The sequence below is a fragment of the Pantherophis guttatus genome, chromosome 1, assembly GCF_059756535.1.
Source record: "Pantherophis guttatus breed Tessera chromosome 1, ASM5975653v1, whole genome shotgun sequence".
Taxonomy (NCBI): domain Eukaryota; kingdom Metazoa; phylum Chordata; class Lepidosauria; order Squamata; family Colubridae; genus Pantherophis; species Pantherophis guttatus.
This window is the reverse complement of record NC_142063.1, coordinates 285,040,007-285,284,431: the sequence shown is the minus strand read 5'-3', so window position 1 is coordinate 285,284,431 and position 244,425 is coordinate 285,040,007. Positions and strand designations below refer to the sequence as shown.

Below are 244,425 nucleotides of genomic sequence, written 5' to 3'. Positions count from 1 at the left end.
TTTAGATTCCCATACATTATGTCTTAGCTGCCAAAAATAAAAGTTAAACTTATTCAACGTATTATTTTATGGCCATTTATGTTGCATGAATATTTGTGGAGGTTTCTAAATGTGCCCCCATATGTGACAAATTAGTCTTATTTGTTATCATACTTTCTATCAGGGCAGTTTGACATGAATATGAATTTGGCAGAGTTAGTAGTTTAGTGCCTTTCAGGAACTCAGACAAGAAAGGCAGAATAATATTTGATTTCATGTACTGGATTCTTCCCTTTAATCTCAATAAGAATGATAAGTTAGAGATAAATTTGGGAGGGACTCTGACCTCTACACAAGGCTGTTGGAAACACATGTGACTGAAACCTTATATTTTGTCTTTTCATTATCTACTGGCATATTTAGAAGTAAAGGAAATATTACAATGATGCTATGCATTTGAAATGAAGAGGAAGAAGTATTATGTATGTTCACTACTTTAATTTACTTATAAAGCAATAAAGGTGGAATAAAAAATTTAAATGTTTAGTGTGAGCAATATTACTCCTAGAAGAAATATTTCTGGAACTTATATTCATGGAAATGAATATAAAACAGAATCACTAACAGGATGTATTTGGGAAGCTCAAATGTTTGGCTAAGAGGGCTTCACAAAATACTGGTTGCTTCACATCAACCAATACTAACACATGCTGCCCATGATTTAGAAAGTATTAAATATAGGACAGGCATACTTCAAAGTGGTTTGGAAGATGTTATTTGGAATGCCTGTAAATGTAATACTTGTCTGCTACTAATCAAAACAATGGGAGGAGTCTTCTGAAAATGAGGTGCTGAATAGCACATTGATCTTTTTCTCCTGCCACCAAAGCTGTTTCTTTGGCGGCACACTCCCCAGATTCAAATGGGAGCAACTAGGAATGACCCAAGAAAGATGACCTTTGGATAACCGTGGCCATACCTGAGAAGAAGAATCTTGACAGCCATTCAAGTCAGCTTTAAAAGTACTACACAGCTGAATCCAAGGTTAGCAGCATATTTTGCTCACTTTGCTTGATATATCCAAGTGGAAGGTAGCCATTCATAAAGTTAACAAGATCAGTTTGCCCACCGTACAGTCTTTTAAGCAAAGGTTACATTTTACATTTGTACCCTTAAAGACTCAAAGTACTATTGTATTGCATTGTATTAATATTTTATATTATTCCAGTAGTTTTAACTGGAAATGGAACTATGGATGGTGCAGGATTATGGTGAGTAATAAATCCTTCTTATTGTGTGTTACCACATATCCTTATTGTGTGTTACCACATATGCTTCTTTCAGCCAATCTGAGATGCTTAGTGTTTCATACAAACCCACTTGTTGACAGTGGTTAGACATGACATTCAAACAAAAATTTTGCTACCACAGTTTGAGGGAGTAGGGGCAAGCAGTAGTTGCATTAGTTGAATGTTGATACATATAACAGGACACACACATACACACAGAGGCAAATTTATTACCAAATAACAAAATAAATCTATTCATAGGTTTGCCTCTAAAATATGTTGTTATTATGCTGAATTTTTCCTCTTGTAACAAATACTTTCAAAAACGTTTTGCCCCGAAAACCTTGTATGCCCCTGCATATCATTCCAGTTTTTAAATCTGCCTTTCCATGAATAGCACTGATTGTCCTATTCATATTAGTGGCTATAACCATCTACCTCATACCTTTAAAATTCTATGGTACTTAGCCAAGCCTGGATATAATTTCTGGATCAAAGAAATCCCTGTAAGAGTCAAACATCTAAGAAAACATTACTAAGATATGCAACCACCAGATAATTAGAGCAGGTAAAAAGTAAGCTCTTCTTAGGTTACTATCTCTTTCAACTCTTTACCTTCTTTAAAATTCTTGTCCATTCCACCATTTAAGTAGCCAAGATCTATTTGAAACAGGAAAAAAATCTCAATTTGCATTCCCACTCTAGTTTGAGCACTTTGTTCTTGCTATGAAGTTGAGATAAAAGTAAAAACCTGCAAAAGTAGACTTGACTGAAAATAAGCATTTTACCAATAATTCCTGGAACTTCTTAAGTTTAAGCAGAGATCTGAATGTTGCATTGTCACTACATATAACCTAAGCCACCACTATCATCAAATTATCTTCTAGTTTATTTAAGCAACAAATACCACCAAACATGATGCAAGTTAGGGGGTTGGAGATGTATACATTTTATTCAGATTACACGAGCAATCCTGTCAATTAGCTTATAATGCAGAACACACAAGAGCTTTAAGGTCTGAAAAAAATTTTTTAACAGCTAATGGATTTATATCCTTGTTAAGCTACAGCAGAACACAGAGTTTGTGTCTCTTGGGAAATACATTATAGATGAAGTAATAGGCTTCCCTGTTGTGTTTTATATTGTGTTGAGAAATAATTTTTGCTAATATTCTTTTTTAATGCCTGCTCTCTACAGGATTTTGTTTTGCTTTTGGCCCAGAGGCTGCTGTTAATAAAAGAAGGATCACCCATCTGTTTTGATTTTAAAGAGTGCCAGTGAAGTATCTGCTTTTAAGTCACCCGGTTCGGAAACTGAAGTGCTTTAACTTGCATCTTTACTTCCCTTTTATTTCTGAGCCATCAGGCTGAAATTGTAATATGTTACCAGACACAGACTATGCTGCATTTTCCCAGAGGCAGAACATTAGTACTTTTTACCTCCTTCTGAGCTGAGAAAGTATTTGCTTTTTTTTTTTCTGGCCAAAAGGAACCCAAGAAATTCATTATAAATATTTCAATCAATAAGGATTGGTGCATATTGCTTTTGCTAAAATTTGGCTCATGTATTGACATAGTGAGATTACTTTTCCCTAACTGGGAACTTTTAGGGTGCGACTTGCACTTTAAATCCCAGAATCCCCAAGAAAGCAGGACCTTATAAATTATTTGGCATACTAGCTCATATATATTGGGAAGTTGAATAAATGACCCTATTTGTCATTTTATTTGAAATCTGGTGCAGCATGAAAAGACATGCCTTCTAGACCAAAGTTTCTCAACTCAGCAATTTTAAGATGGGTGGGTTTCAGCTGCCAGCCAACATCACCCCAAATGCCCCTGGGAGTTGAAGTCCACACATCTTAAAATTGCCAAAGTTGAGAAACATTGTTCTAAAGGAAAACTCTACAGTTCAGCAAGCCTCAAACCTTGGTTAAAATGCAGCAAACAACAGAAGACAAAATGGAAGCTCATGCTTGTTAACTTTTTAACATAGCATGTCATGCAAATATAAACCCCATGTGATACTGCAGTGGAATTAGGGGGGCAGAATGTGTCCATCCAATTAAGTAGTTAAGATAGTAATTCCTTTCGAACAGTTTTCCATTGAACAATTGTGTTCGCCTACCCGGAAATCATGTGGTAGAACACACCTGTATAAATGTAGTTATAAAACCACAGTATACCTACTTTAATATCGCATAGGAAGTGCACTGATGACAACAAACTTTATTTTAAGAAGGTGGTGGGTGTTAGGTACTTAGCAGCATAATACAAGTGATTCATTTACTTTTCAAAACAGTCCAGGAAAAATTCTACAGCCATTTCTGCTTGACCTGGGTGTTCTGCAACTTGTATTTGCAAACAGCAGAATAACGGTTTTCACAATGTGGAAACAATTAATGGCTCCTTTTACTCTTCTGCCAAAAGCAGTTATACCAGTTTAACATCTGGTATTTTGTTGGAAAAGGATGGTTTATCTTTGAAGTAAGAAACCCTTTTTGCACAGCTAAAGGTGGGTGAACCCTGCTTGCTTCATTTTTCAGATTTTTAACCAATCGGTGAAAGGTTATATTAAAACCACATAATTCTAAATATCTAAGATCCTGCCTGCAAGAAAATCTGGAAATGGAGCAAGAGTTACACAAAGATCTAGGACTTTGCTAGAAGCAGATTGCCGGGATAAGAGCTGAGCCTTCAGAAGTAAAATGCACTCGTCCAACTTGGCAGCTTTCAAATGTTTGGGGACTGCAACATCCAATCAATATGACTATAGTACCATAACTAGAAAATATGGGTATGGATTCAAAATATGGATTTTGTAACGTATTTGGAGAATGTCACTTTAGGCAAGGAAATCAAACATCTGAAGCAATTCCTTGGCACAATTATTTTGTGTGCATGACTTCAGACCACTTAAAGAGCTACTAATGGGAAATTCACTATTCCATTTAGCTTAATGTGGCAATTCTTATATCAGTTGCATGTGTGAGAGGCTCATGAGGTAATCATGTTTTCTGTCCTCCAATGGCATTCAAATATTCTCAGTGTGATCCTTGGTTCCTCAATATTTTTTGCTTTTTGTTGAAATTAGGAAAAATCAGGTATGTAGGTAGCTAAAAGTTAATGTGAGCAGTCTCATAATGGCAGAATTTTGGGAATCTGCACAAATGGCAAGATACTATAGGAAAAACAATCTTATTGGCCTTTGATCTCTGGTTGACAAGAACAGCAGCAAAGTTTTAAAAGTAATAGAGTAGAAAGTGTCAAAATTCCATTTCCTTCAAAGTAACAATGCTAGTTTAGTACAAGAAGAATGAGGTCTTTCCTCTGGCAGCGACAAAGAAGCTTAATAAAATTATTAGAAATTGAATGGGTGAATATGTGTGGATAGATTCATAATCCTATCTATTAAGCAATTCATTGACCTGAATCTTGTGAGATTCAGAAACAGTGGCTCCAGCTCTCTAAAAGGAGAGTTCCTCAGAGATCCATACCACTCCCACCTTAATCTTTCACAAATCATTAAAAATCTGGTGATTCTGATTATGTTAGGCTAGTTTTAGGCATTAGTTTGGGGTGTTTTTTATCTTTTTGTGTTCTGGGGGTCAGTCTTCTGCTTGATTGTATTCTTTTCCTTTTGTTGTTTCTTTTTCATTGTCTTTTAATAAATTTAATTTTTCTGTAAACTACCCAGAGTTATTTTAAAGATGAGTGATCTCAAAATCATAACATTTAATGTAATTTAACAAAGAGAAGCCACCTTCCATCAAGGATAATGACACTTCCACCATGGGACTTTGATACTGCTCCCAGGTTTATATTATTTATTTAATCAATTTACATGGCCATTCAAGTAATAAATTGCACTTTTGACTGTGGCTAATCCACAATTAAATATTCCAACTGTTGCAGACAGGGGCATCCAACACCCTGGCCCAATGCCCGGAAGGAAAGATAGGTCTTTGAGGTTTTATGGGTTGACCAATAGAGTCAAGAATATCCAAATATCAGGGGGTATGCTGCTTCAAAAAGAATGTTCCATGGCAGACAAAGACAGACCCTTGAGTCTTGCTACATGACACTATTTTATAGAAGGGACCTAGAGCATGCCCATCCTCTCAGATCTCATAGGATGGACACAGAAAGTAAGCCTGCTCTGTTTAAAAGGACTTTATAGGTGGCAACCAGGATGTGAATTGCACCCGGAAGCTTATTAGAAACCAGTGATGCAATGATACTGTATGCCCTAATTCTTCATGCTGTTGCAGTTTGGATTAATCGCAGCTTCTGAATAATCTTCAAATATGATTCTCTTAATAATCTTCTCTGGAAGCTCTGTGTAGAGCATATTGCAAAAGAATGAGAAGAGACTGTGTGTAGCTCACAGTTTAATTGGGAAGTTTTTTGTCCTCTCTGAGCTTAGTTGTTTACCAATGATGTTACCTAGTTGGGTAATAAAATATCTGCAAACAAACAACCTAACTCAGAAAGCACCAAGAGACTAACAATCTTGAACTGTTCCCAGTAACTAAGCCAGAACCTCCACAGCTGGTGTCCAACTCAGATTGGATCCAAGCAACTTTATCCAACAAAAATCTCAAATAATCTGGAGGCACCAGATCATTTTAAGCAGGACCACCAGCAGCTATCTGCAGATATGACAAGGGTGGAAAAATAATTGCATTTTTCTGCCCTTCATCTTGCTGCCCAGAGTAATTCTTAGTAAAGACTTTTACCCATGCTTAAGTTTGTTCTTTTTTTCTCTTCTGGCAGCATTCCAGGAGTCTCTTCTGCTGCTTCATCTCCCATAGTTCCTTTGACAACTAGGCGCCTTCCAGCATCCACAAACAGAGTGACTCTGTGCAGGCATGATCCAGATCCATCCAAGGCTCTTGTTCGCCCCTCTTTCCAGTTTAATTTTAGATGCTATATATTTCTCTACTACTTACTTAATAGGGATTAGTTTTTAGCTCAGCCGAGGTTTAATAAAATTGGTTTTTAAAAGCCAGTTTTGAAACGTGAGAAATTTTCTCCTTGGTGAGAAAGCATCTTTTGCCCAGCCCTTTGGGGGTTTCTTTTCCTCTCTCTCTCTCTCTCTCTCTCTCTGTGTCTCTTACAACTCGTACTTGGTATCCTCACATTGGTCAACTGAGCAGGTGGCACTTTTGCTTCTTACCTTCATGATAACCAGTCTTGTTTTTCTGAAATTGCTGAGAGGATAAAGCCAAGGATGAGGAGTAGGGAATGGGGTGCTAACTGGATGCCAAATGTTGTGCCTCCTTTAGTTGGAGGGCTTGGTTGTCATCTCTCCAGACTTTTCCACATATTAAGATAACTGCAACAAGGGCAATCAAGGTATCATTTCAAAATTATTAAGGAGCTAAATAGTAGTAGGGTAGAAATACCTTAATCAAAACCTCTGCCAGAGAGAATTTGACGATTCCACTTTCACAAAATACTTCTAAAAGATTTGAATAGGAAAATTTGCTTCCTATAGCACATTGGGTCTATTTCAGACAAGATGAGATTTCTGGTCATACTTTTACAATGGTATCATTATAACTAAATACATTACGCTGATAGCTTGAGCCAGTGGCTAGTGGCTACCGTACTGGTAGGCTAGCTGGCTCTGTCCTCTTTTAAATCCTTCTTTTTAAATATTCCTTTGTCCTTATAAGAATGTCAGGCAGGACCCCGCTTTTAGGGGAAGATGGCATCCAGGAGGTTCCAGCCTGTAATTCAAACCTTTTTCTTTCAAACCTTTCAAGGATTTCATTGATAATAAGGTGGAAAAGACATTTCTTTTATTTTTGATTGTTCCAAACAGTGATTTACTGATGTAGTGTTCTTGGGGAGGGGTGTGTGTGGAGAAAGTGAAGTGGTTTGCTCTTTTTAAGTCTGAGGAATTAATCTCTTTTTCTTTTCTTTCTTATTAACTGCTTCATCTTCCTAGCTTCTTATTTCTTCAGGTCATTGACCTTTTAAAACACATCTGGATAGCCAGAAGGAGCCATTTCTAATTCCCTGTGTACTGAGAACAGATGTGCAGAGTACTAGAGAGACAATTTATATGGACTGAATGTTTCATTGGGATAATGAAAATGTGGTAAGTTAAAGGGTTTAGAAAGAACAATTGAGACAACAGCTTTCTGGAAATTCAGAGCAGGGCATTTGAAAAGAATTTGGCTAGGAGGGAAAAAAAAACCTTAGTAAATACTGCCCTCTTGCTCCCAAAGTTGAACTGGATCTTACTCATGTTCAGGTCTTACAATGAATCTGTTATTTTTAAATGTGCCATTTCCTTAAACAAATCTCATTTGCTTCCACTAATTCTTAAAGATGTAGAAAATCAGCTAATTGTACCTGACAGGTGTGCGTTTGTTTTAATCCAGAAGGAAATGAGACCAAATGGTGTTCCTAAGTGAATATAGTTATTTATCAGTTACTAAATTGCCATACAAACATAATTTGACAGATAAATATATGCAATTAATTCTGGGCAGAATTATATTATAATTATAATATATAGTAATTATAATTCTATAATTATTAGAACTATATTATAACTCTATCCTGACCCTCCCTTTCATATGTGGGAGAGATCTATTTTGTATACTCCAAACCATAAAACATTGTTTAGTAAAGGATAAGTTATTCCACACACAACACACAAGCATACATTGTGTAGGGATGCCTAGGTAGAGTCCATAGTACTTGTTTCATTTTGCATGAAGTGTAGAATGGCCTTAAAGTTCTTCCAAAGGAGAAGCTACAACATGAAATTAGGTTCAAATGCCTACTGTTCAGTTGATGCCATCATGAAACATTTACTACTGTTCTATGCCCAGTTTCTTCTTGCTGCAATCATAAGATTTTTGGCAAACAGCGTATTCAAGATTTGCTGCAAGCAAAGTTCATTACATAGGGGTAATCTGCTCAGCCATTGGAAAGTGTGCTTGACTCACCCCGCCTAACATCTCCTGATGTCCTGCCATGACAGAGATGGCATAATTGCATTTTAAAAAAGTCCAAATGACAAACATCAAGGAGATATGCCATCATGATAAACAGAGAAGAGGCATGCAATATACTTTCTTTTCTTTTCTTTTTTTTTTACTTTCTCATAGTGGAATTGATATTTATTTTGGCACAAAGCTGATGGGTGGGCAAATATTTATTGTCTGAAATAACTGTGATCTGTTGATCAGGAACAGCAAACTCAGCAAGCTGAATCTGCCAGCTTGCTCTCTTCTGTAGCATTCTGATAACTTTAAATAGTAAGAACGACCCATCTGAGCTCCATGTTGTCTAGACCACCTATGAGTTTATTTAGAGTGTAATTCTTAATTTAAGGAAAATAATATCATCTAGTCAACTGGATGATGGTAACTGGAATTTGTTAATTCCAAAGGCTTTCTGGGAATAATATGAATATGATTAGGTATTTATTCAAAAGTTCTGAATAGCTACATTTGTTAAAATATAGGGCATGTTATTGAAATGTTACTCATTTATACTCTGACTGTAATCCAATGTATTGTAAAATATTAACAAAATTAAGGGAACAGTTTAAATAATCTATTGGAAGACATTTAAATTATAAATCCAATTATAATTGAGTATTGACATAGGCAGGGTAATTGTTCAGTTTCTAATTTTATAACTTGTGCAAACAAATTAAACTGTATTTGATATTGTACTCCTTCGCTTTGGCTCTGAAATGCAAAAGCTGAAGCAAAGCAAAAGTCAAATTTAATAATATATTTAACATCCCAGAGTACCCAATGATTGAAAATGAAGCTGGTAGATTACAAAGATCTGTTCCAGCATCCCACAACCAAATGCTCTACAATGAACACTCACTGGAAATGATAAAAGTTGTAATAAATTGTATACTTACCCAAAGGATGCAGTTGTTTGAATCTGATCTGCTCTTTGAATTTTACAGATTCAGTGCTGTAAAGTATTTAAATACTGTAGAGCATGAGATACCTGAAAGAGAAACATTTTCCAGTTTACCCTAGTATGTGATGTTCTTAGTTTGCAGATTGGTCCCATTTATTAGAGAAACTAGTTCACTTACAGCAGGGATGTCAAACTCACATCGTCACCGCAGCATCATGTGACGTATCGGGACTTTTTTCCCCTTCGCTAAACCAAGCATGGGCATGGGCGTGGCCAGCATGTGACGCATCCAGCCTGCCGGCCAGGAGTTTAACAGCCCTGACTTACAGGATGAGCTATGGTGGCGTAGTGGTTAGAATGCAGCACTGAAGGCTACTTCTGCTGATCACTGGCTGCCAGCAGTTTGGCAGTTCAATTCTCACCGGCTCAAGGCTGACAGCCTTCCATCTTTCCGAGGTGGGTAAAATGAGGACCCAGATTGTTGGGGGCAATATGCTGACTCTGTAAACCACTTAGAGAAAGGGCTGTAAAGCACTGTGAAACTGTATATAAGTCTAAGTGCTATTGCTATTGCTATTAGTACTACTCTGTGAAAATGCAATTGCACAAGTATCTAGGTTGCCAAGCTCCAGCTATGTGAACTTGCAAATACTGAAATTTTGAAAGATTTAAATTTGAAAAAGAAAAAGGTTGTGGGTTCTTTATATGATGGAAGATCATCAAAATTATTAGTGTGATGGAGTCTGGGTCATTAAATAGAAGAACATTTACACAGAGTCACTGACTGACAGCTCAATTACAACATCAAGTCTGCATATTAAATAGTTGAAGGCATCTCAGGATACTGAGAAATAATGGTTTCTCTTTTTGCTCTAGGAAAGCAAAATATATCTTGTTATTAAGAAGATTATCTAATGAGTATGGTACAAAAGTATATACGGCTATTATAAATCGGATTAAGAATTATGTTTTAAAAAGAACAAAAAGATTGTAATGGGCATATTTTTTGCAAAAAAAAAGTTACTTTTTCAAAGTAAGTCACCAGATTTGTTCTGTCCTTATTACAAATAAAGAAAAACACATCCAGGAGATTCACACAACTTTGTTTTCCCTCCTACCAGTGTCTCCCAATGTACTGGGGACAATATGCATAATATACATGACTTTCTATCATGTTGTCCATTTCTTTAATACTGTACACATTAGGACGGGCCACTGTGGACGTAAATCAACGATGAAAAGGAACAAAGCAAGGAAGATCATTTTGAATCATTCGGGGACAGCTACTGGGTGGCCTTTATACAGAGACATAGAAGTAATCCCAGTGAAAGTAAGAGGGAAACCAGTGACATTTTAGGCTAAAAAAAATAGAATTTCACAAGCTTTTATGAAATTGACTGCCCTGAGATAAAAAAAAGAAAAGGCAAAGAAAAGAAATGGGTGGCTCATTATCAGTTTTGGGCCCACATTGGCTTCATGAATGCTTCTGATTGTTGTCTTGCCTGGGCTAAAAGTAGAAAGTAAACAATTCAAGAAGAGATAGGTACAGTGCAGTCCTAGAATGGGAGTGGTGGCTTCGCTGTTTATTTTTGCTTGGCAACTGCTCCAAGTCTACATAGGATCTTTGCCTGTAGGCTGTTTTCTTGGAACAAGCGGTTACACGTCTCCACATGAACTGACCATGTCCTGTTTATAATGACCTCTTAAAATGAAACGTAGAAGTTGTTGATATTAGAGATAGGAAGAAGATCTGCCCTAGACTAACAAACACTATTCACTGTGTACAAAAATCACTGATGAGTGGACCAGATAACCTCATCTGCTTCCAAATAGGAGCTTCTGAGGGTCAAGTGAAAAGATATTCACAAGTTGATCTCCACTATTCTAAATGGCAAATAGAGGAAACACAGGGACCAGAATTAAAAAAAAGCCCAGCTCGCTTTGTATGTGTGTAATAATGTCTCTTCCCTCACCAAAGATCTGTGCTTCAAGTTTCATTCTACCACAGCCATAAAGAAAATCGCTCTCTTGCCAAGGCAACCCCTAACTACGAGGGACCATCTTGGTGAAATAATATCCTCCCAGGATCACACAGTCCCTGCCAATTAAACTCATAGTTAATCATAGTATGATTAAAGTCAGCTGAATCAGACAAAGGCTTTGCTTTACCAGGCATGTGAAAAGGACAGTGGAAGGGAGATTTCTCATGGATCTCTTTTTCTAGGCAGGCTTCTTCTAATTTCTTTCACCAGAGCAGGATCCGTATTAAAGATCCTTCACCCACCCGTTCCTTTGTATTTAATTATTTCTAGACAACTCTGCAGAGAAGCAATTTGTTTTTGTAACATCGTTCTGTTGCAAACAGAAAGAAGGAGGGGGCGCGGGAGGAAAAGGTATTTGCAAAGCCAGATGGGCTAATTCTCAGAAAAGAATTCCTAAGGGGATTAGCTGCAGGGTTGGGGAGGAGTGAGATTTCACCCCAGTTTCTTCCATTGGTCACACATAAAGGCAAGGGCCAATGTCATAGATACTGCTACATATTTGTCTTCTATAAGACCACCCTCATCATTATGGAAAGTGAGGCCATGTTTTATGGGCATAATGGGAGGGACCCAACGTGATAATTGCTTAATTAACTGGTTGTGTCAGACTTCGATGCTATCTCATAATAAATGAATTTCCAAACTGCCAATCTTTAAGGAAATCTTCTCTTTAATTGAGCACAGCAACCGGATCATGACTCGATGCGGACAAGACTGACCTTTTGTCCCCCAATCCCTCCCTTTCCGATCCCCAATTATCTGCTTCTCATTGGCTATCTTCCAAGTCCCTCCACTGACTTCTTGTCTCATCATTTCACAGGAATGTCTCCCCCCTCCTCATTTCCACGACGACCGGGCTTCAAAGGGATTTAGCAGGCAAAAGTTCAGGGTTTATCTCTCTCCTCTCTATGCCAGCGGTGAGACGCTGACAGGTTGTTGTCATATTTGGAATACCCTCTTCCATGGGCCACATTAAATTTCCTAGCTTTTGAGTACTATGTTTCTTTATTTAACAGATGCTATTTATTAGTAAATAGTGCTTTACAGTCGTCCATGAGCAGTTTACAATGTCAGCTTATTGCCCCCAGCAATCTGAATCCTTCTTTTACCCACCGCGGAAGGAATGAAGGCTGAGTCACCCTTGAGATGGTCAAGATAGATCTCCTGAAAGTGAGCAGAATTAGCCTGCAATACCGCATTCTAACCACTGTGCCACCAGGGCTCTTTTGACCTCAAGTCGGTCCTCGTTTCTTCCATTTTTATTTTCTGAGCTATTTTATTCAGATGTCCTAAATTTCCCTTTGTAGCAACTTTCCTCTGCCTGCCTGAAGTCAGGACCGGCAGCAAGCACTTATTCTGCTTGCAAATGTAGAGAATTATTTCCCATCTCTTTTGTTCCAAACCTTCTGATTATTTCTGTATTTTCATCTACCAATTATCGAACAAACAAACAAACAGCAGCAAAACCACAGTCCTGCTGCCAGGAAGTCAAAAGGCCCTTTTTTTCCTCCTTCCTTGATACTTTTGAATGCATCTGATTGGTCCTGGAGCCTGATCGAGCATGACTCTTTTTATAACTCATGGCTTTCATGTTGACTTATCTAAGAATAAGTATCATTAGAGAAACTGAGACTGTCTTCTAAATAGACCTGTGTAAGATTGTATTATCTACTTTCTAGACCAAGGGTGTCAAACTCGCACTGTCATGCCATCATGTGATGTATCACGACTTTTTCCTCCTTCGCTAAATCGGGTGGGCATGGCCAGCGCATGATGCATCTGGCCCATGGGCCGCAAGTTTGACACCCCTGTTCTAGAATTTAAGAGGAAAAAAATTAAAATTTATATAGTAGTAGTAGTAATTGGTAGTAAGTAGTAATTGGGTAGGCTTCATTCTGTCTTCACTATGAGTTGTATTGTGTTGGAGGGGGTGCACTGAGGGAGCTCAACCAATCTCATTGTATGTATGTTGTGCACTGACAATAAAAATCTGAATTTGAATTTGAATTTCTAAACAGATTTTCTTTGAAGGGGGAATGGGATGAAGGCAGGGAGAAAAAAATAGATTTTTTCAATCATTCTACACTGTCCTTGTAGACAGTACAGACATTAAGCATAGCTGCTTAGTTGTAAAGGTGCGGTTCTTAGCTAAAAGTTTTTTTAAAAGGCTTTCCAAAGGACACGCTGACTGGGATTTTGGGAGTTGCAATCCCAATACATCTGGACAATGGGGAAGGCCAGTAGAGTCCAAACTGAATCAGATGGCTTCCAGATCCAATTTAGTAGGAAGCACATGTTAGTAGTCCTACATTCTGACAATATAGTTTGGCAATAACTATGTCTGGACTACATGAAATCATCCTGTGAAGATACTCTTTTGCACACCAGAAAGGAGCATCTGTGAACTGGAAAAACTCTTTTGTTTTAGAATATAATATTCCTTCTTGCCTCTTGGGACCATGTAGCCTGCCAGTTTGCTTTTCTAGTTGGATAGCCAGACACATTTATGCAATTCTCCAGACCTTGTGACAATTCATGAACTTGTCCTTTCCATTTGTACTAACACCATATAACCCATGAGTAGCAGAAGTATAGATGTAATAGGGTAATGACACTTCTGTTTTATTTAGTAGAGTTTCATAGCCCTGTATCCTCCAGCTCAGCTGAGAAATACTTTTTGTAAGCAGAACTCTTTACTTATGAATACTAAAGTTCTATTGATGTAAAAATTCTCATTGATGTATCCATATAGAAATGGGACATTTGGCACCAGGCAAATTTACACAGGGGGAATAGTTCTCGACTTACAATCATAATTTAATTTTTAAAAGCATTTTTTCGGCCAAAGAGGTTGTAGAAAAAAATACTTAAAAATTTTTTTTAAAAAAAGCCTCTGATGATTGTGCGGCTCAGCTGGGCATGGGGGGGGCGCAGGGATTTTTGCTACCAGTTCTCCGAACCATCCGCAATTATCGCTACCGGATCAGACAATCCGGTCCGAACCGGAAGCATTTCACCCCTGATTACTATCATGTAAGAATCTTTGGGGTGGCTTTAAATAATGTAATGAGCGAAAACTCCTGGGAAAAGTGAAAAATTATTAGGGACGAAATAAATTGAGGAAGGGACTATAAGAAAGGACTGGGTGTAAGAAGAAGAAATTGGTGGATTTGGAAAATCTGAATGCAAAGCAAAGGGTTTGCTGGAGTTGTAGCTTTAATATACAACAGTGATGGCTAACCTTTTTGGCATCGCGTGCCAGGAGAGTGGGGTGCGGGGGGGTCGCACGCACACATGCCCACGCGCATGCCCACGCAACCCCACCCACCCCCGCTTCTGGCACATGATGGCCTGGTAGGCCCGTTTTTCTTTCTTACCTGGTCCCAGATCCTCTCTATACATCTGGGAAGGGCGAAAACAGCCTTTCCCACTCCCTTGGAGGCCCTACGGAGGCTGAAAGGACCTATTTCCCAACTCTCGGTGGGACAGGAAGTGACATTTTTTGCTGTCCCCAGCCTCCAGAACCTCTCTAGGAGTCTCTAGGAGTCTCTCTAGGAGTCTCTGGAGGCTGGGGACAGGAAAAAATGTCACTTCCTGTCCCACCGGGAGTCGGGGAATGGGCCCTTTCAGCCTCCGTAGGGCCTCCAAGGGAGTGGGAAAGGCTGTTTTCCCCAGATGCATAGAGAGGATCTGGAGCCAGGTAAGAAAGAGAAACGGGCCTTCCCCACCCCCACCCCCCCGGCCCTCCAGAGGCAGGAAACAGCCTGTTTCCCTACTTCTGGTGGGCCCAGAAGGCCCAAAAATCAGCTGGGTGCCACGTGCATATGCCCCAGAGCTGAGCAGGCGTGCCCACTAATATGGCTCTGTGCCACCTGTGGCACGTGTGCCATAGGTTCGCCATCACGGATATACAAGATACACAGGGGTGGGATTCAGCCGGTTCATACTGGTTCGAGTGAACCGGTAGATGTGACCTGCAGGTGGACTCGCTCACTTGCCCCGGCACTATGCCATCCTATTTAGCTGCGTTTTTTTAAAGCTGCGTGGAAGCAAAGTGCATGTTCAGAAGGCTGCATGCGCGCGCTCAGATTTTCGGTGCTGCAGCGAACCGGCTGTTAAATTATGCGAAGCCGACCTCTGAAGATACATTAATAAAGAGATTGGGCACAAAACTTTCAGGAACCAGTGATGATGGAAACATGGGAAAAGATTTGGGTCAGAAATGTTAAATTTACGCAAGCACAAAATTTGAGAGAGAACTTTTATAAAATGTTTTATAGATGGCACTTAGATCCTAAAAAATTATCATGTATGTACCCGAATTTGCAAGCTAAATGTTGGAGATGTGAATATGATGATGCAACCTATTATCATATATGGTGGACCTGCAAGAAAATCAAGGCATTTTGGATAAAAATTTGGTGGGTGATGCAGAACATTCGGAAAAAAAGGTTGAAATTTACTCCTCAATTGTTTTTACTGGGTATAACGATGGACTGTACAGTATTAGAGACTAAATTGATTTTGAACTTAATATCAGCAGCAAGGCTGTTGGTAGCGCAATACTGGAAGAAGGACTTTTTGCCTACTATTGAAGAGTGGATACTGAAAGTAATGAACTTAACAGAAATGGCGAAAATCTCAGCGTATTTGAAGGACTATACACAAGAAAGATACGTGTCGGAATGGAGAAGATGGATTGATTATATTCAAAATAAGTATCAGACAAGAAAATATCAAATAGCTTATGAATGAACGTTAAGTATTAGAAGTATTATGTTATCTATAGTGGAGTTAAGGTTTCGGGGGGGATTTAGTAGTCTGAGGATAGATAGGTTAATTTAGTTTATGATTGTTAATTGAAATACCCTGTATTTTGCTCTGGGAAGTCGGGGGAGGGGGAGGGGAGGGGAGGGAAAGGGTGGGGGGAATATTGGGGGAGGGGGAAATCTTTTTTTTTTTTTGTAAAACTTCAATAAAAAAAAATAAAGAGATTGGTGAAGTTTGAAACATCTGTACAGGTCATCCTCACCTTATGACCACAAATGAGGCCAAAATTTCTGTTGCTAAGCAAGACAGTTTTTAAGAGAGTTTTGTTCCATTTCATGATCTTTCTTGCCCCAGTTTTTTAAGTGAATCACTGCAGTTGTTAACTTAGTAACACGGTTGTTAAGTGAATCTGGCTTCCCCCTTGACTTTGCTTGTCAGAAGGTTGCAAAAGGGGATCCACATGATCCCGGGACACTGCAACCGCCATAAATATGAATCAGTCGCCAAGTGTTTGAATTTTGATCACGTGACCATGGGGCTGCTGCGTCATAAGTATGAAAACGGTCATAAGTCACTTTTCTCAGTGCCATTGTAACTTTGAAAGGTCGCTAAGTGAACTGTTATAAGTCGAAGATTACCTGCAATAGCCATGATAGGCGTCATTTGGAGGATCTTGTCCTAGAGCAGGCTGGCACACAGGTGGGCCACAGGCGGCATGCAACTCAACAGCCTTTTTTCAACAGCAAATTCACTGCTGCCAAAAGTCACCATCACTGCCTCCTAGCTGTTCTCAGCCACCTGTGCCCCAAAAGAAAGTCTTCCAAGAAGCTTCAACACTTCTAGTCTCACCAACACTGCCAGTCTAGATTGCCACTAGCCAGGGGTGAAATCCAAAATTTTTCCCTACCGGTTCTGTGGGCGTGGCTTGGTGGGCGTGGTGTGGCTTGGTGGGCGTGGCAGAGGAAGGATATTGCAAAATCTCCATTCCCTCCCCACTCCTAGGGGAAGGATATTGCAAAATCCCCATTCCCTTCCCACTTCTGGTGATATTTGCTGGTTCTCCGAACTGCTCAAAATTTCCGCTACTGGTTCTCCAGAACCTGTCAGAACCTGCTGGATTTCACCCCTGCCACTAGCCACCAAACACCTGATGAGCATGTCATCTATTCCTTTATGGCTTCCAATTATCTTCAAAAGTACTAGTGTAGCTCTTTCACCTTTACAAGTTGTACAGACCTATCCTAGGCAATGGTTTAAACACTTTAGGTGAACGATGCTAGGAAAATATCTGTTTTCCTTACAAAGCAGACTGCTATCTGCTTTTAGCAATAGCACATAGACTCGTATACCATTTCACAGTGCTTTACAGCCCTCTCTAAGCAGTTTACAGAGTCAATATATTGCCCCCAACAATCTGGATCCTCAATTTTACCAACCTTGGAAGGATGGAAGACTGAGTCAACCTTGAGGCGGTGAGAATCAAACTACTAGCAGTTGGCAGAATTAGTCTGCAGTTCTGCATTCTAACCACTGCGCCACCATGGCTCTTTTCCAATCAATTGCAAAAAATAAAGATTTCCATCTCTTTAACTGGGTACATTCAATTGCAACTGGTTTTCTTTCTAGTTCTATGCCAGGAAGAGCTAGGGACAACCATTGAAGTATGTGGAAAAGCTGCTCAGAACTACCCAAAGATGTTTTCTACCCATTTGTAGGAAACTTCCTTAGCTGATGAAATTATCAATGAAACTACCTTTGTTGCTAGTATCACTGTTAGTTTTATCTCCAGAGTCGCTGCTCTCAATTTTATTATTTTATTTCAAGGAAGAGGAAAAAGAAATCTTTAGAAGATCTCCAAATTAATTTCATTCAGCTATATATTCTCCTCTGTTGTGCTCTGGATGTCAGAAGAGGCAAGTCAGAACTTCAAGCAGAAATTATAATATTATCTGACATTTCCTGTATGGTTTAGTTTTGATTTGCCCTGCAGGGGACAGGTGTCACTGAAATAATGTTTGCATCACAATCTGAGCCCTGGGTGCATTCAGATAAATTGTCCATATACATATATTGTAAACAGCTTGTTATTCCAGCAAAAGTCTTCTCTTAGTGGGGGGTTTTCGGGCATCCAGCTGAGCTTCTGATGGTAGAAGGAGCTAATAGCTGTCCAAGGCCCGAAGGCCTTTCATGGATTTTAGGATTAATTATACATTGACTGTTTCCTTTTCTTTGCTTTGATCTATGCAACAGTGCTTTCAGGATGTTTTTATACTGCTACCCTGCAGGCAAAGCTGCAACAACCAGGTGCAAGGTGGAACAGCATCTACTGAGTAAGGGTAGTGTAATTTTTTTTTTAAAGTGGCTGACAATGCTAAGGTCAATAAAATACTTACAAACAACCAACATCTGATTCTTAAGATGTGGTCTACAGCCTTTCCAAAATCTAAAGCCCTCTATGCGGGGGTGGGGGGCAGAGATCTACCATCTGATGCACTGACATCCAGCATTTCTAGAGGCTTCAGATTGGAGAAGACTGTAATCACAAAACAGAGATCCGCGACAGCAGGATAGCAGTATGGCATTCCAACCCAGTTCGATCCCCCACCTCCCAAATTATTTCGCATTCTACAGTTACTGAGCATACCCACTTCTCACTGGCTAATTAAAAACGGTTCTGGCTTTTTCTTTTAATGCTGCAAATTCTCGTCCTTTCTTTAGCATACGGAACTCTTCTCTTTAATCATCCTTGTTACTGCTGTTACCTAGCTGTTGACTGTCAATACTTTCTGTTGGAAGATGTTCTGAACATTTAGCAGGGATGGTTGAAATGCAAGACCATAATGACAGCATGACAGTCCTATCATGCTGTAGACCTCAACAGTTTTTCGGGAACGTGCTGAGTGCTAGAAAGTGTTAATATCCCACCATGAAGCTCCAGAACATCAGGGGCCAAATGGGGGCTACAGAATCGTAGAAGAATTCTAATCCAAAACACAAAGGAACGAAGGATTAAACAAGCACAGATGTTTTCTAGGGATGTCCACCCCATTTCTGGGAAAAAGCCCACTGCAGCTGTTGTCCTCCTGATGCTCTATTTGCTTAGGCAGACCAGCCTACATTAACCTCTCAGCTCATTTGAGTTTTGTCCTTTTCTGTTTAAAAAATAAAGAAGGAGGACTCTGATGAACACTTGCCTACACCAGTAACTTATCCAGATTAAAACATTCTATGTTGCTCTTTTAGATTATTTCAAAACAAATTGGAATGTACCTTCTGAATGTGAGCAGCCTTGCAGCAAACAGGAGGAAGCTGACCTGTTCAGAATGATAAAGGTATGGGAAAGGGGAAGCAAAATGGTGAGAGGTTTGAGGCAACTCCTTTTTGAAGAAAGGTTGCGGTATCTATCACACTGTAATTTAGAAAACCAAGCATGAGAGAGGTGTACAGTATATGGGTAGCAACAGACCGAGAAGAATACTAGAAACTGTTCTCCGAGGAAAATATCTATCAGAGAGTTAGAAAGACTCAGTAAGCACTATTTTTCATCCTTACTGCCTAAAGATTTTACCATGCCTCTGCTGCTTTAGATATTCAAGCCTATTACAAGATGCCAACTGCAAACCAGCACTAGTGAGTTGTAAGTATCAATGTATAGCCTTTGCTACCATAGAAATCAACTTCCCTCTCATCGGTACACACATTTCCACTCAAAACTTCAACCTCTCTGTCAGTGTAGAGAAGCACAAAGATAACACTGTAGGAGATATGTAGACATTAGCAAAACATGAACTGAGACCCTCAATAAAGTAAAATGTAAAGGTAAAAGTTTCCCCTGTCCAGTCACGCCCGACTCTAGGGAGTGGTGCTCCTCTCCATTCCTTAGCCAAGGGAGCCAGTGTTGGAAGACACTTCTGTGGTCATGTGGCCAGCATGACTTTACACACTGAGGCGCACGGAACACTGTTACCTTCCCACCGAAGTGGCACCTATTTTCTAATCGCATTTGCATACTTTTGAACTGCTAAGTGGGCAGGAGCTGAGGCAAGTAACAAGTGCTCACTCCATCGTGTGGCACTCGGGTCTTGAACCCAGGCTGTCAGTTTTCCAGCTGACAAGCTCAGCATCTTTAACCGCTGAACCACCGCGCCCCAATCAATAAAGTACAGTTGTGGCATTTCTTGTGGTATCTGTTTCCTGACCTAATCTATCATGAAGTTGTGATTGTTTGTAAATGTTTGTGCTGGAAATGTGATTTCAGTGGCATTAACTCTTCAGCACCTCACAATCTACTGACCATAAGTGGCAGAAAAAAAATTAAGGATTGTTCTATGTTTTGTCTTTGTCTTTCAGTCTGCCTGCTTTTCATGATATTATTAAACTCAAATTACTAATCTGTCATTGTTCCCAAAACACACATTTTTCTTACCTCTCTTCATGATAGGATATAGCTAGCTAGGTAGATGCTAGTTTTGCCTATCCCTTTCATATATTTTATATGCATATATAACCTTATTTCAGTTAAAATTATAAACTATTGCACTAATTCTTGCTCAAACTAGATTTCTATTCTCAGGAAAACTCACACACTTGAACAGTTTTCACATTGGAGAAATAGTCTTACCCTGACCTTCCTGCTCACATTTACCCAGGCCAGCCTGGGGGAAAGTCCTCAGATACTACTTATTGCCTATATATATATATATATATATATTTGATTTATATGCCGCCCTTCTCCGGAGACTCAAGGCGGCTTACAATGCGTTAAGCAATAGCTTTCATACTTTTGTATATTTATACAAAGTCAGCTTATTGCCCCCACAAACTGGGTCCTCATTTTACCTACCTTAGAAAGGATGGAAGGCTGAGTCAACCTTGAGCCTGGTGAGATTCGAACTTACAGTAATTGCAGACAGCTGGTGTTAATCACAGGCCCAGTATTTGACTGACTGTTTTTAAAATTGTCTAAACGGGTCACCAACATTCCTTGGTTGTGAGCTCTGTGCCTTGCTTTTTTTTGCTTTTTTTCCTGCCTCTGAAAGCCTCTGAAAAGAGCTTCAGAAAAAAAGCCTCTGAAGCTCTGTTTGGGGGCTTTTTTTTCTGAAGCTCTGTCTGGGGGCTTCTTTTCTGAAGCTTCATTTCTGATGCTTTTTTCAGCCTCTGAAACCTCAGTTTGAGAAGCTGGGCTGGGCTATATTCAGAGTATAAAATGCACCCAGATTTTCACCCTCTTTTTTGGGGGGGAAAAGGTGCGTCTTATACTTCGAAAAATACAGTATATTGGAACTGAAAAAAGTTAAAAGGGAGCTAACAAATTGATCAAAGGTCTCAAATGCCTTGCCTAAAAGAAGAGGGTAGGATATTTTGAGGTGCTTTGATCAGATTTATATACCAAGATTAAAATGTGTTTCTGACATGGTTTCACCATGATCTTATTTATTTATCAAATTTGTACAGCCACCCATCTCCAAAAAAAAAAAAAGAAAAAAACCTCTCAACTTTGGGTGGTGTACAAAAGCCAAGAATGAGAAAGCTGATAGACACCTGTAGCTGACCTATTTGCTAGATTTATATATTGCCTTTACTTCAGAAAAAAGAAAATGAATGGCATTCATCAAAACTCCTTCCTTCATTTTTTTCTCCAAAACAAAATATTGACTAGGGTAAAGTTGAATGATGGTCATCTTCCCAAAGCTATTCAATGAATTTCCATAGTTGAGGGTGAATTTGAACTTGACTTTCTTTAAATCTAATCCAGCTTCCTGTTTTGGCGGTGGCTTTGAGAAATATGGCCCAAGTTCTTTGAGAAATAAATGGGTAATCATGGGATAAGGGATGCAGTGGCTTACTTTTAATCACAGGATCCAAGATATGTGTCTTCATGAGCAATCATGGAAACAAGTTTTAGACGGTAGGTGGCGCTAAAAGACTATGTTAACTTCATAATCTATATCCTTCAACCCACATATCAGAGGTCAGTTGAAGCAGGAAGTATCCAGAATTATTTCAACCCAGCACAAGCTAAGTTGAATTTATTTGTGGCTCTTCTTTGTTGCAGACATGTGGCAGCAGTTTCTGCAGACTGTCCGGTGAGTGTAAAAACGGCAACCAAATTGGGGAGGGGGCAGCATTTGAGTGACAGGCAGTTGACTTTTGCCTGGATTTCTACTAAGGAAGCCATTCGAGTAGTGAAGAAGCACTGATTGTACTGCTGCTGGAGGGAAGTGGAGATCCTCAATATAAAGGCAGCCACTCCTAATTGTTGTGGACAAATGGTGCAATAAAAGTGATAAGATCTTATTTATGGATAAATGAAGTTGCAGTGCTTGCAGCTTCAGGCTCCAGATGTATCTTAATTCTTGCCTCTTATGTAAACATGCATAGAAAACATAATGGAAAACCCTGGACATAATGAAATGTGCATATAGTATATGCATGGAATGAAGGAAAGTATATTCTGTATTGAGGATATCATGAAAGGATATAATGGAAGAACCATACCATAGTTTTCCCTTTGCAAATATTGAGGAAGTGAATTTGCAGTCTGTTTCAAATTAACATTCCTAAAATTCCTTGGTGCTGAAGTACTCTCTAACCGCTAAATTCTTAGGCGATATTTTTTTATGTAACCCACAGCAATGCTCTACATGAGGTTGCTCTTCAGCACCTTCAGAAGTTTCAACTGGTGCACAATGCAGCTGCCCAGGTAGCAAAAGGTGTTAGATGTTTTGACCCCACTGCTACGTGAGCTGCATTGGTTATCAGTGTGCTTCCAAGTGCAATTCAAGGTGCTGGTTGTCACTTTCAAAACACTTTGTGGCTTTGGGATTCAGTTACCTGAAGGATTTATTTTTTTTCTTGATTGTTTTGACTCATCCAATCCGGTTGGGCAGGTTGGGCATGCTCTTGGTTCCAATAGCCAAGGAATGTTAGCTGGTTAGGAGTGATGGCTTTTCTGCTGTAACCCCCACCCTGCTGAACAAACATCCTCCAGATATTAGGATATGCCCAAACTTCTTAGTGTTTTGTAAAGTCTTGAAGAACGGAGCCTGAGTGGCGCAGCAGACTAATGCTACTGTTAAAGGTAGTATTTAGCTTCCAGCTGCCTGCAATTACTGCGAGTTCAATTCTCACCAGGCTCAAGGTTGACTCAGCCTTCCATCCTTTCTAAGGTAGGTAAAATGAGGACCCAGTTTGTGGGGGCAATAAGCTGACTTTATATAAAATATACAATAGTATGAAGACTATTGCTTAACGCATTGTAAGCCGCCCTGAGTCTTCGGAGAAGGGCGGCATATAAATCAATTTTTTTAAAAAAAATGTGCCCAGGCCTTGTTTTTCAAAAGACAGATAGAGACTTGCTGAGGCTAAGATTAATCACAATTATGCAATAATGCTAAACTGCTCAGTTGGCTAAGCATTTTTATCTCCCTAAACTCTTATCAATTTAGTGCAAGCATGAAAGCATGTAAAAATGGAACGATGACACCAACCCCTCCCCTATCCCTGTGGCTCCTGAAAATAGTACAAAGGAATCCGCAAATCAGCTTTTATTGCATATATATCAAAAAGAAAAGAAGCAGGGAAGGCAGGTATCATACGTAGAAGTTCTGCTTATGACTTAGCTCCATTTGTGATTGACTTTTTTTTTATAAATGTATGCAATTGAATGGAATGCAGGGGGAGGATATAGAAAAGAGCATAGCAATGACAGTGTTCTGTGGTTAGACCGACTCCTGTACACAGTGATAATGTGCAAAAGAGGGGGGTAATCCATCCAATTCCTTTGTATATTCACATTAACTGCATAATCAGAATAGTTCCATTTATTAATGAAATTATACAGAAGCAGCAGAGACAGCGTAGAAATCTGCAATGGGGCTCACAAAATATCAGGCTCTTGTAGGACTCAGCTTCCTAATTAAACAATATGGATAGGTTCTGGAGGAGACTAACATTTAAAAAAATAATGTTGACATTAAGTGAGGAAAGAGGGACCCAGTTTTTTTCTCATGTGGTTAAGTTACTACGCTAGAAACCAGGAGGCTGTGAATTCTAGTACCACCCTAGGCAGGAAAGACAGCTGGGTGACTTTGGGCCAGTCACACTTTCTCAGCCTATAATGTCAGGCTTTCTCAGCCTATAATGTCAGAACAACAAGCCAGTCGTTCAATTTCTGTCGCAACTAATGGATCAATATCTGGTTGATCCAAAGAAGAAGAGTCTGAACCTGCAGGAAACCAGAAAAGAAACCAAGTGGGGAAAGAATAGAATAGAATAGAATAACAGAGTTGGAAGGGACCTTAGAGGTCTTCTAGTCCAACCCCCTGCTTAGGCAGGAAACCCTACACCACTTCAGACAAATGGTTATCCAACATCTTCTTAAAAATTACCAGTGTTGGAACATTCACAACTTCTGGAAGCAAATTGATCCATTAATTGTTCTAGCTGTCGGGAAATTTTTCCTTAGTTCTAAGTTGCTTCTCTTCTTGATTGCTTCTTGTTCTACCCTCAGGTGCTTTGGAGAATAGTTTGACTCCCTCTTCTTTGTGGCAACCCCTGAGATATTGGAACACTGCTACCATGTCTCCCCTAGTCCTTCTTTTCAGAAAGAATAATCTTCTTAATTCAAAATTCATGATAATTTAGGAATGGGAGAATAAATGACTATTTCCCCCACCACTTTTGGTCAGTTTGAAACAGCACTATAGGAGTGAATGACAATCGCACTGCTGACTTCAAAATGATTTGGAAAGATTAAGAAATGTTGCCCTAGAGGAGTGCCCTTACATGAAATATTTCCAGCTACATTACAGAAAATAGAAGGTTCCTTCCCTATGCCAGGAAAGCACCAAATAATATTAAGTAAATCATTAAATGATCTTACATTAGTTACTGTCTTTCCTATATTCAGTTAAAGGTTGGGAAATAATAGCAGCACCTTAGAATTAAGTTTAAAGATGAGAAGAGGAAACATTTTAAATTCCCAAACACATATAGATGATATGCTATTATTATTTCTCTGCTTGGATAGAAACTAAAATAATTTCTCTGGTTTTTTGTTTTTTTCTTCATATGCCACTGATCCCAGGTCAAAGGGCAGTTTCAGGCTTTTTCTATTGCGAAAAAAAGTAAATGTATAATCCAAAATCATGTACCAAGTTAATAGTTGTCTGAAGAGACCTTGCAGAAGACACTGGAGTAAGGTTTTCAAAAATGAAATATGCACTATTTATTTGGCGTTAACAGGTCAATCATTTAGTTAAGGTTCTTTTTCAGATAGGTGATCTCACCACCACCCCACCACCACCCCCACAATATGTAGCTGTTACTCATTTTCTATAAAGGATTGTACTCTTGTTTTTGGAAAATTACATGCTTTTTTCCACTGAAAGTCTTCCCCTTTTATTGCTAAAAATTTGAAAAAAAAAAACATAGTAACTATGTTGATCATGAGGGGTGAAAAATCCAAAGCTTTAAAGCCGATACCTTTAATAAACTAACTACAATATTGCAAATTGCTACAAGTTTTCAAGTTTCTTTACTCAGCCAGCTTCCACACTCAATAATTTGAAGTTCCACCCATATGCAAATTAATATCTGTTGAAGTTTGTTAGTCCACATATCAACAAGTTGTCACATTTGGGAAATACTGATCTAGGTATGGGGTGTCAAACTCGATTTCATTGAAGGCTGCATCAGGGTTGTGTTTGACCTTGGGGGGCCGGAGTGGGTGTGGCCAGGGTGGGCGTGGCCAGCTTGACATCACTCGTGTCAGGGGTGCCTGTGGTGGCCCAAGTTCTCTGCCAGCAAAAACAAGCTCCCAATCTCCATTTTCGGCTGGGATGGCCTCCTGCAACCCTCTGCCAGAAAAAATGCAGCCCTCCCGAGCTCCATTTTCGCTGGCAGAGGGTTGCAGGAGGCCATCCCAGCCAAAAACGGAGATTGGGAATCAATTTTCGCTGGCAGAGGCACTGCAGGCTGGTCCGTCACTGTTTCCAGGGTGGCCTCGTGGGCCAGATCCAAGCACCGCGCAGACCGGATACAGCCCACAGGCCTTGAGTTTGACACCCCTGATTTAGGTAATGCCTGTAGTTCAAGCTGGGACTCAGTATAGTCAAGCTGTGGTGTAAGGTTTCCTGCCTAAGCAGGGGGTTGGACTAGGAGACCTCCAAGGTCCCTTCCAACTCTGTTATTCTATTCTATAAGCTCTTCGGTCAGTGAATCTGTAGACTCTGATTCTGAACAAGTTGTTTATGTTGAAAGTTGTTATACTTTGGGTTTATTAGGGGAGTAGATAAATAGATAAGGGACAAACTTGCCTGTCCTTATATCAATCAAGAAAAAAAGTAGGACTTACACACTTTACCTATTGTATGTTTTTGCTCCCCAATTTTTATCTCAGGTACCACTACTTACCTTACTGATAAAAACTGGGTTCACCATTTCTGTTGTGTAGCAAGCATCAGCATGAAACGGTGGCAGAAATGTATGAAGATGCAGTTATGTCTTTAAGGTGTGGTTAAAAACAAAGTGGCCAAAAAACTGAAGTCCCATCCTTTTGTTAACATGTGTTCAGTGAAAGATATATAAAAAATATAGAGCTCATGACAGTGGATATCATCTTGCCTCTTTTGATCCGCTCTCCAACATCCCTGTCCAGATAAAATCCATATTATCTCAATTATCTGTTATCTTGAAACTTATATTTTAAATCCTGGGAAACTTTCCCCCCCATATATTTGTCATTTTATCTGCAGGTTCTGGCTGCAAATGTCATTTTTCTTCTTTAATCAGAGATCCTTTCAGCTTCTACCTCACATTATTTTGATTATTTTATAGGTCTTATGACACGTCTCAGCAAAATGTGATCACAGCTTCTTGTGTTATAGGAGGTGGAAGCCTCCTGATTTACTGGCTCCTGACAAGGCGCAGGATGAAGACTCTAGAAATAGGAGAGGGATGGTGGGGCTTAGGTGAAAAACCATCAAGAAGTCAAGAAGATGAAACCATTAGACCATTCCAAGTTTTCACCTCTGAGAAAGAAATCCAGGTATGAACAAACATGAGCAAAATCAAGAGACTTTGAGAATTAACTATACCGCCAGAGTGATGAGTCACATGAAAGATTAGAGAAGTCAAAATGGAGGTTGCAACGGCACAACCATCTCACCCAAACCCCTTTATTTGCTGAGGGGGGGAAGGCAGGGCTTCAATCCCATAGTGGCAGAGTGCAACTTAACTATGAACATCTCCTCATGTCTGCCCTTGTGTATTCTTGTGCATCTTTTACCTCATACTATATAATAACTATGTTACATTTGGCACGTTGAATATACATCAGGCATTTATTGTAGATTGTATGCATACTTATGGGTCCCATTGCTTACTACGTAGAACAGTGGTGTCAAACTCATGGCCCGCAGGCCAGATGCGTCACACACTGGCCGCACCCATGCCCGGTTTAGCAAAGGGGAGAAAAGTTGCGATACATCACGTGACGACAATGTGATGACGTGAGTTTGACACCCCTGATGTAGAATATCATATAGCCAGAAATGGGCTGCTGCCGGTTCGGACTGGTTCGGGCAAACCGATTGTTATGATTCTGCACAGTTCAGCGAACCAGCAAATCCCACAATTGGCTGGCCCCTCCCACCCTGCCCCACCCTTCACTATCTCACCTCACCCGCGTTGGCCAGTGGCTAGAGTCATGTCTAGCTACTCTCTGGCTCGCTTGCCCATACCACACAGCCCAGCTGATCTCCGCGCCTCGCCCACTTGCCTGCCTTCATCACAGCCTACCATGCCGGCCACGTGATCCAGCTAATCTCCACGCCTCACCCTCTTTCCTGCCTTCGCCGTGGCCTACCATGCCGGCCATGTGGCCCAGCTGATCTCTGCGCCTTGCCAGCTCTGCTCACTGCTGCTGACCACCAAGGTAAGGCGCTCGGCCGAAGGGCCACCTTGGGGTTGACACGGCGAGGCCCGGCTGCCTTTCGGGCCTGGCTCTCACCATCCTTCCGCCTGCATGCCGCCCGCTTGCCCTTTGCCTCAGGTCAGGGTCCGGGGGTGCGCCTTCCCTAGGGCCTCCACCCGCATGCCATCCACTCATCCTTCGCCTCAGGTTAAAAAGCTAAAAATATTGTCAGAACAATTGCTCTAAGTTCAGCAGAAGCGAAAAGGTTTTTTTCTAAAATGAACATCATATGTTCAGAGAAGTCACCTGTTTCCAACATAACAAACCTAATGACCATTAGTGTAACTAACTCTAAAAGAATGGGGACCCTATTCCTACAGTCAAAAAATAGTTGCAAGCACATCACACAGCTGATGATGCTCTGGGGTTAAGACTGAAGAAAAGTGAAAGTGAGGACACCAATCAAACAGCAATTTGGAAATTCCTTAAAGCTAAATAACACTTTTATTGTTCTTATATATGTATTTGTGTACCTCTTTTATTATTTTGTGTACCTCTTTTACTGTTCTTATTTAAGTATTAAATGCACGAAATAAAAAACTACCTTTTGGTATATCTTTTTTTTAGGAAAAGAAGTGACGTCAAGTTGGCCACGCCCACCCAGTCACATGACCACCCAGCCAAGTCCACCCAGGCAGTCATTAGGGCAGAGAACTAGTTGTTAAAAAGTTTGAAGCCCACCACAGCATGCAGCCATCAGTTCTGTCCAGTGTTACATGAGTTCAAATAAAATGACAAACAGTTGTCTTTTTAGGCTGCCTTCTCCAGCAACAACATGCTTTTAAAATACCTGCTATAATATCATCCTCATAAGAAATTCTCTCTTTGTCTCTTCTCTTTAGGATTTATACCTTCGGCTTGACCAGACCCGCTATACACCACCACTAGAGGGAGCTGCCTTTAATTATGGTTTCAACTCAAATTATTTGCAGAAAGTGGTCTCCTATTGGAGAAATCAGTTTGACTGGCAGAAACAAGTTAAAATCCTTAACCAGTACCCACATTATAAAACTACTATTGAAGGTAAATTCTTCCCCATTGAACTTTACTTATATCTCTCCTGTAATGGAGCAAAGATCTCGTGTCCCGCCTGTTTCTGAATTTCACATTAAACTTCCTCTGCTATTCAGTAGGCAGTTTTTTGTTGTTGTTGTTTGTTCCATTCCATTGTGTCCAATTCTTAGAGACTGCTTGAAAAAGGTCCCTGCATTTTTCTTGGCAAGGTTTTTCAGAAGTGGTTTGCCATTTCCTCCTTCCTAGGGTTGAGAGGAAGTGATTGGCCCAAGACAGGGATGGGTTCTACTTACTTTTACTACCGGTTTGCAACGGGGCCGTGCGCGCGCACTTTTCTGCACAAGCACAGAAGCTTATGCGCATGCGCAGAAGCATTTTGATGACGTCAGGGTCGGTGGGCGGAGCCTCCCGCCGGTTTTACTACCGGTTCTATAGAACCAGTGCGAACCGGGGGCAACCCACCACTGGCCCAAGGATACCCATCTGGCTTTGTGCCTAAACAGGACTAGAACTCATGGTCTCCCAGTTTTTCACCACTACACCAAACTGGCTCTCATATGGCACTCACTGTTAATTGTATTGAATTTCCAACAGGGATAGAAGTTCATTTCATTCATGTGAAACCATCTCATATCTCAAAAGACCAAATTGTCAGACCTTTGTTGATGGTGCATGGCTGGCCTGGCTCCTTTTATGAATTTTACAAGATCATTCCTTTGCTTACTGGCTCATCCAGTCGTCTTTCAAACAGTGAAGATGTAGTCTTTGAGATTATTTGTCCATCCATCCCAGGCTATGGCTTTTCTGAGCCTCCCCACCAGCAGGGTAAGTTATTTTCCTAGCAAACGGTTTTAATTTATTATAATTAAATCATACTGTGATTTTTTTTTCTTTACGGAGGAACACGGAGTAATATGTTGGACACTCTGTGGCTGTACAAACTGCATGTCAATACAGTCTTCTGGCATTTTAAGAGTTAGTGAATTTGTTGTGACCTTGGTTTGGATGGACTATTTCTTCAAGTATAGGAAGAGAAGAGATTATCAACACGAGGTAAGAGAGAAATGAAATGCAAAAGGCCCAGACTATTTATGAGCCGTGGTGGCATAGTGGTTAGAATGCCGTACTGCAGGCTACTTCCACTGACTGCCAGCTGCCTGCAGTTTGGCAGTTCGATCCTGGCTGGCTCAAGGTTGACTCAACCTTCCATCCTCAGTAAAATAAAATCATATCAGTAAAATGAGGACTCAGATTGTTGGGGGCAATATGCTGACTGTGTAAACTGCTTACAGAGGGCTATAAAGCACTGTGAAGTGGTATATAAGTCTGAGTGCTATTACTATTGGCAAATTAGTAATTGTGACTGGGGTTGCTTAATCCATGTTGCACAACTGGCAGCAGAGTTAATTCTTGTGTCTACTTGTGCCATCTAGCGGTCACCTGGCCTATATATACAGGTAGCCTCGACTTACAGTTCTTTTAGTGACCGTTTGAAGTTACAATGGCACTGAAAAAATGACTTATCATTTTTCACACTTATGACCATTGCAGTATTCTGTGGTCATGTGATTTACATTCAGATGTTTGACAACCGACTCACATTTATGATAGTTGCATATCCTGGGGTCATATGATCCTTTTTTGTGAGCTTCTGACATGCAAAACCAATGGGAAAGCCAGATTCACTTAAGAACGGTGTTACTGATTTAACAGCTGCAGTGATTCATTTAACAAATGTGGCAAGAAAGATCGTATAATGGGGTAAAACTCACTTAACAAATTTCTCACTTAGCAACATAAATTTTGGTCATAAGTTGAGGACTACCTGTAACAGTTTGGGGCCACATACAGGCATTCTTGCATTATGAAGTGATGAGCGCTACGAGTGGTTAAAAGGCACATAAGTGTTCATGCCACAGATTAAACTAGTGTCGTGTCATAATAAAATCATTTTTAGTAGTTTCTGTGTTCCAGAATCCTATAAATTTGAAATGCTTCTTATACTCTTATTGAATATTGACTTTTCTGATGTCAGATCTGTATTTTATTCTGTTTGGTGTATTCTGATTATAAGTTAAGTTCAAGACAAACACATTTTAATATCACATTTATCCCAACTAACAGGTTTTGACTCAATAGCTGCTGCTCGGATTTTTCACAAGCTGATGCAGAGACTGGGTTTCCAGGAATATTACTTGCAAGGTGGAGACTGGGGCTCCCGAATCACCAAGAACATGGCACAGATGCTGCCAAAGTAAGTGGTTGGAATCTCTGTGTCACTCACTCAGGTGTTTTTACTTACATAACTGTTCTGCCCCAGCTACAGACCCCAAAGAACGCAGCACACACAAAGTTTGTACAGACCTTAGTTTACTAAATTAAATCAGTCTTTTTCAAACAAAGGCTGTTAATTAACTTTCTTAACAGCCTACAAGAATCCAAAGAATAAATAATCGTAATCTTACTATGGTTGGCAGAAAGCCCAGAAGCAATTTGCAGAGAACTAAGATCAAGACGCGAAGGAGAGTGAACGAAGTTGTTCTCTGCAAATTGCCTCAGTCGTCATCCTTCCTTAAATAGGCTAAGGGAGTGGCCAATTAGCCCCAAACCTTACTCTCGAGGAAACCTCCTCCTGAGGAACCACTCCTGGCTTTTGGCAGCTCTGTGCGCCTGTGCATCGAGAAGAAGCCCCTCCTCTTCTTCCTCCTCACTTATGGCAGCTTCTGGAGGTTCTGAAGGCCCTGGCTGAATCCCCGCCTCTGGCACCACATTTTCTCCAGCCTCCTCATTGTCTGACTCGAGTGCCAGCTACACAGGCTGCTGGCACAGCACCACACCAGCCTCCTCGCTGTCGGAATCAGCTACTAATTGCACAGGCCGCTGACAGGCCACAACAACAACATGACAGGAACTGGAATGTTGCAATATCCATGGTATCCAGATTAGATGATGTATGCACTATCAATTTTTCATCATCTAGTTTAGTTGGGCCACTGAAAAGCAGGAGCTTTAATTTACAAGAATGATTCTACTGTGCAAATTAAAGTTGCAGCCATTATCATATAGCTGTACTAATTGTTTTTCCATGTTGTGACTAATCTATTCCTGGAGAGACAACATCTATTGTAAAAAAATATTTAATATTCTGATATTAAATTATCAGAGCAAATAACTTTTGTGGATTGTGGATTCTAGCCCCGCAAAAAATATTTTTTCCTCATGAAGAATTTCTAGATTGTTTAACTATATTCATAGAAAGCAATTGAAAAATGTCAGATATTACAACAAAATAATTTTAGTTAGTTGCCTTTTGCATCCTTTGTCAATATCAGTTTTCTCACATCTCTTAACATTCTTCCCTATTTTGCTTGTTTTAAACATGCTATATTATGCACACTTACTAATGAGTCTCAATTACCACCCAGTAAGTATATTTGGGATCACCTTTGTTTCCTTGATTTCAGATCTGTAAAAGGACTTCATGTCAATATGATCTTTATATCAAAACTTGGTTATGGAGCCATGATAGATATACTACTGGGAGCCTACGTACCATGGCTGGTGGGTCTAACCAGAGAAGATGCACGGCGCATGTTCCCTTTTTTTAAGCACATATTTTATATATTGCGTGAATCCGGGTATATGCATATCCAAGCCACCAAACCAGATACAGCAGGTTTGTAAACTCAATGCTTTATGAAAGATCAAAAACTCAGACATAAGATAAAACAAATTTGAATTTAATGTACAAAACATTTTTAAGGAAGGCATGTAGCATCTATTGAAGTAATGAATCAATATAATAAATTTCAGAGTCATATTGTTCTACTCACAAATCTTGGATTAAAAAATAAATTCAAAAAGTACAAAAAATCAAGACACATTCGTTTTTATATTTCTGATAGAATTTTAAGGGGGCACCTAGTGGTTAAGATGCTAGGCATGTCAACCAGAAGGCTGGCAGTTCGAGACCCAAATACCGTGTAACAGGGTGAACTCCCGTTCCTGCCAACCCAGCAGTTTGAAAGCATGCAAATGCATGTATATAAATAAGTACCACTTTGGTGGTAAGGCAACAGCTTTTCATGGTCTTCCGGGTGCGATTCAAGGGGTTGGTTACCACCTTTAAAGCGCTCCATGGCATAGGACCTGAGTACCTTCAAGACCGACTTCTGCCACCAACAGCCTCCCACCGGCCAGTTCACTCCCACAGAGAGGGTCTCCTCAGGGTGCCATCAGCCAAGTTATGTCGGCTGGCGACACCCAGGGGGAGGGCCTTCTCTGTGGGAACTCCTGCCCTGTGGAATGAACTGCCCCCGGAAATGCATAAGATCTCCGACCTCCGTGTATTTCGCTGTGCCCTCAAGACCCTGCTGTTCCGCCAGGCCGGGCTATCAATGTAATGATTTTTAAATTGGGTTTTAAATTTTGGGGTTTTAAATCTGAGCCGAAATTATGTAATAATTTTAATTATTTTTTAACTGATGTTTGTCTTTGTGTTTTTAATAGGCTGTACCCCGCCCTGAGTCCTTCGGGAGAAGGGCGGTATAGAAATAAATAAATTTATTTATTTATTTATGTATTTATGATCCTCAAGATATAGTCATGCCAGCCACATGATCAAGGAAGTATCTTTGGAGAATGCTGGCTTCTATGGCTAGGAAATGGTGTTGAAAACCCCCCCCCCACTTAGAGTCGGATATGACTGGACAGGGAAAACCTTTATCTTTTTCATAACACATTTTAAACAACTGAAACCAAAATTAAGCACAAAGGATATGTTAAATAATTGGCTAGATTAAACAAAATGAATTCCAAATTGCAGATTCACAATGCTTTAAGCATTTTCAATTTTCTCTCCTACCCAAGAAGACATATATTATCTTCCATGTCCCGTACGCATTATCTAAACCAAGGGACTGCAGTCAACTTTTTGATTGTTGGAATATGACAACAAATATAATTTAAATCACAACTTAACATTTTACTCTTCTGTTACATTAAAAATTGCACATTGATAATGACTACAGTATTGGAAGGATACCAAGATCTGCAACAAATCTATACTTTGATTGTATACACCTAAGCAATTTTTTCTCAATTCTTCAGAACCCTAAGATACCCTTGTTCAAGTTTAATTCACTAAGTTGACCTCTATAAATCTGAAATGGTATTATTTCAGCTGTAGGTAATACATTACAAATTGCATTTGTGTATGTTTGTTACCTCCAGACAATGAAAGTCAAAAAACATTTTCAAACCTATAACTGAACTACAGAAGATGCTGTTCAAATATTATGTACTTCCATGGGAAAAAAGTGTGCAGATGCTTTGAGTTAGCATGCTGTATTTAGCAGCAACCCAACACTCAATATTTCTCATGCTGGGGAAGATAGTTTTTTCAGTCAAGTTAGTTTCATACCTACAAAAAGAGTTAAGCCACCATAATGTCAAAAATGAGAATTGGCTAAAATCCAAATCCCCAATTCTTGCTCACAAATCTTCTTAATAGAGCTTCTAATTCGAATGTAAGCAAGTAATATGAAAGTAAATTTGCTACTTCTCTCACCTAGGGTGTGGCCTGAATGACTCCCCTGTAGGTCTTGCTGCATATATCCTAGAGAAGTTTTCCACATGGACAGATAAATCATTCGTCAACATGGAAGATGGGAATTTGGAAAGGTATGATTATGTATAATAACTATATATTAAAAGAAAAAGAGAAATTGCAAATATGTAACTGCTGGCTTAGAATGATTTGGAGAATATTGCTGAAATATGAACAGTTGCAAGTTATAGAAGATGACTTGCAAGTGTTTAATCCTGTGAATTCTCTAAGCATCAGCCAATAGTTGCTGGGCATTTATTTACTCTCTGCTTTACACGTGAACTAAGAATACGCATTTTAAGATCTGCTAATAAAGTGTGATGCCCCTTTTCAGGAAATACTCTCTGGATGAACTTCTGACAAATGTCATGATTTATTGGGTGACTTCCTCCATTGTGTCTTCAATGCGTTTTTATAAAGAGAATCTCTGCCAGGATCCAGATACTGCTCCTGATGCCAAGTAAGGAGGAAGAAATTATTCTGGTTTTGAAACTAAGTTAGATGTAAATATGAAGCTTGTTGGTTTTATAACTGAAGGCCATAATCAAAATTACTTTGCTCATATGAAACCTGTTGTGAATGCCTAGAGTTTAATTCTGTAGGATGTCCCAGAGAATGTTAAGTCTCAATTTCTAAAAAGACATTCAAAGGCTACTATTAAGCAGATTGTTAATTTAAAATGGGATAAAAGATTAATAATTCAACTATATATGTGAAAATATAGATTCTCCAAACCATCTTGGACCTATGCTGACACCAATGTAACTAAGAAAAAACAGCATCGAGTAATTAATGAACTAGATATGTTAGATATGTTCTCTTCTATCGCAGGGTTGACATTTCTGTTCCAACTGGCGTTGCTGCCTTCCCAAATGAACTTCTTCACTGCCCACGCTCCTGGGCAAAGAAGCAATTTAAGAACATTGTCACCTATACCTACATGCCCCGGGGAGGGCATTTTGCAGCCTTTGAAGAACCAGAGCTCTTGGCTCAAGACATCAGACAATTTGTGAAGAAGGTGGAACATCTGAATTAAACTACGTAGCAACATATTTTCAGAAAATGCTTTATCAACCAAATATTGCAAGTTTCTGAGCAGCTTGAATCACTTATAGCAAATATTGTTACTGTCCAAGTATTAAAGAGATTTTTTTTTCTTGTGTGAAGCCGACTGTTATAGTCATACAAGATGACTATATGACATTAAAGCAAGGTTTCTACAAAGTAGTTGTTCTTGTTCAGATTTACTTCATTATACATACTGAAATAGGACAGTTTTTTTTACAGTTCACTGAAGCAGCACTTTCACAATCAGATATTAAACATTATTTTATACATTTATCCAAATTGATTAGTACCTGGCAAAATGTTGAATTTTACTTTTTAGATATGGTTATTTTCTCTCTAAGTAAAGAAGTATTGTTTCTCTCTAAGCAAGGAAGTATTCAAACATACAATAGTTATATCTTCAGATTGGTCCACTTACAGTATAGTACACAATGCCATAAAGGAAGACAACCCTTTATAGTGTAGATATAATAAAACACCTTAAGCAGTGTGCTTGTTATTTAAAGGCCACAGCCACAGAGTGTGCTTGGCCATTGCTACATCTGCCCCAGATTTAACTCGTGTGAATATATTTAAGACTGCCTCCAAAAGTCCCTTATATCTTTCTGTGCCTCAGAATAACTGATTAAGAAACATATCCATTTTCAGAGTTACTATATTGCCCCATCTATCTTCTTTCATTGGGCTTCTTTCAAAATGAGATTAGCTATTATCCTATGGTTGCTCAATATTAATCTGTCTTCATACAATCTGAGCACGTGCAATAGCTAATGGGGAAAAAGATTTCTTTTTCACCCATTGCATTACTTCTGACAGTGTTGGTAAACCAAACTGAACAGGAAATAAAAACCAAACTTTACAATCTTAAAATGAATTTATAGGAACAACTGAACACAACTTCTAATTCCATAATGGGTAATTTTAAAATGTAAGCTCTAATAAAAATCAGAGGCAGGTTAGTATTCCAAAAGTGAATATTGAAATTGAAAACTCGAGTTCATTCACACATTCTTATATAAGCATGTATATAATTGTAATCACACCTATCACCTACCATACTCTGAATTGTTGCTTAAGATAGGAATGCACCTAAAAGTGTCATAATACATCCGCTATAGAAAATATCAGCTTTAAATAGCTATTATTCTTCCAAATGGGAGGGCAACTATGCTGCCCTGAACTATACAATCAATCTTTAGACAATTTTCACTATTGAAAAAAAGCAGCAATTTATATAACTTTCACCATATTTCTGGAAAAAATACTAGAATACATCAAATTTGCATAGGTGCACATATCCCACTGGAAATTCAGTATTGAATCAGGCATATACTGGCACAGATATTTTCAAGTATCCTTTTATAGTAAAATCTGCAGCACGGAATACAGGTTAATGGGTTGCATAAGGCTTTGGCAATACATTGAATCCATTCTCCAGAGATACTTTCTGTCATCATAGACACATGTACTTTTTCAGCTCTGTATTGCAGAGTTTAACATTACTTCTGAAAGGAAAACAACTTTTAAACAGGGGAATTGTTCTTTGTGATGGAACAAACAGAAGATTAACCTAGCTAGTTAAGACCTTTTCCTTAAAATATTTATCAAGAAAAATAATTAAAGCCTTTGATTATTACTGGAGCTTGGAACCATATATAATCATCCCAGGCAGAGTTTATTTCTTGGCAAGTGGAAAGGGCTGTACTATTTTCATGACTGCACGATAAGTTAACAGTCAATTTCCTTCCTCGAGTTGGCACTTTGTAGTTTAGTTTGGGTCTGAACCAGTCAATACCACAGTCGCGATGCCCTTGAGCCATAACAATGACACTCATGGTGGGAACAGCCTGAAGCTCACTGAACACATCTGCCATGAAAAGAGAACGGAATAGCTTGCGAACACAGGCTGAGGTTGACAAACTCTCTTCAGTGCCACTCATGGATATATCTTGTAAGTTGATTTCATAAAGCTCTTTGGGGCTGACAGATGTACCTCCAAGCAAAATAAGAACTCGTGGGACCAGTGTCAAACTGAACATAATTTCCAAGTGCTGGAAAACACCTTCAAGATCATTCAGCACTTGCTGGCACTTTTTGTTGTCCTGATCTTTCAGATAGACCTTCCTGACCATGTCTTTTTCCTATGAAATTAGGGGATTTAAGAGATGCATAATTTAGCATAAAAGGAATAAGGAAACACTTTATTTCAAAACAAAGTATTTACATATTATTTAGAAACCCATCCCGGCTTATTATAAGAAATGGTAGATACCAATAACGGTGTCTACTGTTAGGATAAATGGGTACATGCATATTTATTCAGTTGTCATCCTGCTCCTATTTAACATCAACACAAGATCACTGGCTGAGGTCCTCCAGCTATACAAGATTGATATCATCAGTAGGATATTGATACCCAATTATACCTCTCAACTCAAGCCAGCCAAATGATGCTGTCAAGATGCTTCCTCAAAGTCTCAAGGCCAGATGGGAAGGAATAGGTTCAGGCTATTCAGGTTCTGGCAAAACAGTGGTTATAGGTCTGGGACCTCTGAGTTGGGGAGTAACCATATTTGGCTTTTAATGTAGTAGCATTCTGAACAGACCAAGATGGTATACAATTTGGGCATCCTCCTAGACTCCTGGCTCCTCCTCAAACACCAGGTGGCTATCATAGCTAGGAAGGCCCTTCTACAGTTCTATCACTTGCAGCAATTGGATCCCTCCCTAGATAGCAGGGAAAATAGCAGTAGAAAGCCTTCTCATTACCATTTATACTTTAACCACCTTACATTTGGATTCTCATAATGCACCTACACGGAGCTACCCTTGAAAATCATTAAGTTACAATTGATCTGTGTCAGTAATTATTGACATGCCACAGCTTTATGTAACAGCTCTACTAAATATAACATCTGCACTAGCTTCCAATGAACTTCCAGGAACATACTTCAGGCTGAGTTTTTTGTAGGAATGGCTGTCTCCAATACAGGTAGTCCTCAATTTACAAAAGTTCATTTAATGACTATTTGGCACTGAAAAAGACACTTATGACCATTTTTCACACTTACAACCATTACAGCATCCCCATGGTCGTGATTAAAATTCAGATGTTTGGCAGCTGACTCATATTTATAATGGATGCAGTGATCATGTGATCACCTTTTTTTGACCTTCTGACAAGGAAAGTCAATGGGGAAGCCAGATTCACTTAACAACTGTGCTACTAACTTCACTATTGCAGTGATTCGCTTAACAACTGTGGCAAGGAAGGCGGTAAAATGGGCAAAACTCAGGTAACAAACGCCTCACTTAGCTACAGAAATTTTGGGCTCAATTGTGGTCATAAATTGAGTAGTACCTGTATTCTTTATTCATTCCATAAATATTACAATTATGCTTCAAGGCCCCCTCTTAAAAAGGACCATTTACTGGAACAATGTAAGCATAATCTCTCAATTGCAGCACCTACCTTATGGAACACGGCACTCCCTAATATTTTTGCATGGGTTCAGTTTTGAGAGTCTTTTGTAAGACATTAAGCTTTTTCATAAGAACAGCCAGTGTTGGCTAGATTCTGCATGCAAACATTCCCCTTCTTGCTTTCAGATTTTTAAAATGCGAAATTTCAACCTTCCTACTACCAGTTTATGTTGGCATCGGAGATTTTTTTTCCCATGAGAAGAAAAGCGGCAGAGAATACAGATGGTCCTCAATTTATGAGCATAATTGAGCCCAGAATTTATGTTGCTAAGAAATTTGTTAAGTAAGTTTTGCCCCATTTTATGACTTTTCTTCCAGTATGTGTTAAGCGAATTACTCATCATCATCATCAGCTTTTAATGACCCCATAATCCCTTGCAGGGTGGAGTCTGGACAACTTAATGGAGCTGAATGTTTACTGGCCGGATGCCCTTCCTGTCACCAACACAGAGCTATATTCAGCAGATATATTCTCATTGTGCCCAGAGAGAAATATCTGCCTCTACCTAGGATTGAAGTCACAGCCACCTGATTGTGAGGCAAGAGCTCCACATCTAGGCCACGGCACCACTGTTAAGCAAATCACTGCGGTTGTTAAATTAGCAATACGGTTGTTAAGTGAATGTGGTTTCCCCATTGACTCTGCTTTTCAAAGATCACAAAAGGGGGAATCACATGACCCTGGGAACATGATCCTATGACGCAACTGTCGTAAATGTGAGTCAGATGTCAAGCATCTGAATCAGTGGTGAAATCCAATTTTTTTTACTACCGGTTCGGTGGGCGTGGCTAGGCGGACGTGGTGTGGCTTGCTGGGCATGGCTTGGTGGGCATGCAGGGGAAGGATACTGCAAAATCCCCATTCCCTCCCCACTCCTGGGGGAAGGATATTGCAAAATCTCCATTCCCACCCTATTCTGGGGCCAGCCAGAGGTGGCATTTGCCGGTTCTTCGAACTACTCAAAATTTCCGCTACCGATTCTCCAGAACCTGTTGGATTTCACCCCTGATCTGAATGTAAATCACGTGACCCTGGGGATGCTGCGACGGTCATAACGGTCACAAGCCGCTTTGGTAAGTTCGAACGGACATTAAAGAAACTGTTATAAGTCGAGGACTACCTGTAGACTCCTCCGTTACACAAACCATCATTCGGGCCCAATGTCGGTTTCCTTCTGGTCTCAAGCAAAAGCGAGGGAGCAGCCCATTCACGCAAATGATGGAGCAGCAGCCACCGTTTCCCGCCGGGCTGTGTCTCACCTGGCTAGCCGGCTTCGGCAACTGCATCCGGCAGAAGCAGGCGAGCTGCTCGTAAGGCAAAGGCAGCTGCTGCCTCTGGTACAGGACGTGCTTTAAAAGCTCGCAGATGAAACGGAAACATCCCTCGCGGGTGACGGAGCCCGGGAAGACGACAGACAACGAGAAGGCGCCTCCAGGAGCCGGAGCCGCCGGTTGGGTCGTCAGCGCCACAGTCACAGATACGGTGGCGGCCTCGCCGAGCTCTAAGCTTGTCTCGGCGGCCTCCAGCAGGTCGGCTGCAAGAAAGAAAGAGAGGAGGAAGAAGAAGAGGTAAACGTAGTGTGCGGCTGCTCATCTTGCTTTGCCCGAGAACGGAGAGAAAAAGCCCCGAGGAGAGGAAAGAAGAAGACTTGTCCAAGAAGACGGTTCGAAAGGAGGGAGGGAAACCGCACCCGGGTGGCGCTGCAGCCTCACCTTCCCGTTGCTTTGCTATCGGGGCGGCCATTTTCGGTGCCTTCACCTTTACTCCGGTTTGAATGGCCGCCTTCCCAGAGCATCATGGGAATACCGCCCGTACGTCATTGGAGCGCGGGACGAGTCTCCCGGCGCCATCTTTGTCTCGGGTAAATTGAGCGTCGTTTTGCCTGTATGGGCTTAGAATCCAGGGGTTTCCAATCTTGGCAACTTGAAGACTTGCGGACTTCAGCTGCCAGAACTCCTCAGCCAGCTTTGAATGGCCGCCTTCACGGAGCATCGTGGGAATCTCGCCCGTACGTCATTGGAGCGTGGGCAGATTCTCCCGGCGCCATCTTTGTCTCGGGTAAGTTGAGCGCCGTTGCCTGTATGGGCTAGATGGAGGGTCTCCAATCTTGGCAATTTTAAGACTTCTGGGCTTCGACTTCAGCAAAGTTGGCTGAGGAATTCTGGGAGTTGTAGTCCACAAGTCTTAAAATTGCCAAGATTGGAGATCCCCCCCTGGGCTAGATTGTATGTTTCCTTGGCTTTTTCTGAAATGGTCAAGCTGGCCAGTCTCATTTGTCCGCCTTCTCTTGATGTCTGACTTTATAGTATGATTAAAATATAGATGCTACGCGGGGAATCCAACACGGGTCTAAGGGCAGCTATTTGCATGATCCTTAGAAGGAACTGTCTTGATTATCCCCGCCCCCAAACAAACTTTTAAACTTTGGCGGTGGCTCAAAAGCGAAACTTAGTCGAGGAAACGTTGCTAAATTTAGATCTTCAAATATTTGCCGAAAGTAAGATGACCTGTCTTCCCCCGTTTCCAGGAAAATATAAAAAAAGAATTTGCCTCCGTTGTATGTCTCCATTTAACTTACGTTTCCCCGTTTTAAAAGATAAAATGGGATCGTTTTGCCCAAATGAAAGTTAATAATCGTAGATATAAGCAGGATCTCCTGGATTAACTCTTTAACAGCTTCTTGAGACTATTGTGTGTGATAAATATTTTGAGAGGTATACCGTTATTCGTTCCTTTAAAATATTTATGGGATAGGGCAGAATCTTGGAACATTCTTCCCATCACTTCATTATGATGACAAACTTACTTCAACAAGTTCTGAGAAAAAAAAGATACATTTTATAAAGCATTGTGCATTTTTAAAAGGATGGTGTGATTGCGACTGAAAACCCAGGTAGTAGTTGAACTTGAGTTGCACTGGCAATCGATGAGTAATGCTTTCAGTATTTCTACATAATTTTCATAATACATTAATCATGCAGTGTTTTGTATATAGTCAGCTGAATCTGATGCAAGGTATTTCCTACAATGGACAATTCATTCCAACTGATGCAACATGTTGCCAATACCTACCTCTAACAGCGATCTCGTATTGAGGGTGTTACATGAGGCATTATTTGACCACATGAAACAATCTGTAATTCAGCTGCTTTTGTTAATAAGTTACAAACTTAATTAAAGTTTGTAGGCTAAAACGTATGTGCTTTGTTTTGTTTAAACTGGGAAATTAAATCTGAACTTGATGGATATTATTAGTTTGTGACTGAAATATTACTGTACACAAATGTAAAAATATGCTGTTGTACTGTTTATAATTATTACTGCTAGCTATCAAGGCAATTAAAACATTTATCATATGGCACAGTCACATATTTCAATAAAAAGGAACATAGGGATAAAATACAAAACAAAGTATATACAATGAAAAACATTATTCCTCTGGAAAACTGTATTGGAAAAATTAAGGGCTTTTTCCTGCTATTTAAATTCTGTGAAATTATATATTTGTTCAAAGTCACTGTGCTTTTGTGATGGTTGGAGATATGTTAATAAGAATCAGTTGAACAAAATGATAGATAAAACTAGTCATTTGAAATAGGTGTGATAACTGACCCTCTCTAATAATTCAACATATATACAGTAGTTGATGTAAGTTGCGAATTTACAGGTGAGTATGTATATGCCTGCAATTTAAAATGTAATAACATTTTCTTCTATCTTTCTCCTGAGAATTAGTAGTTTTTTTAAAAAAATTGAATTCAGGATTAGAATTAAGATGCAGGAAACAAATCTTGCATTTTTAGGATACAACACGAAACAAGAGTTTTAATTTAAATTGAGGCCCAATTCTGTCTGGAAAATGGCTTTATTAGTATAATAAATCGCACATTTCTTAGGACTCCAAAGTTGAAGGATGTCTTAGGATGCTGCTCCTTCTATAAAGCATACAACAATAAAGCTGAAGCAAGCAGAAGTATTTTAGTGGGATGTTTTTATTCGAGGCGCTACCAAAAAAAAAAAAATCCTAAATTTAATCGCCCCCGAGATTGCTCGGTGTTGCAGTCCTGCGTTCTGTTCAGAGAACTGAAATAATTGGAAGCATTAAAAAAAAAAAAAATAGGAGCCTGGTGACACGAAAGCTTATGCCTTTTAATGCAATTTGCAATGCCACCAGGCCGCTCCGTTGGTTGGATAGCACAAACAAGCTCTGCTCTCGTTGTGCAAAACGATGAGAGAAGGCTCTGGCACCGGCCCTATTCGCCTCAGCGTTTGTCCGAAAAGCGCTGCCTTCCACGGGAAAGAGGACGCTGGAAGTTGTAGTCCAATTGTGTTGCCGCTGGGGCCCTGTTTCCCGTGGTACCCTGCGCTTCTTTCTGACGCCAAGCGCCAGAGTGGAGGGTAGCCGTCAAAAGCCCAGTCCTGGGCTGAGAGGCATCCGCAGAGGCGGAGGTCCTGCCGGCTGGCCCCAGGATGGACTCGCGGGTGTCCGAGCTGTTTGGGGGTTGCTGCCGGCCCGTGGGGGGCGGCAATGGGGGTGCCCTGCGAGGCCGCGGCGGAGGCGGAGGCGGTGGTTCTTCCAAGGGGAGGAAGAAGAACGGGAGATACCGAGGTGGCAAGGCCAACAACCCGCCCTACCTTCCTCCGGAGGTGAGCCGAGACACCCTGCCGAGCCCGAGGTTGGGTGGGCAGGAGCTTTTTCGAGCGCCAAGCGGAGGGCGCCCGTCTTCCAAGGTTCTGCCTGGGACGAACGAAGATGCTGATAGTTGGAAGTCAATGGGACTGGAGCTGCCAGCGTTAAAGGGCAAAATAAAGAGCTGATTTGTGTTTTGGAGGAAGAAACGACGTATCCCGAGAGGGCAGCCTTTTGGGGGGGGTGAGGGGGGGAGTGCAGTTGTGGTTAACGCACCGCCGAGTTTTGTGTTTTGTCTTTTCACACACACCCCTCTTCGATTCCATTCGGGGGTCCTTTGACTGATGTGGATTAGAACTCTTCCCTCTTTGACAGCTCCGCCGCTGTCTACCTCGCTCTAGTAAATATCGCAGGCACTTTGAGCTTGGCTTCGCTTTGAGGGAGTTTTGGGACCCTGATTTTGAATAGGGAAGGCAAAAAGTGGGTTTCAGTTTTTGTTTCCCCCGAAAGGAGCTTCTTTCTCCTTTTGCTGATGCTGATTCACTAAAATTGCATTTTTAAACTACATTGGTGCTTGTTTCTGGATAGGTAGCCAGCCAACCAAATATGGAAGGAATTAAGAAGCTTCGAAATCGAGGTTCTAAGATAATTTCAGTTAAGGTTACTGGCATATATATTTGTAAATCTTTGGCTCTGAACTTTACTAGTTAGTGGGACTAGCAAGGGCTAGTTCCTTATGCTAATTTTCTAGCCCACTCTCACCCTCAAAACCAGCCCTCTGTTAATGGTAAAGACAGGTATAGCTGATATCAAACTACATGGTTCAATAGACTCACTAGAAAACAATGCATAGACATCTCTATACATCTACAGACTATAATAAATTATAATCAGTATGGAGAAGATTTTATGAATTTCTTTATATAAGATTTGGGCGTGTGTGCATATGAATGTCTAGAAAAGTTAAAAGTTGTGTGTTTTCCTGCAGTCTAAGATTGTATGATATACAGACAAATTTAAGATCTCAGAATATGTTTCCGAGTGAGATTAAAAGTGCTGGTATTACTTCTTTCATTGAGATAATTTGCAATTATTTACCTATGGTTTTCTTTGACTCGTTTGGGGGCAAATTGGGGCTATCAAATCAAACAGATGACTCTTTCCCAGGTTTTAAAGATCTTTAAACCCACATATTTTGAACAGGGTCTTAAAAGAGGATGCTTTTGATTTTTAAATTTAAGTAGCCTTTTAAAAAATATTTTACTGCAAAAATTTGGCTTACTTCGGTCATATAAAAACTAGGCATTAGTATATGAAAGTAGAAAATGGAATTTAATGAAAGGTTGAATAAAGTTCATATAATCACAAATCCAATATAATCCTAGGCCCATCCTTCTAAGCCTGCTTTTTGATATTTATATACAGTTTATGTGGATATGAATGTGTAGTGTGGATTCTTTTATAGCAGTGGTTTCATTTTCTATTCCTATTTCTCTTGGTGATTTGCCAGCAATTATAGCAGAATTATACTTTCTATGTGATCTAAGACATGAAAATAACTACTTTTATTCAATTTTTTTGTTCATATTTTATAACACTGAGTTCTTCCAAGTACCAAGATAAGAATTATTCTTTACACTATCCCTGAGTTTTCAGTGTTATAGTACTATTTTTCTGTCCTCAGTTAACAGCATGAAGTATTGCTGGGCATGCCCAAACCTGTTTCTCCTTCCTCACTTCCACAGTAACCCAGTGGATAATTAGTGCTTCTTCAGCATTGCTAATTTGTATTGTAGGCATAATTTCTTAACTTCCATGAATTTGGATATGTGTGTTTATATACATTGCAGAATAATGTCATATTAATAAACCTGTGCTGTGTAAATAAATTATTATGTATCTAGTCTAATCTACAAAGTGGGGGTGTCTAATTGCAGGATATTCTTTGCTAAGTATGGTATTTCCCTTCACCAGCCCTTTTACGCCATAGTTAGGCTTTGAGTTTGAAAACAGTAGGCTACTACAAGTAACTTAAGATATAGGAAGGAAAGTTTGCTAAAGAGAGAATGATGCTGGCTCTAAAATGGTTAATTATTTTAAGAAGAAATTAAACTTGAGTAGATACATTTTATGTTATTGTTAATCTGATTTATAATGCTTCCCTTTGAATTCCTGGGTATTAAAAGCTCCCTCTCCTGATTCAAGACCAGCAGGATATGAATCAATGTCACATACCTGTTTTTAGAGAAAGATTATAGACTTTCTTACTATGAGTTTTATGAATAATCTTATGTGCTTACTATTACAACCAGATAGAAATGTCTTCTGGAAAAATATCAGCATAATTTGTGAAGGAAGTTTTGAAGAACCATTGTTCCTTAGATCTGCCATGACATAGGTCACACTATTACTTTCTCACTTAACATTATGCTCAGGTCATGAGGAACATTAGTTATTTGCTAGAGTTGTTTGACAATGTATAGCAGAACACCTTTGAGACAGGGGCCAAATAAAGTAGGTTAGTGCAAAAATGTGATTAGTGATGAACAAAGTGTAGAATTGTTCATCTCTCGCCAGTTCTCCAATTTTCCTGTTTATGATGTTCTTCAGTAATGTTTAATAAAACATTTATCAATTACTAATCCAGACTTTTTAGGGCACTTGTTAATGTGAGCTTAAAGCCTGAAACAGATTAGAATTTTTATTTATTTAGTTGCCTATTTGAAATGCATGAATTCTGGGCAGTTTACAACAATTAAAAACAATACAAAAAGCAAAATACAGTATTAAAACATATTAAAAAAATCACAAAGCAATATAAAAAACCAAAGAACATAATCCACAGACAAGATGTAAAAATCAATATTCAACAAAACCAATGTTCAAGCATGTCAGTTACGGTATTTAGCAATAGCACTTAGACTTATATACCCGCTTCACAGTGCTTTACAGCCCTCTCTAAGCAGTTTACAGTTTACAGAGTCAGCATATTGCCCCCAACAATCTGAGTCCTCATTTTACCAACCTCGGAAGGATGGAAGGCTGAGTCAACCTTGAGCCTGGTGAGATTCAAACTGCCAAATTGCTGGCACCCTGCAGTCAGCAGAAGTAGCCTACATTACTGCATTCTAACCACTGCACCACCGCGGTTTTACTTTATTTCTAAAGAAAATGTCTAGTGAATGATACCAGAACAGGAAAGCAAAAGGTATTTAATGAAAACAGAGTGAGAGTCAGGAGTCTATTTAAAACTTGTCTATCATTTATGAGATAATGATTTCTGCATGATTTGACTTATTACAGTTGATAGAAACATTTTATTAAAATACTTATTGAATTCTTGGGGCATTTATGTAAGTGCATAAATTGCTTTAGATGCAGGTAAATCAAATGGTACTTTGAACTGTACTGAATGATACATAATTTTCATGCCTGGGAGTGGCTAAGGGAATTATACTGAGAAATATCAAAGAATAGTTTTCTTTTCTTCTTTTTTTTATTGAAAAGTTTTACAAAAAACAAAAAAAAATTTCCCCCCACCCTTTCCCTCCCCACATCCCACCCTCCCTCCCAGACTTCCCAGAGCAAAATACAAGGTATTTCATCTAGCAGTCATAAACTAGATTAAACTACTTATCCTCAGACTACTACCATTCAAAGAATGGTTTTTGGTAATGTATGATTTAATCTGTTTTGGAAAAAGTATTTTCTAATAATCAAAGAATGCAACAATCTGTAATACGGCAGAGAGTTTGTGACGTCTTTGAACAGTATTTTGTGTTGGTCATGTAGTAATGAATTCATTAGTAAACCAGTCACAATGAATAAGTACAAAATATGAATATCTTCTTATAAATTTTCTTATATTTTTCTTTTCTTTCTTAGTTTGTATTTTGTATTTTTGTTTTTTTTAAGATTAAATGTCTTGTTAATTATGTTTGAACTGAATAAATAAATTCAGTGTAACTTCTTTTATATAAAGATGAAAGAACCATAATGTTAAGTGACTTGATTTAACTACTATAATTTAAACTAGCCTGTCATTGCTGTTTGGCAACTATATTTAGTTGTCATCTCTTTTGTCAAGTGTTGTATATGAAATGTTGAACACCATATTATCCATTAATTTAAGATCTCTTCTTCTTGTATATAGGCAGAAGATGGGAACATAGAATACAAGGTGAGTCTCTTGTGCAAGCCATTTAAGAGTTCTAAGCCAAATGATTCTGTAAATTCCATGTCTAGGAAGAGAGAGAGAGATAAATAACAGAAAAGAATGATTTTTGCCAAAACATTATTTATAGATGTGTTGACTATTTTACATTTGAATACTGAACCTGGGTATTATTAAATTTAGATTTAAAAAAACCTTTTTATTCAATTATTTCAGAGTGCCTTTGAATAATTGTTAGTCTTCTTGCCCACTGATCTTTCTTTGCTTAATTTCATGGAGCTTAACAAATGTTAAGAGTATTGTGCAGAACATACTGAAAAAAATGTTCAGCTCCATCAGACCTCCTTAGATGCTGATTATAATTACTTCTTTCTTTGGACAGCTGAAGTTAGTTAATCCATCTCAGTACCGCTTTGAACATCTAGTAACGCAAATGAAGTGGCGACTACAAGAAGGCCGTGGTGAGGCTGTGTACCAGATTGGTGTAGAGGACAACGGGCTGCTTGTTGGACTGTCTGAAGAAGAAATGCACGCCTCTCTTAAAACACTACGGCGGATGGCCGAGAAGTATGTGCATCTGTCCTGCTTCTTGGCCAGAGTTAGCCAATGGTGTCCTCTGTTATTTTGCTGTCTTAGGTAGACTTAATATTGGAAATTCAGCTAATAACCAACAGAGGAGATGGTTTCAGCAAGAGATTTTTCTCAGAGTACCACCACATGGGTACAGTACCTACTAATTGTTTCAGTTGTAAAAAGTTTGTGTGTGGCTATGCATATTTTATTATGTGCCATTACACTGAAGTGGGATTGGGCAACCTTTGGATGGGCAAATATGTCATATTTGGGAGGAGGGGAAGGGAACTGTAAATGAACGGGGTCACTATAGATATATAGATAGGGCAGAGTTTGGCAGGAAGGTTTGGCAATTTTTTGACAAAGATTGTCTATTGTAGGCAATTGTCTCTGTAGTTTTCATGAGTTTCTCCTGTCCAGATGGCAGGAACTTATGTTATCAACAATCATGACCATGGGTGTTGAGTGTCAGAATGGGAGGGCTAGGGCTGGAGTGTGCCCATTCATTCATTTGGGAGTGGGTGCTTGCTCATGTTGGAAAGAGATCCATTCCTGACATGTTTCTACTGAACACAGAAATATAATTAGCATTTACCTTAATTAGATTTAGTATTAATGACAGTTATGTAGCTTTACTATAGCTGTCATTCCCCCCCCCGCCCCCCACTTCAGCCTCATTTAGGTAAAGTTTTATCTCTCCCTGTCCTGGTATGGGGAACATGTAATTAGTGGAACATTTGTCATTTCTGGTGATCTAGATAAACCCAAATTATTACAGATCTTAAAATGAGGAAACTGTTTGACATCTGTGCAAATATATTTCAGGGGAATGGCGCCTTCCAAAACTGGCAAAGATGTACATTTATGTGGATAAAAATCAGATCATTTGGAAAATATATTTTCCTCAGTATTGCTTACTTGTGAGAGGCTTTTCTGAGCAGCATTATAAGATAACCAGATATTTGTCCTACTGGGGATTGCAGATGATTCACTAACCCCCAACAGTGTTCTGTTTTGCCCTTTGCAGAGTGGGAGCTGACATCACTGTTCTTCGAGAAAGAGAAGTGGATTATGACAGTGACATTCCTAGGAAGATAACAGAAGTTCTTGTCCGAAAGGTCCCAGATAACCAACAGGTAAAAATCAACCTGATTTAAACTTCATGAGAGAAAAACTTAAGATATTTCATTCTAGATTGCTACATTTGCTGGGACTTTGAAGAGCTATAATTGATAGAAATGATTTGATAGAAAACGTTAAACTTTGAAACTCAGTTTCTTGTGCATATTTTATAATGCAAAGTACTAAATTCCAAATACTTGGGAATTAATTATTGTAAATACCTCAGAATTATATAAACTTTGTGAAATTTGGTATCCTAGTGCATTAATCTGTAAAGTAGTCAAGCCTCACTTGCACTTATCAGTTGATCTTTTGAACAATTTAACACAACTCCTCAATTTTCTTTTAAGTTTCTAGATCTGCGGGTGGCTGTGCTTGGAAATGTGGATTCAGGCAAATCAACCTTATTAGGCGTCTTGACGCAAGGAGAACTGGATAATGGGCGAGGCCGAGCTCGACTCAATCTTTTCCGGCACTTGCATGAAATCCAGTCAGGAAGAACATCTAGCATTAGCTTTGAAATTCTTGGTTTCAACAGTAAGGGAGAGGTACGAGTATTTGTACACCAAGTTTATCATTTTATAGCTCTGGCTATGAATTTTTACTTGGCCTTTTATAAGAGCTCAGTTACCTGAGTTTTCTGCCTTTTAGGTGGTGAACTATAGTGATTCACGGACAGCTGAAGAAATCTGTGAGAGCTCTTCCAAAATGATTACCTTCATTGATTTAGCTGGCCATCACAAATATTTAAAAACCACCATTTTTGGGCTTACAAGCTATTGTCCAGATTTTGCAATGCTGGTGGTGAGTGCCAATACTGGAATTGGTAAGTGGATAGTCGGATTTCTCCTTGGGGTTTCAGAAGGGTGACATAACGCCTATAGTTAACCAGTGGGTAGCAGTAGTTCAGGGGTGTCAAACTCACGTCATCAGGTGACGTATCGGGGCTTTTTCCCCCTTCGCTAAAACGGGCATGGGTATGGCCAGCAAATGATGCATCCGACCTGTGGGCCAGGAGTTTGATAGTCCTGCAGTAGTTTAAAACAAGACTCATCCACAGCAACATAGAAATACTTCCACTAGTTTCAAACAAATGGCATTGAGTTGTGTGTTTTAGCTGCACTGAAGTCCTACTTTTTTCATCTGATTTTCTCTATCATCTATTTCTTACAGCTGGTACAACACGGGAGCATCTCGGCTTGGCGATGGCCCTTAAAGTGCCTTTCTTCATTGTCATTAGCAAAGTGGACTTGTGCTCAAAAGCCACTGTGGAGCGAACAGTGAAACAGCTGGAGCGGATTCTGAAGCAACCTGGCTGCAACAAACTTCCATTGCTCGTAACATCTGATGATGATGCAGTTACAGCAGCGCAGCAATTTGCACAGTCCCCCAAGTATGAATCACGGGCCGTTTGAATGGGAGGGAAGACGATTAGCGAGTAGGGAATGCAATTTAAAATTAACACACTTTCAAAATGAAGCATTTAGCAAGAAAGGTGTGAGTGAGTCAGATTTGTGGAGCTGGTAGTGGTTTATATCAAAGAACAATAAGCAAAGTTCAAGTGATTATATTCTTTGGTTTTATGTCTTCACTCTCTGCTTTGGGCTGTTTTGATTTTATAGTATTTACTCTTGGTGATGATTTTTATATTGCAGGATAGCTTACACATAATAAATGGATAGTCTGCTGAAGTGACTTATGGAACTGGAGGACAACAGGTGATGAAACGAGTGTTCTGCCATTGTGATGCAAGCTCCACCCCCTTTATATTACACACAAGTATGAAAGAAAAGGAGCTTCTGTCACACTGTCTCAAGACTTGCTTCATTGTTTTGAGAAAACATTAGATGCTTCGGATGCCTTTGATCATCTGCAGCTACACTGCATACTTAGGAATGGAACAGTTATGGGCATACAGGTCGTCCTTGACTTAATGATCACAACTGAGCCTGGAATTTTAAGTCATTATGGTCATAAGTTGAGTCACCACCTGACTGGATTCAATTTTATGACCATTTCTATGATGGTTGTTAGGTGAGTTACATGGTCATAAGTCTGAATCCAGCTTATCCAATGAGTAGGTTTGCTGGAAAATGGTAAAAGATTGTAAAATGTAAGATCCTGCAGTCAGTCAAAAATTCAGGCCAGTTGCCAAACACCTGAAACGCAAACACTGGTGGTGCAGCTGTTGTAACTTTGAGGACAGATAGCAATCAACCTTTTTGAAGTCCACCTTAACTGGTCATTAAGTGACCAGTTGTAAGTAAAGGACTACCCTGTACCAAGTTTTGATTCTGTAAAAATTATAGGATACAGAAATTGTTCCCTAATTATTTACACATTCCACTTACACATGTGGAAGCCAATCTCATTCCTATTGTATTCAGTACTAATAGAGATGCACAACATCATGGATCACCAGCTTCTTTCACTCATTTGTTTGCAGTATCACTCCCATCTTCACCTTGTCCAGTGTTTCTGGAGAGAACCTGGATCTCCTGAGAGTATTTCTCAATATCCTTCCTCCTCTGACAAACAGCAAAGAACAGGAAGAGCTGATGCAACAGCTCACTGAATTCCAGGTACACAATAGTCTCTTCTCAGTTGAGAGTCTCCAGCTGTAGTATGCAAAGGCAGGTTATTTATTCTCTGCTCCATGGATTTAGAATTGGGAGGATGATAAAACCAAGCAAGTGTAATTACTTTCTGATTCAAAGACAAATTAATGCTATTTATTATTTAGCAATAGCAATAGTGCTTAGGCTTATATACTGCTTCATAGTTCTCTACAACACTTTTTAAGTCAGCGTATTGCCCCCAATAGTCTCATTTTACCTACATCAGAAGGATGGAAAGCCGAGTTAACCGTGAGCTGGTAAGGATCGAACTCCTGGCAGTGAGCAGAGTCAGCCTGCAATATTGCATTCTAACCACTGTTCCACTGTAGCTCTTCCTCCTCCTTTATTTGTCTTTACCATTCTTTATTTAATCTCATTGTTAACGTCCTACCAATCATTGAATTGACTCCCAGGTTATTTCTTTTGAGTTGCACCTAGGAAATGTTTCCAGAATATAATTGGTTCATTGAGAACTGGGATGCTTGAGGCTTCTAAGTGGTATAAGGAAGGCAACATTAAAAGATAGGCTTAGAATTCCTAAACAAGAACTTGTATTGTTATGTCTGACAATAAAAAGGTCAAATTGTTAACTCTGGCTTTGAAATACTAAGTCCAGCACAACATATTTGAAACTTCCATTCTTTTTCTGCTACAGGTGGATGAAATTTACACTGTGCCAGAGGTAGGCACAGTTGTTGGAGGAACATTGTCAAGGTTGGTATATATGGATTCTGTAAGGAAAAGCCAGTCATAGGGAATGGTTTCAAAGACTTCTTGGATCCAAAAGAAGAACCAGGAAATAGCATTTTATTCTCCTTTTCTTGTTATAAGTAAATGTAGTTAAAAGTTTGTATCTTACTGAATGAGTCAAGGAAGATAAAACTGCACTCCAATAAAAAAATAAAAGTATTCCTTAAAGGAGTCCTATGTTCTTTGTGCATATAGCATAAACATTTATTCTCTGGAATATCAGATCCAAATTTTCTCTTTGGTATTTTTCATATTTCAAGAGTAAAGAACCTGCATCAAGATAATTATCTCAATTAGACACAAAAGAAGGCTTGTCTTGCCTCCTGACAGCTAAATGCGGTCTTTTCCATTTTTATGCCCTTGCTAGTGGGATATGCAAAGAGGGAGAGAATTTGGTTGTTGGTCCAACAGATGATGGCAAGTTCCTTCAGCTGAAAGTATGCAGTATCCAACGAAATCGTTCAGCGTGTCGCGTTCTTCGAGCTGGGCAGGCTGCCACCCTAGCTCTTGGGCTCTTTGATCGCTCACTGCTGCGCAAAGTAAGCTCTCCCTTAATCGCTCTCTGGAGCCTTTGGTTGTACAAACCTTCTCCTCTATACCTTTTCTGAAAATAAAGTATCCTGCCTTACGGATATTGGGAAATGTAGGTCCCTATCAGAACGCTGCTATTCTGGGGCGGGGGGGGGAGGCACCGCAGGTGGAATGGTTTGCATGCTTTCACTTTTCCGTAACTGCTTGGGAATTGAGGTGGGAGAAGTGGCCATCTGCACTGACTCCCTCTCTGCCAGTTCTAGTCGGGTTTTCAATGTCGCGGTGCCCCGAGGGCCCTCTTCTCACCATCCAGCCTTGGAAATTCTCACAACATCTTTGCGGCAGGTTATTGGTTACAGATGGACACGGGGCATTGGGGGTGGGGGTTGAGGGGAAAATTGAGCCTAACACTTTGCGCCTGAATTCAGACTCCGCCTGACTTCTCTGCAGTCATTATCTCAGTAAAAGTTCCTTTTGAAATGTAAACTGTTTCAAGAGTTTTACTTTCTTGGGAAGGTAGCTGAGGCCCTTACAATAGCTGGCTGGGTTCCTCTGGACCGTCTGCTTTTGAAGATGTTCCAAAATGCGATGGATAATAAATTCTTCGCAGTTTATGGTGTAAAGTTTAAGTTCAAGGGATGGGAAATCTGGGAACTATAGCATTAAGGTGATTGTCTTGAGTTTCAAAAGAACAAAGAAATAATTAGATTGAACTCTTAAACAGGATTAGTCAGCTGTTAGATGTTTCCCACTCATCCCTGCTTACCATCCACATTCTTATCTCCCCTTCTTTCTTTGGCTTTTGGGGCAATAAATGAGGATTTCTTTCTGGAAAGATTGTACTCTGTAGTGCTTTGGTTTGGAAGAGTTGAGTACCATTGTCAAGAAAATTCAGTTATCCAATCTTGCTATCATTTAGGGCATGGTGATGGTCAGCCCAGAGATGAACCCAACTATTTGTTCAGTATTTGAAGCTGAAATTGTTCTACTGTTCCATGCCACAACTTTCCGGAAAGGATTCCAAGTAACAGCACATGTTGGAAATGTACGGCAAACAGCAGTTGTGGAAAAAATCCATGGGAAAGTAAGTTTCCCTTTTCTTGCTAAATAGAAATTTGCTTGATTGTCTTCTCACTTGTGTCACAACCACTTTAAGCCTTACCTTTGAGATTCCCCTTGCTGAACTAGAAACCAGGAAATCCTGAGTTCTAACCCTTTGTAGGGTATGGAAACTGACTTTGAATCAGTCACTGTTTCTCAATCCAACCCACCCATGGAGTGGCTGTTTTGTGGAAAATACAAGTTGGGAGCACAACATATTCAATCTTGAGTATTACAAAATAAAGGGGGATTCTTCTTGTCGTTTTCACAGATAAACCCACTGCAAATTTCAGAAACTCAAGGGTATGCTAAGTTGCTTTCCATGGTTTTCTGGAATCCCTAAAATAAACAATTGAACTTTTAAAATTCTAAGATACTTTCCCTTTTATTCAGGACAAATTGCGAACAGGAGAAAAGGCAGTGGTTCGTTTCAGATTCATTAAACATCCTGAATATTTGAAGATAGGAGCCAAATTATTGTTTCGTGAAGGAGTTACCAAAGGTATTGGACATGTCACATCCATCCAGGCTATCACCACTGGAGAAAATGGCCTGCAACACAATCTGTGTCCTGATCCGGTCAGCTTCTGACTCACACCAGCATTTCTCAGTGCTCCGAATAAGGGAAAGATTTCATGCCATTGTGCAGAGCCATTGTTGGCCAATCAATTTACATAGGCACATCTTGTCTGCACTGCAGAAGCCAGAGTTACCTGTTGGACTGAGTGCCCTTCCTGGAGCAAGTTAAGCTTGTTGTTTGTGCATCACCTGCTTACTTCCATATTCCTGCTTTTCCTGGAATAGACAAGCAAACAGCTGCATCTTTGACTAAGTTGGACATCCTGCTTTTGTTGACCATTGTGGGGGAAGTTATTTCCAGAGAAGGGCATATCCATAGTGAGTTGGACTGTAATTTTGGGGTGCTGCTGCCTGGGAGCAACAATGGTGGACTCGTTTGTGTTCAGAAGGGTATTAGTGGTGTCCTAGTGCCTGGTTTTGCAGGCTTTCTATGGCAGATGAATTATTATTATTAGGAACTAGAGCTTAACGTTCTGTACTGCCTACAGTACGGCTCAAGATGTTTCTAATCATTTTAAATTATTGTTGGTTTCACATTAAGCCAGTAATGAAGAGTCTTTCTTCTCCCTCCACCTTTGTGGGTAAATCCCTACCAGCTTAAAAAAAGAGAGGGGGGAATACAGGAGAAAGAAATCCCTCTAATGCAGGGGTAGGTAACAATTTCATGACTGGAGCCATGAAGTGTTTTTTTTTTTTTAACGGGCACTCCTATAATTGCAGAATCCATAGTTGGTGATGCAATGACATTGCCAGGGTAGATGGGTTGAAATGTTCTGCCTAAACTGGAGAGGAGGGTGGAAGCTTTTATGTAAATGGATACATATAATTTCTCTGAGGCCTTATGCAGCTATACTCATCACAAAATCTTTTAAAAAAAACATGCCACTGAAAATCAGTGGTTCTACCAAATTTCACCAGCATGAGCTAGGGATGCAATGGAAAGCTACGTGTGGGACACAGGCCGCCCATCCTCTGCTCTAAAATAGCCCTCATCTGATAGCACCACAGTTCTCCAGCTCAGTTCTTGATACTGTCAGATTTCCCTGCCACTTGGTTAGCCATTTGTTCCTCAGCAAGTGCCCTACCTAAGCAACTTCTTAGAGCAGATTGCCCCAGTATACCATCAGACCAGTGGTGAAATCCACTTACCTTCTCTACCAGTTCGGGAACAGGAGTGTGCGGGAGTCCGTGTGCGCACTTCTGTGCATGCACAGAATCTTCTGCACATGCATAGATGGTAAAAAACGGGACATAATGATATCCCGATGGGTGGGCGGAGCCTCCCACCGCCGGCCCTACCAGTTCAGCGAACTGGATAGAACCGGGGTGGTAGTGTTTCACCGCTGCATCAGACCCTATGTTGCTTGTTTCTTGAAGTGAGTGGTGGCTGGCAATTTTGATTGCTGTATCTTTCGATATTTTTAACTTTTCTGAGATATGGATATCCAGGTCCAACCTATTTCTTGGGGCAAGTCTTTATTTCCAATGGTCGTACCAGTAAAGGCTGTTCTAGCTGTTACAATATAGGGAGTGCTCCTGCAATTCTAATTCTCTCATTCAGCTTTGCCATCTGCTATCATTTGTATTACTAGTATCTTTTGCAGAAAATCACCTTTATACCTAAGATTAAATCTATGACTTATTGAAAGTACAGCGGAATTTCTGAATTGGCCATCAGATAGAATGGTCTCAGATACTGAAAGATACCTTCACTTTTTATTAAGATTTGTAAAGTTTGTGATGTTATTTTTATTGTATGTTTTAACCACTGTTGCATCAAGGGCTCGAATAAACGAGCTAACATGGCCAGTAAAACATATGACTTTTTATCCTTCCACTCGATTCCCCATTCTGCTGTTTCATCTCTGTTGTACAGAGATTAGATTATTCAGAGCAACTGTTCCTGGGATATAACATGTTACTATTAAGTCTGCGCATATAGAAAGATTTTTATTTAATATAGCCTTTTAAGAAAAGTCCTTACTCACCTCCCTGGATAAAAGAAAATAGTTCAATATCATGGCTATTTGTTGGCAGTTTTTCTTTTGAAGTTCCCCTTAATTACATACAAGCATTTTGAAAAACTGGCTTTCTAGATACCTTCTGAGAGATTTTATCCTGTGGTAGGAATATATGCTTTCTCTGCAGTTTACAGTGATGGTTAAGTTGACCCATTGCAAATGTAAACATTCAAGGTGCTTTTTCTACCCTCAAGTCCAGGCGTTTCCTGGTCTCCTCCTTCCCTTGCCTTTTATTACGTGTGTGTGTTCTCAATGCCAAGCCTTTCATATTCACTGTTTGTGATTTCTTAAAAGGAGAGGGAAGTTTTCATCTTTCTGTATAATGCACAAAATAAAGATGCTTTATTGAGAAAACAAAGCTGTGGTTTGCTCTAAATGGACTGTGTAATTTGCTCTGTCCCTTAATAGTTTTGGCTCTGAAAAAGTGTTCTTATCCTGCCCTGACTTTGTTAGTTTCAGATGTTTGTACAGTCATGTTTACAAGCTAGTATACGCTTATCTGACATTACCAAATACAGTATGTGCTAAGCATTTCATAATGAGAGTTTGGGATATAGATTCAGTGCCTTGAATAAATATACTATACTTAATGATACCTGAGGTTACTTACAAAAGCAAAAATCCTTTGACTAATAAAGTTCAAGACCAGTTTATAAATACTGAAATAGTATATCATTAATCATATATCTTGTTTCTTTAGTCTAATAACTGACACTCTTAATTGTGAGAGGAATTTTTATTTAACCCATTTGTTGGTGCTGCAATGGTTGTTATGTAACATCAGCTACACTATATTAGTTCCTGTTGTTCTGAAGTGCAATAGAATGAAGCAGTATTACAAAGAAGTCAATCATTCCTATTAAACTTCAGGCTTACACATGCACACACACATAGACTATTCTGGGTGGCTCACAATAACTAAAGAAAAATACAATAACCAGTAAAAAAAAAAAAATTAAATCAGACAAATGTTTTCACTCTCCCTGGCCAAAGTCCTCAGCACAGAACCAGGTCTTCTAGTCCTTTTAAACAACAGCATGGATCTCAAGGTGGAAGAGATCTCATTCCAGAAAACAGGCACTGCTAAAGAGGTGTGCTGGGATACCAATGGAGAATATTAATCAAAAGGAATTGGGAGTGTGCCATTGCTGTAGTTTCAAATCGGCTGGATAGATGCTATGGGAGTTGGGCGGTCCTCCAGTAACCAGGCTTTATGCTATGTAAACTTTATAAATATGTATTTATTTATTTTTATTTTTATTAGATTTATATGCTGCCCTATCTCCATAGGACTCAGGGCGGCTCACAACAATTAAGATATACAATCCCAATCCAAGTAAGAAACATGTTAAAATACATATTAAACATATTAAAATACATTAAAAATCATAGAAATAATAGAAATCTGAATTGTATCTGGAAGCAATAAGTTTTATTTTGCTAAACTAATCAACAAAAAAGAAAATGCATACTCAAGCATTAAAAGAACAATATATTCTAAAATTCGTAAGCATAGTAATGAGTAATAAAGACAGAAATACACAAGTTCAGAAAATAATGTCAAACAGAATTCAAATAATGTTGATAATATTGATGATGACAGTATTCCTTGCCCCCTTTAAAAAAAATATTAATTCAAATATAGCAATATTGCATTTTTGCAAGGCCGGTATGGACTTCTCCCTACTTTAAATTCATTTAACCAAGTTCCAGGCCCAAAATTTTCACAATTTTTGCTAGATTCCAAATACTGGAATATGCGAAAGAAACATATGTGTGTATTTAACATAAAGTGATTGATCCAAAATTGTCATCAGAACAGTAATAGGATAAGAGCAAACCATATGGGAATGCTCCAACCCCTAAATTATATCTCCATCAGCAGGAACACTAACCAATCCTTGCTAAATTTTATTTGGGGCATCTCATAAAACAAAGCAAATTTTAAATGCACTACATTCATTTTAAGATTATAGGAAGTTAATTTCACATTTAATACAACTCTCCATTGGTTTATAGGACAGGACATTTAAGCATGCATTCCAAAGATCATGTAAATAATATCACTTTCACCAATTTCCTTCAACTTCTTACAAAGAAGGATTACTGGTTTAGGAGCCACAGATGATTCTTCCAGCTCTTCTGACAACTGCAGTGTTAACAGATCCAGATTCAAATAACAAATACTTAAGTTGCATATATTGTAATGCCAAGACGTATTCTAAGGTAGATCAAAATAAATGCTGCAAAGGCTACAAACAGGTTCTTCCAAATGAGTGGATCCAAAATAATGAGACTATTTATCCCAGGGGTGTCAAACTCACATCGTCATATCATCACGTGACGTATCGGGACTCTTTTCCCCCCTTCGCTAAACTGGGTGTGGACGTAGCCAATGTGTGACACATCCGGCCCGTGGGCCGGGAGTTTGACAGTCCTGATTTATCCAATAGTACATTATTTTTAATTAAGATTATTCCATCGTGCAATTTTGTCATAGATAAAAAGAACAAATTATAGAAGAGAATATTTCTAGCTGAGGGTTGAACTGTGGAGTCTTTGATGTTCTCTGAACTTGGTTGTTTTCTTGCAGATGTTTCATTAACAAACTAGGTAACATTATCAGTACTACCCTGTTTCCCCAAAAATAAGACATCCCCTCATAATAAGCCCAATCAGGCTTTTTAGCGCATGGGCTAAAATAACCCTCCTCCTGAAAATAAGCCCTCCCTGAAAATATTTAAATGCAGAGCTGGAAATCAGGTAAAACTGCAAGAGGAGCCCCATCTTGCTCCACACGCCCCAAAATAATAAGACCTCCCCAAAAATAAGGCCAAGCACTTATTTCGGGGTTTAAAAAAATATAAGACAGGGTCTTATTTTGGGGGAAACACAGTAGTAGGGAGTGCGTTTGCTCTGATTTTATACACTAGTAGTTTACCCTGTCAGTGTTGGTGGGAGTGGTCTTGGTGGGAGTGGTCTTGGTGCCTCCTTCATTGGGCTGTTGTTTACTGTTTGGCTTTGGAAAAATAAAAGCCATTGGAGTTGGGCGGTTAATAAAATAAAGGCCATTGGAGTTGGGTGGCTAATAAATTCAAATAAATAAGTATTTTTTCTTGGGATGGTGCATTATGTTGCGCACAAAAAAAATCCTATTTACATTATGGTTTAGCATTTTGGAACCATAAGGCCTATGTCTTAGCATACGATAGTTTCATTTACTAAAAAGAATGCTTGACCTAAACAACATAGAATTCTACTCCCAGAAGAGACAATATTGTTACTGAGAAATGCCTACAGTCAAACAAATAAAAATAGAAAAGTATATTAAGAGGCTTTTTATACAAGTTTAGAAAAAGAAGCATTCAAACATATGGAAAGGTTCTTAAGAAATAAAATAAAAAAACCAAGAAAGTGAGAACTGAACTGTTGTTTTCCAAAGGTTATGGATTCCTCAATGCTATCAATCCAGCAGAGCCAGTTAGAAAAGGGTGATAGAAGTTGTAATCCACCATCTGTGGGAAGACTAGATTTTTCTCCTGTCTTAAAATCAAATCCAAAATTCTGTGCTTTCTAATATCAAGATTGCTTACGATTTTCACTCATTTATTTATTATTTATTTATTTATTTATTTTATTTCTATACCACCCTTCTCCCGAGACTCAGGGCGGTGTACAGCCTAATTAAAAGCACAAAGACAGACAAAGTTTAAAAATAATTAAAATTATTAAATAATAGGCCCAATTTATAAAACCCCAAATTTAAAATCCCATTTAAAACCAATTAAAAATCTTTACATTGATAGCCCAGCCTGGCAGAACAACAAGGTTTTGAGGGCACAGCGAAATACACGGAGATCAGAGATTTTACGAATTTATGAATTTCTGGTTCATTCATGGTAATCTTGACTGTAATCTGGCTCTTAGAACCTCTACATGAATGCAAGACTTCTGAAATAAGCAAATCTTTTACATGATAGAAAGATGGTAGAAAATTTTTACTTACAGAGCTCCATTTTAAAACTAGTCATGGGACAACTACAGAACTATTAGCAGAACACAATTTCATTGTCACATTGTCCATTGTCATCTTGTCAATAAAGTAACAGAAGGCCCTGCAGATAGCATACCTTTGATTACAGATTTTTATTCCCATTCATTAGCTCCCAGAAAGATTACGGTTTAAGGAATAATTTATTAGGATTAGTTTAATAGGGAAAGTACATTTTCTAAGTCACCAGTTACTCAAGTGAGCAACTATGGTGGCAATGGTTTAAAAAAGAAATCTAAAGTCCTAGTCCCATCTTGCTTTGGTCGTTTGGCACTGGTGGTTCTCTGTTCCCTTGATTTATTTTTCTCCTTCATTGGACTGGCAAGAGATTCAACTGATCTGAAAGAGTTAGATCCCGAGAAAGAATTCTGAAGTTCTACAGCAAAGTGGTAATCTAAGTGTTCAGTATACTCCCACACTGCCACTTTTTGGTTACATTTCTCACACAACAAGCTATCATCCATTGAAGAGGGATCAGCCAAACTCATAGCTCCCTCCTGCAAAAGCCCAGGAGCAGTCTGCATGTTTTCTTTTTTAAATGAATCAGGAAGAATTTTCATTTCTGAAAATGATACATAGCCTTCACCAGTCAAAGTGGCATCTTGCAACGGTTGTTCCATCACCTGCTGTTTCTGCATCATGTTTGGGTTGCTTGTTTCCGTTAAGCCTTCTGAAACTTGGCTGCTGTTGTGCGAACTCTTGGTCTGAATAGCCGGTGGTACTATCATATCACTTACACCAGGAACAAAACAGCCAGCGACAGCCTGGGCTTGTTTTCTTTTTGCTGCCCTTTGAAAGAGTATTTCAATAGCATTAACTGCCTTCTTGCTGGTCTCCTTTTTGGGACTTTCAAGGAACTTTGCATTCATGGTTTCTTTAATGGCAGTGGTGGGTTGAGTACGTTGGCTCTGATTAGTCAGGAAGGAAGTAATGTCCACAGACGATACTGTAGATGCCTCAGAAAATTTGCTTACGCAGAGCTGAAGAAGTGTAACAGGAGGAGACCTAATGATAGAAGCAAATTATCAAGCATTTCAAAAGAAAACCACTCTCAAAACTAAACTAGACTATAATTTTTCCAGTAATTTGACTTCTGTAAGCATGGAAGAATCTGTCCCAAAATTATTCTTTCTGTTTACTCTTTCTCCTAGTTAGTACTTCCTTTCAGGTTTTTTCTTTCTTTAGTTCAAAAATAACTACCCAAGCAAGATACACCACTGACTTCTAATTGATAACTAGCACTCCAAATTTTGTTCTGTCCCATTTTTTAATGCAAATTTTCCTTCTCACACTATATGACTAGCTTCTTTGCCAACATCATGCACAGAATCTTCTAATGAGCCAGTATATACCTGGTAACCCTTATTTTTCAAACAAAAAAAAGTTCCTACTGATCTCATTCTATTATTATATTTCATCTCCTAACTCTTACTGCACATGACAAAATTTAAGCAGCAAGGATAGGAACCATTTTTCCCCCTCCACAGTAGCTTATTCTTAAATTCAAGAAGTAAAGTTCTTACCATGTCGCTTGCTGGCCTGCTGCTGTGTTACAGTTCTGGATTAGTGCAAAGGCGTCTCTGCTAATTTTTTGAGCATCATACTGGGACAAGGCACAGCAGCGCGTTAGATTGGTATGTTTACCACCCTGCATATGGATCCCAACGCTCAATTGTTTAGCTACCCGGTTGTTCTGTGAGAAAATAAATATATTAAATAAATGATGGAAATAGATTCATAAAAGACCGTAACAAGAAAACAACAGAAAAGGGTTAGAATTTTATCCCAGTAGAAAAGCAGGCCTAAGATTTCTATAGTTTGTGGCTGTAGCCCCTTCCCAACTCAGCCTTAGTTCTATTTTTCTTTCTTCCATCTGGGCCAAGAGGCAGTAGAATGCATCCATTCATGAATGGATTAATTGAATTAAGAAATAGACAATGAATTAAGAAACAGGAAACTCTGAGCTAGTGCAAAGGAACAAAGACTGTAGAAAAAATGGCCTCAGCAGGCTTTTAAAATGATTGTCTTTCATTTTTTCAATCTTTTGTTTCCTCCTTGCCCATCCTACTGAATTTTTTTCATTATTTTCATTCTTCAGAGCAGACATCCATTTATTTATCACCAGAAATTATACTCAAGATCATGGTAGTCAATTCTGCAGCAAAATACTTGTGAGAAAGCCCTGAATTAAACTGTTCAAATCCCATCAAATAGCAAAAGCTGTTCTCCCATATATGTTTCAGTTCTATACAAATATATATTGGTTAGATAACATTATGCCTACCTGGTCTCTATCCTTATTCAATCTCTCTTCCAGCTCCAAGGCCAACTGCAAGAGCCAATACTGCACCTTCAGACAACATTACAATACAGTTATAATCTTAGGACTATGGTTAATATGCTGCTAACTTAAAATCAAATCAAAATAAAATCTTTGTTTTCTGAACTGTCAGATTCCCATCTCTTCAAAATCAGAATCAGAATCTATGTATACATAGATATAACAGCAATACAAAATCAATATCACATAATCTATGCAGCTGGAAAAGTACCGAAATACAGAGCAGAATAACTTTCTGCTTATGGTCCAAGAAATCTATAATCCAAATTATTTCAATATATTATAAGAGCTATAGGGTATTCCCACTGATTGAACTGTCAAAGGAGGTTTTCCAACAGTCTCTTTACTGATTGCTGAAGAACTAAGTGCAATGATTCTAATGGTGCAAGTCTTAAGCCCCTTCCTCCAACAGCAAATTATATTTATCCATGCAGTACGGTAGTAGAAGAGTTATTTGCTATTCTAAATTGACATTTTGTGTCTCTGCCTCTTTATTGCTAATCTGAATATGCAGCCACCCTAAAATGGGAGGATAATAGGTTATACTCCAGTTAATGAGAAGGCAGTTGGTTGGCTGTGAATATTTCTATATAGTTTGCACTAGAATTAAGGAGTATAACAAAGGGGCAGTTATTTTGGATTTCTGAATTAATAAGCCTATATAAATTTTGCCAAAATGTATTCCAAATGTATTGCCAAAATGTATTCCAATTGGCTCAACGCTTGCCAGTTCAAACCACATGCTATTCTCTCTGCACTTTTTTACCTGCTTCTGAGTAGCCAATGCTGTTTTTCCAGGGAAATTCTTACTGCAACCAATGGACTTTGGCAATTGTCTAGCTTTCACAGGCTCAAAGTCAATTCCTCTGCACAGTTCATATAACCAGGATCTGTAAATCATACATAGAACCCCAAGTAAATAATACTTCTAAGTTTGCAACTAATCGTGATTTATGTTGCTATTCGTTTAATTATCCAAAATATTTGGAAGTTGCATCAATTTAAAATAAAGGATTCCAAAATGGATAATTTAATGAACATTAAGTACCATTTATATATTTCCATTAAAGCCACATTTTGCTCAGTAGATCCCAGTCACCCAACTAGGTGCAAAATAATGGCTCAAAAAGGCAGATACAGAGTTAAGGAACACAGAGTCTCTGACATAGGATTTAGTTTTCAGTATCCAAATAGATTATATGTATCTACATTTTTATATCCATAAATCTTCTGAATTACTGCTCCTACTGTTGAAACACTGGAAATCATAAATTCTTCTTTTAAATTCTTAATATCATTTCGTGGGGTACTACAAACCAAAAGTAACATTGGCCACCCAGAGGCCATCCATCTCTGCCCATCTGTTTTACATTACAACAACATATTCCCATTTGCATTTGTTGTATTTTAAGACATCGATGAATTCTGCGCTGAGCTCAGTAAAGTAAAAACAGAAGACCAAATTAGATATCATTTAAAAAACATAAAAAGATGACTGCAAGAGATCAATATTTGTGGCTGAAGGGAAGCTGGGGATATAATTCAATACATTGCTATATTAGCTGGAAAGCTATTAGAGGAAGATTTCATTTGGCACGCATTCACTGATTATCCCATTTGTCAATCCAAACAGCATTCCAAGGGGGTTAGAATAGCCTCGCATTGTATCAACTAGTCTTATGATTTATTTGTTATCACATTTGGCTGATTTTTTTTAACTGAAAACCCTTCATTTCAAAATAGAACATATTTCATGCAATTCTGCATTTGTTTCTCATTGTTTCCTAAAATGTCTATTTTTCCCTTGGAATAAGTGAATAAGCAAAAGAAAACATCAGATCATACAGATTCAGATTCTCAGCAGAACTAGCCAACTTTCTACACACTCCATTCCAAGTTAAGTACTGAACAGCCTATACCAGTGACGGCTAACCTTTTCGGCACTGAGTGCCAAAACTGGAATGCACGTGTGCGTGCGCGCCAGAGCACCGGAACCCAGAAAGGAGCAACTGGCCAGCACGCATGTGCATAGAGGCCAGCTGCTCTTCCAGGTTCCGTTGCGCACATGTGCACCAGACAGCTGGCCAGCATGCCACCTCTGGCTCATGCCATCACGGGCCTAAGCAGAAAAAGAAAACACATAGAATCCAAAATTTCAAAGAAGTGACTTGCCCAGTCTTCTCTCCAAAATGTGTCTGAAGTTGTGATTCATTGAACTGGATCAGCTCTCCCATATATTGCACTCCGAGGCATTCAGTAATAGAAGCACCTAGTTTCCCTCCAAGGTTGCGACTACAGGAGAAAAAGAAATCAATTGAATGGAGAAAAAAAAGATAGTAGATCTGGGTATCAATCAGCAAAAGACGGAAAGACTGCAGGATTTGCTCTATTTGACAAATAGCTAAAGCATGTTGACAGAAACAGTAATGAATAAGTAGTTTCTGCCTATACTAGTAGGAATCAAGCACAAATATGCCCAAGTAGTAACATGCAGGAGAAAAGGATAACTTTGAAATTCATGGCTATATCCTCAATTTTACGTACATGTTGCCGATTGGCATCTTGCTAAAGAGCTGAGGAACAGCCCCCTGTGATACCAGAGTCTGTCGATTTGGTTTGTTGAGGCCACAGGCCAGTTTTGCTAATACCTGAAATGAACCAAACAGCTAGTTTAGCAACAGTGGCTTTTCAATTTCCTACATTCAAATTTTAGAACAAAAGAAATCAAAATATAGGACATAGTGCAAACACTATTACTCAAAAGTATATAAAAATAAGCACTATATTGTGGAATTTCAAAGACACAATGACACATGTAACCCACTTAACCAAAAGGAAATTATATCTGGTCCAAAAATATAAATTTTCATGTTTTCCCTCATTTTTATTCTCATCTGTTATTTGCATTTAGTTCATCCTGTGGCCAAAACACCCAACAGAATTGTATTCATTCTTAATACCAGGATGTATAAAATTACAAAAACTTTTAAAGCAAACTTGGATACAGTGATATGTTCACAGCAGTGTAGAATCCTGGAGAATACTACATTTGCTTCAACTTGGGCTACTTGCTTTTTTGGTCCAGAATAGAATTGTTCCATTTTGTGGGTGCTTATTCCAGTTTGTCCCAAAAGCCTTTGAAGGGTTAAGTGGAGTAAAACTAATCCTGAGTGGGTAGCAGACTTAGAATGTTCACCTCATAGGGAAAGCCACTTCAGACTTGACTAACTTTCTAAGAGTTTAGGACATTCCTGCAATTATATAAGGGAATGAGGTGGCTCCAGTTAGATAGGCAGATGGAAGTGTCTTTTGGGAAAAATAACAGGTCAGGTTATGAAGAAAAAAGACGAGATAACTTGTGCCAGTTGCCTCCACCTTTTGTTATGAAGGTGGACTGTGATAATCATATTAGCTTGCCTTTTGGCCTGCAGGTGTTGTTGCTAAATGCCAAGTTAATAAATAAGATCTCCCTCCCCCTTGATCTGACCATGGATGAGGAGGTTGACCTGGAGTATAACTGAGCCCTAGGTCTCTCTCTCGCTCATATTAGGCTTGCAGAAACTATTTCTCTTCCCAGAGATGGGGGAACAGCACCCAATCCACTCTGCTATGTGGCATATATCTCAGTGGGGAGCAGTTAGGCAAATCAGATGATGACTCATCTTGAACTGGACACACTCAGAACTGTAGAAATGATAGATTTTAGGAGAAGCATTCTTATTCCACAACCTCTTACAATTATAAACAACACAGTATCAGCAGTAGAGACCTTCAGGTTTCTAGGTTCTATAATATCTCAAGACTTAAAATGGACCTCTAACATCAAAAATGTCATGAAAAGAATGTTCTTCCTACACTAACTGAGAAAGCTCAGACTGCTCAAGGAGCTGTTGATACAGTTTACAAAGGAATTATTGAGTCTGTCATTTGCACCTCTCTAACTGTATGGTTTGGCACTGCAACCAAACAAGACAGACACAGACTTCAATGGATAGTTAAAACTGCAGAAAAAACAATTGCTACCAGTCTGCCTTCCACTAAGGACCTGTATATTGCATGAGCCAGAAAGAGGGCTGTGAAAATATCTATAGATTCCTCACATCCTGGACATAAACCGTTTCAACTTCTTTCCTCAGTTCTATTCAACGCTATAGGGCATTGCACACAAAAGGAACTAGACACAAGGACATCCCCATGCCATCACTCTGCTAAACAACTAGTTCCCACAACACTGTCAAACTATCTAGTAGGGCTGTATTACTATTATCCTTCTCATCTTTCCTATTTCCTTATCTTCTTATGACTATAACTTTGTTACTTATATCTTATAATTTATGTTGATTGCTTATTTAGTATCCTATGACTATCACTAAGTGTTGTACCTTATAATTTATGATGAATATATTTTATGATTATGATCATGATTTATCACTTGTTGCTTGTAGGTACAATGTGAGTTATGCACTGGAAACAATCACACTTGGCCAATACAGAATTGAGTTGAGTTATGTTGTGTTGTGTTGTGTTCTATTCTATTCTATTCTATTCTATTCTATTCTATTCTATTCTATTCTATTCTATTCTATTCTATTCTATTCATAAGCATATTTTAGGGCATAACAACTAAAAAATAATTCTTTACCCCATACAGAGGCATAGAATCAAAATCACGTGATGTATTAGTACCATTTCATAAAGCCTTGGTAAGGCCACACCTGGAATACTGCATCCAGTTTTGGTCACCACATTACAAAAAAGATGTTGTGATTTTGAAAAAAATGCAAAGAAGAGCAACTAAGATAATTAAAGGCCTGGAGACTAAAACATATCAAGAATGGTCGCAGGATTTGGGTTTGGCTAGTCTAGAGAAAATAAGGACTGGGGGTGGGGGGGTGGGGAGGGGCAGACATGATAGCAATATCCCAGTATATGAGAGGTTTCCACAAAGAGGAGGGGGTCAACTTATTTCCAAAGCACCAGAGGGCAGGACAAGAAACAATGGCTGGAAACTAATAAGGAGAGAAGCAACCTGGAATTGAGGAGCAACTTCCTAACAGTGAGATCAATTAACCAATGGAACAGCTTGCCATCAGAAGTTGTGGGTTTCACATCACTGGAGGTTTTTAAGAAGAAACTGGACAGTCATTTGTCTGAAATGATATAGGGTCTCCTGCTTGAGCAGGGGGTTGGACTAGAAGATCTCTAAGGTCCCTTCCAGCTCTATTCCAATTGATTGAAACAGCATCCCCTCAGTATTATCCAACAGAATTCCCCAAGTGCTTCAAGGTCTTTCCTTTCCTCTTTCTCTCTTTTATATTTCCTGCATTCATTGGCTACAGATTTTGACATAGACTAATCAAGAGTTCTACGTGTTGAGTGTTAGTGAGTTCAACATTAGAAAACAAGCAAGCAATACCTTATTGTGAGAAATTCCAACAGAACATTGAAATCCAGTGACAGACTCCACAGCAGCCCTCATTTCTTCCATGATCGCTGCCCCTACTGTCAGCTGCAATTCTGGATTGCTGGGATCTCCAAAAGGCAATGACTTGAGCCACTGGCACACACCACGTTGCCTTATCTCCTCTAAAAAAGAACACAAACAGATTCAAAGTAAGCATCTTGCTAGACTGTTAACCATTTATAACCATATTCATTAATGAACCACATACCAATATACCAATAAACTGTTTTTAGCATCTTAATGTCACTCATATAATGCCATGGTACAGTAATAATATATAACCTTACACCATGCATTTGTATGACTGGAGTATGTGAGACCTATTCAAATGGCATAAAGGTTTGCTCAGGAAGATTTCAGTTTACACAACATGTATAAAAAATATCATTATAAAAGTTTGAAGAATATATATCAGAGCATGATTCCTAAAAAAAATAGATGTGAGAAAAGTCCCTAAATTGGACTAAACAAGCCTTGCTGGAATGTATACATGTGTAAAAGAGACCACAGTCCTAGAGAGTCAGCACACAGAATGAGCATTTTGTGTTGGTATTCTATCTTGATTTTTCTGGAATTCAAACAGTGAGCTAAACCTTTAAGTGAGAAAAGCATGCATGAATGAATCTTTTAGTTCCATAAGTAAACAAGAAATGTTGGAAACCAGTGGTTGGTTCCCTATATTCTAGTTTAGGTAAAAAGAATAAGTAGTACCGAAAGTTTTTCCAGCTTCAATGTGACAATCTCAACTCATCCCTAATAGCAAAATTCACAGATGATCAAGTGAATGCAGTTGAGTGAGAGAATCCAATCTGCTTGCAAATGCTATTCAATTCCCCAGAAAACATAACTGGCCTGAAATGGAGTCTTTCTCTCTCTCTCCCCTCCCCCCGCCCCCCACTACCTTTGTTGTCCGTAGTTTCTTCTTCTTCAAGGCTATTTGGGAATCCTTGAATATACGTAGTTCCCAATTGCTCTATTGAAATAGGTTGACCCTTCATCTTCTTCAGCCTTTCCTGTATAGCTTGTGTTAAGTCCAGATAAGCTTCATCGATGCTGGCACGTTCAATCACAGCAAAACGTGACATCACTTCCATCACCTCTATGCTGGCTTCTCTATATCTACATGGAGACACCAAATATATGTTGTTATTTCTGTTTATCCTGTCCTTTCCATCTCAGGACTCTAATAAAAATCTGGCCATCAAAGTGATGGATCTGTAGCATTTGACAACTTACATGAAAACCCTTCAACGCCATTTTTGTTTGTTTTTGTATAGCTTCAAAAACTCTGAAATTATACATTAAAATTCAGCAAGAAACTATTCATGGTGATCCTAGTTCTATGATCTTCAGTAAGACGTAGTAAAATGAATAGAAAATGAGATATGCAAAGCTTTGGGCTTTAAATACTTTAAAAAATGAGGTAAAACCCTGTCCGGTTTGCCACACATACACATACATGCAGAAATTCATCTAATTCATTCCTAGTTGTACTATTACATCACTGTCCTGAATACTGTTACCGTATGATTATATTTTTTAAAGAAGAATAGACTGAACGTACTGCATCCAGTTTTTAAGAGGCAGGTTAACATATTTCTTTAAACTGTTTGGAAAACAAACATAAGTTCCAAAAGCAGAAAATTCACCAAAAAGCAGCTGTGATTAAGAACCATACGGAAACATCTTTGTTTGCTTGTTTCAGATGGTTTCACAATCACCCAATGAGATGGGGGACAAGAGAAATTGTAAAAAGCTACCAGTCTCAGGTTTACCTGGTGAGATCTGCTTTGCCACGGGCCTCTGGCACTCTAGCCAACTCGAGATCTGGGCACAGCTTCTTGGCATCATTAGCCCACATGTTTCTTTTAACTCCAAAAGCACGTGCTTCATAGCTCACAGCAATTATCCTGAATACCATGAGGGGAAATATATTAGACATTACATGAAGGACAAAATGATCATTTCCCCCAGTTTAGCATTAGACAGGAGAACTTTCACAGGTTTCACAGTATCACCTACACACTGAATACTTCTCAGGATTTTCTTCTTCAACCATAGAATATTTAATCATTTTTGAGGGAACATTCATTCCTAAAGATTTTTAGAAGACATTCAGAGGCTATAAACCTGTGATAATTGACAGCTAGGGTTCCCCCCTCCCCCAGGTTAAAAATATATATTTTGGGCGAGGCTGAGCAAAAATTATCCTATTCAAGAATTCTAGAGTTCTATATATAAAACACAACAGTAAAGGACCAGACAAATTTTAGAGAAGCAATCTGAGAGAGACCTGATATTTAAAATGAGGACACAGTAGAAGCTGGCCCAGAAATAACATGGATACATGAAACATTTTCTCCCATTACTGTTTACGAATACATTATTTAATCTAGATATGTATGCAAAGCAAAATACTGAAGACATTCGGCATTTTTTCCCTTATGGTAAATAATATGCTTGTTAACAGAAGGAAGACATTTTTTTGTCTGTGTCCTTGAATTGGCTTTTTGACTGACTGGACTAATCCCTGCAGTTTTCTTGGCAATATTTCACAAATTATGTTCTTTTTCCCTAGGGCTGAGAGAGAGGGAGAGGCGCAAGGTCACCCAATTGGCTTGTATCCTCATCACACCAAACTGGCTCAAAGAAAAGTAGAATTAAGTTAAAACGTATCTCCGCGAAGTTGCCGTTTGTTTGTGGTTCTTTTAACCAACAATGCCGGAAGGAGACACGGCTCCTTTGTTTTCTGAAGCGAGTCATTCCTTCGCCTCGATTATCTAACACAGTGTTTCTCAACCTTGGAAGCTTGAAGATGGGTGGACTTCAACTCCCAGAATCCCCCAGCCAGCAACGCTGGCTGGGGGATTCTGGGAGTTGAAGTCCACCCATCTTCAAGCTTCCAAGGTTGAGAAACACTGATCCAACACTTCATTTTGTTCCCAGCCTATAAAGAGGAGCTTCCTACCCGCCACCTTTCCACGTCTTATACTGCACCACGACACACGGCTTTCCATGCAGACGGGGATCCAGCCGTCGCTCCACCTGTATATAGAAACAGTCCATATCCGCCAAAGCCACCACTCGCTCCTGCCCCCGAACCATGACGGCCCCCGAAAAAGGATTAAACCGAAGCCAAAAGTAGAAGGAGAAGCAGAGGAATCCAGGATAAACTCCCCGCCTGAGTTACGTTCCCGCCGTCGGAAAGGATTAAAGAAAAAGAAAAAAAAAAACTCCTCCTCCCTTCTACGGTTTCTAATTTCCGCCCAAAACTCAAGGCACCTTGGGAAACGTAGTTTTAAAAGGAAACATACCATAAAAGTAATTTCCTTCGAATATAAGCTCAACTCCTCGTGTTTTTTTATGGATAGACCCATATTTTTCCGAGTATGAAAACGATTTGCCTTTGCCTTCTCTGGAGAGGGAACGATTTGCCTTTGCCTTCTCTCTTTTTCTTTTTTTCAATTTCCCACACTATGGGATTCTCTATGGAGATTCTCAATCTTCCAGGTCATGGTTGTCCCAAAAGTGCTTTTATAAAAGGCAACTGGATTTTGTTTTTTTCCCTAAAGAAGCTTCCTGGATGAGAAGGGAAACGTCTTCAAGGGAAAAAAAACAAAGTCCAGTTGCCTTTCGAAAAAGCACTTTTGGGATTCCCACATAGCCTATATATGAGAAAAGCAGTGCTGGTCTATGTTGGCAAAAAATTGGAAAAGTCTGCTAAACATCTTTTCTGATCAACCTGTTTAATTAAAAAGCATAAGCTTTCGTGATCTGCAGCTCTCTTCATCAGCATAAGCAATAGCAATAGCACTTAGAGGTCTGTAAGGGGTGTGCATAAAAGCACCAGCTTGCCTACCACCCCTGTCCTAATGTTTCCTCTATTTGTATCTATTTTATGTATCCAATCCATGCTTATACTTATTACCTAATACGTTCTTGACAAAATAAATAAATAAATAAATAAATAAATAAATAAATAAATAAATAAATAAATAATATATACTGCTTTGCAATAGCAATAGTACTTAGACTTCTATACCGCTTTACAGTGCTTTACAGCCCTCTCTAAGCAGTTCCCAGAGTCAGCATGTTGCCCCCAACAATCTGGGTCCTCATTTTACAGAACTCGGAAGGATAGAAGGCTGTAGGATTTAAACTGGGGTAAGGCGGAGTGGGGAAAACAGATTGGTGAAAAGGTTGCTGATGAAGGGATCACAAAAGCTTCTGCCAGTCAGAAGTCAAGATACCTGGCTATAAAGATAACAGTCCAGTGAATCCCTGCTCATTTCTCTGTGGTCTGCCTAAGCAGATCGCTTTCCCCTGAATATGCCAATCACAGTTGTCAGAAAAACGTCAGGAAATCTGTTGTCTAGCCTAGGGTCACTTTATTTTATTTAGCATATAGCTGGTCACACACAATATTAAAATACTTCATTTTTTAGGGTCACTAAACCCTGAAGCAATACCCTAACCAAAAGCTAATACCATTTCATAAAATGGTTTAGTCAGAAAGGGTACAACTCCTCCGGATTTCTTTCCACTAGCTTAAGAAACTTGGCTATTATGACTCCTGGTGGAGTAATAATGCATTTTCCAGGACTCCAGGACAATGCATTATTACTCCATCCATCCAGCCCCCATTCGCCCATGAAACTAAAAACTGAGACACAACCCTGTCAAGCTTAGGTTCATTTTAAAAAAAAACTGAATGTCGTTTCACCAATATGAATATATTTCTGAATATTCCCTGTTGCAGGTTGGCCTTTGTGGAATGACTTTCTCTGAAGAAAGAGAAAGTCGAACGTTGGGGGATGGGGGGGGAAATGAGAAAGGAAACCCTGAAGAACCGAAGTCCCTCAAAGGAAAACGATGCATTCTACTACATTTCTAACTCTATACGCGTACCATAGAGTTTCGTAGAAACCCAACGTGTCCCACCGCCGTTCAGAAGAGATCAGCCGACCTCCTGCGCCTGCGCAATGTGATTTTTCTCTCCGTTGGAACCGGCACGCCGTTGCTTCTTGGCTTTCCCCCCCCCCGGTGCTTGGTTGCCGTGGGCAACGGCACCTCTCCCCCCTCCCGTTCCCCCACCCCCCCTGGAAGTTCTCGCTTCCAGGCACAATGTCGTGGGACCCCGTGAACACGCTGTGTGAGCAGCTGGTGAAGGCGGTAACGGCGATGATGGACCCGGCCTCCACGCAGCGCTACCGTCTGGAGGCCCTCAAGGTATCGTGGCGGCGGCGGCGGTTACTGGCGGGAACGCCCCTTCGAAGCATGCACGCAAACGAGCGGCCTGAAGTAAACTGGGAGGGAAACGCATGGCCGCCGCGGGCCTTTTCCCGCTGCCGTTACTGTTCTACTCGCCTGGCCATCCTTTGGAGCGGTTCGTTCGGGGTGGAGAACGTGAGAACTCGCTCGCCTCTTCGGCTTTATTGATGCCTTTGGGGCCTCGACGCCCCTTGGGGCAACACATCCCTACCCCGTCAGGCCCCTTTTTTCACGGGGCCGCTTATTCTGAGATTGAAGTACAGGTGTAGTCCTCAATTTACGACCAGAACGGAGCCCAAGATTTAGGTCGCTAAGTGAAACATTCGTTAAGGGAGACTTGCTCCATTTTGTGGTGTTTTTTTTTTCCTCCTTACCCCTGTTGTTAAGTGAATCACTGCCGTGGTTAAATGAGTCATTCCGGATGTTAAGCGAATCCGGCTTGCGCATTGACTTTGCTGGTCAGAAGGTCGCAAAAGGGGGTCACGTGACTCCTGGAAATGGCAACCGTCATAAATACACAAGTCCATGGCCGAGCATCTGAATTTTGATCATGTGTACCATGGGGATGCTGCAAGGGTTGTAAGTGTGAAAAACGGTCAGAAGTCCCTTTTTTCAGGGATGTTGTAACTTTGAGCGGTCACTAAACGAACTGTTGTAAGTTGATGACTACCTGTGTTATTTTAAATCATTCCTACCACAGGTAGTCCTCGACTTAACGATCACAATTGAGCCCAAAATGTCTGCTGTTAAGTGAGACATTTGTTAAGTGAGTTTTGATCTTTCTTGCTACAGTTGTTAAATGAATCACCAAAGTTGATAAATTAGTAACCCAGTTGTTAAGTCAGTCTGGCTTCCCAATTGACTTTGCTTGTCAGAAGGTTGCAAAAGGGGATCACATGATCTTGGGACATAGCAATGGTCATAAATGTGAACCAGTTGCCAAGTATCTGAATTTTGATCATATCATTGAGATGCTGCAGAAGTCGTAAGTGTGAAAAAAGGGTCATAAATCACTTTTTTCAGTGCCACTGTAACTTTGAATGGTCACTAAATGAACTGTTCTAAATCAAGGACTATCTGTGTATTGTTTTGAAAACATGGGAAACAGCCTACTTATATAATATTGGCCAGATAGCTGCCTGCATGCAGTGGTATTCCAGGAATAAAAACACTCTGTTCTGTACTGTTTTTCTCAGACTTCCGGATATAGTGCTCTAAGTTGATCTAGCTGTGAAAACATCAAGACAACATGTAGCAAATGTAGCAAGGAAGGACTAACAAAAATGTCAGCCATGAGGGGGAAAATCGACATTCCACATGGAAGCAATATTTTTAATCGTCTCACTGAACATTGATGAAATAGGTGCTCGTGTCTGTGTTTGCAAGAAGTTTTCATCAGGCAGGTAGATTTAAAACACAGAAAGGCAAGGGGAAGAGAATAATATGGGTGATATCAAAGCATGTGTTTGGCTACATTTTTAGATGTAATGAAGACAGTAGAACCTTCAAAATATCTGATATACAAACTTGAGCTTGATAGAAGAAATCAACCATAACTATATATAGAAAGAAGTTTGGGAGAAATTAATTTTAGTTAAAATATTGTAAACATTGTAAATTGACATTAAAAAAATAGAAAACCAGAAAAAGTTAGCAATTAGTGAATATAATAGTATAGTTAGTGGCGAATAATACCTATGTAACCTAGAAATCATCAGGGAAATAGTCCAATAATTAAGAGGGGAAAAGTAATCCATTTGGATTCACAAATTGAAAGGCAAACCATTAGTATAATAAATATTAGTATCCTGAAAGTTGTGTTCATAAGTGTGATGTATATCACTTTTAGTTAGTATGCTGTATAGTGCCATACCTTAAATTACATAAGTAGGCATACATAAGAAATATGTTTCCCATATTTTCAAAACAATATAGTGGGAATGATTTAAAATAATACTTTATCTCAGAATTTGTTTGGCCTTTTCATAATTATCTTAGTGGACAAATTATTCACTTAAGCGCTTAAAATAAATTCTTATTCCTTTTCAGTTTTGTGAAGAATTTAAAGAAAAAAGTCCAGTTTGTGTTCCTTGTGGATTGAAATTAGCAGAAAAATCCCAGACTGCTATTGTCAGGCATTTTGGTCTTCAGATCTTGGAGCATGTGGTGAAGTAAGAATTTTTAGTTCCACCATGTGGTGTAATATTGCAATTTCCCAGAGGTTTTTAGATTGATTTAATTAAGTTAGACTTGCATCACTCTTATTATAATATAGCAATAGATACAATTATATTATAATATCATTATAATAGTAATAGTACATGTGTAGTTTATAACAAAGATGACCTGGTGACAGTTCATAGAAGGAATTGATATTCAGTATTTTGGTGTTAATGAAATAGCTTGCACGCACTTGCCATAGGACACAATCCCCACCTCTCTCTTTAGTACTCACCCACCCTCCAGACTGCTTTTTGCCCCCCTCCGCTCCCCCCAGGATTTGTGACTTCCAGCTGGCTTTCCCATTGACTTTGCTTGTGGGAAGGCAGCAGGAAGTCACAGTTATGTGAGATCCTTGCTGAACAACAGCAATAGAGACTGCTAGAATTGCCATTACTAAGCAATGGGGTCACATGATATACTGTAGCAGTTTATGACTGCATTGCTTACCAAGACCCAATTATTGTTAAATGAGAACTGCCTTTAATTCTTTTAAATCTATCTATACTGCTTTTGCTTTGGTACGGGAAAGTTGAGCTGGATAGGACAACTTGAGAACAGAATATCTCTCTTATATCATGTTTTAAAAGTATATTTATTATTAACCAGAATAACATAGATTTGATGTCTGTGTTTTGGGGGTTAGATTTCGATGGAATACTATGGGTCGATTTGAGAAAGTCTTTTTGAAGAACAGTGTCATGGCACTAATATCCAATGTAAGTCTCGCTTCTTCTTGAACTTAAGCTGCTAAATTTTATTTTAATGGTACAGTATTTTAAAAAAGTGTTAGTGTTTAAATCATTCTTTAGTTATAGACTTTATAATTTATTTTCTGAACAAAAGTGCTATTGTATTTATATCTATTGTGATGAAAAGCTGCACTAGTCAGCTATAAAAGGGACTGCAAATTGTAGTGCAATACTCAAAAGCAAGGAATAAAGTATCAAAAGTCTTTATGATATTCTTCAAATATGTAGTAAAGCAGACAATACAGTATGTGATTGGACTTTTACATTTGTCTGGATCTAAATTGTCGCATTTAATACATAAATGATCAAAATATTGTTTTTATAGGTGTCCTACTTTATCAAGTATCCCAACTCTTAATAGTGTAGAATTCTGTTCTTACTTGATTTAATTTAAAGGGTTCTTTAAAAATTTATACTATATTTCTAAAGATAGGTCTGTGAGTATTGAATAATATAGTAGTCCTATCTTCCATTTTATAAGCTTTCAGTTTTTGATTAACAGGGTACCCAGAATATTTTAGAAGAAGAAAGTCACATTAAGGATGTTCTCTCTCGCATTGTGGTAGAGATGATCAAACGTGAATGGCCGCAGCACTGGCCTGATATGCTGAAGGAACTGGACACGCTGTCTGAAGAAGGGGTAGGGCATCTTACAGTGATATTACTATACCCTTTTTGGACTTGTTTTTATAGGACAGATTGGCCACACTTACAGGGCATGAATATAATTTTATGATTTTCAGTGAGGTCATGTCAAACAAATTTGTAAAAGCGAAAATATAATGAAAAATATAGATCTCATGTGAGAACATCGACCTTGTAAAATTTATATCCCATTTCTAATATTAATTTTTGTTATCCTTTGATAATGATGGTCAGTAGTATAGGTTGGGAGTGTTGGGAATGGCATGGAGGCTACAATCCTGCTCTAGGAGATAATTTTATTTGAGTTTATTGCATCTGATTATGTGCACAATCCTTTAGCATAATCCATAGTGACGACCTGAAAATTAAATGTTATTCCCATGATAATGGAATTGTTTCCTTAGTTTGTTTTGCTTTTCATTCTAGGAAACCCAGACAGAGTTAGTGATGTTCATACTTCTGCGCCTGGCAGAAGATGTGGTTACTTTCCAGACATTGCCAGCTCAAAGACGACGGGATATCCAGCAAACTCTTTCCCAAAATATGGAGAAAATTTTTAGTTTCCTGCTAAATACACTACAGCAAAATGTTAATAAATACAGATGTGCGGTAAGAGCCTACCATTAGTTAGTAAGAGCTACATAGTCTCAAATTTCAGAAATGGCAAAAATATGACAATATCATTGATAATGGTTGAATTGTGATGTGAAGTAGAGAAAAAAAAATTGATCCTTATGTCAGAAAGCATCACCTAGCTTTTGAAGAGTGAAATTGATTTATAAAGACTCAAGAATTATTTGAAAATTCACAGAGACCATGTTTTCATGTGTAGCTTACTGCTTTTATTTTACCTTTTAAAATAAGTCCTGTAATAAATAAGTAAATGTTGAAAATTGGACCATACATACAAAAAGGGATGAACTAGCCTTAATTCTTGGCATGTTTAGAATGAGAGAAGTTGAATATTTTTCTTTATCATTCATGGATTGCTCACAGCAATTTATCATTTTGTAGAAGAACAATGTGTGTAATTTGATTATTTATGCACTCCTACCACATGTTGGCTTTATGGAACTGTTTCGTAGCACTATATTTATCTTGCCAATCATGGATTTGTTTTCCTCAAGTATTACTGCATTATTAATGTAAAACAAGCAAAGTAACACTTAGCATTCATTTATAGAACTGCAGATTCTGACAGAATTGCTGTTTAAACCTCAGGACTGAAGATAATTAATCTTGTTGACATTTGTCCATCTCATTTAAATATGCATTTGATTGCTAAAATTGGAAATGCAGCTTTGTAAATATCCTGTGATTGTCTTCTATAAAAAGAGAATTAGGAGGTACTGTAATATTGAGAAACCTAACTATGTTTCAGTAAATCATTCACTTTTTTTCTTTTTCAGAAAATTGATGCAGCTCAAGAATCAAAAGTAAGTGAAACCAGGATTAAGAAATACAGACATTTCTCATGGTCATAATGCTTAGGATATGGTCATTCTTTTCCAAACATCTGTTACCATTAATGCTAATGTTCTTTTTTCATTGTTTTGTTGATTAAATCTTCTCTTGATAAATTCCTATTACATATGATGGAATATAAGGGACAGTGTTCATCAGAGTTCATAACTTTGCTTGGGTACTGCTCCCACTGTATTTCCCCATATAGATCAGAATAAGCTATTTTTGGTAGCCATGGGCCACAATTAACATTTTGGAGAGATACTGAAGGTTGCAAAGAGAGTAATGCACCATACATGGGGAATGTGATAGAATATGGGAAGATCATTTTAATGGTGATTTGCCTGCTTTTTTTTTAATGGTAATTTGCCTCTTTTAGGATTTAGAGTAATGTTTCCCGTATTCCCCACTTCAGAAAGGCAGAAAACCATAATTACATTTCTCATCAATCAGAGGTGGGTTTCAGAAGCTACAGAAAGAAAGGTCAGGGTCTGTGGGTTGACCAGCCTGATTTCCAGCATCTAAAGGAAATAATATTTTCAGATTGGCTGAGTACTACTTTCACAGGAGCAAAAACATTAAATGTTGACATGTGGGAAATGCATTTAATATTTTCACTGTGATTTAGCAAAAGGATTAAAACTGTTAAATTAGATGACATGTTAATAGATGGGTGGTTCTGTAGACTCTCAGTTGCTTTTTTTTTTTCCCCTCTAGGCACAAGCAAATTGTCGAGTAGGAATTGCAGCACTCAATACTCTGGCTGGTTATATTGACTGGGTGGCTATGAATCATATCACAGCAGATAACTGCAAGCTACTGGAGATGCTCTGCTTGCTTTTGAATGAGCCAGAGCTTCAAATAGGAGCAGCAGAATGCCTCTTGATTGTGGTCAGCAGAAAGGTCAGTTTTTCTTTTCTTCTTCACAAGCATATTTTGGGCATACACTACACTACAAGATGTGTATGCAAGTGGACGGCTGTAAAAGTCCTTTCTTATCTATTATGAATGTCCTCCTATTTGGTATTTTGGACTAGTCCTCAGGTAGCTAGGGTAGAAACTAGTCATTGAAGAGAATTTCTCCAAAATGGTTACCAATGTCCTGTTTCCAATCTTTGAGTGCTGGATGAGTCTTACTACTTCAATTTAATTTGCTGTTATTTATTGATGGAACTGTTACTAACATTTTAAATGAAGAAAAGAGGGAATATTGAATTACATGTTCTGCTTTGAACAATCACTGTGAGAAGAAAACATTCAATGTAATAATGCTAGGTAATACCCTTCCAGTGGATAATATTGTTTCTGAATAATGTGATGAAAATTTTATGTATTTTAGGGAAAACTGGAGGACCGCAAGCCCTTAATGGTTTTGTTCGGGGATGTTGCCATGCACTATATTCTCTCTGCTGCCCAGTAAGTACTATTCTCTGCTGTTATAAATGCATGGGTGATTATGTGCTGTCAAGTAATTGTTGAATCATGGTGAAACTTGGGGGTTTAAGTCTTTCAACAATAGTGGACGGAAGATATTAAATTACACACCAGTAAAATCCATTTTATCAATGGGCCCCAATTAATTTGGGGGGGAGAGTAGGCATGGAAACTAAGCAGGGTTCGGTCTGATTATTATTGAAAGGGAATATCAGGAGAATAGAATAGATTAGAAAGTCAAAAACAGAACAATCTAATGGCAAATCACTGTTGTCAAGAAAATTGTATGAATGTATCAATGAAATCATGAGGTGTCAGCTTGAAATTTTACATATTTCTTTACAAACAGTGTTATCTCATGTGTAAATGGTTCTTAATTATGTGGTAGAACTTACATAACTCCTGCTTTTTTCTTTACTTTTCAGGACTGCAGATGGTGAAGGTTTGGTAGAAAAGCAATATGTTTTCTTGAAGAGACTTTGCCAAGTATTATGTTCTTTGGGCAGCCAGTTGTGTGCATTAGTGGTGAGTAATAATAACAAAAATTATTTCCTTCTTACCAATCAGCCTGGTTTTCAAAAGATAATTGCTTTTTTGCCCAGTTTGGGAACGGTTGACTAACGCTCTTTCACCCCTTTCCTGCGGTTCCTTGTCGCACCGCTAGTAGTTATGTTTTTCAGCAGTTCCGGCTGATCTCACCACTGGCTGGCCCTGCCCATTGCCCCTCCCCTCCCAGTCACTACTTGCCTGACCTGAGAAGAGAAGAGACGCGCCACACTCTTCTTGTTGCTAGGGACAGATGGGACAGGGTTATATTGTGGCTCCACATCGTAATGGGTCCTGGGAGGAGGGGGCCCATCTCCCCCATTGTGAAGCACGCTAAATTTTGCTGTGCTCCGCAAGGCGCTGCAAGAGCACCTCATGGCCTGCCCGACACCTCATGTCCTCTGCCTCATGGCCTGCCAGTTGCTCTCGCAGCACCTTGCGCAGCACAGTGAAATTTAGTGTGTCTCCCTGGGTGTCCGAGGCACGCCCAGCACCAAGAAAGCTTGGAAGAAGCCGCCCACCATTTCCTGCTTCAGTCTGTTGGGCAACCTGACCCCTGGATGAGACGCCAGAGAATCAGAATCAGAGAAAGAGAGAGGGAGGGAGGGAGGGAGAGAGATACATGGGGGGGGGAAGAGATACAGAGAGAGGGGGGGAGAGAGTGACAGATCGACACAAAGAAAGATAGAGAAGGAGAGAGCGGGAGGGGGGGAGAGATACAGAGAGAGGAGGGAGAGAGAAATAGAGAGGGGGAGAGAGACAGATAGAGGGGGGCATCATTTGGCATCATTTTAGATGTCAAAAGTGTTTTGTGGCTCCCAGTGTTTTTTAACAACTGGTTCTCTGCCTAATGATCAGCTGGGTAGGTGTGGCTAGGGGGGTCATGTGACTGGGTGGGAATGAGTGGTGTCGAGTTGGCCACGCCCACCCAGGTTTTGCGGCTTTTGGTAGTTTCTTTTCTATGGGAAATGGGTCCAAATGTTTAAGGTTGCAGACTCCTGGTGTGGACAATTGGCAGCCACTTGGTAATTGCCAAAAATTTATTGCATATTCTCAGCCTCCTAAGTATGTGACAATCCCAGCATCTCTGGGAATTCCAATTTTAATGCATCTGGAGGCATCAGGTCTTGCATCTTCCCCTGTACTAAAGATTTGTTCTCTCTGCTTTAAATATAAAGGAAGTGAACAAAAAAGGGAAATGCTACTCTTAATCCTATGGGTGAACACTCCAGATACGAGTCTCCTGTCCACAGAAAGTTTCATGCCGGCAGGAAGCTCTTCTGCTGGTAACATCCTTGTCATCTAAATCATGTTAGGGTCTAAATTCACATTGCTTCTCTTCTCTTAACAGGGCCCTGATTCTGATGTAGAAATACCTGTCAACTTGGGAAAATACCTTGAGTCATTTCTAGCTTTCACAACCCATCCCAGTCAGGTAAGTAGATAGGGCTGAAGTGAAATATTTTCCAATACTTAAGTGTAAAGATTAGTCATATGTGGTATGTATTTGTCATGATCTTACGGATTACAAATATTTTAAAATGGATTCTCAAATACAGCTGCATTAATCTGTTTATTCAATTTATAATATATTGGGCTTTTGCCCTTTCTGTTCTGAAGCTCTATAAAATGTTGCAGTATGTGATTGTCTGGTGCCTTGCACTACTAGTATCTACTTTGTAATTGAAAGTGATTGTGTATTTTCAATAATATTGGTATTTGTTTTGGCAGATGTAAAAGAAATAGTGTAGATTACATAGCTGTTCTAGTTTTATTATAGTAATCTCTATCTAATAGATTCTTTAATTTTTTGTTTTTCTAGTTTTTACGTTCTTCTACCCAGATCACATGGGGTGCTCTTTTTCGGCACGAAGTCCTGTCACGTGATCCTGTGTTGTTGGCTATTATCCCAAATTATCTGCGAGCATGCATGACTAATCTAGTGAAGGTATGTTAAGAGTGTAATAAAATGTAAATATGAATGTTTGAAAAAGAATAAGTTTTCAAACTGAGTCACCTATTTTCTCAACCTCTTTCCTACCAAGCTACCTCTAATATGACTGGATGACAGCAGAATCCTTTCCAGTCAGTAAAATATGTTCCATCTCCATTAATCTGTTTTAAGATCATTCTCCAGAGTCTTTATTTGACAATATACGTGCATAATGTTTTTACCTCTCATCTCATCCTTCTCTTTTTATAGTTGGGGTTTCCTTCAAAGACAGAATGTCCTAGTTGTGAATATTCTCGTTTTGATTTTGACAGTGACGAAGACTTCAATTGCTTCTTCAATTGTAAGTTGTTGTTCCAGCAAAACGCAACTAAAAGATTTTCAATATATATTGATTTGAACAGCATTAACAGAATCTCATTCTTTCAGAGCAGAAAGCTATTGCAAAGTTCTGTTATGCTTTCTATTTAAATTTTCCTTAGAAAGTAGATATTTTCAAGTATATCTGAAAAAATGTTTGAAGAAAGAATGGGTGTTCTCCAATCTATCCAATTTTATATTACCTACGGGCTTTTGAATTCACCAGCAGCATGGAATTCTCCAGAAACTGGGAGCAATCTATAAAGCCATTCAAACAGTTTCCTTTTGCAGGATGAACACTTCAACCTTCAGATTTTTCATCCAAGTTGCTTACATGAGTAATTCTCAGTTATGGTAACTGCAAGTCAGACTTTTATTGTTGTTTTCCTTGCCAGCTTTCCGTGCACAACAGGGAGACGTAATAAGGATGGCATGTCGGCTAGATCCTCACACTGGCTTCCAGATGGCTGGGGAATGGCTGAAATACCAATTGTCCCTTCCTCTTGATACCGAAACTGGGAATTGTAAGTTTCTTTAACAGGAGGGGAAAATGCTCGGTATTCAACAGTGGTGCACAACATGGTTTTGTTTGCTTTGCTCTAGCACAGTGATGGCTAACCTTTTATGTCACTGCATGCCGACCTGCGTGCTGGAAATGGCACGCAAAATCATCCCACTTGGACCACGCAGCCTTGCTTGCCTTCGCATATGCGGGAGCGCCGAAAACAGGAAGAGCAGCATTCCATCACACATGCGCGCACCAGCACCCAAACGTCGGTTTCCGGCACGGAGGTGCACCTGATGAACAGTTAGCCATTACACATGCCCACGATGGAAACCCAGAAGTTTAGGTGCCAGCATGCACAATGGAACACTGCTCTTCCGGGTTTTGGCGCTCCCACACGCACGAAGGTCAGCTGACCGGCGCACGTGTATGCACAGGAACGCGAAAGAGGAGCCAGCGAAGGCGCGCATCCTATGCGGGATGGTTCTTTGTGCCACTTCCAGCACGTGTTCCATAGGTTTACCAACACGGCTCTAGCAGTTTCTCTTAATTTTTCCAAGTTAGACTTTCCATTTAAGATGGGGATACTTGAAACATGATGATCATTCAGAGTTCGATTAAAATCCATACATTTCTCCAATTAATCATAACGTCATAATTACTGCTTTTTTATAGTAAAAGTAGCTTTCCAGCAAAACATATTTTTATTGTAGCTGCATTCATTGTGTCATTTTTTTAATGGCAATAAATTCTTATTAAAAACAGAGTGTGATACTGTGAATGTTCTGAAGTTTTCTTAACTTTGTCTTCCTTGATAGCTAAAAGAAATAAAAGAGCCTACTCCATTTTTTCTCCTTCCTTTGTGCATTGGGATGCTATGACCTTTTTCTTAGAAAGCATCGTTAGCCCGATGTTCCGAACCCTGGATAAAGAAGTAGGTGCCCAAATTTTTGTCTTGTTTCGGTTATGTGACTATGTTGCCACTTGAGAAACATTCTGGGGAATACAAGCCTTTAGATTATATTTTGATTATATTATTTATAACATTTTTCCTTGGGGAAATTTTAATTTAAAAATATTTCAAGCTTGTTGTGTTAATGACATTGTGGAGTCTTTGGTCTTTCTGAGCTTGGTTGTTTGCTTGCAGACATCATCAGGGATAGTGAATTGGCTTTGTTCCCTATTTATATGCAGAAGTTTGCCTTGCCAGTGTTGCTGAGGATGTGGGCTTTTTTCCCCCTTTGTAATTCCTTAATTAGGCCATTGTTTTCTGCTTAATTGTTTTTCTGGTGTTAATCCTTGCTTATCTGGGTGTTGGTTGCTGGAGAAGATGTGTTCTTTTCGTTTCCTTCTTAGCCTTTTTCTTGAATGGTGCATAAATGTGGTTTATCTCTGTGGGTCTATTGATGACTTAGTCATGTGATGATGACCTGTATGTATCTTTTTATAGCTCAGACATATAGATATAAACCAACAACAGAATTAATCCCAGGTAAACAGAGATTAATACCAGAAAAACAATGCACTACACCAGACCTTCACATATCCTTGCGCACCTTCCTCAGCCCCCACCCAAAGCCTTGCACCACACAGGATCCTTGCATCCTCTCCCCTGTTCCACCGCAGCCTCTCAAATCTTTTCTACTCTCTTATCATGCCACACCGGACTTCACATACCCATCTCTATCCTCCCCTTATCTGCCTGCCAGCCTGCTTGCAAACTGCCTGGGACTTGCAACTTCCTGCTGGCTTCCCCGCTGATTTGGATTGTTGGAAGCCAACGGAAAATTTGCAAGGAAGTCCTTGCTTAAGGACTCTCAAGCCTTGCTTAACCACAGCAACAGGGATTACTGTTGAGCATAACAATAGTGCAATTCAAGGACCATGTGTGGCATACCAGTATCTTTTTTGTGCCTCCCAGAGCCTCATTACATTTTGTGTGTTTTGAAGAATTCTTCAATGGGTACCTTAAAGTTTAAGGCTTAAACCTTAACAGCTGCATAAGGAACCCCCTCTACTTTCTATTAAAATTGTCCAGTTAGAATTAGTCAGACCTGTGAGTTCTTTCTGACAAATAAATACTGATATTGTATGAAGCAAAAAGATACATGATCCCTGTCCATTTTCCTCCTATTCCAGAAAATCCCAGTTTCTCAAGGCATAGAACTGTTGCAATGTGTCCTTGGCTTTGAAACAAAAGACCCCTTGATTCTGTCCTGCATCCTTTCTAATGTCTCAGCGCTCTTTCCATTTGTTACGTACAGACCAGAATACCTGCCAGAAGTTATTGTCAAGGTAAATGTTTTTTACTACAGTCAGTAAACATTGGGTTTCTGGAATCTATTTCAGTGCTGTGCAGAGACACGAAGAGAAAGACACCCAGCTCTGTGCCTGCTTGAACCTTGGCAACAGAAATTGAAGCATGTATGGAGTCTCTCCCCCTCTCTCCATGGAAAGTCCCGCAGAAGCAGGGAGAGAAGGACTCCATGCCTGCTTCAATCTCGGTAGCTGAAATCCAAGCATTCACAGAATCTAAAATCCCCCCCACAGGCATAGAGAGGGATTGTTTACTGTGAGATCATTTAATAGCCATAACAGTGAGTGCTGAGATCATTGTCATTGAGTGAAGTAGTCACTTGGGCATCTTACTTCGCAATTGCTTCACTCAACAACCAAGGCCATGGTTCCAGTTGTGGTTGTTAAACAAGGACAACCTGTATATCATTGAGGTTAGAGTTGAAAATTTAACTTGCAGGTTGTAAAGAGGAAATAGGAAGAGTTAGCTTAGCTTAGCTAACACTCTTCCAGGTGTTAACTGAAAGATGCAAGTCAGTCACAGGACACAAAACTAAAACAAACCCAGCAAACACAAAGCCTCCCAACATCTGTGCCCTCATCCAAATGCCCAAGGAAACAGGTTTTTAAAGGAAGCAGGGCTCAAATTGCATGGAGAATGGGGAGGAATGTAACATTAACTTATAATATGGGACTCAATTTCATTTCTGTGTGCAGAACTTTAAATATACAATTTCTTGGGTAATAAAGAAGTAGCTATTTTAATTCTAGACTTAGACCATATTTCATATGACACATTCATGTTTTTCAGCATTCTAGAATAGGGAAAGGGTTTTTTGAATATATACTGGAGAACTGAAGAGGAAAGAATCCCTGTAGCCAATGTTGTAATTGGCTAATGATTTTATCTGAGGCCCAAGTCCAGGTGCTGGTTTTTAAATGGGACAGTGTTCATATCATTTGATTTACAGTACATGACTGATTTTCCCAATGTGTTCCTGTTTCTCATCACAGGCACAGAAAGGGACTTAGTATGCTTAATGATGTATGAAATTGTTTAATGACTGCAGCAAGAGGTGCTGGAATCGTAATCTTTTGACTGCAGCAGAATTAATATCTGCAGATATTAATTCTGCTACACTCAAGGGGGTACGGAGGCCACGGTGGCTCACATGGCAAGACGCTGAGCCAGCGCTTTGCTGAGCTCGGTGGCTCGATACCTGTGAGCTAATAAACCATGCAGGGACAAGAAAGGAGTCTCCCCCAATTGCCTACTAGCATTCAGGTGTCCCGCAGGTAAGATAATACCGCCCAAAACAATTCCTTTCACACAGGCAGCCAGCCACCTCTGTGATCCCTGGCTAACAGATGCCATACGCTAAATAAATAAAATACCTACAGAGACTGCCTCCCCCTCTCTCCTGGTTTTATTAGTGAATGAGGTCAAAATTGCCTACTTAGGCAGAGAGCTTTTTCAGTGTAGCCTTGGAACTGTGAAGCAGTGCTAGAAAAGATTCACTGAAGTATATTGTTCATTATTTCTATGAATTTACTTTGGGGGGGGGAGAAAAACATGCATATGATTTTGTAATACACCATTTTACCTAAAATAAAAACAGGAATAATTTAATTGGAAAATAATTTTGGGGGGGGGGAGTATTTTACAAGTAACACATAAAGAGAAAATACGTTCCCACAAAATGATTAGTAATTTTTTGCTCTTGTTCTCTTAGCTATTTGCCTCTGTCACCTTTGAAGTTGTAGAAGAAAGCAAGGTAAGTTCACTTCATAAATGTGAGGATGATGTTTCCTGATGAAGCTGCAGAGCAAGGTCATTTTGATTATGTAAGATCTCTTAGACCAGGGCTGTCAAACTCCCGGCCCGCGGGCCAGATGCGCCACGCACTGGTCACTCCCACACCCAGTGTAGTGAAGGAGAAAAAAGTCCTGATACGTCACATGACGCCACCATCACAATGTGAGTTTGACACCCCTGTCTTAGATACCGTTGAGACTGTGAAATGAGAAGGGTACTTCAATGGCCAAGCTCTACATGGACTATTGTAGCCAGGGAAAATAGGATTGAGACACTTCAAACTATAAAGGTTTTATTTGCAAACTGCCCAGAGGCATGTACGTATAATGGGTGGTATAGAAATTTGGTAACTAAATAAATAAAGGCATGGTGTAAAAACAAAAATTTGAGTAGCCATTTTTGCAGTAATATTAAACTTTAGAAAGAAATTTCATTCATAGAATTTCCACTGCAAAGCAAGTTTTGTACAACAGATATTTTTATATTCAATATACAATTAAGTATCTTGGGAATATCAATCTTCTCATAAAAGTAAACATAACAAGGAGCTGTGTAGGTAGTTTTGAAATCTCAGACACTAGCATGGTCTCTGGGGGGGAAATTGTCAGGTAATAGCTTTAAGAGCCTTGCAATAGTCTGTCCCTTCTTGTTAAGAGCAAAAACAGAATTCACTGTAAAAAAATTCCCCAATAGCTCCCCCTGTCATGATCAGTGGTAAGTGGAGGGCATCATGTTAAAAGTTCTACCATTAGAGGTTTGGATAGAAACCAAACTGTTTTAGTTCTCCAAACAGGACAGTTGTACTAGAGTTCTACAGAGCTTTTAGAAAATTACTTTGTTTTAAAGCTGTTTTCAATTATTCTTCTTAATATCTTGAAATAATGTATTAAATACTTAAAGAAGCTTTGTTTGCTAAAGCAGGTAAACTACAATGCAATTTTTAAATTTTATTTGTCTATCCAGACACCAAGAACCCGTGCAGTAAAGAATGTGAGAAGACATGCTTGCTCCTCCATCATCAAGATGTGTCGGGATTACCCTCAACTTGTTCTGGTATTCAATTGCATTTTGTTCAGTTTGAAACAGTTTTTCTAACTTAAGCTATTTTGGGGGTAGGTGTGCACATTTTTAGTCGATGGTTTAGAGCTCACTAAGATGAGCTCTTTATTTGTAGTCTGTAGCAAAGCAAGTTTAAATAATAGATCTTTGTATGTTTTAATAGAAAAAGATAATCGTGACTGGTTTTTGACTTTCATTGGTGTCAGAAATGAGAAACAGGTCAGCTTATATTTCCAAGAATAGTTTGGTTGTTTTCATAGCAAGTACATAGTTATGAATTATCTTAGATTGCAGTGTGTATACAGTGTCTATGAAAATGTAAATGGAGCTTTATAACAGCAGACTGCAGTTCTAGAGCCAAATAAGAGAAATTCAAAGAAATTCCGATTTAGAGAAAGGCAATGTGAATGGTAATGGGTGGATGGCTAGAGTCGCTAGACACTAGAAATTAGTTGCTGGGAATCCATAATAAATTTTCTAGACATGTTTTATCCTATGAACAATGTGGCAATATTCTTTAAATATACAAGAGGTTATCAGACCAAAAAAGGTCAAACCCAGTTTGTCATTCCAGACACAAAATGTTCTTAGAAGAAGACAGGTCCTAAAAACTAAATTTAAAAAATTAGGGCGAAAAGCTTCTTATAAGAACAGATCCTGTTCTTATTGGAACCAGTTATACCCAGATTCTCCATTTCACTGAATTTGTTCGACCAGAGGTTGGCCTGCCATCTGTTAGGCATACCTCAATTTGGATCCCTGCATTGAGCAGGAGATTGTTCTCAAAGGCCTAATTTGTTCTCATCTAACCCTATGATTGTACGCAGTGGTGGGATTCAGGTAATTTAACAACCGGTTCTCTGCCCTAATGATTTCTTCCAACAACCAGTTTGCCAAACTGCTCAGAAAGTTAACAACCGGTTCTCCCGAAGTGGTGCAAACTGTTGAATCCCACCACTGATTGTACGTTCTTTGATTGTAAGGCCTTTCAACGAAATATAAGATAATAGTGATAAGGGACTTTAATTCTTCTTTGTGTGTGCGTGTGCACATAGTTTTTATTAAGAATATTTATAATAGTAATATTTAATACAAACTAAAAGAAAATAGAGAGGTGTAAAAAGTGCAAGAAAAAAGAAAGAAAAAGAGAAAACTAAGAATATAATAAAGAAAAAAAATATGTAAAGAATTGATTTTCAATCTTTATCACAACCAGCATAAACAAATTTTTCACCCTCTCTAAAACACGTCAGAACTGAACTGGAACCTTACCTTGAAATATTACTTCTTGTAGTACAAAATGTATCCTTGCAGTTAATCTTGTGTGGTATTTTCACTTAACCAGTTGCTTGAATCTGTTGATTATAGCCCAACTTTGACATGCTGTATAACCATGTGAAGCAGCTGCTATCAAATGAGCAGCTCCTGACTCAGATGGAGAAGTGTGCTCTCATGGAAGCCTTGGTCCTAATTAGCAACCAATTTAAGGATTATCAGCGGCAAAAAGCTTTCTTGGAAGAGCTTATGGCTCCTGTTGCTACACTTTGGTTATCTGATGAGATGAAAAGGTATGAAAAGTTTAATCAAGTCCCCGATAGACTCCAATATAAAAAAAACCCTACAGATCTGTGCTGAGCTTTTCAGTAAGCATGTATTCAGCAGTGGTGGTATTCAGCCGATTCGGACCGATTCACGCAAACTGGTAGCGGAGAACGCAGGTGGGCCCACCCACCTGTCCCGGTGCTATGCCATCATATTTAGCCACATTTTTGAGGCCGGGTGCATGCGCGGAAGGCTGAGCATATGCGCAGAAGGTGCGCGTGTGAAGCGAGCATGCGCGCAGCAAACCAGTGGTAAAAATATGTGGAACCAGGGGTGAAATTCAGCAGGTTCTGACAGGTTCTGGAGAATCGGTAGCGGGAATTTTGAGTAGTTCGGAGAACCGGCAAATACCACCTCTGGCTGGCCCAAGAGTGGGGTGGGAATGGAGATTTTGCAATATCCTTCCCCCAGGAGTGGGGAGAGAATGGGGATTTTGCAGTATCCTTCCTCTGCCACACCCACCAAGCCACACCATGCCCACCAAGCCACGCCCACAGAACCAGTAGTAAAAAAATTTGAATTCCACAACTGTGTGGAACCCACCTCTGGTATGCAGCTATTTTAATTCATTGTGGTTGTGCATAAGAAATGCTTTTGTGCAGGCATTTATTAAAGCTTTTCTTGTTTTGAGTTCAGTGTGCAAGAATATGGTATTTGGTAAATGTTGTTCTTTTACCTTTAGAAATTTTTCTAATTAAATATTTAGGTTGCCTCCAGAATAAAATGGAGTAAAAGAGAGGACAGAGATACATGTCTTCAGTAGAAGTTATTAATATAAAAGACAGTAGCTGCTGCTCCTCCCATTGAGTTTACAACTTCCAGCTCCTTTTCCATGCCAGTGTCATTTTTGGAAAACTCACCACACAGTACAGTTGACATAATTAGCACATGCAGAAATGAAGCCAATCAATTCAGCTATTCTGATTACCATTTATTTCCAGTTTTCAGGAAAGTTTAGAACAGCAGAGTTCTGTGGCAGTCATTTTATACCTCTGATGGAATATTGTTGCAAGAAATGAGAATTACTGGCAACTTCACACCATATACAATATATGAGTTCCATGGGTGTGAACTGCATCAAAGATCTTTGAAAGTTAAAAGTGAGAAGAGAAAATGTGCTTAATATCGATGGATGATGTTGATAAAAATAGTAGATGGGCTTTTTCCACTGGCATCTAATATGGTATAAATTTATTTTTATTTATATCCTGCCTTTATTATTTTTATGAATAACTCAAGGCAGTGAATATATCCAACATATCTTTGTCCATCTTTTTTTTTTTTTGCTTTAATTTATATGCCGCCCTTCTCCGGAGACTCAGGGCGGCTTACAATGCGTTAAGCAATAGCCTTCATACTTTTGTATATTTATACAAAGTCAGTTTATTGCCCCCACAATCTGGGTCCTCATTTCATCTACCTTTGAAAGGATGGAAGGCTGAGTCAACCTTGAGCCTGTTGAGATTTGAACTTGCAGTAATTGCAAGCAGCAGATGTTAATAACAGTGTGCTTTAGTCCACTGTACTACAGGCTCTTGTTACAACTCTGTGAGGTGAGTTGGGCTGACAGAGAGTGACTGGCCAAAAGTCACCTATCTGGTTTCATGGTTAAAGTGGGACTTAGGTTAAGAGAATAAATGGTTAACCTATTGTGATTAAAAATGGATCTTTCATCTTTTACTGTGAGAAAATAAAATTAAGAGGCATGCAAATGCAAAAAAAAAAAAAATGCAGACTTCTTATGCAAAGAGCAGTAGGGATCACCTTTCTCAACTTTAAAATCATCTTCACAGAAAATTGCAAGAAAGACATGTAGAATAGTCCATTAAGTGAGATACTGTAGCAAACTCATTTATAACCCAGATTGAGATCAGATTGTACACATGGTAATATCTAATAACATCTTACGCATACATATTCAGAAATCCATCCTATTGAATTTAATGAGGTGCTTGTTTGGATTTCAACTTACAAATCTTTTTATCTTGGTTTGCTCTAATCTGTCACTGTAGATTTAATATCACAAGTATTCATGGATCTAACTTAATAATAGTGTTTCATTTCAACTAACTTCCATAACTCATTAGATTGAATTGGTTTCTTGGAATAAAATATGTTTGTGGCTCTGTTTTCTGCTATCACACACAGAGTTCTGATGAATCCTGAAGATTTTATCCGGTATGTTGGTGCTGATAATAGAATTGTAGATCCCATCATGGAAGATCCCTGTGGTTTGAATCGTTCCAGAGTGAGTATTAAGTTGTCAGAAAATATGGAATTCAGAAAAAAGAGATTTGCCCATATTGCTGAAAATTTATCCTTAGTGAGTAGTGGATAGTCTTAGGAAATAACAGTGGTATATGATGTGTGATCTGAACACAGATATGCTGAGATCTACACATGCTTTTGGGCAAGAAGAAATCACAGTAGGGGTTGTTGTTGCTTTGTCTTTCTGTTTGCATAATTTTAAGTGGGCCCAAGTAAGCTTAAAGTTATTTGCCTTATCTAGGTGCTAGTTGGAAGGGGATTATCCTAAAATACTAAAATGTTTCCTTTTGCATAGTAGTAGTTGACTTCTTTCAAGATGGGTCATAATAGATCTCAGCTCATTAATCTGAAACTCTTAGATTTGCTATTTCCTTTTTGTCACACTATATGGCATAGACTATAAAGATTGCATCAGTCAGTTTATTGTTCCACAAGATCTTTTCATAGTTAAGATATGAGCTTCCCCGAATGGCACTCAGTTTTTCTTAAAAGTAATTATCTTTTTGTATCAATTAAATATGGTCAGGCCTTCTCAATTAATTTGGGTTTTAAATGACCGATTTATATACAGCTATGTTTTGAGAAGAGTCTAGAACACCCTGGAATGTAATGATAAATAGGAGAAGAGAGATGACTAGAGAAAGCTCTAGAATAAGACAGGGAAAAGTGAGTTTATGGATAATTTATACACAATAATAGTTTTATATAGGTTTTTAAAAAACCATTCACAGTTCCATTCATCTCAAAGATACATGAAGTAATATATATGTGCATTCATCACATGTAATTATGTATATATAGTTAAGAATGTCTTTATTGCAATTGAGGGACATAGTTATATCTAAAACAATTTTCTTGAGACATTTTAACTCTTCAGTGTTCTTAGACTGACTTTTCAAGTAATTTCTGTGTCTTTTACTTTGTATAGATAAGCTTTTGTGTATACACAATTCTGGGAGTTATAAAACGAGCTCGTTGGCCCGCTTCCTTGGAAGAGGCAAAAGCTGGAGGATTTGTGGTGGGATATACACCTAATGGCAATCCAATCTACCGTAACCCCTGCTCAGTGCAGATCCTAAAACTTTTTGACAACTTGCTTGCTCTGATAAGGTGGGTCAATATGACACGATCCTCATTTCATAGAATGTGCTTCCTATTTCCCCTTAAAGTGAATGGTGGCATCTGTTGAAATATTTTATAGTAAAGCATGTAAAGAATAGAGGAGAAAAGGGAACCCTTGGCTTTATCCTGCCAATTGGACTGTATGTTTTGTGGGAGTCTTCCAATTTCCCATTACATAAAATTAAGACCAGCTTTTCTTAATAGTCTTCATATATTTTGAACCCTGTCAGTCAAGTCACATCTTCAGTCTTACTCTTTGCTTCTCATGTATCTATTGTTAAAGGATTTTTGTATTAAGCCTGTAAGTTCATCTTGAGGGAGTAGGGAACTAGTCAGTGACACCATTGGTGAATGTCTTGTGGCTCTCTTTATTTGAGCAGCCTCTCGATTAGGAATATTTTTTGTTTGTTTACCTTGAGAGAGGGAGGAATAATCAAATGAAATGGCAGTACTGAACTGATAATACAATCCCATATTAAATAGCTTTATCTTCCAGAACTTTGGAGTAGAGAGTATCATTCCAACCTAATTCAGAGGAACAATATTTACTTGTATGCAGTTTGCTAGAGTGATCAGACCCAAAGAGAACAGTGTTCCTGCACTTCTCGTAGCTTATGTACTTCCTTTTCGCCAGTATTGGAATGAAAGGGGAGCTGCTGCATCAGGCACAGCCTTTTTAAAGTGAAGGATAAATAGTCTCTGAGAACTGATCTTGAAATGATGGGTCCTGCATATGTACCTATCACAGCTTGAGAATCAAAACTCAGCCTGCTGTATGCTCTTTCTCAGAAACAAGCCTTACTGAATTCAGCATGATGGCATCTGAAAAGATATAACTGAAGGATCTAGTTCTCTTTCAGGGCCTATAATTACCAATTATTTTAATTTTTCCTTATAAATAGTAAAATAAAATTCTTTATACATTCTTTATATATTCTTTGTCATGTGTACATAAGAATAGACTTAAGTATAAACTGCATATTTGAAGCAGATTTTTTTCTAATCAAATACCAAATAATCACATTTACTATTCATTATTGGTTCTCCAAATGATCTAATCCTATTTTCAGTACTTGTTCCCATTCATTCATTATAGCAGAACAATGTTGGGGGTTAGATACTATTTGGGTTAGCATCCATTCAAAATCATGCACAATTTTCCTTAAAACTACATCCTGGTTCTCCTACAAATCTACAACATAACATGCATTTTCACTGATCAATGAATTCCTTTTTTCATACATACCAGACAATCTAGATGACACTAGTTCAAATTATTTGATATACACCTTAGTTGTTTTATTCATAATTAAATTTAAACCTTGCCTTGGTTCACAAAAATGGGACGTACCATTTTTTTCCTTAACATGTATTCATTGACATCCTCTACCATAAATATCTTGTACAATCCAAGTTGTAATCATCTACATCTTGCCAACAGATGCGAGCCGGAACATTGGGCGTTGCTGTACATAGTAGCTCTAATATAATAAATTTTAGTAAGATAGAGCAAGTGTACATTAGATTACCATTCTTAGTTGGACCCAGGGCACAGACAGCATTTTCTGTTAACTGTAAGGATGAAGCAGTGGTCAAGTTCGGCACGCTCTTTCACAAGCACAGTCAAAGCTAGTTTTTGTTCCATACTTCTCTGTGCAAGCTAGAATAACTAATCCAGGGTTTATCTGACTAATCAACATACTGCTGCCTACATCCCACTAACTAGGATGCATAATCATTCACAGTAACTATAGGGTATAAAATACAAGCAAAATTCAGTATTTATGACTGTCACAGTTTGCAGGAAACAAACAATATGGGTGCCGGTATGTTTGTAAAAGAAATGGTGTCTTAGACATGTTAAATTGGGGAACTTGAAAGATGATAGGATAGACCCTTTCATGTTACAAATTTTGTATCATTTTGTGTCCTGATAATATATTCCTTTATAAAGAAAGGCCCCTATAAGTACAGAACTAATGCAAAAGGGAATGGTTTGAGCGCTAGAGCCTTCCTCTTCTTTCAGAATTTGTTTTTATCCCTATTTAGAAGCATTGCAGTCTCATTATGTCAGCTAATATTTTTTTTGTTGACGTATTGAAATTACAGAGGCATATATCCTCTTTCATTTAAATGCCCCATATCTGTGTCTTGGTGGCTTTTGTGGAGGTAAATTGTGTTTGTCCACAACTTGTTCCCAGCGTAAATCACTCCATCTTGAATGATAGAGTTAAGTAAATGGCTCTTCTTTTGGTTTCTCACATGGAAATTTGTGTTCTGTGTGACAAATGAAGCTGTGAATATAGCTGACCATTTGAAAAAAGGCGAATTATGAGTATAAAACTTCCACAGCTGTGTCATTGGGTAGAGAACAGCGTAATTGTATACATATCACAAAACTGCACTCAATGAAGGCTTTTTTATTTAGGGAATCTACTGCGGTGCAGTAAAAGTTGCTTTTAGTTGAACTGTTGTGTTGGCTGATTATTCACATCTTGTTGGGTGTTTCTCAGGTCTTTTCCTTTTCTGTTGTCTGAAGAAAATGTATCATTAGTAATTCATTATTTCTAATACACCTTGTAGTTTTGTTATTGCTGTCTTATTGCATGCTTTATTTTGCTAGAATGAGAGCTAATGCAGCATTTGGATGTGAAGCAAATAATGCTTCCATTCCAGAACGGAACTTTCACTACACATGTTAACAGCTTATAAAGGGGCCACACCTTTTCTTGGGCTTGTATGTAGTACCCAGGCTCAAGAAAATACTCAGCTGAATTAAGTAATTAATTAACACATGACTGATTGATTTCTGTTTCTGATGCATGCATATCTGTGAACCTACATAGCTATGGGTGAGCCAAGGAAAGGCTGCCTCTCCTTTACAAGCTACCAAGAGGTACAGGTACTCTTCACTTAATGACAACAGTTGGGAACAGAATTCCATCACTAAGCAAGGTGGTTGTAAATTGAAAAGATGTGTGACTACAATGACTTACAATCACAGTTCCTGTTGCAGCCATTGAAGGAATCAAGCACGGTCATTAAGTGTGATGTCCCATGATCACGGCTTGTGACTTCCTGCCAGTTCCCCCATTGATTTTGTTTGATGGAAGCTAGCAAAGAAGGTTGCAAATAGTGGTCACATGAAACTGTGACGACTGCAGTTTTGAAGACGTGTCATAAGACCCGTCATTCAGTGCTTTCATAACTTTGAGCGATTGCTGAACAAGTGGTCATTAAGTATGGACTACCTGTATAACAAAGATACTCATGGCAGATCCAAAGCATATCTGCTTCAGATTTGAGGGCCCTATCTTTTAGTTAGAATTTTCTTGGCCAAATTAATGGTTACTTGGCCTGTTACACAGAGCTCATAGAATCTTGTATGGCAACCATCTCCCCCTAGGACTGACTTTTATAGTCTGCCAGAAAATCAAATGCATGCAGATGCAGAATTGTTCTGTGGTCACTATGCAAATTATTCTTTAAGTAACCTGCAGAGGCAATCTAACTCTTTTACCCTGATTTTCCTTCCTGCAGCCACCATTCTGATATTATGAAGATGCAGGAACAAAAGGGAAGAGGGCAACGGAGGAGACTGGATGAGGAACAGGAGAGGGTGTTTTAAAGGGTCAGCAAGGTTGTGCAGCTAGGTCAGGCTACTATGAAAAGGAGAAGGAAATGCCTTCCAAGCAAAATTACACATTTTAAAATGGCATTGTATGTGTGATCTTGATAAACATCCAAAGTAGTATCATAATCACTTCCTACACAATTTGGGGACATGTAAACACATCAAGGAAATTGATGGCATTGGTGGCATTGCCAAAATGTTCACTGCCATGCTACAAATTTAATTGATATTCCATTGAGTGCTTTCTAGTATGGGAAAAGAATTTGCAGGTCACTGAAAGGCATCTTTCAGTGTCTCTTCTCGAGTTTTGCTTTCCCCTGGAGCTAATGCATCAACTTTCACTGTTATTTCAAATATCAAATCTTTTTTGTATCAATTTTTGTATCACACACACACACACACTCATGCCATTTTGATTCCAGTATATGTTTGGAAATATTGACTGCATTAAGTTGTGGTCAATCACATTGACCGAACATTAAAAATATGTTTTCAGCTCTTTAGCATTCTTCAACTCCAGAAGTAACAGAGATCCATGTGAGCATAATTGTCCTTGACACATTTAACTTGGCCTATGACAAACTCCTGTTTCTTACTGATTTATTTACCAGGTTTACATCCCTCCTTGTCCTCTAGGAACTTAAGATGACTTACATATTTATTTGCAACAGTACATGCTGTTCAATCCAGTGAAGCTCAAAGCAGTTTACAACCCAAAAGCAATACCATATAAAATTAAAATAAATGGTACCACAAATCTAACATAGCAACAGCAGTTCAAGGAACAGCTACCACATCCATATCCATAGCAGAAAAATGTCCCATATCACCAATCTGGAAGGCGCTAATGGCTTTCCAAAAAAATCTTAACGATGAGAGCATTTTCTTCATACCTCTCCCTCCTTCAATTTTCCCTAGAGCAATAGTGAGGATAGCTTTTGCAGTAAGCTTTGAGCAGGATGTATTGTTTTATGCCAGTGCAGGCACTGTTACTACCATGCTGCCCAATCTAATGTTGGTTAGTTCCACGAGTTTGGAAATCCTATTCTATCTTTATCCCAAAGGTGCTTTTTTTCAAGAGGCAACTGGACTTTCTGGTTTTTCTTTGAAGACGTTTCGCTTCTCATCCAAGAAGCTTCTCCAGAGCTGAAGAAGCTTTTTGGATGAGAAAAAACAGAAAGTCCAATTGCCTCTTGAAAAAAAGCACCTTTAGGACAACCATGACCTGATGACTGAGAATCTCCATAGACATATTCTATCTTTTTTTAAAAAAAAGTTTTGGCTTAAAAGCCATTTTATCTATTGCAATATGATTTTAAGCCCCTATTCTGGTGCTTAAAGGCTTAACCAAAAGAAATAGTCACTCTCTCTTCATAATGTGATGCTTCTCCTTTCTTGCAGCCTCTGTTAGCACCCTTTGAAATGAATGGGCAGTTCACACCTCAGAACTATTGTTCCAGGCCCTCTGCAAGCTCAGGCAGACATCGCTGCAATTGGTTTCACTTTGGTCCCGTTTCTTCACAAGTATAGAGACTTCTTTTAGAGACTTCTAAAAATGACAGCTGAGACTCTGGAGAGCAAATGAGAGGCCTGCCCCTGCCACCCAACGACCTAGTCCTTTCTTTCCTTGCACTCTCTTACTTTGGGGGATTGCTGCTCTAGGGGGAACAGTCTGATCGCCTCTAGCAGCAGGCACAGAGGCAGTTTTGGCGAAGGCTGTTGGGCCCCTTGGCTGCAGAATTTGTGCTGTGCAGTTACCGAAGCCCTGAGTGGAGGTCTGAGGTCTCAAAAGGAGAGAGGTAGGTGAGACAGAGACCCTTCCTCCCCACTCAGATGGTCCATCCAGCTGCTGAGGGTCCCTCTTTAGCCTGGATGGCAAGAAAGAAGTCACCCTAGGCTGAATGGAGGTTCTTCCCTGGCAGCATGGTGTGGTTAACGCAGAGTTGTCCTGCCTTTCGGGGGGGCATCTTTCTGCCACAACATTGCTTGTAGCATGTGAGAGTATTCATAAGCTGCTGCATTCTGTCAGAGCTACCTGCCATTCTAGGCACCGTGACCCATCCTTAGGAAGGCAGTGTGTCCTGCATGGGTCCTTGCAGCCAGCGCTTCAGAGGGCCAAGGCCAGGCAAATTGGAGCAAAATGTTGTCTGGAGTAACATGAATCCTCCACACAAACTGGAGATTTCTCCATATGCCCAAGGCAGGGATGTTTTTTATTGCTAAGGAAGGGGGATCCCATGCACAAGTGCTTGGTCTCACCTTCCTCCTCACCAGATACAGGAGCTGTTTACAAGCTGAAGCCGGACTTCCACTGTCAGGGTAATTGTTAGATTCAACTTGTGATTGTAAAATATCACATTTTCTTTCAGGACCCACAACAATTTGTATATGCCAGAGATGGTGGCTAAATTGGGAGATACCTTTGCAAAGGCCTTTGATATGCTGGAAGTGGAGAAGAATGCCATCCTTGGTAAGTAGCTGCTTCTTACAGGGAAGCCCAGAGTGGAAATGTCACTTGGTACAGGTATTCCTCAACTTACGGTCATAATTGAGCCCTAAATTGCTGTTGCTAAGAGAGACAGTTAAGTGAGTTTTGGCCCATTTATGCCCTTTCTTGAGATAGTTGTTAAGTGAATCACTGCAGTTGTTAAATTAGTAGTACAGTTAAGTGTTACATTTAAGTGAATCTAACTTCCCCATTGACTCTGCTTGTCAGAAAGTCGTAAAAGGTCACATGAACCCTGGACACTGCAATTGTCACAAATATGAGTCAGGTGCCAAGCAGGCAAATTTTGACCACGTGTCCATGGGGATGCTGAAGAGTCATAAGGGTGAAAAACAGTCATAAATTAGATGTTTCAGTGCTGTTGTAACTTTAAACAGTCACTAAAGGAATGGTTGTAAGTCGAGGAATATCTGTATTAGGCTGAGCCAAATTGGAGTAAATTATGGTCCAGTCAAACTAAAACCCAGAGCCTCTGATTTTCTTAGGTTTTGAATGAAACAAATTTCAGATGGTCTGGCAAGGCAAATATGACATAAATATGCCCCTTTCTTCCCCAGCACTGCTTTCCTTGCTTTCAAGTGCAACACAATCAAACTAATCCACATACACCTTCTCCGAGTCATCGAAGCACAGTTATCACATGCAGTAATGCCTCTGTTAATGGGCCTTTTGAGGAAAGGGGACATCCATAGAAACTGAAAGTACATCATTTGTGATGTCATCTTATAACCAGTGCAAAATACATCATTTGGGATGATATAGATCTCTTGCATGATGATATTAGTATACAAATGACAAATTTATGCAAAAGAACTAAATATAATTTAGCAAAAATACTTCATTCAGTCTACATTGCAGTCAGCAAATCCCTTATTTCAGCAGAGAATGTTCATATAGAAATGTCCATTGTATCTCATGTCCACTAAATAAGGTTGAATCATGGTTTTGCTGTACTTTTACGTGACCTTTACAGACTTTCAGATTTTTTAGAATTCAAGTTTAAATCCTGACTTTTCCTTCCAAATTCAGCCTGAACTTGACTTCTCTAAACTGCTAGGAATTCAAATGCTTGCTTGCCGTTTTGTATTATATGTGGATTTATACAGGAAGAGATTTAGCAAATTTATACTGGTTATCAAAACTGGAGAAACTGGTCTAGCAAAATGGTGAGTCTTTGATCCATCTTTGCAAGGACAATAATGTCTACTCATTTTCTGTAGGGTCTCTTCTTGCAGACTAGAACAGCTAATACCCTGTTTCCCCGAAAATAAGACATCCGCTGATAATAAGCCCACTCGGGCTTTTGAGCGCTTGCGCTAAAATAAGCCTCCCCCAAAAAATAAGCCCTCTCCGAAAATATTTAAACACAGAGCTGGAAATCAGGTAAGACAGCAAGAGGAGCCCCATCTTGCTCCATGTGCCCCAAAATAATAAGACCTCCCCGAAAATAAGGCCAAGCGTTTATTTCAGGGTTCAAAAAAATATAAGACAGGGTCTTATTTTCGGGGAAACACGGTAGTCATGTCTGCCAACTTTGGAGGGATGTTATTTCCTTTCAAACCAAAGCCAAGCTCCCCTCATATATTTACAGCTCTGTCTGGTTTTCTCAGGAGTGTTTCTATTTATCCTTGCCTACTGGCAGAATAATTTTACAGAGAAAAATGTTGATGTCCACTTGCACCAAAATCACATAAACTGCCTGCAGCAAAGAAATGAACACCAGCATGTGACTGGTTTACAACTTGCTTATCCCTAGTCAAAGTATTTTTTAAATTGTGTTTATTTGATCCCAGCTCCCCAGCTGTTTTAATAAATAAGGTGGAAATTGCTAAATAATTTGACTTGATCACTCTTCAAAAAACTCAACACACAAAAGTGTTCTTTCAAAATACTTATGGTATACCCATCACATTCTATTAAACAAGGTAATTGTGTATGGGATAAGGATCTGAAGCTACTTCTGTTTTACAAATAATTTTTATTATATAAAGTTTATAATGCAGATAAGCCTGGAAAGATTTATTTACATTATGTTATGTACTGTATTATGTCTGGAAGATACTTCTACTCTAAATGTATTTGGATTTCAGTGCATCATGAGTTACATTAGTTTTCAAGCAGGTAGAAGTCTGCACAAGCATGATTATAATTAAGTTATTTTATAAAAAATCAAGAAAAAATATTGTTTTGTTCATAACTGCTCTCTGAAAGTATCACATTTTTACTGCCGTTTCTCTCAACTTTTAAATTAAAAGCATTCATGCTCCAAATTGACCTATTCCAGACATCCACAAGTAAATTTCTGTTTTTGGTAGCCAGAACTGCTCAGGTCACTGCTGAGGAGATGAATCTCTCCACTGATAGTATTTCCTCTTTTGTTAGGTCTCCCCCAGCCTTTGCTGGAACTTTATGATTCTCCTGTTTACAAAACAGTCTTGGAAAGGATGCAGGGGTTCTTCTGTACACTATATGACAATTGGTAAGAAATTAATGGATTTTCCATAATGCTATGTTACTTCACATGTGGGCTTTCTACTACTTTTCCACTATGGGACAAGGAAGATCTTTATTTGACCCAGCTGGATTTATATGTTCTTGTAACTGATTGTTATAACGTCTATAAAAAGAAAGGAATGTAGGTGGGCTAGATGGAAATTGGCCTGATACAAAATGCCAACTTTATTTTGCGCAGATAAAGTACAAGGAAGCTTTTCAAAGCAGAGTACCTTTTGGCTCTTCTAGACTGTGCTTTTTGAATTGCAGTTTCCACATTCTGGGTAGTGCTGGCTCATCCATGCAGCAAGATTTCTATGTTGTTGAGGGTCTAGCAGCTGAGCTCCTCAACTCAGCCTTCATCAATCTGGACAATATTCCTGACTACAGACTCCGCCCTATGCTTCGTATCCTTTGTCTGCTTTTTATTTATAGTTCTCTTTCCAAATTTGTTTTGATTTCCATACAATGTCCCAGCTTGAGTCTTGTTCTTAATTAGGACACTTTTCTTCTGCAACTGATCAGATCCATTATAGATTGTACCGGTAGATCTAATTCGTAAAAAAAAAAACCTAAAAGCAACCTAGATAATACAGGTAGTCCTCAATTTATGACTGCAATTGAGCCCAAAATTTCTTTTGCTAAATGAGATGGTTCTTAAGTGAATTTTGCCCCATTTTATGACCTTTCTTGCCACGGTTGTTAAGTGAATCACTGCAGTTGTTAAGTTAGTTGTAAAGTGAATCTGTCTTCCCCATTGACTTTGCTTGTTAAAAGGTCGTAAAATGTGATCACATGACAACTGTCACAAATAGGAGTCAATTGTCAGGCGTCTGAATTTTGATCACGTGACCATGGGGATGCGCAACCGTTGTAAGTGTGAAAAATAGTCATGTCACTTTTTTTAGTGCTGTTGTTAACTTTGAACAGTCACTAAATGAACTGTTACAAGTCAAGGACTACTTGTATCAGACTAGAACATAAACCTCCCAAGGTTTTTAAACAGTTTGAATAGCTCAGAATGAAGGCAGACATTTCTATGATTCTAACACGATGCAGATGTTCAGTGGGTATATGATCCTACTGAACATCTGCATCCGTTTATCCAATGTTTTTCACTGTCCAAAAGGAAAGAGAGATCCCATTTAGATCAGACTTGTAGAACTTGTAGTCTACTAAGGCAAGTATGGTTTTATTAGCTGTTTCATCCTACACTTACGTACTGAATTTTGTTACATGATGCCTCTAGTGGACTATGGCCATATCAGTGCATTGTAAAATCCTGATTTAGATTTCTAAATGAGATTTCTCTCATTCTTTCCTTGAGAATAGAATGTCTTTTGGGGTAGGGGTGTTGGAAAAAATCAGATTTATGAAAAATTCAGAGATGAGTGCATCTGCCTCTTCTGAGGTATCTGGGAGCAAAATTATCAGTTCAAGAACAGAAATCGCCATGACTGGATGAATCTAATGGTTTTCCATGGGGGAAATATAGATGTGTATTTCTGCTGCTCCACTTCTTTAACTAGTTTCATGTAAGGTGTTTTTGTGAAACCTTTGGTTGTCTCCTGCCCACCTGAACACTACGAATCTTTGATCTGCCCTATACTTGGACCACTGTTCACCTACCTACATATGGTAAGAACAAAATACTGTGTCTGAGAATACTGAGAGTGAGTTTTTTGTGGTGAAATTTTGAAAATGCTGGATTAAAAAAACAAGATCACATCTGTTTTCAGTTTCCTTGTACTTGTCATGGAGCTAATATCCTTGAAAGCATCCTTCGCTTAAGCAAAGGATTTTGCTAGGTGTGATGTGGCAAAATTCCTAGAGATATTTTTGCATATGATTAGGAATGACCCAAACCCAGTCACAGAATGCATATGTCAGGGTTCCAAGTAACACCCCCAACAAAATCAAACTCCAAGGCTTGAAGTTCCTCAAAGCTAACTTTTATTAGAGATGTCATATTGGCACATCTGGGAAACCCCAAATCTGAAAGCTTCCGGGTTTTCCTCACCCAAAAGAAAGTTCAAGTCCTTGGCCCTCACCCACATGTCCATCACACGAACCAATCAAGTACCCTCCGGGACAGAAGATACCTCCTCATTCTTCTCAGCACAGCTACAGGGCACAATAGCCTTGACTTTCTAAAAGAATTCTATTTTGACTACGTATCTTCTTCACTCTGCACAATCCCCCCTCCCACTTTCCCACAGTAGAATTTGTGGCAGGCCTGAAGGCACAAAAGTAGAAAGATGGCGTCCAGGTCAAACAGCATACTCCCCACGTCTTTCTCTCATTAATAGATACTAGTTACTATTGCTTAAAGCTTTAGCTTATAGAAGCAGATTTTGGTAAGGATTTAAAATGATCCCAAACTTAATATGGGATGCATTCCTTATTGATTTATAATATTTTAGCTATTGTTACCTCCTTATAGTATACTTGAGTTTTTTTGACAACTCAGAAATTTATTGAAAACAGCGTTGTACTGTTGTTTCATGACAAGTACTAAGAATAGACTCTGTACTGGAGATATCAGTAATAGCATGTGGTTTTCTCTCTCTGGCATTAAACTTCTGGATAAATTTTACGTGTAATGTGATATCATCTTTATGCCCTTTAAAGCAGAGTAAATTGAGAAGTGTCGGCCACTAAAGTACCCGGTGAAATTCATAGGTATATAAAAGTAACCTCCAAAATACTTAAAACTCTGAAAAATGCAGCTGAGCAAGATGTTTTGCAAAGATTTCAGTACTTTTTATAACTCTTGTAAAGAATAGAGCATAACCAAAGGAGAATAAATTAGGTAAATTTGGTGACTTGCATAGCATGAACAGGTCACTAAATTCAATTTTATCTGTCACTGAGTTTGAAGTGGTTTGATGTAGAACATACAAAACTCCGGTATACAGTATATCATTGAAATCCTTTATGTCATGTTGCTTTTTTTTTTTTTTTTTTTGCCAGAGGCTGACTCAGAAATGGCAAGTTATCAATCAGCGGAGTTTGATTTGGTAAGTCTAAGGCTTAAACAACAGAAGAGGACTGCTCTTTGAAAATTACGTTTTATTCTTTTTGTATTCTTTTTTGCATTTTGTGCTTGAAGTAGCCTTTTCTGAAAGGGTCAACTATGGTCATAAAGCAGTAAGGTTTCCTAAGACAAGAATAATGTCAGAGTAAAGTAGATAAACGAATTAAAAATCTATTTACTTTTGGCACTGGACAGATGTTCTTGCATGAAGTACGCAAAACTAAGGTGGCATAATGCAGAAGCTTTTCCCTGATTATCTGTCTAATCTCTGATTGTGGAACCCCAGAAGATTATCAACACACTGACTTACCTGAACGGCTCATTTGGAAGATGTTTGGTTACCTCATTCCCAAACTATTTAGAGCTTTTAAAGGTTTGAACCAGCCCTCTGAATTGATTTAAAAACAGACCAGCATTTTTTTAAAATGGAAAGGATTCTTCCACTTGGTGGCTACTCCTAGACAACAACCTACCTATCAGTTATACTTGAACAAGTTGAATTTTAAAAAAAATATAAAAATATCTTATGCCACAGATGCTGTTGATATTATATCCTAAAGCTATGATCCTGATCCTATTGCCGTCTCATTTAGTACAGGTTGGGCATCACTATATGGATCAGATGACCCATCTTTCATTAATATGAGAGCCGAGGTGGCGCAGTGGTTAGAGTGCAGTACTGCAGCTACTTCAGCTGACTGCTAGTTCAGCAGATCAGCGGATCAAATCTCACCAGCTCAAGGTTGACTCAGCCTTCCATCCTTCCGAGGTGGGTAAAATGAGGACCCAGATTGTTGGGGGCAATATGCTATTTAGTATACTCTCTTTGGTGTAAGCTGCCCAGAGTCCTCGGAGAGTGGGCGGCATAGAAATATGAATAATAAATAAATAATAAATAAATAAATAAATATTTTAGTATTGGTAATATGATAATAGTCAGCATCTGTTGTGCCCCTCAGGTTTCTGTTGCCGTCCTAAAATCTGTTTCCTTTATTATTCAACAGTGATGAAGATACAGTAGATGACAATCCAGAATCTCAAGAGATGTTGGAAGAGCAACTGATTAGACTGCTCACCCGAGAAGTTATGGATCTAATTGGTGGGTGAAATGATAATATATGGACACACATTTCCCTAAGCAGGAGGAATGCTATTAGTACTTTTTACAGGAATTTAGATATTACAATACTTGACAGCTACCGGATTACCTAAGTATTCTCTATTTTTCTTTTATTTTCAAAAATGCTCTTGTTCGTCTTATGATTGTCAAGATGTTCCTTTATCAGCGGTAGGTTAATAAGATAGGCCTAATTATTTTCAAACATTGTTCTTGGATGTTGATCTCCAGTATGAAAAGATAGTGACAAATAAGCAGCAAGAAAAGAGCATCAGCCATTTTCTACAGCATATTCTCATTTACTAAATACTAGATCAAAATTGTTTGAGAGCATGTCTTGTAGTGTGTGATAGTTTAATAAGGAATTTCTCAGAATACACATTCATGTAGAGTCTGGCCTTATTTCTTCTTCCTTGGCTTTTATCATTTGACTATTATGTCCAAATCATTTGAACAGTTGGAATTCCTTGCTCTTACCATGGTGATATCAGAAGCGGCTTAGAGGAAATAATGCTCCAAATCACATTTTGCTTTGTTCACTTAATATAAAAAAGATTTGCATTCCTTTTTTTTTAATGAACTGAGATTTTTCAGTGTAAGATGCATTTCAAAGTTTTGCAAAGTAAAAATTAAATGATATTGAAAGGAATTCTTGAAAGGAAGGCATCGTGTCTCATTGACTGATATTTATCTTTTTTTGATGTATTTGTAGCTGTTTGCTGTGTGTCAAAAAAAGGTGCTGAGCAGAATAATACAGTTACTGCAGATGGAGACGGTAGGTAAAAGTCTTGTTCATTCTGCTACCCTTGAGATTTGAATTGAATTGGTCCTACATGTATAAATATTTTGTGGCTAACTTAATTTTTTTTAAAAGGTTATTCTTCTTGTTCTATAAATACCTTTGGACTTAGGAACCACTTCAGTAGTTTGTTAGCAAGGAATCAAAGCAACACTTCAGGAATCAGTGACACAATATCCCAGCCCAAAAATGGATGTAAGAATCTTAATGATCCATGGCTCCAAGAGCAGTATTTCTTCACTGCAGTTTTTTTTCTCACATTGATTATCCCCAGAGATTCATATTTTGGCTTGCTGTTCTATAGGTCATCTGCCTCCTCTTGACACTTTCTGGTACTATGACTTCAAGATAAACGGAACTGTGAAGAAATACATTTCTGTGTGTGTCCTGCCAGCATTTTTGATACATCTGCAGATATCTGATCAAGATATGGTTAATAATGAATCTTATTCACATTATTTTCTCTGATAGATGAGGAGATGATGTCCACAGAGGTGACTCCATCAACCAGCTCTGAGCTCACTGAATTGGGCAAATGCTTAATGAAACAAGAGGTAAGGAAACTCTGGTTCAATATTGTCGAATTGAAGGATTCACTTTAACTCGTGGAAATATAGTCTGATAATACTTCTTCCTGCTACTCATTATTTGGGGGAATTCGTTCTTTTATTTTAGCCCCCTATATATTTTTTTTAGAATAAATTCAGGAGATGAGCAATTCTGAACATCTTTGTTCAAAATAGATGATGAGATAGATAGATAGATAGATAGATAGATAGATAGATAGATAGATAGATAGATAATAGATAAAAATGCAGTCATATACTGTCATTTTGTATGAAATTACAGCAGTCCCAGTTGCCAACATAACCCCAGGATCATGGAAGCCATTAAGTGAGGACTTCACATGACTTCCTTGTAAGAACAGTCCCCAGGAGTCCCCAGCAAGCAGACTAGTGGATGAGAGCTACAGGCCAAGGGGTTGCTGTGGGAGCTAGGGATCATGGGGCTTGCTAGCAGCACTCCTTGGCAGTGGCCTTCAGCAGTCGTGGCTCATGCCACTGTTCCCAGCACCTGCCAGCCTCAAGCCCCATGCTCCCTAGTGCCCACCCACAGAATTAGCCACCCTACCCGTAGCTCTCAACTGGCCTGCTTGCCTGGGAATCCTGCCTCTTCCTTGACAAAGAAGATAACAAAAATAAACTGGTGGTGATGGGGTGGCAATCGTGAATGCAGACAGGCCCACATTTTTATCACATGACTGCAGGCAATGCAATGGTTTGAACATCGGTCATGGATCCTTTTTTGTCAGTGCCATCATAACTTTGAGGACTATCTGTAGACTCTCTTCCTGATTCAGCAGGAAAGGACTCTTTCTTCTGTTTTTGAAGAAAAGAAAAAGCATTCTTTCTCCTGTAACCTCATTACATTACCAGTTATATTCCAGCAGCCCTAGGGTGGGATCCCTGTCGGGGGGAAAAAATGTCCGTAAATTTAGAAATTACATACAGAAGATTCAGTAAAAATCTGCTTTTTAAACACTCTTAAAAGCCATTGCTTTTGTGAAAAAAATTAATTTATCATGAATAATGTCTTTTTATAAGAATATAGAAATATTGTGGCCAATGCTAGTTCTGTGGGGAAATAGGGTGATTCATCTTTTTCTGCTTGATTCATCTGACAAAGAAATATATTTTTGTGCTTCAAGAAACATCTAGAGTTCTTATGTTACCATTTTAAAATGTAAGACTCAGCCGCCCTGAGTCTTCGGAGAGGGGCGGCATATAAATTGAATTAATTAAATTAAATTAATTAAATTAAATTCTGCCCCATAATGAAGAGTGCCTTGACCCATAAGACAGAAAAATCCTGTAAGGCTGTAACTGGTCTAACTTTCTTTTTATTTTTCCCCAAGAATGTCTGTACTGCTTTGCTAATTACAGCCTTCACATCCCTTTCCTGGAAGGATACTTTGTCCTGTCAAAGAACTACCACCCAACTCTGCTGGCCATTGCTCAAACAGGTACCTCGATACTGAGTTTAGAAGGATACAAAGTGGTGAATGTGATAAAAGGGTATTGCATTAAATAAGATAGGGGTAAATATCATAATTTTGGAAAACAGCCCCTTTTCCCCATCTTGTTTCACTGCAATCTCTCTGCCATAGGTGCTCACAAAGAATATGATGATCCCTGAAGCAGTGACCTGGTTTTTCACAAGCGTACTGAAAGGATTACAGGTTCACGGACAACATGATGGCTGTATGGCAGCACTTGTCCACTTGGCTTTCCAGATCTATGAAGCTTTGGTAAGGAATGGAGGAGAAAATCTATTTCCATATCTGCTGCTATTTTTGCAGTTTAGTGCCACTCCAAATCCAAGGCTCATTTTGGTGGGATGCAAAGTTCTGAACATATCAGTGGTTAATTCCCTCTTTGGAAATAGCCATTTCTCTTCTGGCAAAGGTCCCTCCTGATTCTTCTTTGTTATTTAAAGCGTCCACGCTATGCTGAGTTGAAAACAGTGATGGAACAAGTCCCAGAAATCCAGAAAGATTCCCTGGAGCAGTTTGATTCCAAACTACTCAACGTAACGCTTCAGAAGGTGGCAGACAAAAGGCGGAAGGACCATTTCAAACGCCTAATTGCCGGCTGCATAGGGGTAAGACACGATGTCAAGCAACAGAGATATCTAATTTCTCAGAAGGATAAGCATGTTTTTCTTCCCCTCTGTGGGACTTTAATCAATGTCAGAGCTTACCTGTTCAGCCCATTAGTTGTGACTCATGTTACACAAATCCTAAACTGTGATGGTAGAAACACTGGGTACTTGTGGAGCTCTAACCATATAGCCTTTATTATTCTATGATTCAAGATATTCTCCAGAACTTATCTTTCTCAGGCCATCCATGGCTCATTACCTACTCCCTGCTTAACTGCTACAGAATATATAGCACTTGATACTTTGTTTCTGGCTTTGACTGACTTGAAGTTGATTCCAGTTAAACTCAGCCCATGTTGAACAACCCAGGATACAGGAACAAGTCTCCACAGAGGGTCATAACACCATGGAGTGAGGGGGGAGGAAATTCTACAATTTTAGCGTAGGCAATTCTTGTTGGAATATTTCTATGCATTGTTTGCCTATTCATTTTTGTTTCCTTACAGAAGCCCCTAGGAGAACAATTCAGGAAAGAAGTCCACATCAGAAACCTTCCATCTCTTTTCAAGAAGGTGAAAGCACCCCTAGGAACAGACGTTTTTGAGAACAATGAAGAGGAAATCCTCATTGCCCTCTTTGAGCCATAAGCTGAAGACAATTCCACTTTTTCCTCCTTTATACTCTGTGTTGTTTCACAGTAGCCATATTTCCTTTGTTTACTCCTTTCCTGAGCCCTGATACAATTCTCACTGGCCTTTTTTTGGGCGGGGGGGGGGGATTTTCTAGCTCCACTTACAGCTGTTGGATGATGGTTGCTCAGGCATTCCAGTCCAACTGTCATTTGGCCAGTTCTTTATGAACAACCCTTCATACATGCATACAGTACTTGACCGGGGAAGGGAGAAGGTTCTGCAGCCTCTCATTCTCTCTGCTACTTCTCCTTCAGGACACCTGTATTGTTGCTGCCTCAACATGACACTAATAGGAGACTCCTGCTTCCCTGTTGGAAAAAGACACCTTGGATGAATAAATGCAGATGTGCATATTGGGCGATGATGAATCACTAAGTTACGCTAACTCAAAAGTTGTATTACTTTGATTACTTTTGAGAAGTAGCACTTGGCCATATGTTCCACCAAACCAAGCACCATTGAGAAACTGGGAGTGAAAACATTTTTTTTAATTCAACCAAGCCTCAGGAAGCCTCAGATTAAACATCCTCTTCTTTGCCCTAGAAACATTGTTGAAATAGGTATTCTAGCTGCAATCAGTCCTCAGCTGTCAAAAGTAAGAATTTTCTAAACACAAGGAATTCAGAACTATTTTATACTAACTATAACTTCTGTTGAAACGCTCCCCCTGAATGTAAAATGCAGTACAGTTCTGGATAATTTTGTTCAGTGTCTGATGGTACAGAATGCCTCCAGGCCAGGTCTTAAGTGTTTGTTTATCCGAGAGAGCGATAGAATGTGGGCATAAATTTGCCAGATTTTAATTTTCAGTCTGAAGAATTAGTATCAAATAGAAGGACTTTCCTTAGTGGCTGCTGTAATAGCTTGACTACAGATATAACAGAATGGTGTTTTTCAATTAAGCGGCTTAGTAGTGTATACACATCTGGTTACATGAAAGAAAACAGGTCTTAATATTGATATTTGGATACTCACTAGTAGCCAGACTTCACTCTGACTTGTTTATAATCCTGATCTCAGTGTAACATTAATTTAAACCAAATTCCCCTGTTAAATAGCTTTGGAATCTAGCCTAACTGTATTTATTGTGTCTTAATTACATTTTAATTTACTGTGCCCGTAATAGCATTTAAAACAACTGAGGGTGTGTTTTTTTTGTAGAGATGATGTATCTGAAGATGTCTCTAAATCAATGTCAGTAAAAATCTCTTCATTTTATACAAACATTGCTCTTCCTTTGCATTAACTCTTCACACCTTTTTTGAACATCACCACCATGGCTGCTCTCTGGGTCAAACACTGCAATTATGAGAATTACATACTTAATACAAAACATGCTGCCCTGACTGAAGCACTCCTGCTCAACACATTAAATCAGCTGCATCCTTTGGAAGGCCCGGTCAACTACTTCAAAAGATGTACCTGATTGTGCATGCACAAGTATTTTCAGAGAAACCTTTAGTAAACTTTACACATACAGTAAATAAGCATAGGGTGCAAAGCCTGCAGATGCTTTAATGCATCAAGCTTTTGTGTGAATGTTTTGTCTTGCTTTATTAATGTATTTATCAAATACATTATTTTACGTTTGGGGTAAAAATTAGACATTCTTACCAAAGTTGGGCAACTCCAGTTTTTTGAGGCTAATATGATTGTTCCATAAATTAAAAATAACATTTTTGATGACAAAGTAGCGCAAGGAGCTACAACAATTTTTGTCCTGTGCCTTCTACTCTTCATAATGTTATATGTTACCAAAGGTTATATACTTGGCTCATATACTTCAAAGACATATATACAACAATATTCCTGTTAAGAGATGGTTTCTTGCAGCTTTTTTTTTTTAATTTGATTTATATGCCGCCCTTCTCCGTAGACTCAGGGTGGCTTACAATGCGTTAAGCAATAGCCTTCATACTTTTGTATATTTATACAAAGTCAGCTTATTGCCCCCACAAACTGGGTCCTCATTTAACCTACCTTAGAAAGGATGGAAGGCTGAGTCAACCTTCAAAATTAAGTCAAGCTTAATTTTTCTACTGGGCCTGGTGGCTCAGCAGACTGATAGCATTGTGATTAACACCAGCTGTCTGCAATTACTGTAAGTTCGAATCTCACCAGGCTCAAGGTTGACTCAGCCTTCCATCCTTTCTAAGGTAGGTAAATTGAGGACCCAGTTTGTGGGGGCAATAAGCTGACTTTGTATAAATATACAAAAGTATGAAGGCTATTGCTTAATGCATTGTAAGCCGCCCTGAGTCTCCGGAGAAGGGCGGCATATAAATCAATTTTTTTAAAAAAAAAATCTACTTCAACTATTTTATCAATAGGCATTTTCTCTCCTGTTTCAATTAGAAATTCTCTAACAATAATGGATTAAACTGGAACGAGATTCGGGTTTTGCCAGATAATAGTTAAAACGTACTTCCTTAACATTGAAAACAATTGGAATCCCATACTTAAGGTGGGAGGAATATTCAAGGAAGTTTTTCCCTACTTTGAAGAGGCATTTTTTCCCAGTAACTAAAAAGTAATCTTTTAAAGTGAATGTAGTGAGAAAATGTTAGGAATAAATATTTTAGACCAGCATATAATACCAATATTATACAAAAGTGTATTAAATAATGACAGTTAACAGGATTTAAATTTTTGAAAGAATCAAGTATTTTCATGGATATTGAAGCAGAAAACTACAGCTCAGGCACAGATCAACTGACTTGGGGATTTTTTTTGCTGACTATAGGAACTATGGACATCAAGTAGATAGGTGCTAAATTGTGAAACTCTCATAGCATATAGTACCAGATCAGCAAACAGGTACTATATAATAAGTGATCCACTACACAGGTAAGTTTTCTATCCCACTGTTGTAATGGAAACTAAGACTAACACCGGAAATCGTATAGTTCATTCTACGAATCTCTGTGTACACGTGATTGCAAAGCCTTATCAAAGAATGGCATCCAACATTGCCAGACTACAAATAGTACACAGGGCACTTTGTTATCCTGAATTTCAGTCGTGTCCATGTTGTGTAAATAGCAATAGCAATGGTTCAGCAACCATTGTTTTTTGACATCTCAGAAAGGTCATTGTCTTACAGACTGATGCAATCTTGTTCCTCTTCAAATCGAAGGATTTTGATAGTGATATGTCCCCACAAGAGTCTTTTGTGTTCCCAAATTTATTTCTTCTGGATGGATTTTAGCTCCTCTACGAAGCGTTGGCATTTTCCCATTAGTACTTTGATTGCTTCACTCACCAGCACATCTGGAGGCAAGATGCCTGTGGATTCTACAGAGACTGAAAGGGGAAAAAGGGGACTCAGTTTGAACTATCATAAAGCATAAACACAAGATACCATATTAAACAGTTAAGTAGCAGATAACTTACTGTTGAACAGTAGGATTCATTACTAGGCACCAAAATACAGCTGTGTTTAAAAGTCTGAACCCTTTGAATTTGCAATATTTCTCCATAAATATGACCTAAAATATGATCTGTTCTCCATACATGTCCTAAAACTAGATAAGGAGAACCATATTAAATGGGTCAAAAACCCAAATTGTCTATTTCAGAGCCATATTTTCACTTCTTTCTTGAAACTCAATGAGGAACAATTCTTTTTTGTAAAGACAAGGTGTACTACAGGGGCAACACCATTCCAGAGAAGAGCCTTTTTCTGTACATTAGTGTTTCTCAATCTGGACAAGTGTAAAATTTGTGTTTTTCCAACTCCCAGAAATTTCCAGCCACAGAAGTTACTTTGGTGATAGGACCCCAAGAAAGGCTTATTTCCCATATCTTATAGGACAACTTCACTTTGGAGCAAGCAGCCTTGGAGAGAAGTATATAAATCAGATTTTTAATAAACTATGACAACTCTGGTTTGTTCAGTACATCACAATTCACTGATACATGAATACAAGTTATGACCTTCAACAGAGCCAAGAGAATAATCTACTTTTTGTGCTTTTCAAATGTATCATGTTCCCAAAACAAACATTAAGACTTCACTTGCATAAATGTTTTCAGATTTCTACGCACTGAATGAAGGTCTGGCTCAAAATGATCTAAAGACAAAATTATATAATTCCGTTAAAATGACTGAGATTATTTGGTTCTATACCATTTTGATGCAAAAACTAAGACTATAAAATAAAATACAGAACTGTGGAATAAAAAGCAAGGAAATTACACAAGGTGCTTTGTCATTTGACATTTCCGAGCTAGTGGTTAGCTACTACGCAACAGTATTAGACAAACCATAAGTGCAAGCATCCTCCAGCGCAGTCCTATCAAAAGGCTGGCTTTCAGTGGTACAATTTTTTTAAAAAATCTAAAAATAAGGCTGAGCCACACCCACAACTCTTATTTCCATTATTTCAGCCTCCAAAACAGTCCTAAATCATACCCATCAAATTTGATAAGTGAAGAGTTAAAAAAAAATACTGGAAATAAGACCCCTTTGATTTTCAGAGGCCTAGGACTCCAATCCTTCACCCCTCAAAAAAAAAAAAAAAAAAAAACTGGTGAAACATTCACCCCATTCTGATGTCAAAAACCACCTGCTAGTTATTGCCTCCAGGAAAAGGAATATCGCTCCTAATCCAAGGAAAATTGTGTATCTATTTTACAATCCATAAAGATCAATAACAAAAGAACACGTAGATTACTCACAGATGTAATGATCTCGTACCCGACCCAAACGTACAAGGTTTTTTAAGTCGTCATGACGAAAAATTTCTCTATTGAATGTGTCCAATCGAGCATTAGCTACTCTTGCTACTTTCTTTCCTAGGGAAAAAAAAAGAACCAATACCTACATTTCAAAAAATATTAATATATCTTCAATGAACCTTTTCTACATATGTTGGATTATGTTTGTTCATCTCTGCTTCAACCCAACTACAAAACAGATTCCAAATAACATCTTGCCCATCTACATTCCTGGTTAAACCTGGACAAACCCCCCCACCCCTCAACCTGGCAGTCTGATTCTATGTAGACTTTTCCAAATACCCCTCAGTGAATTTAATTGAGTTTTTCTCTTAAGGCAGGGGTCCTCAAACTTTTTAAACTGGGCCAATTCATGGTCCCTCAGACTGTTGGGTGGGCGGACCGGCTGGGTGGGTGTGGCTAGGTGCTCATTTGACTGGGTGAGCATGGCCAATTTAGCAGTCCAAACAATACACACAAATTAAACTTTAATTTGTTATGCTCCTGGGGGTGGAAAGCAGGTTAATGAAGCTGCCTTGAGGTGTGTATGAGGGACTTCTGTTTGTGTGGGTATGCATGTGTGTCTCCCTCTCTCTCTCCCCCTTTCTGGAGGCCAGGGAGGCCAATGACGTTTTTGGCCCCCTGAGGCCTCTGCGTATCCCATTTTTGGCCACTCTGGCCTCCAGTACCTCTCTATTGCCAAAAAACGGGCCCGTATTTGGCCTCCCGAGGCCTCTGCACGTCCCATTTTTGGCCTCCGGTAGCATTCTGCTGCCCAAAAACGGTCCTGTTTTTGGCCTCCACGCATCCTGTTTTTGGCCTCCCAGGCCTCCAGAAGGCAGGTGGGGGCTTGTGGGTAGGCGGGGCAATGTGGGTGGGGCAGCCTGGTGGTCCCATACAGGCTGGATTAATGGATTCGGAGGGCCATATCTGGCCTGCAGGCCGTAGTTCGAGTATCCCTGTCTTAAGATTTGTAATCAGTCTTCACTTTTGAGAACCCAACATCAAGCATTCACTCGATTTTTTGATAGTCGAAAATAGCCTTAGTCTCTGCATAGCAAATAGAAAAAAAAAGTAGAGGAAGGCATTCAACCAAAGATCCATTTTTGTTGTGGCTATGTTGCCATTTTTTGTAATACCCATTGAGCCAATTGGAAGATCAAAAATTAGACCATAAAAGAAGGCAAACATGCACTTCATCAAACAGAAGATATAAAGTTCTGTCATTGTGTGTGGGGGTGGGGAAATTGGTCAATTAAACATGAAACATTTGAAATTACCTCTGATTTCCTCTATCTCAATAACTCCAGCAGAAAAACACTTTTTCAGCCGCTCAGCTGCTTCCCCTTCAACAGGTTGCAATAAAGTGATTTCTGGCAACAAACGGTAACTGGCTGTGGCAACTGGAGAAAATTTGGCATGATCTTTGCCTAAAGAAAAAGAGTGACTTTTAAAAAGCAAATGAATGCAATCAGGCATCAGTGGGATGAAATGGAGGCAGAGAGAGAAAGCTGGCAGCAAACAGGATTTGTTTTGCACATATGTCCAACCCTCTAAATAAAAATCAGTTGCATTCTTCTAAATAGGCCATTAATCTTTCATAACATTTGTCAGTAATGCTGATATACCAAAAAAGCTGAGCATAGACAGAGAATGCAGATGGCAGGGATTCTCAAACTATGGTCTGGAGATTGCCAGCATTCCACATATTCCATAAGAGTCTTCCCACTAATTCATTGCCAATTAGCTTATCAGTACCCTATTCACCTCAGCCCTTGCCTCCGACCTACTACTACTACCAACTTTTACAACTTGCTGCTTCACAAAAATGAATTGTCAACTAAAACAGATTCATTGAAGCACACAAGCGGTAATACAATAATAGAAATAGCAAGAGGGATGCTATATTTCACATTATTGACTTTATCTAACCCAAAACTCAAACACACGCTTTACAATACAAAGACAAGAATTACAAAGTACCATGGACCAGTTATGCTATCCGATAAACAAAAAAAACACCGACTTATTAAATAAGAGTAATTCAAGTTGTGAATCAACTACGCCTTACCCTCTCTAAAAGGGACCCCATCACTGAGATCTAGATCTATTGATAAAATATCAGTCACATGTACAAAATGAGTATTCCCCTCTCCCATCCCCCCAAAAAATGAAATTGCCAAATTTATATCAGAACTTTAGCTGTCTCACCAATGCCCTTTACACAGTGCATAAGTACATCAATCTCTTGGCCAGGACGCAACTGAGCAATGAGGATATCATCGTGGACAGGTCGGAAATTTGCATTCATGTTGTCAGCCTGAGATCCTAGTGGTACCCACTCCATGTGTTTGCTGTAAACTATAAGAAGACTATTTTTAAAAAGAGTCGAGCTTACAACTACACAGACAAACTATGGCATTATTCAATTATTTGCAAGGCCTTATGTCCTGCTCCAATCCAGCAGGGCATCTTCTTAATCAAAAGGGAATAGCTAGCAATTATATTCAAAGTGAAGATAGGGGAAGGCACACACACACACACACAAACACACACACAATCAATTTTCCAAGCCCTGAGTTTTTTATTCCAATTTAAAGAAGGAAAAAGATTTGGTAGACTGAGAAGTCTTGAATATGAGATTATGTCAAAAGAATATTTGCATTAGAAACAGAACAGTAGTCACTGATGACTTGAAAGCAAAAATTTTACCTTTATGGTTGATATAAAGTTCATTAGGATCAGATGATTCTCTAGCCGCCTGAAGATTCTTGCTGCATTTTATTTTCAACCGAAACTGCAGTGTGTTAATTTCATCACATTCATCTTCTAAAAAAAGCAAGGAAGAACAAAGTAAAGCAACATGCACAAGCATTGTTTTAAATTCTACTCAGTAATAGCCAGCTTCAGCCCCTGACAAGCACCTTCAACATTATCTTACCTTCACTCTTATACTCAAAGAGACGAGGATCCGCACAAATAGGAATCAGTCCCAAACGGTGAGCTAGGATTTCATCCTGTACAATGGAGGTGTTATTGTATACAAAGACTTTCTCCACAGCCATGGTTGGCACCTAGGCAACAATTAAACAAAGCACTGGTTCTCAGTATCTTATGAATTTCTGAATTCTAGTGGTCTAACATACTGATCTAAACATCAAGCTTTAAGATGGAAATTTTTTAAAAAGGTTTTGTAGACTCCCCAATGTTCTTGTATTACTTAATTCACTACCCTGTAGTTACAGCTTTATTTCTGAAAAGTTTTTTCAAGCTCTAATAAGAGGAACAGGCAATAAATTTTTAACAATAAATGAGATCCCAGAGGTACCCACTCCACATGTTTATATCTACTATGCACATGTAATATAATACTGCCACTTTGGCCTAATGGTTAAGGTACCAGATGAGTTCTAGTCCTGCATTAGGCATAAAGCCAGCTGGATGACTTTGGGCCAGTCACTCTCTCTCAGCCCAACTCACGCCACATGGTTGTTATTGTGGGGAAAATAGGAGGAAGGAGGTGTATTAAGTATGCTCGTCACCTTGAGTTATTTAAATAAATAATAAAGGTGAGAGATAGATGAGAGAGAGATGATAGATAGCAGTGAGCTTGCCATTTTGGACAATAGCTTTCTAAATTTCAATTATCTTACATATAATAATACTTGCTCTGTTTCTATAACAAAGAAGTATTTTAAACTTCTACAATGTTTATTGTCTAATAAAACTGTCTCATTTAAAAAACTGTTCTGAAGACTTCGTATTACAATTTGTCTTTCACAACAGTGTCTTTGACAAACTTTTTCAATGCAAATGTTGTGGTATTTTTAAGGATATGCCTATGCATTAAAATACCAATATGACTATGCTAGGATTATTTTATTTCTGTGGAAAAGAAATTAATACCTCAGCAAGCAAGATCCGTCGGAAAGCATTAGCAATGGCTGCATCAATCCCGACCATGTCAAATTCCAAAGTACTTTCATCCATATGGATCATATCTATTCTGAAATTCTGTGGAAACAAAGTTTGAAAACAGGCATCTATAGGCATCCTCTTTTTGTTAAAAACCTTGGTTGAGGAAGAAGTCTTAACATACAATTAAATGTTTATGTCATTATCAATGCTGAATATTCCATTATTTTACAATATTCTATAAGTACTCATTTATTCAATTCACATTCTTCCTAGTTTTTCCAGTCAGATGAGCACAGAAAATGGCTTGTGCACATCTTTCATAAACAGCAAGAAATTGAACTAAGTTTCCACCATACAAGCAATATCTACATTTGAAAATATACTACAGCTTAAGCCAAACTACACACAAGCTAATAAAATTCAAAAATAGTATTTTGCACTGATTTGTTGTTATCAAGTAAAGTTAGAAACACCACTGTTCCAAGGAAATAGGCAACTTTTGACTTTAAACTGCTTAACAGAAAGAATCACTTCTTTCTCACCTTTTCAAATCTTTGCTTATCCCAAGCATCATTGTATCCTGAATAATTCCCAGGAAAATCTGTTGTGTGGACCTGGAGAGGAAAGAAACGCTTGGTTATTCTTTGATAGAAAATGCAGATTATGCCAGGTTCAATCTCTGAATAGAGCTGAAATCCTGAACAGCTGCCAACCTGTGTTCTCTATATGGGTATGCGTTCAATAAACTACAGGTAGTCCTTGACATATGACCACAATTGAGCCCAAAATTTGTTGTTAAAAGTTGTTAATTTTGTTCTATTTTATGACATTTCTTGCCACAGTTTGTTAAGTGTAATCACTGTAAGTTAGTAACATGGTTGTTAAATGAATCTGGCTTCTCCATTGAGTTGGCTTGTCAGACGGTCACAATAGGTGATCGTATGACCTGGGGAACTGCAACCGTCATAAATACGAGTCAGTTGCCAAGCATCCAAATTTTGATCATGTGACCATGGGGATGCTGCAATGTGAACAGTTCTAAATATGAAAAATGATCACAGGTCACTTTTTACAACGCTCTTGTAACTTCAAATGGTCACTAAACAAACTGTTGTATTCGAGGATTACCTGCAACGACTTCATTCAGTAGTTTCCAAATTCAAAACCGAGATGATTAGTAAAAAAAAAAAAATCGCTTTACAGAATTATCTGGACAACTGGTGGAGTTCATACATACATCTGTGGATATTCAAGCAGCAACCTGCTTTTCGGTGGGGAAACTGCCAAATCGCAGTTAAATATCCCAGGCAAAATTCGCAAATCCCTTCCTCTGTATCAGGACAGTGTTCGAAGTAGCGCTTCATTCATTCATTCAGCTGCATTAGATTTATATTGTTTCATATAAGTCAGGCTTCTGTCCAGGAAACAGCCACTCAAATCATTGCCAAGACCCGCTTCGTGGCCAGACAAGACTATCCCTCCACCCGTCCCGCTGCTTTCTTTCGCTTACATTGCGAACACCGAATTCGCCCAGAACCACGCGGGTCCGCATCTCTTCCACGGTCCCCGGCGCTGCCATCCTTCACGCAAACGCGTTGTAAAGTACAGCCAAGCCCGGTGCGCAAGCGCAAAGTTTTACCATCGAGCAGGAAAGCACGTCCCTTCTGTCACGTGACATTGGAATTCCGGTTGAGCGGCTCTTCCCACCGAACGGAAGTGGGTGGCGGTGTGCCGCCATGTTGTGTGTGGCGCTTTCTAAAAGAAAAATGAGCGTGTTTTTTTTTTTAATGTGCGGCGGCGTGCTTTTGAGTCACGTATCAAGAGGACGTTGTGAGCGCATATTAAGGAGACGTCTTGGTGATTTTTCCCGCTTTCCTGTTTGTCCCGTCGTTATGGCGTGAAGCTCCTGTTTCGCCTGGAGCGCCCGGAACAACCAAGATGGCACCGTAGTTAGACCGGCTCCTGAGAAATCTCGCGAGAACACCTGAGTCTCCACGTCCTCTCCCCCCCCCCCCCGTGCGGCTCCTTAACCCCCCGAGCGCGGATTGCTTTGGCTTTGCTCCATCCGGGCTTTTTCCGCCTGGCTTCGGTCGGATCTCCGGCCCCCCCGGCTCTTCCGTTAGCGAGAGCGCGGCCGGGGGCGTCGGTGCCTCCGAAGCCGCTGCTGGGGAAATGTCCGGCCCTGGGGCAGCCGCGGGCGCCGGGGGAGCGAGGAGCGGGGCTGCGACGGCGACTGCCGAGTGGGGAGCCTTCGAAGACAACATGCAGGTCAGGGGAATGGGGGTCGGGTGAGGGCTTTCCCGTTTCTTGGGCTCCACCCCCTCAATTCGAATTGGGTTCCCTTCCCCGCAGCCGCCGTCAGCCCGTTCCTGGGCTCGCTTTGGGAACACCTACACAGGTAGTCCTCGACGTACGACCACAGTTGAGCCCAGAATTTACGATGCTAAGTGAAACATTTCTTACCTGCCTTTTCCCCGGTTTTACGACCTTTATTGCCCCAGTTGCTGAGTGAATCGCCGCAGTTGCTAAGTTATGCGACACGGTTGTTAAGTGAATCTGGCTTCCCCATCATTGGTTTTGCTTGTGGGGTGATCCGCAAAATGGGATCACGTGATCCCCCTCCCCAGGACGCTGCAACCGTCGTAAATGCGAGTCAGTTGCCAAGCGCCCGAATTTTGATCATGGGGGAATGCTGAGAAGATGGTAACTGTGAAAAATTGGTCTTAAGTTATTTTTTTTTCACCGCTGTAACTTTGAACTGTCACTAAATGAACTGTTGTAAGTCGAGGACTACCTGTATTGTATGGTACACCGCCCAGAGCCCTTTTCCAAGGGAGATGGGCGGTTAAGAAATATAAAATAAAAATAAATTAAAAACACCAACAAGGCTGGAAATGTGCCTGTGTTCTCTGCGGGACGGAGGAGAAGCAGTTGACACTCTTGGCGTGTCCCTTAGAACTCAGGCAGTCCATAAAGAGAGTCCTTGCGTGTTGTGCGAACGAGCAAAAAAACATGAATGGTGTCACAGCAAAATAAATACAAGGGAAAGGTCCCAAAGCCAGATTGTGCGACAAAGAAGTTGGATTCCAGACACAGATAACTGATCTGCTGCTTAGCTTTTTTTTTTTTTCCAAGCGCCTTGCGTAAGCTTAGTTCCTCCTTTGTAGGTAGACTTGGATAGCTATGCAGCTGAAAAGATATTCACAACATTAAGTTTAAACCTGTGCTTGGATTGGTTATTGAACTAATAAAAGACAGCTATCTGCATTCCATTGTTGTTCTTTTTAGGCCATTTGTTTGCTAAGCTTACTGAACATTTGGCATTTTCACAGGGAAGAGTCCACCCTGCTTGTTGTCGGCCTTTCTGCCAATCCAGCCAAGCTCTGAAAACAATTCTGTCGTCCATTTCTGTTGCCTTTGCTATACTCACAGTTGCACAAGATTCAAAAATTTATCCATACTGTTGAATGCATTAGAGCAGTGTTTCTTAAAGTGTGACTCCAAGACCCTCTGAGGGATCTGCAAAATCAAAATTATTTGCCAGATCTTGAAGATATTTGCAAATAATTTAAAAAAAGATCACTCTTGTTTTAATTTTTTGTTTGTTAAATATTTTTGTTTGTTCAAAAAGTTTTTTTCATGAAATATTCTTATTTGTACATGATTCAATACCCAACTGTTGTATAAATGGATCAGCTTTAATTTTTAATAGGTAAATATTGATAAATATAACCCATACTGACAAACGTTCTTTTGGGGTCCTCCATAATTTTGAAAAATGAGAAGAGGGCAACACACGGGGTTTGGACAAAAAAAAAGTTTACAAGGCTAAAAAAGTATGAAGTGGTAAAACAGTAAATGGCATTGATGTAAACTAAATTTTAGTTGTTGTTTTTTTCTTACGTTGTCCCTTAAATCTTTAATTATTTCTTTCTTTAATTATTTCTGGATTTTGCATAAATTGCTTATTTATAGTATTCAGTTGCTCCCTGTCATACGCCCTGTTATAGAAAGCATTTAATATTCAGTGGGTAACTATCACTAGATGTTTATTTAGCAGATTGTCCATCAGACTATATAAAGCAACAGCTTTAATTATAGTTCCCCAAAGCAATAAATATTAATGTTTATTTTGTGTTCCATTTTAATTTAGTAGTAAAGTATCCTGCCCAGCATTCTTTGCTAACAGTGTAGTAACCTGCCTCAATGTTGTGATACAGACATGGAGAGTAGAAGAGAAGAGCAGTATCTTTAAGACAGGGCAGTTCATGATACAATACAATACAAATAGTCTTTGCTTTATAAACATTCATTCAACAATCACTCAAAGTTATGACAGCACTGAAAGCATGGTAGTTAGAACTGGTCCTTAAAGTTGCAATCATTGTAGCACCCCTGCAGTCATGTGATCAAAATTTGGGCACTTTTTTAAAAGATTTTTTTTATCCAGACATCATGTTATTTTTTATAAATAATTCATGGTAGTGAACATACCTGATACTCTTTCCTCCTCCTGTTTTCCCTACAACAACAAACAACTTAATGGGTGAGTTGGGCTGAGAGAGAGTGACTGGCCCAAAGTCTCCCAGCCAGCTTTAAAGCCTAAGGCAAAACATAACTGGAAACTCTTGGTTTCTAATATTGTGCTTTAACCACTAGATCCGTGATGGCGAACCTATGGAACGTGTGCCAGAGGTGGCACAGAGAACCCTCTCTGCTAGCATTGTCGCTGTCGCCCCAGGTCAGATCTCTGTGGCTTTTCTTTCGTGAGCTTCTGTTTCATCGTTTGCAGGGAAACAGAAGTTCACGAAAGAAAAAGATCTTATCTCTAGCTGCGCTGCTGGTGTTGGGAAGCCCCGCTTCCCACCTGCCAGCTGATCTTCAGGTCTCTGCTGCGCATGTCCGCACATGTCCATGCATGACCTTGCATACATATGTGCATGTCCACGCATTCACGTGCATGCACTCACCTTTCAGTTTGGGGACATGTGCATGCAGTTTGGGCACTCAGTGCCTAAAAAGTTCGCTATCACTGCACTAGATCAAACTGTATACGCATAGTATACTGCCATTGTACTGTACTATCAAAAGAAAAGCAGTACATGTGTTTAAAAGGGAAGATATGAATACGTTTCTGAGTAGAACAGTAGTATAGAATAGAATAACAGAGTTGGAAGGGACCTTGGAGGTCTTCTAGTCCAACCCCCTGCTTAGGCAGGAAACCCTATACCATTTCAGACAAATGGTTATCTAATCTCTTCTTTAAAACTTCCAGTGTTGGAGCATTTACAACAACTGGAAGCAAGTTGGTCCACTGATTACTTGTTCTAACTGTCAGGAAATTTCTCCTTAGTTTTAAGTTGCTTGACTCCTTGATTAGTTTCCATCCATTGCTTCTTGTTCTTACCTCAGATGCTTTGGAGATTAGTTTGACTCCCTCTTCTTTGTGGCAACCCCTGAGATATCGGAACACTGCTATCATGTCACCCCTAGCCCTTCTTTTCATAAGACTAGACAAATCAAGTTCCAGCAACCGTTATATGTTTTATTCCTGAGACCCCTAATCATCTTTGTTGCTCTTCTCTGCACTCTTTCTAGAGTGTCAACATCTTTTTTACATCATGGTGACCAAAATTGGATGCAGTATTCCAAGTAGTAGCATTTGTCATTTTACTGTTTATTTATTTTATTTATTTATTTATTAAATTTATATACCACCCTAATCCCGAAGGACTCAGGGCGGTGAACAGCCAAAAGATAAAATACACATAATACAAACGTTAAAAAACCATTTAAAATATATAAATACTTTGGTCCAAAACAAATTTAAAACACCCCAATTTATAAGACAAACTTAAAAATAGCAATTAAAAGGGAAGCTAGGCCAGACCAGCCTGCTGGAATAAAAATGTTTTGAGGGCACGGCGGAAAGTACGCAAATCCGGGATCCTGCGTATCTCCGGGGGGAGCTCGTTCCAGATGGCAGGTGCCCCCACAGAGAAGGCTCTCCCCCTGGGGGCCACCAGTCAGCACTGTTTGACCAACGGCACCCTGAGGAGTCCCTCTCTATGGGAGCGTACTGGTCGGTGAGAGGCTACTGGTGGCAGAAGGTGGTTTCGTAGGTACCCCGGTCCTAAGCCATGGAGCGCTCTAAAGGTGGTAACCAAAAACGCTTCAAAACCTTGAAGCGCACCCGGAAGACCACCGGGAGCCAGTGCAGCTTGCGCAGGAGGGGAGTGACATGGGAGCGCCACGTCGCTCCCATAACCACCCGCGCGGCCGCATTCTGGACCACCTGGAGCCTCCGGGTGCTCCTCATGTAGAGAGCACTGTTGATTTTGCAAATGGAGCAATTTAGCCCCAAACCAATTTAGCAGGTTTTCTTTCAGCTTAAGGTAAATACTATGTCTGAAGATATATGTTCAACATAAAGTTTTGGGCTAAGGAAACTGCAGCAAAAAGTTAACATGTTCTGTATCTCCTTAATGGCCTTTGGTAATTGTCTGGATTTTTGCAGTCCAGATATGATCATTCTATCAACTACCTCTTTTGTTTTTGTTTTTTTCTTTTCAGTAATAGCTCTATTTTTCTATCATGTAATTTTACATTTTGTTCTCTGGACATATTTCCAGAGTGCTTTGTGTGATTTCGGTTTAATCAAACAGAAAAACAGGAAAAAAACTAAACATATAAAGGCAAGCATTGCAGGACAGCAGAGCCTCATTTGCTGAAGGGAGCTCACCAGGCCTAGCTGAGGAAGAGGCAGTCGGGATATTTTTAACAAGTACAAAAAAATGAAGGTTCTAAGGCCTAAGGAAACAGAAATACAGTTTGTTTAATCTTTTAAAAAGTATCAAAAGTGGAGATCAGGCAAAAGATCCCAAATGTGTGGAATATCTGAAAAAAAGTTTTTCTCTAGGTCCTGGCGAGTCTACCCAGATAACAGTTTATCTGTGTTCCCTTTCAGGTAGATACAACTCAGAATTTCTTCAATATCTACTGCCCAGGCAATTTTAGAGACTTAAAAATAAGCATATTACTTTGACTTTAGCTCAGAAACAGACCAGACCTGACGTAATAAAATGCTACAACAATGATATAGGAATGATATGATTGCTAGGATCCCATCCCCAGTGGGCCATGGCCTCACAGCCGTGTTTCACACCACTTGTAGTTTCTAAGCCAGACCCCTTGTAGGATACTTTGTGGTCTGATTCAGGGGTTTCCTGAGCTGGGTAACAATGTTGTCTCTTATCTTGAACTTTTCTTCAGGCTGTTATATTTTTATATTGAAATAGTTTCCAAGTTTATTTAGTGATGTTGAAAACAGCACTTTTACGAATTCTTACTCTTACACCTATACATAAGAGCTTTTCTTTATAACTTCTGATAATAATCTCTAATTATTTCCTGATATTAAGTTTACTCTGTATATATGGAAGAATGTAGCAAATAGTGATGAATAGGGGTTTTCCTGCTCTTTGAGTAGTCTTCATTAGCTGCATAAATTAATATGAAATTCCAAACTGGGAATTATGCTTATTCTAATGTTTGTAACAGCCTGTGCCTTTTCCTGGTGGACATGCTCTAATTGGATCCTCCTCCTTTGAGGTTTTTTTTGGGGGGGGGTGTCGGATGATAATCCATAGTTCTTGTTAAGAGAGGATGATTGCGTACCTGTCTTGAGCTGCTTCTTTATTTTTGCATTACACAGGGTGGAGGCTCTGCTGTAATTGATATGGAAAACATGGATGACACCTCTGGCTCTAGTTTTGAAGACATGGGAGAAATGCACCAACGCATGAAGGAAGAAGAGGAAGTAGATGCAGAAGCAGCTGCTGCAGATGAAGAAGATGGAGAGTTCCTAGGAATGAAAGGTTTCAAAGGGCAGTTGAGTCGGCAGGTAGCTGATGAGGTAAATGGAGCTCTTATTGGTTTACTAGTGTTCCTCCAATTTGATGATGTTTGAGCTCGGTAGACTCCTGCTTCCAATATGCTTCTGATTCTAGACTTCAAGGGGACAATGTTCTGATCCTTCTTTCATAATACAGTATTGATCTTAAATTTATGCCTGTCTTTTTTAGATCAACAATATGTGGTTTACATAAAAGATATATGGACATCTTTACCACCCAAAGTCTCGGGAATTTAATAAGAATCATGCCATATTTGCAATATTGTACAAATAATATCATTGTGATTTATAAGTTAGGGTATCATTTGACTCTTAACCATTCAACTCAGGCAATTGTTTGATTAAACAATTATGTTTAATCAAAACATGGTTTAGCATAGTGTATTAACAAAATTGCATAGTCAATGCTTACTACTTATTTATGAAAATTTGATTTTACTTCCTTATCATCTCAGAAGTAAAGTAAATCTTGTTCATGGAATTAAAGGGGGAAAATGTCTAGACCTATAGTATCTTTCTGTACATTATAATCCTATATTAAGTAATTCTGTTTTGATGTGGTACACTATAAATGCCCTTGATCTGCAATTGTTGTCTTTTTGACTTATCTAATTCTTTAGAACAAGAAAGGAGAAAGTGTTTAATTAATATTTTCTCTTTTTTAAGATGTGGCAGGCTGGGAAGAGACAAGCCTCAAAAGCCTTCAATCTCTATGCTAATATTGATATCCTCAGGCCCTACTTTGACGTTGAGCCAAACCAAGTTCGGAACAGGTAAGCAAGCCTGTAAGAATATCAGCTGCCTTATCTATCAGTGCCATTCATAGAGGTGCTACTTATTAAAGGTTCAATTAATAGTTTAATTTGTTAATTACAGAGCTGTCATGGTGATTGAAATCAGTTATCCACCATGATATTGTTTTCTGCTAATGAAAAAAAGGCCTTTCAATTCCAAGGATATTGTTCAGGCTTAGAAATGGTTTTGCTTTTGTTTTCTATTGGAAGTCTTTTTCAAGCCTTTTTTTCACAAGTGATATTCAAGATATTCTTAGCTCTGTTTTCCTTTTTCAAAGAGAGTTTTTAAAAAGCAGAAAATGAAAGAATGACATGCAAAACTATAGAATATTAATGTTATCATATGTATTTGATTTAGCACTTTTATCCGGTAAATGTTGAATCAAAGTTCTATTAATGTCCCTTCTTTACAAATAATTAAAAGTCAGAAACTTCATTTCTGAGTCCCATAGCTTCTGTGACCATTGTCTAGATCACAGGAAAAAAACAAGAAATGCAACTTTATGCAATAGTTATAGCTTTCTCTTCTTTTCCTTGCTTCACTCTAAAGCTTAGTGTTGATATGACCATGGCCATGTAAAGATTATATATGGAGAGAATTCTGCTTCTGTTGTTTCGGTTCTGGCATTTTTTTTCATAACCTACTTTATTAAGAAAACCAACAGATGTTTAAATGAGATGGCTGTCTAAGTAATCAGGTGCTTTCTTTCTAGCTATTCATCTGTACAATCTGTTTTAATTTAGATTGCTGGAATCCATGATACCTGTCAAGATGATCAATTTCCCCCAGGTGAGCTTATTGCTAATGTGAGATGCCCAAAATCATTTAGATGAGATGGGTGATCATAAAAATAAAAGTCATCATTATATTACTTCATTTTTTTTTCCAGCTATAAAACTAGTGTGATAGAGTGGTATCTATCTTATGTTTCACCAGGGGTAATCCTCTGTTTTCTAGTTGATAAACTGCTCAAATAGAAGAGAGTAAACAATGAATGCTAAAGAGTGATGACCATATTCAAAATGTAGTGGAGCAATGCTTACATTGCTTCATTCAATACTATATTGTCACATCTCTTAGTTTATATTTAGTGAATAGCCCTTCAGCACAGTGGGCAGCCAAACTTGTCAGACCATTCAAACGTAATTGTCCCAACAGACAAAAGCTTATGGCATCATAATTAATCATAGAAATTGAATTTCAAGTTCAATAAACTCAAACTTTGAAATTGATTTCATCTAGAACTATATAACATGGGTTTTCATATTATATCAAGTCAGTTGAACGCTATGAGAATCATTTCCCAAACAATTGCATAGAATAACTTGCCATTTATGAAAATATTATAATAGTTCTTCCCTAATAGTTCTATTACTTTTGCAAATATTTAAGAAAACATGAATGAGATTTTGAATATATTTTAACCAGCTAATATAATAACTTTCTTTGAACATTGATAAATGGCTACCATATATTATTTTCCAGAAGATAGCTGGTGAGCTTTATGGTCCTCTCATGCTAGTCTTTACGCTGGTGGCTATTTTGTTGCATGGAATGAAGACATCTGATACTATCATTGTAAGTAGAGGGGAATTGTTTTCCTGTGTGATAAGTGATCAGTTCTATGTATCTTTTGAACTTTCTTGATGTTGCAGTCATATATACATTATTGATGGAGAAAGATTTGTTTGGAATACAATTAATGCCTACTGCAGACTTCACTACATGGAATATTTATGGGAAGTATTAGTTGATAGCCCCATTTGTGTTTTTCCTAGAATGCCTTTCTGATATTCACTTGCTGTTTCTGCAGAGGGAAGGTACATTGATGGGCACAGCAATTGGCACCTGCTTTGGTTACTGGATAGGTGTTTCCTCCTTCATATATTTCTTGGCATACCTATGCAACGCTCAAATCACCATGGTCCAAATGTTGTCACTTCTGGTAAGTAAAAGTCAGTTTTCTACCAAGGACTGGTCTATTGGAGTCTAGAGCAAGTTTTCTCAATCTGGAGTCATCTCAAAACAACATAGTTAAGATAGTCCACCATATCTAGCAAATGTTGAATTAAAGATGATGGTATCTTTAATGGTACCGGTGTATACTTCCATTTTAAGTAAACTGATGTTTTTATATCCACATCAAGTGTAGATGAACAACTTTCTGTTACTCCTGGAGCCAATAACTCAGTCTTTATATTCCCAGAGCCTACAGCACAAATTGAATGTTTGTGGTATCCATCTTGGATTGGTTTCTTATTGCTTTTATAACTACTCTTTTGTGTCCTGCCCAAGTCTTTTTATTAGGACAGTCTATAAATATGTAAAATAAATTAATATTACATGGCATTGAAAGAAAGTTTGTGAGTCCCTAGAACGATTCATAATCCTGCAATACTGTAATTTACAATGTGATTTGAACTTAACCAAACCAAAGCAAAGTATTGTGACATGGAATTTATAATATTCACTGTGTTTGTTGGATTCAGGCATTACAAAACAGCAGATTTTTTTTCCAGAAATTCTGCTATAGTGTTATCTCTGTATTTACATTTGTTTCAAACTTCAACTCACGAAAAAAACACTGAATTGGCAGATACAATCTAATCCATCTTTCTCACAATGATTATGAGATTCATCTAAGTTCTGAAACTTTAAGAGAGCCTCAAACCATAATACTGTCATTTTTTTGTGGAATGCTTTGTTTTGTTTTTCTATTAATACACTTTTCTCGTTAATGTCAATAGATTCATTTTTGTCTCATCTGTCAATAGGACATTTTTCTAATTGCTTGCTGAATCATCCAGGTGGTCTTTGACAAGCTTGAATCAGACAGCAGTATGTTTTCTGAGATCAGTGGTTTTATCCTTGGTATCTGCTCATTCTTGTTCAGCATTCTTCTGGTGGACTCATGAACACTGCTACAAGACAATGCAAGAATAGCCTGCACATCTTTTGCCGTTACCTTAGAATTCTTTGTGAATTCCTAAACTATTGGAGTGATACTTTTTTGTTGGATGACCATTTCTGCAAATAGTTAAATGGTGGTACTGTAATTCCATTTGTACATTACCTCCTGACCTTGGATTGATTGAGATACATTCTAGCAGTGGCTCATTAGCCCTTCTCATGAGCAACAACAGTCTTTGTTATGAAGTCCATTGGGCTCTGTTTCAATACTGGTATTTAATTTTATTATGGCTGTGCTGCGAAGAGTTAATTCCAGTGGTGGCAACCCATATGTGTATGCTTTTTACAGGGGAGATCTTTCCTACATACATTTGATTGTCATATCATTGATTGGAACATCTGACTCAACCTATCCCCTTTAGAGAGTTTATTCGTATATTTTTTCCAAACAAGGCAGTCAATATCGGCACAGTGTGTTCAATAAAGATATTATGTAGTAAATTGTTTGGGATATTGTTTGTTTAAGCAAATGTATTCGTTAATTCTTTGAATCACAGTGTTGCAGAATTATAATTGGTTCTCATGGATTCACAAACTTTAATTACTGTAAATTGGACAATGGAGGCAAATGATGCTAAAGTTCAGTAATTTTGATCAATTTCTAAACAATTTATTTTCATTAGTCTGCATGGATATTACTGAGTTGGCTGTAATAGCCAAACATTATTTTAGTAATCTGCAGATCACTGATAATCAGTTACTCCTCCTGTATCAGGAGTAGGAACAGAATGTATATAGTGATGTTATTTTTGTCTGAGAGTTTCCCCTGCCTTCATGCTCTTATTAGCTATGCTTTCTTCCTTCGTTTTAGGGCTATGGACTTTTTGGGCACTGTATCACCCTATTTGTCACCTACAATATCCATCTTCACTCCCTTTTTTATATTTTCTGGCTGGGAATTGGTGGTCTCTCCACACTACGAATGGTGAGTAATAGAAGTCATTGGGAGGCTCTGCGTAAGGTATAGAAGTGTTCTGGGGCAGCCAATGTTTTCTAAGCCCCTGCCTCGTGCGAGGTTGGGCAGTGCTATCCTAGAGTGGGATGCCCTAGATTTGCCAGAACCTCTCCTGCTGCCCTGGGTACTGAGACGAATGACCACTGGCCCAAGGGCCGCCCTGCCAGTTATCATTTCTACCTGTTGTTTTGATACTTCCTCATCAGTACAGGGATCAACAAATCAGGTTTAGATTGAAATGATTTGCATGTGAGCTGTAGATGATAACTAACTGCACAACAACAAAAATAGCTATGATAGAGTTTTAAGTGGAATAGTTGTTGCATGGGGAAAGTTCTACTCTTTTGGCAGAAGAGACCTTAATCCAGTGGTGTGGATAGGGCTGGAGATCTCTCCTGCTACGGTGGATGATTAGGATATCTTAATGTTTTGTGTTCTTGGTGGCCTACATTTTTTACTATTGGACCATTGATCAGTTTCCAGCCCTCAGTCTATGAAGGCCAGATTTTACATGCTGGGACTGATAAATCCTCTAGCTCACTGAGAGTCCAAGACCTATCGGCTAACCTTACCTGGTTTGGCCCAAAGGCTGTTGTGGCTCCTGCCCATGTTACTACAGCTACTTGGAGTTACAGGTGAGAGCTAGGATATAGGTGGCAACCAAAGGTGAATAAGCAACCATAAAAAGAATCATGTGTAAACTTTAGAATACTGTATTTAGTTCTGGTCACCATATCTCTAAAGGGATATTTGTAAGGCTAGGAAAGTGTATAAAATGATAAATTATTTGGAACCTAAAATAGCTTCCTTTTGAAGAAAAATGGGGGAGATGGGTGGTTCAGAAATAGGAAATATACATAAATGAATCATAAAAATTGATATCTTTGTCGTCCCCATGCTATTCAGATTTTATATTGGAGATTGTAAACCATGAGATCTGATTTCTATTTTTCCTAGGTTGCTGTGTTGGTATCACGCACAGTGGGACATACCCAGCGACTCATCTTGTGTGGAGCACTTGCTACCCTGCACATGCTCTTCCTTCTTTACCTGCACTTTGCTTATCATAAGGTTGTGGAAGGTAAGAAAATAAATTGAAGTGTTTGGGTTTGGAAGAACTGCTCACTGTCTGTAGAAGTTGTGGCCTAAATGTACTCTTCTAACATAGTCCTCTGATAGTGCAGCCCGTATTTCCAGAGTATGTATACATTCATTCAAGTGAAGCAGATTTTGACTTAAGAAGAAGCACTACAGGTCCTAGAGTCCTAGACTCTTACAATTCATTTACTGACCATTCAAACTTACAATGGCACTGAAAAAAGTGACTTATGACAGTTTTTCACATATAATGACCGTTGCAGCATCTCCATGTTCAATTGATCAAAATTCAGATGCCTGCAACTGACTCATATTTATGACAGTTGCAGTGTCCCTGGTCATGTAATCACCTTTTGCAACCTTCTGACAAGCAAAGTCAATGGGGAAGCCAGATTCATTTAACAACGTTACTAACTTAACAACTGCAATGATTCACTTAACAAATGTGGCAAGAAAGGTTGTAAAATGGGGCAAAACTCAATTGTCTCACATAGCAACATAAATTTTGGGCTTAATTGTGGTCGTAAATTGAGGGCTACCTGTATCAGCACAAAACTTGATTGGAAAGGAACCAGCTTTGCCTTGCATTGTACCTAAGCTGTCAGTTTCTTGCACTGCTGCTATTTCCAAAAGGAATAAATCCCATCTTCATAATGTTCATATTTATGACATCTCAGCAAGCTGTGATCATGGTTTCCCTTGTTCCCTCCTGGCCTCCCACAAGCAAAGTCAATGTGGTAGCCAGCAGGAAATCAGAAGTTGCTACCACTTGGTTAACGATGGCAAGCTGGACTGCTGGAATTGTCATTGCTAGGTGACAACTGTGTAGTTTAGCTGATAGCAATTGTGCTCCCAATTGCAATTGTAAGCCAACTGCCCATGTGCACATAGAGGTTAGACTGAAACAAAAAAAAAAGGTAAGGTAATATGAAATTAATTATGATGGGTGTTGGTACAATACAGCCTAGTATTTATTATTGAGTGTTGATTTTCTCACTTGTAGGCATCCTGGACACATTGGAAAGACCCGTCATTCCTCCCTTTCAGAGAGTTGCCAGAGACATTCCAGCCATTTCTTCTGCTGTAATGAATATAACAAACAAAGCAGTTGCTGCATAGACCTAGCCTTACAGACTGGTGTGCTCACCCTGTTTTTCATTGGCTGCTGTTACCACAATAAATGGACAAAGTAACAGCAGAAGTAATTGGCTTATCCGCAGATTTGCTTTTGGAAGAAGAAACCAAGGACATTTCAGAAGAGCTGCCTCTGTCCAACTTTGGCCAAAGTGGATTGGATAGAGCCTTCCTATTGGGCCCTGTATATTTAACTGGGATTGCATAAGATTGCATACTCTTTTCCTCCGTATATTCTTTGTGCTTGCTTTTGTCTTTTTAGACTATGTGTATCTTCTTTGTCAAGGGAAGAATTAAATTAAATGGATATTGGTTCTCAGCAGTTTCTTCCATTGGACTTTCATCATAAATTGAGATCAGGTACATCACTAAGTACCCACAGCCATTTTCTGACGCCAACAATTAATTGCATCTTGCCTACAGAGTCTTGTATGTCAAGACTGGTATTCTTTGGTTAGCCTAATAATTTCTTAATGTATGATGCTCTAACATTTAATGAAGGGCTCATTTACAACAGTGAAACATTCTTAGTTGAGTAATTGATTAAAGTCATGCATCTGTATTTATAACAGGTTTTAGCTCACCCGTTAAGTCTCCATTATGTTATATCTTTTCAAAGTACGTTTAAGCTTTAGCTGATTGTCAGCAATTATTTTTGCTTTTAGAAGTCTCCCTAATATACAATGTGTATATTGTCAAATATACACTATATTGTCAAATACCTGTTGGGTATTTCTCTGAAGGCAACACGCATTCCTTGTCTACTATTTAATCAAACGCACTGGAAAAATGACACTGATTTTTGACTTCTGCTTTTTAAAATAATACATGCAACATATAGTTCCTATCACTTCATTCTGCTATTTGTTTTCATTTTTGTTTTTCCAAACTTTTGGAAGAATTACTGCAGCCCATAAGATGCAGCGACTGTATCCTACAAAAACCTGTAGCTAATAAGAGAGGACATTATTTGGAACTTGAAATAATTCTACAGCATATAGTAATTATTTCTTGAAATTAACATTTGTCATTTGTTAAAATCATTTTGTCATATCTTCAGAACAGGTAGAATTGGGGAAGACTAGATAAATGCTTAATCTAATCATCATGAAGAGAACATTTCATAGTAACCATATCTGGATTGGATGGATATTGACTTTTGACTTCTGCTTTTTAGAAATGGTACATGCAACATTGAGTTCCTATCTCTTCATTATGCTATTCGTTTTCATTTTTGTTTTATCAAACTTTTGGAAGAATTACTGCAGCTTATAAGGCCATATCTGGATTGAATGGATATGGTACCAACCATGGGTGGAAGGGGTGATACTGTCTTTAAGCTTAAATGGATTCCCTCCCTTTGCAAGGATCTATATTGGTGTTGGCATTTTGTAACTTATTTCCAAATAGTGGCAAGGTAGCATCTGTGCTACAAAATCAAGCTACTTCAAGTGATTAAAGGGAAAGTAGAGCTCCAGAATAATATCTCAAATGCAAGATGAAATATCATCTCCGGTTTGGCCTGTATTTTCCTGACAGCTAATAGTTTGCGTGATTGCACTGTGGAGAGTTGCAAGCCTATAGCAGTGATCACAAATGCCATAAAGTGTACAGATCTGTAATGCTGGATGAGTGACTACTTGCCATCAGCCTTGCATTTCTACCGTTATCCCAAGTAGTCTTCGATTTGTAACCCTTCATTTAGCAACTGTTCAAAGTTACACTGGCATTGAAAAAAGTCTGGTCCTTATATTGCTGACCACTGCAGAGTCTCCATGGTCACATGAGAATGGAGTTTGGGCACTTGGCAACTCGTAAGTGTTTACAATGGTTGAAGTGTCCCAAGGTTTGGAATCTTCTAATCCGGCTTCTGACAAGCAAAGTCAATGGGAGAAGCTGGATTCATTTAATTTATTTACCCTATTTTTCAGACTATAAGACTCATCTAAATTTAGAAGAGGAAAACAAACAAAAAAAAGTTTGGCCTCCGCACACCCCATTTTTAGCCCGTTTTCAGAGCTTTTTTCGGCCCATTTTTGAGGCATTTTTTGGGCTGTTTTTGAGGCTCAAAAACAGGCCGAAAAAAGCTCCGGAAAACAGGGCATGCAGAGACAAAAAAACAGCGGGGCTTCAGCAATATTTGGTCTATAAGACACACAGACATTTTCACCCCCTTTTGGGAGACAAAAAAGTGTGTCTTATAGTCAGAAAAATACAGTATATTTATTTGTAGCCTTCCTTTTATTATTTGTACAAATAACTCAAGGTGGCAAACATATTCAATACACCATCCTCCTGTTCTCCCCACAACAACAATTAATGATTAATGCCTAACCTCAGTGGTTTGTTTAATGACTGTGGCAAAATGGGTATAAAATTAGTCATGCCTCCCTTAATGACCATCTTGCTTAGCAATGGAATTTCCTGACCCAGTTGTGGTCTTGCTGAGGATTATGTACCTATAGTTTGTCTTGAAAAATATACTTTGTTACACCAAAAGCAAGTAATGTATAGTTACATTTCTTTTCCAAAGAGACAAGAATTTGTTGATATTTAAGACTAGCCAACTTTATTACATCATAAACTTGCTGATCAGATCTAATTCATAAGATTAAATATCTGTGAATTAGTTAGGACACCCACTTGTAGAAATATAGTAGATTACAAGCAAATTTACAAATTCTGTTAAGATGTTTTCAATTATCAACCACCATTTAATATCCTAAAAAAGGAACATGCTGTCAACTGCTTTATTTCTCTAGGAAACATGCTGACCACTATGGAACTTCTGAGATTGCAATTTGAGCAGTGGTCTGTAGCCACAGGGTGGAAGAAAGGAGAGGACATGGAAACAATTTATGTTTCTAATTACAGAGTCATCTTTAGTTTCTATTTCATCAGCAACAAGTTCCTTGCTTTTGTTCTCTCCCTACTAAAGAGTAAATTGATACACTTTTTAAACAGCCAAAGAAGTTTACTAGCCCTTAGATCAGAGCTGTCAAACTCAAGGCCCACAGGCCAATTCGGCCCGCAGGGTGCTTAAATCTGGCCTGCTGGGCTGGAAATAGCAAAGGACCAGCCCACGGTGCCCCTAGCAGCCAAAATGGGGCACAGTTCCCAAACACTTCCCATTCCCACTTCCCTCGTGCTTTCTCTCAAAGGGCCATAAAGTTTACAGTCTCCAAAACTTGAGAGAGTTGGGTTCCTTCCTCCATTCAACCACACACAAAGTTTATTCACAAGCAATCCCACAGGCCTTCCAGGTGTCTGGCTAATTGAGCCAGGATGTTTAGAGGCAGCTTCACCCCACCCAGGCCCTTGGCCTACAAATGTGTGGGTGTGTAGGAGAGAAGAGATAAAATGGCAAGCTGAAAAGGGAGTGGCAGCAACTGGGAATTTACAACTATTACAGGTAGGCAAGATGCCTAACAGTATCAGTCAACTACCAGGACCACAAGTTATGGAGAGCAGCTTATCTTGATATGATAACTTCCTGCAGCTCAGCTGGAGTGCTCAAAAGCCACCCTGCCTAAGAGTGGATCTCAGCAGCAACCAGAAAAAAAAGGCAATCATACTGAAGCAGCCCTCAATCCAGGGGTGAAATGCTACCTGTTTGCTTCGGTTCTCGCGAACCGGTAGTAAAAAATGCTTTAAAAAAGTAAAAGAGTTGGCCACGCCCACCCAGTCACATAACCACACAAGCCACGCCCACCAGACCAAGCCCACAGAACCGGTAGCAACAAATTTTACATTTCACCACTGCCTTAATCCCAACAAATGCAATAATTTCTGGTGGGAGACTGTGAAGTTGTATGCCACTTTACAGATTTTGAGCTTTTGTTTGTTTTAAGGACTGAGCATTAAAAACATATTAATATGGCTACATCAACCTCCAAGGCTAGGAGGGTGGAGTTAATCTAGAGTAAGAGTAGCAGTTGGAGAAGAGGTGTGCTACAAGAAAGCATTGTGTATAAGGTATACATGCTATGGTATGTCCAATCCTTGAAAAACAAAAAAATCCTCACAATAGCCCATCATCAATTTGCTGCCAATTTGTTGGATAAACTCAGACTGGTGCTACCTCCAATCCAGAATAATCTAAGCATCATGTCTTGGATTTGTGTGTGTAATGAGTATGTTTGTAATCAGTGTATTTTCTCTGTGCTTAATATTTTGTCTAGATATACATCTTTCTCCAAAATAGCAGACATTTGATTGTTAGTCACCATCCTTGTAAACCTTTGAACCTAGAAGTCTGTTATTACTTTAACATCTTCTTTGCCTATTTGCATGGAATAGGCATCAACTGTTGATTCAATCTTCATTTTTAAAAACTGAGCAACCAGCTCTTGTGGTTTTTTTTTTTTCACTTTTAGCATTAAATTCTTGAAGTCGTCTTATTTATAGTCATTCAAAGTGCTTTTGCACTTTAATCCTGTGTGGAAATGCTATGGTTGATTATCCTGCTCTTCCTAATCTAATCTAATATTTATCTAAGACAAATGTTTTTTCTTCCTTAACTGAGGGCTGAGTATGTTTTTTATTTTCAGTTTGCCATTTTTTTTCTTTGACTCCTCATGATTCTCTACCCTGCAATAATCCACTGAGCAAGAGGAAAGCAACAGCAGGAATTAATTCTCCTTTCCTCTGCATTCCTGGAATTTAATTAATCACATAAAGCTTCAGCCAAGCAACCTCTGCACAGTTTGATTGCTAAAGTAAGCAAAGCTCCTTTATGAAAACTGTGCCTCCCAGTTTTATTTTAATTCCAGCTGTTACTTTCTAAGATGAGGATGAACGAAAAAGTCATGGCCAGATCAGTTCAGACACTAAACTTTACAGGGAACAGACTATTTTACTGAATAGATGGCCACTGCCAGTGAATTTTTATTGTACTGCACTCATTTGTGAAATAGGCAGCTATATTAATGGGAGAACTAAAATAAATGTAACTTCCTATAAATGAAGGCTAATATATGTGTCCCAGGATAATGTTGCAGGATCCAATCTGGGTCAGTCACCGGGACCAAAGGTTTAGTCCAGGGGTGAAATCCAAAATTTTTCCTGACCGGTTCTGTGGGCGTGGCTTGGTGGGCATGGCAGGGGAAGGATATTGCAAAATCTCCATTCTCACCCCACTTCCGGGGAAGGATACTGCAAAATTTCCATTCCCACCCCACTCTGAGGCCAGCCAGAGGTTGTATTTGCTGGTTCTCTGAACTACTCAAAATTTCCACTACCGGTTCTCTAGAACCTCTTAGAACCTGCTGGATTTCACCCCTGGTTTAGTCTTCAGAACTTTTGGACTTGTGCTGGAGGCCATCCTTAGGGAACTTGTCTCTACGAGAATGCGTAACTTCCTAGCTTTTTCCAAATATTCTGTCAGAGGAAAGGAACTTTAACTCATGTTCCAATATATCCTTTAGGCACCAATCTGTTTTTCACCAAAACTATTGCAAATGGGACTGGGTAATAGATTGTATACACAGTCTTTCCAAGATGAGTGGAATCACTGAGACGGGAATCCTGCTACTGTGGGAAACTAATAATTGATTTTCCACCATCTTGCCTATTAGCCCACATATAATTGCAGGGGTGGGCTACTGGGGGTTCACGGGTTCAGGAGAACCTCTAGCTAAGATTCTGTGCAGTTCGGAGAACCCCCAAATTCCACTTCTGGCTGGCCCCACCCATTCCTCCCCTCCCCTCCCAGGAGTTCCCATGTGGCCTGTTTTGGATGCAGATAAGTGCAGGGCATGCGCGGAAGCTCAGGAAGGCTGGAAAGGGGCCTGCTTCCAGCCTCCAGAGGGCCTCCGGACCCTGGGGAGGCCATTTTCGCCCTCCCGGAGGTTTGACAAAAGCCTCCAGAGCCAGGGGAGGGCAAAAACACCCCCCACCATGGTGCAGGAAGCCGAATAGGCCATGCCCACCATGGCCACACCCACCCAGCAACCGAGCAGAAAACCTCTTGCTAAAATTTTTCAAGCCCACCCCTGTATAATTGTATTCCATAATTCCTCTAAGGTGGGAAAAGAGGGAAAGGAGTTCTCAGATAAGCCAATCCTACCTCTGATGTTAGGTGCCAGAACTGTTCTCTGCCTGGCTTTCTAGGTCATAAGCAAATAAGTTGCAGCTATGTAAATTCAAAAGCTGGGCTCATGAGAGCAGAAGAAAGAATAGAGTATTACTATATGGTGACAGTGGTGACAGCAGCTCAAAGCAATTCCACAAGAGGACTTAACTTGAAAACAGTTCCAGCTTGCCCGTGATCCTGGGGCATCAGCAGTGTTGGGGAGCTAATCCCAGTCATTTCTGATTCATCAGCAGCATTTCTGAAATCCTTTCCTTTAAAATGCGGCAGCTCTGCAGAGCTGCTGGGCAACCCATGTCCCCATTTGCAAAAGCTGCTGCCTCCCTGTGGGCCACCTGTCCTTGCAGATTTTTCAAGGGGAAAAGTGGCAGAACAGCTTTTCACCTTGGATAGGGAGGGTGTCCATTTCTCTTTTACAGAGAATAGGCGTCAAGAGGATTTTTGGGGCAGAGTAATAACTCTTTGCTTCTCACTGCAGCAAGGTGAGTAGAAGATTGTGATAATGAATCACTATTAGCAGTTGGGGAAATGGAAAAAGTAGAGTGTGAAAATGTACTGAGCCAAATTCTGAAACCTGTTATCCCTGATGGATCAACACACTCACTATAGATGGCATAGGTCAGCTGAGTTCCATTTGATTATTCCCCCTAAAGGTCCCTGTATGAAGGCTATATGTCTTGGCTCAGATAACCAAGAAAGTGGCCAAGCGTTTTGCTGATATCACACTGGTTAGATATCATGCTAAGTCATTAAATGGTTTTTCCTATGTACAGTTTAAACATTAAGCTTCACACGCTGTCATGACTCTAGGCAATTGTGGCCTGCTAAATGATCTGTGATAGCACAGTCAATGGCAACAATGAGTTCCGAGGGAAGGGCCATTATTTAAGCCCATCAGCATCCAACCATCTCTTTCCCCATTGAAACACCCCTACATAGCATGTAAATAGAGCGCCAGGCTCTTGTGCCTTAAAGCTGTAGCAGGTAGCAAAATCTGGGACTAAGGATTGGGCTAAAAAAACATATGCATATGTATACCAGACATGATTGCATTAGTATAAGCAAATTAGCAAGAACAAAACCAATTATTATCAAAACCAGTTGTTGCCTAATTTTATTAACAACCCTGCTTAAAGACTACTGATTAATAGCTTCTTAAGATTCTTTTCCCAAGACTAAACATTTCCAGTTCCCTTAATCTCTTTTTATAGGACATAGTTTCTAGATTCTCGATCATCCCTGTTGCTTCTCTCCAAACATATCTAAATTGGTCTCAATCCATATTTGTGATACTCAAAATTGGGCCCTATACTGAAAATGAAGAATGATTAATGCAGAAAAAAGACCTATTTCTGATAATGCAAGGTAAAATATATTTGCATTATTTATATTGCAGCCATTATTTATTGAATTTATATGCCTTCCATCTCCATGATAATGCAACTCTGGGCATCATGTTATATGGCTGACTCACATTCAGTTTGTAGTAACACAACAATATACAATTCAATTTTCTTTTCTTTTTTTGAATTTTTTTAAAAAATTATTTTAATATAAAACATTCCATCATTCATTAAACAGTGTGTCGTCTGGGTACATTTTTTTTTGTGCCATAACAATTAAAGCTTACCACCATATTCATTATTTATATCTATACAATTCAAGTTTCTTGATGAGTACCATTGATAGCTGGGGAATTCTGGGAGTTGAAGTCCTTCCACCTTAAAATTATAGACTTTGAAAAACACTGTCCTAATTCTTTTATGGTTTTCCCTCAACTAAGAAGCAGACCTTACGATTCACATTCTGGAGGATGGACTCTGATTTTGTAAATGGAAAAGGAAGCTTTTCCATTTAGCTCTTCCTTCTGAGGTGAAAGGGCTGAATTGTTGGAAGAAAAATTCAGGTCCAGTTCCAAGCCAGGAATAAAATGAAGAGTAATTGGAAAGAAAGATTGTTTATTGGTGAACAGAACCAAGACACACACAGTGTGCAGTTTTGGGAGAGCTGACAAAAATGGAATTGAGAGTGGGTGGGTTTTATACCTTCTGGATTCCTATGGGGTCATGTAGGGGTCATGCTGGCTCTATAGACAAAAGGGGAAATGCAAATCTTAGGTGTTTGTCTGAGTTAATCTTGTCAACCTTTGGCTTGTTGCTTATCTGAAGTTTCTGTCTGACCCAGTCTTTCTGAATGGATTACCAATTCTGCATTTCTAAAAGCTGGCCTCTTCAGTTTCTGCTTGGGGCAGGGAGACTGGGCTGGTTTCTGCCCCCCTTAACATGTTTTCCCCATTTCTCCTTTAGGGGAAATATTCTATCCTGCCTTTTTTATATCCCCCAAAATATTTCATTCTCTAGGAGGGTGGGTGGGTGCTGAGTTTCTACAGAATCTGGTTGAGGGAAGAAAAAAAACACACACCAATATCTCTGAGCATCTGTCAAGTAACCTGCGGGACTCCCAGGGTATGGTCTTCACCCTTTGGGCGTCTGGTGTTCTCCCCAGGAATTTCCACCCAGAAGCATCCACAAGAAAGAAGTTTATCCAAAATGAAGACATCCCCTTGGATCTAGTCCAGCTATTGCTTTTTAAGATAATTGCAATTCTCCCATCGAGCCCCACCTGGGCTCGATACTTTTTTTTTTTAGTATTTTTTTTTATTTTTTAAGACAAACAAACATTTAATACATCAATCCTCCCTTCCCTGTGCCATCTCGGTGTTATCTTCTAGGCTTCTTCTCCATCTTCCATAAGTTTCTTCTATTTTCTTTTCTTTTCTTTTCTTTTAAATATACTTTATTAGTTTTTTTAAATTGTAGAAAACATCAAATCTCCATTAACATCCGAGGTGTCGTGTATTTACATATTTGCAAAATATATATATCAGATTAATTCAAAGCCACCATTACTAAAGATAAGCATATCCTAACATCACGATCTTATTCTATTATTCCACCATTTATACCACCTTTCCCCATACTACATAGAATTTTGAGTTCACATCATTATTAAGATCACTTGTTAATTTTGCCATTTCTGTACATTCTAGGATTTTGTTTATTAGTATTTCCTCTGGAGGAATTGATTTATCCTTCCAGTACTTTGCAAAAACTAGTCTGGCCGCTGTTGTAATATGAATTATGAGATGGTGTTATCTTCTAGGCTTCTTCTCCATCTTCCATAAGTTTCTGCTATTTTCATCTTCATCATTCTATCTTCATCTTCAGAAATCTTCATTCTAACATTTCATTGCTAAATCAATATTGTAATCATCATGTATACATAATTACGGTATCAGTCATTTATATCTCTTTTCCAACCAACTATAAAAATAATTCCATGTTTTAAAATATTCTGATTCCTCCTTATCTTTAATCATCAGGGTTAATCTATTCATTTCTGCACAATCTAAATTTTTCCCCCCACTTGGATACTTTTATTTTTCTCTCCAGACCGGAGGGGAAGAAGAGGTACAAGTGAGGGTTGCTGCAGGGATCAGCCCGCGGAGGGATTTAGTGGGAAAAGTGGTGGCTGCAGGCGCCGCCGAGTGGTTGTCTTGGCAAGAGGCGGCGGCGGCGGCAGTATCGGAGGGTAGCCATAGAAACCGGCCCAGCGCCATATCAAACTGGATCCTTCCTTCCCCCGGGACACAAGGAGGGAGGAGGCGGGACTGGCCGGATCCGCTCCGCGCGTCGGTCAAGCTGCGTCAAGGGCTGCAGCGGTAGCCGCGGGTGCGGTAAAAGGAAGAGGAGGAGGAGGAGGAAGCGCCCGCAATCTCCGGGCCGGAGGAGTCGGGCCTTGGTTGCTGCCAGAGGAGAGCAGGTGGGGCAGCCGGGAGGGAGCAGCAAGGCTGCGATCAGCTCCCCCAGGCTGGCCACTCGAGCCCTGCGGATTGGAAGAAGCGCGCCCGGGGAAAAGCGGGGCTTCTTTGAAACGGGAGAAAACCCGGAAGATACTCGGCGGATCCTTCACCGCCCGACGCCTGGTTCCCGCTTCTGCAGAATCCAGAAAATCCGCCTTGCCCAGGTTTTAAAACCCTGGAAAGACTTTGGCTCTGATTTGGATTTTGCAATTTCTTCTTCCTGGGATTTTTCTGTTTGCGCCGCCGATCAGCCCGCTCACTTTCCCACCCATCCTTAGAAATGGAGCGCGCTCCCTTTTCCCCCCGTCTAGACTGCAGGCGCTGTTAACCCTCCGAGCTTTTAACTCAAGATTTGCGCGGGATTTACTTCAGTGCAACCAAGGCGCGTGGGTTGATGTGTCTCCGCGGGTGGGTCCGAGTTCGTGCAATACGTCCGGCAGGATTTTTTCCGAATTGCAATTGTTTTGATCAATGCATTCCATTGATTTAAAATTGCACCCAATCCTCCGATTTTACACCGGATTAAAAGACTGCCGGTTCACTCCTTTTTGTAACGCGCTGCTTTTCTCCTTTTCAACTGGATCGCAGAGCGCTCCTGGTGCGCTAATCTGGGTTTCCCATATTTTTTTTTTGAGTAGAGCAATCCAGATTAACGTAGTTAAAACTGCGGGAGGTGTTTGCTGGTTTTCAGAGCGATGTTGCCAGGATCTATTCAGATCTCTGGGGAGACTTTATCCAGTGCAGAGATTCGGGATATTTGTGAGAGCTTGCGGGAGAACTCCATCAAACTGCTTTCCCTCCGTGGTTGCCAAATTTCCGATAGAGATTTCGGTCGCATCTGCAAGGGGGTGGCAGAGTCTCATTCCTTGGCTCAACTTAATCTTAATTTAGGGATTGTTTCCAATATCAATCGGGTCAAGCAATTGGCTGAAGCTCTGAAGACAAACCGCTCTGTCCAATCTTTATTGTGAGTAGCTCCCCGTCCCCCCTTTTAGTACCAACCGAGAATGTTGCCTCTTACTCCAGTGGTGCAAATCCTGCAGGGCAAATGCTGTGTTGGTTTCTTTAAAAGTTATGTTTCATTGACATAAATGGAATGTACTCAGGCGTGAGGGAGGGCTACTATAATTCCTTAGCGTATCCTTTCAATATTGTTAAATGGTTATTGTTCCAAAGAAACATATCTTCCTGCCCTGGGAAGGTGTCATTTTAATGCATTTTAAAGAACCAGAAGTCATCCAATCCTAAATATCGATAATTACAGCAATTGAATTCTCCAGAGTAATAGGTAGTCTTTAGTAAATGCCACAAATTAGAATGTTTGCTATTTGGGCTGGAACTGATAAGAAGTCAAAATCCAATAGATTTTAGTAGAAATGCAATTTCCCCACCTTTGGTTAAGAAAGCATGAAAACATAGACCCATATTTTGCCATTCTGTTGCATTATGTTGGTGGAACAGTTAAATGAGCTTCCAAATCTTGTATTAATTTTCTGAGGAGGTCTGGGACAGTCCTCTTAAATTTATTATAATTTTTTAAAAAGCTGCTTCAGTCCCTATAATTGCAGGTTGTATGATTTTCATTTACCTAATCCAAATACAGTGATACCTTGGTACTTGTCATTAATTCGTTCCGGGAGATGCAATGGATACCAAAAACTATGAGTACCAAATACGTTTTTTTCCAGAAGGAATAATATAAATAAATTTAATGCATTCCCAAACCAAGGACAACGTACATTTTAAGGCAATACGTAAAAAGATAGGGTTGTATACCATTACTTTACATGAGAAATAAACCTAAAAGCTAATAGAGTAAATAAAATAAAAACTTCACTTTATCTGTACTAATGAGAAAAAAAGTGCAAAAATATACCACAGAATTATCACAAAAACTAAGACAAGACTGCAAGAGGACGTGTAGAGGGCAAGAGCTGCCCGTGTGACTATCGGCTGGAAAAGGTAACGAGTAACCAACACCGACAAGGTCTAACTTATGTGTTGAGTACCAAACAAAGGATAAGTACCAGGACAAAATTTTCTCAATAAAAAGCGTGGAGTAACAAATTCGATGCTACTGGGTACCAAGGTACCACTGTAGTCAGAATAGCTTCAACCAGTAATGGATATGGCTAATGCCAATTATGAATTTGAAGTTTGAAGAAGTGTACATTATTTCTTAAAACTTACCCTATTGGTTCTCAAATAATGACAGTTTTCTTTCATATTTTTTTAATGTATTTTTATCAGGAAAATAATACACAACCCTTTCTGATACTTATTGTGCTTTTAGAAAGGTGGGGAATGGCTGCCTTTGATACAGAACAGGTTGACCTGAACTTGAATGTTTGTTACAAAAAAAAAAAAAAAAACCAGCAGAATGTCTTACTCCTAAATTAACAAGTAACTTTCATGAACAAGAATCTACCTAAGAAAAGTCTCAGAGGGGTCCAGCCTTGGCAACTTTAAGACTTGTGGACTTCAACTCCCAGAATTCCCATGCTAGCTGCTAGCTGGGGAATTCTGAAAGTTGAAGTCCACAAGTATTAAAATTGACAAGGTTGGACAAGGTTGGCTTTCGAGATCACTTCCAAGAAAAGAAATAGGCTCCCAAACAAGACAATTGAGACAAAAATATGTATAAATGGGCTTTTAGAGAAGACGTTTATTGAGCATTTGCTCTGCCTGTTTCAGACGGATCAAGTGTTCCTATCCTCCATTTTAATCTTCCTGTGTTTTTCTACCAGTGCCTGGTTTCATTCTAATTTCTGAAAAACAAGTACATATGCAGCAAGTATGCCAACTGGTATTTCTCAACGTCAGCAACTTTAAGATGTGTGGATGCTGGCTGACAATTGTGGGAGTTGATATTTACACATCTCAAAGTTGCTGACGTTGAGAAACACTGACCTAGGATTTGTTTATCATTTGCAAGTCAAAGAAAAGAGAGTCTATAAGTCATTTTTCTTTATGCAGCCTTCATGGAAGTCCTTTGACAGATGCTGGTCTGGCCATTCTCAACCCAGCTTTATCCATCCATCCCTCCCTTGTGGCCTTGGATTTAGGGGACTGCATGCTGGGGGATGAAGGTATCAACTTGATTTGTGGCCTTCTTCCTCCTGATGGGGCCAAGTCAGGTAAGGAAGAGAGGACAAGTCATCTTTTGCAACTGTCTCTTTGATCTTTTGCTCTATCAAAGCAAAAGGGATGGTGGGAGTGACAAGAGTTCCTTATCCAAAAGAAATTATGGCTTTGGTTTCTTAGTGCAATGGGCTCAAACCAGAAATCCTCTGGTAGATTATGAGGCTTAAAGGAGTTAAGAATAAATGAGTTTCAAGTAAAATGTTTTTAAACATTTAATAAAATTATATTCAGAAATGATTTTCAACTCCTTACAGACAATATTAAGAACAGAAGTGTACTTTTTCATGTGAAACTAGAATGGGCCTAGATATAGATATAAATATAGATATAGATATAGATAGATGATAGATAGATAGATGATAGTTAGATAGTTAGATAGATAGATAGATAGATAGATAGATATAGATACACACACACACACACACACACACACACACACACACACACACGGTCAACTCGGTACCCTAGAGATGTGAAGCATTCTTCTATAACATAAAAGATTTTTTGTAAATATCATTTGTTTTTAGCAAAACAACTAAATATAGCAAATTTCAAACAAATCTGTAATTAGAAAAAGTACCAGAGAATGCTTGACTGAGTAAAATACTCCTTTGCCTTTCTGAATTTATAATCTGTCCCCCCCCTCCCACCTGCCATTCTTCACTAATTTCTAACCCAGATTCCAGTAGGAATTCAAGAGTAGAAATGCTGAATGTATGTTCTGCTGAATATGGATCCTTGGTCTAATACAAAAACAAATGAATAGATCTGTGCTTATATACACATACAATCATGCACGCACACACACACACACACACACATGGTTATATAACATACACATCAGTGGTAGGTTGCCCCTGATTTGCACCGGTTCTATAGAACCGGTAGTAAAACCGGCGGGAGGCTCCGCCCACCAACCCCGACGTCATCAGAACGCTTCTGTGCATGCCCCATTGCGAACCGGTAGTAAAGGTAAGTATAACCCACCCCTGATATACATACATACACACATTGTGGAGGCTCTCCTCTGATTTGGGGCAATCATAATAGAATGATAACATCCAAGCATAAAGTTTTGGTCACGGCATCCAAGATTCAGTAATTGGGAATAATACCACTTTGGGGAGTTTAATAAAGCCTGTAGAGTTGTCTCAAAGAGAGATGGACGGCAAACAAATCTAATAAATAATACCACAAGGACAAAGTTTTGTTTGTTTTGTTTTCTGTAAAAACTCAACTGAGCTAAATCCAGGCCAAATTCATAATACTGGACGTTTTTATTTCCAAGATTGTTTCTAAAGGATTTAAAGCATTCCAACTAGATTAGGAAATTCAAATCAACAGAGGAAAGATTAGTTTAAATTAAGCATTGTGTAAATGAATTTGAGGTCAAGCTTCAATTGTGACCAATCTAGGCTGCTGATACAATAGTGTGTACAATACAAACATAGTTAAGAATTTGGATAGAACATTTCTACCTAGCCAAAACATTATAGGGGAAGATCTGGGTACCACACAACAGCTGAGCAACTACTTTTGCAACCTTTATAGGCGGTTAGTTCTATTTACCTCAGGAAGAAAGATTGTTTTGGGCGCTTTCAACCAGTTCTATCAGGCAGTTTCTGCCTGATAGGAAACTACTGCTATATGGAAAGCAACCTACTGAGATATGTAAAACCTGATTTGCTCTGCATATGTATTTTCAATTTACCTGCTCTCTGTATTTGGCTAGGGTTTTTTTTAACAACCTGCCTCTGTTTTTCCATTAGGAAAACTGATAATTAAGAATTCCTCAATACACAATAGATTGCAAGAGGCTATAAAGCTCTCTTGTACTAGCTGATGTCAAGAAAAGTACCACTATATTATTATTCAAATATAAACAAGCGGAAAGATGTCTGTTATATTGTTATTTTTTTTTCTTTTCCAAGTTGGAATTAAATTAGACTGTGACCATGATGATTACTTTTGACCTTCAGTTAAGGATAAATTTTTTGAATAAGAAGCAATCATTTGAGTTTGCTGTTAGTAATTGTACTTCTTTAAGCATTCATCCTTAAGAATCAAATCAAATGCTGATTTTAAATGCACAAAAGTTACATAAATGAACTTCCCGAAATTATGGTACCGTATTTCCCTGAAAATAAGACCCTGTCTTATATTTTTTTGAACCCTGAAATAAGCGCTTGGCCTTATTGCGATGCACTCAAAAGCCCAATTGGGCTTATTATCAGGGGATGCCTTATTTTTTGGGAAACAGAGTATATTTTAAAAATTAAGTAATAAGTAATGCAATCTTGTTTTTCTGATTATCTAAAACCATAATAATCATACCCTGGAACATATAACTATGATATATATATTTATTTAATTGAATACTGTAACATCTTGCCTAATTATATAGTCTCTAATTATATAGTACAGTATGTTTGCATACATTATCAGTTCAGCTGATCAGACATATGCATTAATATGGAAAAGTGTAAAATTCTAATCAGCTGCAGGTGTGGAAATATATGCCTAAGTCAAAGGGTAATGAATGTATACATCATTTTAAGCACATATTCACAATATAGCTTAATAAACAATCTTCCATTTTGAAAGTATATTTTTGTTTATAGCATCCTGGGGTTGTAGACAAGACATACAAACTGTAATACAGATCAGTCTGTTATATTTATCTTTTTTAAATTTATAACCCTCAGTTCTCGACTTACGACTACAATTGACCACAAAGTTTCCGCTGCTAACAAGGCAGTTGTTACATAAGTTTTGCAATAGTTGTTAATCATAGCAGTTGTTCAGCGAAGTTGGCTTTCTGCATTGTCCTTGCTTGTTGGAAGCCAGCTGGGAAGGTTACAAAAGGTGATCACATGAATTTTGATCAGTCATAAGCGTGAAAAATGTCACGTCACTTTTTTTTAGTGCCGTTGTAACTTTGAACGGTCACTAAACAGAAGGGTTGTTAGTCAAGGGCTACCTGTAGCTATTTTTTGGATTGGAGAATCAGAGAGCAGAACTTCAAATATTCCTGAAGCAGTTTTCCCCAATCTTGGGCTCCAGAAGTTGTGGGACTGCAAGTTGCAACACTGGGCCATAGTGGTTAGGATTTCTGTTCTCATTTCAGCACATCTGAACAGCATTAGTTGGGGAAAGGTAGAACATGGTCAGATATTTAGCTTATTGTTACATTATTGTGACAATTGGGGGTGGTAAAGGTAACACTGTTGGAGCTTGCCTCTCAGTCACTCAAGCAACTCGAGCTTCTTTTGTTCCTGAAAATGTTTTGCTCCACTTCTTGTTTCTCCATATCTAACATAGGTTACCAAATAATTGTAGTGCTAGTTTGAACAATAGTGTGTTGAAAATATATTTTGAGGTTAATTGATCAGGGTTGGATAAGTTTCACCTACATTAATAATTCAGTGATATCAATGGAATGGAAGAGGCTTTGTAAAAGTTGCCTTGAGGTTACCTGGCTTTTCTTTTATACCTAGGATTGAAGGAACTGACTCTCAGTGCAAATTCTGGCATCACCCCCAAAGGATGGGGACGTCTGGCTATTGCAGTGGCTCATAGTTCCCAGGTGCGAGTGTTGAACTTGGACTACAATCCCCTGGGTGAGAGGATTATTTGGATTTGGATACTTGGCAGTGTTTGTGTGTTCTTCCAGCTACCAGAGATCTTGTTGGGCTTATACAGGTTACAACATTTAAGGGTTGCATCTTAAAACAAATCCAGATAATACCCAATGGAACTACTTAGAAGGCCATTATGCCTTCTCGGTTAGGAAACAAAGTCAAATTGCCTTATGCCATGGCTGCCGAGTTTTTGGGTTTGCCTGGGCTCATTGACTGAAGAGGAATCGTCTTGGGCAGCATATAAAATATGTAGTTACTGTATATAAATAACAAACTTCCTTTAATTTTTAAAAATAAATCTTGTAGGGCTTCATTACTCACTGTCCAGGACCTGATGCGGCCTGTGGGTTTGCCATGCTTGCCTTATACCAATAGTAATTTAAAAGCAGTTTATTCTGTCCTCTAATCAAGAGGACCTAAGGACTTATGAGAAGACTACTTGGAAAAAAAAGCGAATTTGGCAGCTGGTGAAGCTGCTTTCTACAAAATCAGCCCAATTGTGCCAGCTTATCTGGTGTTTTCTGTCTCAACCTTCTATAGCCCATTGTCTTCTGGATGTGTTGAGACTGTACCCACTGATCTTCAAAGGCTGGTAGGGACTTGGTAATTTTCAGTGAGGTCTTCCCCCAATCTAGTTTTTTTTTTCTTTCCTTGTCTGTAAACCAGGGCCCATTTTGTCAGGAATAATCTTCCACCCACATGCTTAAAATAAAAGCAATAAAAGAAAGCTTAAGAAACCACTCCATAATTGAAAGCTAAAATCACAAAACCAAACCTGCCATCATCACATACTCTATTCTGGAAAAGTAGGACGGAGGACTACCCCATTCTACACAAAGGAAGGGCAACAGAGAACTATTGGGCAGGGTGGATAAAAATCAATGTTTTTTTTTAAAAAAATCAAAAAAATCTGATTTTTTTTTATTTAAATCGGATTTCTTTGACTTTTATCTCATTTATTTTAATAAAAAACTTTTGGGGTAAAAAATCTATCGTAAGATAGTTTTCTATTTAAGATACATAAATAATTTAGTTTATTCAGCATGAAATGGAGCTTAGTTATGTAGCATGAGGCTGTATATTCTGCAACACTGGGACTATCGGTGAGTCAACAGTGGGTCAAAGGAGTAGCAGAGATGACAGTTGCTCTTTAAAAATCATGATTTAAATCGAGTTGATTTAAATCAAGCCTTTTTACTAGTGATTTAAATCATGATTTAAATTGTGATTTAAATTAACTCGATTTAAATCAAATCCACCCTGCTATTGGGCCATCTGGAACCAAGATTATGAGCTTCTCCTGCAGACTCCGTGGCAGTACCTCATTTGTGGGGTCATTGGCTGGATTCTATCCCACATCCTGTAGATCTTTACCCCGGGCTTGGTGGGCATAAGTTATCCCTTTCCCAGCTGCCGCTTCAAAAAATAGCAAGGCAATGAGGAGTTTCAACAGTAGTTGCCATGGAAACTTTTTCTTCCCAGCTGCATTGCTGAGCTGATTTGGCAGCTGGTGAGCCAGGCTGCTCTGTACTACTCATCCCACTAAAGGAGATAGATGGGAACATCTTGGCCATACTTGTGTATTCCCTACCTCACCTTGCCCACTCAGAATGGATAACCCCCCTTTCCCCCCACACACACCTCAGTTCCCAAGGAGCGGTGCGTATCTTTTCATCTGCTAACCAATCATAAACTGCTAGAGCTAGAGGGCTACCCCAGAGACAAGGAGAGACAAAGAGTACTCAGAGATTTGCTCAGTGTCTGAGGATTTTTTTAATTGTATGGCTATAGTTTGCCAAGGATGAAAAGCAGGAGGAAAAGGAGAATTTCCTCACCGTTGCCTAGCATCTTGCACTGTCAACACACAGTAAAGTATTAACACAGCATCTTCTTTATAAAGCTGCAACTATGGAATTCAACATTAGGAGCCATAATCTGAGGGAAAGTGGAGAAACTTTCAGTATTCAGATGACTGCGGATGTCCCTCACGTTCTGCTACTCTTGAAGTGGCTGCATCTGGTAGAGTTGCACTATGCTTTTCTCACATCTCCTGGCTTTCTGTTCCATAGGTGACCAGATAGCAGCAATGCTGGCTGTTTCAGTGGCATCCAGCCGCACCTTAGAAGTTTTAGACTTGGAAGGGACAGGACTTACCAATCAGTCAGCTATGGTAAGGAAATATCTCTTTTTGTTGCCCTTATTTCTCTTGCCAGTCATGAAAGTCAGTGTGACCAACTGCAAAGCTTGCACATAATTCCCCTCCCAGTGTATTTTTCCTTTTCTCAAGGGACGCAAGAATTTACAATTACTTAAAACTTTATGATGTGGAAGGTATCCTACCTTTTTGGTTTGATGTGAAGGGAATGTAGATTTTGAATCAACAAAGATGGACATAGTCACAAGTGTTAGATAGGGTGAATTAGTGATAAAAGTACTGATTCTCTTTAGTGATGCAGAACTTGCTCTGTGTAATTAAGGCAATAGGAAGAAATACAACTGTTTTAGGTTAATTGGCCATTCAAGCCTTGTTAATCCCATGTCATAATAAATACATTTTAGATCTTGCAGGACTCGGTCTGAGTCGGTCACCAGAACCAAAGGTTTATTCCTCCAAGCTTTCAGGATCATGCTGAAACCCGTCCTCAGGGAACTTCTCTCTCTTCAGAATGTGTGCACGTGGCTGTTCTAGGAGTTGTATTTATATGATGCCTGATTGAGTGTGGCTTTTAGTTGTTAATTAGGATGTTGATGGCCAGCTATTAAGTAGTTAGTTGTTGTTTCCTTGTGCTGCCCACACACTTGGCTCCTAAATACATGGTAAGCTGGTGGTGGTACATCAGCAGTCTTATTGACTGGTCAGGGGCCCGTTTCCCAGGCCTCAATCATTTCTCTGGCTATTTTTGTCCCTGCTCAGCCAACAATCTTAATAGCTGCAAAATTGAATGCATGTCCTTGTTCATTGCAATGAGTTTGGGTCCTCTCATCTAACCGTTTGCTCTTGTTCTTGCAGTCTGGTGGTTAGCTTCCTCCCAATCTGTCACAGGGGCAATTTATGCAGGGAATCTGGTAAATTACTTTAGAATTTTCTCCCACCTCCCAATAGCAATAGCACTTAAGACTTATATACCGCTTCATAGCCCTCTCTAAGCGGTTTTACAGTCAGCATATTGATCCCAACAATCTGGGTCCTCATTTTACAGACCTTGGAAGGATGGAAGGCTGAGTCAACCTTGAACCTGGTGAGATTCGATCTGCTAAACCGCTGGCAGCTGGTGATCAGCAGAAATAGCCTGCAGTATTGCACTTTAACCACTGCGCCACCATGATGTTTGTAGTGCATTTTAGATCTTTTTCTTCCCTGGTGACTAGAGCGAGCTGTTTTTCATGATGCCTCATGTTCTGATTCAATTCAGATCCTATTGGACATGGTGGAAAACTATCCAACAGCTCTGAGGACATTGATCCTGGCAGAAAACAACATTAGTCCTGAACTACAGCAGCAAATCTCAGACCTTCTTTCAGAGGGCGAGGAGGAAGATGAGACTGTGAACCATGAAGTGATGGCCAGAGAGAAGAATTCCTGGATCTGTCAAAGCAGTAAGATTGGTTCCTTCTTGAGAATGGGAGGTGACACTGAGTGGGAGATTTACACGCATGTAGAATTAGGATACTACATTTTTTATCTTTTGATTTATTTGGAAAGAGAAGAATTTTCTTTACTAGAACACTGATCATTTAGTCTCTAGTATGTTTTTATCATACTGTAAAACTAATTTGTATTTCAGTCAGTTTATCTGACTTTATAAAGGGGAAAAGTATATTAAGCCATGTAGAACATCTTAAACAGACCAGATACGTAAATAGCCCATTAGTTGAGATTCCTAGTGATGAGATGTTTTTTCAAATATAGAGGAATTCTATATTTCAGATCTCCACATAATTTGATGGAGAATGGTTATGTTCTCATTCTTGTAATTTTGAAGTTTTGATACTTGTCTCTCCAAATTGTATTGTTCTTTCGTCCCAGTATTTATTTGTATTAGCATAATTGGCATAGTTTATCTAGAACTGAAATTCCTCTTTCAGGATGAAATCTTAATAGAAGCCGATGGATACTAAATTTGAATATAAACTAATAGTTAATGCTTTCATGGAGATGGCAAGCCACTTCCAAAATCTTTTCAAGAAAACTGCAGGGAAGACTTCTGGGGAAGAAACAACAAGCTGAAGATGGCACCACAAAAGGTGAAGCTGACCATGACAGAATGAAGACCCAGCAACTGCCTCTCCACAATTTCTCTTCAGACAATGAGAGGATCACAAGTGCTCCAGATAGTTGTTCCTCATGGGGAGACCATGAGACAGTGATCTCAGTAGCTTTAAAACTCTGGGAGATTAGGGAATAGCCATCTTGTTCAAACTCCATTTGGTTCCTCAAAAAGACACTTGGTTTGCATACTCCCTTTCCTAATCACTTTTGGAAAATACATGTTAACTGCTTTTCAGCTATAAGGAACTTTCAAATCAACAAATTTTACAATACCCAGTGAGTCTCTTTCAATCCTTGTGAAATAAGTTTGAAATAGCAATAGCACTTAGACTTATATACTGCTTCACAGTGCTTTACAGCCCTCTCTAAGCTGTTTACAGAGTCAGCCTATTGGCCCCAACAATCTGGCTCCTCATTTTACCGACCTCGGAAGGATGGAAGGCTGAGTCAACCTTGAGCCTGGTGAGATTCGAACTGCCAAATTGCAGTCAGCCAGCAGGCAGCAGAAGTAGCCTGCAGTACTGCACTCTAACCACTGCACCACCATGGCTTATTTATTAAATACTTAATGATATTTTTTTTCTAGAATAAACAGCAAAAAGGATGATTAAAGCTTTGATTTTATAACAGACTAAGGGTTCAGATAAATTTCAAAAAAATATTTTGAAATTAATTGTAAAGAATCCTTGTGGGAAAATGCTTTTGTTTTGAGTTCCTTTACAAAATATAGTAAAACAAGAAAACTGCAGGGACTTGTCTAGGCAGTCACCAGATGACATTAAAGTGCAGATACACCCTAAATAAATGCTTTCCTATTGAAAGCTATTTTCTTGAATCATTCATATAAATGGTATGTGGAAGTAGAAATTAATAGAGTCACCTACCCTGCTTACAAACACACACCAGTCTGGTTTCCAATTTATTTATTTCTATATGCAGCAGTTCCATAATTAAAATTAGAGGTTAGATACGGTTGCACCTTCAATATGTATATACAATTAATGCAGCAATATGTTATTATCTTGGGGAGACAATGTAGTACCAATGAATATCTTTTGTTTCTAATTTTAGAAAAGAAAGGAGCTAGTTTGCTGCGTCTTTACGTAAACAATACCTCTAATTTCCACATAGGTCCAAAACCATGTACTTGGAAAATAAAAATGGAAACAGCCTAGTTCTTCATTTGGCGCTGTAAACGCTTATCAATTAAATAAATTAAGAGAGGAAAATACAATTCTGTGAAAAAGTATGTGCCAATTTTTAAAACATGCTGAATGTTTGTTTATCTTAGTATATCGCTGATACTAAAAGTCATTGGAGCGTCATACAGGCCATGGTGATAAAAAAACAGAATCGGAGCAAACATATAAATACCAAGACCTGCTGCTTCTTTCTTTTAAAAATGATTTTTTTAAGGATTTTAAAAAATACATTCCAAAGATCAGCCCTAACCACCATTCAGTGCCATTGTAACTTCAAAGGGCTCTTGAATGAATGGTTGTAAACTACTACTTGTAATAAAAGATAGCACAAATTGAAATCAGGAAAAAAAAAAGACTAGAAAAAAATAAAAATTCAAAGAAAAAAGAAAGAGGGGAGAAAAAACCAATAAAGAAATGATTTCTGAACTTTACAAGTACAAACAAAATTTTCCCATCCTCTAAAATATTACAGATGGATCACTTTCCTCCTATAAGCTATCACTTATCCATTGGCAAATCCATAAAACCTTGTTTTTGTCCAGATGTCGGCAAAAAGCTTGTAAAGGCTTCCCAGTATTTCATAAATATGTCATATTTTAATCCTGACATCAACTTTGCATTCCTTCCTTTTGCTTCTAATAATCCTTAATTCATTCTGCTGCTCTTGTAGGATATGATCTCACTTCAATTTTTGTTTTCCGATCTCAAAAGATTTACATTCGTAAATCTGATAAAAAGTCATTATCCAGAGTTATTTTGTCTTACCATTTGTAATTCCATTTTGTCTATCATCTCCGATTTATAGTCCAGAATTTATTTCCAAGTCTTTCTGCATTAATACTTGTGTATCCTTTTCATCTTGTCAGTCTTCCAAAATATTCCCTTTCAGTTATCATTTCTTTTTCAAAATCTTTTGGAAGTAATACATTCTTATACTGTAGGAAAACACTGTTGCTGACGTATTAGCTAACCCCATTCTTCAAAAATGTCCTGAAATGTCTTAAATGTCATAACCTTGTTTGTCATTGGTAGGTTTCATAAGACTTTTTCCTTTCTTCTGCCTGAAGTCTTTAGTCCCCTCTAGTGTTAAAATTTTTAAATTGCAAAATTTCAAATTTCTATTGCTTATTTTCTAATAGACTTAATTCATATTCCCATGATAATACTGGGTTTTTAAAATTATTTCCAAAAGCTTTTAACAAAAGTCCTAATATTCCAAAACTGTCTGATCCCTTAATTTGTTTGTAACTTTTTAAGATTAACTTATTAAGCTTTTTGCTGTTTTACCTCAATTTCTTTTAATTATGTAGGCTGTTACTTTATCTTTTGTATTGGAACAAATGTTAACTCACCGGGTGGTTTTACGAACTTGTTGCTTCCAAGATTTTTTGCAACTTTATAGTAATTACACTTCAAAAGGTGTTTAGAAAGGGAGGTTTAATGAACCTGGTGTTCTTAAAAGGCTCTGCTGAAATTGAGGATGGCTTCCTCAATTTTTCCTCAACCATCTCCTGGCGGTGAAACCTGCAGGAAGCTGCTGTTATCACTAGATAGAGATGGCTGGATTTTTGCTGTTGTGATTTTGAGATGAAGTCAAAAGAGAAATTCTCACAGGCTGAAAATTAACCATTTTGCTTTTGGATTTTGGCAGCATTATCTACGGGGCCGAAAGGAAGATAAAAAGTTGCCAGTGTCAATGCTAAAGAAACTTTTTTCCATTTCAGATTCTAGTTCCCAGATGGTCTTGGTAACATCAGGCCTTGGAGAAAGTCTGTTAGCGGAAACAGAGATGTGAACAGAATATCTGATGCGAAAAATATTTCCATGTACTTTATTTGGAAAGATCGTATATTGGTGGAAATGTGTATTTTCACACATCTTGTGTAATGTCTACTGTGCTTCTGAATTCATGTGTGCACAAAGCAAAGACAGGAAAGCTAATATGCCTGTATGCAAATACTGGGCTGTGTGACTGGAGATCCATATACTAGTCACCTTTTCTTTCCTGCTCTGGAACCAGATCCTAATCAATCAGTCCTTATCATCTGCTTTTGATGATTCAGTTGCTGTATTTTTATACTTTGCCATACTTAACTGATCTTTGGGAGAAGCTGCATTTTTTCAGATGTATATATTTATGTATAAGAGATATTCTTTTTATTGCTTGTATTTATGCTTGGGTAAAATTTTATAAAATTCACAAAAACATGGCAGAGTTCTGATCTACGTATGGATGAAAAAGTTAGAAAGGAGGAGATGTACACTGAAAATAGTAACAGCTCACCTGAGTATGTCATTAGTAAAACACTTTGGCTGCTTGACTCCACGTATCTTATTGTCTTACGAAAAGCAGAATGCTAAGAGTTATGTTGCAAGAACCTTTTCAGCCAAGGCCTACACTGAACTCAATTTCATGTCTTTACTTTCTCAAATCCATTTTGATATACTCTTTGTTTCACAAAATGACAATAGGCCATTAAAAATAGAAGCTACAGCAATCACATAATTGATTGTGGAAATAATACTGATAAATTCATTTAATAAATAAAATGTGGATGCCACCCAACTCTCACATGATTCTGGATGGCTCTTCCAAGTTGGGGCTGAGAGAATGCATACAGTAGTCACCAAAGACAACTTCTTGTCAGTGAACAGGTTGCACTGCTCAGATAGCTAAGGCCAAGTAAGAGGCCCATAGTAGCACATTATCCATTCTCACCTCCCTATCCCACTTCAAGAGGGGAACACAGTCAACTACCAAAGCTGCAGGCCATCAACACATTCCATTTGCAACTCCAGAGAGTTCATCCCTATCCCACAAGTATCACAGGGGACAAGCTGACAACGATGGATACCTAGCCCTCTCTGTCCTCCAGATGGAATACCAGTGTTGAACCATATCTTCCTCCCTGAAAGCCATGGGCCAGAGATCTCTAGGACCAAGCAAGAATTCACCAAGTAGGCCCAGATTTCCTAGATTAAACCTTCCTACTGAGCCATGGAAGTGGAGAAAGAGAGAAAATACCGCTATGGATGATTGAGAGCCAGATTAATTTATAGAAGCAAATGAGGAGAGAGAAAAGTAGCATCGTTCTCCTCTTTTGTCCCCCTTTCTTCTTCCTCCCCAGACTTCCACTGAAATAGACAAGAACTAGGCGGATTGCAAAGGGAAGATATATGATACAGGTAAGCAAGCCATTCTGTCCTCCCACATGCAAATTTGGTTGAAGAGGAAGAGGCAGTTCTCCTTAGATGGAGCAGAAGATTAACATTCATGTGTCAAATCCATCAGGCTTTTCCAAAAGGCAGTCTTTCCACAACTTGGGGGGGAGGGGGTAGTCCGTAAGTCCCTAGACTAAAAGAATTGGAATTGTTTGCTTCTATGGATCCTCTGTTAGATCTGTTGGAATTGGGTATAAGGTAGGGTACCTCCCTTGGCCTACAAATTCTATAATTTTCCAAAGGCATTCCAGGACCTGTTCCCATGACGCCTCTGATTTTGGAAGCTAAAAGTATATAAAGATGAGAAAGATGCTTTTAGAATATCCAGAGGACCGAATGAAGATTATATAACACAGAGCCTATTAGCTACTGCCTTAGTCTTATTACTAAGAACCTTCCTTGCCTATTCCATTTTCCCTAGACTTTTGATCCCATGGCCAAGGGTGAGGCATAATCATAATAGCCAGCCTGGCTTTATGGCATGTATTAACCTAAACTATACAGGTTTTGGTTGAAGACATGACTTCTAATGTAGACACCAAGTGACAACTATGGGTAGAATATAGGAAAGTAAAGTAATAAAATCAGTCCTCATATTGGGACTTTTCAAACATAGTAATCTATTTAGAAAGCCTCTAGAGATATGGATCTTACTGAGATTGAAAAAAGAAACTCCTAACCACCAGCCAGCCAACCAGCATATGCCTAACCTTATCCCTAATCAACAAGAAGACAAAGGAACCAGGACATCAGACTGTTTCCCCATTTCTTGTGCCCCTACCACACCCAAAGCAGCAACTGGCAACAAGGGACACATTATTTGGAGGAGGCACAGAAACCTCAAATGTGTCATATAGCCTTTTTTTAAAAAAAATTGATTTATATGCAGCCCTTCTCCGGACACTCAGGGCGACTTACAATGCGTTAAGCAATAGCCTTCATACTTTTGTATATTTATACAAAGTCAGCTTATTGCCCACACAAACTGGGTCCTCAATTTACCTACCTTAGAAAGGATGGAAGGCTGAGTCAACCTTGAGCCTGGTGAGATTCGAACTTACAGTAATTGCTGACAGCTGGTGTTAATCACAATGCTATCACTCTGCTGAGCCACCAGGCCCGTGACCAGGCCTGGAGTCTTGGCTCCAGCCAGGGAAATATTTTCTCCCACTGGCAAAAGGGGAGAAGTAAGCACCAACCACTGTTTCCAAATAAATGGAGTCTAGAATTTGCCTTCCTGTGGACCCCAAATAACTTCATATATGCATGGATTGCTTGGAACACATTTGTAGAATTGCATACAGTCCTCTGTCCTCTTTTATAAAACACTGTGAGAATAACTATTACAATGATTGGGTGAAGCATTTTTGGCAGAACAGAAGGTAGTTTCTAGCAAGGACTAGAAACTGTCCAGATGCAAAATTCCATTCTCCGGGACAGCTCTGGTATATCCCACTATAAAATGCTCTGATTTTGCTAAAGACCATTTGACTTACATGAAGTTCTTTTTCTACAACAGAAACAGGGCATCTAGCTCACTTAGGTGTTGATAGATATATATCAATTTCAGCAACTAATTCTACACAGTTTAATCCTAATACACTATATTTTTCAAAGTGTATTTTTGTTAGGTAATCCTGGGAGTTGTAATACTGAAGCTGGTGGAGAAGTTGTATCTTCCCCCAGAAAACATTGTGAGAATCTTCTGGTTTTGCCTTGGGTGTGAGTGGGAAGAAGATATCAGACTACAAAATCCTCTGTCCCACTGCGTGGTAAGTCCAATGTACCAACTTTTTCTTGTTTAAAAATAAAATCCAAAACAGCTATATTAAAGCACACATAAATATTGATAAAATAAAACTTTAAAAACCTTCATCCCCCCCCACCCCCCCGGAATGTATCAACAACTAATTCAGAACCAAAGTGATAACATTACAATAAACCATCACACTGTTTTAGTACGAGTGAATAATTAAAAGCATATTACAGAGATCAGGTGTTATTACAGCTCGATATCTCTACTAATTTTTATATATTGGCCTTACTTCTATGTATACATTCACTTTGGTCCAACAATAAAAATATTATTGTACAGTATTACCATCATTCTAGAAACGCAAATATATATCTCCTCTGCAAATAAAATACAAAGACCTTGAAAACCAATAGGAGGCAGCAGTGTCTTCATTTTCTAATTAGGATTTTTCCAGTAAACCCTTGCATGGTTTATAATGGACTTCCAACCAGAGATGGTTTGGATTTCAAACACAACCTTCAAAGTGGTTGAAGGTGAGGTTGATGTAGATATTAGCAAAACATCTAGAAAGACTCATGTTGGAAAGGCTGGTATACAAATATATCAATAATTTGAAGGGACTCTAAAACCTAAACGCTGAAAATTAAAAAAAGAATATATGGTTCTACTTTACTAAGGATGCCCCATGCTACACTAAGGTCTTCAGCATCCTGCTGAAGACCAAAGGTCAATTGTTACCTAACTGATAATTCCAGGGGGAAAAAATCAATTTGAATATAATCATAAAGGAAAATTAACCTTGGTGTAATTTACAGGTAGAGTTGTATCTCAGTGGTATAGCAATCTTTTGCATTAAGGTGGTTCCAGGTTAGATCCCTCGCATTTCTGGTTAAAAAATCAATTATCAAGTTTTGAAAAATACCTGTGATTGCACCTTTAGAATTTTAGCAAAGATTTCTATGGTCTGTTTCTGATTCAAACCACAAAATAAATAACCGACTGCACAGACATATTTTTAAAATAGTTTTATTTCTGCCTTTAAAATATACATTATCAGTTTGAAAATCTCAAAACAAAACAAAACAAAAAAAACCCCCCAAAACCCCAAAACAAAACACACACCACCACCACCAAAACATTTTAGTTGTAGATTAACAGTCTTGAGTTGGGACTCTAAAGTGTGGGAGCAGCTAAATGAGTCAATTCAAGTTCTCCAACAAAATACTGCCAGAGGTGAAGAGCTAAGAAGCCAGATTGCACAAGGACAGTAAATTCACTTGATAAATTATACTATTCATTTATAATAATAATAAAAAAACATTTCCTTTCTTCTCGCTTTCTTCTCCCAGCCTTTAGCCCATTAAGTTATTCCCTACAGGATTACCTGAGTGCTTGGGTGGCATGTCAACAGCACTTCAAAGGTCACTTACAGAAGGGGTTAAATGGGTACCCATAACCTCTGCAGGGCTTTAAATAATCCATTTCTGGCCCTTAAACCACATCCAACTTTTTTTTTCAAAAAAATGTAAAAAGTCCAAAATTTTAGATCCCACCAACATGGAGGGCTGTGAGGGCCAAAAAAGGGATGATAGCGACCCTGAGCTGAATTTTATGGGTCCCTGCTATCTACCCAAAGAGAGAAGGAAAAAAATATTTAGATTATTTGGTTATCAGCTATACTTGTGCCAGCTTCGGAATGGTTTATGTAGCCAAACACAGAAAGGAGAACTGGATCTGGATTTAACATATTGTAACCGAAATGGTCTCGAATCGATTCCATTGACCCAATTAGCTCACGAGAATGATTTCATTTCAACTAGATAAGATTCAACCAATACTGGTTTAAATAAAAGGTCACCAAGCTGCCCTATCTCCATCAGTAACCGGATTAAAAGAATACAGGACTGAAACAGAAAAAAATAGTGACCTTTGTCCTCTTCCATGTAGTGCAGAGAAAATTCAAGGAATTCACAAACTAAATCAAGAGAATGAACAAGGAAGTAAGTAAATTATCAGCTAAAGAAATCAGACCATTAAGTATTATGTAAGCTAAAGGAATAATATCTTTAGCACCAGTTTATTATCAAAAAATACTGTGTTACATCTCACTAATACAATGCAGTAGCTAGCAGCTTAACTAAAGGAATGGTCCATTAATAAGAATTTAAACACGACCATATCCAAAAGGTCAGATATGACCAGATTGCTGTATTTGAAAAAAAAAAGGCCATAATATTCTCTAACAGAAAATTTCCAAAATCTCATTCAAACAAATAACTGGCAAAAATAATTAAGCGAAGTAGCCAAGAAGTTTCTCTGGTTGCATGAATAGCAGGGCAGGTTAATGAATTCAAATATGGAAGTTTGATTCTTTAATGAAAAATTCTTAACACTATGAAATTAGTCCCTCCCCTCAAATGCGCAAATAACACACAAAAACAGCCAGAAAGGAAGAACAAAATACTGAATACAAGTAGGAAACCAAAAAGGGGGAAAGGGAATAAAAGACCTTGGGTAAGGCCTTGGAAAGGCACTAGTATCAATTTGGACCCCATATTGGGATGCCCATCCTCATCAGCCGTCTCCAAGGGGGCAAACAAGAAGTATCTAATTTTGTGCCAAGAAGAGTCATCAAGAGGCAAGCTGGCTGTATGGTTTAGTCTTGGATTAATGGGAATTTTTTCCTCAGCTAGTGAAATAATTTTATGGACCAGACGTAAAGTGACTCAAGATCAAAAAGCTGAAATATCTCTTCTACAGTATGTACCACTCCATCCCACAACACTTTTCTGCTCACCCAAAAATGGAGACAGAAGTACATATTAACAGTTGAAGACTTGAAGCAGCACTCCTCAATTTGGCATCCCCCTCCCAGAAGTGTTGAAACCACACAGCCCTATACAGTCACACTTGCTGGGAATTTTAGCCCCTACACGTCTAAAGAATAAGAGTGAGGAAGACTAATCCAAAGGAAAACATAGATAGTATACTATCACCAAATCATGATCCAGAGTATCCAAGTGATAGCTAAACAGACAGCTACACAGACTCAGCTCATTATGGCAAACAATCTAGCTCAAGTTGGGAGATTATGGCAGGGAGTCTGAGATCTAGTTTGGCAGAAAACCCCAACTTCCAGAATATGGAGCCCCACTCCCCATATGCAACATGCAAAGAAACGGTAGAGGTGATTCCTGTGCCTCATCTGCCTTGTTGACCTATGCATATAGCCACAGGAAGGCTTGGAGAAACAAACATGAACTCACCAAAATGTTACAGAATTCACCAAAAGCTTACAGAAATGAGGATATTCATTCACAGAAGGCTTTTCACTTCATTCATCTTCTTCACCTGATGGCTTGGTGGGAGACTGAGGCAAGAAAATAGGGACTAAATATTCCTATCTCGTGCCACAAGCCAAAAAGGTAGAAATATAGGCTTCAGGTGTCTCAGGACTTAATTTGAATTAATTGGAACTGATCAGTAAGTGTGAAGGCAGACTTTTTGAAGAAAAGAAATGAAGTCAGGTGGAACCCCTCACCAAGCGTTTTGAGAAAGGACGCATGGAGGGGAGATAGAAAGCGTGCCTTTGTTTCAACTGCTCCATTGTTCTTTACCTTAAGAGGGAAGGTCTGTAAGGTAATTAACACTAGATTCAATTTCATACAGTTAAGAGTGCTTGTGTAGATCTAAAATTGTGCTGGTTTTCCAATCATATATACTATTATAATTGGACTCAGTGTTAACTATTTTCTAGATCTTGGCCTTCAAGACAAGGAGAACAGGTTGAAGAAGGCAGGCACAGAGAGCACAATTCTCTCTCTTATCCACACCTGAGGAGTGCTTGAGCAGTCAACATCAGCACAAAAGAGTTGCCAGCATACATCCAAGTGCATCCTGGTGCTAGAGAAGAGCTGTCTCCCCTTTCCTGTGTATTAAAAAGACAGTAAATACTTAAACATTGCCTAGAATTCCTGGCCAAAAATAATGTGATAGCAATCCCTTGAGTCTCAGGGCTTGAAGAGCAACCCTGGGAAGAGAATGCAACACTCAACCTGGGTAGCCAAGACAATTCTTCTTCTCCATTCTCAAGTAAGTAAGTTGCCTTGCTCCTGAGCCTGGGTTAAGCTGTCCTTCCGATGTAAATGATGAACCCCCATTCTCTTGGGGCTGCGATGTGGGCGCCCAGGAGGTGGCTTGCTCTTACCATCCTTGCTCTGCTCAGAAACCCCCTCCTGGCTATTCACCCTGCTTTCCAGGAGCAACAATTCCTGTTCTTCACCTGGGCTCCCAGATGAGTAGTCTATGTAATCTTTGGACTTCTCTGGTGAAGAAGTGACAGGCTCTGCCATCCCCTCAGTACCAGACCCTTGCAGCAATTTGCAGCTTTCGTCCTGGGAGAAATCTGTGCTGTAGTCAGAAGAGAAGTGGTTCCGGCGACTTCGAAACTCTGTGCTGTCGATGTCCACGCTTGAGTCTCTGCTTACAGTCCAGCTGTAGCTCTGCACGGATTCTTCACCATCTGAGTAGGCGGAAGCTACCCGACCTAACTCTTGCATGGAGCGGCTGAAACGTTTCTGGAGCTCCTGTGCTGTGTCACGACTAAATGCAGTACGGTTTACTAGCACGTGCTCTGTGGTAGGAGGAGCCTTATCCACAAACATCCGCTGCCAGTTAGCTAGTAAATCCTCCTCGGAGCTGGCGGAACTGGCAAATGTGCTGGGAACCTGTGGGGGGCTGCTGAAGGGGCTGCTTTGAGAAGATCCAGGAACCCGGCTCAACTTGGGGGAAGGTTGGTAGGAGCAGCTGGAGGCAGAGCGTTGACCTGAGGCTGGGCTGCTAGGAAGGGGGCGCTGCCTGTCACAGTTCTCATCCTCCCCCTGGACTAAGCTCAAAGAGATAGCTTGGCGGGTAGCATAAGTACAATTGGGCAGTGGGCTGTTCTTTGGAATCCGCACCTTGTCCTCAGAAAACTCGATGACTTTCCGCCCTGGATACATGGGGTGGGGAGGGGGAGGGGTGGGATATGGGCTTAGTTTCTCAAAAGCAGGCACCTCCTTTGGCAGGCTCTCCAAGCAGTTCTGTGGCTTGCAGCTCCCATTTTGCTGTCTAGATCCCTCCTTCCCCTTGCTTTCTGCTTGCCCCGAACTTACACAAGTTTCAGGAAGCGTGCCACTCATATCTACATGCACAAAAACATCTTCAGCCATAGAGCAACTTCCACTGCTGGATTTGGCTGAGTTCAGCACCAGTGATTCTGGCTTCTCCAACACTCTAGCAATGACTGAGGTGGGCACAACATCAGAGGGAGCCAAGGTGTGCAGTTCCTCCTGGCCAGGGCCTACAGAATCCTGAGTGTTTTGCAAGTGCTTGTTGACCATATCTTGCAGCTCAGATGGAAGCTAATAAGAAAAAGACAGAGTAGTCTGGAATTAAAATCGCATATAGGAAACACGGTAAATGGGATGGACAAATACACCACGGTGTCTGTAAAACCCATCTAAACTGCTTGTTCTAACTAAATGTAACTGAAGAGCTTTTCAAATATGTAATACCTACATTCAAAATACTTCTCTTTCTATCCCAGAATCAAGGGAAATATTGTGCTTCCAATATACATTTAGAACAAATAGAAATATTTGTAATATCTTACATTCCTTGCTTGTGTTAGGCCAACACAGTACCATTGATGGGTGGAAAAAAAAGTTGATTGCCACACTGAACTGAATAACCAATTCCCTCCTTGCTCTTGTTATAAGCTACGTCTGCCAGAAAACATCTAGTAATTACAAGGCACTGTCTTGGCCAAACTGCCCTAGAATTAGTTCAATTGATTTTGGAAACAGAACCACTTTGCACTCCCTGGGAATCTTCTCATGGACAGTCTGTCAAGCAAATTATAAGCAAGGAGTACATCATTTTCATCAGCTTTCATCTATGCAGTTACACAAACAGATTCCGTGCAGAACATCTTGCAGAACATCCTAGAGCTGAGCTTTTAGCAGAACATGGTCCTTCCTTGCCTCTCTAAGATGCCTTCCTGCAGGACTCTGCTCTTGTTCATTTCCCAATAAATACTGCAGCAATTCCTGTAAACTATGAAAAGAGGAATGACAGGGAACATGAAAGCCAGCACCCATGGCAAAGATTAAATAGGATGTATGCAGAGGTGACATAGTCTTTGTCCCTGACCAAATGCCCTGTGATGGGCCAGATGTGTTAGGATTGCAAAAACAAGCATTGCGCTAACATAAATATCCAGCAGTAGAAATGTGTAAACACTGATACCTGAGAACATGTACCAGGCCTGCAAATATAAATGAACCCCCCCCCCTTTAAAAGTAATATATGGTAGAGGATAGGAGGAACGTTGTCCATGGGGTCGCGATGGGTTGGACACAACTTCGCAACTAACAACAACGAAAATTTCGGACTATAAGACGCTCCAGATATTTAAACTTCCTAGTCTAACTAGCTTCCTTGTTTTCTGTCCTGGCTACTAAATCGCCTCCTCACTTTAGTTAGTTAAAAATCCCTGTAGTAATCAGATTTTTGTACTGGATTACTAATTCTGTTATAATATCTCATTGTACTGAGGACTCATATAGAAATGGTTAACTGAAACAAAAAGAGGAAAGTTAGGATTAATCAGGAGGCCTGCAATTCATGAAACTCTTTTCAGGAACCTACTGAATTCAAAGCCAATGAGGCAATGAAAATGAGAAACATGTACAAGATGACTGGCATTGTTTATTGTCCCCTTTAGGAAACAGAAATCCCAGAAAAATAAGGACATGCAGTTCATCCCAGGCCATTAAAGTGATTCACCAGTCCTCAAACCCCTCCAGGTTTTTACTCACATCAGCAAATTTGTGGTTCCGAAAATGAGATTTGTTGCACTTCAGGAGCTGCACTGCTAAGTTACAGTCTAGCCGGTATCGCTCCTGTCAAGACAACACATCATAATTGAAAAGATATAGCTTGGAAATGGTCCACAACAATGTGATGTCCCAGGCAAAAGTACAAAAGTATTTCATAATGATGAAAACAAAACAACTGAGAACTTGCAACAGTTTATGGCAGGGGTGTCAAACTTGCATTGTCATGTGACGTGTCGGGACTTTTTCCCCCTTTGCTAAACCGGGCGGGGGCAGGGCCAGCACGTGACGCAACCGGCCCGCAGCCCACGAGTTTGACACCCCTGGTCTATGGCAACCCAGAATCTTCAGCTGAAGGCTAAGGACAGAACTAGTCTTGATCATATCAATTTCTCTCACAAGTCCCAATGAACATTTTAGAAAAATAAAAATGCATTAAAATGTACAGCTACTATATTTTACTACTTGTTCTAGCTACTAGCCTCTTCTCCATTGTGGCTGATTAAAACTTGTGCGATTTGACAAGTTCATTCACAAACTAGAATAGTTATTTTTAAAACAGGCTTTACGAAAGACAACTACTATAAGCGGAGAACTTCATAGCTTTACAAACAGAAGTCAGTAAATAAGGCCCAAGAAAAGGCCTAGACCATATCTACTGTAAAGATAGGACCATATATAAGTCATATGTAGGTCAGGCTGATACATCAGTGTACAGAGCCAATAGGAAAAATAATTAAAAAATAAAAAAAACAACTCACTAGATCAAAAAAAGCATCAGAATCCTTGGTAAATGTCTGATAGAATAAACTGAGTTGTATGGCTGTCAGTTAATGCATTGCATTTCCATACCTAGGTCCTCAAGATATGCTAGCATATGAACCACATCAAGTGGGAAGGCCCATATTCCTAATTTTGTACATTTTAAAAACACCCAATTGGGAAAAGCTGTTCTAAATGAAACACAGATTAAGTATCCCAATTTTCACAATCCATCTTCCTGAAAAAGTATATATGTCAATATGTTGCTTGGATAGGAATTGGGCTCTCTTATACAATGCCAGTTTTTTTTAGAATAGTTGATCTTCAGCAGGCTGTCATCTGCTGCTCTTCACAGAACTTTAAACACTAATATACTTATGTAAGGTTAAGCCTATTAATTATTTCCCTATTTCTTACACAAGATCAATATTCTGAAAAAATCTTACATTAAGCTCTTCCAGTTTATTGATAGTTGTTTTGGCATCCAGAAGCTTATTAGTGAGCTCCACAATTTCCCAATCAAGAGTTTTCCGATCCATTTCAGCTTTTTTAATCTAGAGAATAGCAATATACACGTGATGAGTCACATTAGTCAACAATTGGCAGTCTTCATCCTTGCCCTCTTCTCTTCTACATCCTACCCAAACTCCTTTTCTTCATTTAGCAAAAAAGAGGCTTTTTTAACCCATATAATTCTTTTTGTGTATCTTAGGGAGGAATGACTTAGGAACGCAAACTCTGTTTGAGTGTTTGACTTCTTCATACCTGTTTGCAAAAACACCATACAAACATGAAGAATGCCCTTTAAATCAGGAATTGGCAAACCTGAGCTTCTGCTGTACTCCAATTCATATCATTTTAAGCTAGCATTATCTATTGTCAGGCATTATAAGAACTGAAATCCAAGAACATCATGGAAAGCGAGCAAGGTCAGACTTTAGTAATTTTGGTTTGAATAGGCACATTTGAGAAGGAGAGAAATTATGCTTGGGGAAACTGTGAAAAACTGTTTGTGTGTATTCATCTAAAGAAAAATAATAGGAGCACATAAAATATCTAAAGCAACTGTACTTATTATATATTCTACTCATGTTTTCCACAACTCTACACATACCCAGGTTTTCTGTAACAATCATCTACTGTAATTGTGGGGCAGAGGAATAGTAATGGCTTCATCTGAATCTCACCATTACGCATGGCCTTTAATTACATAATACTCCATGTTAATTAAAAAAAATATCAATTTTCAAGTTTTAGTCTAGACATGGTGGGAGAATGGTAGGAGAAAATCTTGGAAACAAGCAGATATTGCACTCTTTAAAAACATATCAGATCAATATCTAGAGTTTATCATTAGAAAGAAAAGGTTCCTGCACCATGAGGTTTAAAATTTTATTCTCCTACACTTACCTAGCATTGCAGGCTAGTATATATATATATATATATATTATTTATAATAAAAGTGATGTGACCCACCAAAAATGAAATCCATCTTGGAATGAATTCAAACAAAAATACATGCTTTGAGCAAGGTGCACAGGACAAGTGTAATAAATAACAATGATTGAGGGATTTTAAATTAATTAATTAATTAATTAATTAATTTCTATTCCATCTTTATTATTTTTATAAATAACTCAAGGTGGCAAATATACCTAATACCTAATATTTCTTCTTCCTCCTATCTTCCCACAACAACTACCATATGAGGTAGATCAGGTTGAGAGAGGTTGACTAGCCCAAACTCATGTATGCTGGCTTTCATGCCTAAAGCGGGAGTAGAACTCACAGTCCCCTGATTTCTAACCTGGTGCCTGAATCACTAGACAAAACTGGATAGTGTTTATTTAAGCAGGTAATTCAGAACCTGTCTGAGGGGCAAAAAGTAATGTTTAAATGCATGCCATTTTGAGAAGAAATAGACTTAAACTGATTTGCGCATCCTAGCTCTCAACTATTTCTTGAGTCTCCAAGACCGTCCTTTTATCCCAACTTCTTCTAAATAAGATATTTTGCTGAAGTAGCAAAACATAAGGATCTTAATTACGTATCACAGGAATGGCAAATTCTACTCTGAAATTTCAATAGGCATTTGCCCTACAAAAGTACCTTACCTTTTCCACAGAAAAACAGCCCAGTATCACACAGTTCTAGTGTGCCTCATTCAGTCTAATAGGGTTTGCTTTCAAATAAGTGTACAACAGCCTTTAAATACCGGTACTACTACTACTAGATAGATGATGCAAGTGATTGGGGCCCGAGTTTGAGGAATGAATGTTGAGATCTGACTATTACTTTAAGCCTACTTTACTGCTCACGCTATATGTGTTTCCTGCCTCAGTGGCAATCCCACCCAGCAAAGCATTCATAGGAAAGGAGTATGGTCAGGATGGGATTCAGGGATCAGGAAAATACACAACTTGTGCTTTCCACTTTGTCCACTTGTGCTTTCCATGAAAATTGATTCTCAGAGTATTTATTTTGCATTTAAAGTAATACCTTATTGTTCTAAAGCCCACTCAGAAAAATTTTGTTTCTTTTTCCTGCAGTTATACAACTTGTGACATAAAGTGAGCAGGATCAGAAGCTTTCTGTTATTTCACACATTCACCCCATTTATTTTATTTTCAAATTTATTTGCCACCCATCTCTCATTTCATATGACAGATAACATAACTTTCACACTAACACAAAGATTACTGACACCTTTGTGTCAGCAGCTGCTTCAGCGAAACATTTCACTTGATTTGAAAAACGCGAACTTGTTCCCACTCCATTCTGTCTTGTGAAGCATGGGTGTTGATATTGGATTAAAATGATAATGATTTAATACTGTATTTGTACTAGAATGAGAAATCCTTAGTTTTGGTTATGGTGATTGAAGCTTCTGAGAACTGTACTACCCATCTCCTAGTTCTGCAATGATAAGAAAAAGTACTGCATTTCATGTCAGTTTGTGGATTAATTTTTTTGGTAGACAAATGGCATCCCCCCCCCAAAAAAACCAACAACCCTATGACATCCCATAAAATAGGATGGAGCAAGTCATGCTAGGAAAGGATCAGCTATTTCATTCAAACCCAAGTTGCAGGCTGATTCAGATTCTGGATCCCATCAAAGACAGTGCAAGTGGGGCTGAGTAATGCATGGACAACAATGAAACTGGAAAGGCTGAAACATGTGAAGAGGAAAAGAAAAACACACAAACGAAAAGACGCAACTGCAAAAATCCAGTTTTGACTGAGAGAGGCCTGAGAGGTGAGCACACCCAGCATGTGCCAGCAGCAGCGTAGGAAGGAAAGAAACAGAGACAGAGACAGAGACAGAGACAGAGAAAAAGAGAGAGAGGAGAGAAAAAAAGCCATGAGTGTTATGAATGCACATAATATACAAATGTTGGCTCTACTCTGACACCCCACAATTCATGACAAAACCATCCCACCCAGATTCTGCAATAGGCAGCACATGACAACTCCAAGAGTCTTTTAAAAAGCTGGGAGACAAAACTACAAATAGCTGAGTTGCAGGAGACACCCAAAACACTGTTGCACAAAACACAAGACTTGGAAGCAATGCTCATTTTCATCAACTCTACACTGAAATTCTATTCCAAATCTTGATTCATTGCATGTTGATATTACTGTACAGTACTGGTACCCTTTAAGATCTTTAAAACAGTTAGACCTGCCCATTCTACTCGTTATAGGGCCATACAATCACTTACCAGGGCATGCAGCTTCTCCTCCAAATCCTGATTTGTTCTTTGTGAAGCTGTGTAACTATTTTGCAATCTAAGATATAGAAGAGTAGCCATGTTACTAAATAGGCACAAAAGGTTCCCCAGGGTGAACACCAGATATGACATATTATACAATGGACTGTGGTATTGTATTTACAACATGCCTTAAACTCTGCCATGTTTGGGTATTTCATCTCCTTCTGCATTAATCTGCATGAAGCTTGAGAAAGGAGGTACAAAATTGGGGGAAGGGTGTGAGAATGTGGGGGGGGGGGAGAGAATAAGTTTGATAAGGGGAAATGATCAAAATTCACTCCAGTGAAAGAACAGAAATGTTGAAGACTATGATAAAGCTTTCAGAGAAATCTCCCAATCCTATATGGTAGAATACAGTTATCAGTAAAGGTCAGTGGTGAAATTCAATTTTTTTTTACTACCAGTTCTGTGGGCGTGGCTAGGTGGGCGTTGCAGGAGAAGGATACTGCAAAATCTCCATTCCCTCCCCACTCCAGAGGAAGGATATTGCAAAATCTCCATTCCCACCCCACTCCAGGGGAATGATACTGCAAAATCCCCATTCCCTCCTCACTCCAGGGGAAGGATACTGCAGAATCTCCATTCCCACCCCACTCCAGGCAAAGGATACTACAAAATCCTCATTCCCTTCCGACTCCTGGGGGAAGGATATTGCAAAATCTCCATTTCCACCTCAGTCTGGGACTAGCCAGAGGTGGTATTTGCTGGTTCTCAGAACTACTCAAAATTTCTGCTACTGGTTCTCCAGAACCAGTCAGAACCTGCTGGATTTCACCCCTGGTAAAGGTTAATCTCTGCCTCTTTCTTCATCACCTCATCTTCCTCCCATCTATGAAGTTGTTATATTAATGACTGCACATTTGTCTCCATTGCCCCAGTTTCTAAGCTGGTGGTTCATGACTTATCTGTGTTTTCTAAGAACTGGACTCTCAACTTGGTTTAAACTACTGTATCCAGGCCTAGTTATATTTAATAAACTATAAATATTGATAGGCAATGAGAAAGGACCCTTTCCCTCTATAACAGTAAAGCATCACTCATGTCAACAACTTTCCTAGGTATAACAAAGCCCTAGATTAGTATATCTCAATATTGGCAGCTTGAAGATATGTGGACTTCAACTCCTAGAATTCTGGTAATTCTGGGAGTTGAAGTTCACACACCTCCAGGTTGCCAAGGTTGAGGTACAGTGATCTAGATAATGGAAATAAAATGTGATATATCTCAGCAGTATTACTGATTTCAAGATTCAGTGTCAATTGAGACAATGCAGCCAATGTAGCCATCATCTTGGGGACTCATGGGGAAACATTTGGATTGGGCACATGTCTTTCACAATATTCAGTAAAGCTCATTTCCTTCTCTGTTTCCGGCTCTCTATGACTGTCTTCAGTTATTAACCAAAGTATTAAAAAGCCTGACCAAAGAATCTCTATGTAGTAATTACAATATAGCTCTGTAAATCTATAGATCTTACATAACACTAAGCTATCCAATAGCAAGCCAAAATGATAAAGGGGAAAAAAATCCAGCTTTGTAAGTGGTGTCTGCATGCCTCAGGACACACATTTCATATAGAACAATTTCCCTGTACATAATGATCTACAAGAGAATATAGTCTTTGGCTTTCCAGATGTTATCAAACAACTACGATGAAGAATAGCAGCCAGGAGCTATTAGGAGTTGTAACTGAACAACCACCCGGAAAGCCCAAGGTTTCCCTGACTTCATTTGCAGTATTTCTATAAATGGCAGAGTAGGGTAAAATATATTGCAGAACAAGCTAAACCCTACCAATTAACAAACTGGACTGCTTTTCTCTCCTCTCCTCCTCCCCACCTGATGTTCTAAAAGTCACATACCTACGGAATTTGTCTTTAAATTTTTCTAGCTCTTCTCGATTTTGGCCCAATTCCATCTCCAGGTAGTCTTGCCCAGACTCCAACTCCCTCTCCATTGCTTCCATTTTGTTGGTGACATAGGCCAGACGTCGACGCAGCTCTTCATTGTCACGCTGCAACAACCTAAGGTACAAAAAGCAGCAACTTATTTCCAATTACACTACAGGAAACTTTGCTGCCGATATAGCAATGTGCCTCTGAACAAAGTTCAATTTCATTCCTGGAATCTGGAAAGATAAAACAAGATAAATGCAAAAAACATAGCTTCAATTGTCACCTAATTTAGTTGCAAAGTGAACAAATGAGCTTTATAATCTGAAAATTTGTTTAAAACAATTGGCTAATTATAACTCATACACATAGACACCCAAATCACCGTCACTTCTGCATAATATCCACAAGTTCTGTGGACAGAAAATGGATAGCTTCAAGTTCAAATTTTCCTGTACAGGATTCTCAAAAACCATCATTTGGTAAGCCAGGAAAGGAATCACAGAATCAACTGTCTGCAAAATGCATGAAAAACAATTAAATTACCCTCAAGAAGCAGCTTCCTCTTAAAAATCTAACCAGGGATAGAAAACCCACCACCTCCATAGGAAAAATATTCCACTGCTGTTCAGATCTTACTACCAAAAAGTTTATCCTTTTATTTAAGCAAATTTCAAGAGGCTGAAACTTGTAACCATTATTTTTGGTTTCCATTTCTGTGACAATGGAAAATAGTACCTGATTATCTTATCTATGTTGTCATTGTTAGTTGCAAAGTTGTGTCCGATCCATCACGACCCCATGGATAACATTCCTCCAGACCTTCCTGTCCTCTACCTTACCTATCTTATCTTAACTATACCACCTTTTTAATATCTCGCTTCAGTCTTTTTTCTTTCTGGTTGAACATCCAAGGTTCCTTCAGTCTGTGCTCTAGTTTCTCTATCATTTTTGTCACCTCCCTCTGAATCTGTTCTAAATTATCAATCAATCAATCAATCAATCAATCAGAATAAAGCTGGAAGGGACCTTGGAGGTCTTCTAGTCCAACCCCCTTCTCAAGGAGTTCCTATACCGTTTTACATAGGTAGCTGTCCAGTCTTTTTTTAAAACATCCAATGATGAAGCCCCTGCAACGTTCTGGAAATGTGGTCCCAAAATTATATATGTGGACTCACCAGTGTGTAATAGAGGGGAATAGGGGCGTCACACATCTTTGATATAATGCTCTTCGTACAATTATCTCACACTAACTTATGTTAGCTTGTTGACAATGAATACACACAAGTCATTCTCCATTTATGGCACTTTCAAGCCAAGAATACTCATCTTTTAGGCGTGCCATGTATTTTTCCTCCCTAAATATAACAACTTACATTTTTCCCTTTTGAAGAACAACTTGCTTCTTTTCAGTCCAGCCTTCTAATTTGTTCAAATTAGACTGCAATCTTGTTCTGTCACCTAAGATTTTAGCCAGATCTTCCAATTTTGTGTCCTCTACAAATTTAGTAAGCAGCCCATCAATCTCATTATCCAGATTTCTATAAAAATGCCAAATAATACTGGCTGTAAGACAGATTCCAGTAGTTACTGCTTTGTAACATGATGTAGAACCGTTCATGCTGATTGCCTGAGCACAGCTGGCCATCTGCTGTAGACCAATCTTACTGTGGTGCTATCCAAATTATACTTTAATACTTGTCAAGGAGAATGCCATGTGGAATCTTGTCAAAAGCTTTGCTGGAATCGAGGCAGGCTATATCCACAGCATGGATAGCTAAAATAATTGACTTGCAAATGAGATGAGGTCTGTCTCACATGACCTATTTTTATAAAAAGCTTGGCTTAGGAAGCACAGTGTTGTATTTAAAATGGTTACAAATATCCTGCTTTAGTATCTGCCCAAAAATTTCCCAGGTACTGATATTAGATTTATTTAATCTAAGAAAGTCAGAAGGCAAGTAGTCAGTGGAATACTATATTGGCATGTCTGTGATGGTTAAAGATGTAGGAGTGTTTGTGTGTGAGAGAGAAAGAAAGGGAGGGGAGGGAGGGAATTCCTAAAATGTTACTTGTGAAATGCAAAAGTATAAGTATATTGTTGGGGACAATATGCTGACTCTGTAAATCTCTTAGAGAGGGTTGTAAAGCACTAAGGGGTGATATATAAGACTAAGCACTATTGCTATTGCCATTTGGGTAGTGCTGAAGATAGTTTTTCAAAATTCCTAGCATGTTATCAGACCAGAAAATAAAATGAAAGGAATTTGGGATAAATCTGGGATCAAAAAGGGTATGCAAGATTAGGTGAATCTAATGCACAGAATGAAGACGCCCACAATATTGTTTTAAGGAGTAAGCCCATCTGGGCACCAACATCAGCAAATGTGAGCAACTTGTTTTGGTCAGGGAAGGAAAATTCCATGCTTCATCATTTCTCTACTACTCTGCAGACAGAGAGTTTAATTCTAAAAAGTAGGCCACCCATCTATGCAAGCAGCTCCTTCTTAGTTTACAGCCTTTAGATTAAGCACAGCAGCCAGATGGGGCTAAATAGCTCAGGTATCCTCCACTGGAAGTTGAAACTCACTCAATAATTTATGTGTTCTCAGGGAAAACAAATAACAGTGCAGGAAGGAAAATAACCATCCCATTTTTACCTTGACTTTAATGTTCATATTAAGAGAACTATCACTTCTAGGTCACCAAATAAATTTCTAGGTGAAGATTCATATATTGGCTTTGGAAATACTGATGCATAAGGATGATGTTGCCATGTCCATACATTTACATCTATGTAGACAGTCTCCCAAAGAGTCAATAATTCTGTTAGCGTTCTTCTTCACAGACTTATCATCTGCAAATATTTTACCCATTCAATTTTCCAAAAACAACATAAAATAATATTTTCAAGCCATATAAATAAATGATCAAACTTAGAATGGAAATTGTTCTTAAACTAACCTGTTACAGCTGCACTAAGATGAAGATAACACTGGAGTTTTCATTTAATAATTCTACAGCTGGGTTTCTGTGAAGAGCATCCTTGGCAGTTTAAGCTCAATTCAGCCATTATCAGCTCTACAATGATCACTTATGCCAGTTATACGTTAGTTCTTTTTAAGCATATTAAAAAGTTAACAGAGGAAAACACAATTCCACAACATCAGGAAATAAGCACAGATAATATAACCTGAAACCAGAAGTACTACAAACAACTATGGAACAAAAAAGGATCATGATACTTACTTTATCCTTTCTGCATCTGTCAAGGGTTCCTACAAAAAATTAAAGGAAACAGAATCAAGGTTTAATTAAAAGTGCGAACTAGTTACCAGAATATCAAACCAAACCATACAAATGCTAAATGGAAAAAATAAGGTCCAGTTTGGATAGTCGTTAAAGGTATCAAGTCTTGAAACCAGGAGACTATGTATTCTACTCCTGCCTGAACTCAGTTGGGCCAATCACTCTCTCAGCCCTAGGAAACATGCAATGGCAAAGTATATTTGAAATCTTGCAAAGAAAATTGCGGGGACTTGTGCAAGCAGACGCCAGAGGACAAGACCAACCTGAAAATCAGATTTCTGAGGAAGCCACAAATAGTTCTGAGAAACTGCCTATATTAGGCCACAACTGTGGTTATGAAGGGAGGACAATTTGGATTAAGAACAGAGTATTCTGATCAGATCTCTCAATCACAAGGCTTATTACACAAATAGTACTTAGGATTTATTTTATGGCAAATATATTCTTTCAGTCAAAACACAGGTTGACTTAAGCCTTTCCAGACATTTATTTATTCCCTTCTATCATCACAAACTATTCGACATTCAACGTACCACTTTGTTGTTTTGGGATGTTAGCAAAATGCTATATTGTGCCATAAATCAGTGTTAAATCAATTACTTTAGCAATCCTATCTATAAAAAATTAAGATAAATGATATTGCTATCAAGGACCTAGAACATTATTTATGGACTCCGTTTTACAGAAAGGGTATTCTCACAACAAAGTAAGATATTTTAGGCCAACGGAAATGAAACCATCTAAATTCATCCTCTAAATGTTATGGTTTGATAGGCATTTGAATCCAGATATCCTCAATCGGTCAAGTGTCAAAACTTACTATTGCTTGGTATTTCTATTTAATTTTACTTCATAATTATCTTTCGAGGTTTGGAAAGCTTTGAATCAGAAACCCTCAGTGGTTCTAACTTTTAACTACCATAGTTTCCAATTGCTCCTTTTGTCTATGGAGATTCTCAGTCATCCAGGTGATGGTTGTCCCAAAGGTGCCTTTTCAAAAAGCAACTGGACTTTCTTTGTTTTTCCTTAAAGAAGTTTCACTTCTCATCCAAGAAGTTTCTTCAATTCTGACTGAATGGTGGAGGATATAAATATAAATCCTTCCATCCTCCACCATTCATTCAGAACTCAAGAAGCATCTTGAATGAGAAGTGAAATGTCCTCAAGGAAAAACAAAGTCCAGATGCTTTTGAAAAAGCACCTTTGGAATAATTGCTCCTTCTCTTCTTGCACATTGCTACTTTTGGCATATTTGTCATATATATATAGTTCAGTGATGGGTTTCACTTACCTTTGCTACCAGTTCGCTTGTGCACACCACTTCTGCACATGCGCAGAGCATATTTGATGACCTCCGGATGGGTGGGCGGAGCCTCCCGCCACCACTACTACCGGTTCGCCCAAGCTGGGGCGAACCGGTAGCAACCCACCACTGATATAGTTGTCAAACAAGATATTCCACACTTTTTATTCTTTGCTTTCACACAGCATTTGAATCAGAGGGAAAGGTGACCAATCAGATAGCAAGAAAGAGGAAGAGCAGACATACAAAACCATAACAACATAAGAAAAAACATCGTTTAGAAGACCCAATATCTTCTAAAATCTAATATCAGAAATTGCAGAATCGTCTGTTAAAGCATTTAACTTAAGAATTCTTTTCCTTGGAGAAAGGAATGGAAGATCTCAAGAACAATGCTTAGATGAAAATGTGCATTTATTAGCCTGTCTGACCCAGTAAGTAAATTGCAGCAGATGCATTTAGTCTTTTAAACTACCACTTTGCAATCATGCAATCAGATAACAAATAACAGCAGCAGGATTTATTGCTTTACTATTCAAATTAATGCACAGGAGGTGCTCTAAACTGACCACAGCAATAAAGGTGTGGAAAAAATACTTTGAAGAAACAAACCAAAGCAATCTAAATTTCAATATAAAGGGATATAAATTAACTGAATACTTGAAAGGTTCCCATTTAAGCAAATGGGCTGAGTTTCCTTATTGCATAATAATCTCTTTCCACAAAAGACAGGGCTAAAAAGCTTTCTATTAAATCCTCAACTGAGGAACGAAGGAGAAGTTCCCTTCCGATGCTTATTGCTACAACAGATATGTATTTTAAGTGCAAAATTGGTTACTTATCCCTTCTTTCTAAGCACCTACCTTCTTGATAGCTAAGCTGAAAGAAAGAGAAATTCTAAGTGGTATACTACCATTCTCCTGTTTCCAACACAAGGGAGGAGAGGAGCTCTTTTTCTCCTCCAGGTAACCTCCACTAAAATGACATGTGACCAGGTGGATTGCAAGTACATACCAAATATTCATTTTGGTCCTGCCTTGTATCCTTCCCTCCCACCTGCTAAGATATTTTCCATGAGGGTAGATGCTGCTGCTTAAAAGATATGTTGACAAACTCAATTCCACTGGGTACTGCAACTGATATTGACACAAATCCACCACCTGTTTCTCCATAGAGCGAAGCTTCTCTGTGCTGACCTTCCTCAATAGAGCAAGCTTTCTCCTGTGTCTAGATGTCCTGTCCATCTCCTCTGGAGTCTTCCTATGGCAGAATATTATTTCAAGGCCCTCTCGACGCCATTCTTCTCTTCTCTTAACTAGGCAAGGGCTTTTCTTAGCAATCTGCTTAGTGCCCTCAAGCAGGCTTTCCTTCTGCCCTTTTCGTGTGGAACATTTGGAAACTGTAAAAGACTTCTGGATTCTTTCTTCTTCACTATCTTCAGCCAAATAGACAGGACTCAGGACTCTGTGGGTGATCTCATCCAGGAATTTTGAGAACTGGAGCTTCTCTTGTCTTTTTTTGGCCTTTCGTTGGATAAACTCTGAAGAGCTAATATTATGACATTCTGATGCATGCCTGTCATGTCTCTTGACGCAAAAACGAGGGTCATTATACTGTTGTGATTGGTGGCTTTGGGTCAGGGTTTCTACTGAGTTGGATATTCCCAAGCTTTGAGGCTGCACATTCAGCATCTTTGTCTGCTTCAAGATGCCTTTGAGAGGTAGGTGAGTGGTTGGAATATGGAATTTCCTTGGTGCCAATACCTCAGCCGGTTCTTTGAACATAAGAGAACTTCTACTTTTGAAGGAGCAGACTGGCTTTTGGCCTTCATCTCCAGAAGCCATTAACGTCTCCCCGCTCTGGCTCATGAACTTACTGAGCCACCTTTGGCTAGGATGCTGAGAGTACTTCATACTCTGTTTCTCTACATTCCAACTGGGAAGTACGGCAGAAGATAGATTAAAACTTTTCAGGTTTAGCTCTGCTTGGCATCCTGCTACTTTCTGGTCACTACTTGACTCCAAAGACAAGGAAGGAAAGTTAACATTGCAAACCTCATCATACCCATCCACCTGATGTTTAAGGTTATCTGTCCTGATACAGCTGAACCCCTTCTGCAGATACACCAGATCCTTAAGTGCCTTGATTTCAGTTACCTGATTCTGCTCTGCCAAAATCACACCATCATATTCATCACACAGAATGGGCAGCTCATGATGAATCTCACGATGTTGTGGTGGAGCCTTACGGTAAGGCTTCTTGGAAGGTACTGTGCTTGTCATTGTCCTTCTTGCTTGATTTTCACCACAGGTCACCTGCCAACAGCAGAAATCACACAAAAAAAGAATCATAGATGCCCCCAAAAGCCAAGTATGTTTTCACGAGACAATCAAAAATCTGCTGACTCACAATAGCCATATAATCCGAGAACAGAGGAAAGAAGCAGGCCAGAGTGTGGGAATAGTAACTGCAGTATAAAGAAAGAGCAGAAGAAAAAACACAGCGGTGTCAGCCCAGCTAGTGAGAGCAAAAGCAGGTTCATCCTCTCACTGCGTGTGATATATACAATCATACACACACACACACACACACACACACACACACACACACACACACGGCATGTGTCCAGATTATATATAGCATATGAGAACAAACCTTGGAGCAAAATATTGATTGGGCTCTTTAGGAAAGGCCAAAAACGTTACAGGCAACAGTGACAAACTAGACAAGAGCTATTGATCTAATGCTGTCAGACCCAACAGTGACAACAGAGAATAAACTGCAGATATGAAATATAAGACAAGCTGGAATAGTTGTGAGCTTGAATTAATTAAAGGCAAATTATATTTGAATGAGAGAAGGACACAAACAGCCCAAAGAAACATCCGCTATTAATGCTTCCTCAAAAGCCAAGGGCAAAGCCAAAGACAGATCCTAAATGGAAAATGCAAGCATTTCTAAAATTGAACTTGGCTATTCATTACAATAGACTTCAGAGTAGTAACCAACAAATATAATAAAAATAGTTCTGCATCCATAAAATGCACTAAAAATAAGTGCTGATTCAGTTCTACAGAGGAATTATTGAGTCTGTCATCTGCACCTCCATAACTGCCTGGTTTGGCTCTGCAACCAAACAAGACAAACACAAGACTTCAACGGATAATTAGAACTGCAGAAAAAAACCATTGCTACCAACCTGCCTTCCATTGAGGATCTGTATACTGCACAAGTCAAAAAGAGGGCTGTGAAAATATCTACAGACCATTCAGATCCTGGACATAAACTGTTTCAACTCCTACCTTCAAAACGACGCTATAGAGCTCTGCACACCAAAACAACTAGACACAGGGACAATTTTTTCCTGAATGCCATCACTCTGCTTAACAACTAATTCCCACAACACTGTCAAATAATTTACTAAGACTGTATTACTATTATTTTTCTCTTCCTTACTAGTATCTATCTCTTCCCACATTACTAAAACCATGTTGCTTGTACCTTTCAATTATATTATTTTTGTTTCCTAGTACAATTTGATAGCTTATTAGCTTGACTAGATAAGCTTGATAACTTGATTATCACTAAGTGTTGTATCTTTTTATTCTTGATGAATGTATTTTATTCTCCTTATGTACACTAAGGGCATATACACCTAAGACAAATTCCTTGTGTGTGCAATCACACTTGGCCAATAAAGAATTCTATTCTATTCTATTCTATTCTATTCTATTCTATTCTATTCTATTCTATTCTATTCTATTCTATTCTATTCTATTCTATTCTATTCTACTCTACTCTACTCTACTCTACTCTACTCTACTCTACTCTACTCTACTCTACTCTACTCTACTCTATTATAATATAGCAAACATTTAAAAACCAGAAAACGTATTATATACAGACAAGGTGTGTCTAACCCCTTTTGGAAACCAGGCTGGCTGGCTTCAAACCAGTATGACCATGATAATCTCCCCAGAGAATTCAAGGGTGTAGTAGCCTATCTCTAACTTTATCTACAGTATATCTATATTTCATTTAAAGGGTACATAGTATGCTATTGTGTGTACTATCATCATCCAGGATCAATACAGAATTGTCTATTGACAACAACTGCAAGCAGAACTCACTTATATCAGTTCATACTAAGGTAGATATTAATAGCACAAATATGATTAATAAGATTGACATACCTATCTTGTAAAAACAATGCAAAGCATTGTAAGAAACTGACAAGGAATGCTCATAGCAAAGATCAGTAAGGTCAGAAGAGGCTGGAAAAAAAAAACAAATATAGTAAATCAGACAACACTTTGCAGAAAGGAGCTTATCTCCTTTGCAAGCAAGCAGTTTCTTGTCTATTTCCTCCTGTACAAGGAATGCATGTCCTTGAGCCAACAATGCAATAAGATCTAGTACTCATAAGGGGCTTTGCAATCCTCAAGAACTAGCATGTTGCAATGCTTGGTTAAAGCAGACCAAGAGGTAAAGAAGGATATGGGGAGGAACACAGAATCTCCAAGAAATTTCACTCTGTATAGCACCCAGCCTCTTCCAAATGAAACAAAATTGTGAATGAAGCCATATTATTTCTTCTGTCCCTGATTCAATAAATATCCTACTGTATAAATCAAGATATGCTACTGCATATTAGAAACAATATTTTACTGTAACCATATAACCATAGGAAAACTGGACTTAGCAGCAACCTCTGAGAGAAAACTAGTAAGCTGATGATCCATACTGGAAGACACGTCTATTCAGCATAGACCGAGTCGAAACACTGGCCAAGAGGGCAGAGCTATTCAAATTTGACAGACTCGATCCCATTCTGCATAGAGGAGTCATACCCAGCCTGACTGTTGTTTCCCTCCTTCCGGAGAACTTGTCTTGTACCTATCGTTTTTCTAAAACTTAGCAACAATTTGCATTATGGGAGTCACAAAAGTGATAACCCTTGGTATCTGAATCTTGTCTTGAGAAAGCCTTTCTCTATGTCAATATTTTGCATAGTAGGAAGGATCCTGGTTCAGTAATAAGATCACATACTTTTAGTCTATGACGCACTCACCCGTTTAAAGGATCAGCCGCCCATGATAGGAAATACAGTACTGGAATAGTTGAAATTAGTACAGACAATACTGGAAACAAGACGGCTCTGAGTTAGCTGAACAAATACTCTGATCTAGCATAACGTAGCTTCTTTGGTTCATCTCCCAAATATCAGGAACTACATAAAGCCTCCTTGAAGAAATAACTGAAATGGAATCTTATGTAGAGAGGTGCAGTCCTCAGGCTATATGAGACTTACAGGCAATGCCCATAGCTATGTAATGGATATACTGAAATACCTACCAATCTGGGTTCTGATCTGAAGTCTGAAAAAGGCACTCAATCCAAGGATCTAAGAGTTGGGGGTGGGGGGGAAGACAACCAATTTATGATGAATACCTCCTCTACTACAAATACTTCAGCTTGAGGAACCTGCAACTTCTGTCATTTTAAAGCACTCCCAACACTGAAGTTGCAGAACAGCTTCTGATCTAAAGTACTTTATCCATAATTGGAAATATTCTGTGATCCAAATAGGACTCTAGGGGCTCTTTCAGTTTGCAAATGTTACTGTTTGTTACAAGTGGAAGATAAGGAAATATCTTAAAAATTAAGCTGTGATTGAGACCAAATTACATCCAGTCATGAATATAACCAGTGAAAAAGGAAAATTCTATTCTGAGATGCCTAAGTAAAGATTTCATTTTCAAACTTTTTTATTTGTTTGGGGAGGGGGGGTAGTTTGTACAGTGTGCTTGTGTTCAAGCATTTTATTGTATAAAATATGGACCAGGTTTTAAAGACTGGTTTCCCATCAAAGACCACTTGTGATGCCATTTCTTGGTGTTTTTTTTTTTTAAAATGAGGTTCTGAGGTACAATCCTCCCATCTTCCATGCTGAATATCCGAAGGCCTAGAAAGCAATCCGCACAAATAGTAGCTTAGAACTGCCATACTTTGTATTATAAAAAATGTTATTTATCAATAACATTTGCTCCAAATTTAAATATGGTTAATTTGCAAATGACACTGAAAAGATTAACTAGAAAGATCTAAAGCTTCAAATTAATAGAACAGGAAGTCAGCAAGGCTTGTACTAGGCTAGAAAGCTGCTGAAACAAGTCTTATAGATGCCCTGCTATTGGCCTTGCCCCAACAAGTTTATTGGCCCTTTTCCTTACTACAGTGTTTTCTTTGGGCCTCAATGAGTACAGAATAAACAATCTTACAATAGCACAGCTGGGGAGAAAGCAGCTCAAAAAAGGACTTGCTGTGTTTTGCAATTCCATACAAGTAAAGAAAAACTTTCTGAATATATCTTTTTTTTTTTTTATGAAACAAGATATCTATCTTATGTATGAGGAGGAAAGCAAATATAAGACCTGTCCTGGTTAATTCCTTCTCCATTTATATCCGCCAGGATTTTTTGTACTCCATGCTGTGAATAGCCCTCAAGATTAATAGAATACAAATAATTCCTAATTATTTATTAGCACATCTTAAAAAAACATTGTGAAAAGCCATTTGATTATGATTATTAACTCCTTGATTTATTACGGAAATGCCTGGAAACAAAGTAAATGCAACTGGTAGGAAAATCCCAAGCAAAAGCCAATGTGTTGAAGTTTATTATCAAACCTGTGCTCCAAGAGATGATTTCCACTAATATTACATTATTTATCACCATTATCTCTGCAGTGCCCAGTGGAGCCTCTTCTAATAGTTGGTGGATTTCCCAGCCTATCTACCATAGGGAAACAAGTTAGCCTCCACTGAAGTTTATTTTAAATATATACTAAATAGGTTGATAGTAGGGCTAATTGTATGGTTTTTATTGTACAAATAACAAAATGATTGGTCAATTAGTGCATTTGGCATGGTATTTGGTTTTTCTTTTAACTTTAAATTTAATGCAATGGTTTTAATCCTACTTAAGTTGGTTCTAGAAGAAAAGAAATATAATCTTGGTTATTCTGTTATATCATCAAGGTACCATTACTATATTTCATTCTTATCATTTAAACTAAGCAAAATAGCAACACATAGCACCATTTTCCCATTCTGCTAATTTAAACCAGATTGCTGAAGGACTACCCTATATTCTATAGTATGTGGTAGACAGGGAATTTATTTCACTGAGGAGTGATCTTTATTTTCTTTTAAATAAGGTGTATTTGTTTGCTTATTGTTTGTTCAATAATTCAAGCCAGTCCATGATATCTGCCAATCAAAATGCTGCCAATTAATTTTACAGCTCAGCAGAGATGTACCAAAAAGCCATTCCTGGTATAATTCTTATATATATCAACAGTCTTATTAAACATTAGAAAAAAATAGTCTTGTTGAACTAAAATGGAAATGACTTTATAAGGCAAAGAGAATAATCACAAATTATATATAAAGGTCATGTCAGGATTCATCATATAATTTTTGCAAAAAGAACATTAAATACAATTTACTTTTGTAGTCAAAAGAAAATGTTTGTATTCTTGTTAATACTGTATGCTTTCAAAGCTTTTGATTACTTAAGCTGATGTTATTGCTATAAAAAGCTACGTTCTGAAAATCCTTTATGAGTGTACTTAATTCAAATATAAACAGATCAAAAGCCATTGTTTAGGGAAATAACATGACATCAAAAAGTTTAGTCTGTTTAGGGGAATAAAGAAAGGGATTATTTTTCTTCCAACTGAATCACTAGCTAGTTTAATAAAAGCAACCCTCAAAATAAAAAGAAATAAGATAAAAAATAATCAACACAAAAACAAATTAACCATACATATTGTCAGGGTTCTGACGGATGCCTAATTAATTGCTTTTCATATTTAAGGCTTTTAACCCCTCTAATTTTAAAAAAAAATATTTATTAAATTTATGCTACCCATCTCTTTGTCAAGTAAATCTGAGAGCTGTTGGATACTTCCACGAGTAATTAGGTTTATATAAAAACTCAGGAAACAGGATATTTTAAATTAAGTATTTGGTTGGAGATACAGGAAAGGGTTAACATTTTTGTCCCATTACACAATTTAGACTTTTTAATCTTAAATATTTTGGATGCATTGATTTAAAAATAAATCTGAAATGCAGAAATATATTATCATGTAATTCAAAGAATTAAAATAGTAAGAAACTAGGGGAGGAAATTAAGTCACTACTTCTTGATTAGACACTATCCTCTAAATCACCACCTGTTGTCTTATTTCAAATGCTGACAAACACCCTAACTTAATAAAATGGAAAAAATAAAAAAATGTAGGCACTATAATAAAAAAAAATCTAAATTTATAAAAATAAAAAGTAAAAATGACATTAAGCTATTAAAACTAAGGAATTCAAAATCTCTAATTTTCTTTGAGAACAGCTTCTTACAAAACAATTTGTTTCCATTAAATAAATAGGTCATAATTCACAGTCCACTTTATATGGCTTTTCCATAGGCTTGGTGCCCATGGGCAAAAATATTGTTCACTTTACTTATACATGACTGCATCTGTACAGCATCCTTTTCTGATGACTCAAATGAGTATCATAAATTTGTCAGTGGGGAAAAACTGAATGACCTACTACAAACAAGTACATTGATTCAAAAGAAATATGAACAGTTTTTCCCTAAAAATAATAATTCAGGACAAAATGCCAAATATCTTTGAGATTTGTTGTGTCTTTCTTTCAAAAGGAGCCAAAGGCCAGGTATCTATAATATACAAGTGGAAACACAGTACAGAATAGTATCTAATCTAAAAGCATATGGGAAATAAATTAGGGCAGGGACATTTAAATTCACCTTCGGAAAAATATATGGTTCTACACCTCCCTCCTTATAAATCCAAATTTTAAAAAAGCAGGAAGAATTATGCAATCAAAAATATTAGTCAATGATATCGTCTCCACTATTACACTATATATTCTATCATGTCTCTCCTGCATTGGAGAGGGGATTTATATTTACATATGTGGCTTAAATGTCCTGAAATATAGCAATCTGGGGATCAAGTACAGAATATAATCTCAGGCATTATAGGCCAGGATGTTCAGGGCATTGCAGCATTATCACCACCCCTTGATGTTTTAACAATTTTATAATGTGTATGAACCTAGTGTGTTTTATGCTAAGAGCAGCATATATAAAAACTGCTACGTGTTGGAAATACTATGAGGTGAATTATTCCATTAAGGAATTGCACTGAGAGAATAGCATTAATGGAAAGAAAGTTACTACTTTTGTCATCATAATTCAACAACCTCAAGGCAACATTTTGGGGGATTATAAAAAACCCTTCTAATATATATCTATAGGCAGACCTTCGATAAACAGAAAAAGAGCATCTTTGCATCAGTTCCCATAAGAAACATGGAAGTGTCCATGTAGAACAACTTACCTATTTTTTTTACTGTTACATATATATAATATTAAACATTTAAAAATATTTTAATCTGAGGCCCTTTGGGGGATTCTTTTTCCTTCTCGGTTTAGGGAATAAGCAATCACAGAAAGTGCTTTCTTCTAGTGCTTCTTTGGTTTCATCTGTCATTTCAGTGCCTGGCAAAGGACCTGCTATTTTCCCAAATAGTTTAAAACATTGAATTGTGTTAAGTTTCTTCTCTAGTGCTGGTGTTTCCCTGTAACACTGGTGCAGTTGCCTTATTCGTTTGTTGAATTTCTCTGCAATCAGTTTTAATGCATTTGTAAATACCTTGCCTAGGGTAGTGTTATTAAAGATAAGGGATGAAGTTTGGATTCCTGAAAAGGATTCCTTGAAGCCCAAGGGAGGTTATTATTATTTCCAATGATCAAGCCCTGCATAACCTTTCTGGATTATATAGCAACAAATGCTGGAAATTATGCATATATAAAATGTGTGTGATCAATCTGTCTATCTACCTATCTACCTACCTACCTATCTACCATATTTAATAATGAGAAAATATTTTTTTATATTTTTATAAATATTTATATATATATATATTTATATTATAACAGTGAGAAAAAATATTCCAAATTTTCTCACTTGACAAAGGATTCTCAAGTTACAGGATTTAAATCAAAAATAGCAACCAAAAAACCCCCTCAAAGACCCTATTCACTAGCAATCTTTGATACTTATTACCTTTTAAAAAGTTTTGTAGTAATCCCTTTAAATTGCTCTACTGTACCACAAAGATCTGATCTATGTTTACTGAGAGCTGGAGTAATAAACCCTCATCAACTTCCTGGAATTTACTTATCTATCATTTGATTGAACTGATCTTGCTTGTCATACTAAACAATTTTTTGCTTTAGTTCTACTTCACCAATCCCATCCAAAATAAAGCTTTTGGGGCACAATTGTAAGATCAGTACAAAAAGTTATAAAATCCCTGAATAGGCCTCTCATAAAAGAAAGATATTTACAGACCTAAAGTAATGTCCTGTCCAAACATGTTTGTCCACATGACCTCGAAAGTAGTCTCCTAACTGCATCCAACAGCATCTGGCTGAAGGCTCCTGAAACTTGAGAAATGAAATTCTGCATGAGTTACTAATCAGCCTGACACACAAAGAATTATAATAACTTGCAGGAATTAGAACTACTCTAATTCATATTTTCCAGGGAGAGCTAAACAGAACCCGCAAGCTACAATTCGACAGGGTATTATTGGAACTCTGAAATTATCATCGAATTTTTTTAAAAAAAATCCAGGTAGACCTGAAAGTTGATGACCATGCTACTGACAAGAATCTTAGCTTTCTTTTATAGACTGTTTCCCTTGAAAAAAATTTAGCCTTGGGACAAAACCTATCCAAATATCATTGTTTCCAGGCCTGGGTTTCGTGTGTTTAGTGGAGCTTTTTATTTTTATTTTTTTTACTGTTAATGGCTGCTTGTGTCCAAGCTATTATATATTTTGTGGTTATGTTTTTAATTGTTTTAAGCTATATGTAGGCTGTTATAAACTGCCCAGCATCTTTTAGAGTGCGATATCTATAATAAATAACAATTATGCAAATATTTTCATCAGTTTACTACCTCATGATTCTGGCAACAATCAGGGCAGTTCAACTTGATTTGCAATAAAATGAGCAGAGACTTTCAGAATGGGGCTACTAATTCTTGCCATATGAATGGATTTCAAAATAAGTTTATAAAGCTTAAATTTGCAATTGATTGCCCAAACAGTTGCCTTAGTTCAGGCTAAAGATTACAGAAGACACATTTAATACTTTAAAGAGGGCTGCCTTCTCAAAATATAATGTAAACTTTAGTATATAGTTTAAACTTCAGATTAAAAATCAAAATTTAAGAACTACTTTAATTGCTTTTAGTTTTCATACTCTTAGCTATATGCTGCAAATAGATAAATTAATATAGTTGTGCTGCGGTCTACTGTATAGATTTTCCTCTCTTCTGGATTTAACCCCCATTAGACTGCTTTCTGGGAATTATGACAACATTTCAGAATATTTAATAATCATTACACAACATTTAAATAATTAGTTACCTATGGGAGCCTAGCTAAAGAGATGAGACTATTAAAAAAAGAATATACAAATAGAAATTTCCTAAATCTTATTGAATAGTTATTAAATTTATCATTTAAAAGAAACTATACAAAGCTGCTTGCAAATGAAGATTCTTTTAAAAGCATTTCTGAACTGACTATGTTTATTTATTTGTTAAATTTATATGCTGCCCATCTTCCCACTGAAAGTGACTCTGGGCAGCTCTTTTGTGTCCCATCTTTGGTTCTTCCCAGTTCTAAGAAGCATTTTATTTCCCTAAGAATTATTGTTTAAGATTTCTTCAGCACTCTCCATCCCGAAGCCCTTTATAAATGCTAAGAACACATGCAAAAGCACATGCACTCTGTTTCCAAAAACAACATATGTGCCTCCAAAAAAAGGTTCATCATGTTGCTGCAAAACTACGGGGGGGAAAACATGCAACAACAGGAAGTTATACAGCTGGCTAACCGGTTACAAACAGAGGCAATCTTTACAGCAAAAATTTATAAAAGATGTTACCCAATTTAATTATGGCCAGCTTGAGAAGCAAAAGTTCAACTTATTTACAGTTTTTTCAAAACATAAGATATTCCTATAAAGTAAGCTGGCAAGTATCAGTTGAAGCCCACATATCTTAAAGTTGCTAAAGTTGAGAAAAACTATGACGGAGCAAGGAACCCTCAAAAGTTCAATTCCCAGTCTACAGAGCGAAAAATCATGCAATCCATGATTCCATTTTCTTTCATGTGACTGCATGTTGACTGGGGAATTCTGGGAGTTGACATCCACACATCCTAAAGTTGCCAAGATTGAGAAACACTGCTCTATCAGTAATAAATCCCCAAAATGGCTCAAATCCCAAGTCTACCTCAAAGTTTTAGTCATGCATTTGTTTTAACACAATTTGGCAAAACAAACCCTCTTTACAGTTATGTGAAAACTAGATAAATGATTCTCTATTCCTGAAAAACTTTCTTGAGACAATTTTGACAGTAATAATGCTGCATAACATACAAAAACCACCACCAGATAAATTTAATATTCACTGAAATTGTTGAGTAAGCCTGTACTTACTGGTTTTAATAGCAGCCTTCACACAGAGAACTCACAGCCTAGGAGAAAAAAAAAGTAGTAGATTACTTATATGTCAGCACAAAGTTGACATAAGGCAGTACAAGACAGTCCTATGAATTCTGGACATATTTTATAAGGCAAGATGTGATAATGGCACTTACACTCTAATTCCAATACTTACACTAGCTATAGAGCTTGACTTTACAATATAGCACATGACAAAAATCGAACTATGATTACAATAACTATTTTTTTTTTTGAGCTAGTGAAGATCAGCTGTGCTAAACATATGAAAATCCACTTAAATTGCAGGCAGCTGCCTGCCTATTTGCAACTATTCTTTAAACTTAAAAGTAGTATTTGAAGCAGTAATAAGAAACAGAAGAAGATAGTAAATGTCCTTAACAGAAAAAAAGATGATTGTTTATCTATGGTGAGCTGGAGGGTGCTATGTGGCCTGATGGCAGCTTCAATGGTTATTTTGCAGGGTTTTTAAAAAGACACAGAAGTACACAAAACTGCCCATAATATGTAGTTTGATCCCATGTTAACCAATTTGTGCTGGCAATGAAATAGATCTGTAATATTAATTTTTCCCCAGGAGAGGGTGCTTTAGTACTAGCAAAAAAGCAATGCTATTGTCACATGGATTCATACGTATGAAGGCAGTTTTATATAGATCAAGCCTCTAGCCACTCATTATTAATAAATCAACCTAAAAAGATGGTTTCATTAATTTCTGCATAATTTATCATCATCCCAAGCAAGACAGAGTGTGTCAAGGAGAACAGAGAACACACAGATACCATTTTACTTTGTTATACATTAAAACACAGACAGTCTACAAGCATATCCAGAAATCTTACAACCCCAGTAGAAACCCTGGATCCACTCTTTCGGGTATTAACCAGCAGGCATCTTACACACAGTTCTATATACAGCTTCAAAAATATTTCTTATATCAAATTACATTATAATCCCACACAAGCTATTTATATTGCACAATGATCCTAACTTCCATCACTTTAAATTCACCTGTGGCACAAATAACACTGGTGGATGTTAGTAGAAATGATTAGGTTACAGTCTCTGTAAATCTTGACACAGATATCAATCTTGATCACAGTTATGTGGTCTACCATTCTATACCAAACACAAGAAGGCCTTTGTTAAGAGAAGAAAGTGGCCACTTTTTAAGAGATAGCAAGCACTTCCAAAATGTTAAAATGCATGTATTTAATTTTAGATAACGTATTTGATTTTAAGTACAGTAAATTATGTTTGGTATATCAATCTATTAAAACAAAAATATAAGGAAAGAAACTTAGCTGAGAATAACATTTCAGGAAACGACAACCCCCTCTCCCATTCTACAAACAGCTCCATGGGATGTCATGATCTTCTTCTATTATGTAGCCTGACAAGACCCAAACATCTGAAGCAAGGAATTATGTCATTCTCTTGATATGCAAAATATTCCTACTGTCAGAATGCATCCTATTTCAACATAATTTTGCACAGGGTACCGTTTGAGAAATGTAGCAGATAATCCATCAGCAGGCACCTGACTAATAATATGACAGATGCATGGAAGACAAGTCTCCTCAAATGATCTTAGTCTATTAAAGAAACACTATTTCTTTTTGCGCTAGAGGTAGTAGGTGATATTGCTTATTGGGCTGGCCTTTAGAGAGACTGTTTCTTCCTACCGAGTTTGACCTGTTTTGGTTGTTTAGCGTAAATTCAACTCCCCTGATTTCACAAGTATGGAGAAGCCTGAGTTTAAACATCGTAGTCTGCAACTGCATCTCTGAGCCCTCCTACTTGCGTGCCTGCAGGCCACCAGGTGTGGCCAGGAATGGCACAAGCTACGCACTGAACACACCTTTGATGTGGAGCTGAAACCATGTAGCTGTAGGGCATGAACAGCACGCCGCCTGCCGCCATGCTGACTCTATACACAGGAATGCAGGCTTAAACCACAGGCCAAGAAAGGCAAACACACTGCATTCCACGAAAGGCACAGAACAAAAACAAGCAGCCAAGCCCACGTGTCCTCCATACCACCTTGAAATATACCAGCTACAGACGTCCACCACTTCCTCAGTCAGGCACTGGGGAAAGCACAGGAGCTACCAACATCTGCTTTGGCACAACATAAAGAGGATGAAAGGATAATTTAACAAAAGTAACAACAAAAAAAAAGATGTTGAAGAAACAAAAGTATACCTAGGAATTTAACATTTTGAGCCAAGGACAGTTTTCTTTTGAGGAATATAAAGGAAGTTCTCTTCCTCCACCCAAACACAGGTTTTGTTCACACGTTTTGTTATTGACTTAATTCACAAAGAGAAATCCAATAAGCCATCAGTATATTTTTTTTATTCTTAGGAATTGCACTCATGTCCTTCTTCCACATGTCTGATATCTACTCTCTGCCTACTATATAAACAGACAACTTCAAGTCAATATAGACTAATCCAATACCTCCTCTGCTGATAGCTCACCACTATCAGAAATGTTAAGTACAAAGTCAAATATCTCAGCTATTCAATACAGCATGAAGTTTATACTCTTCTTCAATCCACCCATACAAGATGGAAGCATAAACTACAATGTATATACACTGAAGATCAGATTGTTGGTGATGTGGAGGCTAGGAAGTGGGTGACCACATACAATTATTAGCTTGAATATGGCTAATAATTGGCTATTAAAAAACCCTATTTTTTCCCTCTTTGCCTTGCCCCATTAACTATGAAGGATAATTTTCAGTCTACATGGAAGAAAGGCAGCGGCTACTAAAATCTCATCCCTGGGCTTCTCTCCAGGTCTTTTACTCATCATAGGATATGATCAAGCCAAAACACTCATTAAACAGCACACAGAGAATGCTAGATGGATCCAGTCAGGTCCCCAACATTTATTGACAGTAAACTCAAACATTCTGTCTCCCGCATGGCATACTTAACCTCAAATACCTAACCACTAGAGAGCCTTTATTCTGGCACAATGTTATGCCCTCCCCTCAGCTGCCCTTAAAGGGCCAATACAGGAAGATTCCCTACCGGTAGAGTCAATGCTTCTTTGACTATGGACACACAGAAACAGCATTTCTTCAATGCTATATTACAAAGACATTTGTAGTCAGCTCCCCATTACTGTATATATATTACACGAGAGCCAATTTGGTCTAGTGATTAAGACATTGGGCTAGAAAGTGGGAGACCATAAATTTAAGTTCCATCTTAACCATGGAAGCCAACTAGGTGACTTTGGTCCAGTCAATCTCTCTCAGCCAACCCACCTCACAGGGTTGTTGCTCTGGGGAAAATAGGAGGAGAAGATGGATATGTTTGCTGCCTTCAGTTATTTGTAAATATAACAAAGGCAGGAAATAAATAAATAAATAAATAAATAAATAAATAAATAAATAAATAAATAAATAAATAAATAAATCCATCCATCCATCCATCCATCCATCCATCCATCCATCCATCCATCCATCCATCCCAGGGCACACAGGACAATTCTATACCTCCTTGATGCTTGCAGATACTAATCTGGCTACAAGATATAATATTGCCAGATTCTGTGCAGCAGTACTTAAAATCCATCAGATGTTGACCTACCCCTGTCCGTAAACTAGACTTAATATGCATTTAGTTCATTATTTAAAAGTGCTTTATGTTGAGATAGATTTAGTTTGCCATATGCTAACTTTTTTTTAACTCCACCCCCTCAATTTTTTTAGATTTTTGTTTTAATGTAGACTTTATCTTTTAGCTTTTTAAAAAATTAAACTTTGATGTATTTTTTATGCTATTTAATCCTGTGTACCTCACTCTCCGTATGATGGTATATTTATTATTATACATACTTTTTATATCTTTTAGGTTTTTTTTTTTTAACTAATTGTCTGTATTCCATTCTCCTTATCCTGGCCTATGACAATAAATATTTGATTCATGTATTCCTGCATCATCAAGACAGGTTTCAAGAGAAGTCTCTAATTCTGGGAATCATCACTACTGCCCTTCTATATAAAATCATTCTAAATGTAAGTTCCAAACTCTAGTTGAATTATGAAGCTTTTTGTGTGGCTCTACTGTGTCTCAGACTTGATTGATTTGACTTATAGGATTGCCCATATTTTAAAAGGTGCCTCTGGGCAGCTCACAGCAATAAAACCAAAAATTAGGGAGGGGGGAAACAAGAACACCAGGTGCCTGATGCACCATCAATCCATACAATCCTTGTGTTCCAACCTTACCTTATCCCCATGCCTGGGGGAGAAGCCAGTCCTTTACAGCTTTCCAGAAGGTTAAAAAGGCTGAATCCCAGGGGGAAGGGAAGGGAGCTCCACAGTCAAGGGCTGATACAGAAAAAGTTTCTGGGTCTCACTGGATGACAACACTTAAAGAACAAAATCTGGAATGTGCCCATCCTATCTAGTCTAATGTAGCAGGCAGATAGTCTCAGAGAGTGGCGGTCCCACAAACACCCTGGTTCTTTGCCTAGTTATAAAATTGAACACTTTGATATCCTTCATTATTTTTTATGAGGACAAGTAGCTTGACTGGAAAACCAACTGTATTACTTTGACACACGAGTGCCCTCATATAATAATAGCAGTGGCTAGACAATGAACATGAAGCCATATAACTCCATTACAAATGAATGGTAATCATTTTTTTTCAAGTACAAACAGCTGTCCACAGTACACAGAATAATGTGAGTGGGCTGCACTAATAATACACAATAAAAGGACATTACTGAAACAGGAAACTTTATTTCAGGAAGAGCTACTGCCTATCTCTCTGACAAACTCAGATGAAGCTGAATAGCAACACACACACCCCAATTTTCCTCATACCAGCGGTGAAATCCCCCCAATTCTATCCGGTTCTCTGAACCGGTAGCGCTGGTAGTGGGAAGCTCCCCCCACCTGCTGGGAACGTCATTACATCCCAGAAGAGGAGTGCATAGCGCGAGCGCTCCCATTCCCGAACCGGTAGTGAAGGTAAGTGGATTTCACCGCTGCCTCATACATGTTCTACTTTTAAGCATGTGGGTTTGAAATACTGATTGTGGGTTATTGTTTTTTCATCGAAGATCCTGTATTTAATATAGGACCGATTTGTAATGACCCTGTAGGAAATTAATGACACAACTCCTCTTACAGGTAAGAAACCTAAACTGGAATGCTGAAAAGAACAGGAACAGGCTGGAACACATTGACAAGGTAAACACAATCGGTTCATGACTCTGTATTCCAAGACAACTACTTTACATTCTTCACCAACCACTCTAGAAAACACTTTTCCCCCAATTTGAGGACTATCAAGGAAAGAGGTCCAGAACATGAACACAATGGCACTTGCATCTTACTTGTATTAAAGCAGGGAAAAAGAAGTTTGTAGGATGGTCAGTGACCCAGAAGCAACCTATGGTACAAAAACGCTTCTCCCCAATTACAAGCACACGTCAGAAGGGAAAAGCCAGAAGAAAAGGGAGAAGCCCTTTTACCAGTAATCCACTTCCTGATTCACAAACCCCGGCTGTCTTGTCTATGAAGGCTGCAATTCAGATGATCAGGAAAGCAATAGACCCAGAGGAGGTGTTTCTGCAGCTCACCTGCTCCCACCCACATTTATTCTTTGTGTGTTTTACATCTCAGGGCATGGCCCTCATCCTGCCACTGGTGGGCGGGCAGAGCTAGGGAAAGGGGCCCTTTATAATTGTAGTGTTGCAATCTGCCAGCCTGGCCAGGCAGCCTGTTCCTGCCTGCACATATTAAATACCTTATAACTGATTACACCCCCATGGGGCATGATTAGCAGTCTCCAGAGAACAAAGTCTACTTTCATAGGAATAAGAAGAGACACGTACTAGTAACTTACTATATACAGCTGGGCAAAGAGTAAGACAAGAAGAACGAAACTCAATTGTATGCCCACTATTTCTTTCACTCCTCCTAACCCACCCACATCTTTCTTCATTGCCTACAGAGCCTCTGAATGTTTTTCAAGAAGAAATAGGCAGGGATAAGACTAAGAAGGGCTGAGCTTGAGAAAGCATTGTTTTCCATTAAAAAAAAAACACAGAAATGCTGCTGCAGCATGAAATATTATTAGTTAAAACAGGGAGATCACAGGCTAACATATGATTAATTTAATTCAGACAGATAACCAACATGATGCAACATTAAAAACTATATTTTAATGGGGGGGGGGGGGTTCATCATTTTCAACAGCAGCAAACACCCAGAAGCAGGAAAGAGTGAGTTAGAAATCTATCTCATGTAAGCCATGCGTTGCCTGCTAAGCAAATAGAGTAAAGGCTTGTCTGACTCATTGGGTTAACCTGGGGGCAGGTAGCAAACAGCATGTAGGTTCTTGTTTCATTTCAGGGCATAATGTAGCTTTCCCCTCTTATTATGAAAGTTACTAGTCCTCATGGGTGTTTCACTAAAGAGTAAAACAACAACTTTAACAGGCAGTAATTTATACAATGTAAACTTGGAAACATTAAGTGGTTGGTATTAGTACAATAACATACAGTATGGTATCGTAATTACTCATTCAAATCAGTAAAGAGGCATTTCTCACTTGTCATCATAAAAACGGCAGATTTAACCATCACAGAACAGGATATTTTGTATAATGACACCACCGCTCTGAAATGGCTTGTTACTGCAAACCCTTTTGAAAATCTCTTTTTCTAGTCTCTCAGAGAAATTTATTGGATTGTTTTGAGTTTTCTCCATTTTAATTAGCTTAATTTGGCAGTTTTTGTTTAATTACAGCTTTCTGGGTTTGTTTACTAATATGTGATCATTATGTTTTTAAACAGCTGTTGTTGCAGGACATTGACCCATAAAGCTAGACTAGAAATATTTTTTAAAAAACTAATCAAATTTTTCAGAACATTGCTACATCCCAGCCTGTCCTCAATGGACATGAAGTTGCATTTAGGAGAAAACTTCATTGTTAGAATATATATATTAGAATATATATATTCTATTTTTGCATAACTTCTCGCTCTCCTATAGCCATAAACTGATTCCTATGTTGACTTTTATTTTTGGAAGTATCTCTTTCTTTTTGAAAATCTCATCAGCTCCATTTAACAATGACTTTCTCAATCATCCACTGTTCTTTCATATAACTGCTTTACTTCTTGATCTTCACTTATCTTTTCTACATAACCAAACCATCTCAATGAAACTTTCTTAATGATATCCAGTCCACCTTCATTCAATCTATATTTTCTTTTTATTATTATTATGCATACTTATTAAGCATCCATTCCAACCCTGGTCAATTTACTTTTGTTTCTCCTGACATACCCAACACACACTTCAATATAACAAAGCAGGCAGAAATATGGTTTTATAAAATCATTTGCACCTCTTTCAGCAAATGTTCATTTCTCACAATAGATCATATACTACCCACTTCTCTTCTACCAGTATTTGCATGCCTTAAATTTTATCCATCCACATTCCTCTGTCTAATAAATATCCTACCAAGGTACCCAAATAATTTTCAGTTTTTGCTTTAATAAGTCACTATTTAATATGTAACATATTTTACAGCATTTGTATGCCATCTAACTCAACAACTTGAGGCAACTTTAATTTAAAATTTAAAAACAGCTATAACATGAAAACACAAATGATACTGAAATTTACACTAAAAATTATGCAACAATGATGTTTTTTAAAATACGTAGTCATTTCAAGCGGACATTAAACAGGATGAGAAATAATTCTCCCTGATGTGATCAACACTGGTATCCTCAATTACTTCATCCCTCCTTTCCCAACAACGCAGAATGGCACCAGCCACTCAGGAAAGCGTAGAATCACTTCAGAATAGTATCCCCAATTTCCAACCTTCACACATTGTATTAAAAGGTTATGAATGATTCTGAGAGGCTTAAAAGGATAAGAAGAGTGCCCTTCTGTCTCCAGGTCCCTCTGCAGATAATATCCAAAAACACCAGTGTAATCTCCACACCAGGCCTAGGCTTAAAACCCAACTAAAAGGACCCCACATAATCTCTCTTATTCAGAGCCCTTTGCACCTGGATACCAACCACTTCCTCAACAATGTTACAAAGAAGTGATAAAATCATCTATGTAAATTACAGCACATTGATGCCCCAAGCCAACATACCTGAAGTATAATCATAAATATTCCTTATACATTCATTTCTAAGTTCAAGAAACAACAAAGGTGTCATTGTGCATATCTCTCTTGCTCTATTCAATTTTGAACATACAGATTTTCCTCACTTCAGTTTCATCCCAAAATATTTCACCACTTTCAATTCCATTCACACTACTGGACACATCTTCTTTAACCCTCTTCACCTATTTCTGTGCTGTGCTGCCTTATTTTGATAGAATATGTGTGTGTTCCTGAGATGATGAGCAAAGAAAATTGGGATTGTGTGCCAACAGTATATATAGTACAGGAATATATATTCCCAGCAGGGTCACCAAAGATGTGAAGGTCATCCCAGCTGCCCAGCTAAACCAAGCCGGCATCTATATTGGGCAGCACCAATATAGAAAGATGCTGGAGGCAGACAATCATTTTAATAACAATGGCACAGCTATTCATGCTGCATAGGAGAAGGCAATGGTAAACAACTTCAGTATTTCTACCAAAAAAACCACATGGATAGAAAAAATAAAATAACTCACAATATAATGCCCAATGATGGGTATCTCAAATCAGATGACACTCAACATGCTATTGAGGATCTTCCAGGGTACTAAAGGTCTTTATAATGTGGATAAATTAAAACCATTAGGATATCTATTTGCTAATATTCTCAGAAAGGGGAAAAAACTGTAGAAGCAAACATAATTACAGTAAAAAACATGGAAGATAAGCATAAACACAGTAGAGTTTAACACGATAAAAGATGAAATGAAACTACTAAAACTGAGATTTTGACATCAGCAAACTAAGGTGCATTAAGATTTTATTTTATTTATTTATTTTATTATTCATATTTCTATGCCGCCCACTCTCCGAGGACTCTGGGCGGCTTACACCAAAGACAGTGTACTAAATAGCATATTGCCCCCAACAATCTGGGTCCTCATTTTACCCACCTCGGAAAGGATGGAAGGCTGAGTCAACCTTGAGCCGGTGAGATTTGATCCGCTGATCTGCTGAACTAGCAGTCAGCTGAAGTAGCTGCAGTACTGCACTCTAACCACTGCGCCACCTCACAGTGGTTAGAGTGCAGTGGTCTGACTAGAAGATCAGAAACTTCCAGTCAGAAAATCACCATATTTATAACTGAGGACATGAAAATAAAGAAATAGGGGTTACTTTTATAGTTTAAAACAGTGTAACAAGAACAGTACTTGGCTGTAATGCAATCAATGACCAAATAATATAAATTAGATTTTGTGGACAACCCTTTAATATGATGGTAATTGAAGCTAATGTTCCAAACACCAATGTAGAAGAAGAAGAATGGATGAGTTTTATGATTAACTTCAATTTGAAACTGATGGAAAATGCAAGCAGAATGTACTGCTTGTGATCAGAGTCTGGAATGCCAAAGTTGAAACATTAAAGAGGAACATAGAACTGGATTGTATGGGTTAGGAAATTGAAATGGAACTTATCAATTACTGCCACTGCAATGGTTTTTTTCCCCATAGCTAATACTGTCTTTAAAGAATCAAAATGGCACCTCTATACATAGACATCACCTGCATTTTCAAGGAGAACATCAGGAATCATTCTGAAGTCATGAATCTCACTGATAGAGAATGAGAGGAGTTATGGAATGAATTCAACGAGGTTGTTTAAAATAAATGTGAAAAGAAATGGCCAAAAATGAAGAAAGAGAAGAAAGCAAACTGGATGCCAGAACAAACCACTTAAATTACCATGAAGAAGAGAAGCCAAAGCCAAAATATAATAATTCAAAAATTATACCTAACAGAAATCTATTCTTTGGTTTCTTCTGAATGTGCCAATCACTTTTTCTGTACACTTGTGTTTCACCTATCCACCTATGTCATTTAGCAAGAATAATTTTTCCTTTGAATATTGTACAATTTTTTCAAAACTCATCTTTAGTTCTTTCAGTGTAGGACATGCTATGCTGCAGTATTGTACTCCTTATCCTCTTTGCAGAATGGAGTCTATAATACTATTAAGTAATAGCCTTTACCAACAATTTATTCCTTCATGAAGCCTGTTCCCAAACCAAATTGGCATACAAACAGCAAATCAAGACTTTTTAAAGAATTGAGTTCATTTGAAGTGAAATGATAAAAATGAGGATCAATTTCCCATGCTATGAAATTCTACACTTTAGGTCAATTGCTATTATTATAGATAACCCATGACATAAAACCAAAATCTCCGATTTTTACTTCATTTATTCACTCATTCGTTCATGGATTTCTTAAAGGAACAGGGAGACAAAAAAAAAAAAAATACCCATACAGTTAGGATTCAATTGACAAGTGTTTGCTGTTACCTGCCATAATGGCAAAGCTCCAAAACTGCAGTATTAACATCCAAATACAGATATATCTAGAGACATACCAAGAAAAAAATGTGTTCTGAAATAATAACCACAAAAATGAATAGTTTCCAGCAACTGACTTCAATAAAAGTTAAAACAGGATCAGTCCAGATGCAGGCTCTATATTGTTGAGTGACCGCAGATTCCTACACCGTATAATCTTTGACTTAACTGTTTTCAGAAAGACATGCTTTGGAGCTATCAATTACAAATGTGTTGAATTTCTAAATGATTCTGAATCATCTAACAATACAATTATTAGCAATAATAATAGCACTTAGACTTCACAGTGCTTTACAGCCCGCTTTAAGCGGTTTACAGACCAGCATATTGCCCCCAACAATCCGGGTCCTCATTTTACCAACCTCGGAAGGATGGAGGCTGAGTCAACCTTGAGCCAGTGAGAATCAAACTGCTGGCAGCCAGCAGTCAGAAGTAGCCTGCAGCACTCAATCTAACTACTCTGCCATCATGGCTCTTAAAGCATTCAACATAAAAATACAATGGAAAACCAGAGAACAATACCCTGAAAATATTTACTGAAAATATTTTAAGAAATTTGCAAAATATTAAGCACCGGTTGAAAAGACGTTCCACACCACAAATCAACAGCCTGATAAAGATGAAGACCAATAAATCCCTAAATACAATGAAATCTGAAATCAGGACCTCCGCTGCTAAACATAGGGAACATCAAATGGGCATAAGTGCTCCTTGAGTGTACTGTGCTAAGTAATGTAAGTAATGTATTGAATGTAGTTCCAATAACAATTGTACCACAGTGTTTTATGACATGAGATAAGTTTCCTCCCCAATAACTTGAACATATGACAATATATTCATTGCTCACGAATAGTAAACATCACCAAAGAAATGTTTCCCTGTCACTCAGTACCCTTTATTAGAATGTAACATTTACCTGAATATTGGCTTCCATATGTAAAATACTGATTACCAACTCAATTCAAGAGTAAGCAACATGATCATAAGCTACTATCATAGCATGGAATAATATTACTCATTATCCTATATTATGCAAATCCCCTATCTCATTGCCTAAACTAACTGGTTTTTGGTGCAGAGAAAATACTTCTGTTATTGCACTCTCTCCATTACCAGTATTTAGAACCAGAGCAGAAGGCCCTTATTTAGCTCATCAGAGGCCTTCTACAAACTGCTAATCCCAGGTGCAGCTGTTTCTCAAATGCACTGGCATGAGCAAACTGTAAACGATTTATGGCGCGTGGCAGGAGGACTGCTGGCTTCTCGCATGGGTGGAGTTTCACTTTAAGATCATGTTTGGACTAATGTTTATATTACAGGTTGTCAATCAAGCTGTAAATACTAGATGCAAAATACTCACTGTATCAGCTGGGGCCCTATGACTGCACTCAATGATATCAGAACTCTTTCAACAATAACTAAATATTGGTGGGGGGGAGAAGATTTAGATTGTACTCTTTATCAATTAAACCTGCAAGTCTTTTAAAGCTGTTAACAAAGTTTTGAATGTTGCTTGATAAACGGACAGATTCATAACATTTATAAATTCCATAAAAATCATAAATGATACATTCCATTTTTTCATATGCAATTCAAAGTCATGTTCACATTTTTAAACCTTACTCTTTCCAAAATTATTGGGAACATAACTTCCCAAAATAACCATAATTATGGTTATTAAACCGAAATAGAACAACAGCAGGGCAACTACTCACCAGGTGCATGAGCCCCCCCATCACTTTGTATTTCTAGCATAAATTGTTTATAGAGATGGTTGTTATGTTAAATAAATAAATGAATAATGAAACTGGCAATCAAACCTTGGAAAATGACTATAAACATAAACCAAGCTGTGGAATCAAAAGATGTTTTAATTAAATATACTGACATTCCTTGGTTTTAAATATTTCAAATTCCCCTTACAGTAATTTAAATGATTTTAAAATCTGCAATTAGTTCAAATATTGAAATTCCTATTAGCCTATTAATTATTTTTACCTGCAATTCGCAGACTGGGATTATCCCAGTTGATTGTAAGACTTGAATTATACTTCTGTTCCAATAATTTCCAAATAAGCGTTACAGAGGTTAATGCTTGAAATAAAATAGAATTTTGACAAAACAGGAACCAAGCCCCTGTCATAAGGTAAGAAGGGTCTAATGATGATATAATAATTTTTAATTATGCCCTTAATGGTTTTTGGACTTTATTACCAGAATCCAATTGAGAAATAGAAGTTGATATACATCAGGGTATGAAACTCATAGCCCGCGGGCCAGATGCATCACACGCTAGCCACACCCATCTCCAGTTTAGCGAAGGGGAAAAATTGTGATATGTCACATGACAATGCCGTGACGACACGAGTTTGACACCCCATGAAAGTCAGGAAAGTTAAAACATTCACATTTTTTCTTTGAATACTTATTCCATTATATTTAAACGAGTTATCTGATATAAGGCTGTAGAGTTAACTAATGCTAAGAATTTGTTGACATCCACTTTTTGTCTATACTTGTTTCTGAGATAAAATGAACAAATGAAAGCATTTAATCTTTTCTCTTTGCACTGAGGGAAAGGTTATATGAAACCAAGGGTCATTCCTAATCTTCATACAGGTAGGATTATAGAGGGGCAGTTACAACTGCTGAAGAACTGCTAAAGCCAAAGTAAATATTTCCGAATCTCAGTAATTATGACACAGGTTTTTATATATGAAGATTTATTTAGAGATGTGCAAAATTCATCAATCCAGGAACAAACTGTTTTGAATAATTTCAGAACATTCTGTTTCCATCCGGATCATGCCAAAATTTCTTCCAACAACACTGTTCCAGGAAGATGTCTGGTGGTTTCCAAAAGTAAGTTTTCTGAACTGGAAGCAGTTTCAGTAGTGCCAGTGCCGGTGTTGCTGCAAAATAAAATTGTTTCACTGGCATCTTATGTCAAGAAAATCTCAGAGGATTCACTTTCAAAACCTATCAAACCATTTTCCAGAATTACATGAAGATGCATGTCCTAAGATTAAGCTGACAGAAATCACTTGAAAATGGGGCACTTCAAACTAAGATAGACTTTAAATAGTAGGTTCAGTTGTTTAGTTTATGATGTTTCAGATCCAGGACAACTCATAAGTCAAGATATCAAAGAAATTAAGACAGTCACAATATTTCACTTTAAACTGTACCATAAAAGAAAAAGAAAACCAACAGATTTATATTATAAGAAAGCACATTTATCCCCCTTTTTTAACAAAAGGGACAATTTAGAGTGTTGTGAACAATATTTTAAAGCTTTTTTAAAAATTAAAAACAAAGAAAACAAATAGAACAATAGAGATGTTAGGTATGTGATTTATTCCACACTCCTCCAAAATACTCTCAAATTATCAATTGCATTGCCAAAAAATTGTGATCTCAAATCAATAGCATTTAGCATAAAGGATTAAAATAAATATGATCAGGGAAAGTAATTAATAAATAACAAAACAAAATATATTTTGATAGTGTTCATTTTCAGGAACATATTAAAGCAGGGGTCCCCAACCTGTGGGTCGCGGCCTATTGGCCACCGGGCCACATGGGTAGCTGGCCAGTGTGTCACGAGCGCTTGTTGCCCCACTTGTATGAGTGCTCACAACCCCCTCGCTCTCACAACAGGTGTTCATGCACGTGTATGCACGCACCTGCCCCTCCCACAAAATCATCTCCTCTTTCCCCCCCTCCCTCCACTCAGGGCCACCAACCCAGAAAGGTTGGGAAACTCTGTATTAAAGCACATGGGGCAAGGTGCTGTACATTTATATCTCGAAGGACCTCTCATGGACTATGAATGCTAACATGCTTGTGAAGAAGGCACAGAAGAGGCTGTACTTCCTGAGAATGCTCAGGAAGATAACTCTATCTCAGCATCTACTTCTGTCCTACTATCGCAGCACCATTGAGAGTATCCTGACATACGACATTCTTGCATGGTATGGGAGCAGCTCTGTAGCAGACAAAAAAGCTCTACAGAGAATCATTAAAACTGCCCAGAATATCATCGGACTCCAGCTACCAGCCCTGGATCACATCTTCAAATCTCGCTGTTTCAGAAAGTTGCATAACATTCTCAGAGACTCTTCCCATCCTGCTTACAATCTTTTTGGACTGTTGCCTTCTGGCAGAAGATACAGAACAATTAAAACTCGGACCACATGTTTTCTGAATAGTTTTTATCCCAGAGCTAAATTGCACTCAACAATGAACTAAAGGGCCACTATCAGTGAGCTGTTGGACAGTATTACTTGATCTGTTGTGTGGATGTTTGGGTGGTTTAGGAGTGGGAAATTGTGGTGGGTGAAAGTGTGTTTGGGGATTGTTATGTCTGTTGGACCTGGGCTTTGGGTGTTAAGTGAATTTTGTTGTATGGGTATACTGTGTATACACGTACAATGACAATAAAGTTATTATTATTATTACATGAACAGAAAGTAAACCTCACACTCACTAGCACTGATGTTACCTAGTTGGGTAATGAAACATCTGCAAGCAAATAACCAATCTAGAGAGCACAAAAGACTCCACAGTTCAATTCTGAGCAACATATATTTTCTTCTATTGGAAACATCAATTTAGTTATAGTAACTATTTAATGATATGCTATGTTCTAATGCTGTTGATAACTGAAAGATGTTAAAGCAACAACTGGAGGAATATACAAACCAAGTATGTTCAATGCAATGCAATTATGTTCAACTGGTAAATCCTATTTAGTATATGATAAGAATAAAATATTGTGTTTGCTAGAGGCAAAATTTTGACCATTAATCTCAATTTGTTTAAAGTAATAATTAACAGTGCCTTAACTTACCATCTCAGTTAAACCAAAACAAAGTTGTAATCTAATACCCAAATGAAATACTGTAGTTATAGGTCATACCCCAAGACAATGACTGGTTCTGTACCCTTTCAACAAACTTCTCTTTGATGTCACCTACTTAAGCCAATTCAGGCGAATGTATTTATTGCAAATATTTATCCCACTTTTCCATTTAAAAGACACTTAATGAGGCCTGAAAATTAGATTCTTAAACAAATTTTTATACTCTACAGAAAAGCATTAACTCTGTTTTAGTATATAAACTATTCCTAACAAAGTTCATTTTAATTTTGTTTTCCCAAGTCCTTTCTCATTTTTTAATGGTAAAGCTAGACTAAACTAAAACCAACAAATCTTTAATTGTTAAACATCTTCCTACTCTCTGTGGTCATTCTTCTTCAGTCTAATTTAAAAGAACCATGTGTAAAATATACTTAGATTACATATCCCAAATATATGTCAAGGAAAATAAGTGATTGCAAACATGTCTGTGTGTACACATAGAACCCTATTTATAATCTTCATATTAACATTTTAAAAAATACAAATTCTCATTCTGGATCAGACATGAAGGACTTAACTTTAAGCCTTTTAAGAGTAAAACGTTACTTGATTTTTACACACAAAAAATGAAATAAACATAAAATGTTAAAATGCAAGGTAGAAAAAGATACCTTTTACAGAAAAAAAGGAATGAGGAAACTTGCATAGAATAGGTACAATGGCAGAATACTAGAATAACAGAATAACAGAGTTAAAAGGCACCTTGGAGGTCTTCTAGCCCAACCCCCTACTCAGGCAAAAAATCCTATACTATTTCAGGCAAATTGTTGTCCAATCTTTTCTTAAAAACCTCCAGTGTTGGAGCACCTACAAATTCTGCAGGCAAGTTGTTCCACTGATTAATTGTTCTGTCAGAAAATTTTGCCTTAATTCTAGGTTGCTTCTCTCCTTGTTCAATTTCATTCCGTTGTTTCTTCTTACACCTTCAGGTGCTTTGGAGAATAGTTTGACCCCCTCTTCTTTGTGGCAACTCCTTAGATATTGGAACACTGCTTTCATGTCTCCCCTAGTAGCCCTTCTTTTCATTATTTATTTATTTATTTATTTATTTATTTAGTCAAATTTATATGCTGCCCTTCTCCCGAAGGACTCGTGGCGGCTCACAAAGGATTAAAACCGTAGAACAGTAAAAATAAATTGATTTAGACAAATTAAAAATACAATTAAAACCCATATTAAACCCAAACTAAAAACACCGCACAGGTCAGGCAATTTGTTTAAAAAGCCATGTCTTTAGATCCTTGCGGAAGGAGTGGAGGTCGGGAGCCGTGCAGAGCCTGGTGGGTAAATCATTCCAGAGGATCATCACGCCCTCTCATCCTGGCGCCATCAGCCGACATTGCCTGGCCATCGGCACCCAGAGGAGGGCTGCCCTATGCAAGCGCGCTGGTCGGTGAGAGGCTGGCAGTAGGTGCTCCTGCATGTACCCCAGGCCCATGCCATGAAGGGCTTTATAGGTAAGCACCAGCACCTTGAAGCGGATCCAGAGGACCACTGGTAACCAGTACAACTCGCGCAGGAGAGGTGTAACATGGGAATAACGGGAAGCTGCCGTAACAACCCGCGCGGCTGCATTTTGGACCAGCTGGAGCCTCTGGGTGCACCCCAAGGGCAGCCCCATGCCTCATTAAATTAGACATACTCAATTTCTGCAACCATTCTTCATATGTTTTAGCCTGCAGTCCCCTAATCACCTTTGTTGCTCTTCTCTGTACTCTTTCTGGAGCCTCAACATCTTTTTTATATCATGGTGACCAAAACTGGATGTAGTATTCCAAGTGTGGCCTTACCGAGGCATTATAAAGTGATATTAACACTTCATTTGTCCTTGATTCTATCCCTGTTAATGCAGTCGAGGACTGCATTGGCTTTTTTGGTAGCTGCTGGCTTATATTTAAGTGATTGACTCCAAGGTCCCTCTCACAGTTACTACTTTTGAGCAAAGTACCACCTATACCAGTGATGGCTAACCTTTTTGCCGTTGCGTGCCAAAGCAGGGGGAGCGTGGGGGGGGGTGTCGCACACATGCATACCCACACCCATGATTCAATGTTCCCCGCCCCCCCATGCATGCGCACATGATCCCTCCCACACTCCCCCTGCTTTTGGCACACGGTGGCACAGTGGGCCCATTAGGCCTGTTTTTTGCCCTCCCCAGGCTCCAGAAGCTTTCTTGGAACCCAGGGAGGGCAAAAATGGCCTTCCACAACCCCCCAGGGGCCCTCCAGAGGCCGGAAATGGCCCGTTTGCTGACTTCTGGTGGGACCGGAAGGCCCGAAAACCAGCTGGTCAGTGCACGCATGCATACTGGAGCTGAGCTAGGGCAACGCTTACGTGCCCACAATTATGGCTCCGTGTGCCACCTGTGGCATGTGTGCCATAGGTTCGCCATCACGGACCTATACTGTATTTGTGCACTTGTTTTTTCTTTTTTCTAAATGTAGAAAAAATGTACTTTTTTCAGCAGTGAATTTCATTTTGTTAGATAGAGCCAGTGCTCAAAACTGTCAAGATCCTTCTGTATCTTAAGCCTTTCTTCTGTAGTGTTGGCTATTTCTGTCAGCTTGAGGTCATCTGCAAATTTGATGGGTTTCCCATTTATCCCCTCTTCTAAATAATTGATGAAGATACTAAAGAGTACTAGGCCAAAGCAGAGCCTTGCTGCATACTTCCCTCCATGTAGTTGCAATTCCATTAAGGACTACAGCGTACCACCAGTACGCTGATGACACCCAGCTGTACATCTCCACCCCAGGCCACCCCAGCGATGCCCTTGAAGTGATGGCCCAGTGCCTGGAGGCTGTACAGATCTGGATGGGGAGGAACAGGCTCAAGCTCAAACCTTCCAAGACTGAGTGGCTGTGGTTCCCGGCATCCCAATATAGTCAGCTGACTCCAGCGCTGACTATCGGGGGCGAGTCTTTGGCCCCCGTGGAGAGGGCGTGCAATCTGGGTGTCCTCCTGGATACACAGCTGTCCTTGGAGGAACATCTGACGGCTGTTGCCAGGGGGACCTTTTGTCAGGTTCGCCTGATTCGCCAGTTGCGCCCCTTTCTTGATCGGGATTCCGTGTGCACAGTCACTCATGCCCTCGTCACCTCTCGCCTGGACTACTGCAACGCTCTCTACATGGGGCTCCCCTTGAGGAGCACCTGGAGGCTCCAACTGGTCCAGAATGCGGCTGCGCAGGTAATTACGCGAGCTGCATGGCGCTCCTGCATAACACCGCTCCTGCGTGAGCTGCACTGGCTCCCAGTGGTCTTCCGGGTGCGCTTCAAGGTGTTGGTTACCACCTTTAAAGCGCTCCATGGCATAGGACCTAGTTATCTTCGAGACCGCCTTCTGCCACCGATGACCTCCCATCGACCCGTGCGCTCCCACAGAGAGGGCCTCCTCGGGGTGCCATCAGCCAAGCAATGCAGGCTGGTGACCCCCAGGGGGAGGGCCTTCTCTGTGGGGGCTCCCACCCTCTGGAATCAACTGCCCCCAGAGATAAGGAGAATCCAAGATCTTCATGCCTTCCGCCGTTCCCTTAAAACTTTCCTTTTTCAACAAGCCGGGCTGGCCTAATAAATTCCTTTTAAATGATTTTAAATGATTTTAAATTCGTTTGTCTTTTTAAATTTTGGGCCAAATTGAGATATTTCCTTTTAATCTGTTCTTAATGTATGTATTATGTATTTATGTGTTTTTACTTGGCTGTACACCGCCCTGAGTCCCTAGGGAGAAGGGCGGTATATAAATTTGAAGTAAAATAAATAAAATAAAAAATAAAATGTTGAGTGTGGTTGGTCAGCCAGTTACAAATTCAACTGTAAATGTGTAATGTAACATAGCAGAATTAAAACAGATGTGCTGTATGCCAATGAGGAGAGAGTCCAAGTTGAATTACAGAAAAGCCAGAGAATTATCCTTGCTTAGCAAGACAAAATTAAAGTACTGTATAAAAGAAATGTATGACTACTTATGAAAACATTCACACAAGACATTCCTGCACCCCAAAGTAGCAAAAACTCTTTAAAAATAAAGAATTGATTTTGGAATAAACCAAAACATTAAACAAAAATAAATAAGACTTTCTCCAATATTTTGTACTCTAGATTCATTAATAAAAAACCCACTAATCTCCCATTCAATAGTTTTAAAAAACAGATTTGGAAGTATCCTGGATTATTTGTTTGGATTATCTTTTGATAAAATAGGGAAGGCAGAGCTTTTAATCAGTTCTCATTAAAAATATAAAACTGTCTAATAGAACTGAAGTATACATCATTTAACTACCTGTTGTACTGTGATATTGCCTAAACATAAGCCAAATCTTTAAAACAGTTTTTAAAGAGATTAAGAACTATTTATACCTACTGGAACTGAAGCCAATAATAAGAGCAATTATAGATACATTTGCTGGGTTACTGAACTACAAAATTAGCTGTGTCCCTTTGACCCAGGTAAGCAAATGCAAGGCAAAGTAAGTTCCTACAAATTCAGTACCTTTCCACATTCATACACATACATAATCCAATACTCTCTAGCTGCCAGGAATTTCAGAATTATTAAAAAAAAACTTAGGTTGCAGATGCATTTCTAGAACATATTTTTTTTGCTCAATTTCCCATGTCTGCCATCAAAGTTCTGGTGGCTGCAGAAGAATGGTGAAGTACCTTACCTATCTCTGTTTCAAGTTGTGATTTCAAGAGCTCATGATTAAACCCTGAACTCACTGACTAAATATGATATGTCCATAACCTTTACGAAATAAAACAGTGCTTTGGCAAGAAAATAAAAAAGTAAAAAATACCACACAAAAAAGAAATGTATATTAAATATTATTTCAAAATAGTTACAATTCTATATATAATTATCTAATTTAATTATTATTCAAGTACATATGTTTCTAATATATATACATATAAAACCTTCATGATTTTATGTGTTTGATGTTTTTTCCATGTTTTTGGTCATTATTTTAAAAAGCAGTAAAAGAATAAATTAAAAAAAATTATGCATTTGTTACAAAGTCTAAGAACAAGAATATACATCCTTCAGGTCCTCAAACTTGACATGCAACAAAATGGTTGCAACCTTTCTACAAACACTGGACATTTTCTGATTCAAAACAGCAATTAAGGGACTAGCTGCACTGCCAGCTTCGTTTTTCCTTCTACTATAATGCTTATTTTATTCAATTACATACTTACCAAAGTTCCTTCTTTATTATCTTCTTTTGTCCCAATGGCCCCGCAACGGTCTCCACAGTAGAAATCTAACAGCCTTCAAATCATAATTAAGGCATTTGTTTTAGTATAAATTAGATAAAGTAGGATTATGTCAAACTATTAAAACACTCCTGACTTTTTCAGCCCCCAAGACAGCACAGTTTCAAGATAAATGCCAACTAAAGTTCACTCAAGCCTGCAACGTGGAGAGATGGATGGAAAGATCAAATTCCTCATGCTTCTGTGCTTTGGGAGTAAGTAAAAGAATTTCCTTATTGCTTGAATCTGAATCTTGAAGCTTCCAAGTAGAGAAATGAGCTTGATAGCTTCTTAAAGATGGGGAACATGATTGCTTTACTCAACAGAGGTAAAATCGCTTCGCCTTTGAAGAGTGAATTTACCGCCTCATGGAGACCCATCCCCACAGCTTTTTGATAGTGGCAACCTTAACTCAAAAGGTAAACTTCGACAAATCAACCCACAAATCCTTTCAAGTGGTGATTTTTGCCACTTCATACAGCCACAGTGGAACTTCAGCAAGCTGTGATTATTTGAGCTCTTGAATCTGATCAAGCACTGCACACAAAGAAAAAGAACATGTTCAGATGCAACCACAGTATTAAATACCTAGAGCTGAAAGTAAATCCGGTGGCCTTTTATGTGAAAATTAAATTGTAATTTCATTTTACCTCTGCAAAAACTGCCTTCACCAGAAGTGGCTAACAAATCATAAAGAAAAAAAAATGTTTTACAGTATTCATTTGGTTTAGTGAAAGCAATATTGATCAGAATGAACAATATGACAGCAAAATTCATTTCAGTTAGGAAAAAAATTGAGGTCCATGGGGCTGCCTAAAGAACCTATCTAGACCAAGGGCCTCAGTTGAGAAATCTCTCTAAATCTTACCTTACCACCACCATTAAACAAGAGGCTCTTGGGGCATCTGCTCCCTATTTCTCAAGACCCTGAAATAGCATTTCTGCAACTGGCAGAATTTTCTGTCAACCAAGTAGCTTATCTTTTAATATCTATGCACAGTTAAACAATTATAATCACTCAAAGTGATTATATCTATTTTGCATGTAAAGTGTTTCCACAGTATCATCTACAAACCAGCCATAGAATAGGTTATGTGAATGGGCACAGAACAAAAAATGATTTGAGTCTTTAAAAAGAACAGGTGGAAAGAATAGGCAGTGACAAGTAATACAAGTCAAAAGGGAACATAAATGTAAGAGCATATAAATAGTGGGAGAAATATATATATAATACAGAGGCAGCATAATAATGGAAGATAGATTTTTTTTATTATACCATTCAAGATTAAAGAGGTTAAAAGGAAACTGCTTGAAAGTATTATTTCCTCCTACTGGGCAAGTTGCAATACATTTCTATAGTTAATTTCTCTATAGATGACCTGTTTGTAGCTCAATTTTATAAGTATTCTCAAATTTTCTGTGATGGAAAAAATCCTTTGTAAAGTTAAAATACAAAGCACTGTAATGATCTCTTCCTTTCCAGAGGAAGAAAGGAAAAAGGCAAATTAGATCTATGCTCTACACAGACTTCTTATTTGAGTTACTTTATTAGGAGACCACATCAGCCTCTTTAAAAATGATCTATCTAGGAAACTGTCATTGCTTACTCTTGTTAACTATGGAGATCAAGTCATGTCAAGTTCTTCTTAAAGAGAAGAAGCAAATTCAGGCTCTGAATTTGTACTACAAATTCCTACAGAAATACAAAGCATGAAACAAAAGGACTAGCATATCAGTAGAATACAACAGTTCTTGTAAAATGAGGAAATAAGCAATATTAAGTGCCAATGTCTAAATCCTGTATTGTGAAACTTGGTCACTCCAATAAAAGATAAAATTAAGATTTTTTATGCAATATGTTGTAACTTTTTTAAAAAATAAAATGTAACAAAAAAGTGGTAGAAAAATAGAGATGTTATACATATGATTTATTCCAGTTCCAAAAGAAATACTGTCAAACATCAATTGCTATAGTCAAAAATTGTGATCTCAAATTGAACACAAAAGGCTTGGACAAAAGTATGAGTATGTAAAATAATAAATAACAAAACAAAATATAATTTCTAGTGTTCATTTATTGGGCCATATTAAAGGATACTTGGGAAGAATTCCAATGATTCTGTTTTCAGTATTCTGTTCATTTGAATATATTGATTTATTTAAAAAAAATAACTGAAGCCCTCAAAAAAAACATCTTAAATAAACCAAAGACTCATAAGCCAAAAAAGAAAAAACAGGAATCATCTGCAATGTATAGTGCAAAGGCTGTAACATCCACTGTGTGGAACAAACAGGCAGAAGACTAGAAGAGTGCAACTATGAACAGCAACTAGTAGTCAGAAAATACAATAAAACACCCCATAATCTTACAACATATGGACAGACTCAACCAGAGTTACAACTGGGAAATGAGCATTTAGAGCAAATAAAATCCAAGAACACTAGGGAAACCTATAAGCTTCGCACTCAGACAAATGAGCCAACAACAGGCACATAGAAATAAACTTCATTTATACACCATTCAAAAGAAACCTTAAAAAGTTTAAAAAGGAAACAAATGAACACCTCCTCACCAACAATCAACACCCAGATAAGCAGGGATGAGTACCAGAATTCATACCAGAGAAAGGTGAAGTAAACAATACCCTAATCAAAGAACAACAAGAGGAAAAAACCCTCTTCAACACTGACAGGGCAAGCTAAGCTACTGTATATAAACAGAGCATACCCCACCTCTTCTAGCACTGAAGATGTTACTTATTCTGGTAACACAACATTCACAAGCAAACAGCCAAATTCAGAGAACACCAAATACTCCATTATCTATGGAATTCTCACAGTTTTCTTAGCAGGTTGTTTGTCATTGCCTACTTCCTAGGGCTGAGAGACAAGGACTGTCACAAAGTCAACTAGCTAAGGTGGGACTGGAACTCACAGTCTCTTAGTTTCTGGCCTGATGCCTAACTGTTACATCAAACTGGCTGTCACACAGAACCATATTTAAAATATTCAAATTAAGAAATTAATTTGGATTACATGGACTCTTTTCAAGCAAAGCAGAAATAACATTCAACTGAACATGAACAGCATCTCAATCACCACATCTAAGATTACTTTATTATCATGAAAGGTGCATCTTTCATGTGCCCGTATTATCAGTATAACAATTTATCTCTCTCAAAAGATAAATATGCAGTATTGAAAACCACAGCTCTAAATAAGCCTTTCTCATTTCCTCTCAGTAGCGAAACCAAGATTAGACTTTTTTGCCTATCAGTTAAACCTCCTATGACTTTTTCCTCTTTCATATCTTCAATCAACAACTTCCCTTGCCAGCTATTTTATTCACAACATATTGGTTAAGACAGCATTCACAATTTCATCTTTTTATTTGGATTACATTAATCCCAAATAATTATATTCATAATTACTGCTACATATTTCTAAGATCTATATATCACTCATAGTATCTGATACATGAAGAATCAAACATCTCCCCATTCCAGCCACCCATATTATAATATATAATTAATGGGTGCTAAAATGTAGCAATTCACACTTCATAAAGCCACATGAATTTTCCAAAATGATGCACGGTTCTGAATTCCTGTATCGCTTCATTAAAAAATAGTTGAGGAAACAAAGAGAAGGAAAAGGGAGAAAAAATGATTTCATGGGACAATGTAAACTAGTATAGCTATGGCTCTTATACTGATTACATTTTTCCCTCTCCTATCCCCCTCTTTTTTCCTATTTTGTACAATCTGGAAACTTGCAAAGTAGTGATGGTTTTGTAACATTTCATTTGGCCTAAAATAAATTGGCCTCTATAGATTTAGTTTCACATGGCCAACACAGCTAAAATTAATTTTTAACTCACACTGTGACTTTCAGCTGAAACTATGTAAAAACACCATTGTTTTTCAATCCATCAACATCAGGATTAAACTCCTGGGGTTTGTCTTTGGAAATAGATTATATTTCTGTTTAAGGAACTGATCCCTTAATTCTGCCTCAGAAATAAATCTATGCCCCATCTTTACAAATCCCTTATTCATATTCCCAATCCACATTGCACTGCAGTTCATCTCCAAATACTATGCAATTTATAAACATGGAGTTGCTTCAGATTATTAGAGCCACTGTATGCTACATGCACAAACAGAAAAGTAGAAAGGCACTTTCTCATTTTCTACAATTTAGATGCATCTGTTCTAGATTTGGAGAACCATACCTATTGCTGCTATCTTGGCCGAGAGTAGATTCTTTAATATCCCCAACTACTGGTGCTTTTTAATCTTGACAAAGGATAGACTGGTTCTGATTTAGTCCCTCTTCAAATTATTCGGACTATGTTAACTCCTATGTTGTGGATTTAATAAGACCAACACAACTTTTGGGTTAATCAGAGACAATTTGTATATTGCGCAATAGGTTCAAAGCTCTGTACATGAAGCGTTGAACAAAGACAGAAATTAGGTACAATGGTTTTTATACCCTTCTAGACAAAGGATTCTGTTAACTCAGCAATTCATATGGTCATATACATTTGTCATTTTTAATTGACATTTCCTAATTACTGAGTTTCTTTGCAAAACAGTTATAATTCTTTTTGAAGCATAGACTCAAATCATTTTCTGACGATAGACAACTTTTAACTCATGTGGATCCCCTTGACCTAACCAACCTTTAAGCTGTATGTCATTAGAATGTTCCTTTCTTCTGACAACTTAGAGGCCTCCTAGAGGTACCAAAAGGATTTTGGCTGAGTTTGTACTTTTTCCAACCGGATGCATTCCTTTTAAGAATAGAGTGAATAGAAAGTTATCCAGTGGTCATCTATCAGAGCCCGCTTCATTTACATTACCTACTTTTTCAAACAGTTCCAAGTGACAGTTTGCTCATTAAGTGGCATTTCTTTGAATATAAAAAGGATATGAAATTCCTTTTATGTGTTTATTGTAAGAAAAAGTATTTTTAAAAAATAATTAAAATAAAAGTAACATAAGCTTTATATAAAACTCCTTTCTGAATGTTTATATAGTATTTTCTTCAACTCTTACCTTAATATGTACCTTTATTAATTGTATCTTATCTTGACTCTTGGCTGTGACCAAAATTTATATACATGTTATTACATTTGTTTACATTCCTTTACTAATTTCCATATTAATTATTTGTGGAAATTTCCTATGTAATAATATGCCTATGTTCAGATAGCATAGTAAGCCATTGTTTGTTCAAGTATTATATCCAAAGTGCCTGAATATACTCACAACATAGCACACCACAAATATCTTTTGATATGTGGTGTGAAAATTCAGATCCTAAGGGTACGTATAAGTGCTAAATATTAAGTTTTTCTTTAAAACAAGTAATTTAAATAAACAATGTATCACTTATAACTGAGACTAAACATTTTCTTAACTTTGTGTTCCATAAATCATTAAAAAATATATTTTAAAAAATAGCAAGTCAAAGAGAATAACAGGATCAAAGTTAAGACTTTCCTAAGTCTTAACTTTCTAATAATATACAGAAAACCATCCTGCAAAATAATAAATCATGCATGACAAATTAATTATGATAAATAATGTGCAGATAAACAGAAAAACTGAATCTAAATGTCAAATGATAAACAAAGGAGTGCATTCAGAGGAATGGGCTATTTCCAGCATGTTGGCTAATAAGTTATTTTCTGAATTAAAAGGAGTTGGCTTTTCAGTTAATTCAGAAGAATATTCCCAAATCCAGTTATACCACCATTTTATTTTACACCACATTCCACACTATTTTTTATTCCATTTTATTGCGAGGTTTATTTATTTCCACAATACATGTGTTTGGCAATTGCACAATATGGAGCCATGGTGGTGCAGTGCTTAGAATACAGTATTTCAGGCTAACTCTGCCCACTGCCAGGAGTTCAATCCTGACCGGCTCAAGGTTGACTTAGCCTTCCATCCTCCTGAGCTTGGTAAAATGAGGATCCAGATTGTTGGAGGCAATATGCTGACATTGTAAACCACTTAAGAGTGTTGTAAAGCATATGAAGCTGTATATAAGTGCTATTGCTATTGCTATGCTGATTCATATTAATGAAGTAAGCTCTGATTTATTGAACATGACACTCTGAATATAAACTAGCAACTTGAACACACTAGATTAAAATGTAGCTATCTAGTTTGCATTTCAGTGCATAGTGTTCTTGGAAGAAATATCCATCTGGGTTCAGTTCGAAGTGGGAAGAAAGACACTGGAAACATGGAGCCTGCTTGGAAAGATGGTTTAATGGTGGACAGGACCACATAGTTTGAGCTCCTGGGCAAAAAAGAGCACATGGGTAAGAGAGAGAGGGGGGGGAATTTATACCCTCTCTTAGGCCCTGCCTTGGAGCTTCCTGTTTCTGATTGGTTGTCAGACTACCATGGGGCCATGCAGGGGTAACTTTGTAGGTTGTCTTGAATCCCAGGCCTGGTTGAATCTTGCTGGGTGATGATGTAATGAAGGGGCTTTGGGCAATTCCTATTATGGCTTAATGGCTTTGTCCTGGTTTGGATCTTGAATGAGGGCTAATCTTATCATGTCCTGAGGGGCATGTCTTTTGTGTTGTAGATAAACTGGCCCAGCCTTTGTCTTGTAGATATGTTGGCATCAAAATATCTGCTGGAGGGGGGGCCCAGGGAGCTGAGGCTCTGTCTTTAGAAACATGTTTCTCCTTTAGGGAAAATATAATATTCTACCTTTTTAATATTTCCTAGAATATTTCATTTTCCTAGGAGACGGGTGGGTGCTAACTTCCTACAGTGTAAACCAGCACTACAACCCATGAATAGACATGTTGGGCATAGACATGTACAGCTTTTATTCTATGTCTTTCATTTCTTTTACTTCACAAAAGGAAATAAACAATTTTATTTTTGGTGAGATAAAACCTATGTATTCAAAACTCATGTTTAAATGAATCAGATTTTACTGAATGAACCCAATTGCATGATCAGTTCATGCACAAGAAAGTTACTCCAGTTCTTGGACCTTGCACAGTGCACACGCTGCAAGATAACAAATCATATTCCTGCATAGCACAAATACAATGGAACTGGAAAGAGCCCAAAGGATCCAGAGATGAAAATATATTTAACCCAGATGTTTGAAGTATGCTAAGGGCATGCATGTAAGCAGTCTTTCTACACACCACCAATGCAGTTTTAATTATTAGTTTTAATCCTGGGAAATCGCAGCTCAGAATATTCTAAGCCACAAAGTTCGCTGAAGGATTTTGGATCAGTTGCTCTCCTTCTCCTTCCCAAATCTACCTTGACGACTGCTACCAATAAAAGGACGGAGGAAGGAGGCGTGCTATTTTAAGCGGCTTGGAAGTTTGACAGAAGGTAAATGCAATTTGTAAAAAAAAAAAAAAAATCCTCTGCGTGCAGCATGTCGGCGTTGAGATAACCATGCGAGGGTTTTCCAGTCAAATGAAAAATAAATAAATAAATAAATAAAATAACCGCGGCAGGACCTTTGCTCCTTTCTCTTTACCCCATTACCCGTTTCTAAAGCCTTCTCCATATTTTGAACCTGCAGTGCAATTACACCGCTCGTCCTCCTCGCTGTACCTCACCCCAACTGCCCTTCGCTTATTCACAAAAGCCAACCGATTCCCGCAGAAACCACCCTTGGCCGCCACTCTCGCTCGCAGGAAAGACACGGGAAGCAAAGGCTGGCGCCAAGTCTGAACCGGGTGGGCGGAATTGCACGAAGTCCACCCCAGTGATTGGGCTACACACGTCAGTTCTCTCTACCCCCCCCCCACACACACACACCTCCCCCAAAACCTCCGTGCGGGGCTATATTTAAGCGCAGGCTGCTCCGGGTTTTTTTGTACCTTGATTGGGAGGGCGAACTTCAAGCTGCAGCCTTGCGGTTACAGCCACAAAAGCCAGACCGTCTCCGGGACCGGGAGGCGAAGGCGAGACGGCGCTTAGCTCCCGCCCCTTTCCACTCCCACCCGGGCGGTTCGTTAGCAGGCGGTACTCCGAGGGGGTGCTTATTATTATTATTATTATTATTATTATTACCTCCACGGAATCACGGGGTCCTGAGCCGCCTCCGACCCGCAGCGGAGACCCACGCAGTTCGTCTAACTCCGAGGAGTTTGTGGCTCTCTCGCTCGCTCGCTCTCTCGGCGACGGGAAGGCTGCTCCTGCCCGCTCAGTCGAGCCGGAGGATCCGATCCCTGTTTCGTCGCTCCGGCCTGAGCCGAATCATTTCGAATTTCCGGCAAACTTTGCTTTATTTTTTTTCCCCCCTCCCACCCACCGCCCGCTGCCCCTCTCGGCCCGGACCCTCCCGCTCAGCTCAGGCCGCCATTTTGCCGCGGGGCACGCCGGATAATCCGGCGGAATCCCCACGTAGCGGCGTGGTTGCATCATCACCCCATTAAAAAAAAAAGAACAGAAGAAGAGCCGGAGGAAAGCGAAGAGGGGAGACGGGAGGGGGGGAGGCTGCTCTGGCGTCGGGAGGGTTGCCATGGCAATGAGGAAAATCGGGGGAGGCGGGGGAAGGTGTGAGGGGCGCGAGGTGGTCCTTGCGCTTCTCTGCGGCGTTTTTAGGCAGCGCTTCTGCCGCGTTCATCCCCGAAGGGAACCCTCGAGGAATGGAAAGGGGCTTCGTTTTGAACGCGAGTAAGCTTCTGGAGCCTTGTACTCCTGTTTGGAAGAAAACCTGGCCTATCTGGGTGAATGCTCGGATGCACTTATTCAACGTTTTAAAGTAGTGAATTTCTCAGACCCGCAGGCACTCGCTGCCTTGGATGAATGAATGATGGAGTTTTCTGCAGAAGGTGACAAACTTAGCTCTCTCTGTGTGTGTGTTGCTATTAAAAAGAAAAGGACTGGTGACTTTAAAAGATAACTACTGCACTTTCAAATGAATAAAATATTGATTAGGATTGGGATCAGTTTATAGCAACTGCATAGATTATCCCCAGGATGACCTGTCCCAAAATGGCACTTCAAATCTATCACCCACTGGCTTTGTTAACTGAATCCATCCACTTTCTGTTGCTTATCCTGTTTACTTCCACCTTTTCCAGATTTATCCAGAAAGCTGAGCCTTTGCATAATGTCCCCAAAATTTCAGCCTGCTCATTTGTGCTTCGACTGAGAACTCTGGACTGATTTGTTAAATAATCTGTTTTCTTGATAATCTATGGTTTTCTCAAGGGATTTCCCCAATACTAACATTCAAAAGTGTGGATAAAATTTTACCAGTTGGCAAAATACACACCCAGACACTTATAAAGGCAAAATCGGGGAGGGGTGGGGGAGGAAGTGATGAAATACACATTGTAACTTTATAGTCATAACTATACCATTTTTGGACTTGTGAACAAGGTGACACAAATGCAAAAGGATGGAATTTGTGGGGAGATAACATACTGTCATTTTGACTTCATTCTGGTTAGGAACAAATGTCTCAGGACTGGATCCATAGGCCAGGGATTTCAAATTGAAATTGTCAAGAGTAATTCGCCAAAGGACAACAACACAGAAATCTTTCCATATAATGATACAAAATATCATAGCAAATCAAAAACTTTGACTACCCAAGTATGCTATTTATTTATTTATTTATTGGTTCGATTTATCTGCCACCCTTCTCCGGAGACTCAGGGCGGCTTACAATACGTTAAGCAATAGCCTTCATACTTTTGTATATACCTGCTTAGTAGGGCTTTCAGCCCCCCCAAGCAGTGTTCTTTTTATACAAAGTCAGTTTATTGCCCCCACAATCCGGGTCTTCATTTTACCTACCTCGGAAGGATGGAAGGCTGAGTCAACCTTGAGCCTGGTGAGATTTGAACTTGCAGTAATTGCAGGCAGCTGGCAGCTAAGTGCTACTTAACAGCACTTTAGTCTGCTGCGCCACCAAGACTCTTTTAGCACCCACCCCTCTATAGAAGAATGAAATATTCTAGGAAATATTAAAAAGACAGAATATTTCCCCTAAAAGATAAATAAAAATCTTAAAGGGAACAGAAACTCATCCTCAGATTCCTGCCCCCAGCAGATATTTTGGTGTCAGCCTATCTACAAGACAAAAGACCTTTACTCTCAGAACATAATAGGATTAGCCCTCTACCCATCTAACAGCAGAGCTCACCATATGGCACCTGGGGATATTACATCAGCCCAAGGTTCAACCATACTTGATTCAGACAAACATGACTCCACATGGGAGTCTGACAACAACCAATAGAATACATCTCTTGCACAGGAAGGGCAAGGGCAGGCTCAAGAGAGGGTATAAATCAGGGGTGAAATTCAATGTGGGCATGGCTTAGTGGGCGTGGTAGGGGAAGTATATTGCAAAATCTCCATTCCCTCCCAGCCAGAGGTGGTATTTGCTGGCTCTCCGAACTACTCAAAATTTCCGCTACTGGTTCTCTAGAACCTGCTGGATTTCACCCAGGGTATAAATACCTCTCTCTCTCTCTCAAACCCATGCGGTCCTGTCCACCAATAAGCAATCTCTCCAATCAACCTCCATGTTTCCAGTGTCTTTATCCCCACTTGGAACTGAACCCAGATGGATATTTCTCCCAACACTATTAAACAGTGTATTATATTAAAATATTGTATTGTGAAAACAGAGTTCCAAAACAGAATTACAGAAAACCAATTTCCTTTGTTAATAACAAAAGCAACAATATTTGGGTTTATTACCGGGTTCATAGTATTGTTTCTTCAATATACTGTATCTAGGTTGGTATGAGCTAGGAAGTCTATCTCATTAAGAACTAGCTGGCCAAATCTTGCGTTCTTCTCCTTACTGAGCAGAGATCTCCTTTGGGTTTTTTTCTGAGTCATTTCCCTTTACCTCTTTCCTGCAAAGTTTATCCCTTTTTCACCCAGCAAAGCAACATTCAGACACAATCTTCCTCTTTGACCATCTCTTTCCTTTCCTCAAGTAGGCCCAATCTGTTTCCTCTAGCCAAGCCTCACCTTTCCATTGCCTACAAAGCAGTGGTGAAATCCAATTTTTTTTACTACTGGTTCTGTGGGCATGGCTTGGTGGGCATAGCAGGGGAAGGATACTGCAAAATCCCCATTGCCTCCCCACTCCTGGGAGAAGGATATTGCAAAATATCCATTCCCACCCCACTCTGGGGCCAGCCAGAGGTGGTATTTGCCGGTTCGCTGAACTACTCAAAATTTCCGCTACCGGTTCACCGAACTACTCAACATTTCCACTACCAGTTCTCCAAACTGCTCAACATTTCCACTACCGGTTCTCCAGAACCTGTCAGAACGTGCTGGATTTCACCCCAGCTGAGCCACCAGGAGCTCTGATGGTTCAGCAGACTAAAGCACTGTTATTAACATCCACTTACATCTGCTGCCTGCAATTACTGCAAGTTCAAATCTCACCAGGCTCAAGATTGACTCAGCCTTCCATCCTTTCTAAGGTAGGTAAAATGAGGACCCAGATTATGGGGGCAATAAACGGACTTTGTATAAATATACAAAAGTATGAAGGCTATTGCTTAACACATTGTAAGCTGCCCTGAGTCTCCGGAAAAGGGCGGCATATAAATCAATTTTTTTTAAAAAAAGCCAGCACTGTCTCAGCAGCAACCCCCACCACTGTACAATGTTGGATAGGTATGCTGCTAAGTGCGAAAGGCATCGAGATATTAAGTGCATGATCCAACTAATGAGGCCCTGTATTTGTCAGGCAACCTGCCATGTCAGCTTATATTATATCACTACAGCCATACCATTCCTCTGGAATACCTCCGGAATACCTCCTGTGGCCCAACCTTTTCGTCAATATGGTGAACAGTGCTCTCGTTTTGCTAGGAAGCAACTTCAGCACTTACCAAGTATTGTTGTGAACCAAAGAGAATTGTTTGGAGGAGTTTGAACTCTGTTCAAAACTATAATGTTTTTTATTTGGCTTATGGTGTTGCACATACCAAATTCTGGGTACTTACAACCAAAGGTTAAACAATAAAAATATCAAAACCACAAATATTAACCTGGCACAATCATTAAATTTTCAAATGCAATTCACCACTAAGTTCTCTATCAATGGAACGGAATGGAAAAAGAACACTTCCTGGGTCCCATAAGATAGCAACATTTAAGGGGAGGGACAAGGAGTGTGCTCACCCTATCTGATCTGGTAGGACCAGTAAATGTGCTTAGGGAGAGTTGATTCCACAGATAGCCTGGTCCAGTGCCATATAGTGCTTTAAAAATAATAACCAGGACCTTGAATTTCACCTAGAAGGAAACTGGGAGCCACAAAGCTTGCACAACTGGGTGTAACATGGGTAAACCTAGGAGCACCCATCACTGCACATCATTGCATTCTGGACCAGTTATAACTTGGTGATCTTCAAGGCAGCCCCATGTAGAGGGTGTTTGAGTAGTCCAAACTGGAAGTGACCAAGCCATGAATCAACTCGAACATGGCCTCCCAATCCAGAAAGTTTATGCCTTTGCTTTACAAATAAGAAAAATAGCAAAAATGCATCTTCTAATATAACTATTTAAAATCAAAAAGTATATGTAAATTTAGTTTTAAAAGAATTGCCATATTTTTCACAGGAATGCAAAAGTCTATTATACCATTTTTATGATAAAAGGTAAAAAAACCAAAATTAAATCTAAAAGATTTAGCTTTCTAAAAGGATTATCCTATATAATAAGATGTATAATCACTGTAGTGTTGTGTGAGTTTATTCAATTGTGGCTTAGTTAACAAACCCTGGTTAAGCAAAGTGTATGGACCTGGTGATTTGTACAAAGATGATACAAGCTTTAAGAAAATGTTAACAAAAGGCAGGTTAATTTTTGATTAAAATTAAAGAAACTTATTCCCAGATATATATTTTTCTAAAAACCCAGGCTGTGGACATCATGAATTCCTATCTGGCCAATTAGGAATCACTAGCAGAATTATTGGAAAGAAGTTGCATCAGTTTGGGAGGATCTCTTAACTCAAACTCCAAGAAGCTCCATACTCCTTATAAAACCATAGTGCATCCAGTTTTGGTCACCACGTTATAAAAAAGATGTTGAAACGTTGGTAAAAGTGCAGAGAAAAGCAAGATGATTAAAGACCTGGAGACTAAACTATCTGAAGAATGGTTGCAGGAATTGGGTATGGCTCAGGGGTGAAATCTAGCAGGTTCTGACAGGTTCTGGAGAACCGGTAGCAGAAATTTTGAGTAGTTCAAACCAGCAAATGCCACCTCTGGCTGGCTCCAGAATGGGGTGGGAATGGAGATTTTGCAATATCCTTCCCTCATGAGTGGGGAGGGAATGGGGATTTTACAGTATCCTTCTCCTGCCATGCCCACCAAGCCACACCCACCAAGCCACGACCACAGAACCGGTAGTAAAAAAATTTGGATTTCACCACTGGTATGGCTAGTCTAGAGAAGTCTAGAGTCTAGTCACTAGTCTAGAGAAAAGAAGGGCTGGGGTGACATGATAGCAGTATTCCAGTATTTGAGGGGCATAACAAAAAACAATGGAAACTAATCAAGGAGAGAAGCAACCTGGAATTAAGGAGAAATTTCCTAACAGAACAATTAACCTATGGATTAGCTTGCCTTTAGAAGTTGCTTCTAAAATGCTTCATCGCTGGAGGTTTTTAAGAAGAGACTAGTCCAGGGGTGGGCAACTGTGGCCCTTTTACAACCTGTGGACTTCAACTCCCAGAATTCCTGAGACAGCTGAAACTCGTGGCGTCACATGACATATCATGACTTCCCTCCCCTTCGCTAAACCGGGGGTGGGGGTGGCCAGTGTGTGACACATCCAGCCCATGGGCCGTGATTTTGACATCCCTGGTATAGGGTCTCCCATTTGAACAGGAGGTTGGACTAGAAGACCTCCAAGGTCCCTCCAACTCTATTCTGATTGATTGAAAATCCTGGCATTCAGCATTAGACCTGCAGTTTGTCACAAATGTTTGTTCTTAACTTCAGGAAGCTACGATGTCTGAGATTATTAAAAAATATAAGGTTCTGTAATTCCTTTACAATAAAAAGTAAAGATAAGATAATAAATGGAGAATTGGATTCATATGTCATGCTAAGCTATAATTTGGTTGCCCGTGTCTTATTGAATAAACCACAGTTGATGCAATTAAAATAACATTAGGGTAGCAAATGTGTTTTGTTTAATTTTGACTTAGTGTACTGTACAGACAAGGCTATTATTGGAAAAGTAACAACAGAAGGGGAGTTAAATTTTACAATGACAAATGCTTGTGCAGCAGACAATTATCTTGTTTCTGAATTGGTTGCTGTTACAACTTCACACCTCTTTAATGAGTTATAGGAAGGGAGGGCAAATTACCCCAACAACAGTCTTTTGAAACCTCTATTATGTTTTGTGCTATTCTGAGCATAATGGTGAATGTACAAAATGTTTTCAGGAACCCTTTCATGTTTTGTCTCTTCTGTATTTCTTCTAGTGAACAAATAAAAAAATAGATGCAATTGTGGTAAATGTATTGAATTTTGAAGCTAACATAGATATGTATTTCCATGGCTGAGAGAAAACTACAGCAGTTATAGTAACAGAAGTCTCCTTTTTCTGTTATGTTACCAATTACCCAAAATTTCACCTCTCAGTGTCTATCAATTCTGCCTTCTATCGACTTAGGCACTTGCAACCCAGTACTTTCAAAAGACTTAGTAGAGCAACAAACTGCAGGGCATCAGGCTTTATGTTCTGGAAGCAATGTATAGCTAGTTTCTATGGTAACAGATATATTACCATAAAAGACTTTTCTAATTTATTATGGTGCAAAAGCATAAAAGAAATACAAAGAAATGCAGTAGAAAAAACCTGAAAGGTTGTGTTTATAAAATAAGAGGCCAACACACACGATTGGCATCAAGGTTTGTTCAAGGTTTTCTTGGCAATTCTGTGGATTATTCTCAATATAATACTACTGTGAATCTAGATCATATTACAGAACATACTCTTAATTATTAGTTATTCCAGATGTGCTCAGACCTATCGCCTATGAACAATATACAGTTATTTCACCAACCCCCTATTATAATTCTGAATGGTTTTACATTACTCTAATCATGGTTTGTTTAATCATGTTTTAACATGACATAGCACGTTGTGAGGCTTTACATAACATATCATGACAACCCCAAGGAAAGTATGCTGCAGTTTATTGCAGAATATAAATACAGGCAATACAAGCCAAGTTTGGCTGAGATATAACTGGTTTTATGTCAAGCAGTAAGCTTCATGACCCAGGCAGGATTTGAACCAGCAATGCTGACTAAACAGCCATTGGCTTTCTAAGTGTCACCAGCACAACTATATTTATAACACATTGTTGGAAGAAATATCCATCTGGTTTAGTTCCAAGCCAGGAGAAAGGCACTAGAGACAAAACGGAGGCTGGAGGCTGATTTGAAAGAGAGTCAATTTATTGATGAAGCAGAACCACCAAGCACATGTGATTCTAGGCAGCTGACCAGATCAGTGGTGGGTTTCACTTACCTTTGCTACCAGTTTGCTCATGCACGCACCACTTCTGTGCATGCGCAGAGTGTATTTGATGACATCCAGGTGGGTGGATGGAGCATCCCACTGCCGCTGCTACCAGTTCACCCGAACCGGGGCAAACCAGTAGCAACCCACCACTGGACCAGATGGAGTTGAGAGTAGGTAGCTTTTATACGTTCTCTTGGGCTTTGCACTTGAACTGCCTGTTCCTGTGCAAGAACATGTATTCTATTGGCTGTTGTAGGGATCATAGCTGGCTCTGTAGGTTGTCTGAGCTCAGTTTGGTTGAAGTTTGGAGGGTGATGTGATGTCCTTAGGAGATTGTGCAATGTGGTGAGTTCTGCTGCTGGATGGTAGTGGGTTAATCCTATTACTTCCTGAAGGGTCATGTCTTAATCCCTTCACCCTGGAGATGAAGGTCTTTTGTTTTGTAGATAGGCTGGCCCAATCTTTCTCAATGGGCACAAAATATCTGCTGGGGGGAGCGGGGAGCTGGGGCTCTGAGTTTTTGTCTCCCTTAAGATTTTTATTTCTCTTTTAGGGGAAATATTTTATCCTGCCTTTTTAAATATTCCTCAAAATATTTCATTCTTCTAGGAGAGAGGTGGGTGCTAACTTCCTACAACATTAATTGTAGAAAACTAAGATAATACAACGTGTGTGTGTGTGTGTATTATATATACTAGTATGGGGATGATGGTCTACATTGTAACACAAAAGTAGAGAATCATAAAGTCGTTTGGATAGCACATAAAGTTCACTTTCTTTCAATATATGTTCCTGACAATTCAAAATCCAGTAGCAAATTGTGGTGCATGTACAATGGAAAGAAAAAAAAATCTTGTCAATAGGATCCTATTTGTATGGCCTTGGAATTGTGCAATGGAAGAAATACTAGGAAATTTATACTCTTGCTGGAAAGCCAGTGCTGCATTGGATCATACATCAGCCGGAGGTATTTCAAGAAAGGCCCTCAATACTTTGCCCTCCATAAATTCTCTGAATCCTCTCTCTGTGCTGGAGTCAGATAACAAACAGAAAGACAATGACTCCAAGAATCCAGGCTGTCCATCTGCTCTGCACTTCCAGATTCTTGCTTCCCAAGCGCCAGCTGATGAAATTTTCATAGCTGTAGTGAGGTTTCTCATTTCCAGCAGGCTGTGTTGCCTTGAAGCTTCCACAGTTGTGCCCTGTTCAGGTTTCCATGGGTGTCTGTCCAAGGTGACAATGATAGGAGCCATTTGCTCTCTTAACAGTCCTCTTAAAGCTCAGGATTTCAAAGCAAATGACACATTAACACGTTATAAGAGATTAAGAGCCTCTTTTAGAGACTTTCTGAGTTCTGCTTCATGTAGTTAGGGGTCACACCTTTTAAATTCAATCTCATTATGTCCAAGGTCAAACAGAAAACCTCCTTTCCACAGAAACTTTGGGTACCACACATCTGTTGTTTCTCTGTTGGTGACATGTTGCCATGTATTTGGATTTTGTAAATTATATGAAGATAAATATGGCCTAACTAGGGATGGACAATTAATTGGTGATCAAAATTCCCACATATTTTGGCTAGAGCAGTTAAAATTATGATCTATTGGACAATAATATTAATGTTGTCACCAAAGGTGGTAATGTAAATGAAGCGGGCTCTGATAGATGACCACTGGATAACTTTCTATTCACTCTATTCTAAAAAGCAATGCATCCGGTTGGAAAAAGTACAAACTCAGCCAAAATCCTTTTGGTACCTCTAGGAGGCCTCTAAGTTGTCAGAAGAAAGGAACATTCTAATGACATACAGCTTAAAGGTTGGTTAGGTCAAGGGGATCCACATGAGTTAAAAGTTGTCTATCGTCAGAAGATGATTTGAGTCTATGCTTCAGTAATCTACAAAAAGAATTATAACTGTTTTGCAAAGAAACTCAGTAATTAGGAAATGTCAATTAAAAATGACAAATGTATATGACCATATGAATTGCTGAGTTAACAGAATCCTTTGTCTAGAAGGGCATAAAACCATTGTACCTAATTTCTGTCTTTGTTCAACGCTTCATGTACAGAGCTTTGAACCTATTGCGCAATATACAAATTGTCTCTGATTAATCCAAAAGTTGTGTTTGTCTTATTAAATCCACAACAGTGGTATGGCAAGTATTTTATAGTGGACTTTTTTTAAAAATAGGTTGGGATTTTTAATGGATTTTTTATAAAGAAAACTTATTCAGTTCAAAAAAAAAAAACCAATTTAAAAATTGAAATATCTTTCTTGAAATTGGCCATTAAAATTTAGTGGCCCCATTTCAGTTTATTCATCTCCAGTCTATGATCTAGAATATGCCTTCCCCAGGCTTATTCCCTTCTAGATGTATTGGATCTATACATCCCAGAATTACCTACTAATGTGATCATATTATAAGAATAGTATGGGTTATGGCACAGTGTATATAGTACACACTGATTTCAGGATTGCTTGGCTATGCTATAGTTCATGTGCAATGCAGAGATTTAGACTAGGTGGCATTGTTATACTACTTAAGTCAAACAATCTCATGGCAAAGGAGTGTAAATAGCTGACAATAGAATTCTATAACTTTAATTCTAGAAGAATTTCAGTTCTTACCTCTGAGACAATTACTAGCAAACCCTAATATTTTCAAATGAAAATCCAAACCTACAATCTGCTAGAACATCTATGAATCCCTTGTCTTTGACTTTCTTTAAATGCATACAGTAAAATATATTCATATTTTATATTATTATTTTTATATTATATATAATAAATATATATTATATATAATAAATACTATATATGTATTATATTTTATAATATATATATTATATATTATAAAAAAGATGTACTGGATGCTGACATTCATTATGCAACATATTTAATAAAAGGTAAAGGTTCCCCTCGCAAATATGTGCTAGTCGTTCCCAACTCTAGGGGGCAGTGTTCATCTCCGTTTCAAAGCCGAAGAGCCAGTGCTGTCCGAAGACGTCTCCGTGGTCATGTGGCCAGCATGACTAAACGCCAAACGCTGTTACCTTCCCACCAAGGTGGTCCCTATTTTTCTACTTGCATTTTTTATGTGCTTTTGAACTGCTAGGTTGGCAGAAGCTGGGACAAGTAACGGGAGCTCACCCTGTTAACACGGCATTAGGGATTCGAACCACTGAACTGCTGACCTTTTGATCGACAATCTCAGTGTCTTAGCCACTGAGCCACTGTGTCCCTTTTAACATATTTAATAATATAAACAATACTAATATAGTGTTGCTTGTTAGAATCAATTGCTAATTAAATTCTCTCTGAATAACAGAATTGGAAGGGACTTCAGAGGTCTTCTAATCCAATCCCCTGCTCAAGCAGGAAACCCTATATCATTTCAGACAAATGGTTGTCCAATCTCTTCTTAAAAACCTTCACTGTTGGAGCATCCACAATTTCTGGAGGCAAGTCATTCCACTGATTAATTGTTCTAATTATCAAGAAAATTCTCCTACCCTAGGTTGCTTCTCTCCCTGATTAGTTTCCATCTATTCTTCTTCAGGTGCTTTGGAGAATAGATTGACCCCGTCTTCTTTGTGCCAGCCCCTTAAATATTGGAACACTGCTTTCATGTCACCCCTAATCCTTCTTTTCATCAAACTAGATTCCTGCAACTGTTTTCTGTATGTTTCAGCCTCCACACATACACCCAATCATCTTTGTTGCTCTTCTGTCCATTCTTTCTAGAGTCTTTTATGTTGTGGCGACCAAAACTGGATGCAATACTCCAAGTGCGTTCTTACCAAGGCATTATAAAGTGTTATTAACACTTCATGTAATTTTGCTTCTTTCCCTCTGTTAATGCAGCCTAGGACCATGTTGGCTTTTTTGCCATTGCAGCACACTGCTGCCTCATATTTAAATGGATGTCCACTGGGAATCCAAGATCCCTCTTGCAGTTGCTACTACAGTATTGAGCCAGTATTCTGTATCTGTGCATTTGTTTTCTTCTTGCCCAAATGTAGGCCTTTTCTCACCATTGAATTTCATTTTGTTAGATGGGGCCTAGTATGCAGATTTGTCAAGATCACTCTTTATTAACAAGTATAAAGTAAATTAACACTTTTTCATAAACTATACTGCTAAAAAAAATAAAGGTAACACAAGCAGAAGACATCTGAATGAATGAAATAGCCTTATTAAATACTTTGTTCGTTACATACAGTAGTTTTGTGTTCCCTTTAGTTGTTTGAGCAGTGTATAAACTACTGTATGTAAAGAACAAAGTATTTAATAAGGCTATTTCATTCATTCGGATCTCGGATGTCTTCTGCTTGTGTTCCCTTTATTTTTTTTGAGCAGTATATTTTAAAAAGACTCTGGTTGATCTTGAAATCTATGCCAAAGAAATCTGGATGTATAGGGTAGATCAGTGATGGCTAACTTTTTCCGGGCTGAGTTTCCAAAGCACCCGAACCGTGAAATTGCAATGTGTGTGCGGCCCCCCACATGCGTCCCTCCCATGCATACGCAGCAGAGACCCGGCGTGCGCGCATGTGCAGCAGAGCTGAACTGGGGCGACGGCTCGCATGCCCACAGAGAGGGTGCTGTGTGCTACCTGTGACACAGTGCCATAGGTTCGCCATCATGGGGGTAGATGCTGTTTAAAAGCTGAATTTTAAATAGCTTAAATGTTTAAACTTAAATAGCTTAAATGAAAAGTAGAAGATAATATTTTAAAATTAATTTTCAAGAAGCATCATTTTCTATAGAAGGTTCCACGGGAAGGTCATGTACAAAAACATTAGTCTTTTTGTTTCTACAATCCTGATTACTGATTGACTGGCTTCCCTTGACCCAGTGTTAATTGACGGGAAGAAACTTGGGACAGGTTGCCTTTTGATCAGGAAGTGTTATCAGAACCCTTGGCATCTCAAAGTCACAATCATGCCATTCCTAATTGGAAACTGGATCTACATACAAAGGACCAGGAAGATCAAACTGTTACCAGAGTGGGACAATCTATGTCAAAGGTTGCAGACTTTGGCCTTTACAGTATTATGTTGCAACAAGTTGTTATTTATTTAATTAATTGTTATAAGTTTCCATTAAAGAGTGGGATGCCACTTATTTGTTTTTTATAATGATTTTAAATGCATTGTGAGCCACCCTGAGTCTTCGGAGAGGGGCGGCATACAAATTGAATTAATAAATAATAAATAATAAATAAATTATGTCATTATGCCTTAGGCATAAAAAGTCTTGGTGTGTTCCTAAGACAGACTACTATAGAGAATTGGTATACAAACTGACAGTTAAGTCAAATTTCGAGTTTGAGCTAGCATTGCCGGAAAATGAGAGTTGAAACATATTTTGGTCTCTTGGGGAGAGCAGGAAAGTTTTTAAAAATCTTCAGGAAAATATAAATGGAATTGCAACTCTCAGTGGATTGACACATACTTACTCTATATAGAACTTGCAAGGCTCTACTGAGAAGACAGCCTGAAACAGCTAGTAAAGGCAAAACCAAAATATTCACCATAGGTTTTCCTATCTCAGGAAATAATATTGCATTCAAAAATATGAAATCCTATGCTAAAAACACCCCCTACACTACAATTTGAAATCTTTCATAATTTAAATCAGAGATAGTTAATCTTTGATCTGCCTTGGCCATAGTGATTCACCAAGCATTTCTATGTAGCCTTCCAACTCCCCACAATTTTGCCATTGAATTTGGCAGCAAAATTATTTTTTTTCTCAAAAACAAGATTGGAAATCAGTGTGGGAGGCAAATCATTTCAGCTAATCATGCCTGGAGAATTTCAGCTATTTTGCTACCTAATTTCAAATGGCATGATTTTAAGTCGCAGTTTTGGTGGGGGAAAAGGAATTAAAATCTTTTAAGGAATAGAAACTGCAGCAGTTTGTCTCACAGGTCCAGCTTGCTTCTGTTTCCAGTTCTTAATTAGCCTTAAAAAAGTGTATGTGTGTGTGCGTGCTGTTATCTTTTAGTCTTCAGCTGGTCAGTAAAGTCAATTTTGGCTCCAGACTTTGGGAAAGTGTCTCACTTCTGATTTAAATTATTGTGCTAGAAAATGATAATGTTTACAAAATTGTCACCTCTTGGAACATGGTTCTGATTTGATGGATTTTTTTATTTCAAAGTCTTTTATAGAAGAGATAAAGTCACAGAGAGAATTGTAGTTGAGTGGCCATACCCTGTATTCCTACCTTGGCAATGACACAGTGTAACAGGTAGAAAACAAAAGTGAATTTCTTGAAAGAAAATCACCCTTAAATTGTCACACCTGCTATACTGCTTGTTCAACATGTTGCATAAAGGGAGAGGGAAGGAATTTGTGAAAGGAATTGATTAAATCCCTTTATCTTAAATAAAGATTGGTTAAAACAAAGGAACAGAACCTATAAAGATAGAATTTTACAAACCTAAGGTAGTTCTGTCTGAGATATTTTAAAAAATTTTCCAAAATATAACAGCAAATCCAGTGAACTTTCCATGGCAGATGGTTTTGCAGCAATGGATCCCTTCAGGAATGTCCCTGTCCTTTGTACCATCTAATCAGAAAACAAGGTTTCTGTAAGTGATCTAAACAGCCAAGCTTTGATCCTGCTCCAAGTTGATGTACAGTTTTAAAAGTAATGAACAATAGCAATCTTTGCAGTTGGGAAGGAAACATTTGTGTTATTGTGACCCAGTTGTTTACTCCTCTTTCCTACATGTGTACAGACAGCTGTATTCTCTGCCAGCTGAAGCTTCCAATACCTCCTTGCCAGGGAATTGACTATATATTTCTGCAGAAAATGTAGTAACTCGATGTATATGCAAGTAGTTGCACAAACGGTTATCTTTGGTTCTCTGGCCAAATGTGAGATGATTGTCCCTCTATCTTGCATGCATTAGGGAAATGACTCATCTGCGTATGGTAAAGTGAGAGCCAATTCCTCCATAAATGAATGGGAGAAAATTTGTCACTGTGTGTGTTTACCTAGTCAATTTCAATAACTATGCTAAGTAGCAATCCAGTGCCAGCTATCACTGTTGTACTACTCATCCATTTAAGTCTTTGCCTGTCAGAGAAAGAATTCTGCTGCATAGATTTCTCTAGAGCAATGAGCTCTTGGAGGATTATTGCTTCAGTTGAAGATATTTCTGTAGCATTAAGGAGAAATCTTGTGAAATCTGTAATACTGTTTTCCCTGTGGAAGCTTAGTTGTTTATAGGACAGGTTTGGGCAGGCAGAGAAAGAATTACTTTACCTTAGGACACCATTGGTGCTTAGGTGAGTTGTATTACTGCTGGCTCACAAGATAACTCCATGGCCAAGGAGCCTGGTAGTCTGAAAACATAGTTCTTTGAATCAGGCAGGCCATTAACCTCTGGCTAGGAAGATTCTACTCAGATAGGACCACTTAGAGTTCCTCAGCAACAAGCTATTGTTGCCATGTGCTATCGAGACTCATTTTTGTCTGCTTCATGATTGTTCCTTTTTATACTTATTCACTTTAACTAAAATGTGCTGCCTCTATGGGTCCTTTTCATGCTCCATGTGATATGCTTTAATAATCTTTCTTTCTTTCTTTCTTTCTTTCTTTCTTTCTTTCTTTCTTTCTCTCTTCCTTCCTTCCTTCCTTTTCTTTCTTTCTTTCTTTCTTTCCTTCTCCTTCCTTCCTTCCTTAAAAAAGGGCAGTCAAAACATAAATAAGGAGGACATGTAAATAAGTTCAGCTCTCACAAGAAGAAGAAAGAATTCTGTGTTATTACAAAAGTTAAACATATTACAATAAATGTGTGACATCACAAATTTGCTTAAATTTGGTATTTCGGTGTACTGACATTCTTAGGAAGTTAGATTCCACAATATCTTCCTAAATGGATCAATATATAACATCTTACACCATGTTAAAAGAGAGTGTAAAAAGAAAAAAATGACAGCAGGCAGACAAATTAATTGCCACATTCTGTTTTATTTGTTCCTTTGGAACACCTGGCATGTGAAATTAAAGCAATTGTGTAACAAGAATGATAGTGTTACATAATCTTCTAGAGATTCAGATGTACTTCCCTATAAAAATCAGGGTTTATGGCTAACACTGATTTCTCTTTATTGCTATAGAGCTCAAAACTTCATTACAGAAAATACTTGGCCTCAACTTTTTATGAGATTTCTTGCAGCCTGTTCAATCCATTTAAAGGGGGCAGGGCATGCTTCCAAGGGCAGTATGAAGGGGCAAACTGTATTTCATATTACATAAAAGCCACCTTTGTAAAAAGAGAAGGTTGGTAGATTCCTGATTGGGTTGTTCTGGAGCCCATCCGTCCTTGAAGGCTAGGGTATAAAACAGAGCTACAAACTCGGGGGTGAAATACGGCAGGTTCTAACAAGTTCTGGAGAACCGGTAGCGGAAATTTTGAGTAGTTCAGAAAACTGGCAAATACCACCTGTGGTTGGCCCCAGAGTGGGGTGGGAATGGAGATTTTGTAGTATCCTTCCCCCAGAAATGGGGAGGGAATGGGGATTTTGCAATATCCTTTCCCTGGAGTGGGGTGGGAATGAAGATTTTGCAATATCCTTCCCCTGCCATGCCCACCAAGCCACACCACGCACACCAAGCCATGCCTACAGAACTGGTAGTAAAAAAAATCTGAATTCCACCACTGTGCAAACCCATCTTTGAGCTGATGACTACAGAAAAACCATATACCACTATGCCTACTGTCAGGCACTGACTTTATTTGCATGGCCAATAAAATTGAATCCTGAAAGAATCAGGATGGACAGAAAGATTTGTGTTGCGGTTGTTGCACAACAAATACTTAAGACTTTGGAATTTAGTACTAGAAGACACTGTGCTAGCTTCAAAAAAAGTGTTGGACCAATTCACCTAAGTCCTGGAGAGCAATGGCTGTTAACCTTGATTGCAGTGCGAAAGCCACCTGCAATTTTATCTTTACTCTTTCATATTCCTTCCCCCTTAATTTATGTAAATTATTAACGCATTCAAGAAGGTTATTCCACCACACGTGCTTTGTAGTCCCTAACAATTATAAAGTTAAGGAGGGAGGGAAATCATACCTTTTGGTAGCTAACGGTTAAACACCCTGATGCATTTTCAAATCATGACTTGAGGTTGATCCACTAAAAAAGCTGGGTCATTAAGTTTAACCTGTTAGTAAATGATTCGGTGGACCTGTCCCAATCTGATAGTTTTATCATTTACCTTCATCTAATGTAGTTTGATATTTAAGGGTTTAAAAGTGGGAATGGAAGCTTCTTAGAATTATTACCCATGACCTACACTTAATTCACTAATAAAAGCAAGCCTGAGTAGTGTGGACGCAGGACATTAATGACTCAAAAGCAAAGGTCAGAGGAGATGGCCAACTCCTTCCTTTGCTGGATTACTGATACAAACGGCATTTCCTAGAGAGAACGCACTAGTGGAATGGTTCTCTCGCCAGAATTGCTGCTCAAATGATGCATTTTCAATTTTCAAAGTCAGTGAAGATTTAATCATGCAAGCTTTTCTATCAAAGGATTATTCCTGAATTAATTCCTTTGTTTGCATGGTGGTGAAAATAGCATATACATTATTGATTGATTAGATGTATACCCCACCTTTCCTTCAGGAACTTAAAACAAGCGCACTCTATTATTTTCCTCTCAACAGCCACCCTGTGAGGGTGGACTGTGACTGGTTTTTGGCCCAAAGTCACTAATTAAATTCTGTGGCTGAGGGTGGACTTGAACTCTGGGTCTCTGTACTTCTAATCCAAAATCTTAAACACTACCCCCCACTGCCTGTCTACTTTTAAATTAAGCAAATTCCTGCTTAATTAATTAATTGGGTCTTGCTGGCAAGTTAGTCTGCTTAGGAATTCCAAATAAATACACTCCTGTGGAAAAGTTCATAAAGAGACAATCCAGATCAATGACATATTCTGACACAATATAATTTGCTTCAGGGTACCCAGGCTCATTCATGGAAGCAATTCAATGCTTCTGGGTTTCCATTGGACATCACCAAGCCAGTTATATTTGTTTTGCCTTAAGGGTTGTTATAAACGTAACTATTGACTAAGGAATTCTGGGAATTGAAGTCCATACATCTTAAAGTTGCCAAGGTTGAAAAGCGCTATTATAAATCTTGGTTTCAGAGTTAGCACTGGGTGTGAACACAGTCACCGTGACTTACTAACAAACCAGAATCATAAGACATGTCCTGGCATTATCAATGAACCCAGCCATTGACTGTATAGTATGATTTGGCGCTTTCTTCTGGCACTGTAATTAATTCTGACCAATGTTCGTTCTGCACTCTGAATGGGACGGGCCTAAATTTTACCATTTAATTTGCAGCTAAGGGCTGAGTCTATTCTAACCATACTGAGTCAGCACACTAATTGCAATATTTCTCTTCATTTGTAATAAAAGCACTATGAAATCCAACCAGCAACAAGCCTCTAAATCACTAATAGCCTTAGGGTACATTTCTTTTAAGTAAGCTGGCATAACTCCTTTGTTGCTTCCTGGAAATAGTTCAGAAATCAGGAGCTGCTACTACTGATATTGCATAGGCAAATTTCTCTCCCTTGATTTACAATTTTCCTTTCCGCCAGCAAGTTCCGTGTTATACTGTGTTGAGAATTCTGGAAATGGCAGGCCAAATAGATCAGGCAGCACCGGGCTTGGAAGACTGAAAATAAATTGAAGTATCCTTAATAGAATGAACAAAACTTTGGGATCGTGGCCACGTATTTTGTATTTTGGGAGCATCCATCCTTCAGGGCATATATGTTTTTGATTTGGAGCAACATCACCAGAAACCTCGCAATATGGAAAACATTGAACTGGAATGCTGTTATTTCAGGAACACTTAATCATACGCTCAATGATTGGGCGCTCAATCATAAAGCAGCATAGATATCTACTTTGTAAATAGTTTCAAAAGTTAACAGAGGTGTCTGTAAAGTGTGGTCAAAAAAGTAAAGATGTGATGCACATAAAAACCAGAATTTTCACCACATCTTTGCAGTTGCCATCTTGACTTTTTTTAATCAAACCCTGCATACATTTCTACATGGGGACTGATGTGAGGCTCGGGGAGAATGGAAAAGTGAGTTTGTCTGCTATTAAATATATGGACATAGCTGCACAGATTTCCTGTTAGCAATATGGAAGATGGTTTATTTCCTAGTCTCGGTTTCCATCCATAGCTTTCCTTATGGTCTCCCATCCATGTCTTTGGGTTGTTGGGGCTTTTTTTTAAAATCTGCCAAGATCAGCTCGATACTGCCACCTGCTGTGGCATTTTTAGGAAATTGAATTTATAGTATTAAGAATTTATATTTATATAGATTTATATTAGAATTTATATTATTTGGAATGTAAATACAGGTAGTCCTCGACTTAGGACCACAATTGAGCCCAAAATTTATGTTGCTAAGTGAGAAATTTGTTAAGTGAGTTTTGCCCTATTTTATTACTTTTCTTGCCACAGTTGTTAAGTGAACCACTGTAGTTGTTAAATTAGTAACACGGTTGTTAAGTGAACCTGGCTTCCCCATTGGCTTTGATTGTCAGAAGGTTGCAGAAGGTGATCACATGACCCCAGGATACTGCAAAAGAAAAGATACGTTCGTCAAGAATCATAAGGTACAACTCTTAATGATAGTCATAGGGTACAAATAAGCAATCAGGAAACAATATCAATATAAATCGTAAGGATACAAGCAACAAAGTTACAGTCATACAGTCATAAGTGGAAGGAGATGGGTGGTGGGAACGATGAGAAAATTAACAGTAGTATCAGAGGATAAACTCTTGCACCTCAATTCACTTTGGATTAGAACACAATCTACCCCACTCCAATCTAATGAAAGTTTATAAAGACCCCGACCTCTTCCCCCTGCCCGGATTAGCCTCAATAACCCTTCTCCACCCCATTGGACAGAGGACAAGTGCCTCTATACAGCAGCAATCCCCTCTTCCTGTTTCAAAGAGGAAGCAGGTGGAAGCTTTTAGCAAGCAACCTTTATGTCCAGGGGTATATGCTGATGAGCAGCAATTTGAGAGGGTGGCTACCTCTCCGTGCCACAACTTGCACAGATCTACATTTCAACAAAGCCAGCTTCCATGGGGAGATGAATAGGCTAAATAATAAATGATGAGCCACAGACTGTTTCGCTCTTGCCCCATCAGCTCTCCCTCTTTCTTCTGTCTTCCTAACACACACACATATACATTGCACGCACACACAGAGAGAGACATATACACAGCTCCCTTCTGCCCATGGAAGCTATTTGTAAGCAATCCTGGGCATTTAGGGAATGAGGTGCTGAATACCAAAGCATATGCCTGCACACGCATACACGCACAAAGACACACACACACACACACACACATACACACTGCACACATTGTGGCTGCAGAGTCAAATATAGATGTTGGGGACGGGGAAACAATGGTAAGGCATTGGGTTACACTATTGCAGGGTGAACAGGCTGCTAACGGTGAGCCTGGCTGGGACGGGAAAAGAAAGAGGAAGGATACAGTATATAGGAGAACATTCGGTTCACAAAGTCTGATTTAGCACTTACTTCTGCAGGGGCATTTGTTTGCAATGGACCTTGTATGAGCGGCCACTTATGAGTTCTTAATTTAATCTGGCATTGTAGTGGGGTCTACTGTTCTTCTGCAGTTGGTTTTCATAGCCCTTGACTGCCTGCATCTCCCTCCCTTCAGCAACTAGAGGAAGAGGGGAGGATTGGCCCAGGTCCTTGAATACCACTTTATTCTTCCCTCCACACTGCACTTTTTTGTTGTGTTCCAACTGCAACTGCTGCAAACTGCAAAAAAAAGAAAATAGCACCACTGGTTGATTTTAGCAAGTGAACTTTGTGTGATTCAGGGAAGAGAGTTTGGGAGGATAACGTGTCAAGGATGCTTCTGATGGACAGATGCCCAAACACTTCTCCATCTCAAGGCGTCAGACTTATAAGCTTGTGTGAATGTGTGTGTACACATATGCGTTTTTTTGTCTAGCAGGGCCAAAAAAAAAGATCTTCTTAACTCTGATCCAGCAGCTGATTAATTCAAGCCTCTGGGACTGTATGATAATAAGCAATGCAAGATATGAAATGCCAGAGGATTTTATGCAAGCTCTCCTAAGGTTTCCTTTCCCCAAAGGAAAAATTAATAATTGGCCTAATAACTGCACTGAACAAGGCCAGGCATTAGCATAGCAAAGCCGTCTGGTAAAAGTCTTCTTAAGTGAAGTATAGTATATTTTGGTTGCTATGCCCATCCTTTTATTGCTCTCGGGGCTTCATTTAAAGCTAGGATGTCTCTTTTCAATATTGCTTCTGCAGCTGGCCTTCACTGAACTAAATTTCTCTAATCCTTCTGTTTGCATCCAATGAAAGATGAATTTTAGGCCCTGAACAATGCTTGGGAAGGTGTATAATGATTTTAAAAAACCCATTCTTTATAAAGCTTAGTGAGCGGTAGAAATATTATTACTCCTGCACTGTCTGAACCAGTGGTGGGTTTCAAATTTTTTTACTACCAGTTCTGTGGGTGTGGCTTGGTGGGCATGGCATGGCTTGGTGGGCGTGGCAGGGGAAGGATACTGTAAAATGTCCATTCCCACCCCAATTCAGGGGAAGGTTACTGCAAAATCCCCATTTCCTCCCGATCAGCTGGGACTTGGGAGGCAGAGAATAGATGGGGCGGGGCCAGTCAGAATTTTTACTACCGGTTCTCCAGAACTGGTCAGAACCTGTTGAAACCCACCTCTAATCTGAACTCCACTTTGAGGGAGATGGCAGCTACATACATTTGATAAATAAATTAAAATGCCGGATAATTTATCTCTATAATTGCAAACAAAATTACTATTATGAACAAAATATAGATGTGTGAATACATTGATAAAAGAGGTGTTGGGGAGGCAGCATCATTGAAGCCAACAGTAATGCAGTATGAGTAGGATCACAATGTGCTTTTATTAACCAGGAGACTGTTGTAGGCCTCCCATAGGGAAGAAAACCAGCTGAATGACTTTAGGCCAATAATTGTCTCTTAGCCCAACCCACCTTACAGGGTAGGGTTTTTTTGGGGGGGGGGGATAGGTGGCAGTACAGGTAGTCCTCAATTTATAACAGTTCATTTAGTGACCATTCGAAGTTACGTCGTTGAAAAAAGTGATTTATGACCATTTTTCAGAGTTAAGACCATTGCAGCATCCCCATGATCACATGATTTACATTCGGATGCTTGGTTCATATTTATGACAGATGCAGCATCCTGGGCTTATGCAATCACCTTTTGCAAATGTCTGACAAGCAAAGCCAATGGGGAAGCCCATTGAATTTTAACAACTGTGATTCATTTAACAACTGTGTTACCAACTTAACAGTGCAGTGATTCACTTAACAAATGTGGCAGGAAAAGCCGTAGAATGGGGCAAAACTCATTTAACAAATTTCTCACTGAGCAATATAAATGTTGGGCTCAATTGCAGTTGTAACTCAAGGACCACCTGCATTAGGTATGCTCACTGCCTTGAGTTTTAATAAATTCCCTTCTTATCCCTATGGATGGTGTATATGTCTTCCTCAATCTCGGGTCCTCTACTAAGAGACCTGGGAATTTGAGGGTTCTGTGCAGTATCTTAGCTGTTCCTAGCACTGCACTCTTAACTTAGGAGTCACTGTCCTTAATGCTCCTACCCTCATCAGGATCACTTTTGATGTTTACTTTCATATCCTTTTAAATTCCTCTTTCAGGTACTTTCCCAGATGTTCATACTCCTTCTCCCTTAAGTTGCTGTCATTTGGCACTGCTAGGTCTATCACCACTGCTGTCTTCTGGTCCTTGTCTATTACCACAATGCTTGGTTGATTGGCTAGTACCTACCTGCCTGTCTCAAGCAGGGAGTCTCACAGCATCTTAGCCCTGTTATTCTCCATGACCTTCTGTGGAATCTCCCACCTGGGTAGGGAGAGTCTATCCCATACGTTGTGTCTTTGGTTGGCTCATTGGTTGTGTTGTTCAGCATATGCTTCTCCTGCCTTCACCTTACAACCTGCCACTATGTGTTGGACTGTCTCTTTTCAGCATAGTCTGCACCTTGGGTCCTGTCTAATGTGGTGGGCTCTTCCTTCTATGTAACTGGTATTTAAAGCTGTCCTTGTACTGCTATGATCAGCTAATCACCTATCTATTAGTTCAGCTACTTCCAACCACTGGTAACAGTATGTGCCAAAAGGAGGCTTGGGAAGGTAAGTAGAGCAGTGAGGGGAGGGGATCAGCTGTGCCGCATGATTTAGATTCACTAGAAAGCAGGATTTCCTGCTTTCTAGCTATTTTAAATTGTGCGGCACAGCTGATCATCAGAAATACCAGTTCGGAGGAACCAATAGCTTTTTTTACTACCAGTTCGCCAAAACCAGTAGTTTATATCACCAGTTTGCCTGAACCAGTGCGAACCAGTAGCATTTCACCACTGACTGGTAGGACTTCCCAATGTCTGC

General features: G+C 38.8%; 10 protein-coding genes across 26 annotated transcripts; 5 read left to right on the top strand and 5 right to left on the bottom strand.

Moving 5' to 3' along the window:
- Positions 1-21,921: 21,921 nt before the first annotated feature.
- LOC117671857 (epoxide hydrolase 1-like) lies at positions 21,922-35,813 on the top strand. Its single transcript, XM_034428092.3, has 9 exons — positions 21,922-22,073; positions 26,827-27,037; positions 28,807-28,987; positions 29,573-29,803; positions 31,103-31,232; positions 32,443-32,654; positions 34,552-34,660; positions 34,921-35,046; positions 35,418-35,813. Exons 1-9 carry the CDS (start codon positions 22,045-22,047, stop codon positions 35,620-35,622), a joined length of 1,434 nt encoding a protein of 477 aa, XP_034283983.1. The 5' UTR covers positions 21,922-22,044; the 3' UTR covers positions 35,623-35,813.
- Position 35,814: 1 nt separating this feature from the next.
- Positions 35,815-41,858, bottom strand: MAD2L1BP (MAD2L1 binding protein). Of its 2 annotated transcripts, none has more exons than XM_034428093.3 (3): positions 40,851-41,858; positions 40,398-40,672; positions 35,815-37,795 (listed from the first exon to the last, which is right to left on the bottom strand). In XM_034428093.3, the coding sequence occupies exons 1-3, from the start codon at positions 40,879-40,881 to the stop codon at positions 37,259-37,261; spliced, it is 843 nt and encodes a 280-aa protein (XP_034283984.1). In that variant the 5' UTR covers positions 40,882-41,858; the 3' UTR covers positions 35,815-37,258. The 2 variants fall into 2 exon arrangements, with proteins under 2 accessions (XP_034283984.1, XP_087739199.1); XM_087883073.1 differs by having other exon boundaries at positions 40,259-40,672; positions 40,851-41,123.
- GTPBP2 (GTP binding protein 2) lies at positions 40,998-57,595 on the top strand. 2 transcript variants are annotated; one of them, XM_034428091.3, is made up of 12 exons: positions 40,998-41,196; positions 47,922-47,948; positions 48,325-48,509; positions 49,543-49,651; positions 49,988-50,185; positions 50,289-50,463; positions 50,811-51,030; positions 52,084-52,219; positions 52,911-52,969; positions 53,373-53,544; positions 54,456-54,620; positions 55,031-57,595. In XM_034428091.3, exons 1-12 carry the CDS (start codon positions 41,110-41,112, stop codon positions 55,226-55,228), a joined length of 1,731 nt encoding a protein of 576 aa, XP_034283982.1. In that variant the 5' UTR covers positions 40,998-41,109; the 3' UTR covers positions 55,229-57,595. The 2 variants fall into 2 exon arrangements, with proteins under 2 accessions (XP_034283982.1, XP_034283981.1); XM_034428090.3 differs by lacking the exon at positions 40,998-41,196 and adding an exon at positions 43,414-43,785.
- Positions 57,596-61,368: 3,773 nt separating this feature from the next.
- Positions 61,369-72,343, bottom strand: POLH (DNA polymerase eta). Its single transcript, XM_060692434.2, has 10 exons — positions 72,062-72,343; positions 70,869-71,003; positions 69,995-70,212; positions 69,046-69,215; positions 66,174-66,277; positions 65,802-65,921; positions 64,396-64,519; positions 63,573-63,638; positions 62,812-62,981; positions 61,369-62,293 (listed from the first exon to the last, which is right to left on the bottom strand). The coding sequence occupies exons 1-10, from the start codon at positions 72,196-72,198 to the stop codon at positions 61,495-61,497; spliced, it is 2,043 nt and encodes a 680-aa protein (XP_060548417.2). The 5' UTR covers positions 72,199-72,343; the 3' UTR covers positions 61,369-61,494.
- Positions 72,344-73,526: 1,183 nt separating this feature from the next.
- Positions 73,527-112,566, top strand: XPO5 (exportin 5). 2 transcript variants are annotated; one of them, XM_034428095.3, is made up of 33 exons: positions 73,527-74,322; positions 76,414-76,535; positions 77,231-77,303; positions 77,839-77,976; positions 78,408-78,590; positions 79,391-79,417; positions 80,163-80,348; positions 80,785-80,861; positions 81,305-81,404; positions 82,777-82,860; positions 83,248-83,373; positions 83,629-83,719; positions 84,132-84,260; positions 85,060-85,175; positions 86,381-86,536; positions 88,270-88,311; positions 89,316-89,405; positions 90,780-90,979; positions 93,162-93,261; positions 94,210-94,391; positions 100,407-100,507; positions 102,926-103,022; positions 103,307-103,443; positions 104,577-104,674; positions 106,010-106,056; positions 107,078-107,172; positions 107,903-107,965; positions 108,461-108,543; positions 109,905-110,012; positions 110,157-110,297; positions 110,486-110,650; positions 111,157-111,222; positions 111,597-112,566. In XM_034428095.3, the coding sequence occupies exons 1-33, from the start codon at positions 74,218-74,220 to the stop codon at positions 111,624-111,626; spliced, it is 3,558 nt and encodes a 1,185-aa protein (XP_034283986.1). In that variant the 5' UTR covers positions 73,527-74,217; the 3' UTR covers positions 111,627-112,566. The 2 variants fall into 2 exon arrangements, with proteins under 2 accessions (XP_034283986.1, XP_034283985.1); XM_034428094.3 differs by lacking the exon at positions 111,597-112,566 and having other exon boundaries at positions 111,157-111,324.
- Positions 112,567-113,933: 1,367 nt separating this feature from the next.
- POLR1C (RNA polymerase I and III subunit C) lies at positions 113,934-121,768 on the bottom strand. 2 transcript variants are annotated; one of them, XM_034428097.3, is made up of 9 exons: positions 121,490-121,768; positions 120,522-120,593; positions 119,968-120,075; positions 119,003-119,135; positions 118,774-118,890; positions 118,273-118,422; positions 117,342-117,491; positions 116,023-116,139; positions 113,934-114,645 (listed from the first exon to the last, which is right to left on the bottom strand). In XM_034428097.3, the coding sequence occupies exons 1-9, from the start codon at positions 121,556-121,558 to the stop codon at positions 114,527-114,529; spliced, it is 1,035 nt and encodes a 344-aa protein (XP_034283988.1). In that variant the 5' UTR covers positions 121,559-121,768; the 3' UTR covers positions 113,934-114,526. The 2 variants fall into 2 exon arrangements, with proteins under 2 accessions (XP_034283988.1, XP_087739196.1); XM_087883070.1 differs by having other exon boundaries at positions 121,108-121,622.
- Positions 121,769-121,907: 139 nt separating this feature from the next.
- Positions 121,908-135,165, top strand: YIPF3 (Yip1 domain family member 3). 2 transcript variants are annotated; one of them, XM_087883071.1, is made up of 9 exons: positions 121,908-122,247; positions 127,694-127,894; positions 128,561-128,667; positions 129,433-129,478; positions 130,178-130,267; positions 130,503-130,634; positions 132,471-132,584; positions 133,572-133,695; positions 134,716-135,165. In XM_087883071.1, the coding sequence occupies exons 1-9, from the start codon at positions 122,152-122,154 to the stop codon at positions 134,829-134,831; spliced, it is 1,026 nt and encodes a 341-aa protein (XP_087739197.1). In that variant the 5' UTR covers positions 121,908-122,151; the 3' UTR covers positions 134,832-135,165. The 2 variants fall into 2 exon arrangements, with proteins under 2 accessions (XP_087739197.1, XP_034283990.1); XM_034428099.3 differs by having other exon boundaries at positions 130,175-130,267.
- Positions 135,166-143,575: 8,410 nt separating this feature from the next.
- LRRC73 (leucine rich repeat containing 73) lies at positions 143,576-159,377 on the top strand. Of its 2 annotated transcripts, none has more exons than XM_034428106.2 (6): positions 143,576-145,766; positions 147,776-147,936; positions 151,441-151,563; positions 153,654-153,754; positions 154,998-155,181; positions 158,781-159,377. In XM_034428106.2, the coding sequence occupies exons 1-6, from the start codon at positions 145,495-145,497 to the stop codon at positions 158,849-158,851; spliced, it is 912 nt and encodes a 303-aa protein (XP_034283997.1). In that variant the 5' UTR covers positions 143,576-145,494; the 3' UTR covers positions 158,852-159,377. The 2 variants fall into 2 exon arrangements, with proteins under 2 accessions (XP_034283997.1, XP_034283998.1); XM_034428107.3 differs by lacking the exon at positions 158,781-159,377 and adding an exon at positions 155,671-157,083.
- Positions 159,378-163,044: 3,667 nt separating this feature from the next.
- Positions 163,045-221,732, bottom strand: TJAP1 (tight junction associated protein 1). Of its 11 annotated transcripts, none has more exons than XM_087883064.1 (12): positions 221,402-221,732; positions 192,567-192,604; positions 190,405-190,499; positions 185,309-185,357; positions 184,147-184,227; positions 182,110-182,268; positions 178,591-178,619; positions 175,312-175,473; positions 173,399-173,465; positions 170,121-170,228; positions 168,895-168,978; positions 163,045-167,436 (listed from the first exon to the last, which is right to left on the bottom strand). In XM_087883064.1, exons 6-12 carry the CDS (start codon positions 182,233-182,235, stop codon positions 166,123-166,125), a joined length of 1,890 nt encoding a protein of 629 aa, XP_087739190.1. In that variant the 5' UTR covers positions 182,236-182,268; positions 184,147-184,227; positions 185,309-185,357; positions 190,405-190,499; positions 192,567-192,604; positions 221,402-221,732; the 3' UTR covers positions 163,045-166,122. The 11 variants fall into 11 exon arrangements, with proteins under 11 accessions (XP_087739190.1, XP_087739194.1, XP_034283991.2 ...); XM_087883068.1 differs by lacking the exon at positions 185,309-185,357 and adding an exon at positions 176,718-176,882 and having other exon boundaries at positions 221,402-221,720; XM_034428100.3 differs by lacking the exon at positions 185,309-185,357 and adding an exon at positions 213,264-213,336 and having other exon boundaries at positions 221,402-221,699.
- LOC148116873 (uncharacterized) lies at positions 180,680-182,102 on the bottom strand. The gene has a single exon (XM_087883069.1). The coding sequence runs from the start codon at positions 181,864-181,866 to the stop codon at positions 180,805-180,807; it is 1,062 nt and encodes a 353-aa protein (XP_087739195.1). The 5' UTR covers positions 181,867-182,102; the 3' UTR covers positions 180,680-180,804.
- Positions 221,733-244,425: the final 22,693 nt, after the last annotated feature.

Coding starts and splice junctions, on each gene's coding strand:
- LOC117671857 (XM_034428092.3), top strand. CDS start 22,045: ATGTGGCAGCAGTTTCTGCAGACTGTCCG. Junction 27,038..28,806: donor CCTCTGAGAAAGAAATCCAG/GTATGAACAAAC, acceptor TCTTCTCTTTAG/GATTTATACCTTCGGCTTGA. Junction 28,988..29,572: donor TTATAAAACTACTATTGAAG/GTAAATTCTTCC, acceptor AATTTCCAACAG/GGATAGAAGTTCATTTCATT.
- MAD2L1BP (XM_034428093.3), bottom strand. CDS start 40,881: ATGGCCGCCCCGATAGCAAAGCAACGGGAAG. Junction 40,673..40,850: donor GATAGCAAAGCAACGGGAAG/GTGAGGCTGCAG, acceptor TCTTTCTTGCAG/CCGACCTGCTGGAGGCCGCC. Junction 37,796..40,397: donor TGCCGAAGCCGGCTAGCCAG/GTGAGACACAGC, acceptor CTAATTTCATAG/GAAAAAGACATGGTCAGGAA.
- GTPBP2 (XM_034428090.3), top strand. CDS start 43,609: ATGGACTCGCGGGTGTCCGAGCTGTTTGGGGGTTGCTGCCGGCCCGTG. Junction 51,031..52,083: donor CAATTTGCACAGTCCCCCAA/GTATGAATCACG, acceptor ATTTGTTTGCAG/TATCACTCCCATCTTCACCT. Junction 54,621..55,030: donor TGGAAAAAATCCATGGGAAA/GTAAGTTTCCCT, acceptor CCTTTTATTCAG/GACAAATTGCGAACAGGAGA.
- POLH (XM_060692434.2), bottom strand. CDS start 72,198: ATGGTTCGGGGGCAGGAGCGAGTGGTGGCTTTGGCGGATATGGACTGT. Junction 71,004..72,061: donor AAGACGTGGAAAGGTGGCGG/GTAGGAAGCTCC, acceptor CATGGTATTCAG/GATAATTGCTGTGAGCTATG. Junction 65,922..66,173: donor AAGATGCCAATCGGCAACAT/GTACGTAAAATT, acceptor TTTCTCCTGTAG/TCGCAACCTTGGAGGGAAAC.
- XPO5 (XM_034428094.3), top strand. CDS start 74,218: ATGTCGTGGGACCCCGTGAACACGCTGTGTGAGCAGCTGGTGAAGGCG. Junction 83,720..84,131: donor CTTCAATTGCTTCTTCAATT/GTAAGTTGTTGT, acceptor TTTCCTTGCCAG/CTTTCCGTGCACAACAGGGA. Junction 93,262..94,209: donor GTGGTTTGAATCGTTCCAGA/GTGAGTATTAAG, acceptor TACTTTGTATAG/ATAAGCTTTTGTGTATACAC.
- POLR1C (XM_034428097.3), bottom strand. CDS start 121,558: ATGGCAGCGCCGGGGACCGTGGAAGAGATGCGGACCCGCGTGGTTCTG. Junction 120,076..120,521: donor ATAAGCAAAGATTTGAAAAG/GTGAGAAAGAAG, acceptor TTGTTTCCACAG/AATTTCAGAATAGATATGAT. Junction 118,423..118,773: donor ACTTTATATCAACCATAAAG/GTAAAATTTTTG, acceptor GTCTTCTTATAG/TTTACAGCAAACACATGGAG.
- YIPF3 (XM_034428099.3), top strand. CDS start 122,152: ATGTCCGGCCCTGGGGCAGCCGCGGGCGCCGGGGGAGCGAGGAGCGGG. Junction 122,248..127,693: donor CCTTCGAAGACAACATGCAG/GTCAGGGGAATG, acceptor TGCATTACACAG/GGTGGAGGCTCTGCTGTAAT. Junction 130,268..130,502: donor AGACATCTGATACTATCATT/GTAAGTAGAGGG, acceptor CTGTTTCTGCAG/AGGGAAGGTACATTGATGGG.
- LRRC73 (XM_034428106.2), top strand. CDS start 145,495: ATGTTGCCAGGATCTATTCAGATCTCTGGGGAGACTTTATCCAGTGCA. Junction 145,767..147,775: donor CGCTCTGTCCAATCTTTATT/GTGAGTAGCTCC, acceptor TTCTTTATGCAG/CCTTCATGGAAGTCCTTTGA. Junction 147,937..151,440: donor TCCTGATGGGGCCAAGTCAG/GTAAGGAAGAGA, acceptor TTTTATACCTAG/GATTGAAGGAACTGACTCTC.
- LOC148116873 (XM_087883069.1), bottom strand. CDS start 181,866: ATGAAGTACTCTCAGCATCCTAGCCAAAGGTGGCTCAGTAAGTTCATG.
- TJAP1 (XM_087883068.1), bottom strand. CDS start 182,235: ATGACAAGCACAGTACCTTCCAAGAAGCCTTACCGTAAGGCTCCACCA. Junction 178,620..182,109: donor TTTTGGCAGAGCAGAATCAG/GTAACTGAAATC, acceptor AATTTTTTGTAG/GAACCCTTGACAGATGCAGA. Junction 170,229..173,398: donor AGGAGAAGCTGCATGCCCTG/GTAAGTGATTGT, acceptor GCTATTCTCTAG/ATTAAAAAAGCTGAAATGGA.